Raw genomic sequence first — 288,358 nt, 5'->3', positions numbered from 1 at the left:
GAACCGGGGCTGGGGATATGGCTTAGTGGCAACAGTGCTTGCCTCCTATTCATGAAGCCCTGGGTTCAATTCCCCAGCACCACATATACAGAAAATGGCCAGAAGTGGCACTGTGGCTCAAGTGGTGGAGTGCTAGCCTTGAGCAAAAAGAAGCCAGGGACAGTGTTCAGGCCCTGAGTGCAAGCACCGGGACTGGCAAAAAATTTTTAAAAAATTTTAAAAATTTCAATGAGAACCATTATAGGGTTAGATTAAACCAAAAGTATCAGAAGACCATTCAATTGTAAGTACAAGATCCAAATGTTTCACGATTCTTTCAGAATAGTTGGAAATTGGAGATGGGAATGTAGCTCAGTGATGAAGTACACACTTAGCATGTGTCAGGCCCTGGTGACATCTCTAGCACTAAATGTTTTTAGGAAAATTAAAGACTAAATAAAATATTTCAACATAAAGTTTAGCCACACAATAAAGACATTAGCATCTGCTTTTGTAATTCAGAATTCTCTCAGTGAGTCGTTAATTCTCACAAATAAGAGACATAATATAGATAAGAAAGAATGTTTATTGACAGACACAAAGGAATGAAAGGCTTCCATTAAGATCATTCCTCCCTTTACTATCATTAATTTCAGCAATTGTGTATTGCAGGAACATTATCTCGTGTCCAATAAAGGGGTTCCTTTGTCCAATAGTACCAATGACCGAATTACTATTATGCTCCATTTTTCTAGCTGAAATGACTGTCTGGATGACACATATTCCTCAGTGGCAATCAGGAGGTGTAACTCTAGATTTCCTTCCTGTATGCCCCCATCTCACATTCATCTCTCTCCACCACCACCTTGCATTACCTCTACACTCCAGTATGATGAATATACACTCCATAAAATTTCTTTTTTTAAATTTTATTTTATTTTCAAGTTGATTTACAGGGGTTACATAAGGTAGTGAGTACATTCCTTGTCATACTTGTTACCCCCTCTCATTTTACTCCCACCTTCCCTCCCCCCACCCAGTTGTACAGTTAATTTCCAACATATTGTCTTTTGAGTATCATTATTGCATTGGGTCTCCCTTTATCATTTGTCTCACCATTTTGATGTTCCCCTTCCCTTCCCTAATTCAGATAAATGTACATACAATTTCACAAGCATATGTCATTTTCCCATTTCATCCATGTCCTGTGTTGTACAGACACATAAAACATAAACAGAATAATTAATTTTCCATTTGTTAGCTGAGAAAGAAATCTTAAACAGTAACACCCATTGGGAGAGTCTAGCTTTTATATTACTTTATCCAGGAAAAATTAAAAAGAAATAAAAATCAAGAGTTTCCTCCCTCTGTAATTATAGCACATAAAAAAAACCCAAAAAAATCCTTGATAAATTTGATGATAAAGTTTTTAAAGGGAAGATGTTAAACACTCAGGAAATGACTGTTCCTTTCAGCATTCAGGATTTTTGAATGGAATGTTCTGGTTAGCTTCTAATGACCCCGTGAATATCAGTCCAGTGTGTGGACCTTATGGGCACCTTGCTGTCCCTTGCTCTCTAGCACTAACTAACCATAAAATTAATGTTTTCAGAATCAGACTTGCTTTCTAGCCCTGTCTTCAGAGTCTGCTGCAATTTCAGCACTATGAAGACACCAAAGTGGAATATCTTTGAATAAAAACTCATGGAGGAAAAGCTTTCTTCCAAGTCTCCAAGTATTTTTGGGAATGACACACTGACTAAACAACTGGCTGATTAAACAAACAAACAAACAAACAAAAAACTCTTTGACTTCTCAGTGGGATAATTTATGATGGTCATTTTTAGGGAATAAAAGTTTCAATATGTGATTTTAAGTCTTTTCAACCATTAGTCATCTTTCTAATGGCATGACTTTCAGAGATTATATATTTAGCTTTCTCCCTGCCTTTAACAATTTCATTTAAAGGAACTTATACTGTAGCCAATAATTCTGACACGGCACATGCTCATCTAACAACATAGCCAAATCTGTTCCTTTCCCTAAAGACATCTTTCAAACTAGTAAGTTAAAATACTTTTTTCTGAAGTGGCCTTTGTTTAGACATTTTTGGGTAATTGTTCTCTCTGTGTGTGTGTGTGTGTGTGTGTGTGTGTGTGTGTGTGTGTGTGTGTGTGTGTGAATTCAGGGCCTTGAATTATCATTCAGCTTTTTTTGCTCACTGCTGGTACTCTACCACTTGAAACATGCCTCCAGTTCTGTTTTTTTCTCGTTACATCAAGGTAAGAGTCTCATTAATTTAACTTAATAGGCTAGTTTTGAACTATGATTCTCAGGTTTCATCCCCTTAAATAATTAAGATTATATTTGTGAGGCACAGATTATAGTTGCTTCATGTTGGAACTAAAATTAATGGACATATACTGTTTATATTAACTTTTGTCTATGAAATAACATCTATGCTGTTTAGAAGAATATTTTTTGTTTTGGTTTTGTCAGTAGTGGGGCTTGAACTCAGAGCCTTGGTACTGTCCCTGAGCCTTTTACTCAATGCTAGAGTTCTACCTCTTTGATCCACAACTCCACTTCTAGTTTTCTCAAGGTTAATTGAAGGTAAGAGTCTCATGAACTTCCCAGCTAGCTTCAAACTGTGATCCTCAGATCTCAGCCTCCTAAGTAGCTAGGATAGCAGGCATAAGCCACCAGCACCCAGATAAGATTACTATTCTTATTTTTCATTTTTTATACTATTCTACTGTGCAGTTTTACTACAATTAATTCTTTCATTTGATATTAATAGAACTTTTGAAATTTTTCTGTTTGGAATTTTACACACCTATTTCATATACACAGGAATTATTTCTTTCAGACATGTATACAGAGGTGCCAAAATTCTACGACTACTCTGTTATTGAGAATATATATTAAATACCAGAGTTTACTACCAAGAAGTTTTCCAAAATACTTCCATACTTGTTTGGTAATTTGTTAGACCAAGTAATGAAATGAACAAATAAAATTTCATACCTCTCAATAATTTTCTTGAAGTTTTACAAATATCCTGATGATAATTTTGTTAATTAGAACTAAGTTCCAAGATTAAATATATCATGCTTTTCTAGAATGCCATTACACATATCAGTGGATTTTTTAATACTCTATCTACTGAAAATGGCACATAAGGGACAGATAAGTTTGGTATTCACACATTATATTTTGCCAAGCATTCAGAAGCACTAGGTATAAATATGCACACAGTGATAAACATATTTCACATGCTAATAAATATAACTGTTTAATACAGTAATGTCTTATCCATGTCTATTTTTTTTTTTTTTGGCCAGTCCTGGGCCTTGGACTCAGGGCCTGAGCACTGTCCCTGGCTTCTTCTCGCTCAAGGCTAGCACTCTGCCACTTGAGCCACAGCGCAGCTTCTGGCCGTTTTCTGTATATGTGGTGCTGGGGAATCGAACCTAGGGGCCTCGTGTATCCGAGGCAGGCACTCTTGCCACTAGGCTATATCCCCAGCCCATATCCATGTCCATTTTAACTTCCAAATGTTCTCAACCATTGTTTTCATTTTGAGCATTATTTCCAATATATTTCCAATATATTATATTCAGTTGAATAAAGTTGTTTGGTGTAAAGTAAATTTGAGCTCTGTACCAAGGGCTCTTCTTCATCCTAGCTACTAGGAAGGCTAAAAACAAGAGCATTGAAGTTTAAGCCAGCTGGGGCAATGTAATTCAAGAGTTCCTTTCTCAAGCCATAGCTAGACAGAGCATTATGTACCTGCTATCTGAAGCTACATGGGAAGCTGTGATTGGTAGGATCAAGGTACTAGGCTAGCAGAGGCAAAAATGTCCATGAGACTCTGCCTTGACAGAAGGAAGCTATAACTCAGGATTGTATCTGGACCAGAAATGAGAGCCCATCTCCAAAATATCTAATTAAAATTAGGGCTAGAAACATGGCTCCTAGCAAGTACATGACTCCAGTTCAAAATCTCGGTACCACCTCCTCTGAAAAACTAATGCTCAATTATCTTTGTATATGCAAACACTTTTAGAAAGTACATCTGGTACATTCTGAGTTGGATTGTTATGTTTCTTTTTGGATTGAATTTTCATGTGTATTTGTTGATCCGGAGACTTGAACTCAGTGTCTAGCTGCATCCCTGAGCTTTATTGCTCTAAGTTAGTGCTATATTTCTTGAGCCATAGCTTCATTTCTGGATTTTGGGTAGTTAACTGGAAATTAGATTTTCAAAGACTTTTCTATGCCAGCTAACTTTGAACCTGCAGGCCTCAGATCTCAGCTTCCTGAGGAAGCTAGAATTACAGGTGTGAGCCTAGGTTGGATTTTTTTTCAGGCATTCCACTCTGCATCACCCTTACAATTATTTTGGGGCAAGTTGTTCCTAGAAGACAAACTATGAGATCGAATGCCTAAATAACCAGATTATCTTATAATATTCATCAAGAAGCCATATAAAAGCAATTTGAGAATAAGAGACTAATTTAGAATTGTGTTATTTTCTCCCAGTTCAGTATAACTCTCTTGAATTTAAGAAAAAAGTAAGGAAAAAAGTAAATAAACTGATGTATCCTGTGGAACCATGCATGTATCATTCCATTCAAACTTCTGAAAGCCCATCTTACATTGCAATCTTCCTCCTTTGCCTTCCAAAGATCAAACACTAAACTCAGTGCTTGGCACACAGGATTTTAAGCTCTGTGCTTGGCTCCCAGTTGCTCTCAGTGGTAGAATAAATGAATGCCACATGGCATCTCTGGTGCTCTTACTGCGCCTATGAAATTCCCCTCTGTCACTGCCCCATGACTCAATCTGAGGGGAAGACATGGTTATCCTCTGTAAGCAATTCCATCCAAACACAAAAAGGCCAGCTAAAGTATTTACTAAGTTTACTTCCAAAAATGCAACAGAAGAGAGGTATTGAAAACAAAGGGTTATGAACAAAATGAACCATAACAATTTCTCACGAAAGAAATGCAACCAGTTGCATGAAACCTAGTGTTGTATGCAAAGGCAACCTTGACAGAAAGTAGTTTATGCGAACAGCTGAGCCAAGACTGACAAGGCAGAGGGTGAGAGCAGGGCTGAGGGTAGAGAAAGACACAACAGCCTCAGAAAACACATGCTGAAATTCCAGTTGCAAACAGAAATTCGGTTTTTGAAAAGAAGACAGAGAACTTGGGGGATAGAATGGAGGGGGAAAAGGCAAGATGGCTGTCATTGAAGGTAGTGTAACTGGTAGGACAGATAAAAAGGACACTTAGAAAACAATTGAACTGATCAGCAGGGTGGTGGACACCAACGCTGGGAGCTTCTCTCTTCTTCTGTACACTGATGGAGAAAGTGGCGAGAAGCCATCTGGAAAGATCTGGGACTATGTCTCTGGTTTAAAGATTCAAAGGGCCCTGCCGGTCCAGGCTCCAGGAACTCAGCAAGAGTCACGAGCTGACCCAACACTACTGTGTCCGACAGAGGAAAGACTGAGTCAGAACTTCAGAGAGTGGCCCACCATGGGAATATGTGACTGTCACCAGGAATAGAAATATTTCCCATTTGGGGCGTCAATTAGGGACCAGACATTTGAAGGAGCCAGAATCTCGGAACAGGGGCTGGAAAGTATGTGTCCGTTCCATCAGAACCAGGAAGCAGAGCAGTGGCTTTAACTGCTGTGAAAGTCCACACATGATGCAAGGACCCCAGGAGACACGTGGCCTACCTGGCCACAGAGAAGAGTTTGTGGGCACAGACTGACATCTAGCTCATTGTCCCCAAGTCTGATCTCCTTAGATTTTCAGAAAGCAGGCATATTTTATCCATTTTTCTATTGCCTCTTTACTATTTGGAGTAGTATGCTTTTGATTTGTTTTTCCTTGCTGATTTTTGAAAAATCAGAACTCATTAGTCTAAATACTTGCATATATATCTGGGTGTTTGTGTGTGTTTATATATAAATATGCTTTTCCTCTGTTTGCATATCAATACAAAATAAACATAGGAAGTAAATAAAAGAAAAGGAAGGATAAAAGGAAAAGAAAGGAAAGAAAATTCAAAATGAGAAAAGGGAATTACAACTCAAGCTTTCAACTAATTTTAATTTTATGGGATAAGAGATAGAAATATGCCCTAAGGACCCAAGATTAAAACCCTTCCCACGACCATTTGCAGGTGTCTAAAATAAAATTACATCCCTTGAACAGTTAGCTATGACAAGTAGAAACATTGTTGAATTCATCTGAAGTCAGAGAGTAAGGTCAGTAACATTAACCCCAAATACAAACAATGAGAAAAACCTACACTTGAAAGAATTGCCTGTAGGAGTTTAATTTACATGTGGTTTGCATAAGAAGGTCTACAGACTCAGAAACTAATTACATTTAAGGCTGATAATTGTACCACACCTAAGCTGTTCCCTTGTGATGGGCCCTTCAATTAGGCAGTTAAAAGCTAGGCAAATTCACTGAAGGTAAAGGAGAAAGAATATGCCTAAAAAGGAGCGTATAATCACATTTGAAGAAATCACACATCTATCACCAAAACTGAGTGAATGTGAAGAGCAGAAACCAAGTAGAAAAGCTGTTGCTCTCAGAACCCTACACCTCACCTTCCACAATAGATCACTGGGATTCAATTTGCTCTACCATGAATTGTGGATCCATATTCTGTATGCCCATCCCCACTGCAAACATAAGGTAATTCTGTAAGACAGTTTCATTGGAGCAGGCTGAGGAAATAAATATACATACATCTGTGTAATAGAAATGGATTACCCAAAGTTATTAAAACACTAATATTCACTTTTTTAAAAAGAAAGAAATGGAGAAGGAAATGAAGGAAAAAAGGAAGGAAGGAAGGAAGGAAGGAAGGAAGGAAGGAAGGAAGGAAGGAAAGGAAGGAAGGAAAGAAGGAAGGAAGGAAGGAAAGGAAAGAAACTGTTATTCATCAAGAGTGACTAAAGAATAAGAGTATGAACCACGATCAAATTGGATTCATCCCAGGGATTCAAAGTTGGTTTAATATACGCAAGTCAATTAATGTAATCCACAACATCAACCGGAGAAAGGTAAAGAACCACATGGTTTTATCTCTGGATGCGGAAAAAGCATTCGATAAAATCCAGTACCCATTTATGCTAAAAGCCCTGGAAAAACTGGGATTCCAGGGAACATTCCTAAATATAATCTAGGCAGTTTATGACAAACCAACAGCAAGCATAACTCTAAATGGTGGAAAACTAAAGCCATTCCCTTTAAAATCAGGAACAAGGCAGGGATGTCCACTCTCTCCCCTGCTCTTCAACATAGTACTAGAATTCCTAACCAGAGCATCAGGCAAGAAGAAAATATAAAGGGGATCCAAATAGGAAAACATGAAGTTAAACTTTCTCTCTTCACAGATGACATGATCCTATACCTAAAGAATCCCATAGACTCTACCCCCAAGCTACTAGAGCTGATACAAAACTTTTGGCAAAGTTGGAGGATATAAAATAAACCCTCAAAAATCAAGGGCCTTTCTCTATGCTAATGACCCGAAGACTGAGGTGGAAATAAGGAAAGCAACTCCTTTTGCAATAGCCCCCCAAAACATAAAATACCTAGGGATAACCTTAACTAAAGAAGTGAAAAACCTCTTTGAGGAGAACTTTAAAAGCTTGAAAAATGAAATTATGTCAGAACTAAGGAAATGGAAAAACCTCCCATGCTCCTGGATTGGGAGGATTAATACAGTCAAAATGGCAATATTGCCAAAGGCTATCTACAAATTCAATGCAATACCCATTAATATCCCAACACCATTTTTTAATGAAATAGAGGAAGCAATCCAGAAATTCATATGGAACAATAAAAGACCTAGAATAGCAAAAACAATCCTAAGCAGAAAGAACAATGCTGGGGGAATTACAATACCCAACTTCAAGCTGTATTATAAAGATATAGTAGTAAAAACAGCTTGGTATTAGCACCGGAACAGACCTGAAGACCAATGGAACACAATTGAAGACCCAGAAATGAACCCACAGAACTACACCTACTTAATCTTTGATAAAGGAGCTAAAACAATAGTATGGAAGAAAGACAGCCTTTTTTAACAAATGGTGCTGGCAAAACTGGTTCAACACATGCAACAAACTAAAACTAGATCCTTGTATATCACCCTGCACCAAAATCAATTCCAAATGGATTAAAGACCTCAAAATCAAAACAGACACCCTGAAAACACTAAAGGAAAGAGTACGAGAAACACTTGGGCTCCTTGGCGCAGGATGGAACTTCCTTAACAATGACCCAGAAAGGCTACAAATCAAAGAAAGGTTGGACAAATGGGACTGCATCAAACTGCAGAGCTTCTGCATGGCAAAGGACATAGCTCACAAGATAAACAGAAAGCCCACAAGATAAACAGAAAGCCCACAAACTGGGAGAAGATCTTTACCGGGCTTTCAACGGACAAAGGCCTCATCTCTAAAATATATGCAGAACTAAAAAAATTACCTTCTTCCAAAACAAAACCGCAAAGAACCAATAGCCCCCTCATCAAGTGGGCTAAAGACCTGCAAAGAGACTTCTCTGATGAGGAAATGAGAATGGCCAAGAGACATATGAAAAAGTGCTCTACATCACTGGCCATAAAAGAAATGCAAATCAAAACAGCATTGAGATTCCATCTCACCCCAGTAAGAATGTCATATATCAAGACAACTAACAATAACAATTGTTGGAGGGGATGTGGCCAAAAGGGAACCCTACTTCATTGTTGGTGGTAATGTAAAGTGGTTCAGCCACTCTGGCAAACAGTATGGAGATTCCTCAGAAGGCTAAATATAGAACTCCCCTATGACCCAGCAACCCCACTTTTGGGTATCTATCCAAAAGACCACAAACAAAATCACAGTAATGCCACCAGCACAACAATGTTCATCGCAGCACAATTTGTCATAGCTAGAATCTGGAACCAACCTAGATGCCCCTCAGTAGACGAATCGATCAGGAAAATGTGGTACATATACACAATGGAACTTTATGCCTCTATCAGAAAGAATGACATTGCCCCATTTGTAAGGAAATGGAAGGACTTGGAAAAAATTATACTAAGTGAAGTGAGCCAGACCCAAAGAAACATGGACTCTATGGTCTCCCTTATTGGGAATAATTAGTACAGGTTTAGGCAAGTCATAGCAGAGCATCACAAGAGCCCAATAGCTATATAGCTATACACTTATGAACACATAAGAAGATGCTAAGTGAAATGAACTCCATGTTATGGAAACGATTGTTATATCACAGTTGTAACTACTTTCAACGTGCTATGCGTAACCGTAGCTTCTATTATTGATGATGTTCTTGTATCACCTTCCAGTGGTTGTACCTACACTATCTCTGTAATCTTATCTGAGTATTTTGGAAACCATGTATACTGGTATTAGAAGTAGGAAATTGAAAGGGAATGCCAAAATTGAGAGACACAGGGTAAAAAAAGACAAACAACTACAAAAGCAATACTTGTAAAACTGTTGGGTGAAAGTGAACTGAACACCTCAGGGGGGGAAAGGGAAAGGGGGAGGAGAGAGGGGGGTATGAGGGACAGGGTAACAAACAGTACAAGAAATGTATCCAATGCCTAACGTATGAAACTGTAACCTCTCTGTATATCAGTTTGGTAATAAAAATTTGAAAAAAAAAAAAAAAGAGTAAGAGTATGAGACTTTGAACTGTGGGTCTGGGCATGATGCCTTGCCTTCTGTACTAAAGGCTGGCACTCTATCACTTGAGTCACAGCTCCACTTGTGGATTTTCTTGTTGATTAGAGACAAGAGTCCTCATGTACTTTCCTGTCAGGGTTGACTTTAAACCAGGATCCCCCAGATCTCAGCCTCCTGAGTCCCTAGTATTACAGGATTCTTTCTGCCAAGTCAACTTTGAAATTGGGGTAAGAAAAGAAAAATAGGCATATTTTCCTGATCCATTTGTCTACTGAGGGGCATCTGGGCTGGTTCCAGATTCTCGCTATGACAAATTTTGCTGCAATGAACATTGTTGTGCTGGTGGCATTACTGTGATTTTGTTTGTGGTCTTTTGGATAGATACCCAAAAGTGGGGCTGCTGGGTCATAGGGGAGTTCTATATTTAGCCTTCTGAGGAATCCCCAAACTGCTTGCCAGAGTGGCTGAACCAGTTTACATTCCCACCAACAATGAAGTAGGGTTCCCTTTTGGCCACATCCCCTCCAACAGTTGTTATTGTTAGTTGTCTTGATATATGACATTCTTACTGGGGTGAGATGGAATTTGTCCCATTTGTAAGGAAATGGAAGGACTTGGAAAAAATTATACTAAGTGAAGTGAGCCAGACCCAAAGAAACATGGACTCTATGGTCTCCCTTATTGGGAATAATTAGTACAGGTTTAGGCAAGTCATAGCAGAGCATCACAAGGCCCAATAGCTATACCCTTATGAACACATAAGATGATGCTAAGTGAAATGAACTCCATGTTATGGAAACAGTTGTAACTACTTTCAACGTCCTATGTGTACCTGTAGCTTCTATTATTGATGATGTTCTTGTATCACCTTCCTGTGGTTGTACCTACACTATCTCTGTAATCTTATCTGAGTATATTGGAAACCGTGTATACTGGTATTGGAAGTAGGAAATTGAAAGGGAATACCAAATTTGAGAGACACAGGGTAAAAAAAAGACAAACAACTACAAAAGCAATATTTGCAAAACTGTTTGGTGTAAGTGAACTGAACACCTCCGTGGGGGGGGAAAGGGAAAGGGGGAGGAGAGAGGGGGGTATGAGGGACAAGGTAACAAACTGTACAAGAAATGTATCCAGTGCCTAACGTATGAAACTGTAACCTTTCTGTACATCAATTTGATAATAACAATTTGAAAAAAAAAAAAGAAAAATAGATACTGATCCTTATTCTCAACACTATTTGGTGAGTCCTACCATCTGAAGACAGGTCAAGCTTAGGACAGAGGCCCTTCACAGATGTAAGATGGTATAGTTAACAGATCAATATCTTGTATAAATGAAAACATATTGAGACAGACAACAGACAGAGAGACATAGGCAGAGAAACATAAAGAGACCCAGAAAAGGGGTAGTAATTTTAACTTCCTCCCAGGTCAATATTTTTGCTTAGACATGCTTCTAGTCAATCATGTGTGGCTGCTATCTAAATACTGTCTTTCAACATAAAGTTGATATTCTAGGTCAGGAAAGACCTATTCTTGATTTATTATGGTCTCTCCAGCTTCCTGTTTCTTCTGTTCCACAGTCTTGAACTAGGAGGTAAAGTGCTAGGAAGTAAAGAGCTAAAGTGGAGGCAATAAAAGAAAATAATTCCAGCATGTGCAACTGGCTTTCTGGCAACATTGACTGGATGAATAAAGTCAGGATCAAGCATGCAAAGCACACAAAACCCCAAAGTTTCCTCATGAGGACAACCAGAAACACAGGAAGTTTTCCTCCTCAAATTCAACATGCTTTTTAAATTATAGCCAATATATGAAGTCTATATACAAATATCTTTTTAACCCTTTGTTTTTGTATGACTATAAGAAATGTTTTGTGCATCTCTATTATCTAATATGACAATAATATGCATTATTTGCAGAAATAAAACAAACATGCAACTCAATGTGGCTTTGGACTTAGAGAAACAAGTCAGCATCTTCACACACAGTGCTCAGGTGCACTCACCCTTCCAGGATCTCTTGCCCTTTCTTCTACACTGGGTTTTCCATTTTCTGAAGATCTCTATACCCTTGATATCTTCTCCAGCAGAAGTTCTGCCCAGTGTGTAACCTTTCCTTGGCCCTTCTCATCTTTTACTTATTGAGAAGAATATGAGATTCATGGTGAGGGTAGGTAGGAGGACGAGTGTTCCTCAGGGAGGTTAATGCAAAAATACTCAAGAATTTATTCAATTCCACCTGTTTCCTCCCCTCCCCCCACCCCTTTGTTTTTCTAGAAAATCCACCTGACTCAACAGACTGAAGAAAGGATCAGCTGGATAGGTAGAAACAATGAACTGATTTCCATTGCTCTCTATGAATTAGTAAAATAACTTCAGGATAAACAATCCAGGAAAAAATACATCCACAACCTTAATGAATTCTATCCAGCTTATTTTTATATCTTTATTGAAAAGGTGTTGGGCAGGGGAGGCTAAAGTTACATAAGTAATGTAATGAGGGAATTTATTTTAAAGCACTGTTACCTTATCCTTAATTTTCTCCTGCTTACTCCTCCCTATTGCCATTCTCTTCATCTTTTTTGCCCCATTTGAAAAGTTGACTCGATAATTCAATGTACTTTATATTATAGCCTGTATACACACTCATACAATACACATACAATACACATGTACACATGTGCATACATATACAGATAATCAGTATTGTCAATAGCTGCAGTACACTGATTTTGATAGTTTCAAGATCACTGGTATGGCCCACAAGACTCAGGGAATTGGAGACGAGACCGATTGTGGTTCTTTCTGTAAACCTGGTCCAGGTGAACATGTCAGTCTGATGTTAGCACTAGTTAGTAGGAGAGTTGATCCTGTTCCTGGAGATATTACTTAATTGGGTTTTTCAAAATGAGGAAATTTTTCCAAAATATCAGTTTCACTCTGAACATCAGCATGAATTTCTGTGTTACTCCCTTCAAATGACTTTTGCGGCATTTAATTTTTTTAAATAAAAAATAATCTTAGCAAGCAACTTGATTCCATATACTTGGGGAAGGAAAATTTGAGGCAGAAAGATTCATACATAGTAGATTTCTAATAACTTGAGTTAAGTGTCAAAATTAAGGAATGAATTTTAAAAAGTGTGAGCAACACAGAAAGCACTAAAAATTTATGAGTTTATCATTTAAGAAAACAATATTCATGTAAGTAAATATAGAAAAAATAAAATGGGTCTAGGAACCAAATAGCAAAGCAACATTAAGATGATATGTAGCTCAGCTGGTAGAGTGTCTGCTTTAAGCAAAAACACTAAAGGACAAAGGCCAGGAACTGGGTTCAAGCCCCAGTATTGGCACACACACACACACACACACACACATATACACACACACACACACAGAACTAGTTGCTACATTTCTTTGCCATTTCAAAGGATGCAGAATTGCCCAAAGCTAGTCTAGATGGAGTTTTGAGCCAATCTAGGCCTCCAAAGAAAGACTTATAATTTAAAAAGCACTCAGTTTCAAATGCTTCTCCACTAAAACTCTGGCTACTAATATTGCTGAAAGAATACACCCATTTTATTTTTCTTGCCCTAGAAAGAAAAGCTGTAGAAATTTCACCCTAATTATGGAAAGTTGATTCCTAGTGGTAATTGATTTAAATAAATTGAAAGGACCACAAGTAAAAACACCAATGATAAAATAAAACACCAATACATATTAAAGTATTACAAATAGTGGCTTTTTTAGTAAATAAATAAATATAATATATATATATGTTTTGTGGAAAAAACTAATGGCATTTGAATATATGGAGAAATGCACAAAAACATGTGGCAAATACACCAAACACCTAATTCAACGAAAGATATTCCCCCATTTCTGATAATATGCATCCTAAAACAAGATTTTTATGGCTATCTTGATAAAATGAAAAACAAAAACATGCCAGGCAAGGTCTCACCTAACTTCAGCACTGTCTGCTCTCACTTCAGCTTCCTTTATATCCCTCTTGTTTTCTTCCCATGAATTTTGGGCAGAATGGTTTTTACCATAGTTACTTAATAGGCAGTTTTTACAGCTTGATAGTTTTATGACACTTCTCCCACTGCAGTTAAAATGAGTCACTTATTCTTGACCCTGGCAGACCATGGTGTGAAATGATTCTGTAGAATCATAAATCTTAGTCCTTTTCTTTGTTTTCAGTCTAAGCATAAATAAACTGTACAGTGTTGCTATAATTAGCAGCAAATTGATTCCCAACTCTTCTATGAAGTCACAGTTAACCTGTCACTAACACTGGTTTCCCTGTTGCTGGTTTCCACAAGAGTACCAAAGACCCACACTATGCACAGAGTCAGAGAGGAGGGAAAGGAGGGAGGGGAGTAGCAGGATGAGGGAGAGGGAGAGGGGTTAGTAAGAGGAGAAAAGAGTAAGAAGGAAGAAGAGTAAAAGAACAGAAGAAAACTGGAAGAGGAAGGGAGAGCCTTCAGCTGACCTGAAGTGCTGTCAACATGGTCAAATTTCACTGATTCACAGAAATCAAGACTTGATAATGCAATATTTACCACATCTGCTATATCTTGATCACATCTTGGCTCCTTCAAACAATGCTTCTGCTACCTGCTGATTTCCCATGTATAGATCATGCTTTATAATATGTAGCTATGTCTCCTATTTCTTGTCAAAAATAGACATTGCAGATAATAAACATAGAGCATGTCCAGTTGCTCATTTCCACTTCCCACACAATCACTTGATTTTATTGTCACTTTATTATTTATTTAGTGATGTAGTTAGATAAATTTGGTAAAGTCTTTTTCTGACTCATTGTACAATATGACATTCCTGATCATAGTTTCTTTCATATTTCCCTTTCAGTATTGATACTTAATGGTTTTGCATAAGCATGATTGGTCAAAGATAGACCCCTGAACCATCAACCATTGAGGGGAGGAAGTTTAGAGATATTCTTCTCATACTTGTCCAAGAAGTAGTGTGGCTTTTTGTTTTCCATTTGTTTCTAGACATTCATACAACTTCCAGATTGCCAATGATAACTGTGAAATTATATTTTAAGCTTGGCTTCCAAAGGGATGTTTCTGGGACCAAATACCCTGATGTTCCCAAAGTCTTTGGAGAAAGATATGTGTAGGATTTGTTCCAGCAGAGCTTCCACTCAGGTTTTAGTAGTCTTTGTGAGGCTAGACAAGGTTTCCTATCAGTCTCAATTCTTTCCTTTGAGTGGGAATAGCCCAGTAAGGGGGCTCAGTTTTTATATCTCCCATGCGTGACTGGAAATCTGGGGACAAATCTTGACTGCTTGTTATGCTGGTTCTTCTGGCTGGCCTGGATGACAGTGTTTACAAGGAGAGACAGATGAAGCAAGAAATGTCACTGTCCTGCCTCTTCTACAACAAAACCATGGCCACAGACACTGGGGTGAGATAGGAAGCTCCTGTCTTGTCTGCTTATGCCTCAGTAGAGAAGATTGGGGGTTGCAAAGTAATGGGATGAAGTCATACCCCAAATGTCACAGATTCATTTTTATTCAATTTTAGCAGATTTTCTCGAATGATTGCTTCTCCACTTCCTGTATGCTTCTAGAAGAATTTCTAAAGACCTTCAGTAAGTTTTTTACTGTAATCTTCACCAGTTAAATTGTTCCTTTGGGGGCTGGGGATATGGCCTAGTGGCAAAAGTGCTTCCCTCATATACATGAAGCCCTGGGTTCAATTCCCGAGCACCACATATACAGAAAATGGCCAGAAGTGGCGCTGTGGCTCAAGTGGCAGAGTGCTAGCCTTGAGCAAAAAGAAGCCAGGGACAGTGCTCAGGCCCGGAGTTCAAGGCCCAGGACTGGAAAAAAAAATTGTTCCTTTGCTGGGGATAAGACTCACTAAGCCCTTCACTCTGTCATTGGGACTCTAAAGAACTCTATTGCTTCAGGTAGAGATTCAAGTTATACCTAACATCATTTTAAAGGTTCATATGTTAACATTTAACAAAAACTAGACAGACACACTAAAAATTTCACATTAGAAATACAATGTGTGTGTGTATGTGTGTGTGTGTGTGTGTGTGTGTGCGCGCGCGCTCTGGTACTTGAACTCAGAGCTTCCAGCTCTCTTAGCTTTATCACTCAGGGCTGGCACTCCATCATTTGAGCTACACTGTCACTTCTGGCATTTTGCTGAACTGAAGATAAGAGTCTATCAGAATTGTCAGTCTAGGCTGTCATCTAACCAAGGTCTTCAGAGATTAGCCATCAGCGAAGCTAGAATCACAGCCATGAACTATTACTGGCCTTTGGCCAAAGATAATTCTTAAGAAGGAGCAAACTGGGGCTGGGAATGTGGCTTAGCGGTAGAGTGCTTGCCTAGCATGCATAAAGCCCTGGATTCGATTCCTCAGCGCCACATAAACAGAAAAAGCTGGATGTGGTGCTGTGGCCCAAGTGGCAGAGTGCTAGCCTGAGCAAAAGCAAGCCAGGGAAAGCACTCAGGCCCTGAGTCCAAGCCCCAGGACTGGCAAAAAAAAAAAAAAAAAAAAAAAAAAGCAAACTTATATTCTCAATTAAATATGTTAAATTCAAAGGAAAACAAAAGTATTAACTTCTAAAATTTAAACTTGTTTCCTAAAATAATTGGAGACATATTTTAGCTTTGATTACACATGCAGATTAGTGTCAGCAGTAACCATCTCTTCCCATAGGCAAAAGGTATGAGCTATTATAATTTTAAGTATGTGCGACAAACAAGGAATCAAATCCATCCTTACTCTAGGAAAATCTAGAGTTCTGTTGCTGTCCATGGTAAAGAAACATATATCCTACTGCTAGTAACATGAAACAAAAATGAGTTTCAAGTTAATTCAATCATTACACTTCTTTCTTTTTTAAAATTTAATTTTATTGTCAAGGTGATATACAGAGGAATTACAGTTACAAGGGTAGTGAATACATTTCTTGTCAAATTTGTTACCCCCTCCTTGATTTTTCGCCCACTTTCCATTGACCTCACCCCCACCCCCAAGTCATACAGTTCATTTCTAACATATTGTCTTGTGAGTATTGCTGTGACATTGGTTCACCTTTTGTCCTTTGTCTCACCAGTTTGTTATTTCCCTTCTTTTCACTAATTCAGATAAAGGTATTTCTAAGAAGACAACTGTGAAGGATAAACCTGTTTGGCTAAGGACAATGAATATTAATGAGCTACACTCACATTCCTTTAAAGTCTAAGAGAGTATCATACAGGAGAAGCCAACTGCAGTGTTAATTGATTTACTGAGGTTTAAAAGATACAAGGAAAACTCCACTCATTGTTTTAGTCTCAAAAATCATTCCTTAATTCTTTCTGCCTATCTAAACAAGTAGATTCTTTGAGGCTCACTGAAAGTTACGTCTGCACATGGCTCCCAACACACTGGCTTCAACTCCTGACCATCCACAAAACTTGCCATCTTAAGTATGCAGCAGAAAATCTGAAGAGAAGTTCCAGTATAGTCACTTGAAGTACATAAAAAAAAACAACTATGGCCTATCTAGTACATTTAGATTATTCTCTCTGCCATACTCCTTGCTGGAATGGATAAATCCTTCAGCCATCAGATTTTTTTAGAAGACCCAACAGTAAGACTGGAGCAAAGATAGCGGGGCTTTTGTCAAATGACAAATAACTGTTACCAGTTAAACTAAAGATCTCTCTCTCTTTTTCTCTCTCTTACTCCCTTCCCTCTCTCTTTCTCTCTGCCTCCCTATCTTTTCTCTCTTTCTTACTCCCTGCCTCCCTTCTGTTCTTCCTTCCTGTCTATCTCTGTATCTCTATCTGCTTCTGTCTCTCTGTCCTTGTCTGTCTGTGTCTCTGTGTCTCTGTCTTTGTCTCTGTCTCTGTCCCTGTCTCTCTCTCTCTTCTCTCTCTCTTTTTCTCTCTCTCTCTCTTTCTCTCTCTCTCTTTTCTCTCTCTCTCTCACACACACACACCTTTCCTAAGGTATTGTTGTCCTTCTCTAACTGGTGGTGTTCAGTAAACAGTCCCTTATAATCCGTTTCAAGAACATAGTATACTCTTCGATCAAGTCTTGTGAGAACAGAAAGAAGAAACCAGCCATTAAATTCAATAAACTTTCCTTTATACATCTAGCCCAACTAAATCATAACATCATCAGAGAATATATTAATAGATAATCTTACATAATTATTCTTCAACATTATGATTAAATTTTACAGAACTTTAATATGTAAGTATACATTAATACATAATCAAATGATATTCGGTATTATGATTAAATTTTACAGAATTGTATGTAATTCATCAAATGATTTCTGTAATGCAAAAAACTATCAGTCATAGATGATTAACATAATTAAATTTCTTCATTTTTGTGCTATTAGACTTTTAAATTTGCCCTTATTTAGAGGTAGGATTTTTTTTCAGCCAAAAGAAAATTATAACAGAGATTATTATCGTAACATTCTTTGAATTTGATTGCATCTGGGCTACAAATATAGAACCAACAACTTCAAAAATAATAAATCTTTCAGCATCTAAAACAAATCCAGATTCTATAAAACCTATGTTTGTCTAATTATAGCACTGCATTTTTGATGTGGTTTTCTACGTAAATACATTTTTAAGGCTCACAATTGGAATGCATTCTATTGAAAACAGATGTTCAAAGCTACAAAGTACCAAATGTTTATTATGTATCCCAAGAGCAACTCCACATAAAGTTATTATATTTGGTGTTTCAGACACTATTTGGGGGCTTCAGTGTAAGAAAACAAACATGATCAAGTCAACCCAAACACACCTTGACCAGTTACAACTCAAAAGGCCAACATCAGTTCAAAAGGCTAAATTAGCACTGATACACAAAAAACCAAAACAAAAAACAATTAGGCATACTTTTCTCAGATACCATCCACTCTATTATTGTTTGAGCACTGAGATCAATGAAAATATAACAAATACTTTAATATCTCAAAATGCATAAATGCAATAAATATACAAATCAGAATCAAATAATCAAAGGTAAAATAAAACATTTTTGCCTTTGTATAGCCATCAGTTTTACATCATCAGGCAAAATTTGATGTAGAACATATGCATTCTCCCAAATTCTACACATATCATGAGGTTTTGGAATAATAAACCTTGTGTTTGCTCAGCAGGACTTCTTATCACTATGCAATGCCTCCAGCCCTAACTTTTGCTTTATAAAAAAAATCATTTGCTTTTCATTTTTACTATTGTATTCAATTGTACAAAGGAATCACCATTTAACAAAGCAGTTTGTGAATACAATACGTCTTGCTCAATGTCACCCCTTTCAACATTCTCACCCATCCTACCTCTTCCTACCTCTTCCTTCACTATTCTTAATTTTGTAGGGTATATATTAGATTCTTTCCTCCATTTTTCTCCCTCTTCTCCTCTTAATTCATCAATTAAGCTCTCCATTGGTATAAAGAATCATAACGTGTCCCAGCTAGTCTTGAACCACGATTCTCCCAATCTCAGACCTCCAAGTAGCTAGGATTACAGATGTGAACTATTCATATCTTGTTCTAAAGTAACATTTTATTGGCAATTAGTTCTTCGTTAATGAATGTTTAGAGGAGTCATATTATAACCTCACCTGTAAGAATAGCTGAAAAGAATACTTCTTTTCTCATCACTATTGGGATTTTTACAATATTAAAAAAGAAAATATTTAGAAATCAAGTCAACAAGTTCAAAGAAAAAAGTGAGCACGATGCCAGAATTTAATTGCTTAATATTTATCTATGTATTAGATGTGAATTCTAAGAAATCCCTGTATGGCTTATCTTTATAAAAAGTAGTAAATTTAGCTTCTTATTTTTTGAATCATATTTCCATTATATTTTAGGCTGATACAAAAAATATATTTACCTATCATAAATAGTTTTCTTATGAGTTGGGCAGAGTATTTTAAACTGATAAATGGGAAAAATCTGTAATGAGACTTATTGGATTAATTGGTTACATAAGTGCTTGTCGTATATTTTTAAATGATGCAGATACTACTTCACTCTTACTAATTCTGAGGGTATATTGACACTGTGGCCACATGCGCAGTACAGACCCTGTCAGCATGGTTGCTCATTATTTCCTTAGGGCATATTTTACAGGGATGGTTCTATTTGGGTCATGTGGTGAATAAAATGTGTCTTGATTGACATTTGATGAAGTTTAACCATATGGGGTGTCTGCCTCCATCCACTATTTACATTCTACATGCAAATGACTCCAGTTCTCCTCCTTAAAGAAGACTGTCTGCCTAAAGTTCAGATTAACTCAGATTAACTTTTACTTAATTGGGTGAATACTGGTAATGTCACAGTTCATGTATCTGCCAAAATCTGTTAGGATAGAAATTAACTTTTTAAAGACTGTCTCCATGTGCAATTTGATAGGTGTAGCGTAGTTAATTCAATACCAAACATATATGAAAAACAACACTAATTAGTTACTTTTAGAAAGTAAATATTCTGGTTCACATGTAAATAAAATACTAGTAGTATAAAATATTTTACATCCACATTTATGGCTGAACTAGGAAAAACATCAACTCTGGAGCAAATGGCTGGTGTCTGAGTTATACAAAATGCATAGAAAATCATATATGTGTGTACATATGCTTATTTATATACATATATGCATATTCATATACACATGTATGTGTGTTTATGTATGTATGTAAACATGCTTGTAATTATGGGACATTTGGGGGGATATGGAGAATGTTAGTGTGCCAAAATGTATTGTATTGGTGTTAGAAGGTGGCAGAGCAAATCTCACTGAAAGCTATTGAGTAATAATAATGCAGGGTAAGGTGTTATGAAAAGATAAGGCAATTGAAGAGAGTCAATCAGATTGAAATATATACATTGGGAAACATCATGCTGAAACCCCTTTGCAGAACATATACATTAAAATAATAAATAACAGGATGTAAAATAGGCCCTGCCTGGGAACTGGTTGCTAGCAGGTGGAGAGGGAAATGAAAGCATAGGTCCCAGCCATCCCAGAGGACCATGTGGAGATAATCACAGGCAGAAGAAGGTTCATAAGGAGGTTTATTAGTGGGGCCATAGTTCCCACTGGAGAAGGAGCTACATGGCGTCTGCACCTTATCCAGGTGGCAGCTTCTCTCTCTGGGGGTAAAGGGGAAATAGGTAGTGAGTAAGAGTGGCTCATTAGGTATGGGTGGATCTGGGGTCTAGTGGGAGGACCTGAGGACCTGAGGCTAGGGAAATGCTAACAAGTAATAATAATGCAGGGTAAGGTGTTATGAAAAGATAAGGCAACTGAAGAGTCAATCAGATTGAAATATATACATTGGGAAATATCATGCTGAAACCCCTTTGCAAAACATACACATTAAAATAATAAATAACAGGATGTAAAATAGGCCCTTCCTGGGAACTAGTTGCTAGCAGGTGGAGAGAGAGAGAAGAGAGCAGGTGAAAGAGAATGAATATGGTTAAAATATTCAGGTACATGTCGGGAAATGAAACAATGAATATTGATGAGATGGGTTTGGGAAAGATGGAGAGCAGGGATAAGGGAGACTGACAGCTCCACTTCCAGACTTTTTAAAGTGAAGATATGAGATTTATTTAGTAAGATCTATTCAGTTCTTAGGTCCAGGAGCATGGCAGTGGCATTGGTGTAGCTCCGGGGCAGGCCTCATTTGGATGACATTACAATAGGAAGATATATAAGATGGTGAGATCACTTGGTGAGACAAGAAACCTGGTTTCTGGAAGGAGCCAGACATGCTCCTTTCCCCAGCACTAACTTGGGGTCCTGTGAAAACTACCTTAGACCCTTCTGAGGGCAGCACTTCTAAAGGACCTACTAGGTTCTACCTCTTAAAGGTCTGTCTTTTTCTTTTTAATTTTTTGAAATACCTTTTTTTTTTACTTTAAGTAGTTGTTCAAAAGAGTTGCTATTTAACAGAGCAGTTTATGAATACAGTGTCTTGACCAATACGATCATTTTTAACATTCTCACCCACCCCTTCTACACTACCCCATCTCTCACTTTTCTTAATTTTTAGGTTATTTATTAAAATTCTTGCCATTTAACAAAACTATATGTACACAACATGTGTCTTGGTCTGTGCCATCCCTTTATAATCTTCACTGCTATATCAACCCACTTCTTCCCTTATTTTCCTCAGTTCTGTTGCATATACAATGCATTCTTGCCTGCATTCTGCTCTTTTCCCCGTTTATTCTTCTACTCCTGTCTGTCTCCCTGCTCTCCTGTGAGTCCCATTTCCTGGTGCATATTTTGTTAGGCTTTAATTTAGTCTTTCTAAGGAATTATACTATTTGCGTTCTCCATATACTCTATTATACTTCAGTTAATTCATTTATAACTGCTTGGGTGCCACCCAGTGTGTTTTCTTCTAAGTTAATAGGCACACTGTAGTCCCCACAAATGAGGGAAATTATATAATCTGTGTTAATATGAATGTGAACTTGTTCAACTACTCTGGGAAGCAGTATGGAGGTTCCTCAAAATACTAAACATAGAACTACAGCAATTTAATCCCTGGGCATGTATCCAATAGAGCACAAGTAACACTAAAGGCACCACCACAACCATGTTTACTACAGCATTATTTACAATAGCCAAGATATGGAATCAGCGCATATGCCCCTCAATGGACTAATGGATCAAGAAAATGTGGTATACATATTATATATATATATATGTGTGTGTGTGTGTGTATACATATATATGTGTGTGTCTGTGTGTATAATGGAATTTTGCATACATAGAAAAAATGACATTGTACCAGTCATAAGAAGATGGAAAGACTTAGAAAATTTATATTAAGTGAAGTAAGCCAGACCTAGAGAAACACTTCTAGAATTCTAATTAGAGATAAGAGTCTCATGGGCTTTCCTGCCCAGGCTAGCTTTTAGCTATGATCCTCAGGTCTCAGCTTCCTGAGAAGACCTTACAGGCATAAGCCACTAGTACTAATCTGTCATGTGTCTTACTTCAGAATAAGGAAGTGTAAATGAAAAATGTTAAAAAAAATGGTAGCCCCTCAGTATAATAACTTAGTAATAACAACAAAACTATACTTTAAAAATAAATTTAAATACATGGCTCACAGAAAAATTCAAAGTGCTTTTGCTTTGGTTCCTTGGAGGAAAAAAAATATATATACATATATATATATAAATATAATTACTACCAATCTGTGGCTACTAAAGAGCAGGGGGACTAGCTCAAGAAGTATCTACCATCACTCTGACATCTCATCCACAGTGACAGCAGACACGGAACAGGCAGCTTGGTGAATACTAGTACATTCAACCACCATCATACTTGTAACAAGACAGATCACAGAAAAAATGATTGTTATTTTTTAAATATTTAAAGAAAAATACAATTTACAGTTAAATTGTATATAAGAAGAATTGCTTGATATACCTCCATGAAGATATGCCATGACATTAATGACTTAATTTTCCTGGAAATGAATCATGAGGTACCTAAATGTCTGTACATACAATCAGCATACAATTCCCATAAAAGAGTAACTATTTGTATGCATCTTGAACATGCCCTTTCCTTAAACAAAATTCTAGATATCTCAAGAAAGCAAGACGGAGCGACTTTTCTTCCAAATATAATCAACTGACATAAAATTAAATTTCCTCAGTGAAATATAACTATGCAGCACGTTGTTCTTGAATATTCATAAAAACAAAATACTTCGATTACTCCAAATCAGTAATGAAATGCAGAATACAAAACCAAGATAGATGCCAAAAGGCTGCTGGACAAATTTGTCAGCAGTCCCAATGGAGATTCTTTCACAGTCTTGTTTATAAAGCTGGAGGGCAGTAGCCGCATTACTTCTATGAAGTGCAAACTATGGTATTGTCCAAGTACTTTTAAATTTTTTCCATTCCTAGGGCTTGCACTCAGAGCCTGGGAACTATCCCTAAGTTGCTACTTTGAGTCACAGCTCTATTTCTGGCTTTTGGGTGGTTAATTGGAGATGAGAGTCTCATGGACCTTCTTTCCCAGGTTTTCTTTGAACCATAATCCCCAGATCTTGGCCTTCTGTATTGCTAGGATTAAAGGTATAAGCCACCAGATCCTGGCTTGGCCAGGTCTTTTACCATCAGTTCAAGAAACATCTGACTGATACTTTGAGGTGAAAGTGCAGAGGGTATGTGCAAAACAGTTTACATGTGCAAAAACTGTTTACATGCAAAGAGCTCATCTCATGCAAACTAGTTTAATTTGAAGTAGTGAGGAGACATCATTCATATTTCAATCCACTAATAACTGAAGAGGAGATAGTATCAAATACAGCATGATGTCCTCAGTCTACAGCAATATGTGGGAGATCTTCCTGCTCAGAATTTCCTGAGGAAAAGTATAATATTGAGAGGTAGAAGGAATCTTTCTCTGCTGTTCAGTCTTTGGACCTGACACTTCCTATGTCACATGTATCCATCTGTCAGGTGATTGTTCTGGTTGCCTGACTCTCCTCTATATCTGTACTATCTACAACATTCCTTGCATAGGCAGCCTCCTCATCTCTGACTATGGCACATGTCTTACACTTGCTATCTTGCACTTGCTGTCCCACAATCTTGACTTTTTAGTCTAGGAGATTGTTCTTGGGTTAAAAATATATGTACTTTCATGACAGCACCCTGTTTCTCCACACTGCCTCCCGCCATCCACCATTCAGTTGTGTGTGTGTGTGTGTGTGTGTGTGTGTGTGTGTGTGTGTGTGATATTTTTCAAGTCCCAGGGCTTGAACTCAGTCCTTGGCACTGTCCCAGAGGTTTTTTTTACTCAAGGCTAGCACTCTACCCTTGAAATACAGTTCTACCTCCAGCTTTTTGGTGGTTAATTGGAGGTAAGAGTGTCAAGGACTTTCTTGCCTGGGCTGCCTTCAAACCACGACCATGAACATCAGATCTCAGCCTCTTGAGGTCCTAGTATTATAGCTGTGAGCCATTAGCATCAGACTATTATTTGGACTTTTGATGACTATAGACTCATGTAACACCACCTTAAAAGGGTACATGAAATTCTTCTTCTCTATTACTCAGATGCTAAAGGTTGAATTCTGGACCTCATACATGCTAGGCACTACCACCTGAGCCACATAGACCCAGTCATTTTTTTCTTTATTTCATTTTTCAGAGAGTATCACACTTTTGCCCCAGCTGGCCTCAAAGCCAATTACAGAAAAGGTAGATTAAGAATCTAAACAGTCAGGCACTGATGGCTGACACCTATAATCCTAGCTACTCAGGAGGCTGAGATCTGAGGTTTGCAGTTCAACACCAGTCCAAGAATCAAAGTTTATGAGACTCTTATCTCCAATTAACCACCCCAAAACTAGAAGTAGTGTTGTGGCTCAAAGTGGTAGAATGCTAGGCTTCAGCAAGAGTTCAAGAACATCATCCAGGTTCTGTCTTCAAGCCCCATGACAAAAGAAGAAGACAGGAGAATGGAGAAAGGAGAGGAGAGGAGAGGAAGGGGGAGGAGAAGGGGAGGGGGAGAGGGACAGGGAGAGGGACAGGGAGAGGGGGAGGGAGAGGGAAAGGGGGAGGGGGAGGGAAGGGGGAGGGAAGGGGAGGGAGGGGGAGGGAGGGGGAGGGGGAGAGGGAGAAGAGCAAATAGAAAGCTGGGATGTAGTCCATGGGTGTAGACCTTGCATGTGGAAGGACCTGAGTTCTACTGCCAGCAACTTCAAGTAATAAGAAAAAAATTTTTTTTGATAGGTTCTGTGATGCATGACTATAATTTCCATATTTAAGGGTTGTAGAAGGGAGAGTTGTCAGTTCATGCTTGGCCTGAGCTATGCAATGAGATTCTGTCTTGAGGAAAACAACACTAATAGAGTTTGGTACAATATGTGTAAATAAATAAGCTTGCAGCAAGGTGTTAAAAGATCATCAGTATATGTAACTGACATGCCACCTACATGGAGAATGAACTGAAAATATAAGAGTAGTCCAAATGTATAGTCTTGCTTCCTGACAATATTTAGTAAAATGAAACCCAAGAGTAAAAATGAATGTGGCAAATACCCTGTTGTCAATGCATGCCGCATTACACACTCAGGGAGTCATGACTAGTTAGAACACAAAATCCAGCAAGTCAAATGTGGGTATTTTTCCCACTCTTCACTCTCAATTTCATAGCTATGCCACCTAGCCCACTTCAGTTTTTGGCCAATGCATGGACAATCACTATACCAGCAGCCGACATGGAGCAAATATTATTACATGACAATCGTAATAAACTACGATTCTAACATTCCCAACTCTGATTACAGAGATTACTCTGACTACACTCAAAGATGTCATATAAGGTGACCTTATTTTTTGCATGATATAATTGTAAAGAAAGAGTGCTATTTGGGTTTGATTCTTCTATGAATAACATTAAGTCCAGCCATTAAGAAACAACACATATACTAATAAACAGATTTTTCTATCCATAGAGACTTATTAAGTAATACAGAAGTGATATATGTACTTCCCACATATTGGTATATAGATATTGTTTTTTTTCATCCCTTTGATAACATTGGACAGAAGCTTATGATTTCAAACAATATATTGATTTTTTTAATAACTGGTGCAAAAATCCACAGATAAATTTGAGTTCTACTTAGAGAATTCCATAAATTATACCTTCCTCAAAAGTGTTAAGTTCTGGGCTGGGGATATAGCCTAGTGGCAAGAGTGCCTGCCTCGGATACACGAGGCCCTAGGTTCGATTCCCCAGCACCACATATACAGAAAACGGCCAGAAGCGGCGCTGTGGCTCAAGTGGCAGAGTGCTAGCCTTGAGCGGGAAGAAGCCAGAGACAGTGCTCAGGCCCTGAGTCCAAGGCCCAGGGCTGGCCAAAAAAAAAAGTGTTAAGTTCTCTTAGATTGACAAACTGTGCAAAGTTTTGCTCACTTTTACGTTATCTTTTACTATGGAGCTAAGACTTTGTTCAATAAAGAGGCCTGTAGTGGTTCATGCCTACAATCCTAGCACTTGGGAAATAGAGGAAAGGAGGGTTGTGCGTTCAAGGCCAAACTAAGTTAATTGGCCACCAAGGCTCTATTGGCTGCTCTATCTGTGATGACTCATCCCTAAGTCATACAAGGCAGTGGGCAATGGAGGAAGAAATCTACAACTTGTGGTGTTGATAAAGTGCCACTCCCAACTTGTGGGAGAGTAGAGGTGCTGATCCAGGAGCAGAGGAGATGGGGTACCCCAGTCCCAGGAGGACTGAGGGCAAGAGGAATCCCTATATCTAACAAAGTAGGAGATATGTGAATCCAAACTTCAGGGAAAGAGAAAGGAGAGGGTATTTCCAGCTCCAGGGAGAGGAAGGGTATCAACATTCCTGGAGAAGAAGATGGGGTATACCTACTATGGGGAGAGATGGAGGGAAGAGAATGGTGATGGGGGAGCAGGAAGGATTTCAATACCTTACAGAGGGAGAGATGTAGTGATTGCTATACTGGGCAGAGCAGACACTGTCATATCTGAGAGATAAGAGTGTCACAGACTTATCTACCTGGGGTGACTTGGAGCCATGATCCTCAGATTTCAGCCTCCCAAGTAGCTAGGATTCTAGATGTGAGCCACTGGTGCCCGGCCATATCATGTATTTTTTTATATTCAGATTTTTTTTCTAATTGCACATTTAAATATGCTTTTCTCTCTCAGAGAATTTTTAACATGAAGTCTGGAAGACTTGTCACTCAAGACCATCTGAGGCAGAAATTGGGGTCAGTGACTCCAGCCACCCTCTGATAATCCTACCTACACTCTTATAATCCTACCTACTAAAAAAGCTGACATCTGATGATGGTGGTTCAGGGTCAGCCCAGGTAGATAAATCCATGAGACTCTAAATAACCAGGGAAAAAATACTAGAAGTAAAGCAGTGGCTCAAGTGGTAAAGTGATAGCCTTGTGTAGAAAAGCTCAGGAACAACACCTATGTCCTGAGTTTAAGTATCAGGACTGGTACTTGACAGATAGATAAAATAGAAGAGAGAGAGAGAGAGAGAGAGAGAGATAATAGATTGATATTGATAGGATAGAGGTAGATAGATGTATAGATATAGATATATCTAATATATATAATGTTACATGTATGCATACATATATGTATATATATATATATATAATTAAGCAAGATGCATTTGCCTGTTGCAATATTCCTCCACAGAGTGATCCTATGAAAATTTCTATGAATGTCTCTTTTCAAAGTTGAAAGTGGTTCACATCTATTATGATAGCATCCATAGGCCCTTGCTAGTCTTTTTAAGTAGTATCAGTGAGGACAAGCAGACAACTGAAAATAGAGATGAAAGTTTGTGACAGGCACTTTATTTCTAAGATATTTGTTTCTAGGACATTACCTTAAAACATTGTAATCTTCTTTAGAAAGCAATGATTTCCTTTGAAAAGGAACCATTGATTGAGTCTAATAAGAATCTAAGAACTATTTTGGACCTTTGTAAGAGCATGCGAATATACCTGTAAGCCTGAGGCATGCATGTTCATCCTGTTTAGCATGATGATAATATTGTTCCCAAGTGATAACTCATGATCTCCACAAACTTATAAAGATAGGCTTTAAACAGGAAAAATTGTGAGAGGCACATGTGTAAGCATGGGTGTCCATACATACACAAACATATATATATATATATATATTACACATGTTAATGCACCTTAAATATTAAGTCATTATTTTTCCACTAACAATTTCTCTAAAACTATATGTATTATGATGCACCGATTGAAATTTTTGTGTTATATCTCTAAATAGCCTATAGTAAGAGAAAGATTCTAATGAATAATTTTTACATACTATGTGACCAGTATATTTAATTCCATTCAATAATCAGGAAGGTAATAAATACAATTAGTAAGCAAATCACAGAAGAATACCACCATATCCCTTCCAATAATAATAATACATCTACCCAGAGGGTTTTTATTTTTGTTTTAGTTAAATGTATAAATTATCCTCATTTTCTCACCACACATTGAAAAATAACTTTTAATTATTCACCAGCATTTTCTGATACCAAACTAAGATTCTTATTTTCTCACTAATGATTATAAGAAAAAATATTACTTGATTAATGTCATGTAAAAAGTAGATTCTTGAAAGTTCCCCAAAATCCAATTCTTATATGTCATTACTCAGAGTAGTCCTTTTTCACCATAGATGTGAAAAAAGTGCAAAATTTAAAGGATAGTTAAGGAAAAAATATCATAAAGAAGAAAAGGATGCTAAGTCATAGAGGCCTAGCCCAAGAACCAGGGTTGTACTACTATCCACACAATTATATTCTCCTCTGTGCACAGTACAAAAAGACAGAGACAACAAATATCACGGTACCAGTGACTGAGAAAATTCCTGGGATTTTTTATCATGCTAGTTTACATGGCCTCTTAGCAAAATAGAAAAGAGATCCCTTTTGGACATTTGTGGTATCAGAAAAAAGACCTCTGTAGGGATTCAGTTTGACATGACTGAAGCCATCTTAACTCAAACTAACAGGATGGCACTGAATAACCCTGGTCATAGTTTTCCCTACATAGTTTTTTGGTATGCTATAAAGAGACAAATCAATGTGAGTCATATGTAAAGCTTTATAATGAGACACTGGAATGCCAGTGCCAGGAATGATCTTGACAGACGATTATTTGAGATAAGCCAAGTACATTCTGGCTTAGATGAAGCCACTTTTGTCCTAACCAATATATGACCCTTCTGACACAAATTGAGGAGATTCCTTGGTCCTGTTGCTGTCTAAGACCATGCTTCTGTCAGTATGTTGCCAATATGTTACACTCTGGAATGCTTGATCTGGCTGCCTCTATCAGTGTCACCACACCTTGGGGCAGTTTCCATACCCTGGGATCAGGTTGTTTTGAACAGAGAGTCATCTGAGCGTCTTATCTGGCTTGTATTATCCAGGTCTATCAGCCCAGGGCTGGCTGGCTGCTTTTAGGGAGCAACCATTCACCTCACCATGAAACATTTTTCTTTGTGTTCTCTGGAGAATGCTGAACTGATTGTCAACAACAAGAGTGGATTTCTCTATGGCTCATTCTCTTCCTTTTTATAGAGATTTCTGAAGAAATTTACATAATACTGAAGAATATTATGGAGAATAAAGGTTGTGTATTCTCTGGCCATTGGATCTAGTGTTTGGTGCTCAGGGAAGTTACTTTCTGAAGGCCCCACCCACTGAGAAAGCCTGACTTCCAAGTACCTTGTGGTCCACAGAAAACCCTCAAGTTAGCACCCTGCTCCCCTGTTTGTTGTGCCTGGAAATAACTCTTCTATCTTTTCTGGGGACAGCTACCAGGAGGTCTATCAGATTCTTTAAGGATAGGACACTGGAAAAATGCACTTATCTTCCGACTTTGACTTTTTTTTTTCCAAAATGATACTTGGTATTTTGAGAAATTATGCAAATTGTTTGCCCAATGTTAATGTTTCTTGTCAGTAAAAGGTCAACAATTTGTTAAAAGAAGTAAAGGAAAAATATGATCTTGACAATTATGGATTGAACCGGATTTTTATCCAACATGAATAATGTTCTCTCTATATTACCAGTTTTTAGATCATTTATTTTATTTTTTTTGTTTTAAAATTCTACATCACTGAAAATGGTAAACTTCGCCATGCATGTTGGCTCAAAAATTATATACAGCCAACCAGAATTTTTCCATCCCTCTTTAACCTTATATGTGTGTGGCAGTGGTCAGTTCTTATAAATTGTATAAACACTTACATATCACAAAATGCAAATTGCTATTGAGAAACAAAATGACCACCAAAAACATTTTTCCAAATACAAAATGATTGGATTTCCAGACAAGAAAAACATTATTATAACATTAAGGTCACCACTGTCAAGAAGCAAGCCAAGATACACTCAAGTAAAGCTTTTGCTGAAAAGCTAATTTGCTCTCTTTTAAAGTTTATTATGTAACTTGGATACGTTCAGAGCTTAAAGTATAAAAACTGCTCATTGGTAAATTCAAATTAACAAAGGATTTTTTAAATGTATGATCTATAACTTGGGCTGGGAATGTGGCTTAGTGGTAGAGCGCTTGCCTAGCATGCAAGAAGCCCTGGGTTCGATTCCTCAGCACCACATAAACAGAAGAAGCCAGAAGTGATGCTGTGGCTCAAGAGGTAAAGTGCTAGCCTTGAACAAAAACAACCCAAGGACAGTGCTCAGGCCCCCAAGTCCCAAACCCCAGGACTGGGGGAGGGGGGGGAGATCTATAACTCATTTCCACATATTCAGATGTGCAAATTCTGCTAATCCATGAAACCACATCACTGAAAAGTTAAGGCACTCTCTATATGGATAAAAGAAGGTCTCTTAACATAGAAGCATAAACTTATCTGCCAAGTTCCAACTCAATGTCACACCCATTTCAACCTCTGTTCCTTACTCTCCTCTCTTACCTGACCCACTCATCTTCCTCCATCTGTCCAAAAATAAGTGATTCAATTACACACTTTCCATTTTATAAGGACCATAATACATGGTACACTAAATATTTTGGCAAAATTACATCTTGTAAATTCAATTCATTCTTAGAGAAAATATATAGTCCTCTGACTAATCAGCTTCCTAATTCCTGGGATGATGTTGTGTATTTTGTTATATTTCCTTTTGTATTTATTAGACATTTCTTGCACACAGCAGGGCAGTGGATGATTAGTAAGAGGAAAGCATCCTCCATAAGCAAAGAACTCTTATCAGCTCAGTTATTCCTTTAGCTCGGTGTCTTGCAACTCTTAGCCATTCTCTAGATGTCATGAAGAACACTGCCTGACATAATTAGTTTTACCCCAACTGAAACCTCAACAGAGCAAACACACATCTTAATTTTACCTTCAAAAACCAGCCCAGAGAAATCTAAAGAAAAATGACATTAGATTCTTTCTTCCCATTTGCAAATCATATTCTGCTTTCCTGACACGAAGTATTTTCATTCTTAAAACTAATGAGCTTCTTTGTCCACTCCCTTTTCCTAATGCTACAATATCTAATTGGACCCCAAACTCAATTTTGAGTTTCCACACAATGGAAACTTATTTTCCAGAAAAATCCTTTCTTTCCCATAGCATATTAAGGTAAATATCTTTCAAGACATTCCCTAGTGTTATGACTGCCCTTCCACCAGAGTGATTTTGCTTCTCTTCCTATCTTAAACTTGGCCATTTCCAGGCTTATTTGTCAAAGTATTTATTGAGCATCTAAAAAGGATGATACTGTAATATAGACTTTGAGGATGAATAAAACTGATTCCATTTCTGATCTCTCTTCCTGACCCTTTTATGCCTACTTTTCCTACTGTGACCTACATGGTGGTTGCTAACTTGTCATTTTGGGTAATTGGTTTGCTGGTTTTGAATTACCTTATAAATTCATACAGGCTGAGTCTTCCTGATCTAATGTAGTTGGGTCCAGAGTATTTTAGTGTGGGGCATGCCCAGATGCCTTGCGTCAGAAAGAGGAAGTCCCACCCAGCCCCACCTATTTCCCAACTCTAGGGCCACCTGTGGCCACAACCCAGAAAGGCAGTCCTGGTTGGCCCCACCTGTTTTCTGGCCCCGGGGTCATATGTGGCTATTACAAGGAACCCGGAAAGGCGGTTCTAGCTGGCCCCACCTCCCAGCCTTGGGACCACGTGTGGCCAAGATGGCACCTGGTGGTGAACCCAGAGGCAGTCCTGTGGGCTGTGATGTAGAATTAGGCCGCCTCTTAGGATTGGTCCCTTGGCCCTCCACCCTTGACGGACAGCTCAGGCCTCCCTTCACAGTCCCTCGATAGGTGCGTGTACATCCCTCCCCTTCCTGCCGCTCTCTGACCTATTTAAGAGCGGGGCTTGTTTCAATAAAGCGAGACTTGTGCAGACATTCTTCCAGATGTGTCTGATTGTCCTCCCAGTGAGGAGGGGCTGGATGCGGGCCGTCCGTTGACCCTTCTCCTTTCTTGGCCCACCCTGGTCGGGGCCAGCTTCCCCATCTCTCCTGCAGGTCAGGAGAGTGCTGGGGGCTAAAGACCCCGACATTTTAGATTTTGTTTTCTTTTCAGATGTCTGAAATTTGTATGTATGCATAGATACTTGGGTTTAAGACTCAAGTCCAAATATAAAATATATTTATCCTTCATATATACAATATACATAGAGGTAGGTATTTTATACAATATTTTTAATGATTTAGTGTAATAAAGGTTGAAAGTTTTGTACTTGTGGCATCATGTGAGCACTCAACTAGTCAATATTTGGAGAATCTAAGGTTACAGATGATCCACCTATGTTACTTTTTGCTTTAGAGGTGAGAAGTCTCTTATTGTAAGTAATAAGATCCTTCCCCCCCCCCCAGGGATATTTAGATCTCAGTCTTATTAAATATAAGGACAGGGTAATAGTTAAAGTATACTCATAAATTCCAATGTACTTCAGCTGAGAAAACAAGTGACTGAACATACATTAGAAGTAAAGCTTAGAGGAAGCTTTCAATGTTTCTGCAGTTCTGATCACAGTCCTAAGGGCTAACTGTGCAGCAATCGATGTAGGCCCCAGGAACACTCCCCTATTATCCTTCCTATCACAGAGGGAAATGGCTTAAATCAGCAACTTTCCCCTTAGGTAAATTCTTACAGAAGTACAGAGTTGCCATCTTGTGACTGAGAAGGAAAATGCAAGGTGCCTTGCCAAAATTTCATACTTTAAAGTTATCAAAAAAACCCACAAACAAACAAACAAAAAACCCTAAAATTAACACAATCAAAAGTCATAGTAAGTAAGGCTCACATCTGAAATTCTAGCTACTCAGGAAACTTAGATCTAAGGGTCATGGTTTGAATTCAGCCCAGGTAGAAAAGCCTGGGACACTGGCCAACAAGGCCAGACCTGGAGCTGTGGCTCAAGTGGTAGAGCAGTAAGTAGCTTTAGCAAAAAAGCTCAAGGATAGGGCCTAGACCCAGAGTTCAAGCCCCAGGACTAGCACAAAAAAACAGTTATACTAAAGTCTCAAAAAACCACTGTTATGCCAATGTAATATATCTTGACATTTGACTCACAAATGCTATGCTTTAAAATTGTAGAACATTTTAAATGATCATCTCATTTCATCATTCTGATGGTTTTCAAACAAGATGGTACTAAGTAGCTACATGAATTTTATCCAAGTGAAAGGATTTTTGTTTTGTTTTGCTTTGCTTTGTTTACTATGCCCTGGACAATGTCCTTTAGATCTGTGACTTAAAGCTGTCACTCTAATACTTGAGCCACAGTTCTGTCTCTGGTCCTTTGCTAGTTAATTGGAGATAAAAGTCTCATGGGTTTTCCTGCCTAGCAGGCTTTGTATCCTAAATTTCAGATCTCAGCTTCTTGAGAAGCTAGAATTTTAGAATTATAGGCATGACTCACCTGTGCCCAGTTAAGTCTGCTTTTTACCACAATAGAAATATAAAATTAAATACTTATTTCCAAATCCTAGCTTTTTAAAAAAATTTTATTATCAAACTGATGTACGGAGAGGTTACAGTTTCATACGTTAGGCATTGGATACATTTCTTGTACTGTTTGTTACCTCCTCCCTCATTCCACCTCCCTCCTCCTCCTTTCCCTTTTCCCCCAGGAGTTGTTCAGTTCATTTACACCAAACAGTCTTGCAAGTATTGCTTTTGTAGTTGTTTGTCGTTTTTTACCCTGTGTCTCTGGATTTTGGTATTCCCTTTCAATTTCCTAGTTCTAATACCAGTATACACGGTTTCTAATATACTCAGATAAGATACAGAGATAGTGTAGGTACAACCACAGGAAGGGGATACAAGAAGATCATCAGTAATAGAGGCCACAGTTACACATAGCACGTTGAAAGTAGTTACAACAGTGATATAAAAATTGTTTCCATAACATGGAGTTCATTTCATTTAGCATCATCTTATGTGTTCATAAGGGTATAGCTATTGGGCTCTTGTGATCCTCTGCTGTGACTTGCCTAAACCTGTGCTAATTATTCCCTATAAGGGAGACCATAGAGTTCATGTTTCTTTGAGACTGGCTCACTTCACTTAGTATAATTTTTTCCAAGTCCTTCCATTTCCTTACAAATGGGGCAATGTCATTCTTTCTGATAGAGGCATAAAATTCCATGTGTATATGTACCACATTTTCCTGATCCATTCATCTACTGAGGGGCATCTGGGTTGGTTCCAAATTCTAGCTATGACAAATTGTGCTGTGATGAACATTGTTGTGCTGGTGGCTTTAGTATGTTCTTGTTTGTGGTCTTTTGGGTAGATGCCCAAAAGTGGGGCTGCTGGGTCATAGGGGAGCTCTATATTTAGCCTTCTGCGGAATCTCCATATAGCTTTCCAGAGTGGCTGAACTAGTTTACATTCCCACCACCAATGAAGTAGGGTTCCCTTTTGGCCACATCCCCTCCAACATTTGTTATTGTTAGTTTTATTGATATAGGACATTCTTACTGGGGTGAGATGGAATCTCAATGTTGTTGTGATTTGCATTTCTTTTATGGGCAGTGATGTAGAGCACTTTTTCATATGTCTCTTGTCCATTCTCATTTCTTCATCACAGAAGTCTCTTTTTAAGTCTTTAGCCCACTTGTTGAGAGGGATATTGTTTTTTGTGGTTTTGTTTTGGAGGAATGTGATTTTTTTAGTTCTGCATATATTTTAGATATGAGGCCTTTGTCCATTGCATGACCGGTAAAGATCTTTTCCCAATCTGTGAGGTTTCTGTTTATCTTGTGAGCTATGTCCTATGCCTTGCAGAAGCTCTGCAGTTTGATGCAGTCCCATTTGTCCATCCTTTCTTTGATTTGTCTCATTTCTGGGTCTTTGTTAAGGAAGTTTCGTCCTTTACCAAGGAGCCCAAGTGTTTCTCCGACTCCTTCCTTTAGTGTTTTCAGGGTGTCTGTTTTGCAAATCCTAGCTTTAACTTTTATCAATTTCCTTTCTTTCCTGTTTGTTATTATTTGGGCAACTGATAACTGCATTTTTTAATCTATGATATACTCATCTCCTATTTTAAAAAAAGAAAAAAAGCATGTCTTTATCTGGTAAAGGTTAATAACAAGTTATTTAAAGGATTGCATAAGGTAATACAATAGAAGTTTTAGGGTAAGTTGATAATTAATTTTAGTTCCTTATATTCCCCTCTATGGGCCAGTTATTTTGGCTTCCTATAGAACATATCCATATCATCTTTAAAAAGAATTAGCTTAAAAAATGAATTAGCTTTAAAAAAAAGAATTAGCTTATTAAAAATGTTACAGCAAAGATTCATAATCTCAAAAGTAAATTATCTCACTATTACTTGCTTGACACCAATTGCTTTCAACTTTTTTACTCCCCATATGTATGTATGTATGTATGTATGTATGTATGTATGTATGTATGTATGTACATACATATGTATGTTCAATCATCTGTTCCCTGGATGTAGAATTTAGAGAATTCAAATTGTATTCTCTCAATTAAGCCCATCACGACTGAAAAAAATAAAATAAAAACTGAAACACTAATGAGAGGGGGTATTGTTTTTCTTGATTATTGTAGAATTACTTTCTTTTATTTCCTTTACTGAGTGAAGTATACATATGTAGCAACTGAATTACTTTCTTTCCTCATTTTAGCATCCTTCTAATTAGAGGCTGATCAATGCAGTTAAACAACCATCAGCTGTCTACCATGCCTCTCTTAAGTGCCTCAGGTTGATGTTATCCTCTGATGTGAAAAAACAAAATAAAACTAAAACGCATATGGGAAATGTGTGTGTGTGTGTTTGTGTGTGTGTATGTGTGTGTGTGTGTGTGAGAGAGAGAAAGAGAGAGAGAGAGACAGAAGACAGAGACAGAGACAAAGAGACTAATTTAGTTGGTTTTGGTGTGAGCCCTGGGCCTGGACATTGTCCCTGAGCTTCATTTTGCTCAGTGCTCTATCAGTTAATTCATAGTGCCACTCCTTTTTTTCTCTGATTGGTTTATTGAAGGTAGACAGCACAGGGACTTTTGTGCTGGGGTCAGCTTCCAACCAACCGCAGACCTCAGCTTCCTAAATAGCTAGGATTACAGTCATGAGAGATCAGGACCTGGCTTTTGTGACACTATTTTTAAGAGCATGTTTATGCTTAACAATAAATAGTATCCCATCTCCTACACTTTTGAAAAGCATCCAGATTATTGATTCTCAGATGATGTTTCACTCCCATACCTCCTCTAGGGGGAGTAAACCTTTCATGTAAGACTTCATTGGAAAGAGAAGCAAGATGACACTTTTGAAGAGTTATCAATATGAATTTCTGGATTGCTTCCACTATTTCATTTAAAAATGATGTTGGGATATTAATGGGTATTTCATTGAATTTGTAGATAGCCTTTGGCAATATTGCCATATTGACTATATTAATCCTCCCAATCGAGGAGCATGGGAGGTTTTTCCATTTCCTTAGTTCTGCCATAATTACTTTTTTCATGTTTTTAAAGTTCTCATCATAGAGGCCTTTCATTTCTTTGGTTAAGGTTATTCCTAGGTATTTTATGAAATGTGAGGCTATTGATAAAGGAGTTGTTTTCCTGATTTCGGACTCAGTCTTCAGGTCATTAGCATAAAGAAAGGCCGTTGATTTTTGAGGATTTATTTTATATCTTGCTACTTTGCCAAAGTTTTGGATCAGCTCTAGTAGCTTGGGAGTAGAGTCTACGGGATTCTTTAGGTATAGGATCATGTCATCTGTGAAGAGAGAAAGTTTAACTTCATCTTTTCCAATTTGGATTCCCTTTATGTTTTCTTCTTGCCTAATTGCTCTGGCTAGGAATTCTAGTACTATGTTGAAGAGGAGGAGAGAGAGCAGACATCCCAGACTTGCTTCTGATTTTAAAGGGAATGGCTTTAGCTTTTCACTGTTTAGAATTATGCTTGCTGTTGGTTTGTCATAGACTGCTTTTATTATATTCAGGAGTGTTCCCTGGAATCCCAGTTTTTACAGGGCTTTTATCATAAATGGGTGCTGGATATTATCAAATGCCTGTTCCGCATCTAGAGATATAATCATGTGATTCTTTACCTTGCTGTTGTTGATGTGGTAGATTACATTAATTGACTTGCATATATTGAACCAACTTTGCATACCTGGGATGAATCCAGTTTGATGATGGTGCATGATATTTTTGATGACCTGTTGAAGAGGAAGCAATCCAGAAATTCATATGGAATAATAAAAAACCCTGAACAGCAAAAACAATCCTAAGCAGAAAGAACGGTGATGAAGGAATTACAATACCAAACTTCAAGCTTTATTATAAAGCTATAGTAAAAAAAACAGGTGGGTATTGGCACTGGATTACACCTGAGGACCAATGGAACAGAATTGAAGACCCAGAAATGAACCCACAAAACTATGCCTACTTAATCTTTGATAAAGGAGCTTAAAAAAATAGGAGGGAAGAAAGATAGCTTCATTAACAAACGGTGCTGGCAAAACTGGTTCAACACCTGCAATAAACTAGAACTAGATCCTTATATATCACCCTGCACCAAAATCAATTCCAAATGGATCAAAGACCTCAAAGTAAAAACAGATACCCTGAGAACACTAAAAGGAGGAGTAGAAGAAACACTTGGGCTCCTTAGCACAGGAAGAAACTTCCTTAACAAAGACCCAGAAATGCGACAAATCAAGGAAAGGTTGGACAAAAAGGACTGCATCAAACTGTAGAACTTCTGCAGTGAAAAGGCCATAGCTCGCAAAATAAACACAAAGCCCACAGATTGGGAAAAGATCTTTACCAGCCATACAATGGACAAAGGCCTCATATCTAAAATATATGCAGAGCTAAAACAATTACATTCCTCCAAAACAAAACTGCAAAGAACCAACAGGCCCCTCAACAAGTGGGCTAGAGACTTAAAGAGACTTCTCTGATGAGGAAAAGAGAATGGACAAGAGACATATGAAAAAGTGCTCTACATCACTGCCCATAAAAGAAATGCAAATCACAACAACATTGAGATTCCACCTCACCCCAGTAAGAATGTCCTATATCAATAAAACTAACAATAACAAACGTTGGAGGGGATGTGGCCAAAAGGGAACCCTATTTCATTGGTGGTGGGAATGTAAACTGGCTCAGCCACTCTGGAAAGCTATATGGAGATTCCTCAGAAGGCTAAATATAGAGCTCCCCTATGACCCAGCAACCCCACTTTTGGGCATCTACCCAAAAGACTACAAACAAGAACACACTAAAGCCACCAGCACAACAATGTTCATCGCAGCACAATTTGTCATAGCTAGAATTTGGAACCAAACCAGATGTCCCTCAGTGGATGAATGGATCAGGAAAATGTGGTACATATACACATGGAATTTTATGCCTCTATCAGAAAGAATGACATTGCCCCATTTGTAAGGAAATGGAAGGACTTGGAAAAAATTATACTAAATGAAGTGAGCCAGTCTCAAAGAAACATGAACTCTATGGTCTCCCTTATAGGGAATAATTAGCACAGGTTTAGGCAAGTCACAGCAGAGGATCACAAGAGCCCAATAGCTATACCCTTATGAACACATAAGATGATGCTAAATGAAATGAACTCCATGTTATGGAAACGATTTTTATATCACTGTTGTAACTACTTTCAATGTGCTATGTGTAACTGTGGCCTCTATTACTGATGATCTTCTTGTATCCCCTTCCTGTGGTTGTACCTACACTATCTCTGTATCTTAACTGAGTATATTAGAAACTGTGTATACTGGTATTAGAACTAGGAAATTGAAAGGGAATAACAAAACTGAGAGACAAAGGATAAAAAGACAAACGACTCCAAAAGCATTCCTTGCAAAACCATTTGGTGTAAACCAACTGAACAACTCATAGGGGGAGAGAGAAAGGGGGTGGGGGAGGGGGGAATGAGGGAGTAGGTAAGAAACAGTACAAGAAATGCACCCAAGGCCTAACATATGAAACTGTAACCTCTCTGTACATCACTTTGACAATAAATTAAAAAAAAAGAGTTATCAAGAAAATGGATAAAAGGAAAAGCTATGTAATAGCAATGCTGAAGGGTGGGCAAGTTGGGGGTAGGGAAGGTGGGAGAAAAATAAGGGAAGGGGTAACAAGTATGACAAGAAATGTACTCACTACCTTATCAATGTAACTGTAAACCCTCTGTACTTCACCTTGACAATCAAATTAATTTTTGATGTAGTATATATACACAATGAATTCTATGCTTCCATCAGAAAGTGTGGCATTGCACCAATAGTAAGGAAATGGAAAGACTTGGGAAAAATACATTGAGCGAAGCAAGCCCGACCCAAAGAAATACAGGCTATATGTTTTCCCTCACTTGTAATAACTAGTATATGTCTATAATATTCTTAGCAGAGGATCACAATAGCACAATATCTAGGTACATATGGCCATATACAATAAATCTTATCAAAATGAACTCCAATAAATGGAAACAAGAGGGTTTTTTAATGTATTGTTAGCATTTATTTCTTTTTCCTTTCTCCCTGCGCCCCCACTTTGCTTTATACCCAGTTGTCGCTTTTTTAAAATTTCTGTACCCTTTGTTTATCTGATTTGGGGAGGGGAAGGAGAGTCACAGAAGCAGCTGGGCAAAGGGTGAACCAAGGCAACAGTGATGCTCACTAGACACTATGTTTGAAATGAACTTTACAACTTGGAGGGAGGGGAGTAGGGGAGGACAGTATGAGAGGGAAAAGGGAGAAAATGACCCAGCAGGTAACACTCCTCAAAAAGAAATGTACTCATTTCCTTAACTATGTAACTGTAACCCCTCTGTATATCACCTTTACAATTAGAAAAGGGGTTATCATGTTGGCTAACTCTTTAATTTCACAGAGAACATGGTTTCCAATGTAGTATAGATTTGTCCACACACATTAAATCTGGAACAGATTTGCATTTAGAAGAATTCTGCTATTTCCTACTAGACCACACTCAATAGAGCAGAATACAACTTTGTTGTGCTGTAAATTTGCCGGGCTTAGCTCTATCCCTCCCCAACACGTGGGGAGGGGTCCTGGGCTTATCTATCTTCTCTGTGGGGGATCCATACCTACTCTCTCACGTCCCCCCGGCTGGTAGGGTATCGACGCGGGAGTGGGGTCCCGGGTTTTAGCCTTGAGTCACGTGTGGGTGCGAGACTTCCATGCTCACCAGCCCAAGGAAGACAGGAGCGAGTGAGATCTCGGAGAAAACCTCTAGGGCTTCTGTTTATTCAAATGAGAAGCCCCCCAGATATACCCCGAGGGCGGGCTCGAGAGGGATTGCAGATTGGTCACAGAGGGCTGTCCATCAAGTGATGTCAGGGGACCTCCTTTGAGGGGGGCCCCTGGGGCACCCCTCCATTATACACATGCTCACCCCAGGAGCAGGGCTTCTCTTCCTGTTAAAGGCAGGAAGGGGAGGTGCAGGCCAAGGTCAGCTGTGTCCCCTTAAAGGCACAGCTGACCCCAACACAACTTCTTTTTTATTTTGAACATAGTGCTAAGGTAGTTTGAAAGATATAACTTGAAGAAAGAATAAACAAGTAGTATTATATTCAAAGCCAATAATAGATAATACAATTGTAGATAATAGTGATCTACATTTAACCTTTATAACAAGTGTCTTATCCCTATTTTATAAAAATAAATCCTATTATTTGCAACAGGAATAGAGGTGAGTATAGTGAGGCACACTTAAATTCCAAACTACACAGGGAGTAGAATAGAAGGATCACAACCAAGATCAGCCCCAGGTAAAAGCAAAGATCTACTTTAAAAAGGAAAACACAGGAGGGCTAGGAATGCAGCTTAGTGGTAGAGTGCTTGCCTAGAATGCATGGAGCCCTGGGATCAATTCCTCAGCACCATATAAACAAAACAAAAAAAGCTGGAAATGGCGCTGTGGCTAATGTGGTAGAGTGCTAGCCTTGAGCAAAAGGAAGCCATGGACAGTGCTCAGGGCCTGAGTTCAAGCTCTGGGACTGGCAAAAAAGAAGGAAACTAAAGGCAGCAAAGGATCAGGAAATGTCACAAGTTGTACCTAGCAAGTGCAAATCCCTGAGTGTAAGGAACTGAGTTCAAAATGACTATTGCAAAAACAAAAGAAACAAAATCAAAGAATGTATGTATAAAAAACATGACTATCAATTAACTCAATTCCTAGTGTTAATTTTTAATTGAAATATTTAGATTAGCAGTATTTAACTGGTCATTTTAACACCTAGAAATTACATGGAAATATGGACAAAACAGATGCTCCATCTCAGATGCAGAACAAAGTTAAGTAATGCATTCATAGAGAACCTGAGTCATACTAGAAGCAAGGCTTCCAGCTGTTGGATTGAATTTAGCCACGGGGAACGAGGAGTTAGGATTTTTTTTTTTTTTACAAATATTTGACTAGGGCTGGGGATATGGCCTAGTGGCAAGAGTGCTTGCCTCGTATACATGAGGCCCTGGGTTCGATTCCCCAGCACCACATATACAGAAAATGGCCAGAAGTGGCGCTGTGGCTCAAGTGGCAGAGTGCTAGCCAGGGACAGTGCTCAGGCCCTGAGTCCAAGACCCAGGACTGGCAAAAACAAAACAACAACAACAAAAAAAAAAACCCAAAACAAATATTTGACTAATATATTTCCACTCAGCCTGACATGTGAATTGTTGGTTGACATTTTATTAAGGAAAAAAAGAACACTGAAGTCCAAATGTTTCTTTTCTACTCAGACATTAGAGAGGAAACATATCTAACCAACTTGTGGCATTGATAATAAATTATATAACATTAATAATGTTCTGAACATTCTCAAGGGAGGCTAGCTGACTTACTCAATGTTGAAGCAAATGTATAAACACAAAATAAGCTTCTCCCAAATCCAAGGAAGCATACAAGGTTTTATATACTATAGATAGCTTATATTCTGAAACCTTGAAAAATATTGTGGTTTAAAAAAAAAATCCAAGCTGAATTTAGCTTGGACCTTCCAAGGGTTAAGTACTTAACTTACCTTTCTCGAATTATCTTGTGCAAGTGAAATAAATAAAAAAATAATAAACTTATGGATATAAGGGAATACTCTGAGATATCAATTCTTAATGTTGAACACTTGGATTTCTCTGAATCCAAAGTTTCTCTCTGCAAAATGGGAATTCTACAATATTAGTTCTAGAAATCATGGTTCTAATCTTTCTAATCCTTGATCTTTCAAGGAAATTATAAAATAAATATATCAATGACTAAGAAGGTGTAGTTTTAATAGAGCCATACACTCTGACACATACTTGTGTTCTTGGGAAGAAATTAATTGTAAGCAATTACTTCACACCAGATAATCTGGGTCACACTATGGCTGTAAGTAAACCTCACTACAGAGAAACAATACATTTTTTTTTTTTTTTTTGGGCCAGTCCTGGGCCTTGGACTCAGCGCCTGAGCACTGTCCCTGGCTTCTTCCCGCTCAAGGCTAGCACTCTGCCACTTGAGCCACAGCGCCGCTTCTGGCCATTTTCTGTATATGTGGTGCTGGGGAATCGAAACTAGGGCCTCGTGTATCCGAGGCAGGCACTCTTGCCGCTAGGCTATATCCCCAGCCCAATACATTTTTAATTAATGTAAAATCTACTGTTTTTTTTTTTTTTTTTTTTTTTTTTTTGTTTTTTTTTGGCCAGTCCTGGGCCGGCCTTGGACTCAGGGCCTGAGCACTGTCCCTGGCTTCTTCCCGCTCAAGGCTTAGCACTCTGCCACTTGAGCCACAGCGCCGCTTCTGGCCGTTTTCTGTATATGTGGTGCTGGGGAATCGAACCTAGGGCCTCGTGTATCCGAGGCAGGCACTCTTGCCACTAGGCTATATTCCCCAGCCCCAAATCTACTGTTTTATAGTGTCAAATTAATGTAAGATCTATTGTTTTATCAATAAGTAATAAAAGACCTTTTAGCACACATAAAACTTTTGTTTCCTTTCAAAGTCCAGATTTCAACAAGCCCAGTTAAAAGGAAATAAACTGAAAATTAAGTAATTCTATCATTGATACTTTTCCTAAAATTTTCGTAAGTCTGCTCCGAAGTGGGAGAACAAAACATTTGGTTTTTAATTTTTCTTCTTGTCTTTCCTATTTATTATTTGAGCAACTGATAACTGCCTTTTTTAATCTAACAGATCTCACTATCTTAGTAGTTCCTTCTAAACTGTAGGTGTTCAATGCCATTTTCTAGGTCAAAATATTTTGCTTTATCTTTTCTGTGAGAGGTCCTGAGAGACCATTTCTAGTTTGTCATCCCTACCATTTCATGGCCAAATGAGATCTCCGGTCTGCCAGCTTTAGCTTGATCTAATTTGGCTCTTAGAAGAATTTTATGATAATATCTCTGAAGAAACTAGGAATGGAAGAAATCTACCTTGATACAATAAAGGTTACATATGTCAAAACTATAGCATACTAATGAGAAAAACTGAAATCACTCCTCTTAGTGATGAAAGAGAAAGCAATGTTTACTCTTTTTTTTTTTGCCAGTCCTGGGCCTTGGACTCAGGGCCTGAGCACTGTCCCTAGCTTCCTTTTGCTCACGGCTAGCACTCTGCCACTTGAGCCACAGTGCCACTTCTGGCTGTTTTCTATATATGTGGTACTGGGGAATCGAGCCCAGGACTTCATGTATATGAGGCAAGCTCTCTTGCCACTAGGCCATATTCCTAGCCCCAACATTTACTCTTATTCAACATGCTATCCCTAGCCAGACTAATAACGCAAGAGAAAGAAATAAAGATAATCAAATGAGGAAGGTAAAAGTCAGATTATCTCTTTTGGCAGTTGACAAGATCCCTACAGATTGTAAGGGAACTATCTAGATTTGATAAACCCCTCTTAAAACCTAGTATGATATAAACTTAACACTAAAATTAAAAAGTAGCTTTAATATATTTTAATAACAAGCTGAGAGATACAGTAGGAAAACAATGCACACACAATAGCCCCCAAACAATAAAATACCTAGGTATTAACCAAGAAAGTGAAAAGATCTCTACAACAAAGACTATACAAGCCTTGAAGAAAGAAACTCTAGAATACACCAGAAAATGGTAATGGATTGGCAAAACTACCACTGAAAAAGGCTATATTAGTGAAAGCAGCCTACAAATTCAATGTAATACCAAAGTTCCAAGGTCTCAAATTTTGATAGAATTTTGTGGTTTGTCATGTAAAAGAACCATTTGTCTATATCATAGAATGAAGCTGATAATCTAGATGCTGGCATATCAAACCCAAACAAAAATAGTTAAAAACATTAAAAAATAGTTGTCTCTCCTATGAAGCAAGTTCAAGGTCTGCTTCACAGACTAAAGTAAACATTAGTGTCTCTGATATCCTCATTGAGTCTTGTGGATTTTTCTTGTTAAGTTGATTTTGAACCTCCAATTTCTGATCTTAGCCTCCTGAGAAGCTAGGAGTTCCTGAAACCTATTGTGCCCAGCTGTAAACTAGGATCTTTGACAACAGTGTTCCTCTGAAATTCTATATAAGCAGCCAAAATCAAGATATGGATGTTGAATTTGCTTCTTATTTAATCTTAACACCTTAGGACTCTCAGGCCAAGTTTAAAGATTTCAGTGATCAGGGCTGGGAATATGGCCTAGTGGTAAAGTGCTTGCCTTGTATACATGAAGCCCTGGGTTCAGTTCCTCAGCACCACATATTGGAGGAGCCTCACATCACCTTCAATCCGTTTGACATGGATCTGGGGGAGAAAAAGCCTTGTAGGCAAGGCCCAGGGCTGAGACTGCATTTGCTTCTCCTATTTTTCCCCGCATTGCTAAAGACATGCTTTATAATTAGTATATTTCTATTTGTAACACATTTTCCAGGAAATAAGGGCATTGTAGAGAAGAAAGTGCATGACTATGTGACTGTCACAAAAATAACTTCCTCACCAGTGGGGGAAATGACAGCTGTTAAAGCCCAGGATTGCTGCAAGGGGAAAAACCTGCAAGAGAGCTCTATGAGGAACTTAGAAAGAAATCTATTAGTGATGAAGAGAAAGACCCAGAGTCCAATAAGCCTCCCATGCCCCTAGCTTTAAGAACTAGAAAACCCATCTTAAATCCCAAAATTTGGAGCCCCACAACCCGTCCACAAAAGAGAAACAGTTAATTCTTACCATAGGGGACCTTTCTATGAGGCATATATGATAGGAAGTAGGATTTGGAAGGCCCCCACAGGAGCAGCAGTTAATGGGAAAAGGTTGTTGACCACACTTAACTTGGAAAGATTTTGAACAGGATATTATGACCATGAGGGAAAAAGGGAAGTTATGATGAATGGCAAAACAGTGAGATGCATAAATCTTTCTATTTGGGAGAGAATAGGGCGGTTTGGAAAGCCATCATGCACAAATGACAACATAAAAAGGAATAATGGGTAAACAGTTACAATAGCACTTAAAGGAGGAAATGTGTGCAGGAGAATATCCCCCAAAAAAATATACTTATGCCTATCTTGAACTTGACAGTAAAGTGAAAAGATAATGGATTTTAAAGCATAATTACAAAAAGAGAGAAGCCCTTTGAGATTTTACAATTACTAACCTTGTTAAATATTTGGTTAACTTATTTGGCATTTGGTAGGATAAATAAAAAATAATGCAGAAACTGCATGCTTTAAGATAAAGACATGGGGCTGGGGATATAGCCTAGTGGCAAGAGTGCCTGCCTCGGATACACGAGGCCCTAGGTTCGATTCCCCAGCACCACATATCCAGAAAACGGCCAGAAGCGGTGCTGTGGCTCAAGTGGCAGAGTGCTAGCCTTGAGCGGGAAGAAGCCAGGGACAGTGCTCAGGCCCTGAGTCCAAGGCCCAAGACTGGCCAAAAAAAAACAAAAACAAAAACAAAAAAAAAAGATAAAGACATGTTTCACACCTCTGACCAAAGCTTTATTGTGGTTAGAAAGCCCATGTGTAGTCAGACAGGATATGTTAAAATAACTGTAGACAGCTAAGCAATATGCAAATGATTGGTTACAGTTTACTGGAAAAGAAAAAAACCTTGGAGTCATGTGTGAAAGATACTTTGCTTTTAAAAAAATAGATGTTTTTATGTAACCATTTTGCTGCTTAAAAATAGTATAAATAGGGGCTGGGGATATAGCCTAGTGGCAAGAGTGCCTGCCTCGGATACACGAGGCCCTAGGTTCGATTCCCCAGCACCACATATACAGAAAACGGCCAGAAGCGGCGCTGTGGCTCAAGTGGCAGAGTGCTAGCCTTGAGCGGGAAGAAGCCAGGGACAGTGCTCAGGCCCTGAGTCCAAGGCCCAGGACTGGCCAAAAAACAAAAAAAAGTATAAATAAAGACCTCTGAGCTATTTGAGCCAGAGACTAACTCATCACTTTTGACTCTGCATTTCTTACTTTTGCACTGACTCCACACTCCTTGGTAACCTGTCAACTGCTGCAGCTGGCCCATGGCAACATATATAGGAAAAGCTGGAAGTGGCACTGTGGCTCAAGTGGTAGGGTGCTAGCCTTGAGCAAAAAGAAGCCAGGGACAGTGCTCATGCCCTGAGTTCAAGTCCCAGGACTGGCAAAAAAAAAACAAACCCAAAACAATCTCCTACATGGCCACCACAACCCTACAACTTCTCTTTCACTATGCAATATAATGTTCATCAAAATCATTGAGGAGACTGATCATTTATTGCTGATTTAAGTCTGTGAGCTGTGTGATGATTTGGAGGTTGGAGGTATACTCAGCCTGCTAGTGTGCATTTGATGACCCCCTTGCTCTCCTTGTATTTCCTCTGCCTTTCCAGACCAGTTTCTGCTACTGGCTTAGCTTGCCTCTTCCTGATTGTGCAAGGAACATTCAGAGACTCAGGTCCCTGAGCAAGAGCCAGTCTTCTCCCTTCTCCTTCAAACAACTTGTCTTTCTACCTTGTAAACGCTTATTTGAACTTCAAGTGTAAGGTCAAAAGCCATTCTAAAACAGCCCTTCTTCCACTTTCCCAGGCAGAATTCACTACTTCACTTTCTGTGGTCTACAGCCTTTGGTAGTATTTGTATCAGCATTTCCTCTGTTTGATTCTTAACCCTGCATTGTTGGTCTTCTATCCACCCCTACTAGCATGCGTGGTATCCTAATACCTGGATGATTCTTTTTAAGTGGGCAAGCTTTGTGGAAATGCACATTTATTGAACTTTATCATACAGTGGTTTTCTTATGACCTAACAAAAAGTGCATGATATCCAAACTGAGCAATTTATAGATTTAAATAATAGATGCATCATCCAGAATTTTAGCTGTACAACCATAGCTTCCTGCCTATAAAATATGAATGAATACAATTAACTCAATATAAACGTTGCCCACAACAGTCCTGCCTTGAACATGACCATGAAAAATAATGATGAAATGGCTCTGGACATTCTGAACCTTCTATACTGGGTATTACATTCACCCCTTTAAACCAAACCAGAAAACACCACTAGCTTCTTTTTCTGTTTGTATGGTACCAAGGAATCGAATCAGGGCTTCATGCATGCTAAGCAACCACGCCACCAATGAGCTATATTCCTAGCCCCTTCTTATCGCCTAGGACCCAAAGTTCATGGAAGACAAGTGATCTGACCAATGCAGCACAGAGAAAAGCCAAAACTTGATTATGGATGGGGATGTTATAATGTACTTTGTTCCATTCTCTTACTTCAGTGCCTAATTTGATCACAATATTTTTTTCAGAATTTCTTTTATTTTTCTCATTTTGTATAGGAAAAGGCAAAGTAACTTCCTAAAACTCATTTAACTACAGGATAAAGAAGGAAGAATTTAAACCCAAACAGGTCTAAATTAGAGAAAAATGAGGGAAGGGATAACAAGTTGGACATGAAATATACTCACTACCTAATATATGTAACAGTAACCTCCCTCTGTGTACTTCACCTTGATAATAGAAAAATATTTTTTAAAAACCTCGATAGCCTTTTGTAAAACATAACCCAAAAGCTAGTATCTGAGGCCCACACCTGTAATCCCAGCTACTGAGAAGGCTGAGATCTGAGTATCATGGTTCAAACCCAGCCCAGGCAGGAAAGTCAGTGATACTCTTATCGCCAATAAACAACCAGAGAGCCAGCCTAGCATGAATAAGCCATAGGACATCATCAAGGCTATGAATTCAAGTCACGGCAAAGGTACATGTGTGTGCATGCAGGCACGGATGTGCGAGTGTGTCACACGCACACACACACATCACATCACACAGAAAATATAGTCTAGAAAAGGATAATATGTAGCTGGAGGTTTGATTGGAGTGGTAGAATACTTGCCTAGCATGCAGAAGTCCTAAGTTCAAACCCTAGTATGGCAAAAAAGGAAAGTGAAAAGAAAGAAGAGGTTGAAGGCTTGCTTAAAATTATCAGGAAAATCTTCCTGAAAGAAGAAAAACGTTTAAGTATTTGAAATATAAAATTTTAAATTAAAACAAAATGAAGGCTGGGGATATAGCCTAGTGGCAAGAGTGCCTGCCTCGGATAAATGAGGCCCTAGGGTCGATTCCCCAGCACCACATATACAGAAAACGGCCAGAAGCGGCGCTGTGGCTTAAGTGGCGGAGTGCTAGCCTTGAGCGGGAAGAAGCCAGGGACAGTGCTCAGGCCCTGAGTCCAAGGCCCAGGACTGGCCAAAAAAAAAAAAAAAAAAATGAAAGTGCCACTGTATGCAGGTCAGGTTTAGTGAAGTTTTCCTTAAAGGTAGGAACCCTTCACTTAGGGTCCTTGACTTCGATCTTAGAATAAGAATTTCTGGAAAAGTAACAATGGTAAGAAATCTTGGCAGAGCTTTATTGAGTAAGCATATATAAGCAGGCAAACAGACAAACAGCACAAAAACACACAGAAGGGCAGGGTCACACTCTAACAGAGTGTGGGTGCTCTCACAGGGAGACATGGGGTGGGGGGCAGAGAGAGACATTGAGATACACACAGATCCTCAGGCTGTTGGAGTATTTATATGGTAAGGCAGGGTGTCTGGCCTCAAAATTTTGCAGATAGGTGTTTTGTCTTTGCTGTAATCACAGTCAGTGCTGCTTTCTGAGTTTCCAGGTAAGAATGCATCTTGCCATAAAACAAATCCTTATCCTTGAGATAAGGAAGCAGCCTGTTATCTGCATGGGGTGGGGAGGGGGAAGTAGCTTAAGTGTGGGCAAGCAATTTTCTCAGGAAGGAATGCATATCTTGTTCTCTCTCTTTGAAGCCAAGATTGCAATTCTATGTTTCTAAATATCATATTTCTTAATTACCTTCACCAGGCCTCAGTTTTCTTAACTTACCCTGTTTCATTTCCCCTAAAATGTCTTTGGTTCCTTAATCTTTTTTTTTTCTGAATAATTACTTATTTATTGTTAAAGTGATATACAGAGAAGTTACAGTTTCATACATAAGGCAGTGGGTACATTTCTTGTACAATTTGTTACCTCCTCCCTCATTTCTCCCTCTCTTCCTCCCCCCACCTCCCTTAATCTTAAGAGACATACATGATGGAATACCTCCTGTATTTGTTGTAAGCTGACTATACCTCATTTTCTCTAGTCTATCCTATAATTATCAGGAAAATCTTCCTGAAAGAAGAAAAACAAAGTATTTGAAATATAAAACTTAAAATTAAAACAAAATGAAAGCTTCCTAAAGCTCAAAGGGATGACTAAAGAGTTTTCCTCAGGGGCTGAAATCCTCAAATCCAGGAAGCAGAAGTACATGGGAAGGAGGGAAGAAGGGAAAGGGAAACTGGAGAAGCCAAGAACATGGAAGGCCTTGAATAGAGTCAAGCATGTTCTAAATTAAATAGGAACAGGAAATCGTGGCACATAGCTATATTTTCAGTTGAGATAATATGGCTGCAGCCCAGGGGTTCAAAACAGTGAGTTCCTATGTCTTAAAGAAACAGGAAATGATGTTATGGCAGCCCCAGCCATAAGGTTTTCCTGGAATCAGGAAAAAACAAACAAACAAACAAACAAACAAAAATCCTGATATATGTTTCCTGGCTTTTGTTTCATCCTTTCCATATATAAGCTGTGTGTGTCACTGTGACTGAGGTGGAGAAAGAGAATTGATTGCCCCCTACCAAATTGTAGACAAAATTGTAACTAAACTGTTACTTCTATTTCTCTCTATATTATGCCATTTTTTCTTAATGTGGGCAAACTTTCAGATTCAGAGCCCATCCCTGGAGGTAGGGCTGGAGGTGGGGGGGGGGGGAGGGTGGACTTAGGGACTTGGAGTCCTCCATGAGCTTTGAGAACTAAAGCACAATCACTCCTGGTCATTGTAAAGTGAGGGAGGGAAGAGGCAAGAAGCCTGAAGCATGGGCAGGAGTGACCCTCACAGTTCCAGAGGCTGCTTCTCTAAACAGCCAAAGACATGTGAATGACTAGAGTTCCATTAAGACAATTGACAAGGCTTTGAGCCTGGGAGGGAGCAGAACAGTAAAACTGAGCCATGTATGGAGTGTACAGATTGAAATTATATTTTATGGTTTCAGTTATCATTAATCTAAGCAGCCAGTGGCCCATGGAGGAAGGGGCATGGCTCAGTGGTAAAGGCCAGCAGAGCAAGCATGGAGCTTCAAACTCCACAACTGAAAAATAAGGTAAAATAAAATCGTAAACAGAAAAAAAGGGAAAGAAGGAAGGGAGGAAGGGAGGGAGGAAAGAAGGGTGGCTCAATTCTACTGAAGAATCTCTTTGCTCTTAACTGCTTAAAGACTGATTCAGTCTCCCTCTTGGCTGAACAGCTTCTCAATTACACACACACCATTAGCCAAAGCCTTAATGAGTATTCCAAAATGTTCCATTGTTAAGCTTACTCCTGGCACAGTATCTCTTCTTAGCAGACCTTTGGAGAAATTAAAACTACTATACCTGAGTTAAGGGGGAAAAAATAGAGAACATTTTCCACATATAACTTACCAGTAATATTCTGAAAGCTAAAGTTCCCCAAATTTGCTTAAGAAACCACGTATCTGGACCTACCTTCAGATCCAGTCATTCATACTTTCTAGACGTGCAGTCCTGAATGTGCATTTTCCACAGCTCCCCAAGGAGTGCAGTGCCAGGGAAGACAATAGCATAAGAAGAAGCTGCAGTCCCAGCATTGAGTTAGCCTTTCAGGGCCCTGTACAGTGGGAATCAGAGCTGAAGCAGTAGCCTGTTTCCTACCAGTAACGCGTCTCTAGCTGGTGTTTGAAACAAGGTTCAACAGATTTTTTAAGTTACTCTTTTGGGATTGGGAATGAGTTCAGTGGCAGAGCATTTGCCTAGAATGTGTGAAGGTCTAGCACTGCATAAGATAAAAATTGTGGAGAAACAATTGGAAAGGTCAGCTGTGGAAGGTGAAGAAAAGACACAAGGTAAGGAATCTGCTTTCTTGGGCTGGAATTGCACTTACAGATGCAAGCAACTTACAGGAGCAACCACTTACAGACCTGTGCACCACTCACTCTCTCTATTTTCACATCTGAAGATGAAGATGGGTTTCAAAAATTGTTTAACTCATAATCAGTTAGTCAAAATGATCGTGTTAAATACTTAGCACAGTTTTGGGACCCCAGTAAACACTAACTATCATGGCATTATTGTGTTATTTCTCTTCTGAAAAATGAAAAGTCCCAATGCGTTTTGACTCCCACTCATTACTACCACCTAAACAGGAGAAACTAAATATAATCACTTTGATTCAACAAGGGCCTTGGGAAGCAATCAGGACAAAGTACTCCTTCCCATGGTAGTTCCATATTCCTCACCATGGCCTTTAGCTGTTACACTGCAACCCCTTAGGCATCACATCCTGGCCCATTGCCCCAAAGACAAACCTGTGATCACCAGACTGATTGCAGAGCCCAAGAAACTAAGCACATCTGCATCTCCATATCTACAAGTGCTGCCTATTGCATAGACTTTTTAAATAGCTGTTCCTCCCGGTCTCCTACTTGTCCCGCAAGTTTTGCCCCAAATAGTACCTAATGATACTCATGATCTAACGATAGATTCCAAGTAAATCTTTTCTACTTTCCAAACATGACTATGAAAAGCAGTGAACATTTCCTACATGCCCCATTGTTCCCAAAATACTTTTAGATTCATACTTTTCCCTCAGAAACTACTATGTTTTTCATCGTTTTTCAGAGGAAAAAAAATTGGGGAAATTTAGGTTTAAATTTGCATCATTGGAAATTCAACATACTCTGACTATGGAGCTCAGTTCTCCCACTGAGCTCTCATAACTTGTCTTTGTGTGTGTGTGTGTGTGTGTGTGTGTGTGTGTGTGCGCGTGCATGCACAGATGCACACACTAGTACTGAGGCTTGAATTCAGGGTCTGGTACTGTTCCTGAGCTTTTTTTTTTTTCCCTCAAGGATAGTCTTCTACCACTTGATACCATTTGAGCTACAGCTCCAGTATGGTTAGTGGAGAACAGTCAGACATTCCTGTTCAGGATAGCTTTGAACCATGATCCTCAGATCTCAGCCTTCTGAGTAGCCAGGATTACAGGTATGAGCCACCAGTGCTTACTGTATGTCTTATACTTTAACGTAAACTATAAAGGGCTTTAGAATTGAGTTTTCCTTTTCATTTTGTGTTTCTAGTAACTGAGAGGGTAGAATCAGAAGAACTGAAAGAAGCAAATGAAGAAGCTCATCTAAAGTAAAAGCCTAAGTTAGAAGTCTTCAAGAAGTGGTAAATACCTGAGAATACAGCATAGATATAGAGAGTTCACCTAGCATACATGTAAGTCTGTGGGTTCTATCCCCATATTTGCCAACAACAAACACCCTGGACACCCATAGCTGAAGGCTGTAAACTTGACCACGTAGGGGGCTGAGATTGTAGTTTGAAGCCAGTCAGGGTCACAAACGAAGATGATACTTTATCCCCCAAATAATCAGCAAAAAGCAGGGCTGGAGACATGTTGTAAGTGGTAGAGCACCACAAGCAATTGTGCAAGCATGAGGACTAGTCTTAAAACCTCAGTACTGCTTAGCTACTTTCTAGAAAGTGGACCAGTGACCAATTACCAGAATCTTCTCATTCCAAAGGCAAGTCCATTTTATCTCTTCCTTTTTTTTCTATTCATTTGAACATTTCACTAAGTTCACACCTAAAAATCTAATATCTAGATGATCATATAAAATAATATTTATGAAATGAACTCCAGGAAAAAGAAACAAGGGTCATGTTTTAGTTACCATTGTTGCTGGTTTTGTTTTATTTTCCTTTTGTCTTGTTAGTCTGTTTTTATTTGGAGGGCATGGGAGGGCACACAAAAGGTGGAACAAAGATGAGCAAATGCAGTAGTAGTGTTCACTGAACACCATGTGGAAAATGAACTGGATATGTTGTGGGTGTAGATGAAAGGGAAAAACCAAGAGAGAAACACAGAAGGGGAGACATGGTTCAAAAACAATTGTACTTATTACTCATTACCTGATTCATGTAACTGTAACCCCTCTGTACATCGACTCTACAATAACAATAAAAAAGAAGAAAAAGAATTAAAAGCCTAAATATCTAACATCTTCCTGACTCTATCTCCATAATCTCTTAGATCAGGTCCATGTCATCTTCTTTGGGGATTACTCAAAGGGAAAATTATACTTTTTCCTATTTCTAATATTAAGAGAGAGAGAGAGAGAGAGAGAGAGTGTGTGTCATGCCTTATTCCTCTTTGTAAATGAAATCCTAAGGAAGTAAATGAACATGTAAAATGAATGAATTAATCCATTAATGATACTTTAGCAAAATTGCTGCCTACAATGGAGTACATTGGGCACTTGTATTCATTTTAACACCCTTTTATCACTTTTTGCATAACTGTATATTTTAGCTTATTTCATTCTCCTGGTTGTCTCTGATGATGTTTGTTTGCTTTGGTTGAGAGCCCTAAATTTGCCCTCAAATTTGTCTAAACCCAACATCAGTTGTTAATAGGAGCTAACTAGAAAAGGGCAGGGTGCCTAGGAATTAACACCAATCAAACCAGACTTCTTGTTTCAATTAGATTACTTAATATGTATTTTCCAGTCATTTCTGGACTCATTAACCAACAAATATTTTGAAAAACTCTCAGGAAAGGGAGGTCTCAGCATTTGAGACACATAAGTGAATGAATCAGAGAGGAATGAGGCCTCAGGTCTTTCCTCATACAATCACATGTGGATGCAAAAGTTTTCATGTGCCAAAGAAGTCAAGGGTGACTTGCTTTTTTTGTCTGGTCTCATATTTAAAAATACTATAACAGAATATGTCAGTGAACTTTGTTTAATGTTCTCCAACATCTTTATCTAATCTCTAACAAACTTTTTAATTGGCATTCAAAATTTTCAGGTGTCATTTAATCATGAATTAGGTGTTCCAAAATAAAATTCTAGAAGGATTTTTTAAACTCCAGAAGGTTGTAAATGCCACAGCTATTTTATGCACAAGTTTTAAAAAATCACGTAGAGATACTCCTCAAATAAAAATTTTGCATCACTTCTTTTTCTCCTTCAATTCTTCTTCTTCCTCTTCTTTTCTAGTCCTGGGTCTTGAACTCAGGGACTTGGCACTGTCCTTGAGCTTCTTTTGCTCATGGCTAGCTCTCTACCATTTCAGCCACAGCACCACTACTGGTCTTTTCTGTTTATGTGGTACTGAGGAATCAAATTCAGGGCTTCATGCATGCTAGGCAAGCACTCCACTGCTAAGCCACATTCCCAACCCATCATTCTAGTTTTCATTCTAGTTTTATATTTGAAATTGTTTTTTTTTTTTATTCTGGCTTTTCTTTCAGTGACAATATCCATATAAATACTAATTTTCATTCTATAGCCATAAAACTTAAAATATTTAATAATTTGGTGGATTAATTACTAGTATTTGATCAAAGTAGCATAAATATATGATTAATCTGGTAAAAACAAAAGTTTTTGAACAGCGAATTGTACATTTCAATGACTTACCTCTCTTAAAGTGACACTCCATGTGAGAAGATCCCTTGTTCTGAATATTTGAGGGAATGGATATAGTTTATGCCTAGAAAGAGAATTAACACAAGCAATAGAGAAAGAAGAGAAGGGGAGATTAGGAAAAGAAAAACCCACTATAATGTCAGAGGGAAGAAAGGAAGTGCCAATGGCACAGGAAGGAGAACACGTTTGGTTAACCTTAGCACTTCCGTATGAAGATTTCTGAGATCAGAAAGAACAAATGCAGGTTGAAAGATTGTACATGGAGTTCTCTAAAAATATCTGTGAACACACCATCCTTGGAAAACTTTATCTAAAATTGAGCATTTATTCAAATTCCCATTCAATGACAATGGCCCAAGGAAATACACTGTCATAATTAAAGTGAGATATAATCAAGAATATTAAGTCAGTAGTACAGGAAAAAAAGAATGGACAACACATTGAAGTAGAAGAAAGGTTAAAAAATGGGCAAAATGATTCTGACTGAAGTATGGGCAATTATTCAGATTCTTTTCTTTCCCATTTTTAAGAACTGTATTCAGTTCTGACTGTCCTGGCTTCTTTTTTTTTTTGCTCTGCCACTTGAGGCACAGCACCACTTCTGGCTGTTTTCTATATATGTGGTGCTGGGGAATCAAACCTAGGGCTTCATGTATACGAGGCAAGCACTCTTGTCACTAGGCCATATTCCCAGCCCCTCAGTTCTGATTTTGATAGCTTGATGTATACTGAATCATGATTAAAGAAGAGTCAGGCTCCAACAGCTTATAGCTACAATCTTAGCTTCTTGGGAAGCTTATGTACAGAGGATCTTGGTTTGAAGCCAATGGAAGTGGAAAAGTCTACAAGATTCCATCTCCAATTAATCAGAAAAAAAATTAGGCTGTAGGCATAACTCACACAGTAGAATGACAGATTTGATCAAAATATCCAAGTGAGAGCATGAAGCCCTGAGTTCAAGTTTCAGTATTGGCAAAATAATAATTATTTTTAAAAACACATCTTTATCTTTAGCTGCAGGTGTTTCTAGTCTGTAAATCTAGTTACTTAAGAGACTGAGATCTGAGGATCATGGTTCAAAGCCATCCCAGGAAAGAAAGTCTGACTCTTATCTTAATTGGAGAATTAATCACCAAAAAACTGGAAGTTCAGCTGTGGCTCAAGTTGTAGAACACACTAACCTTGAGGAAGAAAAAAAAAGCTCAGGGACAGTGTCCAGGTCCTGAGCTCAAGCCTCAGGACCAGCACACAGGCAGACACAGACACAGACACACAGACACACAGACACATACACACACACACACACACACACACACACACACACACACACACACATCTTTAATGCATCCTTAATGCTGTAGGTAGAACTATCCTCCAGATAAATTGCTATGAAAATAAATATTGAACCTCCTTATCTTTCAGTGACTTTCATTCAAGCAGGGGAGAAGATACAGTGGACACATGTGACTGTTAGCTGTAACAGGGAAGCCGCTACTATGGCAAAAATGAAGAACAGGAGAAAAATGGATGATTTCATAATCATTCCAATAAAAATGACACCCAACCAACTAACTCTGATCACAGAAACAACCTCCATGTGAGGTTGCTAGTGAGTTGCTAGTCACATGTGAATTAGGTAGCCACAAATGTGTGAAGTCGAAAAAAATAGGTCCAGAGCTGAACATGGAGGTTTTCGAATTCCCAGAATAAGGTATAAGGTGAAGGCATACTGTGAAGAGATCAGAGAAGGACAGCGATAAGAGGAAGTATTGACAGATTTGTGAAGGGAAACCATTAACACAGACAGGATACGCTCTGAGAGAAATCTGACAGATTCTGCTGTGTGAGTCGGGAGGCTGGGAGGTTAGGGAGAAGGCTCTTGTGTAAGAATCACGTGATAAGGACCGGAACCAAAGTAGTAAAAATAGTTCTAGAAGTGAGGCAAAAACAAAAACAAAAGCAATGGGTCTTGTTGATGGATTAACTATGTGAGAAAATAAACTAGGATAATCCCTAGTAAACAAAAGTGCTATGTGCTATCAATATTAAAGACTAAACTCCCATATGAAGTCCAGAGGTAAGGAGATCTAGGTTTGATTAATTTTGGTTAATTCAATACCTTAACAATATAATCAGGAATGTAGCTCTACGAGATCCCACTGGCTCACACCTTTAATCCTATCGACACGGGAGGTTGAGACCTGAGCGTCAATACTGAAGCAAGCCCAGGAAGAAAAATTCCAAGACTCATACTTCCAATTAACCAGAAAAAGCCAGAAGTAAAGGTTTGGTTCAAATGGCAGAGGTCAACCATGAGTTTGAAAAGCCGAGCTAGAGTATGAAGCCTAGTGACCAAACTCTACCATAAGCACAAAACAAAATGAAAAAAGGCACAGAGGCAGGAAAGGAGAGAAGGAGAGAGGGAAGGAGGGAGAAATGGAGAGAGGGAAGGAGGGAAAGAGAGAAAAAGTAGGGAAGGACATGGAAAGAAAAGAAAGAAAGAAAGAAAGAAAGAAAAAGAAAGAAAGAAAGAAAGAAAGAAAGAAAGAAAGAAAGAAAGAAAGAAAGAAAGAAAGAAAGAAAGAAAGAGAAAGAAGGAGAGAAAGAAAGAAAAAAGAGAAAGACAGACAAACAAGGAGGGCTGTAGGGAGGGAGGTGGGAGGGAGAGGAGGAGGGAAGAAAAAGAGAAAAAAACTGCAGTTGCTTTCATTCTGAGCTCTATGTTTTAAGTAGACTTTTACTTCCTATTTGTACCCCATGAAGGCTGCCACAGTCTCTGATATTAAATCCTTTATAGCCACAAGCAAAAGCTGGAGTAGAAATTTCTCCTGGCATGTCTCTTTTTATTTGGGAATGGCATTCTTTTCCTGCAGACTTCTCCAGGGAATGCCATTCACCATAGTTTTACTATTATCCATGTCTACATCAATCACACCTAGAAAGACTGGGATAACCAAATGGCTTAGATAAACCAACTTTCTTTTCTGGAGTATGTGGGTTTATGGCAAATTTAGAATCCAATAGATTGAGAAAAATTGTAGCAAGAATAAGGACATGGCTGGTACATGAACAGGGTCTGGTCTCTCAGCTTTCTCACGAGAACAACAGAAGCTGTGCAGTGTGTTGCATAGGAACTACCAGAAGAGAATTTGGGTGGCTACATGACATTTTGGGGATGTCAGGTGGCAAGTGTAGGGTGTAGGATCAGAGTGCTTTTGTTTGGAGTCATGAAAGTCTTAGGAATGGGATGACTAAACAAACAATTCTGGAAAAATCCTTGGGGGCTCCAACCTTTCACAACAAATTAGGGAAAGGAAATGCAAAAAAAAAAAAAGCAAATAGACCAAAGTAAAAGCAGACTACTACTGTTGGGTTTTTTTTTGCCCCTCCCGGCTCGAACTCTTCCTTCTTTCTTTCCACCCTCCTTTCTCGCCCTCTCCCCTAATCACCCGACCTGCAGGTAAGTTAGAGTGGAACGGGGGTCAGCTCCGACCTGATGTGCACGGGATCTGCCACAAATACGTGATCGCCACCTTACGCTAGAAGTCTGGCGTACATATGCAACGGGGCCGGCTTCTTAGAGCGAACTGACTTTATTAAGAGAAGGACAAGGGGATATGATTCCGAGGGAGGGGTTTGGCCAGGATGTCCATAGGCTGAAAGGTATCACCTGACCCCCAAGGGCTAACGTCACTCGAGTGTGCCGAACCAGAGCGCCTGGCTGGCTAGAAGGTTGGGGGCTTTTTGCCCAACCGGTTTCTCTGGATTCCAATCCAGAGGGGGTAGAAGGGCTGCATTCCCCAGGGCTGGGGGAAGTGCGGCAAGCCCCTTCCATCAAGGGGGAAGATGGATCCCAACAACTACAGTGTTAGGAAACCCAGGAAAAGTAAATGTAGGCCACAGACAAATCTTGGCATATGAGAAAAACAGATTATTAAGGTACTTTTTGAAATTTAGAAAAAGCAGGGTTTCATCATTTGTTAAGGGGGGTAGGTTATAGGGGAGAGAGAAGGGAGAATAATATGTGGAAATGATAGGTTTTTTTATTGGATCCTGGCTGTATTCAGAGTCAGGTAACACAGGAGTGTGAGCAGGGTTAGTGGGACAAAATGACAAGTTGCGTTTGATTTAGCACACACGGAATTTTAAGGTATGTTGAGACACCCAATTGAGAATGACCAAGAAGTCTTCTGAAGAAAGGAAAAGAAACCCTAGATTGAGAATAAATATTTTATCAGGATTGTTTTACTTAGCTATGCATATTTTCTACTTCATAATTTATTTTTTCTCCTTTCTCCACCCTCCTCCCAACAAACATTTAATAAGATGGCTATATTTTCCAAGAATCTTCATGTAATATGCTCACAATAGTCACAGAAATATTTTATTATTCGTTTTATTTTCATATAAATTAACATCCTAAAAAATTGAAATAGAAACACTAAATACAGTATTGCACATAGCGATCTTTGTTAAATGCCCTATTACTTCATTGAAGAATGATAATATACACACTGGAGAAATTGAGGAGACAGGAAGGTCACAAAGCAACAATTACCAAGAACCACAACTGCTTCCTGACACTTAAAATACAGAGAAGATGAGACCATATTTTACATAAATACAAACATAGTTATGATTTAGAACATTGTTGGAGTTGCTTTCCATCATTGGTTTGTAATAACAATAACATTTTCCTCTTTTCTTTATAGCCACAACTCTCACCCCAAATCAGTAACTGCCAATACCATTCAAAATAATTAGAGAAAAACTGTTAGTACTAGACAGAACCACCACAGTGCATCATGAGCTGACTTCAAAATACTCACAGAAAAAGTAGGAGATTTTTCTATTTTTATCCTGTAGACTCATTTAGATAGTAAGTAGCTGTTCTCATTTTGCAGGCCTAACTAACCACCACAACACAGAATGCCAAACTTTATCATGTCAAAATTCTCAGAGAAAGAAGCTTATTTAACAGGGTGCAGGTCTAGGTAGCTCCGATCTCTGTTCTGTTTTGCTAATGAGAATTAGTCACTGTGTCAATGTTATGAGTACTGTTTATTGAAATCACTTCTAAATACCAGTGGTACTTTGTGTGTGTATAAAGGTGGATAGCAGAGGCACAACTCTGATGTAATTTACCAGGTTGCACACATGCTTCTCATAGGGCATCAAGGGAGGACAACTCAAGAGATGGGACAGCAGTGTTTATGATATACAAATGGTGCTTGTATTCTAAAATAGAAAATGTCTATGTAGATGGTAGATATGAAATGAGTACAATCACCAGAAATAACATTGATCCACATATCTAAATATATTGATGGTTTCCTGGTTGCCAATAAAAAAAAAAGTGATTTTGCTGTGACTAGGAAGAGTCCCACAAAAGTAAATTGTAGGTTAATGTTTAGCATGTTCAGAATTAATGCAGATACTGCCTCTCATACATGCTTTTCAGGTCTACCAGTATAATATACCATGAGCTTTTACAAAAAGAAGTGGAAAATTTCCACCGGTGTACTGATTTTTCATTTTAAATGAATATGCAGTAAAATTCAATAATCAGTGAACTGTATAGAAAGTACAAGGATTATGCAGGAAGTTAAGATGAAAAATAATCAGAGTGATGTGACTTCCTTCCCATACTCAAGTCAGATGAATTTTGGAGAAGTGGCTGCTGTGACTGTTTTAGAGTTCAGGTTTTCATGCTTATCTTTGCTTTCTGAAAATAAATATACAAGAGTTATAGTTAGAAAGAACTTAAAAAAAAATAAGGTATTTGGAACATACCAAACAAGACCATTTTGTTTGAGTTACATTTTTCAAGAATAATTTAAAAATGTACCAATCATATGAGAAGTACATGCATAGCATACATATATGTATATATATATACAGTATGTACAGTATGTTTTTCATCTTTTAATTTTTTTATCAAAATAAATCACCAGCCAGACACCACTGGCTCATGCTTATAATCCTAGCTACTATGGAGGCTGTGATCTCAGAATCCTTGTTTGAAATAAGCCAGGATAGAAAAGTCTATACAATTCTATCTCCAGTTACTGAGCAAAAAAGCTATGATGAAAATATGACTCGGGGCTGGGGATATGGCCTAGTGGCAAGAGTGCCTGCCTCGGATACACGAGGCCCTAGGTTCGATTCCCCAGCACCACATACACAGAAAAACGGCCAGAAGCGGCGCTGTGGCTCGGGTGGCAGAGTCCTAGCCTTGAGCGGGAAGAAGCCAGGGACAGTGTCTCAGGCCCTGAGTCCAAGGCCCAGGACTGGCCAAAACAAAAAAAAAAAAAAAAGAAAAAAAGAAAAGAAAATATGACTCAAGTGGTATAGAACCAGTCATGGTGAAAAAAGCTTAGAGAAAGTTCAAAGCTCTGAGTCTGAGCCCTTTGCAGCTGCCTTCCTCCATGCAAAATTAAGTTCTAACTGATATCAAAGAGGGCATACCTGTGTTTCTCATCCTGGACTCTAAATACAAACATAAATATGAAATCGGAACAAAGCTGTTTCATCTCAAGTGCAATGAAACTTAATTCTCATCTATTCTGATAGCTTGGCTGATGTTAGCCAGTAAATAATTATTCCTCCTTACTCAATAAACTGTTAATGAGAAAAAAGGCAAAAATAAATGATCGTTAGATAAGTTTGATATAGAAAATCTGAGAGGATAACCTTTCTTTTTATGTCTTGGCAACACTGAGGCTTGAATTCAAGGCCTCATAGTCCATGCAGTGAATGATCTACTACTTGAGCCATGGCTCAGTCTTGTTAAGCCTTAGTTTTCAGAGAGGGTCTTGCCTTTTTTTCCCTGGGTTTGGCCTTGGACAATGATCCTCTAAATTTAGACCTCACACAAAGATGCGATCACTGGCATTAAACTATCACATCAAGCTTTTTTTTATTGAGATGGGATCTTTCTAATTTTTGCCTCATACTTGTTTTAAGTCACAATCCTTCCAATCTCTGCCTCCTGAGTATTGGGATTTCAGGCATGAGCCTCAGCAGATAGGTGGAAAACAGCTCTTAACTAAAGATGTTCTAACTTTTTCTAACTAGGGCTATTTGGTTATTTCTCAATTTGCTTTATCTTAAAATCTTCTCCATTTAAGCATTTTACATTTAACCCAATTCAGTAGGTTCCTATTGGATGCCTAGTGTAACTTCTATTTAGAACTATACCATTTACTTACAATGATACCAAGTCATGATTGCTTCAAAACATTATACAACACTTCACCAGTTTCATAAGAGGAAAGGTGTCAAGCCCTCCTCTCCAGGGGTATACAGCATGATATTCTATTTGAGAGAGGGCAATGAAGAGGCCAAGGAAGAAAGCTGGGTCTGGCTATTCAAGTCAATCTGTAGACCAGCAGCTTCAGACAGCAGCTCTGTTAGAGCCACTGGATTACAGATGACATCTGGGTGCAGGAAGCCAAACACAACCCTGCACATGGCTATTCCCAACATGTTTAAGACTCCACTACAGGAAATCTCACATCATAGTCACTCTAGATTCAAATTCAGCCTTGGGCCAGGACCTGTCAGTAATGAAGAAAGTACAAGGTGGCTTGTGGCTCTCAGCGTACAATATATACAAGACCCTGTGGATAGCTTAGATTCATTTGAATATTTGTTTCAAATATCAAACATTTTTATCCTAACTTTCGGAGCCCAGTAGGAGGCCTAAAAATATGGTTCTTGAAATTGGGAGCCCAACATTTATCCACCTTTAAGAGGAAATTTATATATATATATATATATATATATATATATATATAGTATAATTTGTATATATTGTTTAAATAGGATTAACGAGATTAAAAGTTAAATACTCACAATTCCAGAGTCATGTCGTGGTTTTATTTTATAAAGTGATTTTCCTTTTTTCTGTCTACACACCTCTTCAGCTTCCTTTACTCTGAGGATGGAGAAGACAACTCAGTTAAACAAATACCCACATAGATCACCACAACCAACTTTATAATAGGCACCAAGTTTCAATTCAGCGAGGCTGCAAATTGGTGGATATCTGATGTCTAAACATACATTGTTGAAGCTATACAGGACTATTCATATTCAGGTTTTCAACATCTGGACAAAGGAGAGCCTCCTAAAATTTTCTCTATTACATAATTATTAGTAGCACCACTAAATAGAGTCCTTAAAAACATCATACCAGCATATAAACAAGCATGCACATGCTTATTTGAAATTATTTCAGATTTACCATACTCTATTCCCTACCTATGAATTAAAAAAAAAAAGATCAAAAAAGGTGGGCAGTCTTTAAAAATTAAACATGATCAAGCAAAGGAAGCACTTATCATTTATTTGATAACATAAAAGTAAGACAGATCCAGGGGCACAACAGATAGGGGGGAGTCTCGACAAATGGGACTACTACAAAATAAAAAGTTTCTGCAAAGCTAAAGACAGCCACCAAACTAGAAAGACAGCCAACCATATGGGAAAGGATCTTTAGCAGCACAGCAACAGACAAAGGCCTAATATCTCCAAGCCCAGTAAACCAATTAGGAAATGGGCAAAGGAGCTAAAGAGAGACTTCACAAAAGAAGAGATAAAAATGGCAAAGAAGGGCTGGGGATATAGCCTAGTGGCAAGAGTGCCTGCCTCGGATACACGAGGCCCTAGGTTCGATTCCCCAGCACCACATATACAGAAAATGGCCAGAAGTGGCGCTGTGGCTCAAGTGGCAGAGTGCTAGCCTTGAGCGGGAAGAAGCCAGGGACAGTGCTCAGGCCCTGAGTCCAAGGCCCAGGACTGGCCAAAAAAAAAAAAAAATGGCAAAGAAACATATGAGGAAATGTTCAACATCCCTGGCAGTAAAGGAAATGCAAATAAAAACAACCCTGAGATACCACCTCACTCCAGTTAGAATGGCCTATACTCTGAACTCAGGCAACAACAAATGCTGTACGGGGTGCGGGGAAAGATGAACCCTTCTCCATTGTTGGTGGGAGTGAAAATTAGTACAACCACTTTGGAGAACAGTATGGAGGTTCCTCAAAAAGCTCAACATAGGGCTGGGAATATGGCCTAGTGGCAAGAGTGCTTGCCTCACATACATGAAGCCCTGGGTTCGATTTCCCAGCACCACATACATAGAGAACAGCCAGAAGTGGTGCTGTGGCTCAAGTGGCAGAGTGCTAGCCTTGAGCAAAAAGAAGCCAAGGACAGTGCTCAGGCCCTGAGTCCAAGGCCCAGGACTGGCAAAAAAAAAAAAAAAAATAGCTCAACATAGACCTACCCTATGACCCAGCCATACCACTCCTAGGCATCTATCCTGAACAACAGGTCTCAAGATATCAAAAAGACATCTGTACTTCCATGTTTATCGTTGCACAATTCACAATAGCCAAAAAATGGAAACAACCTAGATGCCCCTCTACAGATGAATAGATCCAAAAAATGTGGTACCTATACAAAATGGAAGAATAGCGATTAGAAATGATGAAATATTGGTATTCGCAGGGAAATGGTCAGAACTAACGAATAATGTTGAGCAAGACAAGCCTAGAACACAGAAAACAAAGGGGCATGATCTCCTTGATATATGACTTGCTATTTGGGGGGGAGGAGGGGTGTAGAGACCAGGTCTGCGAAACAAAAAACTTCTTGTCAAATGGTATTTCCCACAGGTTTGGGCCAGCGACCTTACATTATATAACTAAAACCAAACAAGTACTAAACATAAAAAAGGTCTTAAATAGACCTCTCAGTGGATCACAATAGCTCAAAAGCTGTGTATGTATGATCATATAAGACAGGATAAGCAAACTCTATTGTTGACGTTATATTTAAAGTTCTAGGTGAATTTCCTTTGGCATATGCCACGTGGCTACTGTATATGTTTTTGGTACACTGGGTATTGTATATATGCCTACCTGATCTAGGGAAGGGAAAGAAAAATGAGGGTGTAAGATATCACAAGAAATGTACACACTGCCCTATTATGTAACTGTACCCCTTTTGCACAACACCTTGTCAACAAAATTAAATTAATAAATTAATTAAAAAAATAAGTAAGAGAGGCCCACAAAGAGAAGCAGTGCATGTCTTCTCTCATCTGTGGAAATCAAGGGAAATAAAACTAAACAGGTAAGGTCATAAAAGGAAGAGGAAGGCAAAAGGGAACATGGTAGTAAGATACCATAGGGTAGTAGCACCTTAAATGGTAGGAGGGAGGAAGGAAGAGGGAAAGGAATAGGGGGATTCCTGGGGATGTAAAGCAGCCATAGAGGTGAATAAGATCAAAGCCTATTATATGAAACATGTGGAAATGACATGATGAAATTCTTATCATACACTACTTAATACACACTAACAAGATTTTTTTAAATGAGAAAGATATAGCAATGACTTTTCCACAACATTTCTAGATTTCATTTAGTATATACAGTATTTAGTATATATAGTATTTTCTAAAGAAAACAGGACTGAATTATAAAAGGTATAGTGAAAAAAGTATGTTGTTGAGAGATGACCTCTTTGCTAGAGTGTATTGTTATTTGACATTAGTAATATCCTAATACCTTTAAACTTCAGTAGTCTCAAATAATGAAAGTCTCATCACTGAAGGATTGACCCCCACCCTATTGTCCCAGGGGCATACAGGCAGCAGATAAAACCTCAGGTATGTGCTTTAATGTGCAGGCAGGGCATTTTACCTAAGCCCATCTGTAAACAACCCATCTGTAAACAATCCATTACTGGTCCAAGGACAAGCTACCAACTTCCTAGACCTAGTGGTGCTTTCAATAACCTTTGCCTCCTTGCTCAGACCCCTATGTGCCTGGTCCCGAATTCATCCCCAGCACAACCTCAGAACCTGTGGGAAGGTCTGTGCCCCTTGCTGTTCTGCAATAAACAGTCATTGCCTGTTGATGATTGACTCTGGCCCATTCCTTTTCTGTTCTCCATTTTCCCAACAAGCACATATAAAAAAATTACTCTATTACTGTGCATAATATGTGTAATGTATTAAAAATTAAATATAATTTCATTTACAAAGTTTTTAAATTATAAAAGACTACAAAAGTTATAATTATCTTAAAGAGCAAGAACTATATAAGCTGAGAATCTAAATACAAAGATGAGTAAAAGGAAGACTCCTTCCTTCTTGCCTGCATTCCTGCCTGCCTGGTACTTGAACTAAGGTTTACACTCTACTTGGCTTTTTAAAATCAAGGCTGGTCCTCTATCACTTGTGCCACACTTCTGCTTCTGGCTTTTTGCTGCTTTGTTGAAGCTAGGCATCTGAAAGGTTTTTCTTCCCTGGGTGGCTTTGAACGATGACCCTCAGATCTTAGGCTTTTGATTAGCTAGGACGACAGACATGAACCATCAACACCAGTTGTATTACATTTCTGGTGATTTTGCTTGATAATTAAAAATAAAGTCTTTCTAGAAAGTTAAACAGACTATGGCTTGATCTTAAGAAAGTACATTTTATATAGATCCTGTATTTTAATTAATTTCTCCAAATGGATTAATTATGAATATTTTTCTTGAACTCTATAGCAAATGATCTAATGACAGATTTTTATCTCCCATACAACTGACTGGACCTTTCTCAATAATAGGGAAACAAAGAGTCCAGGCTAACACTTCGTATTGATGTCATGGTGTGCCAAAAAGCAGAACAAAGGAAAGTAATTCCTTTTAGAGGTAAAAATTTCTGCTGGCTTGACATTGTTAATAATTTGAGAAAATGATGATAGTCCATTGTTACCACTTTCTACTTGAGCTATAAATTGCCTTTAATCCTTCTCCTAAACTTTGCAAGACAAAAGCATTTTCTTTATAACAAACTAAGAAAGACTTCTCATCTTCCTTGAACTATCTGCCTGTAAATTTAATTTCAAGTGTTTGGATAGAGAATTAAGCAAACCTGGCCTTCAGCAAAAGTCAAATAGATCGCTTCTTACATTTGGAGATCTTTAAAGTATTTTGTGAATTAGAAACAAAACAAAATTGTTCTTCACAACTCTTTAATTCCCCCCCAAATCCCAACCATCTCTCTACCCTATTTTATTTTATTCTTAAAAGACATCTTTGGAAGGATCACAGAAAGCTGATTCCAATACAAATGTAACTAATTGTACACAAAAGCAAATTCAATCATTCCTTAGGGCACAAAGCTGAAAGGGAGGAGGTTGTGTGTCAAGGAATCCTCACTGGACCCTGTTGCTCACCCATTCATTTGTCAGTGATTTACATACAAAGCAGTAACTCCAGCCCAGGTTTTGAAGGCAGATCTTGTAATAACTTTATGAGAGTAATTCATCTCAACCTCTGAAAAGCAAGTAAATACCAATGGCATGTTTAGGACAATCACCTAAGTTTAAATAAACTATATCTGAATTCCAAAATAGATTATTTTGGGATTGGTGGGTAGGAGTTATGAAAATTTTTCTGGAGTATATTGATGGTTGAGTCTTGTTTCAAGAGAAATCCCAATAATACATACTTATGAAAGGAAAATGAGATTAAGGATGAAGGAAAAGAAAAAGCACATTTAAGGCTGGGAATGTGGATTAGCCATGGAGTGCTTGCCTAGCATGCATGAAGTTCTGGGTTCAACTCCTTAGCACCACATACACAGAAAAAGCCAGAAGTGGTGCTGTGGTTCAAGTGGTTGACTGCTAGCCTTGAGCAAAAAGAAGCCAGGGACAGTGCCCTTCGTCCAAGCCCCAGGACTGGCAAAATGAACGAATGAACAAAAGAAAGAAAGAAAGAAAGAGGAAAGGAAAGGAAAGAAAAGAAAGAAGGAAGGAAGGAAGGAAGGGAAAAGAAGAAAGAAAGAAAAACGAAAGAGCACATTTGGAATGGCATATGCAATGGCTGATCAAGTGTCAAAGCACCCCATTCTGAACTTTGAGAACTGTGACTAAGATCCCATTGGATCCTATACCACTGGAGTTAGATATGCAAACTGGCTTTCTGGTTAATTCCTTAGCTTTGTACATTTGACTAGGATGTCAGTTTTCTCACCCTAAGCACCTACAGGCATAAAGTACCTAGAGACCTGCAAACTGAGCAGCAGAAGGAACAATTAACTCTTATAGTTGAAGAGTAAAAAAATCATAGAGAATTTGTTAAATGATGCTCTATAGGCCAATTTTTACACATTCTGACTTTAACCACGCAGTTTCCATTTAGAAGCAGCAATCAGGAGAATCAGGTGAGGTGGTGGTGGGAGGTGCTGTGCACCAGGCAGTGAAACTGTGGCATTCACTCTCAGAATACCATATGCACAGTTGAATGACCTTCCAGAACAAGGCTTCCTCATGGCTCTCTAGCCAGAGCACAAAACCATGATCACTTCAGCCCTTAGTGACAGCCACCACTCCTGAGCTTCCCTAGTAAATGTTACTTTGCTTCCAAATACTAATTCAATTTCTATACAACTCTGACAAGAAACCTTTTACATACCATAATTGAACAAGGGGAAAAAAAAGGTACCCATGGAGTTCAGGTGATGGTACAAGATAGAATTGACAAGAAATAAGAAATCAGGAAAATGATGAAAAGAGCAAGTTGTTGACCTCAGCATCTTCCCACTTGGACTAGTGAGATTTCACCAGCTGCCAACAGAGATATGGTGACTGATCGCTATGACTTTGATGCCAAGTGGAAAGGCATTGTGGGAATAACCTTTCATACAAAAAACCAAAATAGGCAAATCCAAACATGCCTGGTGAGAGGAAAGAAATAAAGAACAGGACTAGGTTTACAAAGAAAATGTAGACATTGTGGACAGAGAAGGGACCCTGTGAAGGGTGTGTGTTGCTGGGCTGAAGCCATCAATCAGTCCACAGCCTGCCAACTTTTGTCTCACTTGAGTCTAACTTCCAGTATAGAGGAATCAATGGGTGCTGTGCAGGGACTTCTTTATTATTATTTTTTTTAATCTCTTTCAGTGTGGGTTTTATTACCATAAAGGGAACTTCCAAGGCAAGGAAATTATAAGCATAATAAATCATAGGATAATGAAAGTAAACACTTAAAAATCACTTTCAGTGACTTTGGTAAAAACTAAACAACAACATAGGAAACACAGCCTTATATTTTAAAAGGAAGAAATGAACACTAATTGGCAGTTAACAGCCATAAATTTTTATGTTATTATTTTTCCACAGTAACCTTGACTGTCTTCAGAACACATAAAACTTTGTTTAGTAATCCCAATGCCTATATTTACTCCTTCAATAGAAGACTAAGAATAAGTGAAAATGACACCCTCTTTGTAAGAGGACATTTAATTATGGGAAGTCACAAAACAGAAAAAAATGAGTAAAATAATTTTTGTCCAAAAATAAGCTGTAGCTTTTGACACTGCTTGTAAAAAAATACAATGAATACATATATATACATATATATATATGTGTATATATATATATAAATCCCAAATAATGAAAGATTTTTCCCTTCAAGGACCAATCTTTACACAGAAATAATTTTGAAACAGCATGGTGTCTTCATGAACAGCCCAATATAAACTTGTACTTGTTAGCTTGTGTTCACTGTTATAAATGTGCTATAATCCATGGTCAACTTCGTACAATTCATGAGATATTTAAGGTGCCCACATTAGCTTCCAGACTTTGCTCCCTCTGTGTACACTTTGGACATTTTGTATTTCCTTCTCAGCTGGCAGTTCCGTCCCTTCTCCTTAAAGCCAGCACACTTGTCTTAAGATGACTCTTCATCTTCTTGTAATAATTTCTGTTTTCTCTAGAAGAGAGAGCCAGATACCTAAGCTGATTTTAATGTTGCTCCCAAGTAACTCATTGTGATACTTGCTTAGTTCTAGCAAGATGACTGGCATTTCTGGACTAGCAAACAATAATTTGAACTGTCAGAGGGTATTTTGCTATTGTTACCAAATCATACATGCTTTAGTGTGTACAGCTGCTTTTGGGGGGCCCGGGGCAGATATACTAGTAATAGTATATTAGAGGCATAAAGATGAAGAATATAGTCTTCTAAAAATCCTCTAATTTAGTTAGATTGCACCATTCAACCTGCCTATTAAGCAGCTTGGCCATAAATACAAAGAAACACCTGAAGGTTTTTATTCTTTGGATAAGGAGTGTGACACCACTAGTTGAAAGGTTAGGGAACCCAACGTTTCTAAACATACTCATCTTAAAAATGACCCCAAAGGGCTGGGGATATGGCCTAGTGGCAAGAGTGTTCGCCTCGTATACATGAAGCCCTGGGTTCAATTCACCAGCACCACATATACAGAAAATGGCCAGAAGTGGCGCTGTGGCTCAAGTGGCAGAGTGCTAGCCTTGAGCAAAAAGAAGCCAGGGACAGTGCTCAGGTCCCGAGTGCAAGGCCCAGGACTGGCCAAAAAAAAAAAAATGACCCCAAAACAATGGTAATAGGAGACATCACCATCCCACTTACATACATCATTTTGGCAAAAAGTCAACGCAGAAACCTCCAATTTCAGTGATACTAGAAAACCATAGGACTTAGTGATATCCACAGACTATTTTATTAAGCAGCTTCACTGTGCACATTTCTCTTGGTAGCAAAACTTTGGAACTTTCTCCATAAAAGATCATATCCTGGAGTAGAGCATGTCTCACTGAATACAAGAAAAGTAAAATAATTCCCTGTACCTTACCTGACCATAATAGAATAAACCTGAAAGTTGTCAGCAAAAGAAACCATAGGAGACTTAAGAAGACTGAAATGATGAGTGGGCCATGGAATAAATGAGAGAGGAAATTTTAAAAGTTCCTAGAATTCAATGAAAACAGAACATTCTAGAATGTGATAGACACTATAAAGATAGTTCTAAGGTAACTGTTCATAGCTATAACCAAACACACTTCATCAAATCAAAATGATGATGCAGATCAATCTCCTTGAAAAACAAAAAGAAGCTAAATCCCAAACCAGCAGAAGAAATGGAATAATTAAGTATGAAGGAAGAAATGAATGAAGCAGGGACTACAAAGATTTATATGAAACATTAATGAATCAAAAAGTTGGTTCTTTTGAAAGATAGTTGATAAACTAACATGACTGAAAGGAGAAGGGAAATGAGTCAATGAATAAAATGAGATGAAAATGGGGATAGCATGACAAACATAAGCAAAAGACAAAATCTTGAAAAATGCTTCAAAACTTTTTACACTAGGTAAGCTAGTAGAAATTACTGCATTTCCATATAACCTCACTTAGAACACAAACCATCTAAAGAGATGTATAACAAGCAATGAAATTGACATAGTAATACAAAAAATTCCTCAAAACAACAACCAAATCCCACCACCTGATGGATTCAGAGCTAAATTATATAAGATTTTTAAGGAAGAACGAATGCTAATATTCTTCAAATGTTTCCATGAAACAGTAAAGGACAGGACATTAGTGAATTCATTCTATGAAATTAGCATTACATGCATTTCAAAACCAGATTATGACATACCAAAAAAGAACTATAGACCAATCCCTTTGAAAAACAGGGATGCAAACACGTGCCTTCTTCTTTGTGCAAAGGCAGAAGTAGCAACTCTCAAAATGACCCTAGCTGTTAGCAGACTGCTATAAACAGGCCTTAATTTAGCTCACCATCAAGTTTTTAAATCATTCAAGAAAAGATTCAGTGAAGAGACATAAGAGAGAGATCAATGGGCTGTGGAGACATGTTGGCCAGGAACATATTCTTTCATCAAGGTCCAGTACGTGACACTGGGCCAGCTTAACTGCTAGTCCTAAAGGAAGGGAGTGTCCTCTCTAATCAATGATTGGTGGAACATGGCCAGGGCCAAGTGGGAGAGGATGGAGGCAGGGCTGATGGATTATTTAGAGAATGTTTAACATGAGCAACAAGATACAATGACAGATGAATTTAATTAAATAAACTTTGAAAACTAGGAGAGGCATTTAAGATATCAGGGATTCTACATGCTTTATTACAGATCTTATTCAGGAAACAAAATCAATGTAAATAATAGGATTACGTGAAATAAAATAAAATTATGATATTATAAGTGAAAAACTAGTATATCTATATATAAATATTAAATGTAAAATCAGATAAGCCAAACTGCCAAAAAACACAAAAAAATTTAAACAATTATATTAAGGTGCCATACTATTTATGTCTTCCTATTAGTACTTATGTGTTACTGAGTATTGAACCTAGAAATGTGAGTTTGACAGACAAGTGCTCTACCACATAAAGCTGTGTTCCCAATCCTTCAGCTTTTATTTAATTGTTTGCTTATTTATTTGAAATAGCCATGCTAATTTTGCGTGGGATGGTCTCAAACTTGGAATTCTGCTGCTTCTTCCTCCTGTGTAGGTTTTACTAATGAACCACAGCTGGTTCCTTAGTACTGTTAAAATACAAAATCAAAGCTGTATGTAAAGTTATATGTGTTTAACCTTAGCATTCAAGAGGTGTTTTCAAGCCTGGACTATAGAGCCAAGACAAGGTTCCAAAACAAAGGGGAAAAAGCAAAACTACACCTCCCACACCACCAAAAATATTAGAAGTTCATTATGAATTGAAAAACATGTTAGGAAATGGGACAAATGAAGTTGTCTAAATTGCAAACTTTCAGTTACACAATGAGTAAGTCTGTGATCAATGTATATCATGGTGGTTTTAGTTAAGAATATGTGTTATAGCTAAGCTCAGTGGCCCAAGCCTGTAATGCTTGGGAAAAGGAGATAGAATGAATGAGTTTCAAGACAAAAAGAAGTCTGGGAGGGGGGTATCTCAACCAAAGGCTATGCATAGTGGCACACTCCTGTCATCCCTAAGGGCTTGGGAAAGCAGAGGTATGGGGACTGTAGCCCAAGCCAGGCCAAACATAAAGCCTCAAAAGAAACCCACAGAAATAGGAGCCAAAGGTATGACTCAAGTGGCAAGAGTACCCTCTTAGCAACTGAGAGGCACTGAGTACAATCCTCTATATCGACAAAAACAAACCAACATGAATTTTATACTTGAAATTCGCTGAAATTATACCACAAGGAGAAAAAACAAATGAAGATAATTGTGGCAATCTTTTCACAATGTACCTGTATTTGAAATCATTATGTTTTATACCATAAACATATGTGTGTATGTGTGTATATGTGTATATATGTATATGTTATTTTATTAGTAATTATGCTACAAACCTCAAAGCTTAGGAAATACTATATATAATTTAAATTATGACGGTTTGTAGTTAACTTTAAAGAAAACTTTAAATAACAGTTTCTACATAAACAAAAGAACCCAAGGTATTATACTAGTTTTCTCGATGTAGTTAGTTTAATTGATATACGTTTGACTTGACTGGAAATATCAACATCTAAGATTCATGGTATTTCGATAGCCAGTTCTTAAGCATCAGCATGGGTATTGTCCTATGAATAATATTAAAGACTTTTCTGTAAAATGTTTTTCCTAAAAATGTCTTCTTTCTATAAAACCAGCTTTCTTACATGACCCAGCAGCTTTCTGGCATGCCAATTTCTAAGCACGACACATAAAAGCAAAAGATGCAAGTACTACCCAGAGGTATTGACTCTATTAATAAATAAGAATTCAGAAGGACAAGGGAAGGGACTCTAGTGTGATATGTTGGCCTTGAACCATGATCCTCTCATCCTCTTAAGAAGCTAGGGTTATAGGCATGAGCCACTGTTATGCCAGCTCTCTCAGTTTGTTTGAGGAGTTATCTATTTTCCAAGGTGGCTGTACTATTTTATATTCCTGCCAATGGTTTATGAGAAATTTATTATGAGTTTCATAGAAGAGAAAGCAAAGCTTGTTAAGGGCATCTTATATGTACATAATACCACAAAACAGATGACTATTGCTGCTGATAATGCCTAAAAGCACAATACTAGCATGAAACTCATGTTGGACTGAGACTATGAGTGTTTACAGGGACTTGCATCTATCTTGGGAAGTACAACATTTTCTCCAAGATGGCAGGTATCCTATGTTCTGTGTGGTGGTAGTAACAATAAGAGTAACCCTATGTCCTTGTCCCACCAGCCTCCTGCTGTGCCACATTTGCTTATGTGATATGTACCTGGACTTGCACTGAATCCTGTCTTGTTGATGCCTCAATCACGACATGTTCCATCTCATTTAAGTTCCCACGTTTAGAGATTATGCAATTTTATACTTCCCATTTGAATATTAGTAGTGATGATTTTCAAATTCTTTTTTAAAGGGAGGAAATGAAGACTTAGCAATCAAAGAAGGGGAAGTTGTATGTGATATGATGTGCTTATAAAAAAGTTTCTTCCTTAAAAACAAATCTTTATATTCTCTAAACTAAACAAGCCTTTTTGGCCAAAACAAAGAAACAACACAAAAATCACTTAATATAAGGCTGAAGGAACCAAACAATGATTCCATTTGCTTCAAAAATATTTAGTAGTAGGGATTAATCTAACTCAGGGCCTCCTATTAACAAGGCAAATGCTCTACAAATTGAGCCATGTCTTCACCCCAAATATGCTTATATTTAGTTATTTTTCTGCTATAAGGATGTTTGACCAAATTCTCAAACTATGTTAACTACAAAGGTTTCATTTTGAGACACAGTTCAGGATCTTTAGAGTAGGGTTGAAAGTGTTTTCTTCCTATTCAACCTTTGACTTTTCCCATATGCTATTCAGAGGCATAATTTCTTTTATAACAAGTATATAGAACCTAAGAAATCATAATATGTTTCAGTAAACAAAACAAATGACTGAATATATATGATGCTGCGAAGGTGTTATTACCTGGTGATACAGAGCAATTTTAGTTCATGTACATAGTCTATGGTGCTCAGATAATCATAACTCAACTACAACTCATTTCTCAGCAGGAATCCTCATTGCTAAGTAATGCCTACCTGTGATTATCTGAATGAGCTCAACTCTGCCATCACTTAGATGGGTGGACAACATATTTTTGCCTGGGAAAAATATATTGCACTGGGCATACATAATTATCACTGTTATTAAGGTAGACAGGCCTCTACTGGCTTTGAGTGGACAGACAATGAGAAGCATATTTGTCTTTCATGTAACAAATGATACATGGGCCTTTCGTACCCATCCATGACACACATGATCAATAAATCTTAGCATTCAATATCACCAGATAACAGAACCAACTTATGAATGAAAGCTAGGTGCATATGATGGTTTTGTATTAATTAGAACAAAACAAGGACAATAAGCAGAACGCTGTGGAATGTTGTGATCATTGTAAACCTAGTCCCTTAAGATATAAGTTCCCTAAAGATGCAAAACAGAGTTTTTGTTAGCTCATGGATGTTAGGAGTTATGTTAATCAGTTTAGTATTAGGCCTTGCTTTATAGTTAATTCTATTTCTCATTAATTTTCCCAATAGACCTAGCTATTTAGGCAGACTGCCCTTGAGAGTTAGCTTTGTCAGAACTTAATATTTAATATGACTGGGGAAATTCATAATCACAGAGATGTTAATTTAAACACTTAAGGAAAATGTTCCTTTATTCTTGGAAAGATGTGTTTCAGGAAACAATGCAATTCTGTGAAAATCTCAAAGATATTTTAAGCAACATTTATCATCTGACCTTGGGAGACCTTTAGGTGAAACATTGGTAGAATTAGCAGAAATGACAATATTCCAGAAACTGAACAAGGGCAAACACAAAACTATTTGTCCTACCTTTATAGTCTGTGTTCTCCAGCTTTGGAAGTGAAATGATTTATCATCCTACAGGTTATATGGATGCTTTCTATGAAGTTACTTTCTGTGTAATTCTTCTTAGAAGATATTTTAACAGACAATGGTCCTGGAGCCCCCACTTATTTTCAGTGCTTTCACAATTCTGGACTCACTGTTCTATTCAAGTATTAAATTCTACCAAACGTCAATGCCCTCAACCACTTGCTACTCCAAGGTGAGGGCTATGTAATTTTTTCATCCATGCTATAAATCTTGGCAATCTCAGTGGCGTCACATATAATAAAATGTCATCTTTCAATGCCATTGTGCCAATACCTACCTCTCTTGGAGAATAAGCTTGTTCTCCTTCTTCCAGAAGTCTTTAAAGTCAGAACTGAATTCATGCCAGATACTGAAGAAAACATTTGTGGAAACCTCCTTCTCCCCAATTTTTGGCTTCATGAAAAAATAGGCTGTAGTCTCTAAAAAGCTGTCAGAGCACACACAAGAACATAAAAGTAATGGTTACTTTCCAGTGTGGTACATTCGATATATTCTCTTTTTTCCTTTTCTTTATGGCTGGTACTGTAGCTTGAATTCAAGGTCTCACATTGTTCTGTGGCTTTCTGGCCTACTGCTGGCACTCTACCATTTGAACCACATTTCTAATTCCAGGTTTTTGCTGATTAATTAGATACGATTTTTGGTTGGTTTCAAATTTGCGGTCCTTCTGCTGAAATAGTCCTAGTGCCTAGATTGCAGGTATACTATATTTTGCTTGGCTTACCTCTGTTTTTAAAATGAATGTATACTATAAGTTCTTTATGCCAGTGACTACAGTCATATATTACTCATATTCATCTTTGCTCAGTTGTTACTAAATTCTGAAAATAAAAAAATCATCTTTAAAGGGGTTATGTTTAAGCTTCAGGTAATAAAAAAAAAAGCTAGTGGGTATAGGTGGCTCATATCTATAATTCTAGGTACTCAAGTGGCTGAGATCTGAAGATTGATATTTCGAGCAAGTGTAGGCAGATAAATCCCTAAGACTTCTTTTTGGTGCCAGTCCTGGACACTGTCCCATTCTACTACTTGAGCCACAGCTTCATTTCCAGATTTTTAGTAGCTAACTGGACATAAGGGTCTTACAGACTTTCCTGCCCAAACTAGCTTGGAACCATGATTCTTAAATCTCAGCTTCCTGAATAGCTAAAGTTAAAGGTGTAATCCACCAGCACAAGTACCTTAAGACTCATGTATAATGCTGTACTAGATAGTCATTGACGACAGCCCCTAAAATACCTAGGGAAAAAGTTGTTATTCTCCTATTTATATTGACCTTTTAATTTTGCTTCCTCTTCTCATTTATCAATAGTTCTAATCTCTGTTAATTTTTTTTTCAGTATGGGATCAAAGGAGGTAGCTAAATTCAGAGCTTCGAGCTTGCTCCCCTTATTTGCTCAGCTGGGTTCTACCACTTACATCATGCCTCCAGACTGACATTTTGCTGATTATTTTGGAGTTTGATTCTCTAAGATTATTCTACTTGGGCTGATATTAAATCATAATCCTCTAGATCTCAATTTTCTGAGTAGCAAGTAATACTTTACTCTTAGTTACATTTTTTTAATCCAATATTCTCTTTCTTGTGGATTCTTAAACTCAGAATGAGTCTGATCTTTTGGCTTAATCCAGTTTTGAAAAACTTGTCAAGCATTCCCAATCTCTTTTCCTTAATCACACATTTTTCAAATCACATAATTCCACCAAATCATTAATCTCCCCCCGTAATACTCATGCTACAATACGAAGACTAAAACCAAAATCAAACAAATAAAAAAATAAACTCTTTTGTAAAGAAGTATTTCATAACATTGTAATATAATTCTCAGTCAGTCTGGAGGGTGTTTCAGTGAGTTTAAGAGTACACAACAGGAGATGTGCAATCTTCTGCAAGTACACTCAAAACTTACATGTATGCACACTGAGCTAGGGCTTGGGGTGCCAGGAATAATCTTTGTTTAAAAAAAATAAGTATAGATACAAGTTACCATACCACAGTATGATTAGAGGAGTTAAAACTTATTTTCCTAGCAAATGTGCTAATGCTTCTCTTGGGAGACTCTGTGACCAATAATGAGAGGATGACCTTCATCTCACCCAGATGGGAGAATGTTGTTTGGAGGAGAAGGAGGCAGGAGAGCAACAGTGGAAAGTGCTGTGACTGAAAAGAATTGCTGCTTTTAAAGAGAAAATTGCATCCTCTTTGAGCAAAATTAAATCTGCATTTACTTTACACTTGCTGAATTTTGAGTTACAGTATTAAATACAATAATTTTCACTTTCTGCATTTTTAGTTATAGTGTTAAATACAATATACACATGATTGCACTGAATTCCCCCCAAAATGAAGGAAATTAAGCCTGGACAGAATAGTGATTCTGCACTGACACAGATGCCCATCTTCAACAGTGTTGGAATTTATAATGGCTACTTCTTGCCCCTAGCTCTAGTTTCTTCTAGTCAAAGACCAAAATTATATTTTCTTTCAAGATAAGTGGTAAGAAAAATCATTCCAAAAACAAACAAACCTAATTGATGCTAATAAAAATGGAACAAAACAGAAAGCAGAAGGGGAAAAATTTGGTAACTAAGTGTATCAAGTATATTTAACTGTCATAAAACTTGATAAAATATGCTTCTAGCTTATGTATTAAGGAATACTAATGAAATACTTGCAGTCTATGAAAATTGTCTAAGGTTATTTTCAAAACAAAGAAAAATTGAAAATTGGGGCTTAAATGAAAACATGAAGCAGTAAAAACTAGAGATGATTTTTATCTACATTTCACCAGGGAAACTGGGCATGTATTTCGAAGGCTTGCTGTGACACATAGATCCTTGTTAAATGGAGATTCATCAACAAGGGGTTTCTTAGAGGTTTCCAGAATCCAGAAGCAGCCTCAAGAGGAACAGACATGAGGCAGATGTGAGCACAGAACCCCTTCCCATAGTATTGCTTTTGTTACAGTTTACCTCTAAGAACCAATCTTCAATTGGAATCCAGATTTTATCACTTTGATTTTCTCCTCCAGTTATCTAGCTTTGAAAAGTTATTGGAACTCTGGCATGTCCATTTTCTCATGTCTAAATTAAGGAGCTTAGATTAGAACTTTAGACACAATAAGCAGAGGAAAATTACTTGATGGTATCTTACTTCTCGGAGTTTATTAGAGACAATTGTCCCTAGTGATTTAAATCTGTGTTTTCTTGACAACTATAATTGTAAATTCCTGGATGGGAGACATAGGCTCATGAAGCATAGTGATGACCCCAATTGGGCAGTGTGTAGGCAAGGTTTTTAAATCAGTGTAAAGAAAAACAAGGCACATTGTTTCCTGAGGAAAAGAAGAGATGGTGGAACAACAAGGGTTATGGATACCACTATCTTCAAAAGAGAAAATTTAATGAAAATATATAGTGGTCTTTGTATAAGCTGAAGGGTTTACTTATTGTAAGAATATTTACATCGTTAAACTTCTATATCCTCTTATTATGGATGCACATTACTGTACTTATTAATTATGGGAAAACAAAAATGTAGTATTCTTCAAGTAGAAATCAGTGGACAAAGTGGAGAAAGTAACATTTTTAGAAAAATTTCTGGACACATGCATTTCAGGAACACAGTGATTAGGATCTCTCTTAGTAATTCATATCAGTTCACTGATAGAGAAAATCTTTAGGAGTTTTAACCTCTTAGGACTCAAGAATAGAATAGATCTATGTGACCTTATGTAGCAGGCAAGTTTCTCTTTACACAATAAAACTTTTTTAGATGCATTTGCCATTGTAATGATCCATCTAAATTGGAAGTGGACTGTACAGAGGTCCTTTCATCCAGCGTGTAATAAACAAATAAGAAGGACTTCAGGAAATACCTTCACCTCAGTATGTTCCTGGTATAATTGAAAGGTATCATGGTGCCTCACAGTGTTGAAGGTCTCCGTGGATTTTATAGCAATTTAGATAAGACAGTAACAGAAAACTCATTTGTATAAGTGCAGGACCTAAAATTTCCCACATGGCCTGAAGTAAAAGGCATGAAATATAGATTTCTCCCATTCATCTTAGGAATCCTGAAGCCTCTTCCTTATAGGACATGAAGTAATTAAATAAGAAATCCAAATTGAACAATAATGAAATATGTTTTGCTTTATCAATATTGGGAAGGGAATGATGTCCTTGTTTGGGGATTTTGCAGAAACATTCCCATGGCCCTTCAGTTTTAATACCAGGCTGGAGCCTGCGTGGTTTGCTAGCACAAGCCAGATAAACAAAGACCTGTCTTCTGTCTTTCTGTTCATCTCCTGATAGTTACTCAGAAAGATTCTGGAAAATATGCCTAATAGGAACTAAACATTTCATTTTACCCATGTGCCAGAAATCCATTTCTTGAATAAACACTTTACAAACTGACACTCTGAAAGTCACTAGACACAATAAAGTATGTGTACATCAGTTCAGGACTGATTAAACATTTCTCTACTGTGACTAACAGTGTATATATTATATGAAGCTACCGGAACCAACATTCCTCTGCCTTGATTCCCTTTTTTCTTGTTCTGTCCTTATTCTGCATGAAAGATTAATTTTCCATTTTAATACATTTGTTATGCAGTCATGTTTCTGGCAAAATATCATGGAAGCAATAATATAGGCAGAAATAGCATTTTTCAATGTGATTTCATGTTCTCTCACAAATGTCCTTTCTTCCATTACTATTTCTTGCCTTTGGTTATTGAATGTTTTCAAATGCCTTTGCTAACACTGAAGTTAAATTGGAGAGCGAACCTCATTAATTTTCCTAAAGAATTAAATGGCAGGGGGAGAAAAAGCTGACCCACAGCATACAGTGGTGCCCACCTGTAAACACAGCAATGAAAAGACTAAAGAAGAAAGATTTGAAATCCAAGCTAGTTGGGTCTGTATAGTGAGATCTTGTGTCAAATAACTAAGAAGCACATACTTGATTAGGTGGCTAATTTAAAAGATTCTATGATGTGTGTGTGTGTGTGTGTGTGTGTGTGTGTGTGTGTGTTTTGCAAGCTGATGAGTCAAATCATCTTATAACACTAAAATGCAACAATTTTTTTTTCATTTTTATTTTTTGTCAGTTGTGGGGCTTGAACTCAGGGTTTGAGTACTGTCCCTAAGCATTTTTTGCTCAAAGCTAGTGCTCTACCACTTCCAGTTTTTTGGTGGTTAATTGGATACAAGTGTTACACAAACTTTCCTGCCTGGGCTGGCTTCAAACCACAATCCTAAAACCTCAGTTTCCTAAATAGCTAGGATTATAGGTGTGAACCATTGGTGCCTGGCAATTTAGTCTTCTTATATGATTTTGCTAATTGTTTCTCTGATTAACAACTTCACTAACTACCTTATGGTATGATTGTTACTTACAAGGTAGATTATGGCCAGTGGTCTAGTGTTAAGACTCTGGTTCAAGCCACAGCAGTCTCCCCCAACATATACATACACACACACACACACATACACACACACACACACACACACACACACACACACACACACACACACACATTTGCCATCAATCTATTCTTTGTAGTTTTTAGCTTTTAGAAGAATGGAAATAATTTCTGTTCTTTTTCTCTGTGCCAGTACTGAGGCTTGAACTCAGGGTCTCAGTCTCTGTGTATATGTATGATGTATATGTGTGTGTATACTGCTGAAAAGATCTTCAAAACAAATGCTTCAACAAGTAGGAAGGATCACAAACAAAATATCCATGTAGAGGTGAAGAAGGTTCCTGTATTGTGCTTGTCTTTAAACCAAGAGGGTTCTGTCAGCTTGTAAAGCTTCTTATCCTGATTCCTTTAGTCCAGAGCACCAGCTAAACTAGCTGACGTAAGTTCTCAGATCAAAATGTAAATTTACTTTTGAATTACTATATTGTTTTTTTCAGGCCTAAAGTGAAATTGAAGTAATGTATATCTGGAATAAACTGTGTTTCTGAAATCTTTTCATTTTTTATTTCAAAACTTAATTTTAACTGATTTTTTTTATCTGTGCAATTTTTAAAACCCAGAAAACATTTTGAGGTTAGCCATAACTTGTAAGTTAGTAAAACTTTCGAATGTGGTTGTTTTTATTACTCCCTTAAATACAAAGGAGTGAGCATTTGTTAGATAAATCTAAAACTACTGCATTCTTTCCTCATGAGCTGACATGAGTACTAAGTAGTTCTGCAGAAAAGTGAAAATAATCATATTTAGTTTGATAATATAACTGAAATAAGCAATGTATGAATTCTGCATGAGTCTCATCTACCACTTCAATTTCTGGGAGATTGAAGACTTCAAACTTTGTATTTAAAACCATATATTTTTATCCTTGCTAAACAGGAACTTCACTTTCAACTTTTTAAATTAACAGATAAATGCATGAATAAAAAGTGAGAATTAGCACATGGAATTATTATGTCAACAAATGGAACACAGAAGAGATGTGTCTTGCTTTAATACACACACTAACTTTTTTCTTTTGAATATCCTTAGTTATGAATTCAAAAAGTGACCGGGAACAATATATTATCTACTGTACAACTATAGTTATTTTCTTGGTAAAAGCACAATTTTAGACAATGTGCCATGGGCTGCCCAGAGAAATGTGTATTGTGAAGCTCTGGATGGAATATTCTGTAGTTGTGTACTAAGTTCAGTTGGTCAAAACAGTCAACTAACTCTGAGGTTTCTTTATGGAGTGTTTGATTAGATGATCTCTCCATTGGTGACAATTATCTGCTGAAGCTCCAAACATCATTGCGTTTACATCTATGTGTGTTTTAAGGTATAATAGGGTTGGTGTGACAAACGTGCTGCTCCAGCATTTGATGCAAAAGCCACAGAACACAAGAACAAAATAGCAATATCTTTAACAGCAAGCTGATACCATGGATTTTGACAGAGCCTTGGAGTATCAAATTCTCCATGTTCTCTTTGCCCTCCCCCACATCAGTTCTCTTGGCTGTAGAGATGTGGGTGGGACTTCTTTGCACTGCTGTGAAAGCTAAGGCTAGGAATGGCATTGGGGTCCACTCTGGCAGGTGACTCCATAAAAGCAAAAATAGAGGTGAGAAGCCCCTAGCCTCCATGTCATCAGAGGCCTAGCATCACAAAGTCTATTTCTACCATTACACTTTTTGTAATAACTTATTATCAAAATAATGTGCAAATAGGATAGCAGTTAACAACCATTGATTGCTTCCCAAATACTAAGATTCCTCATTTAATCCTCACCTATAAAGTAAATTCTATTAGCTGAAGATTTAATATTGTTCTCAGTTATTAGAGCCATGACTTAAGAAGAGCAAGAATCAAAACTCAAAAAACTCTCAAAAGCTTCTCTGCATTTCCGCATAGAATTACTACTGAATTTTCCCAGGTTATATAGGACTGCTGGTAAGTTTTAGACAAACAGTTTTGGGAAAATGTCAAACAAATAGAACGTAAACCATGTTATGAACTAAGACTCTTACTTTCATTTATGAATTTAAAAATAGCTTTTTAAAAATATATTTTCTGTTTTTGTTTTGTTTCTATTTTTTACTTATAATTTTGTCATGAGCCATGAATTGAAATCTATTCATTTTTAGTTTTTACTTTAGTTTTTGCTTTCTATAGAAAATGAGTAATTTTGAGTACCCATCTGTCTAGCAAAATATTTTATATCAAATCAAGAACTGAATATTGACATCTGTTCACAGAATGTAAGTACTTTCCCTGACACAGTAATGACAACTTTTTCAATAAAAACTTTCCTAAATAGTAATAGAATTCCTCTAGTGAGTGTGATGATTCATTTTACACATCAGTTTGGATAAGTTATGATCCCCAATTTGAGTCAAACATTAGTCAAGTGGTTGGGAAGTTAGTGTTTAGATGTGACTAACATTTGAATCAGTACAATTTACAAAGCAGATTCCTTTATATTGTCTGGTTAGTATAGGCCTTCAACTGAGGTTCAACCTTCAAATAGCCTGAATTCTGGCCCCAAACTGTCTTCAGACTTCAGACTCAGGATTGGGACCATTGCAAGTCCACCCAGGGTTACAAGCCGCTACTGGAATTGTCAGCTTGCCTAGCTAATTCCACACTTGCAGCTCCTATGATCCCAATGTCTGTCTGTCTCTGTCCGTCTGATGCCAATCTATCTGTCTGTCTATTCCTCTGTCTATCTATAGAGCTATTGATACTAATTTAAATGTAATGTGCATACATATGCATATGCACGTGTGTAAATACCTATATAACTATGTATGTATGTATACACGTACGCATACATTTTTTTTTTCTGGAGAATTTGCTTAAGAGAGAAAGAAGAATTTGACTGAGAGGAAGGAGACTTCTGATGAACTTTCTATGCTTGGCCTGATAGAAAATCTCCATTCTGGATGGGAAGGGTCAACCAAGGGAAACTCTTGTTTTTCTCCCTGGATTTTATTGTTAATACTAAAAACTCATGAGCACTTTTCATTAAAACAAGTTCTTGCTTTCTTTCATTGTGTTTCACTAGTTCTCAATCCTATTAGAGAAATTAATGATTTATTCTCAATAATTTGGTACTTAATAGAATTGTAATTCATATAGAGATGAAAATATAAAAACTCAGACAACTCCTTATGGAAGTAAAACATATTACTATATCAGGTTTGTATTTTAAGAGTGAAACAAAACTTTATCTAATAACTGTTCCCTTGATATGAAATATACTAGCACTTTATAGCATAATGTGGAAAGAAATACAATTTTTACAGGAAAGCAATTTCTTACCACTTATGTGTCTCTGTCAAGGAAGTCTCCTCTGTTTCTTGGTCAATTTTAGCTAAATATATAAGAAAAAATGTGAGATAGGTAAATAGTTATACTATCTCAAGTAAAATATAATCAACAAAACAAATTGTATTTAAATGATTGTTAATTTTTTTTTTTTTTTGCCAGTCCTGGGGCCTGGACTCAGGGCCTGAGCACTGTCCCTGGCTTCTTTTTGCTCAAGGCTAGCACTCTGCCACTTGAGCTACAGCGCCACTTCTGGCCATTTTCTGTATATGTGGTGCTGGGGAATTGAACCCAGGCCTCATGTATTCGAAGCAAGCACTCTTGCCACTAGGCCATATCCCCAGCCCAATGATTGTTAATTATAACTAATTCAAATTGTTAATTTTAATACTCAAATTCACAGTTTACACTTCTTTTATATGACTGACAAAACAGACATAAATTTGAATATTAGATGATATTCTATACACAGAAGTGTTTATATAACAACCAAAAATTTCAGATTTAATTTCTGTATAAAAGTGACAGTAACATGAGAGAATTAAACATTCATGTCATATACAGCAATGTGATAAGTTTTAAATTTCAACAACTAATTAGAATAATTTCCTCAAGCAAATGTACAAATACCAAGTGAAAACAAACAAACAAAGGAACAGAAAGGATATTCAGCCTCCTCCAGTAATGGTAAGAATTTGGAACTCTTTGCAATAGTGTTCTTTCTGCAGAATTACAAGGGAATAGACTATGATCTTTTCCATTTATTTTTGTTTTGTTTTGCTTTTTATTTCTGCAAGGTTTAAGCCCTGGACTTCTCATAAGGTAGACAAGCACTGTACTATAAAATTATGCCTCTAGTTTTGTTCATTATAACTTTTGTCTGAAAGTAAAGCATGGTAGTCTGACAGAAACTCAAAGATCAATTTAAGAAAAGAGATTAAACCAATACCTCAATCTGTTTAAAACTACACAGAAATTCCATTAGGTAAAACAAATACAGTAATGACTTTCAATTTTATTTTGACAGGCAAGTATTCTAGGAATTTATGTAACTATTCTCTTTCTCTGCACACATACTTTCCCAAATATTGTCATTTTAAGCAATGTAGTCCTAATGTTAGTTTTTTCTGTAAAATTTTGAAACCTCAGTTGTGATATGATAAATAGATGTCTTCATAGTTTATGACCTTCAGTTTCAAAATCACTGAGCAATGGAACAGAAAGTAAAATCAATTAAAAATAAATTCTAGCCAGGCGCCAGTGGCTTGTGCCTGTAATCCTAGCTATTCAGGATGCTGAGGTCTGAGGATGGTGGTTCAAAGCCAGGCTAGGGAGGAGAGTACATGAGACGTATGTCTAATTATCCACCAGAACACCAGAAGTGGCTCTGTGGCTCAAACTTGTAGAATGCTAGGCCTGAGTGAAAAAGCTTAGGGAAAGCACTGAAGCCCTGAGTTCAAGCTTCAAGAGTGATGAAAGGGGGGGGGGAGAGGAGGAAGAGGAGGAGGAGGAGGAGGAGGAGGAGGAGGAGGAGGAGGAGGAGGAGGAGGAGGAGGAGGAGGAGGAGGAGGAGGAGGGAGGAGGGAGGAGGGAGGAGGGAGGAGGGAGGAGGGAGGAGGGAGGAGGGAGGAGGAAGAAGGAAGGAAGGAAGGAAGGAAGGAAGGAAGGAAGGAAGGAAGGAAGGAAGGAAGGAAGGAAGGAAGGAAGGAAGGAAGGTATGAGGGTGGGCAGGCAAGGCTGGAGTAAATAAAGAAGATGCTATTTCATAGTGGTTTCCCCTTGAGTCATATTTATGACATTTTGGAGAAATCAGATGACAAAGTAGAGCTGGGGAGGTTGATTATAAAAAAATTGAATGTACATTAAAAATAAAAGAAACTATCACTAGGGAATTAGGAAAGTATCTAGGTCACCACTTAAAATACAATATTGCAGTTTGGGCTGATTAATGTTTAAAGAGTATTTCAAGACCATATTTTCTTGAAGGTATATACAATATCTGCAAAGTCATAACTTAGTGTTTGGTTGGAATAGGAGAAAAGTTTCAAAGATTTAACAAGATTCTCAAAACATCACAGGGATCATTTGAACTGGCAGTAGGGAATTTTGTTTTTCTTTCCTTTTACTTTTTGTACTTTACATTGTTTACATAAATTTATATAATTCAATCATTAGCCATATTAAAATAAAATAAATGTTCTATGTAAACATATTTAAAAGGCAGCAATATGAATATATTTTATTATAACAATCTGCTAAAATAAACAATGAATTGCTCTCAGAAAATTTCAAAAACCATTAAGTTTCTTTTGAGAACAATTAACTGACAGTTTTATAAAATGAATATTAACAAACTGACATGTTTCAAGGAAGAGGAGAGGAATGGAAAGATAGGGAAAGAAATTATGGGCTAATTTGATCATAATAGTTAAGTTGCGTGGGCTGGGAATATGGCCTGGTGGCAAGAGCACTTGCCTCCTACACATGAAGCTCTCGGTTCGATTCCCCAGCACCACATATATGGAAAAACGGCCAGAAGGGGCGCTGTGGCTCAGGTGGCAGAGTGCTAGCCTTGAGCAGGAAGAAGCCAGGGACAGTGCTCAGGCCCTGAGTCCAAGGCCCAGGACTGGCCAAAAAAAAAAAAAAAAAAAAAAAAGTTAAGTTGCATATGTGAAAATGGATCTTGAAAGGACTGATGGATTGAGATAGATGGAAGAGGAAATAATAGAAGCGGTGACACTGATCAAGATGCACAGTATACACAAACTGACATGTAGAATTAAAATTGCCTTGTTCAAATATTTAAACATATTTTTTTAAATAAACTTAAAAAAGAAAAGGCATTGAGTTCCAGTGACTGAGAAATTTAATCCGAGCAGATCAGGAGATTGAGTTCTATAAAACCAACATATGAAGATGCTCTACACACAAAAGTCTATGAGACTCCATTTTAAAAATAACCAACAAAAAGTAGGAATGAGGAATGGCTCAAGTGGTACAATACTAGCTGAGGAAGTAAATGGAGTAAGATTGTGAAGCAGTGAACTGAGTTCAAGCTCCACATACAAAAAAAAAGTTTCTGTATCTTGCAAAGAATATTTCTTTAGTATCTACTAAATGTTTTCACTATTGTTATATAGAAATATACTGAGAACCAATGAGATGATATTTTGCAAGCTTCCTAGAAGAAAGGTGTTAAGATTTTTTTAGGAAGTGGTACTGTGGCTCAAGTGGTAGAGCACTATACTTGAGCTGAAGAGCTCAGGAACAGTTGCTCAGGCTCAGAGTTCAAGCCCCATGACCACCACCACCACCACCAAAAACAATATCGGCCTATACTCTGAACTCAGGCAACAACAAATGCTGGAAGGGATGAGGAGAAAGAGGAACCCTACTGAGCTTCTGGTGGGAATATAAACTAGTACAACCACTCTGGAAAGCAGGCTACAGGTTCCTCAAAAAACTAAACATAGACACACCCTATGACGCAGCCGAACAGCTCCTAGGCATCTATCCTGAACAACAGGAACCAGGATATGACAAGGACACCTGTACCTTCATGTTCATTGCTGCACTATTCACAATAGCCAAGATATGGAAACAACCCAGATGCCCCACTGCAGAAAATGTGATACCTATGTACAATGGAATTCTACAAAGCTATTAGAAATGATAAAATAATGATATTTTCAGGCAAATGAACAGGACTAGAACAAATCAGGTTAAGCGAGACAAGCCAAGGACAGAGACACAAAAGGGTTCATGGTCTCCCTGATATGTGGGTATTAGAATTAAATACCAAAGAAACACAACAAAGAAAACAGGAGCCAAGATACTAAGACACAGTGAGACCAAAAAAGACAGTCTTGGAAGAAATGCACCAAAAAGTAAGACCCAAGCACTACTTCATATGTACCAAAAATAATATGCAGACTGAAAAGAACTCCAAAGATAAGAAACCAAAGGACCTCTTCTTAATTAGTTTTATAGTATTTACAGGACCCTATATTTTTTACCTCACATATGGTGCACATCTGAGGGAAGCTGGGAGAAGGACACAGAATGAGTGGAAACTGGGTGAAAAAAAAAAAAGAGGGTGCCCAACAGCTGCAATGGACATTGATGAAAGCAAATGAAGCAACTCAAGGGCAGTGGAGAAAGGGATAAAATGAGAAAAAAAGGAACAGTTATACTAAGTCAAAGGAAAGAAATGTACATATCACCTGACCTGGAAGAAACTGTTCTTTTTTTTTTTTTACTGTTTATAGAGTCCTTAAGAATGTTTATAGAGTCCTAGAATAATGGATGATGTCCATCATTGGGACGGTTAAAAAAAAGTGATGAAAGCAAGGAGAGGAGGGAGGGGGAGAAGGGAGGGAAGGAAAGAGAGGAGAGAGGAGGGGAAAGTGTTGAGGAGAAGAAAGGAGGGAGAAAAATGAGGAAGGGGTAACAAATATGACAAGAAATGTACTCATTATTTGAAGTATGTAACCATAACCCCTCTGTACATCATCTTAACAATACAAATTATTAAAAAAGATTATTGTAAAGATTGCAAACATCAATAACTTTTTCTTTTAGAAACAATGTTTTGGCAAACAAAGTACCTGATTGAACTAAGGTCATAAGAATAGTAAAAAGTTAAGAGAAGGGGCTAGGACATAGAACAGTAATAGAGTGCATGCCTAATGTAGGTGAGGCCCTGGACTATCTTCAAAGCACTACAAGAAACAACAATGACAACAACAAAAATAAAACACCTTAAAATAGTATCAAATTTTAAAACAAAAAGCATATAATTTTTGAGCTACAAGTAGATTTTAAAAGTTAAATAGTTGTACAAAGGGGTTTCAATTCAAAATGTCAAATTATGAGTACAATGTATCTTATTTGGTTGGGGGGGCAGCTTGAATCTTTTTTTTTTGGAGACAGGGGTAGGGTCAGTCTTGGGGCTTGACCTCAGGGACTAAGTCTTATTCCTGAACTTTTTGTTCAAGGAAAGTGTTCTTTGTCACAGCTCTACTTCTGGCTTTTTGTTATTTTGGCACTTGATTGGAGATGAGAGTCTCACAGACTTTCCTGCCCTAGATGACTTCAAACCATGATCCTCAGATCTCAGACTCCTGAGTAGCAAGGTTACATACAGGAATGAACACCAGCACTCAACTGAATGAAACAAATATTGAACAATTAAATAAACAATTTAATATCTTCATAAATACATAAGGTTTTAAACAATGGAGTAGACTTAACTGTCATGGATAAGACTAAAAGTTAGTATTTCCACAGAACACTATGCTTAGAAACTTGCTGCCAACTCATATCCTGTGCCACTATTATACTGAATCTGTTTTATTTGTATATGTATGGACAGTGTCTAAATAATCCCCTTTAAGGCAGTGTGTCCTTAATGAGGAAGGAAAACACCAGATCTCTGCGACTCACCTTGAATGATGAACTGCTCCATGTTCTCTTTGAAGGGTTGCATGTGCTCTTCAGAGGAGACCTGGTACACCTTTCCCGCTTCTACCTCACAGGCTGGAAGGGGAGGTTGACATTGTTTAGAATATCACCATGTTAAGGGAGCATCAAACCGATTTAAAATCACCTTAGCCAGTGTTATAATAATACCCCTTTAACCACCTTCATTGGCATAGGTTGTGAACTTCTATTGCAAGGAACCCCCATGTACCTCTCTGACTGTGTCCTTTGCCTGGGCTCCCTTGTGATGCTGGTGAATCCCAATCCATATTCCCAATCCAGGCTTCTCATTACTCCAGACTCCTATACACTCACCAACTTGAAGTCCTCACAGCCATCTACATCTTGACTCCTTAGGTTCATGGTACCACCGCCTAGGCTCAAAACTCAAGCTAAAACAAACTGTTCACTTGCTTACTATATTCCAACATCTTTTCATAAAACCTCCCAAATACTCCTTAGGTTGGCCCTTTCCTCTTTGTGCCTACTTTATTGTGGTGCAAATGCCCTTATTTTTTGTATTTGTACTTTCAGAAATCTTTTACCTAGGCTTCCTTGCTGCCATATTCTACAGCCTCATAAGTCAGCTAATACAGCTTTTAAGCCATTCATAAATGTCTCTATAAAACCTATCTAAAAGTATTCATTTGGAATAGGTGAGAAATTCCTAATCCTGCTGTAAAATAATTTTTGTACAACAGATGCCTTAGGAAACAGTCAATCCATCTATCAACTACCTGATTCTTACTTCAGATGCAGTGCAAATTCTTTTATCTGTGTCTTTTCTGCATTGTATCCATCTTCTAATTAAAACCATTCTCTACTATCCATGTCCAAAAATGCTTATTTCATTGAATTCGGTGATCAATCTATTCAATAAAATTTTATTTTATTTTATTTAGCTGGTAAAGTATTCCTATATCATGACTCATTGCTAGAAGCAATATCTAACTCAAGCCTTCCTGGACAATCAAATAGAATCAGGCCTAACTTACATTGGACATTCCTATTTCATAACCATTATAAGTATAGTACAATGCAAATATGTTTGTGTGTTTGGTTTCTGAAGTGCCTAAGTAGTGATTTGTTTTTAAAGAACAGAAACCATTTATCACTCATCATGTCTCTCCAAGCATCAAGGAAAATATCTCAGCAAGAGAAAGAGCTCAGTAAGTGCCAATCTGAGCTTAACTGCCTTTAAAGAGAATATATTTGGATAAACTTTGCTGACTTAAAGGAATCAGCTCAGGAATTTATAGGCACGGGTAATACATACTTGATATTTCCAACTAAGAAACTACATGCATTTGGTCATTTGGCTGGAAGTGTGGCTCAATTGGTAGAATTGTGAGGTAGTAAATATGAGGCCTTGAACTCAAACTCTGGTACCATTTAAATTCATTACCTCTTGTCTCAACTCTTGAATAGTTGGGATTATAGGTGTACATTACCACACCAAGCCCACCCATTGACATTTCTGTGGAATTTCTTACTATGCCTTTTTCAAATAAGTTGATATAAAGCTTCAGTGTGTGTGTGTGTGTGTGTGTGTGTGTGTGTGTGTGTGTGTGTGTGTTGTCCAGATATGTTCATAAGCCACATGCCTTGGGTAAGTATGGCAAGGGGGGAGAGGGTGTGAGCAAGAACTATTTATCTATTAACAATACCCAAATATGACATGATAAATATAAATTATTCTTGGTTATAAAATAAAGCATCATGCTTAACTTAATCCTGGTGAAATGGATTGTTATTCAAATGACCTAAAAGATGCTCTTTACCAAACAGCATTTGAACATACAACTTTTTAAACAACAAAAAAAAGAGAATATTTTCAATTTTTTTCCAACACACGTACACAGAAAAAAAGTAGTTCCATTAAATAATTCCATTAGGCTTCACGCCATTTTGATGCTTCAAAATCACTGATAAGTCTGTCGGCTCTCATTGAAATATGTAAATAATTTAAATTCAATATCTGAAGTTACCTTTCAAGTCTTTCTTTAGCTTTCGGAGATCTTTTTGAAAGTCCTCAAACTTCATCTGAGATGCTTGAAAAAGGTCCTGAGGCTCTGGCAGTGGAAAGACACACTGTTCCCTTCCGGCATCCTAATGACAAATGAGATGTTTTTAAACAAACGAACATCCATACAAGTAAGAACTATACAACAGCCACTATAGCAAAAACGAAGACAGAAAAACAAGCAAACAAATGGTCTTACCTCATCAAAATTTCGAAGATAATATGAAACAATGTATGACAAAAGGCTCCTGCTGTTGTCCTGGAGGAGAGATGAGAGTAAGTAACATATGATTTTGAAGATTATTCAATGTACTATGTTAGCTAGCATAAATTCCAGGAAATCTAAATATATACATGTGAGTATTTTAAGTGGAAAGTAAAATTTCACATTTGGAATTGCCTAGAGTCATCATATCTAAAAAAAACTAAAGGCAAAGAATTTTCCCACTATTCCTATCTAAATTCTATGTAGAATCAAAGACACAGCTTAAAGGCAAGAGTCTCAACTGTACGTAATTCACTGCTTTTATAATGAGGAACCTTTTAAAGTTTTTCTCTAATGTTGTTATAATGAATATGGTTCATTACTTTTTATGCTTATAATTTTTAGCATACATTTGTTATTGTGACATTTCCAAAAATTGTTACATGTTCATATCCAAGTAAATTTCTCAGGTCATATTCATCTTCATGCACCCTCCCCTAAACACTTTCCCTACACCCAGTGGTACCCATCCCCCAGCCCAGCCTGTTTTACTCTCCTGTTATTTCAGTTTTTGTGTATATTAATTATATAAAAGCATTTATAATAGGGACAATATAAGACATAAGCAAATATTACTAGTAGTTGTGTATAGCTGCTATAACTCCAAATCTAAGAACAATAAAGTTCATTATTCTTTACACTAAGGAAAAAGAAAAGTATTATTTCAGGTATGTGAGAGGTTTTATTTATTGTTGAATTTATGCTTATTTATTCCATATCCAGTGATGTTTTTTTTTTTCCTCAAATTTTTATTATCAAACTGATGTACAGAGAGGTTACAGTATCATACGTTGGGCATTGGATACATTTCTTGTACTGTTTGTTGCCTTGTCCCTCATGCCCCCCTCCCTCCCCCCATTTCCCTCCCCCCCCAGGTGTTCAGTTCACTTACACCAAACAGTTTTGCAAGTATTGCTTTTGTAGTTATTTCTCTTTTTTTACCCTGTGTCTCTCAAATTTGGTATTCCCTTTGAATTTCCTACTTCCAATACCAGTAAACACGGTTTCCAATATACTCAGATAAGATTACAGAGATAGTGTAGGTACAACCATAGGAAGGTGATACAAGAACATCATCAATAATAGAAACTACACATACACATAGGACGTTGAAAGTAGTTACAACTGTGATATATCAATTGTTTCCATAACATGGAGTTCATTTCACTTAGCATCATCTTATGTGTTCCTAAGGGTATAGCTATTGGGCCTTGTGATGCTCTGCTATGGCTTGCCTAAACCTGTACTAATTATTCCCAATAAGGGAGGCCATAGAGTCCATGTTTCTTTGGGTCTTCCAGTGATGTTTTTATGAGCATTAGTTAGCTTTAGAAGTTTCATTTTCACATTTCCAGTTATGCATAGTATATCTTGAACATCAGTCACTTTTTCAAAATGCCACTGCATCTATAATTCATTATATCAACAACTGAGACTGAAGACAAAATAATTACTCAGTTACAAATAAATAAGAGACTGTGTACATTTCCATATTTAAAAATATTTTTCATAACTCTCTTCAAAAATAGGTTTTCATTAATTTCTGACACATTAGGGGCATGAATATTTAATTAACATTTGTACTTTACATACACATACACATTATATCTTAACCAAAAGTCTAAGATACAAAGTAAACTCTGACAGCTACATTTGTTCTGCTTAAACAAATTTGAAATGTACATGTTGGCTCAAAGTAGCCTCCTTATATACTAAACTGAAAGTTAGCTTTCAGCTTACCCTAACAGAATGGTAGGCCTGCATTATTTGCAGATTTATGATGTGCCATTTTGGCCAAATGCAGCAAAAAAAAAAAAAAAATCAGAAAATAATTCAATAACGGCAACTCCTTTGTACAAGTCCTTAAAGAGAACATGAATATTTAAGAGACAAAAATGGAAAATAAATAAAAAGCAATTTCAAAAAAAATGTGAATTCCTCGGTGTGTGTGTGTGTGTGTGTGTGTGTGTGTGTGTGTGTAAGTAGATTAGTGGATATGAAGTGCTTTCAGTCAGTCCTTCATTGTTGTAACCTGTGTTAAATTGCTTTGTAATCTGCTTTGTGTTCCCTTGAAATTCACTTTTGAAACTCAGCATCCCATGCATGTAAGTGATTAGGTATAGATTTCAGATTTGTTGAAAGGCAGCATGTCTTTCATAAAAGTTGGGTAGTGTGGTGGGAAAATCAGTTTTCTACACCACAAGACTGCATGAATTCTATGTATCCTGAGCACTCCTGGTATTGCTTCAGTGGTAATCTTCTTGGAACCATATATCCACGAATACCAGAGACAACCTAGTCTCAGCCAATCTTAGTACATGAACTTTAGCCAATCAGAAACAGAAAGCTGACAAAATATGGCCATATCAAGTAAATATGCCACCTGCTGCCATGATCTCTGGCTATAAATAGAACTTATGGCACTTGTGGGATATAGCATTTTGAACAATGTTTGACAGTCTGGTCTAAAAAAGTTTTCTGACGTAAAGCAACAGTTAAATGTAACTGCTAAAAAACCTGGGCATTTCCTCTATAAAAAGAGCAACACCTGAACCTACATGCATAGAGCCTCGGGTTTAGTTCCTCAGTACCCCATAAACAGAAAAGGCCAGAAATGGTGCTGTGGCTCAAGTAGTAGAATGCTAGCCTTGAGTACAAGAAACTCAGGGACAGTGCCCAGGCCCTGAGTTCAAGCCCCAGGACTGGCAAAAAAAAAAAAAAAGATCAACACCTGAAGGAATGGTTGTGCCTCTAAGAATTAAACATAAATTTAAATTTAAGAGCAGCACTTTTTCATAACCAAGTTTGATATGAGATAGTAATATAGCCTTTAGATTTCCTTCTAAAATCACTTCGGCAAACTAATGTATTTTCTATCTCCTAACTTAAATGTTAATAAAACAACAATAGAAAAATTATAAAACATTTCATAAAAGCCTGCTGATAGTCATGTTAAGAGAAAATTCTGAGTGACTTGGATAATAGCTCAGTCTAATGTTGACAAATATTACTGAATAGTAGATAGGGTGGCATTTAGATTATGGGGGGGGGGAAGCACCATTTCTATAAGACTTTATATAGGTCATCTGAGATGGCAAATATAACAATGCTTAAAAAATCCTTGCTTCTTCCTGGGAGCAGGTGGGTCAGGAGCTACTGACTTGTGCTTGTAATCCTAAACACTCAAGAGGCTGAGATTTGAGCATTGTATTTCAGTGCTAGTCAGGGTAGGAAAGTCTGTGAGATTCTTATCTCCAAATTAAACTCCAGAGATGGAGCTGTGGTTCAAGTGGTAGATGGCTAGCCATGAACAAAAGTTCAAGGACAGTGCCCAGGCTCTGACTTCAAGCCCCAGTAATGGAAAAAAAAAAAAATTCTCAAGGACAACACCATGCCTTGAATTCAAGCCCTAGGACCAGCACAAAAACAAAATCAAAAAAAATGAAAGAAAAAAAATACTTGCTTTTCGGTTCAGCATTTTACTTTTTTTTTTTTTTTTATTTTGGCCAGTCCTGGGCCTTGGACTCAGGGCCTGAGCACTGTCCCTGGCTTCTTTTTGCTCAAGGCTAGCACTCTGCCACTTGAGCCACAGCACCTCTTCTGGCCATTTTCTGTATATGTGGTGCTGGGGAATCGAACCCAGGGCCTCATGTATACGAGGCAAGCACTCTTGCCACTAGGCCATATCCCCAGCCCCCAGTATTTTACTTTTGATCTAGGTTATTCCATATAATAAAACTCAATTTCATGGAATATAGAATATGTCATAAAAAAATTTCGTGTTGGTATATAACTAGTGATGATTAACTTTTTAAAACACTTCTGTTGATACTGAAGTTTGAACATAGGGCCTGGAGCTGGCTCACCTGTCTTGCTCAGTTGGTGTTATACTACTTGAACCATACCTCCTGCCCATTGTTTTTGCTAATTTTCTATTATTGTCCTTTTTTAACTTTTGGAGATGGAGTCACTCACACTTTTTTTTTGTTTTTGTTGGGGGAGTCACTCCTGGGGCTCGAACTCAGGGCCTGAGCACTGTCTCTGGCTTCTTTTTGCTCAAGGCTAGCACTCTACCACTTGAGCCACAGCACCCCTTCTGTCTTATTTCTATATATGTGGTGCTGAGGAATCGAAACCAGGGCTTCATGTATGTGAGGCAAGCACTCTACCACTAGGCCATATTCCCAGCCCCCTCACTCAGATTTTTCTGCCTAGGCTGGATGTGAAATTTGATTCTCTAGGTCTCAGGCTCCTGAAAAAATTACTAGTACCTAGCTTTGACTATGCTTTTTATATGGTAAATATTATATTGATGTATTTATATTTCAATGTTTTTCGCTAAAGTTGCTTCAATTCAGTATGCAGCTATTAAACAATATTCAAAAGTAAATTTCCAGGTTTAGAAAAATATATTTTCCTTTTAATGAGTGTGATTTATTAGACTTTTAGTTTGAGGCTTATTTCTATGAAAATGTTTCTCATACAAATTTAATAACACTTGAAATATACATGGGGTGTGTGTTGGGGTGGGGGGGGCACCCCAGTGCCAGTACTAGGACTTGAACATAGAGCCTTGCACATTTCTGGCTTTTTTCTGGTTTGCCTCATGGACTTTTGTGCCCAGGCTGGTTCTCAACTTCAGTCCTCTAATTCTAGACTCCTGAGTATCTAAGATTATAGGTGTGAGCCCTTAGTGCCTGGCCTATATTTATTTCTTTACAATAATCACAAAAGTCAGAAAAATTGAGCCAGGTACCCATGGCTTACCACTGTAATCCTAGTTTACTCAGGAGGCCAAGCCCTAGGAGACTGTGGTTTCAAGCCAATCTGGGCAGAAAAAAAATCACGAGACTCCATTTCCAATTAACCAGTAAAAAGTCAGGCTGGAGCTATACTTCAAGGGACAAAGTGCAAGCATTGAGCAAGAAAGCTGACCAAGCATAGCACCCAGGTTTAATTCCCAATGAAAACACACATAAACACACACACATAAACACTCTCACACACACACACTCTCCCTCTCACACACACACACACTAAAAAATCCTATGTTGCTCATGTACTAAGAAAGAAGCAATGCTATTAAGTTATGGAAAAGCACAGTTCCTGACATGTTATAGGCATGCAATGAAACTGTCTCAATGAATATATGCATATATATCATATAAATCAATGAATGAAAGTTTGATGACCACATAAACCAAAATCATTATCTCCTGCCAGGTAGATTGCTTTACTTTCTAGAAAGGATAATTCTTTATATTTTCATTTCTGCAAGCAAATTTATTTAAATTCAATATTTTACGCATGTGTTAATAATATCTTTTATTACAGTATTCTGTGTAGTGATTCCCTATTCAGGGAAACCTGTGTCCTATTTGCTAGGTTTACCAATATGACTTTACTCTGTGATGCTAACAATCATGTGTAACTAGATGTTTATGGTCACTATCACAATCTTTCAGATATTAATTTTAAATAAACATAAATGTTGCAAAGACAGAAAAAATTATTAGGTTTGCAACAAAGAGGTTTAGACATTGTCCAACACCCCAGCATGAGCAAGACACTTGTCTCTCTGCACTAGGACAAAATACTTACACTGCTCTTCACATCTTTCAGCTTTGGGAGAATGTCTAATCCGAAGCCATCTGCCTGCCCCCGAGTCTTATTGCCACCATTCATGTAGTTGCCAAATGCAAGAACCAAACCCAGGACTTGCATCACTCCAGGACCATTTTTTAATGTCTGTAAAGACAGGAAAACAGAACAAATATTGCATTCCTACATAGCATTCTTTTGAATCACATGACATATACAACATCCGCTATTCATACTGCACTAACAATGTGGGAATGGGCTAAACTATGTCATATTTCATTATTAAGTATTTGTATGTATTGTATATCACCAAAGTATTAGGCCCTATATATTTTGTGGTAGTTTCAGGGCTTGAACTAAAATTTCTTGTTCAAGGCTCTATCACTTGGGCCATATCTTCAGCCTGTTTTTTTGTTTCTTTTTGTTTTTTGCTGGTTAATCAAAGAGTCTCCTAGCCTTTTTCACCTTGTGCTAGCTATGAATCATGATCTTCCAGATTTTAGTCTCTTGAGTCAGTAGGATTATAGGTGTGAATCACCAGCACAAAAATTCATTGTAAAAATGAAATTCCAAACTTTGGTTTACCCAAAAGAATTCATATTTACTTCTTTCAGAACACTGAGTTTGGCTTCAATTTGTGTATCATTGCCTGTAAAAACATCTTTGGTAACAACTTTCTTCTTTTCAAAATGATTTACTCCAAACAGAACAAAGGGTACTGTTGATTTTTGACAGATTGTTCAAAATGTTCATATTGGACATTTCTAACAAACATTTCTTCTTTGTTTTTAGAGGACTATATATCTTCTGTCAAGTCAAATGGCTGTTACTAAATCGTTTGGTTAGAGGAAATATTAACTATTTGTGGAGGGCCCATTCCAAAAAGTAAAGCCAAGTAAATAACCTGCCTTCAAATGCCATTTATTTGCAAGTTTGATGTTTGAGTGGGACAGGAAAAATGTAAGGTTTTGGCAAAAGCAGAGGAAATGCAAACCTCTGGAGGCCAGGGCACCCTGGTCACATTCTTTTGATGTGATCCTGAAGCCCTGCATGCAAGTTGAAACATGGGACTTTGATCTGGAATGCAATTAAAAAAAAAAAAAAAGCTGCCATCTGGGTGATTACCATCACTCACACTGAATCAGTACTTCCTGGAAAAAGGCCTGTTTTGAAATAAAAACACGATGGAACAAAATTAAGTTTCATAACTCAAATTCTATGTTCTTTGTACCAGATCCTACCTCACACAATTTCTGGAGTAATTCCAATTTGCGACGAATTGAGCAAATACTTTCTGAAAACGTGGACTGGAAGAGGATGCAAAAGACTCGCTCTGAAAAGTTGGGGATGAGTGACAGCTCATAAAGGAACCTAAGGAAATAAAGGCAAGTTCAGAGAAAAAAATATAATTCATATAGACAGATGTTTACCCTTGTGTAATTCATAACAATTACACCCTTAAGACATAGTAATTCCTGCATGCAAAGCCACCCTTCGCCTGGATTTCTCCCGCAGGCCCTGGAGGCAGCTTACTGTTCAGGTTTGTCCAGAGACTTGGCAGTTTCCTTGTCTTTGGATGATCGGCCATGCTTTTCAATTTTTTCCAGTTCATCTGACTGGGCTCTCTGAAAAAATAAAGGCCAAACATTTTTTCAAAAATATCTACTCAGGGCTGGGGATATGGCCTAGTGGCGAGAGAGCTTGCCTCGTATACATGAGGCCCTGGGTTCGATTCCCCAGCACCACATATACAGAAAACGGCCAGAAGTGGCGCTGTGGCTCAAGTGGCAGAGTGCTAGCCTTGAGCAAAAAGAAGCCAGGGACAGTGCTCAGGCCCTGAGTCCAAGCCCCAGGACTGGCCAAAAAAAAAAAAAAAAAAAAAAGAAAGAAAACAAAAATATCTACTCAACTTTATCCTTTATATAATGATAATCTTAATATAGGGGGAAATCTATATATTTCTTAGCATCTGAATTAAAGTGACTTAATCTAAGGCATCATAAAGTATATATATATATATATATATATATATATATATATTTATTTAATAAAAATCAGATCATTCCCAATTCTCCCAAATATTAATGACTATTAGTAATCTGCAAAACACTCAGTCCTTAAAGTATGCTTCAAACAGAGTGTTCTTTTGTTTTTAAATTTTATTTTATTGAAAAGGTGATGTGGTTACAGTTACATAAGATAATGTATACATTTCTTTTTGAACAGTGTTACCCCTCCTTTGATTCCTCCCCACCCCGTACTTCAATGGAGCAATAATAATGCAACTGTGCGCTTTGTAAATGCAAACTACTTACTAGAGAGCCATAATTTCATTTGAATGCAATAGCTCTGTTTTCAGAACTTCTGATGTACTTTTTGATCTGAAATATTTTATAACTTATTTAGCTATTTCAACCAATACATATTGCTTCTGGTATTTGAGACAAAGGAAAGTATAATTAATGTACTAAGACAAATAACAAAATTTTTTTTTGTTCTGGTCCAGGGGCTTGAACTGAGGGATGGGCACTACCCCTGAGCTCTTTTGCTCAAGGCTAGCCCTGTACCACTTGAGCCAGGCCTCCATTTTAAGCATTTTTGGTATTTTATTGAAGTTAAGAGTCTAATGGATTTTCCTGCCCAGGCAGGCTTCAAACTGTGATCATCAGAACTCAGGCTCCTAAGTAGCTATGGTTACAGGTGTAAACCACTGGTGCTTGTCCATAAAATATTTTGATCCTTATTCAGAACTTGTTTTTCAAACCCTTTTTTTTTTTTTTTTTTTTTGCCAGTCCTGGGCCTTGGACTCGGCCTGAGCACTGTCCCTGGCTTCTTTTTTGCTCAAGGCTAGCACACTGCCACTTGAGCCACAGCGCCACTTCTGGCCGTTTTCTGTATATGTGGTGCTGGGGAATCGAACCCAGGGCCTCATGTATACGAGGCAAGCTCTCTAGCCACTAGGCCATATCCCCAGCCCCCAGAACTTGTTTTTCTTAAGATAAAAATACATTCAGTCAGGCTCTGGTGGCTCATGCCTGTAATCCTAGCAACTCAGGAGGCCTAGATCTGAGGATTATGGTTTAACACCACCAGCTGTGGTAGGAAAATGCATAAGCCTCTAATCTCTAACTACAGAAAAACTTGAAATAAGGCTGTGGCTCAAAGTAAAGTATTAGCCTTGAGCTGTCAGGGCCAGCACCCAGGCCCTAGTTCCAAATTGAGGGCTGGAACACACACACACACACACACACACACACACACACACACACACACACACACAAACCTTTCAGCCTTATTTTCCTTTTTTTTGTGTCACCTTTTATCATAGCAAACTAAAAGTGTTGTCAGCCTAAATCTGCTTTTCTGGCAGCACTGGGGTTTCAACTTGAGGCCTTGCACTTGGTCAGGCAGATGATGTACCAATGACCTAAGGACTCTCCACAGGCTCCACTTCTTAACTTCCCACCACTCTCACAGGAACATAAATTTCAAATGCATAAACATTTGGGATACATTCAAACCATATTCAAGCTGCAGCATCAATAAACTAGCCACCACCAAACTACTGCTCCACAAGGAAGTATAGGGTCCCATACGCTATCTCAGTGCCATCCTTCTTTGCCTACTGTTACCACATTGTTGATCTGTGAATGCTGATATCAATGGCCAACAGCAACTTAATTTATGCTAGAAAAATGCCTAACACTGAGATTTCCCCCTAAAGGCATATCACTGTTCCTGTTTGTAAGAACCCTAGAGAGCACTTCAAAACTATTCCAGTTTAGTTAGAGGGATCACTAACAGAACACACATGAAACCATCTGGAATCATTCAACTTCTTAAATCAAGTCAGTGAAAAAAAGACATGATAGGAGTTCTACATCCTCATTAAGAGAACTGTTTACTCCTTTAGGAAATGTATTTCCCACTTAGATAAATCACATGAAATTAGGAAGGCAACACTGATGAGCTTATTAAGCATAATACATCGAAACCAGTTTTAGTAATAACCAGGGTTCTTAGCATTTAAAACAATCATATTCACTACCATTATGAAAAGGAAAAAAATCTCATTTAATTTCCATACACAGGCCCAAACTGAATAATAAAATATAATGTTCCTAGTCTTAATAATATTCATGTAACCACAGCAAAAGTAAAAATGCTACAGATAGTCCAGTGAATACTAATGGCATCAGGTTGGCAAACTTTATTATGTTTGCTAGCCAACTATATCATTTCCCTGATTCCTGTCTGTCATCATGGATAATCCCTGGGAAATGCTGAGTGGAGACGTGTCAAGATACACTGCCCTTCCTTTAAAGCTGGGTTGTAATGGACGACCAGATGTGCAACAAACACTTTCTGTTCTGAACTCCACTAACTAAACTAAAAGGTTTGTTAATGTTGCCAAGGAAAGAACAAGAAATACATTGCAAAAGAACAAAATTCATATAAAAACTGTAACTGGAAGAGAGAGGGAATTTATAAACAATTCCACATCAAACACAAAGATCTAAAACTCTTACTCTTGAGAAGAAAGAACCCCCTGAAGGACCAAAATCACACACACACACACACACACACACACACACACACACACACACACACACACACATAGCAGCACGGATAAAAGCTAGTATTGAACCTGTACATAACTAACAATATTTATTAAGGACTCATTCTTCATTTACTTTTCTATAGAAGGCAAGTGCTCTTTACTCATTTTCCCTCCTCTCTCATCTTATATAGTAGAAACATAAAGTACTGTATTCAAGTGCATACTGAAGTTAGTCTATGCTTTCTAATAGCTCACTAATAGGGAAAGTGGGACTATGGAATATGGAGAATACAAAAATGCTCCATCAAGTAAATTACTACTCCTAGCTACAGAACACCACATCCACCCCACACTACCAACACGCAACAGACTTTACTATCAAATTGTATTTTTGAAGAGGCCATAACCTAAAATGTTATATTACTTGGGATTATAGCTGTTTTTGCACAGGTTAGCATTTGAGGCGATACATGGATAAAAATTCCATGCATATTTTATGTGACTAACAAAAGTATACTACTCTCTTTCAAGAAGTGGGCATTAGGCACACAGTCTACTTCCTAGCAGTGTATAAGTGAATATACATATATGCATATGAAAATAAAGCATGTATACAGCTGCATAAAGAAATTTTCAGAATATTGACATATATATCCTTTTGAGTGTTTAACTACTCTATAATATAATCTAACATGCATATGCATATACACAAACATTTCTAAGACAGAAACCACTAGGCATGAGTAAGAAATCATATACTTCAATTTTATCACGGGTTCCTCATTTTGGAAAACATCATTGCAAGTGATAAAGTTATTTTAACGACTATATTCAAGATGAGAATAAAGAAAATTATCCATCTACTTCATTAGTTCTTCTGGTTCAACCCTATCTAAACAATTACCTAATTAGATGTAACACATAATCTTATAAATCATTGTCTCTATATGTTATGCAGAATGTAAGTCATATGTTTCATATATGCATGTCTATGTGAGACACAGAGAGAATTTTATCCATGGTTTATTTCCGTATCATGAACAATATATGGCACACATTTGTTGGGAAAAGGAATCACGAGAAGAGTGAAGATGAGAACACATAGCCTGGGCTGGGATGACTCATGTTTCTGCAGGCAGCACATTTAGCAAAACCTCCAAGAAAGGACTGTAAGATGCAATGGTGGTACACTAAAGAGCAAATGCTAAATGTGAAATGACATAGCAAATGCTAAGCAATTAATTTCTTCATATATTCAAACAAGATGAGTGGTGGGTAAGGAAGAAAGAAAAGGTCAAGACCAGGAGGAAGTGTCAGGAGATCTATAAATAACCTCTTTTAATCTCCTGTACTGACATATCAGGAAGATGTTAATTTCATGTGTAAATAGGTAAGCGCTGGGGAAAATGGGTAAAACATCAATCCAAAAACTCAACAACTCCATTTTACTTGTAGTAAATGATGCTGAATATGCTTGGTAGAGATGCTGCTCTTGATCACAATGAAAATAAAGCAACAGTTTTATTCTTTCCCCGTATGTTAAAGTAAAAGCTGGTCCTCAAATTAACTTCAGAGGACATCTGTTGACAATGACTTTCTTTCAAAGAGCAATACCATCTCATCATTAAAATCCTAATTCAAAAACCTGTATTCTAAATTGGGTGTTGATGGCTCATGCCTCTAATCCTAGCTATTCAGGAAGCTGAGATCTGAGGATAGTGGTTTGAAGCAAACCTGGGCAGGAAAGCTCATGAGACTCTTACCTCTAATTTAGAAGTAGAGCTGTGGCTCAAGTGGTAGAACACTAGCCTTGAGCAAAGAAAGCTCAGATGCAGCTCCCAGGCCCTGAGTGCAAGCCCCATGACTAGCACCAAAAAAAGAAAGAAAGAAAGAAAGAAAGAAAGAAAGAAAGAAAGAAAGAAAGAAAGAAAGAAAGAAAGAAAGAAAGAAAGAAAGAAAGAACAAAACAATAAACAAGCAAACCAAACCCTGTGTTCTAAATATAAAAATAGTTCTGTACATTCATTTGTTCAATACTTCAAAGAAGTTACTATGTGTTGGGGAAGATATAAAATGAGAAAGAAGAATTTCTATGAGCTTGGAGATAATGAGAATAATCAAATGATTGTATGTGGAATGTCTAAGCTGACTAGCACCCTAATGATGAGGAACATGTTACAATGAGTCAGTAATAAGAAATTCAACACAGGGAAAAAAGGGAGGGAGGATTGAGAAAGGGGAAAACTGAAAAATAGTAAAATACTAGACCATTTAAAACAAACAAGCAAAGCTCCTCAAAATGAGCAAACATAGCCAAAATCAGTAAAAGAGATGCTCAGAGTAACCACCTGCAAAGAATAAGGATTTCCAAAGTTCACAAGCCAAGAGTGAACACTATGCTGACTGCAACCATAAGCTGAACTTTTGGATAAAGATAATATTTCAACAAGATTTAACATGGGTATTTTCACAGATACATTTTGATATAAGGTGCATCACTTAATACTCTAAAGAAAAATTAAGGGATTAAATAAAGAGAGGAACAGGAGGTAGGTATAGTAACAATAACCAATATGTATCTGTAAGTGGAGCCTGTTAAATTGAGAGGATTATTCGGGATGAGATAGATGTGGAGAGATGACAGAAGTCATGATGATAATTATGGCCAATGGAACTAATAAATTAACATATGAAGTAGAACAAGAATAAGGGAAAAAAACAAAGATGTGCCTTAATTACACTATTTTCTACTCCACAAGTTCATATTCCCACTTACCTCATAGGCTCAATATGCTATAAAAAGAATATATTTGAGAAATTGGAAATGATATTATATCTAACCAACTGCAAATATCACATACTGTTTACATAGACACTTTACTCTCTAAACCTAATGATAGTCAATGACCCTAAGTAAACTATACTTTCATTTTTTAAAACTCACTAGGAAGTTCTGTACTTTGTACTATGTGGTTTCAGTAGGTTTTAATTCCTTAGTAAACAGGAATTGGACCGTCAGGATTGTGGCTTTGGAAATTAAAGTATGTTTAGTCTTGGTGACTATCCCAAATTCATTCACATCTCATAGGGAAACCTTACTACAAAATATATACAATCAGGGGGAAAGAAAATATCACATTCTAAATAAGGTTTGTACAACAAGCACTTTTATTCAGTTTCACAGAGATCAAATAGAACTACGTTCAAACAGCCCAATGAAATGTAAGCATCTGGGGGGGGGGGGAGGCGGAGAGCATGGTATTTATGGGACAAGGCTCACATGCACAATAATTTTTGTGCTTGAGGATAAGTAGTGGAAGGCTGAACATAATTAGTTCTCATATATTTATAAGAGAAGTGAATGAAATTATTTTTCTAGATAAAATTTATGTATCTCAAATGCTGTTATTATTAAAGCAGTACTCCCTGCCTTATGTATGAAACTCTAACCCGTCTGTACATCACTTTGACAATAAATAAATAAAAAAGGAAAAAGGATATCTTTCAAATAGTGTTTGCAGAACTTAAATAAGTAAGCTTTATATACCAATACTAAAAATATAGATTCTAAAGATCTCTCATCCTATGCATATCACTTTCTTTTTCTGGTAATGTTTTCATATGACTCAGACTCAGAACATACAAAATCACAAAATACACATTTCATGCAAGATTCAAGACTATACCTCCCCAAACTGTAACTTGCTTCTGCCATCTGTGCCAGCTACTGCCTCTTACCATTCCACTTACTTTCCTGAACCGACTCTGACATAATAGACCAAGTAGTCTTTCATTTGTAGGAAGCTTGGTTTTAATTTTTGCCTGTAGGAGGCGCTAGAGGAAAGGCTGAAGGAAGACTGCTCCTTTTCCATGATGCTAATATTCGGCTTGTTTCCTTGCACTACACTGTTGGTCTGCAGCATAAGTATATGAGAACAATTGGAGGTGCTTTGCCCAGCTGCACACAGCCTTTTGGAGACCTATCTTAGGGCAAGTGGCTACTTCCCTCTGTATGCTGACACTATGCAGTGTATCTGTTATAAGCTGTGGCTCATGTGTGCTCTGAAGTGCATTTCCTGAGCTCCATCAACACAGGTATTATGAACTCCAGACTTCTCATCTATGGAAGCATCCTGACTTGCCCACCAACCACAGCTTCATTGAAGCTAAGAAGTTTGTTTCCTGGTCACCTGAAAGCTACTAACCAGTTATTACTCAGGCAAACTAGTGGTACAAGCAAAACTACCCCTGCAAAGTCTGAGAACCAAGTATAGCCCTTCATGGATATGATTCCTCAGCTCAAGAATGTGGAGTGGTCTACAAATTCTTGTGCTCTCACACCGCAGGATATTTACTCAGTATGATAAACTTCCCTGTTTGCATTGAGAAGGGGTGAAGAATATGATGAATATGCCAGGTATCCAGAACAAAGGATGCACTCTCCCCAGAGTAAATTAGGATCCATCTCCTAACCCACATTTTACCCTAATTACTTGTGATGTTAGAGCATTCCTTATACCAACTATCAGAGATATTGCCACCCATGTTTGGGTCCTTTCTTTATCTTTATATACTTTGCTTTACTATTAATCTTTATTGGATTTACCTCCATACATCCTCGAACAATAATAATGCTATCATCATCATTATTATTCTCATCTTCCTTCTTTTTCTCCTCCTCCTCTTCTTCTCCAGCTCCTCTCCTCCTCTTCCTCTTCTTCCTCCTATACCATTATCACCTCGTTTTCCTCCTATTCATAATTTTTCTTTTAATTTTTCAACATCTGAGCCCATTTACCAAGAGCCTGGTAGAAGTTTCCCTTTGGGGGATGTCCTCCCTGGAGCACTGATTCCAATAACAGAACCACCAACTTAGGCTTCAGAAGTTCAGGTTGGAAGCCTTACCCTGCATTCACTCTGTACACGAGGCAGTGTACAAAACAAAAAGTCCAGGAAGTCCAAACAGGTCCTCCTCTCCCAGCTACCAAGCTTTCTTCACCTTATAACTCACAACAAACAGAAAATAAATAGCAAGCATCCTTCCTTCATTAATTAATTAAATGACTGATCCAGAAACTTATACCCAGAAAACCTGTCCCTCATCAGTAAGAGAGAAATGAAGACATTCAAAGATAACCCAAAGCCACAGAAGTTCATTATTATTACAACTGCAATTTTAAAATGTTCATGGTAGACCACTTAGATGAAATGAATAGTCACTAGATACTTCTATAGACAAAGACAATACAAATTTGAGGGCCTCAGACACTTGAACTTTCACTCTCTCAACAGATGAAGATGGAGAAAGTTGTCTTTGTGACTTCATAGTCTCCTGGGTCTCCTGGTCTCCTGACCCAGGAGAACCCATTCTTGGGATATTAAGCCTCGGTCCTTTTCTAGGAATGCCACGGGAATACTTTGTTATTGTTTTGTTTCTGGTTTTCTTGCCATAGAAAGAATAACAAAAACAAATGTCTTGCTCCATATGGAAAACATTATTCTACATTATTGTTGCATAATGGTAATATGATCCTGGTTTCGTGTTCACTGTGTTTATATTTAGATTCATATATAGCACAGAGCAGAATGAACTCAACTTTCTTTCCATGTGAAAGAAATTATTCTATAATTTAGTACTTTGAATTACTATTGTAAGAATTCTCACAATTCTCTTTTGGCCTAGAATTATATTCAGATTATCAGAAAAATCTTCATGGACCTATATTTTTAATCTACTAATATTTGGTATTTGACAGTGTGCTACTAAAAGTATTCTACAAGATTGTAGAACTAGGGGTAGAATTCCCAGCATGCATGTTCTGGTGCACCCCCAATTACATTGGATAGTGGCAAGTTGTTTCTTGTTTGCTGATGTTGTACTAGTTTATATTGACATAATGTATAAATGTTACAGGTTTTTAATTCACATGCTCAACAACATGTGATACCAGCACACTTTGTGTTTCTTCTGGGGTGGGGGGTGTTACAGGGTTTGGACTCAGGTCTTTGTACTTCCTAGGCATAATGTGCTTCCTCTACATCTTGAGCTACACCATCTCAGTAGTTATATTAAATGTTAACAATTCAAATGTTCCAAGAAAAGAGAAAAATCACAATCTGCTCGGTATAAGAGATGCAATTCCAATAAAAGCCATCAAGTTGGAGGCACGTAAAGAAAAATATAAATGATGTAATAAATCTGGAGTGACTAATTTAATACCAGTTAAAATAATCTTGAACAGCTTGAAAAACAGGAGAGTCACTTTAGTAGCTATTCATCCAACAGAAAATTCATATTCAGAATAATAAAGAACTCAAAAAATTAAATGCCAAGTAGCAAATAATCCATTCAATAAATAGCCAAAAAAATCTTGAATAGACAGGTCTCAAAATAAATAAATACATGAAGAAAATGCTCAACATCGTTAGCCATTGGTGTTATGCAAATCACAAAGGCTTAACTAATACAGCAGTGATAGTCACTAGACATTATATTGAAAATGAACTATACTAGTGAGTGGGGATGGGAGGGAAACACTGGAAGAGAGTGAGGGAAGGGGTAATATGGTTCAAAAAGAAATGTACTCAGTACCTAACTTTTGTAACTGTAACCCCTCTGTACATCACCTTTACAATAACAATTTTTAAAAAGGAAAAACAGAGCAAAACAAAATGGAGATTTCATCTCACTTCAGTTTGAATGTTCATCAGCAAGAAAACTAACAATGCCTCCAGCCTGGTTTATTGCTGGCTAATCAGAGGCAGACTCTAGCACAATAGTCTTCCCAGGCTCTATTTGTTGTTGTTTTATTATTCTTTTGCCAGTCCTGGGGCTTGAACTCAGGGCCTGAGCACTGTCCCTGGCTTCTATTTGTTCAAGGCTAGCATTCTACCACTTGAGCCACAGTGCCCCTTCTGGATTTTTCTAAATATGTGGTGCTGAGGAATGGAACCCAGGGCTTCATGTATATGAGGCAAGCACTTTACCACTAGGTCATATCCCAGCCCCCTAAGCTCTATTTGAACCTCAGTTCTTCTATAACTCTCTATCTTCTTAGTAGCTTATTGGTTTGACCTACAAGGCTTACAGATTTGATCCACAAGCACCCAGCAAGACAAACTATATTTTATCGTCATCATTCAGTAAGGTAAAAAAAGCAGAAATATTGACCCAGCTATTTTCACTCTTTCAATGATAAAGCTCTTTCAATTGTATGAAAGGAAAGAAGAGTGCCATAATCAATGAGGTCACTTTAATTAGTTGGTAAAAATTATGAGATATTATATGTCAATCATTATTTCTCAATCAGAATATAAAAATCCTGCTAAAGGGAAATTTATACATATGTTGGAAAATAAAATGTACACATTTACAAGACAAATACAAAGTGAAAATTAGCAAGTGCCTGTGGTGAGGGGGAAACGTAAAAACGTATTGCAAGTTTCAACATCCTATGAATGCAGGATATTTTGGAACACTTGGCAAATCTGAGCTGCAGTATGAGTATCAGATTATAGTAACACTGCAGTATGCAATTCTTGATGTTAATTCTTTCATGGTTTAAAATGATCTGCTTATTTGTATGAAATACACACCAAAGAATAAGATATCAAGATATCCTTACAGGTATTTGCATATAAAAATTTTATGGCATTGGGAATTAGAAATGGTTATATTTTACTTTTGCAACTTTATTTCTACTTTAAGACTGTTTCAAAAGATAAAATTCAGGTTTCAGAATGCTGAATAGGAACAAAGGAAGATCATACTTCATTTGGTAAACTTTCAAGATTTAGTCTTCCCTCAACTTACTTATGGTTTCTGGAAACATAGGAATTTAAACATAGGACTTTGTTGTGGTGTTAGAGCACTCATTGTACCTGCTATCAGATATATGTGCAGATATGGTTAGATCTTTAGACACTTGGAGAAAATACACTTATACTTTAATTTGCGTATCACCTAACCATTGTTACACTGAATCTTGTTGGTCTTAAAAAAAATACTTACAAATAGCTATTCAATAAGTTCTACTGTTGCACTTTTTCTTACTTTAGCACATTCTAGTTTTATTGATATGTCTAAATTTTGTTTTCTTAAATATTTGTATTAGCACCAATTAGTTATCGAAGATGAGCCTACACTTTTATTAACATAAAGAAAGAGCAGAGGTATAGGGTAGTATCTTCAGTGCTATCATATTTAGCCTGCAAACATGAGGACCTACGTTCAATCCCCAGTACTGAAAATAAAAGCACACTGGTCATAATGGTCTACAAAATATTGTTATACCCATTTTGTGGCAACAGAAAGTTAACTTTGATATTATGATTCATTAAAAAACCCAAATCCTTTACTTAACCCAAAGGAGGTTATGGCTTCCTTGTCCAACTTTTTACTACCCATGCTGCCTCAGTTGCACCAAGAAGAGCTCTGTTCTTTTATCCTCATGAGCTAGAAATTTCTATGCTAAGGTCATACACTTTAGAGCAATATGTAAGCAAATGTCAACCTCAGATTGAAGTATGAATTTCTACCTCAGATTCATCTTTGAAGAAAAGGGGTAATTATATACTTCTCAAACTTAAACTATAATAGTTAACCTAGATAAAGTACTGGTGTCATCTGAATACTAAGTGTTTCTCCAAAAGACTCAGTCATTAAGATCAAGTTGCCAGTGACGGTTTTTGAGGGTTTCAATTCCATCAAAAACTCATAGTGTGGTTTCTTTCTACAACCATGAGGCCCTGAGTTCAAATACTAGTACCTCCAAAAAGAAAAAGAATTCTGAAGTAAAGGATGAAGAAAATGTAGGAAGTGGTGTGTAAAAGTCTAGAAGGTCAGTAGGTGACTTACAGCAAAGTTCTGAATCCATGACAGAACAAAGTTATTAATTTCAGAATTAGACCTCAATCTTAATACACATTGCATCATGACGTTAGTCTGATCCCGAGGGAAATTAAATTACTTTCCAAGCAATATTTTTCATTTGTCAAAATGAAGTAAAATTATTACTTCATGGGGTGCATTTGAGAAACATAGTAAACTCATAAAATTCCTTGATACTGAATGTAAAAAGTAAAAGAAAGAAAAATCCAGTAGTATTTACTGAATAAACACTATGTACCAAAATCTTTTTTAAATTTACGCTAGGAGAATTGCTATAAATAACAGATATTTCTATCTTCTTGAGTTGTATTTTAATGGAGGTTGACAGGAATTCACATTTTTCTTATGTAGAGTATATATGTAAAAATCTATTACCCAGGGCTGGGGATATAGCCTAGTGGCAAGAGTGCCTGCCTCGGATACACGAGGCCCTAGGTTCGATTCCCCAGCACCACATATACAGAAAACGGCCAGAAGCGGCACTGTGGCTCAAGTGGCAGAGTGCTAGCCTTGAGCGGGAAGAAACCAGGGACAGTGCTTAGGCCCTGAGTCCAAGGCCCAGGACTGGCCAAAAAAAAAAAAAATCTATTACCCAAAACAGACTTGTCGATTTCCTGTAGTGTAGATATTAACGTTCTGTCCACATATTAATGGAACTAATATTATTTGTAAATCACTATCTAAAGAAAATGACAAATTAACATAAACATATGCAGTCATAAACATTCGATCTAAAGTGAGAAATAAATTTTGTCACAACAATAAAGTTGGAATTAGTAAATATTGTGCTAAGTAAAGTAAGGCACTACAGAAAGTCAAATACCACATGCTGTCTTTTGTGGAATGTAAAATGTTCAAACTGAAAGGAATAGCATAGCATGCTGGTAACCCAAGGCAGAGGATAGGGAGGCGATAATCATAGGCTATAATGCCTCAAGTAAACATGTTAAATACCACTTTTTTACAGACATATTACAAAGTGGGGTAAATATACTGTACATTGTAACTTGCTAAGAAATTAAATTTCCAATGTTCTCGCTATCAAATATAAATATATGACACAATGGATAGATTCATTACTTTAATTTAATTATTCCATATTAAATTCAGAAGTCATAACATTAATTTGTACATCAGGAATATATATACTTACAATAAAAAATTTACAAAGTATATTTGTACAGATCTTTTATTTAAGAAGTTAGATATATATTCTGAGTTTCCATAGTTAGGTCCAGAAATTTATATTTGGTTAAATCTGTTTATAGAGACCAAAAATTACCCAACATGCTATTCTAAATCACTGTGTGTGAACTATGGAGAGTAATCAAATCAACTCCCATGAATGCCTTTATTACTAATTCTAAGAGGAAATAAGAGTGACCTTATAAGCAACAACTTGTGAATCATATCCTGTAAAACCATTAGAGCAGAAATTTTTCCTAGTGTGCCTTCAGAAATATTGTAACCAAGCCTTACATAGGGAAATTCACTGCACCTGATTAGATTTCCTTAGGGGATATGAGAAGAGCTAGCCTATGTATTCACAAGCGTGAATCACACATTCACATAAACATCCTCCACTACTCACATTCTCATAGAGAGCTTGTAGTGTCTCCAGGTCAACCACAGAATTATCCAAGTTCACAACAGCTGTGAAGAAAGACAAAAGAAAGAATGCCTTATGTTAGCTATGAAAAGGTGTTTGTCCATCTCTGCCAGCAATGCAACCCAGACAGGCAGAGCATAGAGCTCTAACTTAAGTACCCTGCCTGCCCATTCGGAAGACCCTGTTCTAGGAATTACACAAGGCATGTGTCAAAGGTTAAAGCTTTCACTTGCTCCAGAAATACTACGTCCCAAGAATACCTAAAGGTCAGAACTAAAGTTTAAGTTTGTCTTTCATGGTTCCAATAAACTTGAAAAATCTCTATTTATTCCTGGAAAAAAAACTGGGAAATTATTCTGAAAATGATATGCCTTAGTTTTATATCATATTCCTGTGGATTTATCTAAAATTTACAATAGTTAAGTTTAAACACTGAACTGGAAAACTTGATGAGGAAACGATAGATGCATTTTTGTTACAATTCCTTAAAGGATTACAATTAAGGAACAAAATTTCTTGATATTGATAGAAATCACTACAGAGTTATTCTTCAAACTCCATTCCTGAAATAGATAACTATATAGTTATGCAAGGAATAATCCAAATAGATAACTAAATTCCAGGAACATACTCTTTAGATTCATTTGTTGTGTCACAATGCTTTCTTGTATTTTGAAGTAGATACATCATATTGCATGGTTTAGGGAAGGTTAGTCAGAAACATTTAATATTTATCATGCACGGATTAGCTGGAAACCAGGTAGATTTACCCAGCTGAATTTGTATCAATGTAGCAATGAAGGATTTTAGTAGGGGATTAAAGATTTCCAGAAGAAAATCACAATGTGTGGAATCAAAAATTGGATGTCATTATTTTGATAATTGAGGCACGTTACCACATTTTTATCACAGAGCTTAAAGAACACTGTAAGTATTTTCCCATTGACCCTGGCAAAATCCCAAGAAAGAAAAGGGGGAATAGAAGCTCTGGGGGATGAGAAATCTAACCAATGTAATTTTGCCTTTCTAGAAATGGGTCCCAGATTCACCAACCTCATTCAGAGTAAAACATGCTACGTCCAGTCAACTAAGAAGGCAATATCTTTTTTTTTTTTTTTTTTTTTTTTGGCCAGTCCTGGGGCTTGGTCTCAGGGCCTGAGCACTGTCCCTGGCTTCTTCTTGCTCAAGGCTAGCACTCTGCCACTTGAGCCACAGCGCCACTTCTGGCCATTTTCTGTATATGTGGTGCTGGGGAATCGAACCCAGGTCCTCATGTATACGCGGCAAGCACTCTTGCCACTAGGCCATATCCCCAGCCCAGAAGGCAATATCTTAATGTGGAAAAACATGTATGATCTATGTAAATCTAAGTGTTTAAAATGCTATAGAAATGTGTTTACTCTTTGGATCATGTCTAACTAACATAGCACAAGCTGCTAAACATGTCAAAGTACTAAGTCATACTACAAACAGAATTAACCATATTTGAAATGTTAATTATAAAGGATTTACTATAGTGACTGCCTTCCTGGTGCAACAAAATACATAGAACTCTAGTAAAGATAAGCAAAGTCATAGATGGAAGTACCTTCTTTGCAGGTACACACTCTAGTACTTTTAAAAAATCTAAGTGATTGCAAGTCCTTCTGACTGTGGGATTAATTTGCCAGGTGACAATCCAGGAACTTCTAGACTACGTTAGTGACAGTGACAGATGGGTAAGGAGACTTTTGAAGGAAATTCTCAGTATCACTTTGCTATAAGGTTTCATATTCATACACAGAAAGGAAAGAACCCATACTATAACCATTTCAGTTCAAGCAAAGATCATAACTACATGAGTATCCCTTCATTCCACCTTGTATTTGAAAACAAGTGATTATTCCTGTAAATCTTCCCCATGTAAATCTTTACTCATGAGTATCTTATTTTTTTCCATCTTTTTATTGCTTGTAATATCATGTGCCTACAAATAGGCTCCTCTTAAAAATGTCCTCAAAACATCCTGATCCATAACATTTTCTGTTGATTTCCTACTATCAATGCCAGAACCCTTTGTCAAGTTTTCCTTAGCTTCCATCACATTTGAGGGAAGGGATCTAGCACTGCTGAAGCCCAACATGGTCAAGTACTGCATGCATGAGAGGCTGAGAAAGGAGAATACAGAGGCAAACAGGAACTCCCAGCAGGGAACCAAGATAACACATGTAAAATGGAAAAGATGGAAGTTGATGAAGCACCATTATTCCCCAGCATAAACAGCACATTGACACTTCAGGAATCAGGACCTAGATAAAAAATTATATATTATGAAATCTATAATACTGTCTTCCATTCCTGTCTCACTTAGAGTAGGTTGGTGGTTCATTTTAATTGTGTGTATGTGACCAATATAACTAGTGGCAAAATTCTTCCTTAGCAAGGCTTCAATATTCAGCATAACACCCCCTCACCCCCACACATACACACAATTCAAAGTTGAGGAGATTCAAAAGGACTCTGGTTATCACTTCCCATCCTAACAGGGTAAGTCTTACACCTCTTTCTGCATGATCCACCAACTACTGCCATTCACATCTTGCGATTCTTCACATTGCATGTGAAGCAAGCAACTTTTCAATGAACTCTCTGGCTGCACCACAGACAGACATGTCAGGCAGGCTCCTTGATTCACATGGTTCTCATTAATAGCTCAACCCGAGTTGAATATTTGACTGAAGGAAAAGACCATATCATTACTTTCAGATTTCATTCTATGACTTAACTGGGCTACATCTGCCAGCTTTTGCAAAGCAAGTCCTTGTTGGTGCCTGGCTTGGCCTTCTGTCCTATGACTATTACCCAAAATGTTTCAGCTTGAGGAAGTTTCCTCACCATCAAAACAATTTAATCAAAATGTAAATTGTGATTAAGAGTTACTCATCAATTGACAGAGAATACCATCCTGGGGCTATTTATGAATAATTCCACACAATATATTAGGCCTAAAAATAGAGTCCATAGTCACAAAGCGGCAATGCTAAAAAGCCAATTAAATATTTTCAGGATTTATATGGTCTGGGTTATGCTTGAAACCACATTCCTTTAGCAGGTAAACTGGCATTTGATTAATACAAGCTGCTTTAAATCTATTCTGAAGCTCTGGGCAATATAAAAGACATTGAGAATATAAATTCAGTTTTTATATTCACCTTTAGGTAATCTCACAGCACAAAGAAAATAAATCTATGGGATAGAAATTCCTATCAAGGATAGAGGGTAATTCAAAAATTAGTATGTAGATACAAATGACATTTTAAAAACAGTACAAATCACCCTAATTCTAAATGTAGAAAAAACTTTTTTCCCATTTCTTTATTGTTAAAGCGATGTACAGAGGGGTTATAGTTTCATATATAAGATAGTGAGTATATTTCTTATCCAACTTGTTACTTCCTCCCTCATTTTTCTCCTGCCTCTGCCTCTCCACTTCCCTCCCCCTCCATGAGTTGTACAGTTGGTTTACACCATATAGTTTTGTAAGTATTGCTGTTGCACTGGCTTGTCTTTCTATCCTTTGTTTCTTGATTTTGGTATTCCCTTTCCCTTCCCTAGTTCCAATACATGTATATTGTTGTTGTTATTTTCAACATACCATGTGAAATTATGCCCTTTTCCTTTTGTCTTTCTTTCCTGTGGTTTTACCCCTAATATCACTGTAACTGATTTTAGAAAAAAAAACTTTATAATCCTGTTTACAATGTAAGCAAAGGATGTATGTGGTAGTTTATGACCACAATTCTGGGGATCTGGAAGAAACTGGAGACTTCAAGGTATGAGGTCAGCATTGCAAAAAGTTTTGAGATTGTGTCTCAATAGTCAACTTAAGCCTAGTCATATGTGCCTGACATCAGAGCTACATGGCAGATATAGGAAGGAAGTTCACAGTTCATGGGCAGCCATAGGCAAGAAGCAAAGATTATATCACCCATAGTGCCTGTACTACAGCCCAAGTGGATCTGTGCTTGAATAGCCTCTACAACTATGAGGAACAAATTCCTGTAGTTTAAAATCCACTCAGTCAGTGGCTTTTTATTTTGGCTGAATAACAGAATACTAACGTTCATGACAATTAGGCTCTTAGCACAGCATTGGTGGAAATGAAAAGCCAAATTAATAGTAACTTTCCAAAAATAACCATGGAAGGAAGCCTGGAAGCATGTAAAGGAAACACACTAGACACAGTTAAGTTCAAAATAAGTTTACCATCAAACCTCATTATCTTCCACTTGGCTTTTAGTATTCATTGAGGAAAATTTTGTTTTAATACTCACCATGCTGTATGTCTTTCATATCTAAATGAAGACTGGACATTAAAATTCCAACTGCTTGTGACCTTTTATTGCTTAATAACTTGACAACCTGCTCAAGAAAGAAAAGGGAGAAAGCTTTAATTTGATGAATGTTTATTCATCCTGAAAGGAGAAAAAGTAAAAAAAAAAAAATTATACGTCATTCCTTCAAATATTCCAAATATTCTTTCTCATGTTTGAAGAGGGTTCTGGAGCTTTGTGTAATGAATTTCAAAAATCCACAGTTCTTCTGAGCTCTGGTGGCTCACACCTATAATCTTAGCAACTTAAGAGGCTGAGCTCTGAGAACTGCTCAGCTCAGGCCAGAAGTTCCTTGAGACACTTATCTCCAATTATCTACCACAAACCTGGAAGTAGGACGGTGGCTCAGTGGTAAAGTGCTAGCCTTGAGAGAAAAAGCTTAGGGACAGAACCCAGGCCCTGAGTTCAAGCCCCAGGATACACACACACACACACACCACGCATACATACATATATCCACCAATCTCCTCTTTTGCATTCAACATCATCTTCAAAGTCATACTCCTTGCCAGGCTTATAAGAGCCTGACTGATTTATTACAGAAATCAAACTGGTCTCTGAAATAACAATTAACTATTGGATCATTTGCAGCCTGAAATTTAAAGTGCTCCTTTCTTAACATGAGGCTTTGAAGACCTGGTTAAGGGGAAGCTGAAATAACATCATGGATACAGATTTGGCCAGATCAGATCAGTTCTTCCAGAAAGTAGAAAATGTGCTTTTATTTGGACCATGGAGAAGGCTTGCTGTTTTACTGGCAGTTCCTTTCATTCTGCATTTGACCCATGTTTTGTGGAGAAATTTTCATTTGACAGAAAAATATAAACATCTAACTGGAGGAACATATGGCTCAGTCTTGTCTGGCTATCCAGGGAGTCAGGAAGAAGAGAGAGTATATACACCCCTGAGAAGTTTCTTGCAAACTGAAGTGGAGAAACTGCTACAGAACACAAGTGTTCAAGCCACATGCTCCAGAGAATAAAATTTTAAAAAAAAGGCCACCACCAAGTTTTGTTTAGGAAATTTTTATCTCAAGTCCCCATCCACGAGGGCAAGCAATTTGTATTTACTCTCCTGTTTTCAATCTTCTTAGAAAAATGTTGAAGGAAAAAAAATTTGGTCAAATTATCAGAAATGACAAGCTGATTTAATAGCTATCGATTCTGATGTCTCTGTTTTCCTTTTTGGTTTAAATTTGCTCATTTAGAAAACTAATGAACACAAGGTCACAAAGTAAAATAATACTCTCAAAGGAATAATAGCATTTTTGGTTCCCTGGCAGGAATAAGGATGGCAGATAATAATAAAAGAACAATGACAACAAAACACTTGCAGAAGGATTGGCCACAAAACCCAGTCATTTCTGAAATCCTCCCACGGTAAGGGACAAAAACAGAGGTGTAAGGTGGCACACCTGTATAATCCCAATGGTGCTTGTGCCTGTAATCCCAGCTATTTAAGTGGCAGAGATGAAGGATTGTAGCTTGAGACTGGCCCTAGAGGAAAAAGTTAGCAAGATCCTATCTCAGTCAAGAAGCTGGGTGTGGTGATAGAGCATGTCTATCATTCCTGCACTTGGAAGGCATAAATAGGAGGATAAGAGTCCTAGTGTAGGTCAAAACAAAAATACAAGGCCATATCTGAAATATAAATAAAGCAGGGCAAGAAGCTAAAAACAACAGTGTTTTACATAGAAAATGTGAAATACTCAGTTCACACATCCCAGCACACACACAAAAAAAGAGACAGGACCTCATTAGAGGCACTGATTTCTTACAGGAAGAAGAACATGACACAAGTTCTAAGTTTCTATTGTAAATCTAGGCCTGTAAGCATCTTATTAAAATTTACTGAGAAAAATTAGCTTAAAACTTGAATGTGCATAAAGTCCTTCAAAAAATTGTTTCTAGCAATCACATTGCTTCTTTAGAACTGGAAAAGTAGAAATTAAGTATCAAAGAAACAGAAGAAACTTCTCTTGTACACTTATCCAGATTTACATAAAGGCACTCAACCAGTATCTCTACTTCTGTTTTTAATGAACTTTCCCATCATGCTTTGCACCTAAATGTACTGGCCACTTGAATTTGGCATCTCACAATGCTGACACATTGAGCACACCCTCAAAGGAGACATTTCTTCCAGGCTCCTGCCAGAACTTCTCCGTCCTTGTGAAGGAGACCTATTCGGCTTTACCATCTTCAGTATGTTTTAGAGTCCTGCCTTCTGCACCTCTCTTTATTTCAAGATCTGTAATTTTTTCCAGATGGCATATACATACCTGTGTCTTCAACCCAGCAAGTTCCTATTTTCCTAGAATGTATCTCAATTTCAATCACAACTTGAAATGTCTTGAGATCAAACTCTTAGTCCTATACCCAATCCCCCATTCAACTTCTCCTGATCTATTCCATGTACTGAAATAAGTGCACCCATTCTCCATCCATCCACCAAAACCAACACCATCAACACCAGTCTGGGCTCCTCCCCCTTCTTCACCTGCTGCTATGGTCGGGAACCACTTCCCATCAATGACAACACATCTCTATCTTTGGAAGCTACCCTATCCCCATAAATGGCAGCGTTTATTTGTACATATATCATGCATAGATCCATGCAAAAGACTAGTAATTGGGGCTGGGAATATGGCCTAATGGTAGAGTGCCTGCCTCATATACATGAAGCCCTGGGTTTGATTCCTCAGCTATGTGTGTGTGTGTGTGTGTGTGTGTGTGTGTGTGTGTGTGTGTGTGTGTGTGCAGAAATGGCGCTGTGGCTCCAGTGGTAGAGTGCTAGCCTTGAGCAAAAAGAAGCCAGGGACAGTCTTTAGGCCCTGAGTTCAAGCCCCAGCACTGGCAAAAAAAAAAAAAAAAAAAAAAAAAAAAAAAAAAAGACTAATACTTGTTTTCTCAAAATCTAGTTCAGTGTTTCTAAAACTGTACTCCCTATACCAGAAGGTCTCATTGCCAACTGGAACATTTAAAGTTCAAGCCCCTGGGCCCTATCACAAAGGAGCTCATCAGAATGTCTGGGAACAGGAATTATCAATCTGTATTTTAAATGTTTTCCATGGGTCATGTCTCATTCATTTCCATCCAATCAATCACATCCAAGTATCCTCTCTTAAAAGTTTGGCATTTGCATGCTGTTTCTTGACTTTTAGCTTATACCCTTTGAACTTGAGTAACTCATGTTTAACAGTCACTCTTTCTTGCTTTTTTTTTTAGTTTAATCCTTTCTTTCTATCAACCAATAATTTTATAAACTTTTATTTCCCTATACTTCTAGTGTTTTGGTTTTTTGTTGTTGTGATTGAACTCAAGGGGCTCTTAGTAAGCAGAAAAACTACCATTTGAGCCACTCTTCTACTCACAGAAGAGCTTCAATCTTGAAAACATCATTTCAGTCTTGGACTATGCACGGTTTGGGGGATTTGTGTATTTGCTTTTGTTTACAATATTATTATTAATAATAATTATAATTATTATCATTATTTTAGTGTTGAGGATTGAATACATGCAGACATACACTTTACTAAGGACTTACACTTCTAGCCCTTATGTTCCTAATTAAGTGAAGGTTCTTCATTCGAAAAAGTCATTTTTTCCTTCAGTAGGGACTTGGAATACACCTTTTTAAAAATGACACAGATTTTTGAAACTGAAAATATTCAAATGGTAGTTGGGTTGCAACTTTAGTACTACACTCAAAAACTTGAAGATGGTAATTTGTGGTAATTGCAGATTCTGAGGGAAATATAAAGTCCTTCATAATCATGTCAAATCAAAACAGAAGGCTAATAAATTGTATTTCTTAAGTAATCAAATTTGTATTTAAATAATTATTTACTGGGTCAATAATGGTAAATGTTGCTAACTTAGGAAATTTTATTGTATTTAATTTATTTAGTCGGTGGTGGGGCTTGAACACAGGGCCTGGGAGCTCTTTCTGAGCTCTTTTGCTGAAGGCTAGTTCTCTACCACTTTGCATCACAGACGTCTCTACTTTTGGTTTTTGAGTGGTCAATTGGAAATAAGTCTCATTTGCCAGCCTGAGCTGGCTTTAAACTGCTATCCTCAGATCCCAGCTTCCTGATTAGCTAAGATTACAGCTATGAGCCACCAGTGCTTGGCTTCAGGAAATTTTCTAAAGTATGAATTTTCCACATGTTAGGTAGGATATTTGATCACAGGGCTCAACACTAGATATCCAATGGGGATAGTTTGAAGTTTCTTGAAGTTTCTTTCAATCTACTATAATTGTGTGCTGAAGAAAGGATTTAAATAATTTGCTCATAATCTAAATGCAGTTGTAACAAGTTTTACTCTCTGATTTCATGATATATAGCATATTGCTTTCTTTTGAAACAGTATGTCAGGGTCTTGCTAGAAACTGGATATTAGATTAGAGAGATAAATGGCCTGATCCAATCAGGTAAACCTGTCTCTGACTAGTATAAAACAAGATGAGTCAACTTCCAAAATCAGATAAAGACAAATTCCAGAGCAGAATTCTGGAATGCTGGAAAGGCTCTTCACACACAAATAGGGAGTACAAAGCAGTTTATCAATAATATGTGGTGCATTGGAGAATGCAGCAATTCAGAAATAATAAAAGCAAACTGAGCAAAGGACTTAGGAATGGAAGGAAATGGAAACAGATCATTTCTCATGTGTGAATTTCCAATTATTTCATCTACATAGGTATAGGAGATCTATTATCATTGCTTAAAAGTAGTTACGTATCTTTGGACAAGAATCTGCCTGCAGATCCTCATTTCCCTATCTTCAGATACAGTTAATAGTTCATATAAAATACTCCCACAATTTGAGATGAACATAGTGATATGTAGAATTTCTTTTAAATAATATATCTTGCAAACACTAGGTATGTGTTATATGTAGTAATCCAACAACAAGAAGTTTTGTGTATTTTTTCCTATTTATATTGAAATAACAAAAGCAGAGGTAATATGAAGTCACAGGGCATAAATTCCTAGAATGAAGAGAGTAACTTCTACTATGGCTAAATCCTGCCCTCTTGAGAATCTACAAAGTGTTATTTTTCTAAGCATTCTTTAAACATACTTTTGAGATCCTATAATTCTCATTTAGATTCAATTTTCTTACTTTGAAAACAGAGCTTTATTTGCTTTTTTACTGAGGGGGGGCAAGGGTTGCCAGTTCTGTGGCTTGACCTCAGGGCCTGGGTGCTGCCCCTTAGCTTTTTGTTCAAGGATAGCACACTACTACTTGAGCCACAGCTCCACTTCTAGCTTTATGATGGATTTTCCTTCCAAGACTAGATTTAAACCTAGATCAATAGATCTCAGCCTGCTGAGTAGTTAGTATTATAGCTGCCAATAGCTGGCTTCATCTGTCTATTTTTGCAGTGGAAATTAGACACTAATAATCAGCTCTCTCTTAATAACCTCACACAATAGCCCATCAAACAGCTTAAATCTTATCTAGTCTACACTTGAAAGGAGGAATGCCAGTATGGAATTTTGCACTTGGAGAAATGATCAGTTGCTTTGGAACACCCAGTATCAGGAAGCCTGTAGTTTTGTTAGTTTTTTTGTGCAGATTTGAATTAAGATGTACAGCAGGATGTTGGTCTACACAAGCATCAGACAGTACTCTCATGCCTTATAGGACACAATGCATCTTGACCCTCACCCAGACCAAGAGCGATACTATCATACATACTACCTTGTTGACATCAGACCAAGTTCTACTTTCAGAGTGTAGGAAGAACCTTGGAAACAAAATAGCACAGTTTGGTAATAACTGGAATGAAATTGGACACCTCTCAGAATTAAAATCTAGAAAAGTTCCTTGAAAAGGAAGCACTCTACAGGATGCAGAATTCCCTACTCCTTAACTTAGGCCTCTGGACATGACATAAAGAACCCAGCTTTTCCTGTCCTCTCTCTGAGTCTCAAGCAACCTCAAGATTTACCAGAGAATGGAATAAGTTTCCCTACAAGAACTTCTTGGTCCTCCTACAGCCTGGAACTCTCTCACTGGGTGGTCTTGTTGTTGTTGTTTTTTTTCCCAATCATGGGCCTTGGACTCAGGGCCTGAGCACTGTCCCTGGGTTCTTTTTGCTTCAAGGCTAGCGCTCTGCCATTCGAGCCACAGCGCCACTTCTGGCCTTTTGTATATATGTGGTGCTGGGGAATCGAACGCAGGGCTACATGTATATGAGGCAAGTACTCTTGCCACTGTGCCATTTTCCTAGCCCCTCACTGGGTGGTCTTGATAAACATTTTAGACTTCAATTTAAAGAGCTGGGTCTCTCTCTCTCTCTCTCTCTCTCTCTCTCTCTCTCTCTCAGTCTCGCTCTCTTTCTCTGTCTTTCTTTAGGAATAGTGTTGTCATAAACAGATACACAGGTATATCTACTGTCTTCTAAATTTGATTCCCTTGCCTAACAAACTTGAAGCCCTAATTTAAAATCCCTGTGCCACCAAAAATAAGGATGAGGACCCTCCAGTCAAACTACCTCAGTGCCATGTAGTGAATGTATGTTTCTCTCTCTCTCTCTCTCTCTCTCTCTCTCACACACACACACACACACACACACACACACACACACACACAAACATACACATCTTTGTTTATTTTGGCAGATTAGATGCAAAAATTGCTCAACTAAGTAGTGGGATTGCTGCCAGTTCTTTTGGCCCTCTGTGTGGTTCCTGTTTTTACCTCCATTTGCTCCATTTGTCCCATGATGGTCTCCTTCCCTATCCTGGGCTCTATAACAATATGTGTCAGTAACAGCTTCATAGGTGCCAGGCCTCAGCCTATATCCCCAGCAACAAATGTTGTTTTTAGGAAAATTGAAAAAAATGGGTATCAAATATCTACAAAATATAGACATCAGAATTTCATTTTATTTTTCAGTATTCTACCAAAGAAACCTGTTATTCATCACAAGTAAATTATATAATCGAGAAAGAATATTGATAAGTGAAAAGGCATTGAGACCATTCCTTCTTTTGCTGTTATTATTTTTCAGCAACTTTGCATTAAGGGAAGATATTTAGTGTATAATCAAGAAAAAGTTTTCTCTGATTCATTTCAGTTGTCACTGTAAAACCCAATGACTTAGGTACTATTATAATTTAAGTGACTGCCTCAGTGACATATATTCACTACATGGCACTGAGTAGTTTGACTGGAGGGTCCTCATCCTTATTTTTGGTGGCACAGGGGATTTTAAATTAGGGCTTCAAGTTTGTTAGGCAGGGGAATCAAATTTACAAGACAGTAGACATACCTGCATATCTGTTTATGACAGCACTATTCATAAACACCAAGCTATAGAAGCAACCTAGCTGTTCATGAATACATGAAAGGATTTTTTAAAATGTGATAGATGTGCAGAATGGAATTTTACACAGTCATTAAAAATAATAATTAGGTAAAATGAAGAAAAATGGTTAGAACTAGAAATTATAATAGTAAGCAAATTAAGCTAGACAAGAACTTGAATGTAGAAGAAAAACTATTAAGAAACAGGAAGGCAATTACTGGTAGGGGGCAACAGGAATAAGTGTGGATAATGTGGGAGTAAATATGTACATGCTCAGAAGTGAAATTCTGTACCATAAGAAGTGGGAAAAGCACACCATATTTTAATAGCTCATAAATAATCTATCTGTGTATAGTAGACATGGATTATCTAAGATATTAACATAGTCATTTTTAAAAAAAGAAAAAAACATTTATCATCAGGAGTGACTAATAAATGAAAACAAGACTTTCTGGGTGTGATTCTTTCTGCCAAGACAAGTTTCACACTGGGATAAGAAAAGGAATGTAGAGGCTGATCCTTAGCTTCAACGTATTAGTTGAATTATACTATCTGGAAACAGGGCAAGTTAAATTAAAATGGAGGTCCTTCACAGATACATAATTGCAAAATTAACAAATCAAAATCTGATGTAAAGAAAGAAGAGAGAGAGACAGACAGACAGACAGACAGACAGACAGACAGACACAGACACAGACAAATGTACCATGGCAATTTTAACTTCATGCCAGGTTGATACTTTTGCCTAGCTATGCTTCTCTTACAGTGACATGAAAATGCTGTCTAAACACTCTTCCTCTACATGTGTTTGAGGATATTCAGGGTCAGGAAAGAGGCATTCTTGATATATTCTAATATTTCAAGTTTCTTTTGTTTCCTTTTTTTAACACTGCTTTTGAACAGAAACCCAAAAGCAAGCTAGAAGTATAAAAGAAAATAGTTTAAGTATGTGCAACTTGCTTGCTCGAAACAGGACTGAAAAATAAGATCAGGATCAAGTTTCTACACTGCAGAATAACACCAAGTTTCCTCATAAGGACAACTGGAAATACAAGAAGTCATCCTCATTAAATTCAACATGCTTTTCTAATTATAACCAGTATGTGAAGAATAGATATGCACACATCTTATTTCGTGTGTGTGTGTGTGTGTGTGTGTGTGAATACAGGAGTATTTTATGCATCTTCTAAGGCAAAAGTCATGTGACTAATTACAAGAATGGCAAGCAGGAATATATGTGTTGTTTGCAGAAATGAAACAGACATGCAACTCAGTGTGGCTTTAGACTTAGAGAAGCAAGTCAGCATCTTCACACACAATGCTCAGGTGCACTCACCCTTCCAGGGCCTCTCTCCCTTTCTTCTACACTGGGTTTTCCCTTTTCTGAAGATCTCTACACCCTTGATATCTTCTCCAACAGAAGTTCTGCCCAGTGTGTAACACTTCCTTGGCCCTTCTCACCTTTTTCTCCTCTTTTCAGGGGTCATCGGGAAGAAGGTGAGAATCATGGCGAGGGTAGGGGGATGAGTGTCACCTGAGGAGGTTGTTAATGCAAAAATATTCAATAATTTATTCATTTCCTTCTTTGCCTTTTCCCCGTTTCATCCCTCTAAAAAAACACCTGATGTCAAGGGTTGAAGGAAAGTCTGACTGGAATGGGTAAAAAAGAATGAACTAAATATCACCAGTCTCTAAGAATTTAGATGACAGTATTAGTAAAAAGGTTCAAAACAAAAATGAATCCACAACCTGATGGAATTCTATCCACATCTTTTGTTCGTATAAGAAGCTAACTTAAGCATACCACATAGCTTAATATAATTACAGAATTAACATAATTATAGATGTAACAAACTAATTTCATAGTTTGTAGATCACTAGATCTGTAGATCCTGGCCCATAGGATTTAGAGTAGGAAAGGAGCTCAGTGTGCAGTGTTTGGGATTTGCTTCTGTTACCTTCTAAGGCAAAACCAAAGTGAGGACATATTGACATATTAGTTGAGTTTTTACAATACTGTAAGTGACATATTTTTTAAATGCCAAATATGCTTTGAATCTTAGTATGAGTCTTCACAACAATGTCACTCTCTCCAAATGACTTTTGTGGAATTGGATGTAAAAACAAAATCAACATATTTTTAACAAGAGACCTGTTACATATTTGTAGAGCAGGAAATCCTAAAGGAAAATAGACACATACACAGTAGTTTTCTGCTAACTTGACCTGACTAAACACTTGTTAAAATTAAGAGTGAATTTTAAGTGTGAGGAACACATAAAGAAATAAAATTTGCAACAGTTTACCTTTAAAAAGACAATACTGATGCGAGTGAACATGAGAAAAAAATGAAAATGAAATAAATACATGAGTCAAACCTCACAGCCACAGTAAGACAAGGAAGAGAATGTGATAATGACAAATTTCATATAATTCTGAGTGGTCCAGCAGAGAAAATGAACAGCAGGCTATGGTGAGGAAGGAATGGTATAGGGGTTACTAAAGCAGAACAGTAAAATCTGTGGGACTATGACAGAATCCTAGGAATGGTCAACTTGATGTACTAAGTTAGGTAAAGAAAACTAGAGGGAAAACTAACGTCGAACAACATATTACCATTTAGTATGAGTCATAGTCACACATCATCTCTAGAATTTCACAAGGCAAGACTGACTACTCTATATGAAATGCTGATTATAAGATGGGATACAGAAAAACAAATAAAGATTATTCGTCAACTTGATATCTTAAGCAGAGTGAAGAGAACTGCATTCATTTTTCTTAGAAATACAGTATGTTGCATTGCCTGGATTTTAAAAGCTTACAGTTTTAAAACTAGAACATTTTTTTCTGGGCACTAATGTGTTACTTAGGTACTCAAGAGGCTGAGATTCAGAGGATCACAGTTTGAATTAGGATGGGCAGAAAAGTCAGCAAGACCCTATTTCCAAAATAAATAGCAAAAAGCAGGGATGAAAGCATAGCCCAAATGGTAAAACAAACAAACAAACAAAAAAAACCCAGCTAAACAAAGCCCTGAATTCAAATCCCAGTGCCAGTAAATTAATATCTTATACATAGAAACCAGCCACTGTTTTTTTTTCTGTAAATACTTTTCTATGTAATTGTTGTTTTACTTTATGATTCATGTTATTATTAGCAGTCCTTTCTAAGGACATAACCATGCCCCTTCTTTGATCTGTTAGTGACAAAATCACTCATTTATTATTTAGAAATGCCTTTGTCTCTATATTTCAAATTGTTTTCCTACATATCAGATTTGCTGATTGCTTTAACTTTTAGCATTTTCAGTCTTTCAAGCCAGCAGTTAGTGGGGTAACAGTGTGCTGTTATTGTTATTTTATTGCTATTATTATTATTATTATTATTATTTGCATATTTTGTTTTTGTTTTTGTTCTATGATAAACTCTTCCTACTGCTTTAAGGTTTTATTTTTAATCTTAGCTTTTCCATAATTTGACCATGATGCATTACGATATGGAAATATAGGTTTATCTACATTAACTCCATTGAACTTCTTGAATATGCTAATGTTTATTTAAAGGAAGTTTTCAATCATTTATTTGGCTTTACATATTTTCCCTGCCAATTTTGTAAATATTGGGAATGCATCCCACAGTTTATGAGGATGTTGTTTTATTAGTCTTTATTCTCTGTTCTTAACTTAAACAGATATATCAAGTCTGCTGAATGTTTCTTCTGTCACCACAAATTGTCATTTTTATTAGTTTATATTCATTGCACACAGAGGTTTTATTATTATATTCCATATAGGTATCAACATTTTTTTTGTAAAACCAGGCCACTCCTTCATTACTCTGGTTTATCCCACCACCCCCATTTTAAAACCAATTTTAACAGGTCCATTATTCTACTTTCTTACATGTATAAAGTACTATTAATGACCATTCTACTTTCTTCCTAAGCAGGGCCTGTTTTACTTTCTTGTCACTGGTTTTTAAAGTCTACATTCTGCAAATAAGAGAGAATATGGATTATTTGTCTTGCACACTCTGGTTTATTTGGCTTAATATAATGACTTTTCTCTGAAAAGGACATAATTTTAGTAATATGCAGTGATAGCACTGAATTATTTAATATTATAAATTATTAGCTATTAAGTATTTAATATTACAGTATTATATACACACATACATTTTCCTTATCAATTAACTTGATGGCACCCACAATTCCCATTGTTTGGCTACTGTGAATAGTGCTGCTATAAATGTATGTTCCAATGTCTGAATTGTACTTTGACTTACAGTACATTGAATACATTATGAGGAGAATGTTCAGAAGGATAATAGGGTAGTAGTTCTGTTTTTATTTTGTAGAGGAACCACCATACTGAATTATATACTGGTTACACTACTGACATTCCCAGAAACAGTGTATGAGGATTCCTTTTTCCTACATTCTCATGTATACTTGTGTTAATATAATTAATGACTGCTATTCTGACTGGGTAAGATACTCAGTTTCATTTTGGTTTAAATTTCCTTCATAGCTAAGGGCATGGAACATTCCTTCATGAATTTACTGACCATTTGTAATTATTGAGAAATTTGTCTATTCAATTAATTTCCCCATTTATTAATTGGATTTAATTCTTTAGTATTTTGCTTTTTAGCTGTCTATACATTCTAGATATTAGTCTTTTATCTGACGGGTAATTAGAAAAAAAAATATTCTCCCATTCTATCAGCTCTATCAGCTGTATCTTCATTCACATGACTGTGTCCCTTGCTGTGAAGAAGCTTTTTAGCTGGATGCAATCCCATTTGTCAATTATTGCTTTTGTGCAAATAACTGAAGTTTTTTTTTTTTTTTTTTTTTTTTTTTGTAGAACTTGAACTAGGGGCCTGGGCTCTGTCCCTGAGTTCTGCTCAAAGCTAGTGCTCTAAAACATTGAGCCACAGGGCCACTTCTGGTTTTCTGGTGGTTAATTGGAGATACAGGATTTTCTTTCCCCAGGCTGGCTTTAAATCTCGATCCTTAGATCTCAGCTTCCTGAGTAGTTAGGATTACAACCATCAGCCACTAGTACCTGACTTAAAATCTTAATTCAGAATGTTGTCACCTATGCCTATATATTGAAGTATTTTCTCTAAGTTTGCTATAATAGTTTTGAAATTTTGAGCCTTACATAAATATCTTTGATTCATTTTTAATTAATTTTGTACATGTTAAGATAGTGATCTACTTTCAGTCTTCTACATGTATATATCCAGTTTTCCCAGAGGCATTTGTTAAGGAAGCTGTGTTCCTTCTCTTTCTATTTTATGGACTCATATGTTGACAGTTGGTGCTAGTTCTTCATTTACAGTCTGCCCGAATTCAGCAATAAATTCATCCAGTTCTAGGATTTGGGTTGGAAAAAGTTATTACTGCCTCAGCTTCATTACTTGCTATAGATTTATTTAAGTGTTATACATGTTCTTAATTCAATTTTGATAGATCATATACATCTAGAAATTTATTCATTTATTCCAGGTTTTCTACCTTGCTGCAGTGTAAGTTTTCAAAGTGTTACCTAATGATTCTCTACATATCATTGGTATTTTTTGTGACAGGCTTTTCCCATCTTTAATTTTCCTAATTTGGGTCATCTTCTTTATTTTGGTTAGTTTGACTAATGTTTATAAATCTTATTCATCTTTCCAAATAAGCACTCTTTATTTATTCATTATATTATTTTTTGCCTTTTTCTTTTTTTTTTTTTAAGTTTTATTGTCAGGGTGATGTACAGAGGGATTAGTTACCTTGGTAGTGAGTATATTTCTTGTCAAACTGGTTTGCTCCTCCCTCATTTTTCTAGCACCTTCCCTCCTTCCCAATTCCCTCCCCCTACCCAGAGTTGTACATTTAGTTTACACCATATTGTCTTGTAAGTATTATTGTTGTATTGGTTTGTCTTTTACCCATTGTCTCACTATTTTGGTGTTCTCTCTTTCTCAATTATAATTGGATACTTTCACCTTTCTGAATCTGTTCCCTGTGTATGGTTTCTTTGTTCTGTATATCAAACTTTTTAACTTGACAAACTTAAAGAACATCAGATTCTTTCTTTCTACATTATAAAATCTTCATGCCTAGAAAAAATGAACACTCTTATGTCTTAAAATAGAGAGATGTTTAAGGTCTGAAAAAAACAGAGCTCTTAAATTCCCTTAATCCAATACCCTTAGCTTATACTCTCTTTCATGTCTTTTTTGACTCTATTTGTACAATTTCTGCCCCGATCTTTATTATTTTTCTGTTTACCAATTTCAGGCTTGGCTTCTTATTTATCTAAGGCCTTGAGGTAATTTGGTTACTTATTTGTGTCATCTCTATTTTACTTAATGTAAGTACTCATAGTTATCAATTTTCTTCTTGGTATAATCTTCATTGTACCCCAAAGGTTTTACTAATTCATAGTTTTATTCTCATTTGATTCTAGAAAGATTTTTATTTCCATTCTTATTGTTAAACAATCTATTGTTTTGTTTTTTTCCTCCCCTCTCCCCTATTGTTTTCTTTTGCTTTTCACATTTTATTTTGGGTCCTATTACTCAACAATTGCTTTATAATTTTGATCTTGTTAATATTCTCTATTTGATGAAAAAATATAAACATGTCTTGTTTTATTTCTAGAAAATTATTTCCTTAAGTGATCTAAAGGTACTTTTTAGAATATGTGCTTTAAAAATGTTACTATGTCCAATATCTTGGCCCCTTCACCAAATGCTTCTACTGCCTGCTGTTTTCCTATGTATAGCTCATGATTTAATGAATGTTCATATGTAACATTTTTTTTGTGAAACACTGAACTTTTCAAATATAGAATAACATTTCAAGCTGCTCATTTCCTCTTCACCATCATAGCTTGGTTTTTATTATTGCTTTACTCAGTAAAGGCTATTTCAGACTCATGGTGCAATCAAACAGTCCTATTCACATTTTCCATAACGATTTTCTTCAGTGTAGCTACTTAGTAATCCATAGTGATCATTATTGGTCAATGAATCTCTTTTGAACTACTTAGAAGCTTGTAATTAACTATGGAAGAGAGGAAATTTATCAATATTTTAATATAATTATCCATGAATGAGTAGCGTGGCTTGCAGAAGGGCCACTTGGCCACTTGTTACTCTGGTTGTTTATTCAGGTCTGGACTACAGGTTCTGCAACAGGGGATGGAAGTAAGTAGAAACGTCACTTTCCTGCCTTCCACAGAGTGAAGCAAGGGCCAAAGACACAGGTGCAGCAAAGAGGAGAGCAGATCTCAGAGACACAACAGTAGAACAAGATTAGGTTCAAATGTCACAGACTCTCATATTTCTTACTCAGTTTTAACAAACTTGCTGGAAAAATTGCTTCCTCATATCCTGTACGCTAGTAGAAAAATCCTCAGAAACTTTACATAAACTTTTCGTATAATTTTTACCTGTGAAATTCTTCTTTTTAGGGGCAAGATCCTACTAAAGACCCCATATTATCTACCTACAGAACTCAAATACTATTAAATACTTCAGATAAATGTTGGGGGGGTATTTATATATATAAAAGTTTGAAAGTTAATGGAGCATACTTATATTCACAACTATGAAATTTCAAAAACTACTCTTTTCAATTCTACTGAAATTATCTTCCTTTGCTTTTTGTTTTGTTTTGCTTTTTTATTTATCTATTGTTATTGTCATTGTAATAATTGTAGAGGTGATGTACAGAGGGGTTATAGTTATACAAGTCAGATAAAGAGTATATTTCTTTTTGCACAATGTCACCCTTTCTTTCTCCCCATTTTTTCCCTCCTGTCCCCACCCACAAGTTATATAGCTCATTTTCAAAAATGTGTAGTGAGTACCACTGTTGCTTTTGTTCACTCTTTGTCCCACCATTTCTGTGCCATCTTTACCCTCCCAAAGACAGAGGAAAACCAAACAAAACAGCAATAAAGAAATAAAAATCTCTTATTTCCATTTCCTGGAGGTCATACCCATAAATATTATTTTATATATGAGTTGCATATAGCTATTGTACCTTTTTGTTACTCTCCTAAGAATATCCCCCTTTGGTCTGACTGTGTGAATGTCTATAGATATGTATAATTTCTCATGTCCTGGTGTACTATTTTTTTCTTTTTACCATCCAGTGTGTTTGTTTACTTATATATTTATAGACACACTCCAGTTATCACAAATGAGGGAAACCATATGACTTATGTTTCTTTGGGTCTGGCTTACTTTGCTTAATATAATTCAGATAAACTTTAAACTTGTTTTCTAAAATAATAAGGGACAGCCAGGCACTGGTGGCTCATGCCTCTAATCCTAACTACTCAGGAGGCTGAGATCTGAGTATCGTGGTTTCAAGCCAGCCCAGGCAGGAAAAGTTTGTGAAACAAGTATTATCTCCAATTAACCACCAGAAAACCTGAAGTGGATCTATGGCTTAAGTAGTAGCCTTGATCAAAAAAGCTTAGGGACAGCCCCATGACTGAGTTCAAGCCCCATGACTGACAAAAAGTAATAAAAAAGAGACGTTTTCAGCTTTGGTCCCATTGATGTAGGATGTGCATAACCACAAGACAACTGCCCCCCATTTTAAGGACAAAAGTAGGAGTTATCATAATCATAACAATGTTGAGTCAAACAAGGAATCAAATCCGCTCCTTTACTCCTGAATTATCTACAGTCTTTTTGCTATCCATGGTAAACAGACACACATACTGTTTCTTATATTTATTTCTAAGAAGAAATCCTCGAGGATAAAAGGATGGGAAGAAAATACATTTAGCTATGGGAAATGAATAGAATCAGCAACAATCACATTCCTTAAGTCTAAGGCAGGAGCACAAAGGAGAAGCTTGATACCATGTTGATTGTTTTACTGAGGTTTACAATAAGCTTCAAAGAAAGCTTCACTCCATGTTTTAGTCTCAAAAATAATCCCTTAATCCTTTCTTCCTATCTAAACAAATAGCTTTTTTAAGGCTCACTTGAAGTTTTATCTCCTCCACCTGGTATACTCCTACTCAGTCCACACACTGGCTTCAACTCCTGACCACCTACAGTACTTGCCATCTCAAGTATACAGCATTGAATCTGAAGAGAAGTACCAGTATATTCACTTGAAGTGACTGTCTCCCTTTGGCTGAAATAAATTAGTACTCCAAAGAACCTCCATGGCCTCTCTGATCTATTCACTTAATTTCTCTGCCATACTCCCTGCTGGAATGGGTAAACTCTGCAGACATCACATTTTGTTAAAAATGCAACAGTGCAACAGTGAAAGTGGAGCTTTGGCATTCATTTTGAAATGTGTTTCTTACTCTCTTTTTCTATCTCTCTGTCTGTCTGTCTCTCTCTTTCACACACACACACACACACACACACACACACACACACACACACAATCTCCCAAGGTTTTCTTTAATGGTTGTTGTGCTTGAATCTGGCTTGATTCTGGTGGTGTTGAAAAAACACTCTGCAATAATCTGGTCCAAGAGCCTGGTATTAATCATTTAGTCTATATTTTTCTTCAGTTCTTGAGAATCTGGACAAACAGAAGATATGCAATCAAAATATCCATTAGGATTTCCATTAAAATCCAATACTCTTTCTTATATGTCTAGTCCCTAATTGTCTTAATATCATTACGTGTATAACTAATGTAAAAGCCAAAATAGTTATGTTCAGAACTATGATTAAATTTTACACAATTATAATGTATAATTTACTAAATATTTCTCTAATGCAAAATCCAACAAGGTCCAATATCATTCAATTATGATTCTTTTTTATTATGCCTCTTTGATTTGTTTATTAGTCATTTACTGATATGAACAAAAATTTTTCAGCTGAAACAAAATTAAACCTAGAGGTTATTATTGAGTTATTTTCTTTGAAATTATTGGGTATGAGGCACAGGTATAGAAATGATCTTTAAAAAATAATAAATCCACTGGGTGCCAGTGGCTTCTGGGATCCTAGCTACTCAGGATGCTGAAATCTGAGGTTGTTTGCTTACAGCTAGCCTAGGCAAGAAAGTATAAAAGACTTGGATCTCCAATTAATTACCAAAAAGCCAGAAGCAGAGCTATGGCTCATATGGTAAAACCCTAGCCTTAACAACAACAAAAAGCTCAGCGAGAGTGCTCCAGTGGCTCAACACTAACTAGCCTTAACAATCACAGAAAGCTCAGGGACAGTGTTCCAGCCCCAAGCTCAGGACCAGAACAATAATAACAACTTTTCAGCATTTAGATCAAATCCAAATTCAATAACTTACGTTTGTCTAATGATAGTTCTGTAATTCTGATGTGGTTTTCTATGTAAACACATTTCTAAGGCTCACAGTTCAAATGCATTCTATTGAAAGTAGATGTTCAAAGCTACAAAATGCCAAATATTATTATGGATCCCCAGAGGAAACCTGTATTATATTTGCTGCTTCAGACACTATTTTGTCTTCAGTAAAAAAAAGTAAATGTCTAAATCAAATAAAAGCTACCTCTGCCAATTATAAATCAAGAGGTCATTATTAGTACAAAAACCTAACTTAAACAGCAATGTAAAACAATTAGGCGTCTACTGCTCAGATTATCATTTAACTTACTGTTGCAGTACGGAAATCAGTTAAAACTGAAAAATACATATATGCAATAAATATCTAAACAAAATCTGAGAAGTAGCCATTTTGGTTTTGTCTTTGTGGTCTTTTTGTGGGGGTTCGGTACTGAGATTTTGTAACCTAGGCTTGTCACTTGCTTGGCACGCCCTCTTATCACTGAACTGTGCCTCTGGTGCTAATGTTGCTTTTATTTGATGTCATAGTGCTTCTCTTTGTGTCTAGTCATATGTCTATTCAGTCTACCAACATCAGGCTTCCCATTTTAACTAATAGCAGATGAACACCCAGCTCTCCACTGAGTTTTTCCAGCTTTCCTTACTATGAAAGGCCTCTAACCATGGTCCTCCCAATCCCAGCCTCTTAAATAATGTAGATTACAGGGCTGGGAATATGGCCTAGTGGTAGAGTGCTTGCCTCACATACACATGAAGCCCTGGGTTTGATTCCTCAGCACCACATATATAGAAAAAGCCAGAAGTGGCACTCTGGCTCAAGTGGTAAAGTGCTAGTCTTGAGCAAAAGGAAGCCAGGGACAGTGACTGGGTGCTAGTCACTCAAGCCTGTGATCCTAGCTACTCAGGAGAAGAAGACCTAAGGATCACAGTTGAATCCAGACCAGACAGGAAAGTTTATGAGATTCTTATTTCTAATGAACTAGTGGTAGAGTGATAGAGAGCAAAAGAAGTTCAAGGACAACACCCAGGCCCTAAGTTCAAGACCTAGGACTAGTGCACATGCAAATGCAAACACACATACACACACACACACAATTTTCCTACCCATCTCTGGGCAGTGCATTTTACTCTGTTAAACAGAAAATTTAAGTGATGAGATTCATTAAATTAAATGATTGCATAAATGCCAGTTGTATATTTTTTAACTATGCAGATATGGATTCTCCATTCTTATTAATTCTGTGGGTAAATGGACAGTATGGTAGCATGTTCCTTACAGACCTTATCAGCACATTATTTGTTTGGACATATTTTATAGAAAGTATTCTATTGGGGGTATTAGGGAATAAAAAATATCATCACTTGACATTTGGTGAAGTTGAACCACAGTTTCTGCCTGCCTCTGTTCACTATTCATATGCTTCAAGCAAGTAACTCTAGTGCTTTCCTGGAGCCTATCTGCCTAGAGCTCATATAACTCCAATTAACTTTTACTTTACTGGGAAAATACTGGTGGCCTCATAACTCATGTACTTGTCAAAATCTGCTAGAATAACAAAATAAGTTTTTCAAACTACTGTATCTACATTTGCAATAAGTGTGACACCAAGCACATATGGAAACAATACAAAGTAATTCTTTTAAAGTATATATTCTGGTTTTTGTGTTTAAAAATAGTAATTTATGGTTCAATAGAAAAAGGCACAGAGGCTAGAGCAGGAAGCCTGGGATTTAATACACATAAATACATGCAGGATAATAGACATTTATGTGCATGTATGTAATTATGCTTTTAATTGTGGGCTTGCTTGAGAAAATTATCTCTGTAAGAATATGGCATAGCAAAACTCACTGAAAGCCACTCAATAATGGAAGGCAGTCAGAATTGAGAAAAAGAAGGAATGTGAATGGTTCAATCATGCTAAAGTACAATATAGGGACATGTGGAGTTGAGAAAGATGGTACAGAATGATGGATGGGGTGACATTACTCTCATAAACTAACATGTTGAATTGAAACCCCTCTGTAAAATTACTTAAGGATAATAAAAATTAATAAAATATATTCTTAAATAACATGGTGAAGCCTCTTTGAATAATTAACACATGCCCTAAAAAAATACATAAATGACATGATATAAAACAGGCTTTCTGAGGCCCAGGTACTATTGAAAAATGAGAAAGGGAACAAAGAGGGTAAAAGAGTGATTGTAGTAAAAATACTTTGTTCAGGTGTGAAAATGGAACAATGAAGCTTATGGAGATTGATCTGCAAAACAGAATGAGAAAAGAGTTATAGAGGGAATTAGTCTGATCATGGTACATTGTGCACATATGGACATATCAAATAAAACTTGTTTGTACAATGAAATGATGCTAATAAAAAAAATGAAACCCAACTGTTTTGTGAAGGGAGAGAAAGATGGTGGAGTTTGAATCCAAATCAGCCATCCCCAGCAAGGAAGCACCATGTAACTAACCTTCCTAATGTTGCATAGCTCTGTACTGCAAATGGGAGACCGTTGTGCTTGACTCAGTGAGGCCCACAAGAGTAAGAAAAAGCACAGTGCTACCAATAACTGGCATGTGGCATACAACTGGCACATTATCACTCTGGTTTGCACGGTTGCTCCTATACCATGTTTACCAAAACATATTTCCTCATGATTTCACTGGACTAACCAGAAACTTCTACTGCAGACAATCACTGTTACTAAAGTGATTCCACATGAAATTCTCACCTTGACCTGATCATACTTTGCGGTGAATTAAGTTAATCTATCTTCTCATGAAAATGTTGAGATGACTTAGAATCATTATTAAATTAATAATCACTGTTTACCACAGTAATAGAGAAGACAGTGAATTTAATGTTTGCTATCTCTAGAACATCCCTAAAAATGGGCATGTGTGAATGTGTGTTGATGGATAGGGACCATAAGTTCCATTTGATATTGTCCTTTTGTTGCTTAAGAGACAGGGTTGTTGTTTTAAGTTACCAGATATATAAATAATCCTAACGTAAAAGAGTTACATTCATTTGATTATGAACAACTATATATGCTTAACTCTGGTCTGATAAATTATCCTATATATTCTTAGCTGATCCCTATGTGCATTATTTCAGAGTAAGGAAAATAAGTAAAACCATTACAAAATGAACTCAAATATATTCCATGAGAAAACTGTAAAGTACGTTAACTATGGTTCCTTGGAGGAAAAGGAGTTTAGAAGTACAAGACTGTCATCATTACTACTGCTATGGACTTCCAGAGGAAAACCTTCTTCCTCCTTATGCCATAGGCCAGCGTGATCATCTTGAAGAAGTGCATACTACCTCACTGACACTATCTCAGCTGTGATAGAAGAAATAGGCCAGGCATCTTGGTGAATACTCGTGCATTTGTCCACCATCATATTTGCAAGACAGATCACAGGACAATGATTTGGCTATTTTTAAATATTTAAAGAAAAATTCAACTTCCAGCTTCCATTGTATATAAGAAGTGCTTGAAATATCCCCATAAACATACTCCACAACATCAAAGACTACTAATTTTCCTAGAAATTAATCATAAAGTACTGACATGTCTGCACATACAACTAGTATACATTTCCCATAAAAAGGGAATTATTTGTACGCATCCTGAAAATATACTTTCCTTACACAAATGTTCTAAATGTTACAAGAAAATGAGATGGGAGATTTTTCTTCCAAATATGATGAACTTAAATAATATTAGACTTTTTCTGTGATATAACACTTCATAGCACACTTTTCTCTGACATTCAGAAAAAAACAAGATACTTTTATCCCTCCAAAAATAGACCTGAAATATAGAACTCAGTACCAAGTCTAAAGTCAAGCTGTTGCTAGCCATGCTTATCAGGAGCTATGATGGATGGATTTTCATGACTGTTGTTTGAAGCTGCAGGGCTACAGAAGTATCAACATCAGCAAGTGCAAATTTCCATATTGGTCGTTCCTCACCTACAGTTTATGAAACATCTAAATGATAGAGTGACTCGATGGATGTGCAGAGGTGATATGCAAGACAGACACTCTGTTTACATGCAAAGATTTCAGCTCACGCAAACGAGTTTAATTTGAAGTTGTCATGAGAGATCATTCACACTTCCATCAGCTAACATATGAACAGACTATAATGTCAAATACAACAGAAAGTCCTACAGTCTAAAGCAACATGTGGGCCATCTTCCTGCTCTCAATCCCCTAAGCAAAAAATATGAGGGCTGGGGATATGGCCTAGTGGCAAGAGTGCTTGCCTCGTATACATGAGGCTCTGGGTTCAATTCCCCAGCACCACATATACAGAAAATGGCCAGAAGTGGTGTTGTGGCTCAAGTGGCAGAGTGCTAGCCTTGAGCAAAAAGAAGCCAGGGACAGTGCTCAGGCCCTGAGTCCAAGGCCCAGGACTGGCAAAAAAAACTAATAATAATATGAGAGGCAGAAGTATCTGGTTTGTTTTTTTCCAGTCCCTAGAGCAGATACTTTCCATGTTACATGTGCTCATGTGTCAAGTGACAGTTATGGGTGCCTGACTCTCCTCTGCACTGTCCAGCCACACCCCTTCCGAGGACAGCTTCCCCATCCCCAATGGGCTCCATAGAGAGAGAACAGGAGTCAGCCATAGAACACCACATGCAAATCAACCATGAAACAGATTTCCTAAATATGTATCTCTGTCAGAAAAAAAAAGGAGGCTTTTCTCACTTACTTTATTCTTTGTGTCACCTTGAACTACTATTATGACATAAATGACTGTGGTTTTGAATCACTGTGGGCATAGTAATGGATATTTGTAAAGTCCCCTTCCTTCAGTCAGACTAATTAAACAAATACTTGAGTGACTATAATGTGCAAGTAATGTCTCTAAGGTCACCAGCCTCCAAATGTAATGCAAGAAATAAATAGTTCTGGGAAAGTCAAGCACATCGTATTTTGGTTTACATCCTTCTAAGGTCAATGAAATGCCTTTTCACTAAGAGGGGTCTGGCTGTCCCATACAAATCTATTGCTTCATAGTGGGCCTTTCTAGTATCAACTGTTAGGTGGAGTCTGTCTGAACTAAGTATCAGTGGAATCTCAATGACTATAGATTCGTGTAGTACCACCAAAAAGAGCAAATGATTTTTTTCTTCTAAGTATCTAGTCTATGTGCCTAGTTACAACTTCCAGGCCAGTGACTAAAAATCAAGGAAGCACCCCATTGGCTGACATTCATTTAGGGAGACTAGTCCAGAACTCTGGGGAAATAAGCTTTATTTCTATTTTTCTCTCTCTCCCAAGACTGAGCGGCTTGCCATTTCCTTATCTTCATTGTACTTCCAACTACCCTGCAAAAGATAAGAAGTATAGATTCTTCCCATCTCAGGGTGATGGATGTGCATGAATAACAATTCCTAGTATGGACTTCATTACTGTGTTGTTTTACAACACCTTCCTGAATGATGTCCTTGACAAATTCACAACATTTCATGGTCAAATCCAGCAGATGTAGCCACTAAAAATGTTGTTTGGAACTTTTTCCTTCTTCTAGAGATTTATTCTGTATTTATTTGTTTAACCAAGTACAACATAAGTTACCAAGTATTAGATTTCTTCCTTATTTTTTTTCCTGACCAGTTTCTCCTCATTTTGCCATCTATATGAACACTAAGATGGCTTTAAATTGAGCCAAAAAAAAAAGGTATTTATGGAAAAGAAATTCTGGGAAACAATGCCTGAGATTTTGGAAGCAATGTATAAATGAAATTATAAATAAGAGTCCAGACTTTATCACTTGGTACAGTTTTTCATGTAGTTTCCTTTGGACTAGCTTTACTTAACAACATGTTCTAGATCCTAAGGTTTGCTCCCTGGGCAATTTCCACAGGAAGAATCCCCACCCTTTAAAACTTTTTGTCTAATCAATGTTCACACTTGTGCCAGAATACCCATCCACATTCAGAGAGCACAGAATACTCACTTGTTTAGCCTTTGTCTTTGAGATTGTATCAGAAATGGGTTTCTTTCTCTCCTTTACAGCAGTTTTAGAAAATAATTCTTCAAATTCATGACAATCTATGGATGGCTCCTCAATTTTTTCCCAAATGAGTGAAGGACTAGAGTCTCTAAAATAAAGGAAAGAACACTGAAAGAGACATCAAACAGAACTGCTGAATGTCATGGTACAAATAGAACTATGAACAGGATGAATGGGAAGGGGAAGGGGAGAAGATGGAGGGGAGGGAAGAGGAAGAGAAGAAAGGGGAAGGAATTTAAATGAGAGAAAGAAGGGGGAGAAAGGTAAAGGAAAATATTTTATTAACTTGACAAGGAAATTTAAAACACCATCCATATAGAATGAAATATTTTCCTGGGAATGATTTCCAGGAATTCTGTTATTAAGTCTTTACATAAAACCATAAAGGGAAAACCTTTCTTAGGATGGGTTATGAAGGACTACATGCTACCTCACAATCCCAACTTGACTAATTAGCCAGGCAGATTATTCCTGGACTAAAAATATATGTACTTGCAAATAGTATCTTCTGTTTCACCCATCCCATAATTATGTGGAATCTCAATGACTATAGATTCGTGTAGTACCACCAAAAAGAGCAAATTATTATTTTCTTCTTTTTTCTTCAGGTACTAGAAATAGAACTCATGGGCCTAGACCTCTGTATTCATTTTAATCTGTTTCTGAGTCAGACTCTTATACTTTTACGTAAGCTGGCTTCAGAGTACAATCCTCTTACATCCACCAACAGAGTAGCTAGATTCAGAAGCAAAAAAAAAGGGGGGCGGGCGCACTGAGATATTACTCATGGTAGAGGGAAAAAACAAGACTTCTATAAGCAAGACAATCAAGAAGAAAGTCTGAGCCTTTTAAAGGATGCTAATGCCAGGCTCAGGTATTAATTTACCATGTAGATTTGATTTACATGGTTAAGCTGTTTGCCAGAAATGGAAATTTAAATAGTGAAAGCCAAGAGAGTCTCCTATGGAAAGTAATGACTCTGCAAATGTCTCTGCCTATCTGCCCTCACTCATCTTGCATATAAACAATGTTTTAATTTGATTTAGGTATGAGCAACAGTGAAGTCCAGCCATGAAGAGCCGTGGAATGTACACTAAGAAAAATAGATCCCTCTATCCTTAGAGACTTATTAATATATAGGTGCATTTATGTATATCCCACACCCTGCTACATACATAGAGGTTTTGTTTTGCTTCTTTGATAGCACTGGAAAAAAGCTTGTAATTTTAAATGACACATTGCTTCATTAAGTCACTTAAATAAAAATCGACAGATAAGTTTTATGGTTCTATTCATAAAATACATTGAATTGTACATTCCCCAAAACTTTTAAGCTACAATGAAAAGATGTGAAAAGATGAGCTAATTTTTGTTACCTTTTACTGTGGAGCTGAATCCTTGTCCAGTAAAGAGGCTTCATTGGCCGACAAGGCTCTATAGGCTGCTTCCTACTCACTCTGTCCTGGCTCATCCCAAATCCAAACAAGCCAGTGGGCAAAGGAGGAAGAAGAAATCCACACACTTGTGGTGTTGATAAAGTGCTACTCCCGACTTGTGGGGAGAGTGGAGGTCCTGATCCAGGGAGCAGAGGAGGAGGTGGGGGTGGGGGTACTCCTGTACCAGGGGGAGGGGGTGGGGGGACAGGTGGAACCCCCATACCTGGCAAAGGAGGAGGTGGAGGAACTGCAGCTCCAGGGAGAGGAGGGGGAGGGGGTACTCCCACACCTGGGAGAGCAGGGGGAGGGGGTATTCCCATTCCTGGGAGAGGAGGAGGTGGAGGTACTCCCACTCCAGGGAGGGGAGGAGGAGGAGGTATTCCCATTACAGGGAGAGGAGGGGGAGGGGGTATTCCCATTCCTGGGAGAGGGGGAGGGGGAGGTACTCCCACTCCAGGGAGAGGGGGAGGAGGGGGTATCCCCATGCTAGGGAGAGGGGGAGGAGGAGGTACTTCCATTCCAGGGAGAGGAGGAGGAGGAGGTATTCCTACTCTAGGAAGAGGAGGGGGAGGGGGTATCCCTACTCCAGGGAGAGGAGGGGGAGGGGGTATCCCTACTCCAGGGAGAGGAGGGGGAGGGGGTATCCCTAGTCTAGGGAGAGGGGGAGGTGGAGGTACTTCCATTCCAGGGAGAGGAGGAGGAGGGGGTATTCCTACTCCAGGGGGAGGAGGGGGAGGGGGTATGCACATTCCTGGGAGAGGATGAGGAGGTATTCCCGTTCCTGAGAGAGGAGGAGGAGGAGGTGGCAGCATTTCAGTTCCCGGCAGAGGGGGCGGTTGGGGGATTGCTGTACTGGGCAGAGCAGGTATTGTCCCATCTGAGGTGGGGGGATGAGTGGTCATTGCCACTCCCAAGCCAGGCATAGAACTAGAGGAATCCATGGAAGGCAGAGGCGGTGGAGGTGGAATAGAACTTCTGGTTTCCAAGGAAGAAGAAACAGAGTGAAGAGGAGGGTGGGACAACAGTGACTCAGGCTGACTCTGACCATTTGTCCATGGGTGCGATGTTGATGGTGGAAACTGTGATACCATGGGTATGGACTGATGAGAGTCAAACTGCACTGATATTCGTCTTGGAGATACAAGCAAAGAAATCTCTGAACAGAATTTTGTTTGAGGTCCAGCAGGTAAAGATGATGCCTGGGACTCTCCATTTCCAGCCCCAGGTGTACATGGAAGACCACGCAGTTCATTGCCAAGTGGCAGAGTCAGTCCCCCACCTTCTTCTGTTGGAGAAGTCTGTATTGATTTTGCCTCTAAAACTCTCGGATGCCGCAAATCCTTCCCATCTAATTTGGGAGCTTCCAGACAGACAGTATCTGAAGGGGTGATGCCATTCTCAACCCCTTGATGGCTATTGGCCACCTCCATATCTGGCACAGGGTACTGCTTCTCTAGTTCAGCTATCTTGGTCCGCAGATCTTCAATAGTACGTTCCAGCTGCTGAATGACAGTTGCCTGTCCTTCAGACTTTAGGTCAAAAACTTCCTGAGGGTCAAGAACAAGCATAGTCAAAGATGAGTGGGGGGGGGGGGGGGGCGGCGGGTTGTATCTATAGCTAAGTATATAGATATATAATTAAGCAAGATTCATTTGCTGGTTACAAGATCCCTACACAGTAAGATCCTATGAGAATAGCTATGTGGCCATGCTTAATGTTGGAAGAGGTTCATATGCATTACCGAAGCATCCAAAGGTCCTTGTTTGTCTCATCTTCAAATAGTATCAATGAGGATAAGTAAACAACTGAAACTAGAGAAGACAATTCTGATTTGTTTCTAAAATAGGCTTCAGTCTTTCTCTGTTAGGTAGGGCATTCCATAACAACTTCATAATATTAAGTTTGAAAGGCAAATCCTTTCTTTCAAAGGAAAATTACTGAACGAGTCTCTAGTAAGAATGTGAGCAATGCTTCTGACCTCACAGAAACATGAACGTACACGTTATGCCATGGTCATCATGTTTACTACAGTGATATTTTACTCAATGTATTTCAAAATGATGACTAATGGTCTCCACAAATTTATAAAGCTAAGCTGTAGGAGGTACATTATATTTACATGTAAGCATAGGTGTTCATAGATATATATGTATCTAGGTTTAGATACATATATATATAGAGAGAGATACATACACAGATAACTACAAAGCAAAAACACACAAAATCTCTTAAACCATGTTTCCCATCAACATCTACTTAAAAGACTAAAGGTATTACAGTGCACAAATTGGAAAATTGTCAAATATCATTAGTCCATGGTAAAGAAAAGATAGCGAATACATTTTACTCCCTGCTTAGCCACTACACTTAATTTCATTCACTAGGTACTAAAAGACAAAACAGTAGCGCCCAAATTCATCCCCAGAATAGTGCAACTATTATTCAGTGTTTCTTTCTTACCTTGAAGTAGTTAGACATATAGATTATCTTCCCTTTCTCAGCATACATTAAAATGATTTTGAATTGTTGTTTTTTTTTTCCTTTACTTTTTTTTGGCCAGTCCTGGGGCATGGACTCAGGGCCTGAGCACTGTCCCTGGCTTTTTTTTTTTTTTTTTTTGCTCAAGGCTAGCACTCTGCCACTTGAGCCACAGTGCCACTTCTGGCCATTTTCTGTATGTGTGGTGCTGGGGAATCGAACCTAGAGCCTCATGTATACGAGGCAAGCATTCTTGCAAGTAGGCCATATCCCCAGCCCGTTATTAATTTTTTCTAAAAGAAAAACAGGGTTTAATTCATGCTTTTCACCAGGTATACAAAGCAGAAGAATTTGCTCCAAGGTTAAGGTTTGTTGTTAATTTGTTTGTTTGTGGTGGCTGTAGGGCTTGAACATAGGGCCTGGAGATTGCCCCTGAGCCTCTTTGTTTTCCAGGCTAGCACTCAACCACTTGAGCCACAGTGCCACTTCCAGTATTTGAGGGGTTAATTGGAGATAAGTGTCTCACAGGGACTTTTCTGCCCTGGCTGGCTTTGAACCTCTATCCTCAGATCTCAGCCTCCAGAGTGGCTAGGATTATAGCCATGAGCCACCAGTACCCTGCCCATGGTGAAGATTTGAGGGGGATTAGATCTATAATCCTCAAGAAGAAGTAGGCATGGGGCCTGAATCCTCACTCAGACCACACCTGGACCTATTTCTCTAATTCCCAGCCTGTGATCCAGGAACCAGTGGTCTTGATAGCAGCTTATTCACTGCCCAGTGGCCCAGGTAATGATTCTCTGGGCTCAGGAGACCCACCTAGAGATGGGATGGATTAAATGTATAATTCCTTAACGTGGGTTCCGAATGACCTTCTTAGAAGTTATGACCAATTTAAATGCAGTAAAAAAACAAGTGCATATCCTAACAAAATTAAGAAGAGGGAAGGAGTGAATCCGGGAGGGAAAGGGCTAGCACTGACCAAGGTACACTGTAATTCATAAACTGCTTTGTTAAATGGCAACTCCTTTATATAACTTCTTAAAGATAATTTTTACGTAAAAATAAATAGATAAAAGGAGGAAACTGGTGGCCTCAGGCTAGTGACCTCAGAGGACAGAATCACAAATCATAAATCCATACCTAACCTGCACACCAGATCCTGGCTGAGGTCCAGTTTTCCTTCTGCCCTCCAAGTAAACTGCGTCCCTGGGCTAAGCTCTCAGAGTGTGGGTTCTGATTGGTCAGAGGGACCACAGGGCGTGGCCGAATCTTAAAATTCCATTAGTTAAGCAAACCAAATCAAAGGGGAGCCCAGGTGGCTGAGGAAACCCCAGGAGATGATGACATAAAGCCACATATGTGTTTCTTTAAAAATTCTCTAATACCCTATATCTAAAACTATTGTTCTGGGGGCACCTTCTCCACCACCTTCCCTCCAGAGGCCGTGGGTATAAGGTTAGAATACCCTCATGCCAGCAGAGCCCCAATGGTAGGTGGTAGAATGAAGCAGTGAGTAAGTTTCCCAGTATACTATAAACAGACTCTAACAACCTCTAACCGTTTCCAGCCATCTTGAGGCCAACCAAAGCCTGATTGTAGAACTTCTGATGCTTGCGATTTAATTACTAACTAGCGTTTCCCGAATTATTCTGGCACAAAAGTAAGGTTTTTGTTTTCTCACTAATGATTATCAGATAAGTATGTTGACTGGCCAACTGAATGCAGAAAGTAAATGTTTGGAGAATTTTCCAAAACTCAATTCTTAAATGATACAATCCAAAGGCCAGTAAAAACAGTACAAAAATTAAGACATTTAGGAAACTAAATTCCACAGAGAAGAAAATGGTGGTAAGTCACACTGACCTCACTCAGAAGCAAGTGTCAATGCTCTCTACATGAGTTTATGCTACTTTGATGGCACACAAAGCTAGTGACGACAGATGTCATTGCATCCATGAAGATTGCTGGGATATTTTATGCTAATTGCATAGCCAGTTAGCCAAAGGTATAAGATAACCCTTCTAGACACAACTAGTACATGAAAAGAGCTCTGTGGGAATACTGATGAGCTGACATGAACTCAGCCATCTTGACTCACACCAAAATCCTTCCTCTAAATGATCCTGGTCAGTTTTCCCTTCTATCTATAGACATAACGATGCAGTAGTATGTAGAGCTTCATGACCAGATCCTGGTGCCAGAAATGTTCCTGGCTGATATTAGCACAAGATAAACCAAGTATATTTTGACTTAGATGAAATCAATTTTGTTCTGGCCAGTATATAATATTTGCTTCCGAAACAACCTGAGGGGATCCATTGGTCTTGCTTCTGTCTATGACCACACCTCTGTCAGTATGTTGCCAACCAATAAATTATATTCTGCAATTTTGGATCTGGCTGCCTCCATCAGTGTCACCACACTTGGGGCTCATCCCTGTACCTTAGGACCAGGTTGATCTAAAGTTCTTTCATGTGGAATCTACATTTTGGATGTTCGTGAATTTTTAGCATCTATGCCTTCTGTATCTATAATACTGAGAAGAAAATCCACATGTATAGGCTTACCTCCAGCTAGGTCCAAGAAGCTAGCCAGAGTCATAGATATGTCTGTGTTTTGACTGTTCTGTTAAGAATAACGATCTAAGAACTTGAAGTTTCTCTGGAACAAGAGTACAATGGCCATTCTACAATTTGCAGTTGTGACATCATAGGTTTTATCTTCCCTCATAGACCATGATTGAAAAAAAACTGTAAAGGTTCACAACATATAGAGATTTCTTTAAACTTCCCAACCTTTTCATGAAAGTGTATATCCTAAATATAAATACATATATCCTATATATGTACATACACACACATATATAGCATATGTATGCATAATTACCAAAACTTCAGAAGAAATCAAAGGAAGAAAAGATTAATTTTTCCCAAATAAAAAAGAAATTAAAAACTTCCTAAAGCATTTTACTAGGATAAGATTTGGGTTGGGGATTCAGTAGTATTTGCCCAGCATGTATAAAGCCCTGGGTTTAATCTTCAGTACTACAAGAAGGGAAAACAAAGCTTTTTACCATAATACTGAGTGTACACACATTCTCAGGATTAAAATACTTTTCTGTGCAAGATTTTAGGCAAATTACATGACACTATAACATTTTTTATGAAAGATGAACATTTTTTGTAATATGTGAGAAGCTCGTTAATTTTCCCAATAACTTTAGGTAATCATGATATGCAAGTTTACCTTTTTAAAACATGTCTGTCACCTAGTAACCAATTATGCCAGCTTACCATACTCAGTTATTTTCATGTGATTCAAATCACATCCCTGACTTCAGAAAACTCTACAATTGAAAAAATTAGTATATTTTACCTTACATTGCATTTGTATTACATGGCTTAAAATATTCTAAAGTCACTGACAAACTGACCCTGACAAAACTAAAGCACAGAGTATAGTAAGGGTTGGTCTGTGGTAAGTAAGGAGGAATTTGAGATTGAATCCAATTTTAAAAATGGCCAGTTTATTCATGTGTGTTTTCTTCTATGTGTTTTTCTTACTTTAAACAAAGAGATCATTAAGGGTACAATAAAAAATTAAGAAAACAAGAGACAGACTTTCTAAATTTTAAAGGTTTCACAAAACTAAGAAGTAGCAAATAGTGTTAAAAGAAAAAAATTAAACTGCATTTATAATTAATACAGCAATGCTATAAGCTATGTAATTCCAGAAGGGTGCTAAAGTCAAAGAACTCTTGAAGGTAATAAACACTCTACAAAAATAAAACACTAAATATGTCATATAAAAATCTTAATTTTTTAATAGTGCCAGTACTTGGGCTTGAATTCCCACACAGGTGGTACTCGCCATTTAAATCATACCTCCAGTTCCAGGTTTTTTGCCTGTCAATTAGAGATAAGAGTCTCCAAAATTTTACCAGGCTGACCCAAACCACTATCCCCAGATTTCAACCCCTTGAGTGAGTAGGATTATAGATGTGAGCCACCTGTACCCAACATAGTCATTTATACAGTTTAAGTATAGAAAATATAGAGGAAAAGTTGAAGTGAGTGATTACCTGCTTTTATACATAATTAATACTGTTGTAGAGAAAGCAAAAGAATCAATTCTCTACCCTTTCACTTCCCCTGATTTATCTTTACCTGCTTCAAAAATTAATGTTACCCTCTTCCTTTTCCATTCCAGGAAGAACAATGAAGTATTGCCTCAAATGTAGTTGATTAGCCTATAAAATGTCATCCAGCCCTTTACAGAGAAGTCAGATATGTGTAGGATTTGGGGTTCTAAAGTTAGCAGTTATCCAAGAATCTTATCTGGCCTTCCTTATCCAAGGCTATTAGTCAATGGCTGGCTGGCTTCTCTCAGGGAACACTCATCCATGACATTGACATTTTCTTCTGTGCTCTCCAGAGAAGGCTGTGCTCCTTATCAATAATGAGAATGGATTTTCCTATGGGCTACTGTTTTATTTTAAAGAGAGTTACAGGAAATTTTCATGGCAAATATTAGTCATTATGAAGGGGAAAGTGGTATGTAGTCTCAGTTCAATGAATCTAACATTTTATGTTCAGACCCCAAGGAAGTGAGCATTTGCAGGCCTGCCCAAAGTGAAAGCTTGATTTAATCTCCAAGAGACAGCCAGGCATTATGGTCCACAGAAATCTCTCTTTAGTCACCTGCTCTGATGTCCAAAGTCTGCAAAATAATCTCCCATCTATTCTGGTTACAGTTAAAGGGAGATCTGTTAGGTTCTCAAAAGACTTGACATTGGAGAAACATATTTTTATTATCTTCAGAGTTCAACACTTTTCAAAAACTCTTGGCATTTTGAGAAACTGTGCAACAGTTAACCCAATGTTAATGTTTCCTGTTATAAAAAATTCACAAATAGGATTTTGACCGTATTATTCCTATACATAACCATAATGCTGTGGGATTATGATCCAAGACTAAGCATAAAATTTACTTATGCTTTATGTATACCTTTCACTTATAACCTGAAGGTAATTTTATACAATATCAAATTTCATGATGCAGAATTTTGTACTGGTGGCATCATGTGAGTACTCAAGTAGTTTTAGAATTTGGAGCATTTTGTTCTCCCAATGATCAACCTGTGTCACTTTTTGATGCCTTTATACTATATAGAAATTTTTCCTGTCATTGCAATGCTTTATACATTCTACCCCAGTTCTCTTGTGACTCTATCACTGTTACCTCAGAATGACTTTTTATCCCACAACTTTCCCTTGATCTCGCCAATGCTTGTTTGATTTAGAGAAAGATAACTGACAGGAAAATGGCTTAATCCAGTTCCTTTCCAATGCTGAGGCAAATTCTTACAGAAATGCAGAGCTGCCATCTAGAGACCAAGAAGGAAAATGCAAGTCACTTTCCAGAAAAAAAAAATGCCCCCCCTTTTAATAAAACACTAAAATCAGCCCAATTTAGTATATCAAATTTATATTAAAACCTCAGGAACTAGAGGAACAAGTCTCCCAGAACATCTTCATGCTTCTGTAATATATATTGATATTTGACTCAACAAATGATACTTTACAGTGAATAGAATAACTTTCTAAATGAAATTCTGATTTCACCCATCTGATGATTTTGGAATAAGCCTATTAAATAGCCACATGGAGGCTACCAATATGAGAATATAATTTTATTATGATAGACTATGAAGTAAAATGCCTGTGCTCAAAACTTAGTTTTATCTTTTATCAATTTTGTGGCCTTAGACAAGATTCACTCCACTCCTATAAAGACTATTTTCTTTAGAAAGCAAGTGTGAATTATAATAAATATATTTTAAAGAACTGACATGATTACACAGGTAATACAGTAGAAGTATAGCCATATGGTAGGCTGTTAATTCCAGTTCTTGTATCCCCCATATGAGTTATTTTAAACTCTTATGAAATACACCTATGCCATTAAAAAGAAAGTTATGACAAAAAGTCAATGATTGCAAAGTAAATGATATCATTATTGATTGTTTAGCCTCAACTACTTTCAAATATGTTTCCTCTTAATGTATTGCGTTTCCTTGCTTCTAGATGCTTCATTGTCAACAGGAAAGGAGTAAGAAAATTAATTCAGGGGCTGGGGATATGGCCTAGTGGCAAGAGTACCTGCCTCATATACATGAGGCCCTGGGTTCGATTTGCCAGCACCACATATACAGAAAATGGCCAGAAGTGGCGCTGTGGCTCAAGTGGCAGAGTGCTAGCCTTGAGCAAAAAGAAGCCAGGGACAGTGCTCAGGCCCTGAGTCCAAGCCCCAGGACTGGCAAAAAAAAAAAAAAAAAGAAAGAAAGAAAGAAAATTAATTCAGGCTATTTCATGTTTGAGGCCCTATTTTTTCCTTTTATTATTATATTTAAGTACCTCTACCAAAGAGTTTCCATTTAACGAAGCAGTTTATGAATACAATATACCTTGATAAATGTCACCCCTTTCCTCATTCTCACCTATCCTTCCCCTATCCACCACTTCCTCAGTCTTCTTAATTTTGGAGTATATACATTGGATTCTTGTCTGCATTTTTGCCCTTCTCTTCATTTGTTGACCCCTTTCCCCTTGTCTTTGCCCCACCCTTTTAGAGTATCAGCTTCCTGATGTTTGATTTTGCTGAACTTTGATTTTGGCTCTCTAATAAATTATGCTATTTCAGATCTTCCTTGAATCTACCATATTTCAGTTAATACATTTGTATACATTTGCATACCATCCAACATATTTACTAATGAGTTTATAAGCTTAATCTACGTTCCACATATAATGGGAAAGACACGTCCTTTGTCATGCTGGGCCTGACTTACTTCACTTAACCTAATTTTTCCCAGTTATTTCTATTTCCTTACAATTGGTTTGATAGAATTCATTCCAAATCATTGATTTTACTATGTTTTCTGTTTAGTGCAATATATTTTACCATCTTCCATAGCTGGAGAAAAACAGATTACTGTATAAATTTATATGAATATATATCTTAATATACAATAATGTTAATATTGAGAACAATGGTGAAAACCTTTTCTCGTCGTCATTACAGAATGCTTCTTATATGATTCTCTTTGGCACGTTCATATATAAAGTTTAGTTATCTATGACCTGGACATAGAATTCAGAAAACATAATTACATTCTCTCCGACAATATTTTAGCCATATTTGAGAAAAATAAGAACTAAAAAGTATCCAGGAAAGCTTTTTAAACTCATATCATCCTTAAGAATATCATTGGGGCTGGGGATATAGCCTAGTGGCAAGAGTGCCTGCCTCGGATACACGAGGCCCTAGGTTCGATTCCCCAGCACCACATATACAGAAAAACGGCCAGAAGCGGCGCTGTGGCTCAAGTGGCAGAGTACTAGCCTTGAGCGGGAAGAAGCCAGGGACAGTGCTCAGGCCCTGAGTCCAAGGCCCAGGACTGGCCAAAAAAAAAAAAAAGAATATCATTGAAATTAACAAGAGTAACCTATTTAGCTGTGCTTTTCAAAAGTATTTTCAGCTACTGTTTTATCCCTATTTCTCCTCTAGGTGGAGCACAATTTTCATGGTGCAAAATTTCTTTTCAAAGATGAAGCAGTTGATTCTTTGAAAAATTTTCAAAAATAATGAATTATTTCTTTTTTTAACTTTATTATCTTTTTATTTATTTACTTATTTTTATTGTAAATGTGATGTACAATGGGGTTACCATTACGTAAGTCAGGTAATGAGTACATTTCTTTTTGAACAGTGTCACTTCTTCCCTTGTTTTTGCCCAGTTTTGCCTTCTTGACTCCCTTCCTTAGAAGTTGTATACTTCATTTTCAACATACTGTCTAGTGAGTTTATCATGTCCAAGTGTCATTTTTTTTTGTCTTTTACCATTCATTGTGTTTACTTGTAGGTTTTTAGGCACACTGTAATTATTACAAATTGAGGAAATGATACAGCATTGATATTCCAACTCACCCCAGTTAGAATGGCCATTATCAAGAAAACTAACAATGGCACATGCTGGCAGGGATGTGGCCAAAAGGGAGCACTATACACTGTTGGTGGGAATTTAAACTTGTTCGATCACTCTGGAAAACAGTACGGAAGTTCCTCAAAAGAGAAACATAGAGCTTGCCTATGACCCAGTAAGTCCACCCCTGGGCATTTATAAAAAAAATGACTACATACCAGGCCACACTAGAGCCACCAGCACAACCATATTCACTGCAGCATTACTTACTATAGGTAAAATATGGAATCAACCCAGATGCCCCTCAATGGATGAATGAATCAAGAAAATGTAGCATATGTACATAATGGAATTCTATGCTTCCATCAGAAAGAATAATATTGCCCCATTCATAAGGAACTTGAAAGACTTGGAAAAATTATATTAAACAAAGTAAGCCAGACTCAAATAAACATAAGTTACATGAATTCTTTAATTCCATAGAGAAGAACACCTTGTCCTAGATAATCTACATATGTCATTACACACTAACTCAGAAACATTTCTATGTTTAAAAGAGTCCTAGTATCTGCACTACCTTGATAAAAATAAATCTTATTTTTGTTTGCTAACATAGAGTTAAGGTACTTTCAAAAGTATAACTGAGCTAAAAAATAAATAAGAGATTTTATACTAAATGAACTAATGCTATCTACTATTAATATTCCATATGAGTATTTCATTTCTTTACATTTTTTATACTAAGTCCAGTTGAGTACCAGAAAAAGACATGAAATTTGACTTATTTAATAGCAAGAGGAGAAAATAGCTCTGTAGAAATTAAAGACATTAAAGAAATTAAGTAAATTTTCATCCAACAAGGCAATTTGAGAATATTCAAGGCTCAGCGATACAATGGTTGCTTAACAAGAACAAATGTATTAATTGAAATGTGGTAGATTCAAGGTAGAACTCAATTGTATAATTCCTTAGAAAGGCAAATCAAAGTTCAAGGAAATAAACATCAGGAAGCAGGTACTTGAAAGAGTGGGGTGAGATCAAGGGGAAAGGGGAAGACCAATGAAGAGGAGAAGGGTAGAAGACAGTCAAGAGTCATACACACACAAACACACAAACACACAAACACATACATACACATACACACATATAGATATAGCTTACAAAATTAAAAAGAATGAAGGGGTAGATATGGATAGGGATGGGTGAAAATGTTGAAAAGGGTGTCGTTGATCAAGATGTATGGATGTATAATATTCATAAACTGCTTTGTAAATGGCAACCCCATTGTACACCTTCTTAAAGATAATTTTAAAAATTAAATATCTTTTCAAAGCCCAGGTTCCTTTCACATGATGTAAAAAGTAATCTGATTTGAAAAGCTATGACTTTTTTTGTTGTTGCTGTTTTGTTTTGTTTTTTGCCAGTCCTGGGCCTTGGACTCAGGGCCTGAGCACTGTCCCTGGCTTCTTTTTGCTCAAGGATAGCACTCTGCCACTTGAGCCACAGCGCCACTTCTGTCCATTTTCTGTATATGTGGTGCTGGGGAATCGAACCCAGGGCTTCATGTATATGAGGCAAGCACTCTTGCCACTAGGCCATATTCCCAGACCCTATGACTTTTTTTTTTTTTTTAAAGAATGTCATTAGGACTTCAGGTACATGTCCACACAGATGTTTCCCAACACGGCCAGAGCTCCCTGCAGTAACAGTTCTGTTAAATCTAACTCAGTCTGGACATGGAATATTGTAGCTTCTGAAAAGCAACTATCTGGCTCATGTGAAGGCTAGAGTTATTTGCAAGTTCTAAATGGTAGAAAGCATCCCTTTCTGCATATGCAGGTTCCTTTGCAGGTTAGTGAAACAAGGGTGGCATAGTCAGCTGTACAGATAGGAAGTTGAATCTGAGAGCCTGTCACAATTTTAAGACAAATAGGAGAAATGGAGATTAGGCATTCTAAGAAATTCTTCTTACCTGCTGGACAGCATTTGCACCTTTTTTGGGACTTTCCAAAACTGCAGACTGAGTCTCTGGATTGGAAAGGAAGCAGATAGTCACTATCTTCAATAAATTTTCCCATCACCTCAGCCAAGAAAAAAAAATTTTTCACTAGAATGTATCTTTAACCTTAAGTACTACAAATATCTACTCTTTCTACTGATGCATTGATATGGATAAAACAAGGCTACTTTTGAGTATATAACACATAAACAATGGCCCACACATTGTAACTTTTTTTTTTCATGTATGCTGGTTTCAGGGTGTGAGGTCCGACCCTCAGAAATGTCCCTGAAGTACTTTGCTCAAGGCCAGTGCTCTACCACTTGAGCGACAGCTCTACTCACAGTATTCAACTGGAAATCAGAGCCTCATGGGCTTTCTTACCAAGGCTGGCTTTGAATCACAATCCTCAATTTTCAGTGGCCTGAGCAGCTACAATTAGAGGTGTGAGCCACTGATCATACCCTCCTGAGTAGCTAAGATTACAGGTGTGTGTAATCCTGGTGCTTAGCCATTATATCTTTTAAAACCTAGAATAACCCTACACTCCTCTGCATATCAACCATACTTACTTTCTAATACTTTTATATTAGAATGTCCTTGCTAAATATATACATGACCCAGCGGGCAAAAGTACAGTATATACAGGAATAAAATTCCACTGTAAAAACACTTAGAACAATTAACAGACAGTTAAACAATGAATATCAGGAAGCTGAAGCATGTTTGGAATGGAAGTGGGACTAGTGGTGGTGGGGGGAAAATGAATGAAAAATGGAACAGTGGATGAATATTATTATAATACTCTATGTATATATATATGGAAAATGGAGTGGGAAACTGGTGGGGGAAGGGATAGGTGGGAAGGAGATAATTATGGAAGAGGTGACTCTGATCAAGATGTAGTGTACAAATAAAGAGACATAGAAGTTGTAACTCCCTGTAGAATCATTCAAGATAAATTTTTTTTTAAAGAAAGTCCTTGCTAAGACTTTCCCCTTATTTTATACTAACTTAGCCAATATTTGTACATGATGGAAGCCATGCCAGTCTTGAAGGATTACATTTTAAACACCTTAATTAACTATCCAAAAATTATCTTCTAATTTTGATAATACATAATGAATACCAGTCACTAGGAGGCACTGGGTAATTCAGCATTCAAAAAGGATTTTGTGTGTTTCATGTTCTTCTCATTTGAGATTTGAGTTGGCAAATTCATCCTGCTAGAAAACCTAAGGGATAAACAAATCTAGAATCTTTCATTTAAGCTAGAGGGCACTGGACCTTTCTTCTAAGCAAAGCTTGCATGCAGATAGCAAAACAAAAATAAAAATAGGAGGGTCTGCAGGAATCCTCAATGCTCCTTGGATCAAATTCTGAAAATCACTAATGTCATCCATTCTCTATGTGGAGAGAAACCCAAGGCCAGAATGAAAGCAGACTTCCAGACTCTGATAGAAATAAAACAAGTGTATATTGCTGGAGCAATTTAATTAGAATAGAATATTAACTAGGAAGACTGAAAAATATTCTAGTCCCCTAACCCAAAGTGCTCACTATCCTTCATCTTATGCAAAAATTATCTAAACTGAATTCATTTTCCTTTATTCCCATTCTCTGAAGCTTTCTTTCCCTGAATATCAATTTTAAACATTTAAAATAAATTCATATCTTAAAATGTTATCATTAAAATTACAAGCTACATGAAGTAATCTACTGGATCAAATTATTTTTGTTATTGTGTTTTATAGGGGTTTGTTTCACATTTATTTGCTATTATCTTCAAATAATTGTATGAAGGGGTTCCAATCAAGTTAACGGTTTATGAGTAGAATACATCTTGATCAATGTTTTCAAAGTGAAAAAATGTACAGACTAATAATTGTAACATAAAGGGGACAACAAACTAAGAACAAGAGAAAAAGAAGTATTGCAGAGAATAAAAGAGAAAGAGGGAGAAATCAAGTGAAAGAAATGGTAGAAGTGGCAGGTAACTGGTATAGAGAAGAGTAAATGGTAATGGAGTAAATGGTAATGGACTTGGTCCGGAGGAAAAAATTCAAGATTCAGTGGATTTGAGAATTAGGCTAAGTTCTAACCTTCACTGAGCTCCCCAGAAGAAAGTAACTGCCCCTCGCATACTTGTTAGGAAGTCTCTTCTGTCCATGCAGCACCCAACAGACCTTCCCAGAATTGCCTTAAACCCAGTCCACTGAATGGCAGACAGTAAGTACTCAATAACTAAAATAGCTCTCTTAAAGAAAAACAGAATGAGGAGTTTTCCGGGGTACTTTGAAAACTGCTACCTACTTCATCACTCTTCTGAAATATTTACAAACTAGACTTTTTCTTGTTTCATTTTAAAATAATTGTGAAGCAAAGAGAGGGGAAGACTATTAGTGATAAAATTCTAAATGTTCCATCATTTTATATAACACAGTTATGAACCTAACTCAAAAGTCTGGTATTCCTATAATTTCAATTTGTATGGGTTGTTGCTTCATTTGTGATGTGTATGTGATGTTTTCAAACAAAGATCTCCATTCTGGCGGAATATGGCCTAGTGATAGAGGGCTTGCTTCGTATACATGAAGCCCTGCATTTGATTCCTCAGCACCACATATATGGAAAAAGCCAGAAGTGGTACTGTAGCTCAAGTGGTAGAGTGCTAGCCTTGAGCAAAAAGAAGCCAGGGACAGTGCTCAGGCCCTGAGTTCAAGCTCCACAACTGGCCAAAAACAACAACAACAACAAAGATCTCCATTTGTTCCTTTAAATGTATAATTGTATATTATATTTTGAAGCTCATAAAATATTGGAGTCTATAAGGAGCATATATAGGCATGTACGTTACAATATGCAAATCTTTCAAATGACATATATAAATAAAAGGTCATAGGACACTAGAAATAAAGGCACTGCTTTGGATGTGTATATGCGGGGGTCATGTGAGTTAGGGTGGATACCAAGAGAGACAATGAAGAGAAAACAAGTGAAAAGCTGTGTTCTAATTGATGCCTCCATCAAACAACCATAACTGAACATGTCAGTTCCTAAGTTCCTGCCCTTCCCTTCCCTTCCCTTCCCTTTTCCCTTTCTTCTTCCCATTCCCTCCCCTTCCCCTTCCCCCTCCCCCTCCCCCTTCCCCTTCCCCCTCCCCCTCCCCCTTCCCCCTTCCCCTCCCCCTCCCCCTTCCCCCTCCCCCTCCCCCTTCAACCTCCCACCTCCCCCTCCCCTCCCCTCCCCTCCCCTCCCCTCCCCTCCCCTCTCCTCCCCTCCCCTCCCCTCTCCTCTCCTTTCCTTTCCTTTTCCATGAAGCATTCTATAGAGGTCAGTCAGTTTATACAGCTAAGGCTGATCTACGGACAACAGTGACTGCACCGGGAGCCAGAAGGGAAGGAAGCTGTGGGCCTTCTGCAGCTCATGGGAGAGAAGACGAAGCAACACTTCACCCTGGACTCATAGACCTTCCTTTTATGTTCATAGAAAAAAAAAATTATGTCAGTGTATAAAGGTGAAGAAAGAAAAAAAATAGGAGGGACAATGGAAACATACAGGTGGAATATATAAAAGACACCAAAGGTGCAGTATGAGATTATGAAATAGCTGGGTATATGAATTATAACCACTTATTTTGAAGAGTTTTGAGAAAATATGATGTAAAGTATAGTAAAAAGCTCCTGATTTTCTAAGAAGAGCTTTAAATCTGATTTCTTCAAAAAGGGAAAAAAAGCCATTGAGCTCTTTTATTTTCAACTAAATTGAAAGCAGCCTCATGTTGCACTTAGTGGTATTAATCATACCATAGCACAATAATGTGTAGTTTACTATTGATAACTACATTATATTAGCTCACAATTAAAATAAAACAGACTCTAGACAAGGCTTTCTGTAGTGCTGACAGTCTCTCTCACAGGTGACAGTTGACTAGTGGAAAGGAAGTGGTATGAGGGTTTGAGTAGAATGCCATAGGGGAATATTTCTCCAAATAAACGGTATGGAGCACAATGCTATGAGTTCACTTTGGACAAAAGTACATTCTATGGCTACTGATATTTAACTGGAGGAAAGTAGGTTGCTAAGTAAAATTACTTTCTACTTACCTCCAACATCCTCTTCAAGAATGCATATTTTAAAAGAAAAAAAGTTTTTTATTAAAATTACTTGCTCTAATGTTTTGCAAGCTATGTCAAATAATTAAGAACAAACTAAGTTGAGAATTACCTAGTATCAAGTCTAATTATCATACTGAAGCTATCGCTAGATATCAGTTAACTCTCAAGCACTTCTTCTGTATACATAATCAGTAATATAAAATGTTTCAAATTCTCCTAAAATTTCATAGTACCATATTGTTGTTTTTAATTAGAAGGGATGAAAAAGACAGAGTAAATGAAACATCAAGGTATCACCCTAATCAGTGAACAAACACAGGACAACAAATTGTTCAAAGGGCTTTCAATGAAATATAATCTCAAAAATGATTAACTAGCCAGGCGCCAATGGCTTATGCCTGTAATACTCGCTACTCAGAAGGCTGAGGATCACAATTCACAGCCAACCCAGGCAAGAAAGTCCATGAGACCCTTGTCTCCAATTAACCAGCCGAAAACAGGAAGTGGCACTGGGGCTCAAGTGGTAGAGAACTAGCCTCGAGCTGAAGAGCTCAGGTACAGAACACAGGCCCAGAGTTCAAGCCCTTCAAGTGACAAAAAAAAATTAAAAAAATAGAATTGTGTATATAAAGAGATAGATAATTTTAATATGCTTTTCCTTTTAAAACTAAAATTACTTTCTATATACTGGCTTTATTTCAAAGTGGTCTCGTGTTAGAACGCTCTCATCTCTGAAGATCTGTGTTTTGGTGTACTCTATTGCATTCAGTGTACTCTGCCAAACAAACATTTAAAAAGGGACCTGCAAGATGGAATGCATGGGAGAGAGGAAGAGAGGAGAAAATACATCTACCAAAAAAGAGTGCACAATGGTGTGTTTGTTCCCTTGGCAAAACTTTGGACAATGGCTTGGAATACCTTTGGCACTAGATTACTGATTTTAAATGTGACTGTAGAACAAGAAAATGACATGAACTCTCTGAAACTATTATTATAGTAACAATAGTCATGATAATCATGATAGCAATAATGGAATAAACACAAACATCCCTACTGAACTGGTGGGACCTGAGTTCTGTGTTCTAATGCTTTATATCAATTCATAGAAACCACAACAGCACTCACTATGCAATGACTGCTGTTCCCATGACGACTTAATAGATGAGGAAAGCAGTACAGTAGTTAAATTTGCCTGGTATTACCAAGCTCTTTGGGGACAGACACAACATCTTACATTAAAAACTATCTTACTACAATTTCAAAGTAAGTTTCTATGGCTACATTTCTTTCATTGAGCCAATGAGAACAGTTAAAGTTCTCAACTCTAAAGCTCATGCTACCAACTTAAGAAAATCTGTTTGAAGGATATTTATGAACAGCAATAACAACCTTCTGTTTGCTCTTCATTTAAGTATTTATATCTGTATTTAAAGTATTTATTTCAATATTTATTCCTGGTCACTCTGCCATGTGAAAGCTGGGTATTTTTATGTCAAATATGAAGAAAAATATGATATAAAGCAATCCAATTCTATAAACTCTCAACTCTGGCTTGAAATCATTATCATTCTGCTCAACTCCTCACACTGACAGTGGTGCTAACCTCATGATCTGTTTCCATCCAAAAACACAGAATAGTTTCCCACAGGAAAATGAGAAAGAAAAAAAAAACTTGAACAAAAATGAAGACTATATCTGATTGATGCACAATGTTTTTGAAAGTGATGCAAAACAGATTTCAAAAAAGTTATTTCTCTATTTTGTCTCTCTCAGTTTCTCTATGGAGAAAGAAAAGTACAAAGAAAGCAGTAAGTAAGGAGGCTCAGAGGAATTCGGTCGGGGCCACCCACTCTTTGAAAGCAACAGAAATGTCCTTTTTGGGCACTCTTAGCCCGAACAGTATGCAGAGCTCCAAATTGCTAGTGGCTTCCACCGGGTGCCTGGAGACGATGGCTCCCAAACTATGGTATATACATTCATTACGGGACATTTCTAGTGTCTTACTCTCCTGCATTAGTTAGAACTCAACAACCTTGAACATGGACACAAAGATCTTCAATTTTACAGGCCTATCGTCATCTATTTGGGCTACCTGCAGATGAAACTCTAAAAAGCACCTTTAAGCAAGCACGGAGTGCCTCCCAGAAAGCTCTATAATGACACATTATGTGACATCCTCTCAGAGCACTTTGTATCCCTCATCCTACCTGTTTCAGCATCCTTGGGCTTGAGTTGTTCTTCAGGAGGTCTGGAAGGTGGCCACATAGATGGGGCACGCCTGGGAAACTGCCCTTCTATGTAATCCAGTGAGTGTGTGGGCTGACTAACTGCAGCCCAGGTATAAAGTTGATCTTGCTATATTTAACAACAGAGAAAATATAAATGCCATTAATGACAAAATAAGATTTGCCAGATACAAAATTTCTATGTAAATTACACAGATATGCATATTCATACAAAGTATTAAAATAGCATTCCATACAGTTCCGTATTGATCCATAAGACAGTTGTTTTTTTCATTTCACCAACATACTTTTCCCAACTTTTTTTTAGTAAAATCTCAGTCTCTTTCTTTGGAAGTGATGTTATGTAGGACTACAGCAAATTACAAGATCAGACAGTACAAACATGGATTAAAGGAGCTCCTTGAACTATCGAACTATCATATAACCTCTCTCTTTCTGTGTGTGTGTGTGTGTGTGTGTGTGTGTGTGTGTGTGTGTGTGTGTGTGTGTGTGTATGTGTATCCCCTTATGTTACATGGGCAGGTCTTAAACTCCTGGTCAGAAGTGGTCCTGTCTCAGTTCAATTCATATCCTTTGAATAACTGTTATACACTTGTAGGAACATGAGAGGACAGCCTGTACTTGGCTCCTGGGTACACGAAAGGCTTGTCTTCTCAAACAAAAAATGGAGGAAATCGACTTATCATGGGCTCAGTTTGGAAACCATTTGGAAAAAATACATAGAAAAGTAAATGAGTCTGCCAAGAGTAAGCAATATATACAGGGTTCATCTGACTAAGGCACTGCCTGTTGCAGGCAAACAGCTGTAGAGAGAATGAAAGGTCGCTAACTATACATGGTGCGTAGAGACACACTGCAGAGCTCACAGCACTCCTGGGAGGCCTCAGACAAGTGCTCATTAGGACTTCAGAAGGATATGCAACTTTTCATTGTTTGAGGATGCATGCCCTATATTTTCTTGATAACATTTTCCTAACAGCTTTTGGCCAACATCAACTAAGGAATCCCATGGCATACTCATGCTGCATAATAAATCTCCTGTCTCTGCCCTTCACAACTACTTGTTTATGTCACAGTGGGACAAGTGGCAGGGCGTATCAGGGAGACTTTTTACACCTTTAAAACTTGAATTATGTGTATGATGTCTTATTAAATGACTAAATAAACTCACTATAATTTGGTTAACATTTATCATTTAATTACTAACAATTCCAATACTGTAAAGAATTGTTTTGAGATGGAGAATTAAGAATTATAATAACAAATCAGAATTATAACAACAGAACCCACTGTGCATATTTTCTAATATTTGAATGTGCTATGCAGCTGGAAGCATGCTTTTCATCCTTTTAGAAAATAATGTGATATAGATTTTAAAATAATTGTGTTAATCTTCACACATTTATTTCTATCACAATCTTCACACCATTAACACTATCATATCATATTTATATGGCTCTAGATAGAACACATAAATGTGACTGAACAAAGAATCTCTGATTCACTTTTGAGTAAAAGAATTTGAAATTGAAAGAGTATATAAAAGTGATAAATTCACAAGAGTGACATTTAACATCAACAAGGCCAAATCTTAGGATGGAAAGTGGTGTGTCTCTATGAAATCTTTAAGGATAATATAAAGACACTTTCCTAATTTTGTTCTAAATTTTATCATTTGCAAAACATCAATGGAGATTGGTGTGATGGTGCATGCTCATAATCCCAGCTACACTGGAGATGAAGGTAGAAGGATCATATCTGAGGCCAGCACTAGGAACAAGAAAAAATTTACTTAAAAAGGAAAGTAAAAGAAAAGGGGTATGGGGGTGGGGGCTAAGCAAGCTTAGCTTGAGTTCAAGCCCAGTACCACATACATACACACACATATACAAATACATGCCTTCATATATGCATACGCACATATATGAATTGAGATAATTATATTAACTGAAATAAGCCAAGATCAAAAGCACATTATCTTATTTATATATGGAAAATGTAAACAATGACAAGAATGTAATGTTGGTGACTAGAATCTAGGGAGAGCTGGGAAGAAAAAAGGCTAAAGAGTGGCTGGATTCTAAGTTCTAGTTAGACAGGAGTAAGAAATACAGGTATTCAACTGCACTACAGAGTAACTATAGATAATTAGCATGTTCTCTGCATTTCAAAAGCCAGAAGTTATTGCATTAAAAAGAAATGGATATGGAAATACTTCAATAAACAACAAAAATAGTTAACTAGTTAAAAACAAAGTTTAAGCATTGCCCTGTATAAGAGATTCAATTTTAAACCCCAAGTTATATAAAAGATCAAGATTGTTAAGAAGGGAAACTATAGGGCTGGGGATATAGCCTAGTGGCAAGAGTGCCTGCCTCGGATACACGAGGCCCTAGGTTCGATTCCCCAGCACCACATATACAGAAAACGGCCAGAAGCGGCGCTGTGGCTCAAGTGGCAGAGTGCCAGCCTTGAGCGGGAAGAAGCCAGGGACAGTGCTCAGGCCCTGAGTCCAAGGCCCAGGACTGGCCAAAAAAAAAAAAAGAAGGGAAACTATGTCAGGTGTTACATTAAAGAAAGCAAATATAGCTAATATTTTTAAAGCCTAAGATAAAAATAAAAAATTAAGATTGAAAATGTCTGGTATTTAATTCATAATGAATTAATAAATTCTAAATATATATGCATCAAATGTAACAATTTCAAAGTAAATACAGTAAAATTGATAGAGCTACAAGGATAAGACACCCACAGAAGAAATAATTCTTTTAGCTATTAGAATGAAAAGAAACCATCAGTCAGAAAGGATCTGAATGTCATGATCAGCAAATTTACCTAAGGGGTTTATGTAAAAAATTTAAAGTGTTCTCTCCACAAACTAAGAACATTTGTGGGATCTGGGAATATGGCCTAGTGGTAAAAGTGCTCACTTCCTATACATGAAGCCCTGGGTTTGATTCCCCAGCACCACATATATAGAAAAGGCCAGAAGTGGCGCTATGGCTCAAGTGGCAGAGTGCTAGACTTGAGCAAAAAAGAAGCCAGGGACAGTGCTCAAGCCCTGAGTCCAAGGCCCAGGACTGGAAAAAAAAAAAAAAAATTGTGAACACTAACCTCATCTTTGGGCTAGAAAGTATGGTACAGATCTTAACAAATGGAAACATTGTGAAATTAAAAAAAAAGTTTGGTCACTTAATACAATTTATGTAAAAGTCATTTTTAAGCAGACAAAACAAAGCTTCCATGCTCAAAAACCAAGTACTTCTAAATTATCTATTATTCAAGATGACAACAGCCAGAGTCCAAACTAGAAAATTTTTGAAATGAATTATAAGGAAAATACATGTTATAGCTTTTGAAGTGCAATCATCTACTGAGGGGCATATGGGTTGGTTCATATTTTAGCTATGGTAAATAAAGCTGCAATGAACATGGTTGTCCTGGTAGCTTTAGTATGGCCAGTGTTCCCTTTTAGCCACATCCCCACCAAAATATGTTATTAGTTTTCCTGATAATGGCCACTCTTGCTGGGATGAGGTGGAATCTCAATGTTATTTTGACTCATATTTCTTTTATAGCCAGAGATGTTGAGCACTTCTAGTAGAGGATCATAATAGCTCAATGACTATGTACATATGATCATATAAGATGATACTGAGTAAAATGAACTCCAATATATGGAAACAAATGGATTTTCATTATTGTTGTTATTTTTAATGTACTATGTGAAATTATTTCCTTTTTTCCTGCATTTTCCTTTCCTATGGTTTAGCTTCTGTGAAAATCACTGTATTTGATTTTAGTACTCTGGGTATTGTATATATGCTTGTCTGAATTAGGGAAGGGAAGGGGAACATCAAAATGGTAAGACAAAGGACAAACCAATGCAACAGCGATATTTACAAGGCAATATGTTTTAAACTATCTGTACAACTCAGGATGGGGGGGGATTGGAGAGGAGTGAAGGTGGGAGGAAAATGAAGGAGGAGGTAACAAATTTGACAAGAAAGGTACTCACTGCCTTATGTATGTAACTGTAACCCCTCTGTACATCACCTTGGCAATAAAATTAAATTAATAAAATAAAAAATAGCAAAATAATAAAAAATAAAGACATGAAGTTTGGTTGGAAGATGGAGACAGTCATGAAAATATGAATTAAGACACGACAATGACACATGTCTTTCACACCTGTAATTCTAGCTATTCAGGAGACTGAAATCTGAAGGATAGTAGTTCAAGACCCGTCCAGGCAGAAAATTCAGTGAAATTCTCTTCCCAAAATAACCATCCAAAAGCCTGGTAGCAAGTCAACAAAATAATCAAGTTAAGCTTAGGCCCTGACTTCAAATGCTAGGATCTTTAAAAGTAAATTTTTAAAGAATTATGATACCAAAGAATGCATAATATATAAACCTCATAAACATAGTTATCAGCTCAATTCTTAAGAAATGCTGCACCTGAATTGAAATATTTAGTAACATTCACCTTCCCATTTTATGACCTACAGACTTTGTAGGAATGTGGACAAAACAAAGGCTTCCTCTGAGGGTAGAGAACAAAGTTAAGAATCACCCAAAGGACAATGGATGTGTATAGTGGGTCAATAATGCACTCTCAAGAGGGCCTGAGTAGTACGTGAAGAGAGATTTTCAGTAAATTGGTTGAAATTGTCCTTGTAGGATGATGAGTTAAAATTTTTCACAAGTGTTTGTCCAATATATTTCCATTCAATCTGACCTGTGAATTGCTGATTCATCTTCAAAGAAAAAGAAATTCACTTAAGTGTAAATGTCCTTTCCTAATCAGACATTAAGGACAAAACATGTCTAAACAACCTTGTGGTATTGGTGATAAAATTATGGCATCAGTAATGCTCTGAACATCCCCCAGGGAAGAAAGATGATTTACTCAAAGTCATATCAAATGCATAAATACAACACAAGATTTTCCTATGTCCAACTAAGCATATAGGCTGTCCTGTGATACACAACTGATTTTCCTCTCAGGAATAATCCAATTTTGAGTAACTACTTCATGCCATGATGTAGGGAGCCAACAGAGAAGTTCATCCTGACTTCTGGCTATGTTATCTCAAGGGCGTACAAGGTCATGGCTTAGGGAGCTGAAAACAAAGTTCATCCTGACCTCTGGCTATGTTGTTATCTCAAGGAGGTGCAAGGACTTGGCTTACTGGAAGGACAGCACTAATCAGAGATGTTTTATTATGTCCACAAGAGTCTGTTTTATGTTAACTATTCAACCTTGTTTTACTGCCTCTTGTTATTTACCAACTTCAGGGCCTTCTTGTTTTCTTAAACTTTAGTTAATCCTATGCCATTCCCTGATTCCTATACTGTATATAAGCTGGAAGTTAAGAATAAACAGGCTGTAGTCTTGAGCCATAGTCTTGAGCTGCAGACCTCCGAACCCCATCTTTTGTCTTTTGTCTCTTGTCTTGTATCTTTCTTTTTCTTTAATCCTCGCCCCCTCAATCAGGATTCCTGTTCGCTGCCGGCTGGCTCCGGCACAATATGAGTTGGGATACTGTAAACCTTTCTGTAGCTTCAGAAAAATGATCACTCTCATGTAGGGAAAGAATACTTTATCAAATTAAATAGTGTAAGGTAGAGCTATTGTTTTACAATGCCTGTGAGCACACAGAAAAGTTTTGACTTATTTGATGTTATGGATTTTAGCATGTAAAATTAAGAGTAAATGAATTGAAAACTGAACAATCCTATCATTGCTGCTCTTCCTAAAGTTTTCAAAAGTCTTCTAAGGGAGTAAAGAAAATTCATTTTGTTTGTACATCTTATTTTTCTTCTTGTGTTTCCTGTGTATTATTTAGACAATTAGTGATGCATCCATTAATCTAATAAATCTCAGCACTTTAGAATTTCCTTCTAACCTATAAGTAATCAAATTTTACTATTGTGATCCAATTTTTTCCTTTTATATTTTCTGTACTCAAGTCCCAACAGATCATTTTCCGGTTGCTTGATGCCTTCACACTGCAGATGCATACTATCCCTCCTACCATCCCAGGGCCAGTCAATAACGCCAGCCTACAGGCTTTGGCTTCATCTAATTCAGCTTTTATAAGAAATTATTTTATAACATCGCTTTAAAAACTTGGAAGAGAAGAAATGTCCTTCCTCTAATAAGGATCACATGTCGAAATTGTATCCAATCTCATACTACCTGTCAGAAAACAGAACCATTGCCCTGAAAGAGAAAAAGAGGGTTTGCTCTCTCCCTGCAACTTGCCATTAGAATTCCTATCAAGACCAATAAGGCAGGAATAGCAAATAAAAAGGACTCAAGTAGAGAAGTGAGATTATCTCTATTTGTAGCTGTAGATGGCATGATTTTCTAACAGATTTGACAAAAAAAAAAAACTTCTAAATCTAATTAGCACCTTTGGAAACATAGCAAGATATAAAGTCAGTACTCAGAAATAAGTAGCATTTCTACATGATAATAATGTACTTAAGAAATAAAGCAGGAATACAATGTCATTCACAATAACCTTAAAAACAATAAAATACCTAGGTGTTGAAGAATCTAATGAAAGCCAGAACACCCTGAAGAAAAAAAAAAAAAAAAAACACTGAAGAAGACACTAGAAGGTAGAAAGACCTCTCAAATGACAAAAAGAAAATTGTCATACTACCAAAAGCAATGTGCATGTTCAATTTATCCATTAAAGTTTCAATTCATTCTTCAAAGTAAGAGAAATATCAATCCCCAAATTCAAATGGTAGTATAGAAGACTCAATGTGTATGTGTATGTGTGTATATATAATCCTAAAGACATATAGATATATATGCATATGTCCATGAACATATACAAATAAATATTTGCATATATTTAAACTCAAGAAATCTTAAATATAAGAACAACCCTGGGGAACATCACAATACCAGACTTCAAATTGTACTACAGAACCCATAGTTAAAAAACAGTAACAATGAGATACTGCCACAGTTTTGTGCCAAAAACAGACCCAAAGACCAATGAAAAAGAATCAAAAATGAAACTATACAGCTCTAGCCATTTAATATTTGGTAAAAGATTCAAAAGCATATAGTACCTTTTAATTCTTACAAAAACGAATTCTACACATACCAAAGCACTGAAATTGAGATATTAAATGTTAAATCTAATATAGGAAAATGGAGGGAAACTCTGGAAGTTGCAGGCACAATTACTTTCTAAATAAAACTCCAATTGCCCAGAAAACAAGAATAAGAAATAGAAAATAAACCCACATCAAATGTAAAAGTTTTTATATAACAAAAGAAGCAGTTACAACCTACTTATAGAATGGGTTTTGCCATTCAATAGAAAAAGTAGTAACACCTACAAAGTACTACAATACCTATAAAATACTAATACCTACCAACAAAGAGCTCAACCATCTTAAAAGCAGCAGAACACATAATACAATTGGTAAATGACCAAGCATAATTAACAGAGTACATGTGGCTAATAACTACATGAAGAAATGTTCATGTAGCCATGATGGAAATAGAAATCAAAACTGCACACTGATATTCCATCTGACCTCAAACAAAATGGCCACTTTTAAGAATACAAGCAACAGCAAATGCTGGTGATAAGTTGGGGAAAAGGAAGTACATTTGGTGGAAATGTAAACAAGCGCCATCACTACAAAAATCAATGTGGAGGTTTCTGAAAAAACTCCAAATGCACTTGCCTTATAAGCCTGCTCTATTACATATAAATCAGAGAATATTACATAGCTTTAAAAAAATGAAATCATGTCATTTTCTAGAAAACAGGCAGAACTGGAGATCACTATATTGAGTGGGATAAGCCAAGCTTACACAGCCAAATTTTTCATGTTTTCACTCATTTGGAGAAGCTACATTTCAACTATATGTGTGTGTATATACATACATACATGCATATATATAGGCATATGTGTATATACATTTATACATATACATATACATAAAAGTCTTTGTATATATAGAACATGATTCTACCTATGGGACTGCTTAGGGATATGAGAGGTAAGGAAGAGAAGGAAAAAGAAAAAAAGGGTGAACAATTTTGAAAATACCAGGTGAGTTTAATTAAAGCAATTAAAGCAGTTGATCAATAGTCAATCATAGGGCTAAGACAAATCAGAGAGTTCTTTTAATTAAAATATACATATGTTTGAAATAAATGGACACTAAAAGAACAAATGACAGAGAGGAATAGGCTCTGTTGCAGAGGTCAAGGTTAAGAAGTTTGCAGAGGTCAGCAGCGGTTGAGAAGATGAACAGAGGGTGAATTAAGTATTAATATGATACAGTCTTTATATGCATATCTGAAAACAGAATAAGCAGACCTATTCACATTGTTTTAGAAGGGAGGAGGGTAGAGGAGAGTGACAGAGGAGTGGCTTGTATTAGAATATATTATAGACACATGTGGGAATATCACAATAGCATTCCATTTAGTATACAAATTGTTTCATAAAATATCAATCTCAGCTGGGTGCAGAGACTCACACAAGGAATCCTACCTATTCAGGAGGCTGAGATCTGAGGGATGTAGTTCAAATCTCATCTTAAGTCCATTAATCTCTTATTTCCAATTAACCATCAAAAAGCCAGAACAGGAGCTGTGGCTCAAGTGGTAGAGAGCTAGCCTTGAGCACAAAAGCTAAGGCACAGGCTTTCAGGCCCTGAGTTCAAGCTTCCGGGCTGGCACGCAGGCACACACACATTACCCACCCCCCACCGCGCCGCGCACATACACACACAAAGACACAACACACACACACACTGTCTCCTATGAAGCAGGTCGAGGTCTGTTTCAGAGACTAAAAGTAGCCATTACTGTCTCCCTTGTTCTCACTGGACCCATTTCAAAAGTCTATAACAATTCCTTTGGAAACCTAAGGCAAGCAACATGGATGAATTAAAAGGAAACTTGTCTCCAGACTATTATATCTTTTGAACAAGTAATCAGTAAACTATAAGTATCCTAGAATACATATTTGCAAGTTAAATATGGCTTGAAAATGATTTTTCATCTGCCTTAACATTGCACATGCATGAATGTTTAAAAAAATAAGTTATCTATTTTGGTATGATATGTCCATACCTGGACACTCAGGCTTATTCTGTAAAGTAAACCTGGTACTTTTTTTTTGCCAGTCCTGGGCCTTGGGCTCAGGGCATGAGCACTGTCCCTGGCTTCTCTTTGCTCAAGGTTAGCACTCTGCCACTTGAGCCACAGCGCCACTTCTGGCTATTTTCTATATATGTGGTACTGGGGAATCGAACCCAGGTCTTCATATATACGAGTCAAGCACTCTTGCCACTAGGTCATATTCCCAGCCCTAAACCTGGTACTTTTGAGTAACAAACCACAAACTGCTCATCACAGATCTTGAGAGTATGACTTATTAAAAATTCTTATTCAACATAATATTGCCCAACTAGGAGTGTGTGTGTGTGTGTGTGTGTGTGTGTGTGTGTGTGTGTGTGACTACTATTTTGAACTCAAGGGACTTATGTTCTTTCCCAGCTTGTTTGCTCACGTCTGGTGCTCTATTATGTGAACCATGCCTTTTGTCTGGCATTTTGCTGGTTAATTGGAGATAAAACTTTTTAGCCTGGGCTGGTTCTGAATTGCAATCATTTGGTATCAGTAGGCTAAATAGCTACGAGTATAGGGCTGAGCCACCAGTGGCCACCTTCAAACTAAAGTCTTCACAATCACCTCAAACACTTTGGGCTTTCAGACATAGTTTAAATTTTTCTGATCTCCTACACAGCCACCATAACCCTATAGCTGCTCCATTTTCATAATGTAATAAGTAATGTTCATCAAAACCAAATAGCATGCTGATTTATTTATTGCAGCTGAAAGTCTCTGAGCTTTCTACCAATTCTGTGCTAGAGACTTGTGCTAGCACAATTCTGTGCTAGCTAGTGTCCATCTCTCTGTCATCTTCCAGCCTTCATGCCCACTGTTTCTACCACTGGCTTAGCTCATGTCTCCAAGAATTTTCATGTATCTTTCAGTGCCTCATGACTCTGCACAAAAGCCAATTCTTTTCCCCTAAACAACTTGGCTTTTGACCCTGCAAACTCCTACTTGCATTTTGAGTGCAGATTCACCCTCTGTCTGTGGTAGCCCTTCTCCCATGTTCCCAGGAAGAATGAGTGGCTGCTGAGAAGACAGACAGTCACTGAAAACAGGGCAGGGCCCATGGCAAGCAATAAGGTGGGGAATTAAACTCCTGATGAGCAGTGGGAATAAGCAGCCAAGTCAACTTTGGCCTCTTCACACACTGAGTGGATTTCACTGTCACCACTTTCTGGCTTTCTCCAGTGATCATGAGCAGCTCTGAGGACAGAAAGCAAAGTGGATTCTCCAGGTCAGAAGGCTAAGAGCAGCCAAAGTGCCACAGGCTCCTCTCTGCACAGATATGCTTGGCACAGCAGTAAGGTACTAAAAATAGAATTTTCTAAATTAGTGTTCTAGCACATCAGTTCATAGGGATGTCTGTGTAGAATCCTCCAGCTCACCCCAGAAGGAGGCACAGGCAACAGCGTCACTGGACTGATGTCCCAGAAAAAGAGGAAAAGCCTGAGAAGAGCCAAAATAACTGTATGATACTTGAAGGAGTGAATGGGAAACAGAAGCAAATGGACAACTAGGCCTCCCTGGCCTTGAAACACACACACACACACACACACACACACACACACACACACACACACACACACTCCTCTCCAGGTACAGAGTAGGAGATGAAGGGGTCGGGGACGGAGGCCTTAAGGCAAGTAAATTTCAAAAACCTCTGGTACAATAAAAGGTAAGAATGAAAAAAATTCAATGAAGGAAAGCTCATTTTTTTAACTCATAATATTAAAAGGGCTTGAAAATACCACATGGATTCAGGCTGGAAGGACATTGGTTTGGTACCAAAGAGGACAAAGGATATCAATTTGACAAACAAGAGATTCATGTATACACTATGAATGTCAGGTACCCACCCAGGAGTAAAAAAAATGCTGCTACTGGGTTAATTTATAGTCATGACATTTATGAAAATAGCTTAGGCCAGGTGTGGTTGTATATGCCTACAATCCCAGCACTCCAGAGGGTAAGGCAGGTAAGGCAGAAAGATCATGTGTTTGAGGCCAGCATGAGCCTCATGATAACAACCTATTTCAAAGGAAAAAAAGAAAAAAAGGCCAAAGAAGAGCATGTTGGTATAAAACTATAGCCCTGTCTAACAGGCAGAGCAGAAGGATCAAAATTCAAGGTGAGCCCTGAGATTGGAAAATCAACATGAAAGAGAGAAAGAAAGAAAGAAAGAAAGAAAGAAAGAAAGAAAGAAAGAAAGAAAGAAAGAAAGAAAGAAAGAAAGAAAGAAAGAAAGAAAGAGAGAGAGAGAGAGAGAGAGAGAGGGAGAGAGAGAGGGAGGGAGGGAGGGAGGGAGGGAGGGAGGGAGGAGGAAGGAAGGAAGGAAGGAAGGAAGGAAAGAATGAAGGAAGGAAGGAAGGAAGGAAGGAAGGAAGGAAGGAAGGAAGGAAGGAAGGAAGGAAGGAAGGAAGGGAGTTAAGTTTAATTGGAAGTTTTCCCAGCATTCATGAGGCTGTAGGTTCAATTTCTAGTATGAGGAGGAAAGGATGTGCATGGGTCCCTGAAGGATAAATGGAGTTACCCAACCCCTTCACTCTAAGTTCTAGAGAGTCCTGATGACACTGTGATTCATTCATGCAACCTTCAGTCATGGATGTGCTACCTTAGGTCACCATTGGGCCATATTTGTAAATATTTACAAGGCTCAGGGACCAGGCTTGTCAATCAATTGGATGGTTAGTAGAGGGCACAGCCTTGTGACCACCACCCCCACCCCCCATTGGTGAAGAAGGGTTCCCACTGGAACTAAAAGGTTATGATAGGACTGAGAAAGGCCAAGACAGCCAGTGGGCTTTTGCTGTAGTAGAAACTATTCTCTAGGAGAAAAAAAATGGTTGGGAGTGATGCAGGTAGGAAGCCTTGACTGTTACTGAAGCTATGGCTAGACTAGCTGCAGTAGTGGATACAGAATCAGACTAAGACACCCCACACAAGAGTGAGAGTCCAGACTCACTCTGACTAAATGGGGGCATGCTAGGAACAACAGAACTCACTCTCTCTCTGCTAGTCACTTATCGCAGGCATTACATTACAGGTTTGGGGAACTATGGCAAGACCTTAGAACTGTAGGGCACTAGAAATTTGTGCTGTGACCCATTGACAGTGATCCATACATCCTTACTAGTGCAGGTAAAGAAACAGTGGGACATACTGGTGAAGGGTTCTATGGTTGGGGGGCTCCTTCTACAAATTTGGGTGGATAGTGGCACTGGTGATTACTCATTAAAGGAGTGAAGATTGTGTTGAATCCTGGGGTTTGTCAACATGTGGAGAAACCTATCAAAGTATCTGCCTACTAGGGTACTGTGTGCTCATAAACATCCTCAAGAGATGGGAGCATAGGTTGGTCAGCTTGGGGGAGTATCCCATGACCCACCAGTAGGCAGAGTATATTGGGCCTCTGAGCAAGCTGGAGAGCCTGTGAATCTGTGTCTGGAGCCTGTGAGCAAGCTGGAAGGCCCCAAGTGATAGACCGTGACCAAGGAATGAACTTCACTGGATGAGAAGTGTATAACTTGGGTAAGCAGCCACAGAATGAATGGAAATGGCATGGACCCTATCAGCCTAAGCAGCAGGAATGACACATTGTTGAAACAGGGAGTATAGACATCTGTACGTTCCATTCTAGTGAAGGAACCTATGGCTAGTGATCCATATACTAAATGAAAGAAGCTGAAACAAGGGCTAGCTCCTGTGGTAGCCATGTTGCCTCATTCTGCAGCTCCCTTCCAGCTACAAGTAACAACTAAAGATATCCTTCTGAAAGCAGACTTTGGGGAGCAAGGTAATGTCTTATTGCTAGCCCAAGATGAAATACCTGTGGTCCACAGGACCACATGAACATAGATCTGGAAGGTGAAAGTGCCTCATGTTTGGTGGGTGACATGGATAGGCCCTTGGGGAAAGGGTTAGAAATGAACTTACAAGTTACCCTTGGGTGACAGAGACTTGATCCACCGACTTTACAAGTTGTCTTCCCATGGGATTCAGCATATTCACATAAACCCAAGTCATGTATTTATGGGCTACATTAGGTAGTCTTGAAGCCATATGTTGCTAGACATCAATTTTTGTCTAGGGGGAATATAAACAGGCACTCCTACTAGACAGGATGCAGAGTGGGAGTCTGTGCTTTTGTACTCCTCCTCCTCCTGCTGCTGCTAACAAAAAATAAAGTATGGCCACCATTCCTATCATGCCTGACACTTATTTTGGCCTGCCCAAATCACAGAACTAGCATCACAATCCCATGACAGATAGCTCTACTTGGTGAGAGGGAGATTTAAATGCTTTTGTAATCCAGTCTTATAATTAGGTAGCAACAAGTCTGTAGCTGGAGTAGTGGTAGGGAATATCAAAATGCCTATAATGAATTTTGTTTTTGTTTTTTGAAATACTAGGATTCTGAATTCATGGTATCATACTTGAACAGCAGAAATGACAAGACAGAAGAAACTCAACCTTGTTTCTAAGATAGTCTCACTTTTTTGGTCCAGTGTGTCCTCAACCCTCCATGCTCTAATATCTACCTCCCAAATAGATGAAATTACAGGCATGAGTTACCATGTCATTCCTACAAATATCTTCCCAAGTAAAAGGAAAGACTGGGAGAAATGCATTCACAGTTCTGCAAGATCATTCCCTATCACAATGCAGACATCAGATGCCAGTGCTAGGCATTTCTCAAAGGCGTTAGCTAAAGGTGAAGTTAGCAATTTGCTCCAGGAAAACACATAGAAACCAGAAGTAGCACATGTCTTAAAGCTGACTTTCTAGTCTCTATTCAGAGAAAAAGCAGCTAAAATAGAAACTCAACCTTAAAACTTGTCACCAATCCCTTCTCACATAGGAAACAAGCTGTTTCTGAACAAGATCTGTGAGATGCTTGACTGTTTATAGACCAAAGAATCATTTTGGACACAGTTACTACCATCATAATTTGCTTTTTAAAACAAGCTATATGTTCATGTGCAGGTCTTTCATCAAAAAAGCTAAAACAAAACTAAACCAAATCAAGTACAAACTTTGAACAAATGATCTGTAAAGATGAAATACTTAAACCAACTTCACAATTGGGACATAAAATTGTATTGATATTAACTATGTGTAGGCCCACTAGGGGGATAGCTGATTAAATAATGTTTTTTTCTACCATGTATTATTTATTTTATGAAGCTATGGACACAAAAAAAGTCTAGTGATAGAACTTGGTTCTTGGTCTTTAAACATACATATTCATGCTGGATTTGTTCTCAAAGCCTCTAATCATTATTCCAAAAGAGTTTACAAGCCTCTGCATATCCCACACAGTGACTAGCACAGACATATCAGAGTTTCACAAACCTGGGTTTAATAATATTTCTGAAATTATTATGATGCATCCCTCCTCTCTAGATGGTGATTATTGTTACTAAAAGGATAACTGGAGATCATTAGTTTGACTTTACCATGAGGTCATTATCTTTAATAACAGAATTTAGAAATAAAACCAATTCTGAAACTAAGCATGGTAGCAGGTTGCTGAACATGGTAACACCAGCACTTGGAAAGCTCAGGAGGATCAAGATTTGGAGGTCAACCTAGGCTCTATATTGAATTTGAGGGCAATCTGGGATACTGGGAAAAATTCTGTCTCAAGAGTAAAATTAAACGGGACACTTGAAAAATTCTTATCACTAGTCAGGTATTCTTTATTTAGACTCTAGGTATGTATTATTATTAAATGTGAGTATGACTTGAGTGAACTTTGACTCAACAGGATATGAGTGGTTGTGCCTTTTTTGTGGGCTTTGCTTGGTCTTCCCTAGTACAACCTTCCCTGTTCTTTGCAGACACTGGTCCCTGTCTAGAGCTAAAAACCATGGCTGATGTCATGCTTCATTAACAATTACTGTGCCTCTGAGCCCACTTTCTGTCTATACTACTTTTTATTATGTTGGATGGATAGCTGACCTCAAATTTTCACTTGTAGTCCCATCATATCTGTAAGCATCGGTGATCTTTGCCTCTTCAGACAACTTCCTGTATCGTTTTGTGCAAATCCTTAAAGGTGAGAAAAATATTTCAATAAGATTTGATCCTTTTAGCAAATTCAACTTAATTAAAATGTATCTAATCTAAAAAGAAAATCGTGAATCATTGAGGGCCTTTAATAAAGGACTATGTCAGAAAAGGACATTATCAACATTAGCACATACACATATGAAATTTTCTCTAACATCGAAACCTTAACTGTATTCATAACTGCATTCTTTCTCCTGCACTTGGAAAAAGAAAAACACAAATCTTATCTTTTGAGCAATATCTAAAGCTTTTGTTTCTCTACAATTTCAAAAGTCACCTAAAGAAAGCTTTATTTTTATTTTAAAAATAAAAACTACTATAATTAATGTGTGATTGGATTTTACAGGGCAAATATTTTACATGTTCTGTCAACTGTAAAAAATATAGCATGAAATTTCTCCTTTGCAGAATTTGAAATGGCCAGCAGAGGGCAGAGTCAATGAGTGATACTTAAAGTCCTGTACATAGTAAATGAGACAAAATTTCCAAACTCAGTTCTACTTAGCATTTCCATTATCAGTGAGGTGAGATTGGACTCTATCGCCAACTAACCATTAAAAAACAAGACTGAAGTGGCTGGGGATATGGCCTAGTGGCAAGAGTGCTTGCCTTGTATGCATGAAGCCCTGGGTTCAATTCCCCAGCATCACATATACAGAAAACAGCCAGAAGTGGCGCTGTGGCTCAAGTGGCAGAGTGCTAGCAATGAGCAAAAAGAAGCCAGGGACAGTACTCAGACCCCGAGTCCAAGCCCCAGGACTGGAAAAAAGGGAAAAGAAAAAAAAGAAAAAGAAAAAAACAGGACTGAAGATGTGACTCCAGGGGCTGGGAATATGGCCTAGTGGCAAGAGTGCTTGCTTCCTATACATGAGGCCCTGGGTTTGATTACTCAGCACCACATATACAGAAAATGGCCAGAAGTGGTGCTGTGGCTCAAGTGGCAGAGTGCTAGCCTTGAGCAAAAAAGAAGCCAGGGACAGTCCTCAGGCCCTGAGTTCACAGCCTAGGACAGGCCAAAAAAAAAAAAAAAAAAGATGTGACTCCAAAGGGAAAGAACTAGCCAAGAAATTATAAGGCCCTGAGTTCAAATCCTAGTATATTCCCCAAAATAAAAATGAAATGTCTTCTTTTATATATGAACACAAAGTACAAATAAATAGCTACAAGTCAAATAAAAAATATTTAGTACATGGGATTAGAGACTTAAAACTCTGTAATTGACCTGTCTATGTAAACTATATAGACTATATAAACTTCATAATTCAAAACACACTATAGGCAAGATTAAACTATAAAAAGTTTTCATTTTTCTAGAGAAAATTTAAATAAAAAAAGAAAAATAGAGAACTGAATGAACACAAAAGCGATCATCTTGTTTTCCATCTTAATATTCTCTTACTTTCACAGTCAGAATGTCTGTATTTTCTATAGCAGTGCTTTTTTTTTATAAGAAATTTCAGAGAGAAGAGCTTTATAGGCTTTTCTTACAAGAGAAAATCATTGGGGCTGGGAATATGGCCTAGTGGCAAGAGTGCTTGCCTCCTACACATGAGGCCCTGGGTTCAATTCCGCAGCACCACATATACAGGAAATGGCCAGAAGTGGTGCTGTGGCTCAAGTGGCAGAGTGCTAGCCTTGAGCAAAAAAGAAGCCAGGGACAGTGCTCAGGCCCTGAGTTCACAGCCTAGGACAGGCCAAAAAAAAAAAAAAAAGAGTAAAATCATTGTGTTATAAGAAAAAATGAGTCTTTTAGGCTTACATGGGTAATCCTAGCTACTCAGAAAGTAAGATCTGGAGGTTAAGGGCCAGCCAAGGCAGAAAATGTCAGCAAACTCTTAAAAATAACCAGCAAAAAAGAGGTATGACTCAATGGTAGAGTGCAAAAGAAAGAAAAGAAAAGAAGAGAAGAGAAACGAAAAGAAAAGAAAAGAGGGGCTGGGAATATGGCCTAGTGGCAAGAGTGCTTGCCTCCTATACATGAAGCCCTAGGTTTGATTCCTCGGCACCACATATATAGAAAAGGCCAGAAGTGGCGCTGTGGCTCAAGTTGACAGAATGCTAGCCTTGAGCAAAAAGAAGCCAAGGATAGTGTTAAGGCCCTGAGTTCAGCCCCAGGACTGGCAAAAAAAAAAAAAAAAGAAAGAAAGAAAGAAAAGAAAAAGAAAAAAGAAATGAAAGAGAGAGAGAGAGAGAGAGAGAGAGAGAGAGAGAGAGAGAGAGAGGGGAGGAAGAGGAGGAGGAGGAAGAAGAAGAGGAGAAGGAAGAGGGAAAAAAGGAGGAACAAACGGTGGCATTAATTCCACTGAAGTTTCTGTTATCCACTTAGAGACCAACTTAGTCTCCCTCTCAGCTGAGCAGTTTCTCAATTAAACACACAGTGTTAGCCAAAGTCTTAATGAGCAATCTAGGGAACTCGTTCCATCATTAAGCTTAGGGCTAACAAAGCAACTCTCCTCAGCTGAATTGTAACTCTTAAGAATTCAAAGGCAATATACCTCCTTGGAGTTAAAAGAAAGACTGTAAGAACAGCTTCTACATCTAAGAAGCAAATAATGTTCCAAAACACATTTTCCTACAGAAAAGCTTTCTAAATCTGGACCTACCCTTAGATCTAGTCAATCATAATTTGTATAAGTAGAGTCCAGAAATCTGCCTTTTAGACAGCTGTCCAGGTAGGCAACACAGTGATGGGAAGACAATAGCATAAGAGGAAGCTGATTCCCAGGAAGGAACAAGAACTGTGTTGGTAGCCTATTCCCTCCTTGTAAAGCATCTCCAGTGGGTGCATGTAACAAGATCCAATACAGTGTATTTTAATTCTTTGGGAATGGGGTGGAGCTCAGTGGCAAAATAATTGCCTAAAATGTGTGAGGCCCTGGGTTCCATCTCCAACACAAAAACAACAAAAAATTGCTTGTAAAGAAACACTTGGAAATTAAAAGAGTGGAATCAGGGCTGGGGATATGGCCTAGTGGCAAGAGTGCTTGTCTCGTATACATGAGGCCCTGGGTTCAATTCCCCAGCACCAGATATGCAGAAAATGGCCAGAAGTGGCGCTGTGGCTCAAGTGGCAGAGTACTAGCCTTGAGCAAAAAGAAGCCAAGGACAGTGCTCAGGCCCTTAATCCCTTAGTCCAAGCCCTAGGACTGGCCAAAAAAAAAAAAAAAAAAAAAGAAAAGAGTGGAAGCATCGACAACAATTGCAGTTAGGGCCGTGCTCAACACAGAGGTGGTTTGGACCAGAGGGATGGAGACAGAAGGGAGAAGAAGCCAAGAAATTGGCTGTGGAGGGTGAAGAAGAGGTACCAGGTGTGTCATCCGCATTCTTTAGTTGATATTCCATCTCTGTCTCTTACAAAACTGTGCATCATTCAGTGTAAATCGTGTGTGTGTGTGTGTGTGTGTGTGTGTGTGTGTGCACGTGCACTGGAATTCAGAGCCTGGGAACGGTGCCTGAGGTTTTTTGCTCAAGGCTAGCATTCTACCACTTGAGCCACAACCCCTCTTCTGGCTTTTGTTTTTTATTTTTTGGTAGTTAGTTGGATAAAAAGCCTCATCAATTTTTCTGCCTAGGCTAGCTTTGCACTGCAATCCTCAGATCTCAGCCTACTGAGTAGCTAGGAGTACAGGAGTGAGCCACTGACACCCAGAAAGTCTCCATTTTAACATCTGAAGATGAAGTTGGCTTAAAAAAGTATTTAAATTACAATCTGTCAAAATGATCATGTTAAACACTTAGCACAGCATTTTCCCCTCAGAGATGTGGAACTGTGGCTCAAGTAGAAGAGTACCAGCCTTGAGGGAAAGTTTTAAGGGACAGTGCCCAGGACCTGAGCTGTAGACTCTGTACTCATGAGAGATGAGAGAGAGAAAGAGGAGAAAGAGAGGAGAGAAATGGAGAGAGAAGAGGAAAGGGGGAGAAGGGGAGAGGAGGGAGAGAGGGAAAAGAAAAGAGTCTCAGGAAAACACAAGTTCCAAGAAAACATGGGTTTCAGCGCTTTTCTGACTCCATAGCATATTTGTACAACCAATTCCATGCCGACAGCCTTATTAAACCTCCATTCACAAACGTAGATTCCCAGCCAAGTTGAAATCAGTCCAGTGATTTGCTTTTGCCATACTCACCTGGTACGGAGCTTTGACTGCATCTCCACACTTATCCTTTGTAAGGTCTAATTCCAGTTTTCTGGTATCCACATGAAACATTGCTACACAAATCCTAAGCACCCACTTCCACACAACTCTTGAGCCTGTGTAGACTTAACAAATGATTCAGAGAATGCATTGGTAGCAATTCCTCAACTTCCTGTCAGTCACTTCCAAAGAACAACTGCATCTGCACCCTTCCTCCAGTTTTCTATACACAGGTGTTTTGATTCCTGACCTAGACCAATCCTCTACCTGTACCTCATAGCCCCTCCGCTTCAGGAACAACTGCCATCAATTTCCTACCCTCAACCTTAACTCTTTCTTCTCCATTCCTCCAACAGCACCTAAATTTGTTTTGTCAATTTCCTACCCTCAACCTTAACTCTTTCTTCTCCATTCCTCCAACAGCACCTAAATTTGTTTTGAACGCTCCCAAACTTGTAGAAAAATAAAGCTCTCCTGCCATCTCCTTCACTTGTAAATCACTTTATTTTTTCCCAATATATACTTGGTGACTAGCAGTGACTACACATCATGAGAGACAGAAAAATCAAAATGACAGAGCAATTTTTATTGCTAAATATCACCTAAGTGTAGAGCAGGGCTCAAAAACCAACAACCTTATGGGGCTGGGGATATGGCCTAGTGGCAAGAGTGCTTGCCTCGTATACATGAAGCCCTGGGTTCGATTCCCCAGCACGTATATAGAAAACGGCCAGAAGTGGCGCTGTGGCTCAAGTGGCAGAGTGCTAGCCTTGAGCAAAAGGAAGCCAGGGACAGTGCTCAGGCCCTGAGTCCAAAGCCCAGGACTGGCAAAAACAAACAAACAAAACCAACAGCCTTCAAGCTGTGTCTGAAATGCTGAAAAGTTTGGCGTTTTTTGTTTATTTGTTTATTTTGTTTTGTGTTTATAAAACAATACTCTTTCAATGGAACAGCCATGGTTATTAATTGTTCATTGTGGCGAACTCCACAATATTACAGCAAGGTTAAATAGCATAACGAAGTCTGTGAAATAAAGCCTAAAGTACTCCTAATTTGGCCCTTTACATGTGATCTAGAAAACTTTTTTAAAAGAACAAACAAATCATTTAATTCCAAAGACAAGAAAACTCGTCAGTGGCAGCCTGTGAGCTCAGTCTGGGGTGGTGTTTTCTCAGAACTGGACCCTTTCCTTTCATCATACTGTCCCAGTTCTAAGCTTCAGTGTAGCTCAGTGACAGAGACATGCTCTCTGCTCTCCAAGATAGGAGATGTGAGGTTTCCAGAAACACAAATACCATCCACAAAACTTTTTGATATTCAGTGCATATCCAGCAAACAAAATCCTGATGGAAAAGTTTGGCTGAATTACTCATTTATTTAAATCCATCATACAAATAAATGAATTCTGAGTCACCCAACACTGTTTGCCAAATGGGTGATCAAAAGCACAGCTCTAAAAGCCAAGAAGGATTATTTTAAACAACATAATCCTCTCAAATGAACAAAGACAATGAAAATATGCCACCCCCTTCAAAATGTGTGACTCCTATGAATGTCTTCCTAAAACCTTAAATTTATTAAACTTCAGTGAATTTTATGGCTGCAAAACATTTTAAGTTCACAACAGTACTGAATAGCAGCATTTCCTCAAGTTCCAAAAACTGTGTTTAGGAGAAAAGGTCTAGGTGCCATTGCTAATTTTGTAACTATAATCTTTTTCTTTCTTTTTTTTTTTTTTTTGGCCAGTCCTGGGCCTTGGACTCAGGGCCTGAGCACTGTCCCTGGCTTCTTCCCGCTCAAGGCTAGCACTCTGCCACTTGAGCCACAGCGCCGCTTCTGGCCGTTTTCTGCATATGTGGTGCTGGGGAATCGAACCTAGGGCCTCGTGTATCCGAGGCAGGCACTCTTGCCACTAGGCTATATCCCCAGCCCCTATAATCTTTTTCTTTATTTGGTTGTTTCTGGTATTATTTATAAGGTCTTTTGCATGCTAAGCATGTGCTTTATTACCAATTTAGCTACACCTTCTACCCTGTAACAATACTCTGGAATTGATCACAATGGAGGCATAAAAATAACTACTTTTGTTTTTTTAAAGCACAAAATAAAAATTTACTACATCATCCATCAAACAAGAAAAGTATAATAACCTCAAAATATATTTACACATTGAACACATGTACAAAAACTTAATTACTACCAGATGTCAAGGTTGAAGAATGTAATCCTAGCTACTCAGGAGTCTGAGATCTGAGAATGGGGGTTCTAAGCCAAATGGGTAGAAATGCATGTAAGACTCTGTCTTCAATTAGCTGCCCAAACAGTTAAACTGGAGAGGTGGCTCAAATGTAGAGTGCCAACAGCAAAAAGAAAAAATAATAATAATAATAGCACAAATGCAATAGAAAAAAACCACACAGATTGACTCAAGTGGTACAGTGCTAGCTAAGATTGAAAAAGCTAAGCAATAGCTTAGAACTTCAAGGCTCCCCATATCCCCTACGCACACACATACAAAAAAAATAATTTATTAACAATTAATAGAGGACCAGGTCCTATAAACACGGACTGACAAGTAATAGAGCAATCCATAGAGATTAAAAATTCACATGAGAGTGTTATCCAAAATGAAAAAAATCAAGAAAAACATTTTTAATTGATAAGTCTTCTATTTCATCTATTTCTATCTATGAACATGAGGAAGATAATTTATATCATATAATCTATATCTTGTGATTTCTTAAAAATTAATAATGCAAGATAATTTTCCCAAACCATCCAACAAGCATATAGCCTTCAATGAATGAAATCAAGTTGAATAATATTAGTATATATCCTCTTAACCCCTTTACTTAAAAAAAGTGCTACAACTAAAATTAAATTGAATTTTTTAAAAAGTTTATTTGAGTAAAATAAGAATAGTGAGGAAATTTCCTCTTGATATTTACTGATTGTTCCCATCAATTATTTCACCTCATGAGAATGAGTTAACTAAGAATATCATCTTTATTTTACATGGTAGAGATCTTTGACAGAGAAGAACAATGAAATAAAGCTAAATGCAGTCCTTTTTTATTCTTTTAGTTTTAAGATTCCTGATGAAATAGATGTCCTTATTATTCTTTGGTGAGGCATTATATAAAAAAGAGAATACCCTTCATTCCTTCAAGCTACATTATCTATAAAGTATGTCCAATATTCACACAGAAACAAAGTAGGTTACATGCCAATATTCAAGTTTAATACTTCTACAAATAAACCCATGGAAATGCAGGTACTATTGTAGGACACCCAAGTTGTCACAAAAGGGTCACCTTCCCAATTTGCAGTAATTCCCAATGGCTTTTTTCTTTTCAATCTAGAAAGATGTTGGAGAATAAAAGGAGAGCAAGAGTGTGGTAACTTCAAGGGTAAAACCAAGGATAGTAAAAAGAATAAAACAGGTTCACAATGAGTCCAGAAGTATAGTTGGAACAGGGTCAATTCCCAAATCAATTAATTCCTAAGCAAATTTGTATTCCATCACTTCTTCCATGACATCCTCTAAGTGTTTTTCACAATTGTTAAGTATATGAAACACTTGAATATTCAAGAAAATCCACTTATTACTAAGTTTCTCCTCTCCTTAGTCATCATAGCATTCCTTACAACCCACTTCCTGAAATCAAGATGTGTGTGTGTGTTTGTGTGTGTGTGTGTGTTCAATGGCTATACAAGATTCTGTGATAGGGGCTTCAAAGGTAATCATCTAAAATAGTCACCATTATAATTACATGGCATATATGTTCTGGGAAGTGAACTGTCCTTTCTAAAGTAATTTCATTTAATCTATAGCCAAAACCAGAGGTAGCCACTATTATATTATTTTAATATGTCCCTGAGCAAATCTCATCTCTTCTAACTGGATACTGAATCCAGTCTAACACTAAAGTCAGATCTTAATAATAGTTTGGAAAGACGTTTTGGATGAACACAGGGTCATGGTCTTGCATTGCTCAGATTAACACAAAACTTAATTTGCATTTAGCCTTTCAGGTAAAGTCTATTATAATACAGACTTAGAGAGAAATGCAAACTTAGATGTGTAAAGAAAATGTCTGGGAGAGCTAACAGCTAATTTTGAGCAGTATCCTATTGAAAAGACAAAAATTTAACTGAAAAGGCACCAATAGAGAAGACACTCAGGGCACTGACAATGGGATAAGGCACAGATGGCAGGTAAACCAGTAGCACTTTGGCATAGTGGAGTGAAGCATTTGGAGCACAAAAGGAGTTATGTTATGAGCCAAAGAAGTAGAAAAATGTTTAAGGCAGGGGAAAGACCACAAATGTCCAAGGAATTGGGATTTCATTATGTCAGAAAAAAAAAGTGTTAATTCAAAAAAAATAAGACAATCATATGTAGATCATAGGGTTTCTGTGAACAGCTTCCACCTCTGGAAAGTCTCATTTTCTCAATCAGGAATAAGCATCATTACATTCCTTCATTTAAACAAAATTAAACAAACACAAGTATGGCCAGCAAATGCTCAAAGCTCATGCTTAAAATCTTAGCTATGAAATAGGCTGAAATCTTGAGGATTTGGGTGCAAAGATAGTCTGCACAGAAAAGTTTAAGACTATCTCCAAGATAAATAGCAAAAACTCAGAGTAAGAGCACCATGGAAGCAAGCACAAGGTACTTAGTGCAAACTCTAGTACTGGCAAGAGAAAGTAAGATGTTTTTCTTCAATGGCATATATAAATGGAGAGGGGAGAACTGCATAGAAAATAAAGTTACAAAATAAAGGAGGTAGGAAGTTTCTACTACGAGCTTGTTCCTATAGAGAGTTATTCTTGAAAGGCAATTGCCCTCAAGAGTATTATTGGTTAGAAATGCTCCTAATGTCCATTTTCTAGAAACCAGCAGGGAGAATAATGATGAGGAACTTCTCTTCAGAGACAAGTACATTCCTTCCCGCAACTGGGACCTGAGACTTCACAGCCTTCTGCTCTGTTACTTTCTCTAGATTGGAAGAAAATCCTTAATTGTGTATCTAATTAAGTACTTGATTTTGCTATTAAAATTTCAGGTAAGAACATGGAAAAAGGTTTCTTAGGAGAGTAAAATTTCTTTCATTTCTTCTTGGTTTATATCCAGTTTGGAGAAAAAAGTAGAGAGCAAAGGAACACAGGAGAAAATGCAATGAGTCCCACTTGGGGAAATCAAATTTCTCAATTTATGATATTGCAGCATATAGTATTAAGAAGATTTAAACCAAATAAACAGACATATATCAAGTAATGAAATAGAAATGTCAATAAGAGACCTTCCATCTAAGGAAAGCCAAGTCCAGATGGATCCACATTAGAATTCTGTAAGGCCTTCAAAGCCAAACTCACACCAATACTCCTCAAACTCTTGAATGAAACTGAAAGGGAAGGTTCACTACCAAACGCATTCTATGAAGCTTGCATAACCATCATCCCAAAACCAGACAGTGCTTCATCAAAGAAAGAGAACTATAGACCCATTTCTTTGATGAACATTGATGCAAACTCTTCAACAAAATTCTGGACAAACAATTTCAACCAGCCATCAAAAAGATTATACACTATCATCAAACCAGATTCATTCCAGGGATGCAAAGCTGGTTTAATATATGCAAGTCAATTAATGTAATTCACCACGTCAATAGGAGCTAGGTCAAGAATAACGTGACTATTACCACAGACATGTAAAAAGCACTTGACAAAATCCAATACTCAGTAACTTCCCCATTGCCCACCCCCCCCAATGGGAGACCAGCTCTAGCAGAGACCCAAACCCTACAAAGAAGCTAGAACTCCCTCCCTACCCCTCCCTACCCCGAGGGAACAAAGGAGCCCCATATCTGGCGGCTCTAGGACCCTACAGCCTCTGGGAGGACACGGTAGCTAGCAGAGGCGAAGCAGCACCCAACAAAGTGACCAGCAAACACCTTAGACAGGCCTCCCCCAAAGCCCCAACTGGGGAGCCTGAACCTAGCCACACCAGCCCCGCCCACCCCCAACAGGGGCCTGGGGACTGGTAGGCCTTGGAACGCCACCTGAGGCCCCCTGGTCTGTGTGGGCTTTTTGAACAAAAGTCACAGGCTTGCTGGTGTGCAATACCAGCCCAGCAGGGACACCTGAGCCCAAACACATGCCCCCCCTCACAGCGGAGGCGCAGAGAGTCTGTGGGCACCAACCCTTGCCCAGACACTTGAACCTGCCGGGGTCCACGCATACCGCTCCCCACAGCAGACTCGCGAGAGGGCACAAGCACCCTCCAACAACTCGGGGCAACATGCCCCCAAAGGAAGCACTAGAGTACACACGAACCTGCCCCCCAGAGGGCCAGCATGGGCCAGTGTGCTAGCCCTTTAGCAGGAGGATCTATGGCCCAACGCCCCACGGGAGCACACAAGTGGGCAAGCTGCCCCCTCAGCAGCAACACCCGCTCTGATAGGCGCACTCCGCACAGGTGGGCAGGGCCCCCCAGCAGCAGTGCCAACTCTGATAGGCGCACTCTGCACAGGTGGGCGGGCCACCCCTCAACAGCAACACCTGCTCCCACAGGAGCAATCACACAGGTGGGTGAGCCGCCTCGCAGCGGCAATTCTCAATCTGAGAGGTGAGCTCCTCTGACCACAGTACTGAGTGGGAAAAGAATCAAAGAAGAGAAAAGTCTCCACGCTACGCTGAATCAGCGACCCGCAAACCCCCATCAGGGGCACACTAGGGTCAGCACAACACAGCGGCAGGGCACAGTCCTGAGTGAAATACACAGAACCTACCCACCCCCAAGTGCAGTGAGGGTGACCACCCTGGCAACAACCAAGATGGTCATGCTCACCTACTGGGCAGTAAGGTTCAACAGCCAAACTCAAACCCAGAGCCAGGACACAAACAAGTCTCCACTGACGGACCAGCGGGAACCAGCACAAAGCCAAGCCAAGGTCGCCACCTATAGGTGCAGATCTCCAGATGCGCAAATCACAAAGAAATATTACAAATTTCATGAAAGGTCAAGCCAACTCGCCAGCTCCAAAAAGTAGTACAACTGAAGAGGAGATGGAGAATAAAAAAACAACTGAGGCTAAGATAGTAGAAATGATGGAAAGCCTCAGGAATGAATTCAGAAAACAATTCCAGGAGTTTAGAATGGAAGTCTTGAAGGAACTTCAGGAAGTCAAGAAAGAAATGGAAGCAAAAATGGATACAGTGCACTCCTTCATTAAAGAAGACCTTGACATCCTGAGGAGTGAAATGCATGAAAAAATAGACTTAAAATACAACTCTTTAAAGGAAGAAATCTCCAAGATGAAAGCTAATCTGGCAACCATAAATAGCTCGCTGACATCCATAAACTCCACACTTGAAGCCACATCACAAAGAATTGATCATATTGAATCCTGAATCTCTCTTTTGGACGACAATGCAGCTGAAAAGAACCAGAAAATTACCACACTCCAAGAAATGGTTAAACTCCAGGACAGACTAATCCAGGAGCTAGTGGACAAAGACAAGAGATATAATCTGCGCATAATTGGAATAGATGAAGGAGCCGAATAGCAGAGCAGAGGGCTACAACATATTTTCAATAGAGTTATTGCAGAAAACTTCCCCAAGGGAAGTTCACAAGGGACCTCACCCAAGTAACTGAAGCTTATAGGACGCCTGGCAGACCAGACCCTAGAAAATCCTCGCCCAGGCACATAATAATCAAGACTTCAGATCTCAAGGATAAAGAGCAAATTTTGAATGCAGTCAAAATGAAGAAAGAGCTATATTACAATGGAAAAAGGATCAGGATCACAGCTGACATCTCCACACAAACCTACAATGCACGAAGAGAGTGTAAGAACACAATCCAAGTCCTCCAGGCCAACAATTGCCAACCCAGAATTAAATATCCAGCAAAACTAGAATTCACCTTCGAGGGAAAAACCAGTCTTTCCATAGCAAAGAGGATCTAAAGGAGTATGTGAATAAAAAACCAGCCTTACAGAGAATCCTAACAGGGTAACGCCACCAAACAGAAAATGTACAGGACCCCCAACAGAAACAGAAAGAAACTACAATAGCCAGAGCCCAACAGAAAGAGAAGCTCAATAAAGAAAAAAAAAGGGGGGGGGAGGAAAAAGAGCCTAACAGGAAAATGCAAGGGAATAAAACACTCTTATCCATGATCTCGTTGAATATAAATGGTATAAACTCTCCGATAAAGAGGAGCAGACTGACAGAGTGGTTTCGTAAACAAAAAGTTGCCATCTGTTGTCTTCAAGAGACCCATCTTACAGCAAGGGACAAAAACAGGCTCCAAATGAAAGGATGGAGCAAGATCTTCCAAGCAAACACACCTACCAAAGTGGCAGGGGTAGCCATCCTGATTTCAGACAAGCTGGACTTCTCATTAAAATCAACTCAGAAAGACAAAGAAGGGCACTACATTTTAATACAAGGAAAAAATCCAGAATCAAGACATCACGGTGATAAATTTATACTCACTGAACAAAATAGGCCCTACATATGTCAAGCAAATTCTCACAAAACTACAGAACAAGATAGACCCAAACACAATCATATTGGGAGACTTTAATACTCCACTCCCCCCAAGAGACAGATCAAACACCCAGAGGATTAGCAAGGGAGCTGAAGACCTAAGTAACACCATATCCCTAATGGATCTGATAGATCGGTACAGAGTCTTTCACCCTACAGAGACCCAATACACATTCTTCTCAGCAGCCCATGGAACATAGTCCAAAATAGATCATGTCATAGCACACACGAAGAACCTCAGCAAATACAAAAGTATTGACGTCATCCCATGTATTATATCTGACCACAGTGGACTCTCACAGTAACTCTCAATAACAAAGGACATCACAGAGGCTATACAAATACTTGGAGGCTAAACCCCTCCCTGTAATCTAACATTTGGGCCACAGAGCAAATAAAGGATGAAATTAACGAATTCATAAGCCACAGTGACAATGAAAATACATCACAAAGAAACCTATGGGATACAGCTAAGGCAGTACTGAGAGGCAAGATCATTGCCCTCAGCACTCATATTGAAAGAATGGAAGCAGAGCAGGTGAATAACCTCACGATGAAACTAAAACATCTGGAGAAACAAGAAATGATCAAATCTAAAATGATTAGGAGGAGACAGATCACAAAGATTAAAGAAGAGATAAATCTGAATGAAAATAGAAAGACGATTCAACAAATAAATAAAACTAAAAACTGGTTCTTTGAAAAAATAAATAAAATTGACAGACCCCCTCACAAGACTTACAAAAAAAAAAAAGAAGAGGAGACTCATATCCGTAAAATCAGGGACTCCACCGGAAAAATTACAACAAATACACACGATATTCAAACAATCATAAGGAACTATTTCCAGAACCTCTACTCACTAAAAAACAATAATTTTACAGAAATGGATCAATTCTTAGAGAAGTATAAACTGCCCAAACTGAATCAAGAAGAAATAAATCAACTAAATAAACCAATAACTTACAGCGAGATACAAGGGGTAGTCAAGAGCCTCCCAACAAAAAAAGCCCAGGCCCAGATGGATTCAACAATGAATTCTATAAAACCTTCAGAGAAGAGCTAAAACCAATACTCCTCAAACTCTTCCGCGAAATAGAAATAGAGGGAGAAATCCCAAACCTATTCTACGAAGCTAATATTAATACTCATCCCCAAACCAGGCAAAGACCCAACAAAAGAAGAGAACTACAGACCAATATCACTAATGAACACAGACGCAAAGATCCTCAATAAAATATTAGCTAACAGGATTCAGAAACTGATCAAGAAAATTATACATCATGACCAAGTAGGCTTCATCCCACCAGATAACAAGGATGGGTCAACATCCATAAATCAATTAATTTAATTCACCACATCAACAGAACTAAAATCAAGAATCACATTGTTATCTCAGTCGATGCCCAAAAGCCATTGACAAAACACAACATCCATACTTATTAAAAGCTCTGGAGAGAACAGGAATAGATGGAACATTCCTTAAAACAATAAAAGCCATATACAACAGACCAACTGTTAACATCATATTAAATGGAAAGAAACTTAAATCATTCCCCCTAAACACAGGAACAAGACAAGGATGCCCACTCTCCCCACTTCTTTTCAACATAGTGCTGGAATCCCTAGCCATAGCAATAAGGCAAGAGGAGGACATCAAAGGGGTCCACATCGGCAAACAAGAAATCAAGTTATCCCTATTCGCAGATGACATGATCTTATATCTGAAGGACCCAAACAACTCAGTCCCCAAACTCCTACACCTAATAAACCATTTTGGGAAAGTAGCAGGATACAAAATCAATCCACAAAAATCAGCACCTTTTCTGTATACCAGCAATGTACAAGCAGGAAAGGAAATTATGAAAATAATACCATTTACAGTAGCTAAAAAAGAATAAATTACCTAGGGATCAACCTAACTAAAGACATGAAGGACATATTTAATGAGAACTATAAAAATCTAAAAAGGGAAATCAAAGAAGACACAAGGAGATGGAAAGACCTCCCATGCTCATGGGTAGGCAGAATCAATATAGTGAAAATGGCCATATTGCCCAAATTGTTGTACAAATTCAATGCAATCCCCATCAAGATCCCAGCTACATTCTTCACTGAAATAGAGAAAGCAACCCATAAATTCATATGGAACAGCAAAATACCTAGAATAGCCAAAGCAATTCTAGGCAAAAGAAGCAGTGCAAGAGATATCACAATAACAGACTTCAAGCTGTATTATAGAGCCATCATAACAAAAACAGCCTGGTATTGGTATAAAAACAGACCTGAAGGGCTGGGGATATGGCCTAGTGGCAAAGAGTGCTTGCCTCATATACATGAAGCTCTGGGTTCAATTCCCTAGCACCACATATACAGAAAATGGCCAAGAGTGGAGCGGTGGCTCAAGTGGCAGAGTGTTAGCCTTGAGCAAAAAGAAGCCAGGGACAGTGCTCACAGTCCAAGCCCCAGGACTGGCAATAAATAAATAAATTAATTAATTAATTAATTAATTAATTAATAAAAATAAAATGATTAAAAAATAAAACAGATCTGAAGACCAGTGGAATAGAATTGAAGACCCAGAAATAAAAACCGCACTCTTACAGTCAGCTGATATTTGACAAAGGAGCTAAAGACATACAATGGAATAAACAGAGCCTCTTCAATTACTGGTGCTAGGAAAACTGGGCAGCCATATGCAGAAAACTCAAAGTAGACCCAAGCCTATCACCATGCACCAAGATCAACTCAAAATGAATCAAGGACCTCAACATCACACCTGAATCCTTGAAACTACTGAAGGACAGAGTAGGAAAGACGCTAGAACTTATAGGCACAGGAAGGAACTTTCTGAATAGAGTCCCAGGGGCACAACAGATAAGGGAGAGACTCAACAAATGGGATTACTACAAAATAAAAAGGTTCTGCACAGCTAAAGACATAGCCACCAAACTAGAAAGACAGCCAACGATATGGGAAAGGATCTTTACCAGCACAGCAACAGATAAAGGCCTTATATCCATCATCTACAGAGAACTCAAAATACTAAGCCCCTCCAAGTCCAGTAAACCAATTATTAAATGGGCAAAAGAGCTAAAGAGAGACTTCACAGGAGAAGAGATAAAAATGGCAAAGAAACATATGAGGAAATGTTCAACATCCCTGGCAATAAAGGAAATGCAAATAAAAACAACCCTGAGATACCACCTCACTCCAGTCAGAATGGCCTATACTCTGAACTCAGGCAACAACAAATGCTGGAGGGGGTGCGGGGAAAGAGGAACCTTTCTCCATTGTTGGTGGTAGTGCAAATTAGTACAATCACTTTGGAGAACAGTATGGAGGTTCCTCAAAAACTCAACATAGGGCTGGGGATATAGCCTAGTGGCAAGAGTGCCTGCCTCGAATACACGAGGCCCTAGGTTCTATTCCCCACCACCACATATACAGAAAATGGCCAGAAGCGGCGCTGTGGCTCAAGTGGCAGAGTGCTAGCCTTGAGCGGGAAGAAGCCAGGGACAGTGCTCAGACCCTGAGTCCAAGGCCCAGGACTGGCCAAAAAAAAAAAACACTCAACATAGACCTACCCTATGACCCAGCCATAACACTCCTAGGCATCTATCCTGAACAACAGGTCCCAAGATATCAAAAAGACATCTGCACTTCCATGTTTATCACTGCACAATTCACAAGAGCCAAAATATGGAAACAACCCAGATGCCCCTCCACAGATGAATGGATCCAAAAAATATGGTACCTATACACAATGGAATACTACATAGCGATTAGAAATGGTGAAATATTGGTATTCGCAGGGAAATGGTCAGAACTTGAACAAATAATGTTGAGCGAGACAAGCCTAGAACACAGAAAACAAAGGGGCGTGATCTCCCTGATATATGACTGTTAAGGTGGGGGTGTGGGGGAGACAGTAAAGACCAGGTCTGTGAAACCAAAAACTTCTTGTCAAATGGTATTTCCCACAGGTTTGGATCAGCGACCCTACATTATGTAACTAAAACCAAACAACTGCTCTACATATAAAGGCCAAAAATAGACCTCTCAGTGGATCACAATAGCTCAAAAGCTGTGTATGTATGTTCATATAAGACAAGGATAAGAAAACTCTATTGTTGATGTTACATTTAAAGTCCTAGGTGAATTTCCTTTGGCGTAGGCCACATGGCTACTGTGTTTTTGGTACACTGTGTAATGTCTACCTGATCTAGGGAAGGAAAAGAAAAACAGGGTGTAAGATATCACAAGAAATATACACACTGCCCTATTATGTAACTGTACCCCTTTTGCACAGCACCTTGTCAAAAATTTTTGTTTAATTAATAAATAAATTTAAAAAAAAGAATTGTATTCATTACTCATTACCTGACTCACGTAACTGTAACCCCTTTGTACATCAACACTTCAATAACAATTAAAAAAATGAAATAAATAAAAACAGCAAATAGAGGATTTCCCTCAATGAAAGGCACAACTAAATGAGAGGTAGGAACAAAATGGGAAACTGATCCCTGAACATTTTGCTAGTGGCAACGCAAGCTAACAAGAAATTCACTGTCTGTAAATGCTCATGTTAATTGCTTTGGAGCTTGGACATAAGATGTTCGAATATAGTGAAGCACTCCAAGCTATAATTTATGCTAGACAGCAACTAATACAAACTCTTGAAGAGAATCTGCCATTGTGATCCAAAACATTCAAATGAATGTGGTTTGTGGAGTGGAATGAGTGAACACAGCAGAATACAAAGTGACAAAAATTTTCTCCTCCTCAATACATCTTAAGGTGGGTCAGAATTCTTGCAGTTCTCTAAAGCTTTGTTCAGTTGCAAAAGTGATTCATTTAAGAAGAAAATCTGAATTCAGTAAAGGTCACATGCTTTGTGTCATATTATTATCTTGTAGCACCATGCCCTCCATGCTTTTGAGGTAATAACTAGAAGTACTAATCACATGTGTGGTGCAAACCAAAACCATTGATACCAAGTGCATAGGAGCCGGACGTCAATGGCACTAACACAAAGCCTATTTTCAGGAGATACATTTTTTGGTCTGTTTGCTTTATATTTGTTTGTCTTTGAAACCATTCAAACTTCCTAAGTGAAAAAATATATTTTTAAGCTGACATTTGATTAAAAAAATATGTGTAAAAAAATCCAGTACACATTTATGATAAAAGCTCTGGAGAAACTAGGAATCCAGGGAACATTCTTGAATGTAATAAAGGCTATGTATTACAAACCTACAGGTAGCATTATACTTAGTGGTGAAAAGTTTAAACCATTTCCTTTAAAATCAGGAGCAAGAAAAGGATGTCTGCTCTCTCCATTCCTCTTCAAGATACTACTACAATTCCTAGCCAGAGCAATAAGGCAAGAGGTAAATATAAAGGGGATCCAAATAGGGAAAGATGAAGTAAAACTCTCTCTCTGCAGATGACATGATCCTGTATTTGAAAAGTGCCATAGACTCTACACCCAAGTTACCAGAGCTGATAAAACAAAACAAAAAACTTTGGCAAAGTAGCAAGATAGGAAATAAATCCTCAATAGTTGGATAAGAAATGTATGCACTGCCTTATGTATGAAAACTGTAACCCCTCTGTACAGTACTTTGTCAATAAAGAAATAAAAAAAAAAGGCTTTTCTGTATGACAACAAGTCATACAGTTAGGCTGAAATCAGGAAAGCAACTCCTTTGGCAATAGCCTCAAAAAAAGAATAAATAAATATCCAGGAATAATTTTAACCAAAGAAATGGAAGACTCTACGATGAAAACTTGAAAAGCCTGAGAAAGGAAATTAAAGCAAAACTAAGAAAATGGACAAACTTCCCAGGCTCCTGGATTGGGAGGATTAACATTGTGAAAATGTCGATAATGCCAAAGGCTATCTACAAATTCAATGCCATACCCATCAATATCCCAACACCATTATTTAATGAAATAGAGGAAGCAATCCAAAAATTCATATGGAACAATAAAAGGCCCTGAATAGCAAAAACAATCCTAAGCAGGAAGAACAGTGCTGGATAAATATTAATATCCAACTTCAAACTCTATTACAAAGTTATAGTAACAAAACCAGCTTAGTATTGGCATAAGAACAGGCCTGAGGAACAATGGAATAGAACTGAAGACTCAGAAATGAACCAGCACATCTATGGTTATATAATCTTTGATAAAGGAGCTAAAAAAATAAGAAGGAAGAAAGACAGCCTCTTCAACAAATGGTGCTGGCAAAACTGGTTAAACACCTGTAACAAACTAAAGCTAGATCTGTATATATTATCTTGCACCAGAATCAATTCCAAGTGGATTAAAGACCTTGAAGTAAAAGCAGATACCCTTGGAAACATAGCAGGAAGAAATAGGAGAAACACTTGGACTCCTTGGCACATGTCAAATCTTTCTTAATAAAGGCTCAGAAACACAACAAATCAAAGAAATGTTGGACAAATGGGATTGTATCAAACTGAAGAGCTTCTGCATGGCAAAGGACATAGCTTGCAAGATAAATAGAAAGCCCTCAGATTGGGAGAAGATCTTCACTGGCCATACAACAGAAAAAGGTCTCATATCTAAAACATACTTTGAACTCAAAATATTAAATACCCCCAAAACAAATTCTCAAAGAAACAAATGCCCCCTTAATAAATGGGCTAAAGACTTAAAGAGAGACTTTTCTGAAGAGGAAATGAGAATGGCCAAGAGGCACATGAAGAAGTGCTAAACATCACTGGCTATAATAGAAATGAAAATCAAAACAACATTGAGATTCCACCTCATCTCAGTAAGAATGGCCATTATCAAGAAAACTAATAACAACAGATGTTGGCAGGGCTGTGGACAAAAGGGAAACCTACTACACTGTTGGTGGAAGTGTAAACTTGTTCAACCACTCTGGAAACCAGTATGGAAGTTTCTCAAAAGGCTAAACATAGAGCTCCTCTAAGACCCTGCAACCCTGTTTTGGGGCATTTACCCAAAGGATTATAAGCAAGACCACACTAAAGCTACCAGCACATGTATGTTAATTGCAGCAAAATTTACCATTTCTAAAATATAGAACCAACCGAGATCCCCTCAAGAAATGAATGGATTAAGAAAATGTGGCACACATACACAATGGAATTCTATGCTTCTTTCAGAAAGAATATTGCCCCATTCATGAGGAAATGGAAAGTCTTGGAAAAAAAAATCATACTATGTGAAGAGAGCCAGACCCAAAGAAACAGAGACTCTATGGTTTCCCTCACTGGGAATAATTAGTACATGTCTAGGATAGTCCTAGCAGAAGATCATAATAGCTCAGTACCTATTTACATATAATCACAGATGATGCTAAGCAAAATGAACTCGAAGTTATGGAAATAAGTGGTTTATCATTGTTGTTTTTTTCAACATATCATGTGAAATTATGCCTTTTTCTTTTGTTTTTCTTCCCCATGGGTTTACCCCTGATATCACTGTAACTGGTTTTTGTACCCTGGGTACTGTATATATGTTTATTGGAACTAGAGAAGGGAAGGGGAACATGAAAATGGAGAGACAGTGGGTAAAAGGTGAACCAATCAACAGCAATACTTACAAGACAATATGCTATAAACCAACTGTACAACTTGGGGAAGGGGGAGAAAATTGGGAAGGGGAAAAAGTCGGAGAAAAATGAGGGAGGAAATAGCAAGTTTCATAAGAAATCTACTCACTGCCTAACATATGAAACTGTAACACCTCTGTACATCACTTAGACAATTAATTTAAAAACAAGATTATGTGTGTACATGAGTATGCTTGTTTCTTACCCGTTTTGCCATATCCAGCTATCTTTCTAATACAAGTATTTTAAGGTGTTCGAAGTAACCAGTTTGGGGCTGGGGATATAGCCTAGTGGCAAGAGTGCTTGCCTCGTATACATGAAGCCCTGGGTTCGATTCCCCAGCACCACATATACAGAAAATGGCCAGAAGTGGCGCTGTGACTCAAGTGGCAGAGTGCTAGCCTTGAGCCAAAAGAAGCCAGGGACAGTGCTCAGGCCCTGAGTCCAAGGCCCAGGACTGGCAAAAAAACAACAACGAAGTAACCAGTTTGAATTTAAAAGGAGAGAGATTAGCCTGAAATATATCTCACAGAGCCCTTGCCAAACATTCTAGAAGCCCGGGATTCCATGCTCTGCATTTTACATACATATTATATATAATTTGTATAATTTATGTATATAATTTTATAACTTATATATCAGACATACATTCGTACACACACACACACACATATGTGTATATACATTGTAAAAGAGGAAAGCTGTAGCCTATATCCTACTTTTTTTAGTTTACTCCAATTTCACATCTATCAAGTAGCAAGACAGTATTTCTGAGGGAGAAATATAAAGTTAATTTATGAGCATTTAATCAAACAGAAAATACTACACATAGTGAATTGTACTCTATTCATTATAATGCCACATTAACATGTCTTTCAAAACACAGCTCTACAATACAACTTACCATAAATGGCACAGTCTCTCCAATAACAGAGATCTCTCATTGAGGATAAAATAAGGGAAAAAAATTAACTTAGCCAGTTGTCTTCAAAAGGAAGAAGAATCCAATGTGGCTGTGATTGCTACTACATCGTTTTAGAAATTACATGAAGAAAAAATTTAAATTAAAAAAATCTTAAGAAGAAAATTACAAATTCAACAAAATCACAAAATAACTTGGAATTTTTTCTTTCAAGTGGAAAGAGTAAAAATATCTCAAAATGCTTCATTTGAAGATCACAAGTTGTAATGGATAATGAATAGGAGGAGAAAAAAAACACATATAAACATTGCCATTTACTACCACACTTTGACCTCGGCCTCTATTTTCTCTATTATTTAAAATTCTTCATTATTGCACTCTCTGAATCACAACCATAGGTGTTGAATAAGGCTGAGAAGTATAGGCACCAACAATGGAACAAATATATTTGGAGATCCACATGGGAACCTATTGTTTTCACATGGGTTGCTTCTAAATCCTTCTCTGTACAACTGAAACAATCAGCCCTTCAGTCTACCTAACAGAGTCAGTCATACTTAAGAATTCTCACACTTGAGGGATTTGGGATACTGGCTCAGTAGAACCCATGTCACACTTATTCCACATACCTGAGAAAGATTAGTAATACTGCCTTGAAAATGATAATCCAATGTTCATTTTGAATTATGAACATGCTGTTTGAATTGCCATTCCACAGTAGTGAGTCTTAGTGAGGGGAAGCTGTTCTCTTGTCAATGGAACAGAAATAAACTGCACTGAAACAGCTTTCCAGGGCCTGTGGAAACCTGTGCCCATTGGGAACAGTATTATGCCCTTTGCAGTTGCTTCTCAAGGAATGCCTATAACCAGTAAAGTCAAAAGCACTGTCTTATAATCACTTTAAAGCCATTGCTGATTGGCTGGGAGCATGGATCAGTGGAAGAGAATTTACATATATCTGGGTTTGACTCCCCAGTACACACACACACACACACACACACACACACACACACACACACACAACTAAAATGATATTTTTAAGATCATAGGTGATGAGAGCAGGCTTTAAAAGTATGGAATGACAGGGCTGGGGATATGGCCTAGTGGCAAGAGAGCTTGCCTCATATACATGAGGCCCTGGGTTTGATTCCCCAGCACCACATATACAGAAAACGGCCAGAAGTGGCGCTGTGGCTCAAGTGGCAGGGTGCTAGCCTTGAGCAAAAGGAAGCCAGGGACAGTGCTCAGGCCCTGAGTCCAAGGCCCAGGACTGGCAAAAAAAAAAAAAAAAAAAAAGTATGGAATGACCGTCTGTTAGGAAAAGGAGCTTTGGCAAATATACTTAATGCCTTCCTCAATAAAAAGCTGTAGAAACAGACAAAGCTGACCCACTGTGTGCCTCAAGGAAGGAAAGCTTACATCACATTTCTTTTTAAATTATAAGGTGACTGGGCAAACACACACTTCGGCTACTATTTCAACCACAATCCCCTTCACACACACACACACACACACACACACACACACACACACACACACAAAATGATAGATGGTAGATTCACCTACTTACATCAAAGGGAGCTGAACTCGAGCCAGCGTTCTGATTACATGGTTCCCTGAAGCAATCACTAAAAGGAAGTAGAAGACCCATGGCGATGATCCGTGAACAAAATTTCTCTGCTTCTTCAGGAGGCCCGTTCTCCTGCTGGCTGAACAGCTTCTCCAACAGTGTTCGACCTACAGATGAAACACAGCCATTAGGACTCACCTGGCTCACAACTCTCAGGAGACAGGAAGAGTAAACACTGCCCGGGAGCAACACAGTTTCCAAGGCTACTGACTCTCAGAAAGAAGGCTCTCAAAGGAAAACTGCAGCCTGGGGCTATGGGAAGGGCCAAGGAGGGATGCTCTCCTTTATCACAAAGAATCTGCCTCAGGAGACAATGGTTGGGTTACTGGCTGTCCTTCCACCATCAGCAAAAAGGGAAGTCCTACTCTTAGATTTAATTGATTTTTGTTTGTTTATTTGTTGACATGTAGCAGGTTCTCCAAGGAAGCACTTAGTAAACTAAAGGTCAGCATTTAGGCCCAGAATGTCAATGACTGGCATTTAATACCTCAGGGTGAAAAAAGGACAAGAACAGGGAATAAGGGGATAAGGCAAAAGCAATAATTCATTAAAAAGGGAAGAGTCAGCATAAAATAGTACTCTGAAGATGAAGAGAAACTCAAAATATTTTTGGATGCATCTCAAAAATATAACCTTAGGAGGGTAATGTTTTAATTATTCCTCTAAAGACAAGAGAAGATGGGGGGTGAAGTGTTCCATGAGAAAACACTGAAAACCCCAAAGGACATGACATGGGTCACCAAGTACAAGATTTTCTCTCTTGCCTGGGCCTTAGGATCCCAGGCCAGTCCCTGTTCTACCTGTAACACTAACAGCTTTCTTCAAACTCTCAGAAGAGTATAGAGCTTGCTTTTTCATTCAGAAACAATGACCAAGGAAATAGAAAACTTCTCAAGTCCCTTGCAGGGATACATGTGTTCTTAGCTCCTGCCCCTTGCTACTCCTGCCTCTAATTAGTCGATTCAAATTACTTATCCAGAAAAGCCTGTAACCTACTCTCACACCCTCCTGAAATCCTTTAAAAGTTCCTTCTTGTAATTCACCATTTTATTCAATTAACAGGGTTTGAATTTTACTTTCTTGGCATAGCAGAATTTGAACTCAGAGCCTCCATCTTGTTCGGCTTGCTCACCAGGCAGACTATAGTATGAGCCATGCCTCCAGCTCTCCTTTTTGCTGATCATTTTAGACATAAAGTCTCACAGACTTCTCTGCCCAGGATGATCTCCTGAGTAGCTAAGTTGACAGATATGGGACACTAGGGCCCAGCCTAAAATCTTTGTTTAATATCTATAAACCATAATCATAAATCATAAATGGTCTGATAGCCATCATATATCCTGCAAACCTGGCTACTTACATAAAAATCATGGATAAATATTTGGGAAATATCTGGATGAATGATACATTCTGGTTCTGTGACATAGATTCATTCAGGCCATGGTCTGAATGTAATAAGGAAATTTGTCTTTCTTGCTCTAGCTTCTAGGTGGCCTTCTCTAATTCTTTAACAACCCCTCTCCTTTGCTGAGATAAATTCTAAAGAGACCTTGCCTAAACAGTTAAGATATCAACTGCAAAGTGATCTGTGTTTACAGTCCACAATCTCTGGTGACACCTGCATTGCTCACTCATTTCCTTGCTTCAGTGGTAAACAGTCTTGCTTGGTTCAGTAGTAAACAGCCTGTCATCAATAGCACAAAGCATTTATTTGCTAAAGATTAATGAGATTGAAAAAAAAGCAAAGTCACGTTTTGTTTTGCTTTTTTTACTCAACACCTGTCTTTGCTTTTTTGGCAAGTTCTGGGTCAACTAACTAGATCTTAATTCTGGTTATGCATTTTATGAATCTGCAAATTAAATCTTACAAAATGGAAGAAAAATATTTTTAGTTCAGGCAGACAGGGAGACATGAGTAGGAAGAAGGAAATGTCTGGGGCTAGCAGATTTCATTCTGCATTGAGGAGAATTATTCCACTCAGTAATTATAAAACCCCAGATAGACCACACCCTGGACCAACCATTCTGACAATGGCCCTCTTCTGCTATGGAGCTTACTCCCCAAAATTGCCTGGGTGCCTAGAGGACCTAAGCAAGCCTTCCTTCCTAGCAAGCCTCAACCAAGACAAGCAAAAAGGATCAAATGCCCAAGAGTCTGTCCTTACCTTTCACAAGGTACACGGGCCATGACTGCAGGGTTTGCAACTATATGGGGAGGTGGCACAAAAGGGAGGGCCTTAATTTCCTTTAGCCTAATAACTCCAACCCATTCACCCTTAAGAACTGTAAAGTCCCAGTAGATTCTGTGAAGGTCCACATCAGCCTTCAGGAATGTACTTTCACTTCTAATGAGAAGTCTTTTCTTTCACAATGAAAGTCTTCAATTGCATCTCCCTGTTTCTGTTTATTCCTTTTTCCACTGCTGGGATATTGTGCTAATGTTACACAGTCTACTCAAAGAATGGACTAACATCCATCAGGCTATATCATCAAATTCTTCTTTTTGTCTTTGTGAACAACATCAAGTTGTTGCACATTATTTCCTGGTTAAGTTTTGTTTTAAAACATCTGTTAAAATGTAACACTCAAAGATAAGGGTGGTTCATGCCTATAATCCTAGCTATTCAGGAGGCTGAGATTTGTGCATCAAAGTTTGGAGCCACCCAGAATAGATTATTAATCTGCAAGACTCTTACTCCAAATAAGCTGCAAAAAGCCAGAAATGGAGGTGTTGCTCAAGTAGTAGTTAACTATGAGAGGAAAAAGCTGAGCAAGTGTAAACCCCAGAACCTGCACGAAGAAAAATATAAGAACCATGCTTAGCTTGGAGCTATACAAAACCAACTGTGACTTATAATTTTGTTATAAGAAATGTATTTTTTTGTTGTTATTTGCTTTGCAGTCCTGGGAGTCTAAACCAAGGCTCTTACATTACTAGACAAGTATCTTCCCACTATTATATTCCAGGCTCTAAATCTCAAACACAAATGTTCAGTTCTACCAAGATAGTAAACATATTGCTTTCAAACCTCTTCCTATTTCTGTCTATAAAGCAGACCTAGTCATAAACACTGCATTTAGGTTTTGGAGTTTGGAGTTTGCTTATGCCTTTCTAGAACTAGGAAACCACATCCCACAATTCTCTAGTATTAATAATCATAACAATAGATCCATTGTTCATATATTATGAAAGGACTTAATAACAGATCTAAAATTAACATATTATTCCCTACACTGGAAATACTAGACAATGAAAAATAAGGAAAAACAGGATCTGTGTATGTGTAAATTCAAAAAAGTAAATGTACTTGTGTACATCAAGCATCAAAGGATTAATAAACAATTTGGAAGAGATGAAGGTAAAACTTATTGGAACTACAGTTCTATAAGAAAATACCCCTAAGTCTTTCACCCAGGATTTCTCTACCATGACACTACTGTTCTGAATCAGTTAATTCTATGTGGTTGAGGTGTCTGTTCTGCATTAGTACCAGCAGCCCTGGTCACTACCACTAGACATGTAGTATAACCACCCCACTAGAAGTTGTAACTTTCAAAAATATCTCCAGCTACAGTCCCTGAGAAAGCACAGGCTCCTCACTGAGAGCCCTACCTGAACATTATTTTCAGTAAGAGGTTTGAACTCAGGGTCTTGCATTTGTTAGTCAGACACTCTACCATTGAGCTATTCCACCAGCCCTACTCAACCCCTATGGAGAACTTAACTGCTTTGTATGAAAAGTAACTCAATTGTCCCTTGAAAATCTATTTCTCCTGAAGCCCTCTAGCATGAAGCCCTTTTATTTCAATCCCACATTTTTATGGGACAGATCATGGGTAGGTAGCTTTCTTGATGCATCCAAATACTTACAGATGGCTATCCTCCTTCAGAACTATTTGCTGCTTTGAAAGTTCATACCTAGGTAGCCCACTATGCCTCGCTTTTCCCTCTGCCATTCACTGTTTCTGTTCTCTCTAGCGCCACCATTCACAGAGCACACTTGTCAACTTGTGACTTACTGTCCCACTTTGCACTTACACCTCAGAAATCATTTGTGTTTTAGACATGAAAAGAAAAAACCAATATATAGATAAAGATTTTATCTGAAAATTTGATCCCCAGCTGCCAACCAGCATTTCCTTTAGTCCTTCAAAGATGACTCATTCTCATTCAAACCTTCCAGTTGACCAGCATCAGGAATTCTATGGCCTCCCCTCGTTTCTTCTTATCACCTTTTAGCCAAAACACAAACTCCTCTTTGAGCCCCTTCCCACCTTTCACGCTTTTCCATCCTTCCCACTTCTTTACCTCATTAGCTTTCCCTACTTGCTAGGATATTCTCTGTTCATTTTTCTCTCTGGCTTTTTCACTAGCATACTCTTCCCCAGATACCCAATGACTCATTTATTCCTTTGTTTTATTCAGACCTCAGCTCAACTGTCACTTCCACTGAGAGAAATCTCAAGGGCCCTTCCAAAATAGCACTTCCAGTCACTCTACTTTCGCCTCTAGTACACCTTCATTCTCTTGGTGGAACATGGTCCTTGAGTTAGGTGTGGCCTGCCACCTCCTGGTGGAATGAAAACCCCATTTCAATTTTTGTTCAAGGCATTTCTGGCAAAAAGGAGATGACTACTTTTTAAATCGTATGTTAAGTTTGTGCACAGATGCCTAGAGAAAATATCTCATCCCTGATCACTAACTTGTATCCTTTAAGCTTATGAACTAAAGCTGAATTTACCACATGGACCTTGAACTGAGCCTTTTTGTTTTTTTTTTGGCCAGTCCTGGGGCTTGAACTCAGGGCCTCAGCACTGTCCCTGGCTCCTTTTTGCTTAAGGTTAGCACTCTACCACTTGAGTCACAGCACCACTTCCGGCTTGAACCAAGCATCTTCAGCACCGTTGACTTTGAACTAGTCACCACTCCTGTCACACAATCCATCTCTCATGCTATACCTTATCTTCCTTCCCTTGCTACTTAAAGCCCACATTCTAGAATTATAATAAAATCTGGAAAATTGTGTAGTCTTTCTTCCTCTTTCTCCCTATCATGCTGCCTTGCAAAGCCACAGTTTGTGTTGGTCTAATCCTCTACCCTACTTGCCTGCAGACTGCATTTCATCAGCTGCTTTGTTGAATAGCCACTCCTTTGTAGAACTACTTAAAGATAACAAAACTGTTTTTAAAAATACAACACTGCTCAGTCTTCACATTGAAATTTCTACCCTTCACTAATTTTTTATATATTTTCCTCTCTGCCAAAACTGCTCTTTCCAATGCTGAAATGGTTTACTCAATGAATTTATTAAGAAGACAATGATTTTCCATTTCTGTAATCCCTGTATTTCTGTAATCCCAGCACTTTAGACAATTAAGTAGTAAGACTACGAGTTTGAGAACATGGTGGGTTACAGAGAAAGTTCAAAGACACCTACAAAGTCTTTGTCTTAAGATAAACAAAATTTATTGAGTAAAAAGAACTGCACATATTTTGCTGCAAGCGTGTAAAGACATGTGCAACTATGCCCTTCTTACTTCAGAGACTGAAAATACTGCCTTAAATAAAACAAAACAACAACAATAACAACAACAACAACAACAACAAAAAGCAAGCCAGGTACTTGGGGCTTATGCCTGTAATCCTAGCTACTCAATGTTAGGTTTTTAAAGTAGGTAGCTGGTAAAGGAGAATGCCACGCGGTATTCAGGCAGGAGAGAAAGTTTATTACCTAACTGATGGCCCGTGGCCAAGATGATCCATGGCTGGAGAGAAGGGAGAGAGAGAGCGACCCCCACCCAGCCCTGCCTTATATCTAGGGTAGGGGAAAGGAGTGTGGCCAGGTGGATTAAGATGTGACCTCAGGAAAAGGGGAGGTAACTGCCTCCAGGTCTGCAGGTTACCCAGGTAACTGGGTGGAGACTTAATGAGGTGGGGTTATCTACATGGAGCCCTCAGGGAGAGGACCTAACATTCTAGCCTTTTAATAGTTATGAAAAAGGGCGAAGACTCTCTCTGGCTGCTTCCTGCTGGCAAGGGGCATCGGTATTAGGGGTAAAAGGCAGAAATGTGGCCCCTCCTGGAGAAGGCAAGCAGCAGGGTTCCTTGGTGGTAGATGCCAGTCCTTGAATGAAGCCTGGAAGAAGTCTCATGAGGCAGGGGCTGGGCAAAAAAAAAAAAAAAAAATTAAGGCAAAAGGAAGGGCTTAGGGCACAAAATTAAAAATTGGGGTGACTTGGCTAGTTCTTATACTCAGGTATGGACGTTAGATGGACAAGCTACTATCTCTTGACCCCCCAGCTCTGATTAATTTTGAAAGGGTGAGACAAAGTGACTCCATTTTGGATGCGATCATTTTCCTCTTACTCCACTCCATGATACTTGTTCCCAGAACTGGCTGAGTCCCAGTGGTCTAGGTGCTTGTTGCTGGGATGGCTTGCCTCCATTGGCATTCACAAGATTTGAACTCAGGGCCTGGGCACTGTCCCTGAGCACTTCTGTTCGAGGCTAGCACTCTACCACTTGAGCTTCACTTCCAGCATTTGGCTGGTAAGAGATAAGTCTCTTCAGCCATGCTTCCAGCCTAGCTCTTCGCTGGTTAGTTGGGAGATGGAGTTTGAGAGATTTTCTGCCTGGGCTGCCTTCGAACTGCAATCCAAGGCGTCTTTGCCACAAAAGCTCTTTTTTATTTCCAATTAAAACAACAAGGAGACCAAGGGGACTAGAGCTTACCTGTACCTTGTCAAGAATTGACCAAATACTTGCCAGAATTCTGCAATGACAAAACTCAGTAGATGTGATGAGTTTTAGCACAGATATATAGCTAGATGGGCATACTAACAAATGACATTTACACAGACATACACACTGTGCACAGAGGTTTTACAGCATGCAAAAATGAATTTCAGCAGTAGACTCTTTTGGAACTCCAATAGTAAATGACTTTTTTTTTTGCCCAATATTTTAAAACCATGTGGTCGGTTAGAAAAACAATTTTTCTAGCAAACAACAATTTTCAGATTATAAAATGGAGAAACCATATTTTAATAAACTCCAGTGGGATGCCATGTTGAGGGGGGTGGCAGGAGGACACAAACACACTAACAGAGAACAGGTAGCAAGGCATAATGGCACCTGAGCTGGTGCCTGTTAAACCCAATATCCACCACGTGGTCAATGCTAGAGAAAAGAACTTTTAGATATCTTTGCTGACAAAGCACATTGGTGGTCAAGCCTCAGCATCGGAGGTCTGTGAAAAGAGCCAGTTTTGTGAGCAAGGCACGTTATCAGGATGGTATGACTTGGAGTTTTTATAAAGTAAGCAAGTAAGCAGGCCAATGAGAGAGGCAGAAAAAGGAAGAGAAAGAGAGGAAAAGAGAGAAAGAGAGCCTGAATATAAGTGACTTCTGACCATTTACCATTGCAGTGGCAAAAACTTTATCTGTTTGAATATTTCAAGCAGGCCTCATTGCACTGTCAAGAGGCGTGCTAGCAGTGTCCTGGCTTGGGTGTGACTGTGATGCAAAACCCAAAAAGCACGGGAGGGAGGTGCCTGGTGAGTGGATGAGAGCTTACCAGGCAGAGGCGGCGGACGGAGCAGCAGAGAACCGGAGCAGCAGCAGTTTCACTCACCAGGGTAGACAAGTGGTGTGGAGGTGGAGGTGGATGTGGAGGCCAGCAATGGTATTAGTGAAAAGTGCCGCGTGGTGACTCGCAGCAGTTCGGTTCGCGGAAAAAGGGCTGTCAGGACTTGGGATACTCCCAGAGAAAGAAGAAAAATAGAGGGGAATTCTGCCTGTCCTGACTCTTAAGCCCCATCTGAGTCACGGCACCATATATGTTAGGTTTTTAAAGTAGGTAGCCAGTTGGGGCTGGGGATATGGCCTAGTGGCAAGAGTGCTTGCCTCGTATATATGAGGCCCTGGGTTCAATTCCCCAGCACCACATATACAGAAAACAGCCAGAAGTGGCGCTGTGTCTCAAGTGGCAGAGTGTTAGCCTTGAGCAAAAAGAAGCCAGGCCCTGAGTCTAAGCCCCAGGACTGGCCAAAAAAAAAAAAAAAAAGTAGGTAGCCGGTAAAGGAGAATGCCACGCGGTATTCAGGCAGGAGAGAAAGTTTATTACCGAACTGCTGGCCTGTGGCCGAGATGATCTATGGCCGGAGAGAAGGGAGAGAGAGGGAGAGAAGGGAGAGAAGGGAGAGTAGAGAAGAGAGAGAAGGGAGAGATGGGAGAGAAGACAGAGAAGAGAGGAGACCCCCACCCAGCCCTGCCTTATATCTAGGGCAGGGGCAAGGGGTGTGGCCAGGTGGATTAGGATGTGACCTCAGGGAAAGGGGAGGTAACTGCCCCAGGTCTGCAGGTTACCCAGGTAACTGGGTGGAGACTTAATGAGGTGGGGGCATCTGCCTGTAGCCCTCAGGGAGAGGACCTTACACTCAGGAGGCTGAAATCTGACGATTGTGGTTCAAAGCCAGCCCAGGCAGGAAAGCCCGTGAGACTTATATCTCCAATTCACTACCAGAAAACTGGAAGTGGTGCTCTGGCTCAAGCAGTAGAGGGTTAGGCTTGAGCTGAAGAGCTCAGGGACAATACCCAGGCGGAGGAGGAGGAGGAGGAGGATAGAAGGGTAGAGGGTGTAGTTCAGTGACAGCATGTGTTTTAATATGTGCAAATGAGGCAGGACAACTTGGGGAAAATGAGGCATGGGAAAAAGCAGCCAGGAACTCAAAACAAATACTATATTAATGAATAACTTGACCAAAAGTATAGAAGTATATTACCTTTGTTCTAACCCTTGCAATCTCTCATAAACTGCAACATTTAGTAAGAGGAAAACAGAACAGCCCTCGCCCTCTAACCTTGCCAGTATGCTCAGCTGACAAGCACGTTCTAGAACTTGGTAAAGAAAAAAAATCTAAAAAGAGACGCATATTCTCAAATATTGACTTCTTACTATCTACTAAAAAATATTCATCTCACAGTAGACACTTGTATTAATAGAAGCATGTGACATCAGTGATCCAAGTTTAACAGACTAAGCATGAGGTTTCACGACCCAACTCTTAAAAGTGCAACTTCAAAGATGACAAACGTGAGAGATTCTGAAACCAAGGGAAATGCTCTTCTTATGGTGAATTTCAGTGCAACTCCAATCTATTTTTCATTTCATTAAAAATAGTTAGGATATTAAAACACTCATTGTACCTTTTTGTTTTCAGATGTGTTTCTGTCAATATCTAGGCCCTGCACTCTCTATCTTCACTTTGTTTTACTAATAACCTTTCTTGATCTCTGCCTCAATGTGGCCTCAAGTTCTTTTTTGTAACAACATAAAAAACTTGGTACCTAAGGGTCACATAGAGACTTCTTTTATTTTGAAGACCTCCTCCTTGGAGCATTACCAATCTCTGATTTGGGTACACAAAATTTAGTTCCATACCCAGCACTAACTAAAAAGAAAAATAAGAGAGAAAAAAGACTTAACAATCCTGGTGCAGCGGCTCCCTCTTGTAACCCTACTTGGGAGTCTGAGATTAGAAAGATCAAGGATCCAAGGCCAACTCAAGCACAAAGTGTGAAAGATCCCAGCTCAGCAGAAAAGCTGGATGTGCTGCCATTCACTTGTCACTCCAGCTAAGAGTAGAATCCACATACATAGGAGAGTTACAGTTCAGGCTAACTTGAGCAAAAAGCAAGATCTTATCTCCAAAATAACCAAAGCAAGCCAGGTGCCAATGGCTCATAACTGTAGTCCTAGCAACTCAGGAGGCTGAGACCAAAAGGGTCACAGTTCAAAATTATCCTGGGCAGAAAAGTTTGCAAGATTTCACTTCCAGAAAACAAAACAGCAACAACCAAAAAAAAAAAGTAAAACACAAGGCTGGTGGTGTGCTTCAAGTGGTAGGGCACCAGTTGAGCAAGCAAATATTGGAGTAAGCATAACTCTCTTAGTTTAAACCCCAGTACAACCAAACAAGTAAATACATACATTCATATATACATATATATATGCATGCATGCATACATATACATATATGCACATTCATAGTCAGAATAAAAATGGCTCAAACAGTATAGTGCCTACCTGCCTAGCATGTGCAAGGCCCTGAGTTTAAACCTTATTACTGCCTTTTTAACATTCATAAATACTTTATAAAATAATCAAGACTGAAAAGTTAAGAGATATTCTTGATTTTGAAAAACCAAAAGACATGAATCTAGCTTATTAAAAAGTTAAATCATCTCCTGGGAGAATGAAGTTTTTGTTTTCTCTAAGACCTGCAATATAGCTAGATCATGCCAAACTCCCTTTCTGCCCTAGGACTATCATTTGAGCAGTCAAGGTAAGAAGATAGAAACATGCACTACTGTTTCTCTTTCAAGATATGATGGTTAAGAATTTAGTCAGAGACCCAGTGTGGAAATCCCAGCACTCAGAAGACTAAAGCTGAAATATTGAAAGCCCAAACACAGCTTAAATGAAACAGTTAAGTTCTAAGCCAACTTGAGATATTTTGGAAACAAAAAGTCTGAAAATAGTACTACTATTACTACTATTACTACCACCACCACTACTACCACTGCCACTGCCACTACTACTACTACTACTATAATAATAATACAATAACAATAATAAAGAAGTGGAGAGAATGGGATAGTCTGAAGACTTCTAAACCCAGCTTTATTTCTGAACTGTACAAATAGGCTGACTTGGACTAGAAACTAGAGCACTCCCTTCGACTTCTCCAACATACCCTCCCCACTAGTTACACAGGTACACACTTCAAGGTATTCTCATTTTTCCTCTCCTTACTCTACTCCTTGGTCAAAGTACCAGTTGGTATACAACAACGTGTCAATGAGTTAACAAATATAACTCAATAAGCATGAGTAAAGTGCTCAACTATACAAACTTCCATCTTTCTTCCTATTTACATTCACATGGACTGACTTATGTTGTAAAAACAATAGCAAGTAACTTGTTAAAACCCTCTGTGTTCAATGAACAGTGCACACCAGTAGGCCACAGTACCTTCATGGAAGGGCCTGTGTGGAGGCTACCTGCTGCTGGCACAGGGATACCAGGTAGGGAGGCCCATCAGGATACAGACTGATCCAGCCCAGTTTGTAAGGGGAAAATGCATAAGATGAGCTAATGGCTGCAACAGTACCTGGATAGCACATACCCTAGCAGACTACAGCAAACTTAAGAAAGCCTCAAAAATCAACAGAATCATCATGTGTAGCTTGGATGCCTATAAATGTTAACTATATAAAAAACTGTATGTATGAATTTCTAACTATGTAACAACAAAGGAAGGAGAGGCATAGTTGTTCTTTTTCTCCTCCCATCCCTTCCTAGAAGCAAATAAAAGTCTCAGTTTTCATGTCCTTCAAACACAACTTCCACCTATCATTTTGTAGAAATGCAGGCCCAGGAGCCTTAGCTGTCATGGCAGAGATCACACTATCTTTATCTATGAAAGACCCATCTCATCATCATTACCATGCACAACACACACACACACACACACACACACACACACACACACACACACACACACGATAATGTATACCCTGAGAGAATCCAGAAAATTGTACCCATGTACAACTTTGTACAATTTTTTTGTCAGTCATGGGGCTTGAACTCAGGGCCTACGTACTGACTCTGAGCTGTTTTGCTCAAGGATAACAGTCTACCACTTTGTGATACAGTTCTACTTCCAGTTTTCCTGTGGTTAATTCAAAAAAATAGTCTCATGGACTTTCCTGCCTGGGCTGGCTTCAAACTACTATCCGCAGATCTCAGCCTCTCAAGTAGCTAGAATTACAGGTGAGGGCCACCTGCACCCAGTTTGCACAATTAATTTTTATAAAATAAAATCTGTTCTTTTTTTCTGCCTTTTTTTCCCACTGAAATCACATGGATTTTATTACTAGCCTTCAAAAAATGTATCCTGGAACAACAGTCAATTATGAGCTTAAGCTATGGAAACCTCTGATGGTTTCTGTTGGGGTTTTTTGCCCCTCCCGGCTCAGACTCTTACTTTTTCCTTTCCACTCTCCCTTTCACGCCTTCTCCCCTAGTCATTAGACCTTCAAATAAGCTAGAGTGGAATGGTGGAGATAGCTCAGACCTGGCACACACGTGGTCTGCCGCAGATATGTGCTCGCCTCCTTACGCTAGAAGTCTGGCGTACATATGCAACGGGGCCGGCCTCTTAGAGCGAACTAACTTTATTGAGACAAGGACAAGGGGAGATGATTCCGAGGGAGGGGTTTGGCCAGGATGTCGATAGGCTGAAAGGTATCACCTGACCCCCAAGGGCTAACGTCACTCGAGCGCGCCGAACCAGGGCGGGTTGGTAGGCGCCGGGCTGGCTAGAAGGTTGGGGGCTGTTTGCCCAACCAGTTTCTCTGGATTCCAATCCAGAGGGGGTAGCAGGGCCGCATTCCCCAGAGCTGGGGGAGGTTCATCAAGCCCCTTCCATCAAGGGGGAAGATGGATCCCAACAGTTTCCAATCAACAGGATACCATTTCTCTTCCTATGACCTTGGGTGAATTATTCATCTGCTCTCAAGTCTTATTTCTTCTTCTCCTCATTCTGTTCCCATTCTTGCTCTCTCGCACTAAAGATGAGATGAGCCCAGGGCCTCAGACATGCTAGGCTAGCATTCTCCACTGAGCGATACCACTAGCCCAGTGTCCTTATCCATAAAATAGTGCTGGGGTCATGTCTCAAGTGGTAGAGTGCCTGCCTAGCAAGCATGCAAGGCCCTGAATTCAAATTCAAGTACCACCAAAAAAAATTTTTAAGTAAACTGGAAATAATCATCCTCATCATCTCTTTGGATTATTCTAAGAATGAAATTAAGAAATGATAGGATGGGATTCACACAATATACAATAAATATTGTTGAGGTTGATGATGATGATTATTGTCAAGGTACCTCTCACTTAAAATGTAGAAGAAAATTTAAGACAGTTATAAAATAGTTGGAAAAGTACAATAAATACAGTGATCATGATTGATCAGTGATAAAATAAATTATCTCAGACATCAGGTTTTTATTTAATTTTGATGTTCAGTGTACTTTAACCTAGCCCCTGATTGCTAGAATTCCTAATGTTAGGTAATAGCATTATTTCATTTTTCCTTCTCTTTACTGGCTATTACATTAATGACTTTTGTCATTATTTGCTTTACCATATAAATTCATGTTAACAGGAGCTGGGAATGTAGCTTAGTGGTAGAGTGCTTTCCTAGCATGCATGAAGCCCTGGGTTCGAATCCTCACAGGAAAAAAAAGCCGGAAGCAATGCTGTGGCTCAAGTGGTAGAATGCTAGCCTTGAGCAAAGAAGCCAGGGACAGTGCTCAGGCCCTGAGATGAAGCCCCAGTACTAGAAAAAAAAATGTTAACAATAATTCATCCACTGACCATAATTGAACTAAATAAACATTTATGTTCTCCAATTACTTCCACATTAATCATCTCTCCTTCTCCTGATATATACCTTTATTATAATAAAAGTACATACAGAATAAGCTTTTTTATCAGTCCTCCACAAGGCATAGTATTTTTCCCACCTTGCTAAATAAAATAACAGGCTAGATTAAGATGGGAATGGCAGTTAGGGAGAAAGTAAAGAGAACAATTTATCATCACAATTAAATACAGCAATTTTCCTGTGTAATAATAAACCCTACTGGGACTGTGATCAGTGACAGTCTTAAAAAAAAAAAAAGTTTTTGACACTGCATTCCGTATGTTTCAGGCTGGTCTCTTTTCTTGATGTCATGCACCAAAATAATCCTCCCACCTCTCTCTCTAAATTTTTGGGAGTACGGACATTCACTACAGCAACCAAATCTATACAAGAAAGTCATTTCTGCATTCTGCCCAGCTTTGGGAAATATAGACCAAGGATTTCTTCAGGTTTTGATTTTGTTTGTTTGTTTTGGTTGAGAGGATTAAACCCAGGGTCTCAACTATGCTAAGTATATGTTCTACCAGTGAGCCATACACCAAGTCCCTATGGACCAGAGATTTAACTTTACAAGGAAAAAAAAAAAAAAAAGGACTGACTGAGCAATGCGGATTACACAATGTGCCTGGGGTCATAAGACTGGAAAGTGGCAAATACCAAAGTGGACATCTACTCAGTTTGCCTCATTTTTATTCTAGGGATCTCCCACTTCTGAATCAGCCAGCAACTCTGGGCAAAGCTTCTGGCCGATATTCTGCACTAATCTATAAAAGAAACAGATCATGTGGTCTGCACCCCGCAGAGACTAACAACCTACTTAAAATGGCCATAGCCCAAGAAAGAATGTTTTAAAACCGCTGTTTGGATCACACTTCCTTAATTAAACATTTTTAGTGCAATAAGGGGAGAAGAAAGTATTAAGATACACAAACACACACACACACACACACACACACACACACACACACACACACACACCTATGGAGAGAAAGAGGGAGAGACAATGAAGTCCTTGGCAATCTATCATAAATCAAAGGAATGTACCAGGGCCACTGGAAGGGACAATCATGAGAACAACATTCGCCCTGCTCTTGGCTAGTAATAACACAGGAAGCCACACAGGAGCATACTCTTGCAGAAGAGATGGATATTACTGTTGATGATGTAGATCAGGAGATGGGGGACTCTGGCTCTTTCACTATCTGCAGCCTTCCCCTGGAGACAATAAGAGAACATTAACTGGTTTATGGTTGGTTGGTTTTTCTATTTGCCTGTATGATGTATATTTTTTTTTCTGTTTCTTTTTTCTACTTAGAGTTTCTCTTGGTATCTCAGGCTGAACTGAAATTCTGATTCCTCTCAAACTCATGTACATGTACAGTAATAGGATAATAGGCATGTAGCACTACATCTAGTTTCATATAACCTTTCTGTTTTTACTGATCCCAAAAATGAGTAACATTTTGTCATCGTTAGTATCAAATTACTCAGTGATATTCCACTACTTCTTATTTTTAGTGCTTCAAGTTGAAAGGGTTCATGTATTCTAGGCAAGCAATTCACAACTCAATTGTATGAAATTATTGAACTCAGAGTTTTAAAGCCAAAAGAAATCTTAGAAATCATTTACATCAAACCTCTAAATTCACCATGAAAAAGTCAAGTCCCAAATATCAGAGTAATATATTTAAGTTTACACATGGGTTTGGGGGTGAGGGGGTGGGGATGTACATTTTGTGTTACCATTCAGTTTCGGTGTGGATTTTGTACTAATATTCACTTTTCTTTTTGGAATACGGTCTTATTACATAGCCTAGTATATGATATGACCTCCAACTCACACCTTTCCTGCCTTTTTCAACCTGAATACTTGGATTAGAGGTATGTGTCTTGTTGTCTGGCTAGCATTCACTTTTATGTGTATGTGTGTGCCCATACTGGAACAGAACTCAGAACCAGGTCACTGGCCACTAAAGGCTGGCATTCAACTAACTGCTTGAGCCACATACTCACTTTAGGCTTTGTGGTGGTTAATTGGAGATGACAGTGTGATAGACTTTGCTGCCTGGGATAGCTTTCATCTGTGATCATCAGACTTCAGCCTCCTCAGTAGCTTGGATTACAACATGGGCTACTGGTACCCAGCTTTATTCACTTTTAATGTTCTGATGTTTTTCTTTTTGTCATTTTTTTAAGTGTTTTGAGACAAGGTTTTACCTTGTTTTTCTTTCTTAGTTAGTCGTGGGGCTTGAACTCAGGGTCTGGGCTTTGTACCTGAGCTCTTTTTGCTCAAGGCCAGTGCTCTACCACTTTCAGCCATAGTGCCACTTTCCTGCCCAGGCTGGCTTTGGAATGTGATCCTCAGACCTCAGACGCTTGAGTTGCTAGGATTACAGGCATGAGCCACCAGAACCTAGCAAGACAGGGTTTTACTGTGTAGCCTATGATGACCTTTAATTCATGACTTCCTGACTCAGCCTTCTAAGTGCTAATATTATATCATATGTACCTCCTTAATCATCTTTTTTAAACTTATAAAGTCTAGAAATACCTTTGTCATGTTTTCATGTTCTCAATGATTGAAGACAGACAAGTTATATTTTGAAAGACATCAATGTTTCTCTGTCCTCACAGCAACTACACTTATACAAAATCATAATTAAAATAGGCCTCCTCATGTGAAAATTTTTTCTGATTTTATAGTTCAGATAAATCTAATAAAAATCCTTTGAAATCCCATATCATCTATTGATTGAAATAACTTAATAATCACTGACCATAATTGCTTAGGTTTCTAGTGAATACAAAGATGTTATATATTATATATTTTTACATATGGATGGCTCATGCTGGCTAAATTAGAAAACAAACATTATTAGATAAGGAGGACTAATTACAATCAAATACAAACTACCACGGGTAGTTTCACATGCAGATGCTACAAGTTCAATAGTAAAAGAAAGAGAAGGATGTATGTATCCAAATGCACACACAAAATTATCTCAAGTAAGACAAATAGGAAATCCAGTAGCCAGATGAACCATCATTAAAAAAAAAACCACAGTGACAGCATGTTGGATCAGTGAACCCCATGTTCACACCTATGGAGTACACAACCCATTCTCTGGGAAGGACCTGAAGGGGGAGGAAACCATGTTTCCTGGAAGTATCAGCACACACACCCAAGTGCACTGGATGTAGTTTTGACTTGCAGTTCCATCCTGTTTGAGTCCTCAGCTGTCAGAACCTAAAATGTCTTCCAAAGTGTTCTGAAGAAATGGAGTAAGGTCTGCAGTTAACTGAGACACACAATTAGCATAAATATTACTTGACTGAGAATATGGAAAGGGAAAGTAAAAAATCCTGGTCTCAAATAATCCTACTTTTTCAGCCTCCCTGGGAGCTAGGACTATAAAGGAATAACAAAAGCTGCTGTTTTATACTTCGCAAACCCATGATACTTGACTCTTCTCCTTGGAAGGAACATTAATGGTCAACAAATTCAGGCACTCCTGGGCTAACAGTGGTCTTCTAACCTCTGCCTTAACTTCTACAGTAACTGAAAACTCTCCCCTCAAGACTTTTGATTCCACGACTTGTCATTTTATGAGGGATAGCCTCCCTTAGATTGAATAGAATGACACATATTGCTAGCAAAACCAGATTCTCTACCTTGAACACATTCAAATTTCTAGTTGCATATAAACATCAGGTTTCAAATTTGTTTCTAGTTAATATGGAGCCACAGAAAATGTTGTGATTGATTAGATGAAGGAGGAAGAGTGAGGAATCTTGGATAGCTTGCAAAGCTTCCACATTTCTGTTTTAAGAAACTAGATAAAAGATTGTAGCAGATGATGATATTACATATCCAAAATAAAACAATGCGTAAGAGAATAAAGTACAATTGGAGAAAGGACAAATAAAGATTGGAACTATTCCCATATTGACATAATTTTGTTGTTGCTGTTGAGTCAGGGTTTTGTTATGTAGCCCAGACTTTCTTAGAACTTACAATCCTCCTTTCTCAACCTCCTCAAATACTGTGTTACCATGTCAGATATTTTTAGAAGACTATACAGTTTGTATTTTGTATCCATAAAGGGCATGTGGTAGAAGTATGAATTTGTCCTTATCAACAAACATGAACACAGTTCCCCAGGGAGAACATTAGTTGGAACAACACGATGGGCAGATTTTTATAAGGCCTCACAAAGAAGGGTTTTTTGAGGGATTTTGTTTTGTTTTTGTTATTGATGTTGTCATTTTTTTTTTTTTTTTTTTTGGCCAGTCCTGGGCCTTGGACTCAGGGCCTGAGCACTGTCCCAGGCTTCTTCTCGCTCAAGGCTAGCACTCTGCCACTTGAGCCACAGCGCCGCTTCTGGCCGTTTTCTGTATATGTGGTGCTGGGGAATCGAACCTAGGGCCTCGTGTATCCGAGGCAGGCACTCTTGCCACTAGGCTATATCCCCAGCCCCTGATGTTGTCATTTTTTAGGGCAGCATTAAGTGAGAGTAGTTCAGTGGTAGTGTGCTTATATAACAGGCCAGAAGCTCAGGATTGTCTGTGAGAGATGAAGAAAACTAGGGAAAATATGAATATGTAGACATAGCTGCTTTGAGGATTAAATAATATTTTTGAAATATTTTAATAAATCAGAAATGTTTTACTAAAGCTGAATGCAAAAAAAAAACCTACTAAATTAAAATGTTAGCAATGATTCTGTGTTTTACAGTTGCAGCTCCCCCAAACGGCATAAAACATCTCTACCAAAAAACTATTACATATAATGGCCCAAAGCTACAACTTCCAAAGTACCTACACAACACACAGCATTCTTTGTTTTATAATTCTGTGTTAATTACTATAATATAAAAGTTAAATAGTTGTCTTGAAAATCCTATAATTGTATACTATACACATGACTGAATAAATTTTAGGTTTTAAAAAGTCAAAAAGGAAATCATTTAATACAGCTGTAAGATACAGAAACATATCCTTTGACCCCCCGCAATAATAATCAACTAGAAATATGAAAAGTGTAAATTACACACTAAGTATCCAGAAACTATCTCAAAGTAGAACACAAATGCACCATGCATCAAAGTCTGAACTCTAGTAAAAGTATACTGAAGATGATCTGCATAAATGAAGAAGTCCCCCACATTCTTAGGTAGTATGTTATTAAAATGATAACCATACTAAAAGTCCAAACAAATACCATGAGGAATTTTATCAAAGAAGTTCATAAACTGTTCCAAATTTCCATAGAAGATTTTACACAGGCACTGATAGAATGAGTGAATCTTGAAGAAAAGGAACACTTCTCAAGGAGAAGTAATTAAACATGAGAACCACATCATATGGTAGTGAATAAAACCAGAAAAAGACCAGAATTAAACCAAAAGTAAAGCACAAGAACCTAGAAATAAACAGTGTACATATAGGAATCATGTAAAGATGATACCAAAAATCACTGTATAAAAGACTATTTAAAAATATTGGAAAAACTGACTTTCTAAAAAGATAAAAATAAAACTGTATGCCTACATTATATCATGTACTCAAGAGTACTCTAAATCAAGTGTGACAGTGAAATCTATTATTTTGTTCCATTAATATACACAAACAGGAAAGAGGAGAAAAAAAAGAGAAAATTGTAATTTTACAAACTGATTCTAAAAGAGAAACTAGGGGCTGGAAATATGGCCTAGTGGTAAGAGTGCTTGCCCCATATACATGAAGTCCTGGGTTCAATTCCGCAACACCACATAATATAGAAAAAGTCAGAAGTGGCATTGTGGCTCCAGTGGTAGAGTGCTAGCTTTGAGCAAAAAAAGAAGCCAGGGACAGTGCTTAGGGAGGAGGAGAAGGGGGAGGGGGGAAGGAGAGAGAGAGAGAGATAGAGAGAGAGAGAGACAGAGACAGAGAGAGAGAGAGAGAGAGAGAGAGAGAGAGAGAGAGAGAGAGAGAGAGAGAGAGAGAGAAAATTGTCAGGCTGAAAACGCAGACTTCTGCTTCCATGATCAAGAAGCCAGGATGTGCAGTGCTAACTCTGCTGCCAGTTCCAAAATCATGCTGTCCTGCTCTGTCACAGGAGCTTCCTGGGTGCATTATACTCCACCTTGGACCTCTGCAAAGTTAATGCTGAGATTCTAGGCCCTCTTGTAACACTCCCTCTGAAAAGTTAAAACTTTCTTAACAATGCTTGCAAGTAGAAACAGGAAGCTAGCCTTAGGCATGATGAAGGTCTTCCAAACCTGGCATAAAATCATCATCTAAACACATCTGCTTGTTAATGACCTGAGAAATGTTTCTTATAAAGATCCCTAGCTTTTAATATTAGAAAGATGACTAGAAGGCTGCCTTGTATAATCATTGGTCATCTAGGATATACTAGGAGCCTTTGTGAATAACAAAAAAAAAACAAATGATCCTTTGAATTAGGTAAAATGATATGGTCAAGCAATTAATAGAAGGGTAAATTATAATGGCTAAAATATGCAAAGGTTTTTCCAAAGGTATTAGTCATCAGCTCAAAGCATCATAATAAAAGAATAAGTGACAACTTTCACTTATTAGTCGAGTAGAAACTGCACCATAGAAATTTGCTGTGTTCAAGGAACATAATCTGGGAGCAACATTCTGAAAATTAATGTGACAGTACCTAGACAAATTATTGAATCTTTATCATATGACCAATCTCCTTAATATACTTGTTTGGGAAATTCTCATATAGGACCTTTTCTGGGAGTATTTACTAGTGTCTGTGCTGGCTGTATAAGTAAGAGAATGCTGTAGAAGTAAGAGAATACACATAATGACTACTATACAAATGTTTAAATAAAAGCCAGGAAAGCACCCAGAGCTTAATCTCTTGGGAGATATAAAGGTGAATAGTGCTTCCTTCTGCCACACAATCCAGACAAGCTAAATTCATCCTTTTAGGATACTTTATAGCAGTAAGAAATTAGGTCCAGATTTGTCATCAAAAGTCTGTAGATGTTTCTCTAAAGCCAGGAAGGAAGGGAGGGAGGGAAGGGAAGGAAAGAGGGAGGGAGGAAGTAAAAAAGAGAGAAGAGAAAAATGTACAACTCAGAGTACTTATGTAAACCAAATGCATACCAAAATACTACATACTTTACCAAAATATATTTAACTTCAAGGACTCCAAACTCACAAGTGCAGTTCGACACATCCACATAAAATGTCAGAATGGGAAATTAAAATGCAGGAAATATAATAATAAAAATTAAGAGTTTCATATGGAGTGATGATGGGAGTTTATAATGAAATAAAGAGGGGAAGTAACTGGGTGGGTTTTTTTCCAGTATAACAAATTTCAACCTAACTTGAGAATATATTCTTATAACAAGGTACTGGCCAATCATAGTCAACCACATACAGCAAACATCCAAAAAATACATCCAAAAAAGGCAAGCAATAACCAAAAAAAGGCAAGCGGTAACCAATCAGGCCATTCTGTATTTCACTTCTATTTTCTGGCCTTCATATTCTTACTCAGCTCTCTGAAATGCTTTCATCCTGTTTTTCTGCTTTGTTTGTAAATTGCTTTTGTCTTCTCAATTCTGTTAAATTTGTCTATGGTTTTTCTTTTTAAAATATAATGATATAAAGCATATTTTATGTTTAATATAAACTTTAGTCCTGGACTAAAATGAAATCACTGAAATGTTTCTAATCCAAGACTAGTTTCTTCACCACGTTTTTAAAATTTTATTTTGTCATATTTTCTTTCTTGGTGTTAGAGATGGAAGTCATGGCCTCACACATGATCACACAATCTCATACACTGAGCTACAGCCTGAGCCCCCAAAAGTGTATTTCAGTTTACTCTCATTTTGTAGAGAAGAGCCAGCCTGTGGTAGAAGAATGCCATGGACGCTGCTGACAGTGATCTGAACTAGGACAGGGTACAGGCAAGAGAAACAGAATTAGAAGACATTTTAAAGAGATATTTAAGTTGATAGGTTAATTGTGTGTGAAGTATCAGAAGGAGGGAAGAATTCAGGGAAACGTCCAGGCTGAACAGCAAAGCCTTGGTTAAGAGACCCAGGATCAAGTGTTTAGAGGAGGGAGAGAAAGTAAGTGTAGTTTTAAGATGGTGGACCCTCCAGATCTAAGTGAGAGGTTGCTGGTACCCAGAAAAGAAGTAGGAATTAGGGACATGGATCTACCAGTCTGTCATTTACTAAAGCTGGGAAGGAGGAAGAGGAAGAAAAGAAGGAGGAAGTAAAAGAGAACCAGAGGATCCAAAGGAGGATGAAGAAGACAAAATGATACTTACCAAAGAAAATTGGGGCTCAACCTTAGTGTACCCTAAAGCTAAACCTAAATCCACATCTAACGACTTCCTTCTACCAAAGCAGGTGTAAATGATAGGTGAATTGAATATCAAGTGAGACCCCTTAAAGAAATAGTTCAAGGGCTGGGGATATAGCCTAGTGGCAAGAGTGCCTGCCTCGGATACACGAGGCCCTAGGTTCGATTCCCCAGCACCACATATACAGAAAACGGCCAGAAGCGGCGCTGTGGCTCAAGTGGCAGAGTGCTAGCCTTGAGCGGGAAGAAGCCAGGGACAGTGCTCAGGCCCTGAGTCCAAGGCCCAGGACTGGCCAAAAAAAAAAAAAAGAAATGGTTCAAATCATGAACAAAAGGCTCTCTGGAATCACTTTTTTTTCACTTACATTTTCTGCCTGGTCATTTGTGGCCCCACCTAAGTCAAGCAATTTTTCATTCTACCTTCTATGCCTGCCCCCAAAATATTGCGTGTAACAAAGTCAAGACTCTTCTGGAATTTTGTAAAAATAACATAGAGGAAAATCCAATACTGTAATCTATAATAATCTGCCAGTATACTCTTCAAACATTTTACACCCTCAAAGGCATTAAACCAAAATAGCATTGCAAGGACAATAAGATATAATTGGTATGTCAAACATCAGGGTAGCTGAGAAATACAATACCTCCCACAGCGTTCACAAAACCTACCTTCTCTAAATAGTCTACAGGAAAAAGAAGGGCCAATAAATGCAAAGATTTTTCTTCTTATTGGTGAAAACTAGTACCTTCACAATGAGGAGACTCATTGCTTAGAAAACCCTATATAGAGTGTTGAAATGAATTTATTTGGCATCATGTAACTATTCCATTTTATTCCATTTGTTTCAAGTCTTAAAGAAACTGGGCTATTTAAAGTCAATAAAACTTTATAATAAAAAATATTTTTAAAAACCTGGCATGGTGGCTCATGCTTGTGATCCTACCTACTCATGAGGCTCAGATCGAAGGATTGCAATTCAAAGCTAGCTGGGGCAGAGAAGTCCATGAGACTTTTATCTCCAATTAACCAGAATTATCTCCAATATTAACCAATTATCTCCAGAAAACCAGAAGTGATATGGTGGCTCAAAGTGGTAGAACACTCTAACCTTGAGCAAAAGAGTTCAGGGACAGTGCCCAGATCCTGAGTTCAAGCCCCACAACCCGACCCCCTAAAAAAAAGACTCTCTTAAAAAACCTAGGAGCTTTATCTTTTATCCTTTTAATCTCTACAAAATTCCTAATGCCAATGCAAACTTCTAAATGGAATAGCAGACTCATACAAATGTTTTAGTAAATATCTGTAGTAGTAAACTGAAAACCAAAAACTAATATAATGAAGTACATTGAAGTAAAAGATTAAAGAGCACTTTTGCTGTTGAGCAGCTTAAACTACAAAGAAAAAGACACAATCTCCTATTTAAAAAATAAGAGATGGTTTCAGTTACTAATAATGAATCTAAAAGCATTTTCTTAGTCTATCTGTGCCCATATTAGACAAACTCTATATAGTTAAGTCTTTGCATTACATGTTATTTTCTTTTCATATGCTTATACAAAATAATATCACAAAGTCCTACCTTCATGTTGGATGGCAGTCCAATCTTTCATTCAAAGTCAAAGCATCATTGATCTCACACCCAAAACATGTTTGTTACCTTGAGTATAAATAAATCCTCCAACCTGAAGATTTTCCTCAGTTCTAGCAATGAAGAAGAGTTACCTGTTTAGGGAAATTGTATCAGGCAGAAGTACCTACTAGAACTACCTGTCTTTCCCCACCTGATTACCAAATTTAAACAATTGAAAATTATTTTTACACCAGGTCACTGTATCACCAGGTACTACAACAACGAACCTTCAACATGATATACAAAAAAAAAAAAAATCCAGCTGCATATGCTAATAAATATTTTTCAGCATAATTTTACAACACAATAAAGGCTCACTTTTCTCAAGGTAGTTTTTAATTCTTCCTGACAATGGGAGAACTGACTGCTTTTTAGCTCCTTGCAGCTCTAGCTAATGAGTAAAAAAGCTTCCAGAGGGCCATGGAGTGCTGTAACCTGGATCACATGTCTCTACCCAGTCAATATTTCCAAACACATCTTTATAGAACAGGAAGACATCCGTTTTTCCCTTTTCTCACCCATAGCAGAGAGGGGTCAAAAGGACAATTATTCTATTGTGGTTAGCTTCTTTTTCAGCATATATAAACTGTTGTTTGCACTTATATCTTTAATGTGATGATGCTTTGTGTTAATAGCAACTATTCTAAATTGATTAGAAGTTCTATTTTTCCAGATTACCCATATCTAGTATGAAAGGTCTTAGAGAATTTTTCACATTTGGCAAAATTATATCCATTATTAAGTCACAGGCAATATTTATTTGTTTCTTCCTAATGGTTACTGAATGCTAAATTCCATTATTACTTATCAAGAAAGAAGGGAGAAATAAAATTTCCCATGTTCTCTTTCTCTCTTTTTCCACTACCAATAACATTTGTATTTTATGCTGGAGATGGATGGTGGTAGAATGTCCTTTTAGCATATGTTCAGCATATGCGAAGCCTTGGCTTTGATCCCTAACAAAAAGAAAAATGTATATAGGTTTAGAAGTGCAGGTTACTATAATACCACTACTATTTTAAAACTAGCCTCCAGAAGCAAAAATAGATGGCATTTTCTCACCACAATTCTGTCAGATATCTTTCTACTTTTGCCACTGATTCAGTCTCAACTCACTGAAAATAATTGAATTCATTATATAAAAAGCTAGCAATTGTCATTTCAATTCATCTAGTTTTAGTTACCAAGAAGAAGCTTCAGTACTCAACTTGTATAAATTGTGAAGAGGTACTCATCCAACCTTAATTTATTTTATGTTTACGGCATTGTCTTAACACACAAGCACTCAATAGATATTTGTGGATGGATTGACAAATGAGTAGACAGTAGATGAAAGGGAAGCCAGTTGCGAGTAAGCAAGGCAAGGTAAAAGAATAGAATAATTACTAAACCCAGGGACTACGGACATATGGCACAGATAGGAAGTACAGAGACAGGGAGAGGACAACTAGTTGGATCTAACTGGAAAAGATAAAAGCAAGAAATCTTTTTTTAGAAGCTGAAAGACAAATTATCTTTTCCAAGAGGTTAAAACTACAAGACAAAGACATAAAACAGAGAAAATGACAGTCATGTTCATAGAACTGCAAATATAGGAGTATGTGTGAAGTAGCAGGTTGATAAGGGTATCATGGTAGGAGAAGGCTGCAAAGTCAAACAGTGATTGGCACATGCTCTTGCAAACAGAATCTCTGAGGGTGCCAGCTGCTGCTTCTCTTCCTCACTCCTCTTTTAGAAAGCAGCACCCTCCGCCCTCACAGACATATCTATCATTCGCCTTCCTTGTCCAAATCCCCAGGTAACCAAATTTCCAATAAAGTGACAAAATGCTTAGAACCATAGAAAATAAAGAAGAGAAAGGGAGACAGGATGTGCAAAATAAACAATTAAAAAATTATGAAGAGGCACCAGTTACTCATGACTGTAATCCTAAACTACTCAGGAGGCTGAAATTTAAGGACTGTGGTTCAAAGGCAGTCTAGGTGGAAAAGTCCATGAGGGTTTTTTCTTCAATTTACCAGCTGGCAGTGGAGCTGTGGTCAAGTGGTAGAATAATAGCCTTGAGCACAAACACACAGGAACAGTACCCAGGCCCTGAATTCAAGCTTCAGGACCAGGACACACACACACACACACACACGCACAAACGCACACATACACACATGAAATAATAATTTTGGTATGCATTGAATTTCCTGTGAAGCTTTGTGCACAGTTTCAAAGTTGGGTGGTTCAGTTCTTTTTTTTTTTTTTTTTTTTTTCCCAGTCCTGGGGCTTGGACTCAGGGCCTGAGCACTATCCCTGGCTTCTTTTTGCTCAAGGATAGCACTCTGCCACTTGAGCCACAGTGCCACTTCTGGCCATTTTCTGTATATGTGGTGCTGGGGAATTGAACCCAGGGCCTCATGTATAGGAGGCAAGCACTCTTGCCACTAGGCCATATCCCCAGCCCCTGGGTGGTTCAGTTCTAATGAACTTGTTTGTGACCACTTCAAACAATGTCATTTATTAAAAAATAACATTTATTAAGGAAACAAATCAAGTTAAGAGAGTTGGCACTAATAGAATGCCTTCCAGATGCCAGCTGGAATTAATCAGGGCTTCACACACATCATTTCATTAAGTCATAATATTATTGTGAACTTGCTCCTGTACCTTCATAGATCTGAGAAAAAAACTACTTGATAATCACTTATCTACCCACAAAGCTAGAATTCAAGGACACCTAGAATAATAGTAGTTAGAATAACTACTGCTATCATCATCCAACATATTTTCAGTAACTTTTTAATAGAATAAGAAAGACAAAGCACTGACCACACCTGTTCCATTTCAAATATGCATGGCTTATATCCAAAAGCTTAAATGCACTTAAAACTAGGCCAATCCTCAGCTTAAGGTAGCTATTAAAGCCAACATGGAAGCTATTGGTATTTGACTTCAATCCAAGCCACACTCCTAAAGAAACAATGCTTCTAAAATTACAATGACTTAAGAACAATGCCCTCATTTTCCACTTATGTTAACGGATGGAACCCAGTAAAGCAGTATTCAGAGATGAGGACAGCATTCCAATATCCCATTTTCCTTTTATAGTAACACATCATTATATTTATCAGGGACAATTCTGACCTTTATTTATTGGACAGTTAATGTCCAATAAAGCTGTACTCTGTCAGATGCTATTGAAGGAAATTATACTGTTCAGGTTTTGAACCTTTCAGGGATACAGTTTACTAATGTACACATGGAAATGTATATTCTTACAATTGATCCTTCTCTCTACTGATACAAGATATCAAGATAAACTGTAGAAAGGTAAAAATGAGAGTGTACATTCCAAATTTTAAAGTCCAAGCCCCTTATTAATTAACTGGTCCTCCAAAAGTTCAATGATAACTTCATGTACACTCATTAACAACAGATTTAGGCTCTTTTTATTCACTTCCAGTTTTTGTTGTTGTTTTTAACAATATTAGTGATTGAAATCAGGATTTCAAGCTCACAAGAAAGGCATTCTATCATATGAGCCACATTCCTAACTTCATATGTTTGGGTTTTTTTGTTTTTTTGTTTTTTTGTTTTTTGTTTTTTGTTTTTTTGCCAGTCCTGGGCCTTGGACTCAGGGCCTGAGCACTGTCCCTGGCTTCTTTTTACTCAAGGCTAGCACTCTGCCACTTGAGCCACAGCGCCACTTCTGGCCATTTTCTATATATGTGATGCTGGGGAATTGAACCCAGGGCTTCATGTATACAAGGCAAACACTCTTGCCACTAGGCCATATCCCCAGCCCTGTTTAGTTATTTTTGAAACAGAGGTTCAAGTTTGCCTAGGCAAGCCTAGACCTTGATTCTCATTCTATCATATGAGCCACATTCCTAACTTCATATGTTTAGTTATTTTTGAAACAGAGTTTCAAGTTTTGGGCTGGGAATATGGCCTAGTGGCAAGAGTGCTTGCCTGGTATACATGAGGCCCTGGGTTTGATTCCTCAGCACCACATATACAGAAAATGGCCAGAAGTGATGCTGTGGCTCAAGTGGCAGAGTGCTAGCCTTGAACAAAAAAGAAGCCAGGGACAGTGTTCAGGCCCTGAGTTCACGGCCCAGAGTTTCAAGTTTTGCCTAGGCAAGCCTAGACCTTGAGTCTCCTTTTCTGGCTTCCACATGTCTAGCTTATTGGTTGAGACAGGATCTTACTAACCTTTTTCCTGTGCAGACATCAGACCAATATCTTCCCAAGTAGAGCAGATGACAAGTGTGGACCATTTTGTATTGCCCAGATTTGGTTTTGTAAGGATATATCCTAGATGAGCCCCTTACTAAATTAATGGCCTTATTTAAGTTACTTGAATTTTCTGACCTTGGTTTGTTCCTAGAAAATGAAGATAGGCTACTATACTTTAAGGCTATGAGGAGTAGAGATAATTCCATAATGTATTAATGCAGAACATAGCATTTAGCAGAAGAGCAATAAATATGCATAACAACATAATCCCATGTTTTACAAGCTAATAACAAATTTATCACTGAAATCATATTTTAAGTAATTAGAGAGTTGAGGAAAAGACTAAAGAAGGCTCTAAGAATATATAGCAGACAGCAAGGGAAGAATCAAGAAACCCCATAGACACAAACTCAACAACAGCAGCAAACTGAACTACCCTGCAAAGTAAACTAGCTGTTGGAGCTGGCCAAGTGTTTATACAAAGTGTTAACAAAGATATGTCTGAAAATATTGCAAATCTTCAAAACAGATAGATGATAGATAAGGACATAATTGATAGGAAAGATTCCTGTTAAAAGCAATTAATACCACAAATTTAACATACTATATATCTAAACTTTAAATAACTGCATTTATATTACAACAACTACATTTAAACTATTACCAGGCAGGAAATGTAGCTCAATTATAAATCACTTTTTTTTCCAGTCTTAGGCCTTCAACTCAGGCCTGGTTGCTGTTCCTGAGCTTCTTGTATTCAAGGCTAGTGCTAAATATTGAAAGAGATGCATTTAAAATTCAAGTAAATTAACTATGAAATTCTTCTTTTTTTTTTTTTTTTGGCCAGTCCTGGGCCTTGGACTCAGGGCCTGAGCACTGTCCCTGGCTTCTTTTTGCTCAAGGCTAGCACTCTGCCACTTGAGCCACAGCGCCACTTCTGGCCGTTTTCTGTATATGTGGTGCTGGGGAATCGAACCCAGGGCCTCATGTATACGAGGCAAGCTCTCTTGCCACTAGGCCATATCCCCAGCCCAACTATGAAATTCTTAAAGTAGCCTAACATATCATAAATTTCTTCAGATCTAAAGCAATATCATGTTGTTGATCTTCCTCATTGTTATTTTTATGTCTAATAAAGAGATACAGCATGTACCATAGAAATCCCTTTTCACTTGAATTTTCTCCCTATACTTAGAGCTATAAAAAAAAAACCCACATATCTGTTTCTTTCTTCAGAGCTGACAGCTTACATGCTGGGGTTTAAAAATAAAAGCTGTATGGAAGCCCACAGAAACAATTATCACCTGCTTCAAATGCAGCTGGCCATTAACTGATACAAACACCTGCATACACAAGACCACAAAATGTCTTTGCTAAATACTAAATGCTAGTGCTTCCCAAATCCCTGGTATTCTGAGGTATCTATAAAACAGCAGAGGGTGAAAAGGAAGCAAATGTGGTGGTAGAGGAAAAGGAAAGAGTGAATGGCTGAGAAACAGACCCAGGTCAGTGTGGAGTCCTTACACCACCAGAAGAATAGTTTGTATAAGGGCTGTTTTGCAAAAAGAAAAACTGGTTCCCCCAGGCCAAAAAGGCACTCATCTTGAAAATTAAGGCCAGATGTTCAGCCCTGAAAAAAGTATAGCTTATTATCATCAGAAGCCAAAAAGTCTCATCAGTGAAGGCCTTAGATCCTGTTCCTTTTTTTTTTTTTGGGGGGGGGGGGCAGTCCTGGGGCTTGGACTCAGGGCCTGAGCACTGTCCCTGGCTTCTTCTTGCTCAAGGCTAGCACTCTGCCACTTGAGCCACAGCGCCACTTCTGGCCATTTTCTGTATATGTGGTGCTGGTGAATCGAACCCAGGGCCTCATGTATACGAGGCAAGCACTCTTGCCACTAGGCCACATCCCCAGCCCTCTGTTCCTTTTTTTGTTTTGTTTTGTTTTTGCCCATACTAGGCCTTGAACTCAGGGCCTGAGCACTGTCCCTGGCTTCTTTTTTGTTCAAGGCAAGCACTCTGTCACTTGAGCCACAGCACCCCTTCTGGCCATTTTCTATATATGTGGTGCTGAGGAATCAAACCCAGGGCTTCATGTATATGACGCAAGCACTCTTGCCATTAGGCCTTATTCCCAGTCCCTCCTGTTACTTTTTTTTTTTTTTTTTTTTTGCCAGTCCTGGGCCTTGGACTCAGGGCCTGAGCACTGTCCCTGGCTTCTTCCTGCTCAAGGCTAGCACTCTGCCACCTGAGCCACAGCACCCCTTCTGGCCATTTTCTATATATGTGGTGCTGGGGAATCGAACCAAGAGCTTCATGTGTAGGAGGCAAGTGCTCTTGCCACTAGGCCATATTCCCAGCCCCTCCTGTTACATTTTTTAAAGGCAGATTTTCCTCTATCTTGACATACATTGCTGAACCTACAAATACTACTAATAAGCAAGACATTCGGATGTGAATCCTTAGACTCTGCTTCTATTTCTAGCTTGGCCCTTGAATGAATCACACTGTGACCTTGAGAAAGTTTCCACCTCTGTCTACATTTCGACTGATTATATTTTGTCAATAACACTCCATGAGTGAGAAAAAACACATGGAAACTGCTACACAAAATCTTATCTCCTGATCAGCTCTAGCAAACCATCAAATACAAAACAGGTGATATTCATATAACAAGAATACACTTTGTATTTTTACTCTGCACCATAAAAAGGAAAATAATCTGCCTGAAGACATCAGTAAAACCCAAGGGCTACTGAAACACGGCTTCTTTTGGAGTCCCATACTTCAAATTTGAAAATACTAACAGTAAAATTATATACATATTCCAAGAACACATTTTTAAGATGAAAAAAAATGATGTTATTTTAATTTAAAAAAGAAAAAAGGTAAAACAAAACTTCAAATTTAGTTAGGGTCCTATGATCTTCCGTAAGTCTTTTCCAATCTCCTATGACAAGTTCCAAGGACTATACTTCTCAAAGCACTGTTCTGCATATTTATAGATAGACAGATAGAGAGACAGACAGACAGACAGACAGATACATAGAAGATTCCTGTGCACTCTTCTTTCTTTCATCTTTTTATTTCATGTATTTGGGGGGGAGGGCTGAGGATGATGTCTTTGTACATGCTAGGCAAGCATTTTATCAATGAGTATCACTTTTAAGGGCCTGTTCTTTGCTCATTAGTGTCTTCTCTTAGTGCAAATTGAAAAGGCATGACATAATTCAATAGTCCATGGCTCTGGCTGGAGAACACAGCTCAAAAAAAAAGAAAAAAGTGCATGCCCAGCATGTACAAGGCTTTCCATCCTAGCGTGCGCACGCACACACACACACACACACACACACACACACACAATAGTCTGGCACAATGTAGGCACCCAATATGCACACATACACACACATATGCACATAAATATGTTCAGGTATATACAAATGTTCATATATACATATGTACCCTAACTAAATTTAATAAATTAATGTCCAATGACTGAGGCTACTAAGAATAACATGTGTTAATATTAATCATTGCTAATCTTGTAATAATTGTGATGTTGTGAATAACTTCATTTTTGGATAATTACATATAAAGGAATGTTACCTAAAGAGAAAATATAGGATTATCCAACAAAAGTTAATTCACAGCATTTGGGCTTGGGTATTTCCATTGGTAGAGTGTGTCTAGTATATACATAGTCCTAGGTTTGTCCACAGACCAGTAAAGAAATGATAATAAAATTAATTCACAAATTAAACACAAGAACTTTTCAACCATTCTTTATAAAAAATGGTCTGTCATGTTTTTACATGATCATTTTCACCTTTTTTTAAAAAGGTAATTTGTCAACTGAACACCTCATGGGGGGAAAGGGAAAGGGGGAGAGGGGTATGAGGGACGAGGTAACAAACAGTACAAGTAATGTATCCATTGCCTAATGTATGAAACTGTAACCTCTCTGTACATCAGTTTGATAATAAAAATTTGAAGAAAAAAAAAAAAAGGTAATTTGTCTGGCAGGTTTAAAATTCTTACAAATGTTCCTTTAAACTAACTCCATAAAATAAGAGCAAAAAATAGCCTGAAAAGTGAATAGAAACTACTTTCAATATTCTATCAAAGTGAAAAACTAGTTGAAAATAAAAAGGCACTTAATAGAGTTGCCACCACAACATTAACAGCCACTCTGAGAAATAGCTTTCCTCTTTAATGGTAGTCAGGTTTGAACTCAGGGCCTAGTACTTGGGCACTATGTCAGAAAATTCATCACTGCAATGTATATGATGAAGGTTTTATTGGATATGAAGGTAGATACATAGCAAAGCAAGTGGTTAAGTAGCGAGGCTGGTTGGTAATTTTTTTTTTTTATGATTTAGCTTTGGCTGGGCTATAAAGTAAGGATAAATTCAAGCCTAATAAGTTCAACTTCTTACTATAGAGCCCAGGCTGGCTTCCAATTCTCTATCCTGCCTCAGCCTCCCAAGTGCTGGGGTAATAGGCAAGTTTCACTTGGCTGTCACATCTAGCTGATAACTTTGTTGTTAAAATAACATGACTTTCAAAGTTACATTTATATTTTTAATTATTCAAATATTGATAATCAACCTGCCAGCACTGACATGTTTGTATTTCTTTCTGTTCATTAAATTCTTATGTTACATTTCATTCAATCTTAGAAGTAGATTTTAAGTGAATGGGAAATGACATTGTGCATGAGGTCTTACACTGAGGTTTTGGAGGTTATAAGCTTATGTGAAAGGTTAAGCTCTCTATACTACTTCACAATTTCATAATAAACAACTCTCCAGCTGTGCTTTGTGCTATGACCTGCAGATATCTCTAAGGATGCTAACAAACAGAGCAATCAACTGGAAGTGTTTTGACGTCTCACCTTCTCTACTTCTACATTATAGCCTGTTCTCATTGGCTCAGGAAACCAAGTGGAATTGTTCCTAATATCCTATAATTTATTCATTTTCTAAAAGCACATATCAGATTTGCTTACTTTAGCAAACAGGAGTGATTACTTAGCTTCATAAACTACTCATCTAAATCGATGAAAGAAATGGCATATATGCTTGATATATATGATATATGCATGTATATATCACATATATATGTGGCAGAAATATATGTATTTACATATGCTTCTTTACTCACCTACATGGAGGGGGGAATGTATGTATGCATATTAGTTATCACCTGTATAATATTCTGGAATAAATAATTTGTACCTCCAACACAAGCTCTTGAGAAGGATCATGAAGAATTTCTTAGGACAAGGAAGGCAAACAAGTAACAAGGTACAAAAGGAGTTAATCTCCCTGGGGAACTCTGAACCATCACAGAGCAAATATTTTCGGGAAATGAGAACAGCATTTTCTAGAAATTGCTTAGGGTAGAGGCAACTAAATTGTTCCCTTTATCACTAAATTTAAAATAAAAGAAAATTCACCAGAAACCGAGGCATTTCACTGAGCTGGCTGGGCTACTACTATCAAGCTAAGGCCGAGAGCGCAGGCCAGACCAGGGGCTGGAGCAAGCCCTGATTGGCAGGCGACCTGCCACCTGGAGGAGCGCGGATAGGCGCGCTCACCTGTGAACACGTTTTGGAAGCCATCCACCGCCGCTGGCGTCCGGGTCGCCATGGCTGTCAGAGCCGGGGACGCACCACCGCTGTGATCCGTTGTCGCCCCGTGGCCCCCCAGGTGCGCGGAGCCACCGGCCCCCGGCGCGCGGACGCCCAGTTCTTCAGTCCAGTCGGCTGAGCGGCTGAGTCCCCCAGCCAGGCCGCCCTCCACTCGGTGCTTCTTAGCCGGGGCTGCCACAGAGGTTAAGACATTCCTGGATCCCCTGCTCAGGGAGGACTCCAGGCGCCTCTTGATCCTGGGGCTCTGGCTGGGGGACTGGGATGGGGAGTGGTTGGGGGAGCTGAGCTGCCGGGTGGTGGTCTTGATGTAACAGGGATTGATGAGTGGGTAGGGCTTGAAGCAGCGGGGGCTAGGCGCGGGGCTACTGGGCAGGGAGGCAGCTGCAGGGAGAGTGGGCTCCCGGGCCCGCTCCTCTGGCTCTTCTTCCTGCCTCTGTGGGGCCTCGGCCACCTCGGGGCCCCACTCCTCTCCGGGAGACCCTCGGGGAGCATCCTCAAAAGCATCTTCCTCGTCGGTGTCCCCAGCCCCTGGCAAGCGGGCTCCGGCTGCCTCTTCGCGTTCCTCGGCCTCGGGAAACGGGAAGGCAGCGGACGAGGGGGAGTCCGCGGCGGCGGACTGGGCGGTGGAGAAGCTGAACGCCTCGGAGGCGAAGCGGTCTCTCGGGGACAGCGACGGCTCGCGCACCGGGGGCTTGGTGATCTGACTCTCAGGCAAGTCGGAGAGCGCGGACAAGATCTGACCTGCGTCCCCAGTGCCCGGGGCCTCCCCATCAACTCCGCTGCTGGGTCCCAGCAGGAACCGATCCAGGCCCAAGAAGGCGGCAGTTGGGGGCGCTGCGGGCTCCTCCGAGTCTTGGAGCAGTTGCTGCTGGTGCTGCTGTTGGTGCTGCAGGCGAATTGCCTGCTGGATGTCTGAAAGCAAATCCTCTTGCTCCGTAGCCGAGTGGAAGCTATAGATGTCCGTGTCCGAGCCAGAACTGGTCCTTTGTCCATCTTGAGTCCCTGCCGCAGTTTCCAAATCCTCTGCGACTGCCTGGACCCCTACCCTAGCCTGGGCAGGCCTAGGACTACCTAGACGGGTCACCTCAAAAGGGTCCGCGCACTCTGTATCAGACAGGCCCGTCTCCTCGGCGGAGAGACTGAGGTCTGGAGTCTTAGTAACCAGGGACTGAGCGCTGTCCAGCTCCCCGACCGGCAGGGCCTGAGAATCCAGCACATCCTCCCGAGAGTCGCTGGCCCCCTTTGCCTTGGAAAGGTTCTTCCTTATCCGCAGGTTAGAAAACACCGAAGCTCTGGAATCCGACTTGCTCCTCTTCTTGCCGGACTCCCCGCTGCTGCCCCCTCCCCCCTTGCCGTGCCGGCCCAGCGCCTTCTTGCTCCCGCTCCCCTTCTTTGTGGTTTCCGCATCCCTGGGCCTCACGGCATCCTCCGCGCCGCCGCCGCCGCCGCCGCCTTCGTGGGAAGCATCACCTGCGCTCCTCTTCAGCTTCCCATCCTGATTTCCCATGTTGCAATCCCGTTTCTGCGCCGCCGAGCCTGAGGGACTCAGGCCATCTTGGTCTCAGCCAGGAACAGGACAGCCTCTGGGACCAGTCCGGCAGCTGGGCCAGCCAAGGGAAGGGGAGGCCGAAGAGAGCCCAGTGGGTCCGGTTCACATCTGCTGCCGTTTTGCATAATGTGCGCTGGTTCTCCCTGCTGCCGTCCTTGCGGCTGTAGCTCCGGCCCTGGCCGGCGGGCTCGATCATGCTCAGTGCAGCGCGCACTCCCCACCAATGGCTGCACAGGACGCAGCCCAGGCCTGGCTCCCCGCCCATCGCCGCCGCCCCCTCGGTGCCCCCGAGGCTCCTCCCTAAACCTGGCGCGAAAAATGTTCCCTCTATTTCTGAGACCTACTTTTTTTTTTTTTTTTTTTAATAGTGTAGTTGCTGTGTGGCGCAGCTTGGCCTCCAACTGACCCGCGATCATCCTTCTACTCAGCCTCCCAAACGTGGGGATTACAGATATGCACCACCATGCCTTGCCATTTATCTCCATCAAGCCAATAGAATGCATTCTCCTCTCCCCAGGCACTGGTGGGTTGTAACTTTAAAGCTGCAATCAGAAATAAATAAACAAATAAATAAAACAGAATGAAGAAAATTGGATCCCCGTTGGAAATTAGAGGCCCCATGACATCAGGGTCAATTGCCTTTCCCTCTGTCTGCCACGTCCGTCATAGTTCTTCCATAAAATACTTGTTGCATGAATTGTTCTGTTCCTTGAATAACTGATCATCTTGAGCACTAATGTGCTTGTGCATGTGGGCTACTATAAAGGTTACTACATACAGTTCTGCATTCCTTTCACACAGACCTTGTTTATTCAGCAGCAGATGCCAACTGTCCCTTCCAAAGTAGGCTTATCAAATATTTTTGGACAGAAATAGAAGAGGTAGAAGAAGCTGAAAATACTGAGATTAGAGTTGATTAAAATGCTAATCTCCAAAATTGGATGTGCTTACCATACAAATTAAACAGCATTTGTATTTTAAAAGGGTGCATATACTATAACTCCCAGGAGGTCAAACTCATCAATATTAAACATGTCACTATTGTGATTGCCTATAAAAAGGAAAAAAGAAAGGAAATATCCTTGGCACAAACACAGGCAATTAGGTGTTATGCTATAAACCACCACTTTCCCAAGCAAATCCATCCATGCATGCTTTGTCCTGAACCAGGGCCTCTGGCCTGGATGTTAGCTGCCTATAGTAGATATATATAAACAGCCTTGCTATTGAAAGAAAGCTCCAAGCTCCAAACAAAGATTAAAGAGCATTAATCATCAAATGTTATACTTGTTTCAAGTAGAAGTTCATTGTAAACTGCTTTGAGAATATGGAATAGTTACCCAAAATACATCTTTACACTTAGAGAAGAGGTAATTATATGATGTCATTTTAAATGCAGCAAACAAATGTGTAGTCTCCTTAGCATACTATGAACCAACATTTTAATTCTTTCTCTTGAAAGGTTTAAAATAAAAAAGTTGGTCTTGTACTCTATAAGTCTCTGATAGAAAAGATACATAGCAATTACTAGGCCTTTTCATACTATGATCGGCAAAATAAATGTAAGTTCAGGGGGAATAGACAGCTGTCCTGAGGTGGCCCTCTTAAGTAAATAGTTTGTGGAAATCAACTTTAATATTCCAGTCTCCAAGTGATTCCTGAGTGCATGAAAAGCCTTTGTTTCTACCTCTTTCAAAAGACTACTCTCTTCTTTCTTCTAGAATCCATGCTCTCCCGAGGCCCCAATTTGCCTGTGGATATTGGAATTTTCTGCTTCTTTGAATGTTGAAGTACTTTGAATCCTGATTTTTGGTCTGTCTTTAACAGAATATCTTTGATTCTAAACCATTTGTTTACTTACTATTTTCCTCTGTGATATATTCAAGTACTTACAAGGGAATGCAGAATGAATGGAAGAGAGAAAGGACAGCTGATTTTCTTTTCTCACCCTTTGAGTGTGAAACAATAAGTGGCAGTTGGACAGCAGGTTCAAGTTGATAAAGCACTATTTCATGGGAAGGCTCATTTAAAATTCACCAGCATGAGTATGAAATTAAGGTAGATGCTCTGAACCCAATAATAATCACACAGAAGCTCTGTTCAGAGAGGCTAAATTTTCGAAGTTTGCATATGGGCAGAGAGAATAATTCAGGAAAAAAAATTAGGCCCCAAATCTTTATAAAAAGCAATACCATATTGTTTACTCTTTGAGGGACTGGTAAGGATGTCGTAAAAGCAAGCTAAAAAAGTTTGCTTGGAGAATTATTTGGTACTCAGGAAGGATTTAGGCGAGCTGGGGCATAGGTCATCAAACTTAAATCTATTTGATCAATGAAAAGTACCAGTGATAAATACATCTTATTGTTAGAGTCTCTACCTGAATTTGATCTTCAGCATCAAATAAATAAATAGTTGGGAAGAAAAATGAAAAAGTAGATAAAAAAAATGATTAAACTAGTTTAATCAACTGCAAAGAAGAGGGAAGGAAGAAAGGGAAAAAGAGAGAGGAGGAAGGAAAAAGTATCATCTATAATTGTAAAAATGCATTTGGCAATTAATTAGGAATCCTTCCATGTGCCCAGCCACATATTAGGTGTCACATCTTTTCTCAGAAAAAAAAGGCAAATGTGACCAACCTACACAGCTCAAATATGTATCTTATTGTAATTATTGGAAAAAAAAAATCTTACTCTTTGCGTTCCCCAAAGGCCACACAACTTGTTCATGAAATAAAATGCAATCCTCTTCATTTTCCAGCTAAGGAAATACAGAGAGTTTATGGAATTCAGTTAGTCAAACAGGGCCCCAAGGCTCAAGTAAGCCCTGCTATTCAGGAGCTATTGAATAGTTGATCTCCTACAGAGATCAGCAGGTTTGCTACTGGAAGGCAGCCTGGGCAGAAAACTGCTCTAGATTTCCAAAAAAACACAAGACTTAATACATGGCTCATGTGGTAGAACACCAGCTAAACAAGCAGGCCCGGAAAATTGAGTATGAACTCTTGTACTGGAAAAATAATTAATTAAAAAAAATAGTGAAGGGAGGGGTTTATGTCAGTGATAGAGCATATAGTTAATATGCATAAAGCCCTGGGTTTGATCCCTAGTACCTCAAAATGAATAATTAGGTAGGGTCTATAGTGCATGCAGAGGACTAGAGACACAAAAGTAGATAAACAAATTCTGAGACCAGCCTTGGGCAAAAAGCACACAATCTTTCCTGAAAAATAAACTAAACCAAAAAAAAATAGAGAAAGGAAAATTAGAATAGTTTTGGGAAAAGGCAAAAGTAGTAATCATGTTGCTTAGCAAGTGCAAGGCCTTAATTAAAACCCCAGCATCACCAAAAAACTCAAGAGAGAGTGGATAGATGGATAGATAGATAGATGGATGGATAGATAGATAGATAGATGATAGAAAAATATGTTGATAAACTTTAAAAAGTATTGGACTCTAATTCATAATATGCATGTTGCATAGTTGTGCTAAGTGTACTAACCTTGTTACTTTATAACTCATCACAGACTAAAATGGGAAGCATGGAGAGACATGTAATAAAGCAAATAGAATATTGTTGATTAATTTACATAGAAATACACATAGCAGACAAATGGTGCTCACTGCAATCTTCTCTCAAATACTTTGTATTGTTGAAAGTTTTAATGTTAAAATGTTGATGAAGAAGGCACACCTCAAGAATGTGTGAAATTTTCAACTGGTTTGAAATTGGAGTCATGCAATAGTTAAACACTAAATGATAGGTGATGGTGTAATTCAAGGACAGAGCTCTGGTCTAACATATGAGCCCCTGATTTTGATTCCCTGTACCACACCACAGAGAAATAAATAAAATGTTTTTGGTAATCAGTTTTTTGAGGGTTTCTAATTTTTGCTTAGCCTCGATGGGATGTTATGGATCTCTAATAGAAAAAGTAGCTTGCTTTATAATTATTCGCCTCATCCTTTTCTCCAGGAGAGGCACAATCTTCAATTTTTAAAAGACAACTTTTCTATCAGTTAGTAAGCTATTATTGCTCCAACCCAATCTACCCCTCAGTGTTGACTGCTCCTAGATCACAGTTCTTGACCCCACATCCTAGAGGACACCCTAACTCCTGACAAATTCATCACTGTTGAGCTTTAACTCTTATTCTTGTATATCTCTTCCTCATGTGCTTTTTGTTTTTTCTGCAATAAAATCCCCACAATAATTCCGGGTGCCCATAGCAGAGCCACCACTGACTCCTTCCTCTCCTCCAATCCAAACAAGCCACCCATCTCAGACTTCTCTATCCTTCCTTATTAATGTCTCTCAAATCCATTCATGCCTCCCACCCCAACTGTCAAGCTCTCTTGCCCTCCTCCTCCCCCAACTTCCCACTCCCATCTGTTCTCTCCCATTATTGTCAATGCTTTTTAACTGTAGGGATGAGTTTGCTCCCCAGGGGATATGTGGCATTGTCTAGAGATATTTCTGGTTGTCATAGTGGAGGTGCTGCTGTTAGCATAATACAAAGAACACCCCTCTTGCTCCCATGACCAAGAATGATCCAGCCCAATAGCTCATTAATGTTTGTGGGTGAGACACCTGCTATTCTACCAAGCCAATCAATACAGTGTACTGATGAGGGCTGGGGATATAGCTTTGTGGTATAATACCTGCCTGGTGTACAAAGTGATCTCGGTTTGTTCCTCAGCACAAAAAAGAATGTACTGAATTTGTTAAAGAATTGAGAAATCACACCTCTATCTCCCAATTAATCAAACTAAATCAGAAACTTAAAAGCAGAAACTAACATGAAAAATAAGACTTCAAGCACTGTTTCTTTCTTTCTTTTTTTTCTTTTTTTCTTTTTTTTTTTTTTTTTGGCCAGTCCTGGGGCTTAAACTCAGTGCATGAGCACTATCCCTAGCTTCTTTTTTGCTTACAGCTAGCACTCTGCCAACTTGAGCCACAGAGCCACTTCTGGCCTTTTCTATAAATGTGGTGCTGAGGAATCAAACCTAGGGCTTCATGTATATGAGGCAAGCACTCTTGTCACTAGGCCATATTCCCAGCCCTCAAGCACTGTTTCTAAGCAAAGAATTAACGTGTCTTCATGATCTCAAAAAAACACCAAAACAAAACAAAAAACGAAAAGGGCTGGGAATATGGCCTAGTGGTAGAATGCTTGCCTCGTTTACATGAAGCCCTGGGTTCGATTCCACAGCTCCACATATATGGAAAAAGCCAGAAATGGCAATGTGGCTCACATAGTAGAGTGCTAGCCTTGAGCAAAAAGAAGCCAGGGACAGTGCTTAGGCCCTGAGATCAAGCTCCATGACTGGTAAAACAAAAAACAAAATCTATCAGACTGTAAAATCCATAGAACGATTCCAAATCATCACATATTTAACATTTTTAATTTTTCCCCTCCCTCCCTCCCTTCCTTCCTTCCTTCTTTCCTTCTTTCCTTCCTTCCTTTCTTCTTTGCTCCTATTTTTGGTAGCCCTAGGATTTGAGCTCAGGGCTTTCATGCTAAATAAGTGCCCCATGGGGCTGGGAATATGGCCTAGTGGCAAGAGTGCTTGCCTCCTATACATGAAGCCCTGGGTTCGATTCCCCAGCACCATATATACAGAAAATGGCCAGAAGTGGCGCTGTGGCTCAAGTGGCAGAATGGTAGCCTTGAGCAAAAAGAAGCCAGGGACATTGCTCAGGCCCTGAGTCCAAGCCCCAGGACTGGCAAAAAAAAAAAAAAAAAAGTGCCCTAACACTTTAGCCATGCCCTCAGCCCTTTTGCTGTCACTAATGTTGAGAGTAAATCTTGCTTTCTGCCTAGGCCAGCCTGGACCTCGGTTCTCTTATTTACCCTTTCTTCCATAGCTGGGATGACAAGCACTTTCCCACACTTGGCCAGACACAGGCTGGCCTGGGAATATGATCTTCCTGATCTCAGTCTCTTCAGTAGCTAAGATTTCCAATATGCACCACCGTGATTGCGGGCTATTGGACAATATTATTTAAAGATTTTGCTTTTTTCAGAAATGTTTAGTAAGAAACGTATTACCTCAGTTCCCTGAGCTCCTATTTCTGTGGGTTGTTTCATTACTTAATTGGTTGGTTAATTTGGTGCTGGAGAATTCAGGGCCTCTGTACATGCTAAGCAGATTCTCTCTCTCTCTCTCTCTCTCTCTCTCTCTCTCTCTCTCTCTTCTCTCTTTCTGAACTGTGCCTCCAACCTCTCCAGAGATCCTTAAAAAGGTACTTAGATTTATCACCAACAAAACAATTATGCGACTTTCAATTTTTCCCACTTTCAAATATTCTATAATCAAATAAAATATGCATAAAGCAGAGGAAAATCCCATTATAATCTTCCTCGGGAACATAGAACACACACACAAGAAAGTGTTTCTGTGCTTAAAACAAAAAGTTAGAAAAGACTTCCCTACTAGTAAAGGTAAAGGGGTCCTTCCCTTCTGCAACAGTGAGCTGCTAAATAGAACTGTACTTTGGGAGTCAATAATCAGTAAAAGAAAATGGACTTATTTAAAGCCAATTCTGGAGAAAACAGCGATTTTTCTATGTCAAATATTCATTTGGGAAGTACAGGTGTATAAAGTACTTTTTGGGGACCCAAAGACGTTACAGGGACTCATTGAGCAGGAAGTTCTCCTCCTGGATACAGTCTTTCCTTTAGAATGTTATCTCTTCTTCAAAAGGGAAACTCCTAGCAAAATGTCATGGTGAATACCATATTTAGAGTTCCTAAAAGCAGGAATGTTTCAAGATCAAGGCCAGATTTCACAAATTTAGGGACAGCCTATCAAAGTGGGCAGGTAGGGGGCAACTGGGAACTTATATTTAGTAGAGTACTTGCACAGTATGTGAAAGGCCTTGGATTCAATCCGAAAGAAAGAAAGAAAGAAAGAAAGAAAGAAAGAAAGAAAGAAAGAAAGAAAGAAAGAAAGAAAGAAAGAAAGAAAGAAAGAAAGAAAGAAAGAAAGAAAGAAAGAAAGAAAGAAAGAAAGTGAGGGAAGGAAGAAGGAAGGAAGGAAGGAGAGAGGAAGGGAGGAGAGAGGAAGGAAGGGAAAGAAAGAGAGAAGGAAATAAGAAAAAAGAAAGAAAGAAAGAAAGAGAAATAAAAGAAAGAGAAAGGAAGGAAGGAGAAGGGGGGAGAGAGAGGGAGAGAGAGCTGGAGAGAGGGAGAGGGGGAAGGAGAGGGGGAAGGAGAGGGGGAAGGAGAGGGAGAGGGAGAGATTTGTCTCCTGGAGTCACCAACTATATTTCTTTTCAGAAAAGCATGTTACTTTCTTGAAAGTCCACTCATATGAACTGAAGAGAGGACAAACTTAGTATACCAGGTGAAAAGGCAGAGTCCTGGGAGGAGTAAAGAAAATCCCTCCTTCCATTTCCATAGGATTCAGGGGGATGGATGTGATCTGGTTGCTTCAAGCTCAGTGAGGATAAACAGTAGGAATTAGGTTAATGGAGCGGAAGGGTTTGAATCTATAACGTACAGAACTTTTTGCTCTCTCTTCAGAAGAAGTATCCAGAGAAATGTGCTTGATGTTCATTTGGATGCCCTCTGCAAAATGAAATATACCTTTAGACCCCTGGTAGGTTTCCATTACAATCACCAGGACTGTTGACCCCAATTCTAAACTTCCATCAAGATTAGATCTAGTTCCATATTATAATTAATACCTGAAAAAATGCAGACAGCATCTGCGGCACTGATTGGAGCACAGAACTCAATTCTCAGTTCTCAATTTTTTCTCAGGATCCATCTGCAAGAGCTTCAGGTAAGGAGGGATTACTTGAGTGAGTCATCATGATCACACACTAAGTGGGCCTTGGAATGATAAATCCCAGTCCCCACACAAAAGTAAGTTATTTCCCTTAACAACACTGAAAAAAGCAAGGCACTATTAATAACATCTATATTACTTACCTGAGTTATATTTTGGTTGTTTGTTTGAGTCAGTTTCTTACTATGTAAAACTGTACTGGTTACATATTTCAGTCCTCTTGGCTCAGCCTATCCAATAGCAGGATTATAAGTGTGTACCACCATACCCAGCATTATTTTGTCTTTTTGCATAAATATTTAGGATCTCCTCTTGGTACAAAGGTCCAGGAAGGGTCTGAAAAAAGCCAGGAATGTCTTTCTACAGTGGATCCTGCTTTATGCTGGAGTGATGAATCCAGGGTTCTATTCCACCTATCTTCAATGGCATCTGGGTCATTAATAATGAAGCCGCATACATAGATAGCACTGAGTATTATGGGAACATAAAAAAGAAAAGCATAGTCAGGAACAAGACTAAGGTTTACCAGAGAGCAAGATTAAATTCTTTTTTTTTTTATTTTTAATCACCAGTTAATATAGATTTTATTTTCAACTCAGGCATAAATTGACAAGTATCATTTCCCCAGATCTATTGTAACCACACCAAAGCTAATAATATTGTCAGTCCCCAGTACAATCAGGGGATTGGTTCCAGGCCCTTATGTGGACAGTAAACCCTGCAGATACCTAAGTCTCTTGTTTAAAATAACACAAGCTGAGAGTGGATGGCTCACACTTGTAGTCCTAGCTACTCTGGAGGCTGAGTTCTGAGGATTATGTTTTGAAGCCAGCTGGGGAAGGAAAGTCTGTGAGACTCTTATCTCTAATTAAGATTAAATTCTTTAAGGAAACATATGCATGTATTCCTTCCATTACACTCCCTTCCCTTTAGATGTTAAATGAGTTATAATTCCATTAGATAAAGAATATTGTCCAAGAATAAAATGTTCCTGTACTTCTTTAACCAAGACAAAGAGCTCACAAAGATCATAAGAAACAGACACCCAACTCACAAAATCCTTTGATTATAAAGTAATACTGGACTCAGTGCTCCAAGTTGTATGGTAACATCAAAATATAATACAAGAATACATATTACACTTACAATCCTAGTTACATGTTAAGAGGATTGAAATTATTAGGTAACTCTAATAGAAGTTATCAAGACTTTGTTTCAAAGGCAAAATAGTACTAGTTGTTATCCCAGCCCCGAGGCAACTGAAGGTAGGAGAATCAGGCCCACTTGGACAAAATCTCAGGATCCTATTAGGGAAAACAAAGTAAAGAAGAAAAAAGGACTAGCTCTACCAATGGAAGAGCACTGGCCTTGAAAATAAGAAGGGGGTGGGGGTGGGGGAAGAGGAGAAAGAGGGGGGAGGAGAGGGAGGTTGGAGGAAGAAGGAGAGGAGGAGGGATTGAAAGTTGCAGGTGACCACATATCTAGGTAAATGCTTAAAATAATTTTCTAGATTAGGTTACCCTGTCTAACTTCTGGAAGAGGACCATCTATTGAGTCTTGAGCTTCTACATTGCATCTCAGAGCATATTTCTCTCTTTTACGTTTCCTTGTTTTATTCTTCCTTACTAATACTGCTTTGCCCATCTTGGGAGTCTTGTCATGGATCTCTGACAGTGTTTTCATTTTTTAATTTATGGGATTAGGCATTCATCATAGAGACCAGAAAGTGTGACATCTAAACAGTTTCAAAGAAATTTAATTTAAAATCAGTTTGGGGAACAATTCTAGTTTGGAGCCAAGCAACAGTTAATTTTTTTCTCACTTTTTATCACTTGACAGTTTAACTAATGATTTTTTTTCTTTTTGCCAGTCCTGGGTCTTGAACTCAGGGCCTGGGCACTGTCCCTGAGCTTCTTTTGTTCAAAGCTAGCACTCTACCATTTGAGCCACTGTGCCACTAGCTAGTGACTATTTAAAAAGAGAATGGTTCTTTTCTTTTTCCTCATTAGTCCCATAGATTGTGGTCTCCAGGTCAACAGCAATTTCCAAGTTATTTATAAAGCTTTTCTCACTTTCAGAGTGACTTCAGAAGCAAAAGATGGCTCATTGCCATTGTGAATAGAGCTCAGTAATCCATACCTGGGAATAATTTTCTTGAAAAAGAATTTAATCACTTCTCTTTCTCCTTCCTTCCTTCCTTCCTTCCTTCCTTCCTTCCTTCCTTCCTTCCTTCCTTCCTTCCTTCCTTCCTTCTTTCCTTCCTTCTTTTTGTGCTAGTTCTGGTCTTACACTCTTGCTCAACTTGCTTGCTTATGTCTTATTCCCTGTCATGTGAGTCAGGCTTTTAGCCTGGCTTTTTACTGATTAAAGTATTGTAGACTTCTTTGCCCAGGCTGGGTTTGACTCATCATCTGATTATCTCAGTTTTCTGAATATCTAGGATTATAGGTGTGAGCTACCAGTGCCTAGCTAAATCTTTCTTCTTTTAAAGTTGATTCTTAAAAATATTTTTGACAATAATAGAAAAGTGCCATCTTGCCCACAAAAACCCTCAACATATGCTACCTTCCAATATTTCCAGATTTTCCTATACCTATGTGATAGACTTCATCCAACACAACCTCAGAAATGTAGGCTAAGAAAGACTGAGCTTTGAATCAGTATACCCAGGACCTTGCTTTGTTTCTAGATGGAAGGAATTCCAAGACATAAGAAGACATAAATCTACAGAGTCTTTCTAAATCTGGTTATAATCAGTAGGTTCTAAATATACATTTTCTGAGCATGATCTAGTAGAATCAATCAGCATTTCAGTAAATGAATAAACAAAATTAAATATACATACCACGCAAAACTTTTTATAAATAAAGCAATTACTGTTATTGCCACAACACAGATAAACCTCAGTTGCATGAAGCTACTGGAAAGGAACTAGAGAAAACACAATGATCTTCCATAAATCTATTTGTATCAAATACTCAGAAAGCAAATTTATAGAGCTACAAGCCAGACCCATGTTTGAATAGACTGGCAGTGGGAAAGAGGAGATAATTCTAAATGAGCACAAGGACAAGTGATAGCTGGGAGTGTATTTCACTGCTAGAACTCTTGCCTGGCACATGTAAGTGCATATTGTTTATAAATCATACTTCCATCAAACCATTAATTTAAATGCAACTTAAAAAGTAATAGGTCAGCTGGATGCAGATGGCTCATGGCTCTAATCCTAGCTCCTCAGAAGACAAAGACCTGAGGACCAAGGTTTGAAGCTAGCCTGGGCAAGAAAGTCTATGAGACTCTTATCCCCAATAAACTACTTTAAAAAATTCTGGTAGTGGAGCTATGGCTCAAGTGGTATAGTGCTAGTCTCAAGAAAAAGAAGCTCCGGGCCGAGGGTATGGCCTAGTGGCATGAGTGCTTGCCTCATATACATGAAGCCCTGGGTTCAATTCCCCAACACCAATATACAGAAAACAGCCAGAAGTGGCGCTGTGGCTCAAGTAGCAGAGTGCTAGCCTTGAGCAAAAAAAAAAAAAAAAAAAAAAAAAAAAAAGAAGCCAGGGACAGTGCTCAGGCCCTGAGTCCAAACTCTAGGACTGGCAAACACACACACACACACACACACACACACACACACACACACACACACACACATAAAGAACAACTGTGGCTCAGATTCAAAGTTGATCAATAAAAACATATTTAAAAAAATAAAAGCTACTCAAGGAGGTAAAAATATTAAAAAAAAAAAAAAAAGAAAAGAAAAGAAAGAAAGAAAGAAAAGAAAAAGAAGCTCAGGTACAAGACCCAGGCCCTGAGTTCAAGCCCCAGGACCAACACCCAATAAGGAATAATTTTTACTTTGGGGACTGGGAATGAGGCTTAGTGGTAGAGTGCTTGTTTAGCATGCATGAGGCCCTGGATTTGAGTTCTTTGTACCACATACACTAAAAACAAATTTAAAAACAACAATAATTTTCACTTTGGTTCTCAGCTTAGAAGCAGTGATCTCCTGATGAGAAATCATCTACATCTCTTGATCTGCAACTTTACCCTGGATGCAAAAATTCAATTGCCTCTTTAGTTCAAAAAGAGGCACAAATTAAGATCCTGAAATAAATAATAAAACATCATCAAAACTGAGGTTGCCCAGGAATGAGCCTGTCAGTCTAGACATACTAAGTAAGTATACTCCCTCTAACCCGGGGAAACAATGTTTTATTGATAGGCACTTTATGAATGATGTGTTCTCAGACCAAGAGCTTTAATACTTATTTTATTTTGTAGTTCTGGGCCTCAAATCTAGAGCTTTTCACATGCTAGCAAGTACCCTACCACTGTGCCTTAGCCAATGCCCCATTTTTTTGTTTTCACAAGACATAAGATAAAGGAATAAACTATTTTTCAAACTTGCTAGCTTGCAAAATGAGCTAAAGGTACATTAACTGCAAGTGAGAATGACTTAAACAATCATCCTTCCCAGTCCCCAGGAAGGAAACTTGTTTTTTTTCCCTACTGGTAAGATATGAACCCAGGACCTCATACACACTAAGCCAGAAACTCTATCACTGAATTATACTCCTAATAGGAGAATTTTTTAAAAATACTTTCCTTCTTCATTGATCTGGAAAAAATGGTAGAGTTAAAGCCTAAACTGAAACCCAAGTTTTAGCCATACTGAAAATTCATAATTGTAATCAATATGGCTACAGGAAAGCAATATGAAAAGCATCTTTTCCTGAGTCTCTTAGTAAAACGTTTTTCCTGTAATTAGAGAAGTAAAATTTGCTTATGAGAAAGGCTTGAAAATTAAATTTAAATACTTTACTAGCATAATCCATTCAACATGGACAGTCATCATTTTAAGAACTTTGTTAGTTTTCTAACGCTGCTGTAACACATGGCCACAACTTAATGGCTTAGAGCAGAACAAACATTAGCTTACATATCTAGAAGCAAAAAGTGTTTATCTCAAGCACTGGCTTAATAGCATTCCTTCTGGGGCTCTATAGGATGCTCTGTTTTCTTGTCCTGTTCACCTTCAAAATACTGTCTACCCTCCTTGCTTCCTGGCCCCTTTCTCCTATTGCTCTGTATGTTGCTTCTTTCTTCAAGTCTTTCATCTCTGCCTCTTTTCATGTAAAAGAACAGATTAAATTGAACCCATTTGGCTCCATGTAAAATCATGCACTGAATGGTCTATCAAATTTAAGTATTAAGATGACAAAACAAGGACTGACTGAGAATGAATCATACTAAGTGATCAGGACTACAGTTTGTCTGACAATCAATTTAGAGAAGTAAAGTAGAGGCTTTGCTAAAGTTACTTCCCAATTTGTTGAATGATAACTCTTTCCAAAATCCAATTTTCCCTTTGACATTTCATCTAGGTTGACTTAAAAATATCCCAAATCGAACATTCCCCAAATAATCCACTAACTGTGTTCTACTATGCCTCTGGTTTTGTGTTCTGACATACTTTGTTATAGAATTTCTATCGTTTCTCTAATTCCTAACCTATCTTGGAACTTCCTTCTCCCTCCTTTCCTCCCTGGCCCAGTCCCTGCCACTGTCATAGTCATGATCCTGCTCAAACTTCCAGTTTCTTTCTTCTGAAACTCTTACTCATCTACCTTGAGGAATACACAGCTCCATTCTACTCCACACACAGAAGAAAGACTCTAACAGGTAAATCTTACTGTTAAACCTTTTTCTACAAGAAAGAAATTACTCTCTATCATGTTCTTAGATTTTTAGGCCCTTGAGGATCTGGCTGCAAATCTTCAATCTTAAAGCTGGAATTGCATCCATGTGGTTCTGTTCCACACATTTTACTGTAGCATTCGTTTTCCATTAAGAAACCCATGTGCTTCTAGGAAGCCAAGTCTATTCCTGCATAGTAGCTGGAATACAAGGTATGCTTAACCACAGAAATATTACTTTGACAATGTACACGATCTCTGCTAGTAATTTTGAATGGATCCAGGACAATTGTTAGAAATTCTTGCAGAGACCTCTCTGATGTGGTGATGGACACAAGGAAAGCTCAATTTTACTCTGGAAGAAAATTCAGCTGAGGTTAAATCTGGCCCCTGTGGGTCCAACGTATGTCCCATGATAATTCATGAATCTCTGTTATCTTGGCCATGTTTAATTATGTGAGCAATAAACTCCTTTCTTGTGTCATAAATTTAAATTAGGTCTTACATAATTATGTAAAAACTTTTATTCATGAAAGACTCAATGTGGTTGATGATGTTAATTCTTCCTATCTTGGTTTATAAAGTTAATATAACCCTAATTAAAATACTAGTAGGTTATTTTGTAGCTATTGACAAACTAATTCTCAAATTATACGAGAAGGCAAAAATCTGAAATAGTGAATATAATACTACAGAACAACCAAATTGGTGGACTGACACTACTAGAAGGCATTTACAACAAAGCTACAGTAATGAAGACAATGTGGTATTGGTAAAGAGTGGGCAGATAGGGTTGGGAATGAACCTCTCTGGTAGAACACTTGCCTACAATACTCAAGGCCTTGGGTTTAAACTGTAGAAAACTATAGATGATAGATTAAAAAAATAGACAGGCAGGCAGACAGACAGATACTAAGCATGAGACAGTAAAAAAGCTCAAAAGATATTTTTCTTTTTAAAATTTTTGGTGATGGAGAGTAACCCCAGAGCTATTTTTTTTTTCTGTTGAGTTACAGCACCAGTTCCTACAATGTGTTTACTATAAGTTAAACTCAATAATTGCTGGGCACTAGTGGCTTATGCCTATACTCTTAGCTATTTAGGAGGCTGAGGCTCTGAGACTTGAGTTTTAAAGTGACCTAGACAGGAAAGTCCGTGAGACTCTAATCTCCAAGTGATTACCACAAAACCAGTAGTGGAGCTGTGGCTCAAGTGGTAGAGTACTAGCCTTGAGTAAAAAGAAAATAAAATTCTGGAGCAGCACCCAGGTCCCAAGTTCAAGCCCTAGACTAGCAGTTTAAAAAATTATATATATCCATGCCTTGTACCTTAAACATCAGTCCTACCAAGTTAGCCTTCTTCGATAAAGATTTTATTTAATGACAAGTCATTATATTCATATTCATTCAGCTACTCAAGAAATGATTATTGTTCCTATTAGGTACACTTCCATGGCAAACGGTTTTGCACAGCTTTGGAAATATATGTTAGCTTTTTATTGCTGTGACAAAATTCCTGAGGAAAACTACTTAAAAGAGGGAATAATCATTTTGGATAATTGTTTCAGATGTTTGAGATCATATGTCCATTGGCTCCATTGTTCCAAGTGTTTGGTGAGGCAGAACAGTAAGTTGGAGCAGATAGAACAGTAGAAATGCTTACCTCATAAGTGTCCAGGAAGCAGATATCAAGAAAGACCCTTTTCCCAGTGAATTACTTCCTGTAACTATGCTCCTAGTTTCTATCCAATAATGACAGCAGGCATACAGTAACTTCATCACTGGATCTATTATTTAGGTGAATGCCCTCATTTCCCACAAGTCCTAACTTTGAAGATCTCATTGGGGGTCAAGCCTGCAACACATGAATTTTGTGTAGATATTTCATATCTAAGCCTTAAAAACATATTTTGTTTCTTATTGGAATGCCTTTCTCTATATATTATGGAATACTGTCCTTTTTAACTTTCTTTTTTTTTTTTTTTGGCCAGTCCTGGGCTTGGACTCAGGGCCTGAGCACTGTCACTGGCTTCTTTTTGCTCAAGGCTAGCACTCTGCCACTTGAGCCACAGCGACACTTCTGGCCATTTTCTGTATATGTGGTGCTGGGGAATTGAACCCAGGGCCTCATGTATACGAGGCAAGCACTCTTGCCACTAGGCCATATCCCCAGCCCCCCTTTTTAACTTTCTTAACTCTTCCTAGTTATTAAGTGCTCAAAAAGTTATATCATGTATATACCCCGTCTCTTCAGGATTTAATCATTTATCCACTTGATCTTATGCAAAGCTCTTCTGTAATTTAATATTTCTTCATATAGCACAATGCCTTGATCATTGTTGTCAACATTTCCTTGTAAATTTAAACCACCTGCTAGAGCAAACCTTGTGAAACACATCAGATTCTACTCTTACTGATGTTACTACTGTTTTATTGAGGCAGATTCCTTTCTTTTTTCTTTTTTACTTTTTGGCCAGTCCTGGGGCTTGAACTCAAGGCCTGGGTACTAATCCTGAGCCTGTTTGTGTTCAAGGCTAGCAGTCTACCATTTGAGTTACAGCACCACATCTGGCATTTTCTGAGTAGTTTATTGGAAAAGAGAGTCTCACAGACTTTCTTGCCTGGGCTAGCTTCAAACTGTGATCCTTAGATAGTAGCCTCCTGAGTAGCTAGGAGAGGCAGACTCTTGATATATTTCCTGGGATCAAAGTGGTCCACCTTTCTTAGCCTCCTCGTTAACTGGGATTAAACATGTCCTGGAATTTTCCTTTTAAAAAGTCACCTCTCTTTATCTTTGTCTCTCTGCCCCTGTGTCTCTGCCTGTCTCCTGAGTTTTTTGCTTTTGTTTCCTCTTTATTCTCTGTTGTCTGTATCCCTGTTTCTGTCTTTTTCTCTCTGTATCTGTCTCTCTCTCTCTCCCTTTATCTCTCCTGTTCTTGAGATGAAACATAGGACCCCACATATGCTAGTCAAAATTTCTACCACTCTTCCACATTACCAGTACAAAATGTACTTTTGATACCTTTTATCTGTTTTATGTGGACCTATTGTAGTGTGGAGGTCAGATCTGTCGAGGGCCATTATGGGCCTCATGATGAGTTGTACTATCTGGCATCTTGCCTTGATGGGTGTGTCTGAATTCCTAGAGGAAGGGAAGTCACATCCCCAGGTGATGGGTGTTCCCGAATCCCTGGAGGCAAGGGTGGGCACTTGGCCTATAGGTTACCGAACGTGTCAGTCAAGTGCCTGGGACTGGGAGCTTCCTGTGACCCTGCCCCCTGACTTGACCTATTTAGGGTCAAGGTGCCAGGACACCATGCCTCATGTGTTCACGTCCTGTGTCTCTTCTTCTGGCTCATCTCCAGTCAGCATGGTGTCCCAAGTCAGCTCTCTATTGGAGCTGAATTGGTTTGTTGGTATTTTTTCTGTTCTTTCTTTCCTGTCTGTCCTGTTTCCTGACAGTGTTACCTATACTTGGGGGCTGCAGGCCTTTGTAACAACTAGCTGCCTGAAGACTGCTAATGCTTTAATAAAGACTCCAAGATTCGATCCTTCAATATGTGGCTTCTCTGATAATTTACTATATAACACTGTGTAATATATAAAGTAATACAGGGTTTTAGTACGGTTCAGATCTTTTCGGGTAAGAACTATTGACTGATTTTTAAAAGTCTTATAAAGTTAGTTAAGTGGCCAACTGCGTGGATTGGAAAATTCTGCGATAGAGTCAAGAGTTAGGTAATGTACACCTGAAAGTATAGAGTCATTGATACAATAAGTATGAACAAAGTTGAGTTTGGACAAGAATGTAGCATACCAAAAAAACCCCCAAAAACCTCCTGTAAACAGACAGTAACAGTTTTCTTTCTTGAGCTCTTACATTAAATCTCTTTCTTTTTAAATACCTCAGAAAATCAACTTCCAAAGAATAACTAGTTTGGGGATACCATGGTCAGTTGGCCATGTCCTTTTGGCCTGAGGTGAGGTTGCAAATCACAGATTGGTTGTTTGGTGGAGTAAAGCCAGGTAATAGAAGAGAAGACATGTCTTTCAGTATCCTTTGAGAACATACTCTCTGATCAACTAAGGTCTCCTTTAAGGCCTCATCTTCTGAAGGGTCTACTACCTCCCAATAGTGCTACACTGGACAACAACCCTTTAACACATGGGCCATTGGGGAAAAGAGTTCAAATGATAGTACAGTTCATTTTATGTCTGTTCTTGTGTCTAATCACATCTGCAGGTGTTGCTATTATTTATACTTCTGAATTCATTTTCAGGTGGTTGCTTCTGTATCTTGATTTTAAACATTGTTATTGTGGAAAGAATGTACAAACAACAAAAACAAAACTGGCGTTTAAGGACTGAGTCTATCATGAGACTTATATAATATACCATCTGTCCAGTTAGGAAAATTGACTGCCTTTTCTTGCTTTGACAGTAAAATAAAATGAGGACTGGGAGTATAGCCCAATGGTAGAGCACTTTCAGCACATGTGAGGTCCTTGTTGTAAAAAATAAAATAAAATGCTATGAATTTTTTAAATGATGTATGTATCTTCCTCATATAAAATGTTATTTGTAAAATGCACCAGTAATATATAAGCTTAGAAATACTGTGTAAGTGATGACAGACCATAGAACAATCCTTTCATTTTTCTTGACAGTGACTTGCACAGCCTTCCCAGTGAGCAAGCACTCTGTGACTCAACAGGACTGGCTTCACATGGAGGTTTTCTATATAAACAGAACTTTCAGGTCTTATCACTCAGAATTGCTGAATCAGTAGTACTGAATCTCCTGATAATAGCTGGTTGTCAATCTAGAATGATGTTAATGTAGTCAAGAACAAAGACAATGACATGTATTTGGTGCTAATGAGGATGGCAATCTGAGGAAACAGGATGAAACAATTTTGAAAATGTCTGCTGGGGTTTCATAAATGGCAGCTGCATTTACAGGTTTAAACCTTAAGGGAGTTGATAATGGTATCACTTGTTGGTCAAGAATCGATTGATGTTGAACAGAAGTTTAAACTGTCCTGTGTGAGAGAGGCTGGGTGAAGTCTCAGTCTTGGTAGTTGGAGGAAGGGATCTATTCCACAAATGGTCAGCAGAAATGAACAATGTTTCAAAGTTTAATTGATACCAGGATCATGACCACAGCACAATTCAGTCCATCTTGGACTTGATCTGTCCAACAATGGCCTTCCCACTATGTACCTTAAACCAATGTTACTTCATTTTGATTTATTTTCTCTTGTTACATGTTACAGTTTGGCAGCACAGTCTACATAGAACTGAAGATGTCTTATTTTCTTATCAGTGCTGTACTAAGTCACCAAGGATTTGGTGGCTTAAACACATGACTATATTATCTTATAGTTCTGGAGGTTAGAAATTCTAAAATCAAGGTGTCTGTGGGAAGAATTCATTCCCTTGCCTTTCCTAGATTGGAAAGAGTACATGCAGTTCTAGGTCTGTGGCCCCCTCTTTCCTTCACTATGATCATTGCCTTCCTTCCTTTCTTTCTTTCTTTCTTTCTTTCTTTCTTTCTTTCTTTCTTTCTTTCTTTCTTTCTTTCTTTCTTTCTTTCTTTCTTTCTTCTTCTTCCTTCCTTCCTTCCTTCCTTCTCCCTCCCTTCCTTCCTTTCTTTCATTCTTTCTTTCATTCTCTCTTTCTTTCTGTCTCTCTTTTTCTCACTCTCTTTTTCTCTTTCTTTGTTTCTCTCTCTTTGTTCTCTCTCTCTCTCTCTCTCTCTCTCTCTCTCTCTCTCTTATCCCCCCTTCTCTGTCTTCATTCTTGCCTTTCCTTTCCTTCCTTCCTATTTCTCCCCTCCTTTCTTTACTGGGTCAGGTATTTTAGCATTTGAGCCATATCCCTAGCATCAGGAATTATTTGATTTGTTATATTTTAGAATAAATTATCCTGCATTAGTCCTGGATGAGAAGACCAGGCCTCAGATATCAATCCGCCCACCTGTACCTGCTGAGTAAGTAGGATTAAGTATCTGGGGTGAACTATATGTATGATCACACCCAGTTTGTTTTGTTGTGGTGGAGTCCTGCTGAATTTTAACCTCAGCTGTCCTCAAACCACGATTCTTCTAGTCTCTCCCTCCAGAACAGCAGGTATTACAAGTGTGTAGCACTCATGCCTGGCCTTGCTTTAGTTTCCTCCTCAAAATCTAGCTCACTTTCCTCTCCCTGTAGTAATAGATACTTTAAATTGCATGTAAACCTGGAAAACCCAGAATACTATTTCCATTTTTATTTAAATGTCAGTCATTTCTATGAAAGTATCTTTTGGACACTGGAAGCATTCAGAAGGCCCTGGGCTCTATCCCCAGCAACCCCCACTCAAAGGTCTCTCTTATAATATCAAATAACACATTCACGGGCTATGTGGATTTAGATATGGAAAGCTTTGAGCACTATTATTCTATTTATCACAAATTTTGTGTGACTAAGCTTAGATCATTTTCTCAGAAATCCATTTCAAACTATGTATACTGATTAGCATGTTAATTACTTCATTTATTCATTCTTTTCAAATATTTGTATTGTTAATTAATGCAGCCTAAATGCTGTCCAATAGTCAGTCCACATTTTCTTTGTCATCCATCTCTTCCACTCACAATCTTACACTCCCACCTGCCCCCCCCCCCACACACCTCAAATTCAACTTTCTATGTTTAGTTTCAATTGATGACTTGGTCTCTCACATCCCAAATTAATTGTCACCAGACAAGGATGTTCTAAAGGTGTTGCTATTCTTTCCTTTTTTTCCAATCTATTTATCAAATATATATTCAGCATGAAACTACTGGGCAAGTACTGTTACAAGTTTGCAGATAAAATGCTATCTGTCCTCCTGGAGCTATATTATAGTTGGGGAGAAATTAAATTTAAAAAATGAGGGAAGAACACAAAGGAGAAGATGAAGGAGAGATAGTGAAGAGGGACAAAGAAAGAAGAGAAAAGGGAAATGTCATATATATACATATATATGTCTTATTGAAAAGATACACCAAATAGCTTCATAGCTACTTAGAGAATAGACTTAGAAGAAAAGAGGAGTATAGAGGTTTGAGGAAAGTGTTAATAAAATCTTATTTCAAAAATAGCCTGAGCATGGTGATGGGCAACCATGAACTCACTATCTGGGAGGTAAAATTAGGAAGATTGCTGAATAAGCTACTAGGCGAATGTGAAAGGCTCTATCTGAAAAATAAATTTAAAGAAAAATGAAAGGACTGGAGTATGGCTCAAGTAGTAGGACAGTTGTCTATCAAGCATGAATTCAAATTCTAGTGCAGAACGAGATAGAGAGGATCAAGGAAGCTTTTCTGAAGAAGTGATATTTCAGGTTTCTGCTCTGAGAAGTGTGGTAGTGGACATTGTAGGACAGCATGTTATACAAAACTATCAAACCTACCTACTCACACCTTTATGTTCTCAGTAAATTGCCCAGTCTGACTTTGAATTCCTTAGATTCAAGTAATCCTCCACTACAGCCTCCCAAGCATTTGGGATTGCACATGGGCACAGCAGGACTTTTACACCATATTCCTCTTGTTTCGAATTTAAATTATTATTAATAATACTTATTATTAATATATTAGTTATTTTTTATAATTAACCATAGAAAAATAGGAATACAATAAAAACATGTGTCTTTGCTAGCTGTAATTACTTTAGATCAAAGTTGGTAGAAACAATATAACTATTTTATTATATGATTAAACATAGGTAATCAAAATACTCTTGAAAAATGCTCTTGAAGTATGTTCACAGAAAAACTTCAGAGAAGAGCATACATGGAATCTTAGGACCAAGACAATAATGCTAGTACCCTAGAGGTTTTGGGGAGACTTGGATTCTTTCTGGTTGTAGCTTGTCATGTTGGAGGACTTCTGACTTAGAACAAACCACAGAATAGAGAATAGAGAAACGGGAATGTAACTCTTTTGCCTGTGTCTTTCCCACTCAAATCCAGTTTCCTAAGAACAGAACAGTTCCATGCTTGCCATAGTATCTCTAGGGCCCCCATACATGGCCAGAGTCATTATAGGTACATAACAAACATTTAAGGGATATGTTACTCTACCACTCTTTGCATTGTTCTAATGCTGAAGTCACAAGAGAAGTCAAATGCTCTTTGTCCCCTGGCTTTTGGAATTCAATATTGGAATGTGTCAAAAACATGCAGAAAAAAATATGGTTAACTGTGTGAACAGAAGATAACAGAAGTTTAGTGGGAGGAGACACTGTGACTTGTGGAATGATGGAAGGGAACAAATGAAAACCTTGAAGCTCCATGTTTCCTCATCAGTATCTCTGCCCTTCAGGACAGAGGGCACTTTTGCCCCTGGGCAAGACAGTGAAGGAGATTTACTTAGAAACAATCTTTGCACATACTGAGAGTTATCATTCCAAAGAGAAGTTTGGCAGATTGCCCTATAGCCCTCATTTGCAGCAAGTCCAAAGCGGCATTTTCTGTTAATTATTATGAGCATTTAGTTTGTATCTAATCACAACAATATAAAAACAAATGGAATTTAAATTTTAGAAAAAATTTCAATTTATATAGAAGTATTAATATAGCAAGGATGATGAGCAGTTCCTCTAGTTATTGGTCTAGTAGAAAAATATGTAATAATGTTTAATTGAAAGATGCTTGAAAATACATACTCATGTGCTTATAAGTTAATTCTAATGATTAGGTTCTCTTCTGTTGTACCAGTCCTGAGGCTTGTACTCAGGTCCTGAGTGGGGTGGCTGAGACTTCTTGCTCAAAACTAGCCCTCTACCACTTGAGCCACATCTCTACTTCTGTTATTTGTTTATATTTTGGTAGTTAATTGGAGATATGAGCCTCAAGGACTTCCCTGTCTGGGCTGGCTTTCAACAGTGATCCTCAGATCTCAGGCTCCTGAGTATTAAGGATTATAAACATGAAACACTCCCACTCTGTAAGAATCAGATACTCATGTATAGAATAAAGAAAGACACTTTAAAAAGTTTCATGTAATGTCAAGTTGACACATTTGATTTTTGAAAAAGTTTTTGCTGGTTATCACTGGCTCATGCCTTTAATCCTAAATCACTGAGAGACTGAAATCAGAGGACCTTAATTCAAGCCAGCCATGGCAGAAAAACCCACTAGGCTCCATCTGCAAAATCAGGGCTGGAGTTGTGGCTCAAATGATAAAGCACTATCCTTGAGCAAGCAAGCTGAGTGAGCTCAAAATTGGAGTACAAGCCACAGTACAGTCACAAGAAAAAGAAGTTATCAAGGTGCTGTGTAGAACTCAGTGGGAGCATTTATGAGGTCCCATGTTCAATCCTCAGCAGCAAATAAAAGTACATATGGGTTTCTCATGAGAAGCACTTCCGGTTCTTCTATCTCTACTTTAGCAGTCTATCTGGCTACCTGTACCTCTCCTGCTCACACACTTAATTTATTTATATATAAGTAAATTGTTTTTCATGTTTATTTAACATGCGTTGCTACAGATCTTCTGAATACACCTGTAAAAAAATTACCAGTAAAAAATTAAGGCCCCCAAGTGAAACATTTTAGAGAAGAAAAAGGAATTGCTCTAATATGAACTGCAACTGCTGACACACTGGCAGACACAAGGCCCTGCTGGTGATTTGACTTGAAGAAATGCAGAAAGGAGGTTTGTTAACATCTGTAGGAGGCAGTTCTGCACAAAAAAGGCAATAAAAAAACAAGGGCTGGAGTTTGGGCGTAGGCGATAAAGACAATGGGTGCAGTCAGAAGATGGGCTTGCTCAAAGTAGCCAGGGAGCCCTGTGTGGGAGGGTAGAGGGTCAGAAATGCATGCAGATGCCAATGCACTCCAATCCATAGGAAGCAGGAGAAGCCAGAGGAAAAGATGCAAATAAGAATGGATACACAATAGAATTTTATGCCTCTATCAGAAAGAATGGCGTCGCCCCATTCATGAGGAAATGGAAGAACTTGGAAAAAATTATACTAAGTGAAGTGAGCCAGACCCAAAGAAACATGGACTCTATGGTTTCCCTCATAGGGAATAATTAGCATAGGTTTAGGCTAGTCACAGCAGAGGATCACAAGAGCCCAATAGTTATGCCCTTATAAACACAGAAGATGATGCTAAGTGAGATGAACTCCATGTTATGGAAGCCAGTGTTATATCATTGTTGTGAGCATTTTCAACATACCATATGAAACCAGAGCTTTTAGTTGTTATTATTGTTCCTCTTGTATCCCCTTCCTGTGGTTGTGCCCGCACTATCAATGTATCTTATCTGAGTACCCTGGATACTGTATATACTGGTATTAGAACTAGGGAAGAGAAAGGGAATATCAAAATCAAGAGATAAAGGATAAAAAGACAAACAACTCCAAAAGCAATCCTTGCAAAACCATTTGGTGTAAACTAACTGAACAACTCATGGGAGGAGAGGGAAAGGGGGAGGGAGGAATGAGGGAGGAGGTAACAAATAGTACAAGAAATGTACCCATGGCCTAACGTATGAAACTGTAACCCCTCTGTATATCACTTTGACAATAAATAAGTAATTATTAAAAAAAAAAGAATGGATGAAGCCAAATGCTGGTGGCTCATTACTGAAATCCTAGCTACTCAAGAGGCTGAGATCTGAGGATCGCGGTTCAAAGTCAGACCTGGCAGGAAAGTCCTTGAGACTCTTGTCTCCCATTAACCATCAGAAAACCAGAAGTGGTTCTGTGGCTCAAGTGGTAGAGTGCTATCCTTGAGCTGAAGAGCTCAGGGGCAGCAGTGGGGCCCAGGAAGAAAAATGGATGAAAACATGGGTAGGATTATTGGAGCATGTTATCTCTAAGAGAGAAAGGGGCACAGTGAACAGTGGGAGGGACGTGGAGGACAAGTCAGGATTTCTGCAATACACACAACTGAAATATATACTTTGATTTTGTAAGATGGATGCTGTCTAGTCTTTAGAGAATAATTATCAAACAGAAAATTCTTTTATTCTTTTTGCCAGTGCTGGGGCTTGTACTCAGGGCTTGAGCACTGTCCCTGGCTTCCTTTTGCTCAAGGTTAGCACTCTACCACTTGAGCCACAGCGTCACGGCTGGCTTTTTCTGTCTATGTGGTGCAGCGTAATGGAACCCAGGGCTTCATGCATGCTAGGCAAGCATTCTACTGCTAAGCACATTCCCAGCTCCAGAAAATTTGTTAGAGTACTTATGAAACTACCAGAAATTCAGCCAAATAATTTATAATAAAGAAGCAAAGTCAACACATTTGTGAATAAAAATCACAGGTAGTATTTTCAATGTCATTAATAGTTTGGGTGAGATTGAGTTACTACAGAACAGCATTAAACCATTTCAAAAGAGCGAAAGAGGCCTGACACCAGTGCCTCACACCTTTAAATCCTAGCTATTCAGAAGTTAAGACCTAGAGGATTGTACACATGAGACTACATACCTTAAGACAAAAAGTAGCAAAATGCTGGGCCTCTGAAGATGCAGTTCAATTGGTAGAGCACCAGTTATGAGCAAGGAAACAAAACTGAGTGAGAGCTTAAGGTTCTTAGTGCAAGAAAGAGAGTGACAGAGAGAGAGAGAGAGAGAGAGAAAGAGAGAGAGGGAGGAGAGAGAATGGGAGAGTTAATACCATATTGGTGAATAGGGAGATATGGTACCATTTGGGAATTTGTTGTTGTTGTTGGCCTATTGTATTAAGGACCAGCCCTGTCATGTAGTAACTATGCAGTATGTAAAGCATGTCAATTAAACTATTTTTCATAACAGCTCCCAATTGAATTCTAAAACTCTATTGTAAAACTAGAGCTACAGTTCAGTAATGGGACATGTGCTTTGCATGTGTAAGCCCTTTTCCCTTCCCCTCCCCTCCCCTCTCCTCCTCTCCCCTCCTCTCCTGTCCTGTCCTGTCCTGTCCTGTCTTCTCCTCTCCTCTCCTCTCCTGTCCTGTCATCTCCTGTCCTCTCCTGTCCTGTCCTGTCATCTCCTGTCCTCTCCTGTCATCTCCTGTCCTCTCCTGTCCTGTCCTGTCCTCTCCTCTTCCATCCTCTCCTCTCTTTCTCTGCACCCACAACTACACACAAATACATGCTATGGGTACAGTAAATATACTTGACATTGAATTTTAAAAGACAAAAAGCTGTTATACCATTGTAGTTAATTGATGTCTTTGTATAAGATATAGCATAATGAGCTTTCTTCACAGCATGGACAGAATTCAGATTCAAAGTCTCAAATGTAATCAATCACCCAAGTGTATAAGGAAAGAAATATTAGCTTCTTCTTTCAATGCATCTGCTTATGAGGAGTGAGGCTTATCATTGTTCCACTATGCTTTCTATGCAAGTTAGGTTAAGAGCATAAAGTACCGAAGGAAAGTATTGATGAACAAACAGCAAATAGAAGTATTTCATCCTGGAAAATACAAAAAGCAGACTATTGGTTGACATTATTTAACTGTCTTTGTTTCAAGCATTGTAGTGTGCTGATGACTTAGACAAAATTCATAAAAGTTCTTCAAATGATACAATCTTTAAAATTACACATCATTATAAATTCTGGAGCCATTTTACTGGGATATGGTCACTAGTTTTACCTCCTAGTGGTTAGCTCTTTGCACAGGCATTTAACAGCTGCTGTCTTTGTAGCACAAAAGCAAATGTTGAGGCAAACTCATGGTTAATATTCTTATTCAAGGTCACTGAGTACATTATTTTCAATCATTAGGCTAGACTTTTCACCACAGGTAAGCGCAGTTAGTCTCTTTAGTTCCTGTTGTCATGAATTGACCCTTTAAACTTGGAGTTTTCAAACTTTGTTTACAAATTTAGTGTGACAAACTACAAAAAATGGATCATACACACTTCTTTTACTCCACAACACTGCTTGGTGCTAAGTGAAAAATTTGGAGTAAAACACTGGAGCAAGACAATGCAACTTACAGAACTGCTTTGTTTGGCAATAGAGGACTGGTGTTAAAAAAAGAAAAAGAAAAACTTAAAGTCAATTGCTAACATTTACAGATTAAAAATTTTGTGTGGATAACGTACTTTCTTTTTTTTCAGAATTCTGAAGATCTGGGAAATAGGCCTATTTTCCCAAATGGCAAAAAAACCTTTGATCACTGGCAGAGGGAACACTTAAATAGCGGAATGATTTCATAGCATGCATTAAACCCTAGGATAGAAGGAAAACAGAGGAGGGGAAGGAAGGAAGAAGGGAAGAAGAGAGGGAAAGAGTGAGGGGTTGGGAGTAAAGGAGTCAAGAAGGAAAGTAGGAAGGAAAGAGGGCAGAAGTGGGGGAGGAAGGGAAAGAGAGAGGGAAGAAAGGGGAGAGGGATAGAAGGAACCCTGGATCTGGGAGCAGAATTTACTCTGAGTGAGCAAAGCTCATTTCTGAATATATCCACATGATTTTCTTTTTTATGTTTTAAGATGATGGCCAGACCTTATTGAAAAATACATGTTGTTTTAGTCCATCTTGTGTTACTATAGCAGAATGCCGTAGACTAGAACAAGTAATTTATGAAGAAAAGAAAAAGATTTTTCTTGCAGGTTCCAAGGCTAGGAAGTCCAAAGTCTAGGGATGCACATCTGGCCAAGGCCTTCTTGCTGTGTCATCCTTACTTAAAGGGTTTTCTCTGAATTTTGAGTGTACCTCAATGGTAAAGTTGACATGCTTGAAGTTCTGAATTTAATTCCCCAATGCCAGGAAAACAAGTTTGGGTATATAGGTCAATAGTCAAGTGCTTGGCCTGTATGTAGAACCTGGGTTCTATTCCCAACACCTCTAAAAAGGCTAATCCCATCCCTGCTCTCCAGGGAAAATAAATCAGCTCTAATACCAATTCCTACTTGAAGAGTTCCAAAAATCTCCATTGTCATAGTTTTCGTACTCCTTTGGATCTTTTATCCCAGCAGTAGCAACTTGTTTTAAGGTAGTTTGCTATTCATCCACCACCTAAAACCCTATCTGATTATTTGTAGTGATAGATTCTGACTTTTTTCTCTATCTTCTGCTTCAAATGTCCTCTGAGAGTGTTCTCTACTCATCTGCTCTCCTTCAGGATCAACATAAGTACCATCAATAGATTAGTACTTTGGTCCAGCTAGCCTGGTGTACTAAGCAAGAAAGAAAATTGGGCCATTTTTCTCAAAATTTCAGTTCAAGTCCTTCCACACCATTGGCAACATGAATACATTTATCATAATACAACATTCCCTAACCAAGGGAGGCATGACACAGAGAGAAGGGATCTAGACTCCTAATATCTGATACCCAATGCCACACTTGTCATTTTCCAACTTGTTAAATATAGTTGGCTCCATAGCTAGAGGTTTGCATCTGTGTATTCAACCAACATTGGGTCAAAGATGCTTGGGAATAAAAGAACAACAAAACTTCCCAGTCTCTACAGGACATGTACAGGCTTTTCCTATCGTCATCATTTCCTCAGCAATACAGCAGAGCAACTATTTACTTAGCATTCACATTGTAGTAGGTGTTATATCGTTCTTGGTCTTCCCAACCAAGTTTATTATTTATAACAGTCCTGTTGTTTAAATATGAGGTGTGGTCTTGTGCTTGCCAGATAAGCATTGTCCAACTTGATCCATATTCTCAGCTCTATTTTGTTTTTAATAAATACATAGGAACTATGATTATGCAGAAGCCTAAAATCATGGTGTTTCTATTTTAGCATTTTCCTCTAGGAACAATATTAACATTCAAGACCATTGACAATGAAGTAAAAGATCTTGCTGGGCAAAGTTGATGTATGTTGGGTGCATTTATGAATTAAGTTTATTATTTATTTTGGTACTGGGAGGATAGCTGCTATCAAGTTAGGTAGATAGGCTGAATAACCTTTTGTAGAAGATTCTGGTTTGACTTTAGAGAAACTTGTTTGAAATGAATGTACTACCCCATCTCTTTTCAGGGTAGGTGAGCAGACCCAGGATTGTGCATATGCTAAGCAAACATTCTACCAGTGAGCTACACCTTCAATCCATATTCTATTTTTTATTATTTATTTATTGTCAAAGTGATGTACAGAGGGGTTACAGTTTCACAGGCAAGGCAGTGGGTACATTTCTTGTATAACTTGTTTCCTCCTCTCTCATTTCCCTCCTCACCCCAACCACTTTCCCTCCCTCCCACCCCCATAAGTTGTTCAACTGGTTTACACCAAATGGTTTTGCAAGGATTGCTTTTGGAGTCGTTTGTCTTTTTATCCTTTGTCTATTTTGATATTCCTTTTCCCTTTCCTAGTCTTAATACAAGTATATTTGATACCCAGGGTACTCAGATGAGATACAATGATAGCGCAGGCACAACCACAGGAAGGGGATACAAGAGGAACAACAACAACAAACAAAACTCTGGTTTCATATGGCATGTTGAAAATGCTCACAACAATGATATAACACTGGCTTCCATAACATGGAGTTCATCTCACTTAGCATCATCTTCTGTGTTTATAAGGGCATAACTATTGGACTCTTGTGATCTTCTGCTATGACTAGCCTAAACCTTTTCTAATTATTCCCTATGAAGGAAACCATAGAGTCCATGTTTCTTTGGGTCTGGCTCACTTCACTTAGTATAATTTTTTCCAAGTTCGTCCGTTTCCTTAGGAATGGGGCTATGTCATTCTTTCTGATAGAGGCATAGAATTCCATTGTGTATATGTGCCACATTTTCCTGATCCACTCATCTACTGAGGGGCTATTTTTTATTCTTAATTTTCCTTCCTAAAATGGGCACAGGAGATTAAGACAGATATACAGTAGACTTGTTTGGTAAGATCCCTATCACTTTCCAGATGGGGAAGTGCCCTCAGGCCACAAAATTATTTCACTTTAGTACTAAAAGAGCTACAGATGGGGGAGGTTCAAGATAGCAGGAAGGGTCAAGCAACCCTCATCTTTCTTGTTATGAGTTGTAACTGGATCAACTGAAGAGCAGCAGCTCAGTGCAGCATCTGTCTGGAGGAATGTGTTGAAGTTCACTAGTAGATTGGCAGAAATCCATAGGCTTGGAAAAATGTTGGAGAAAGAGAGAGGGGCACCTCAGCTGAGAAGGGGTGGCAGAGAAATAGTCTCTCCCTGTTTTTCTGCCACAACAGAGAAGGGAAACCTCAAAAGAGATGTTTAAGAATCTGCAAATCAGTCTGGCCATAGAGAAATTGTGCCTTTCCCAACATATACTCACTGAGCAATGGGAACTGGATTGAAAAGGTTTGGTCTGAGCTCTGGGAAACCACATTTGAATATTCCTGTCTTTGAGAATCCACAGAAATTATTGCCACAATCTCTGTGCATCATTTTTGTTTGTCTCTTGCCACGTAATTTGTCTCAGGAGGAGCGCCACTGAAACAGCCCAGCTGAAAATCTTCTACGTGGTGTATGGTTGCTTAGAGCCATAGGAGGGAACAGAGCTCACCTTCCCTTTAAGACTGACTATGGCAACAGAATGCAATAGAACCCACGTTCTTATTTAGAGCTGTGGCTCTGTGGCAAGCTAAGGAAGAAGAAGACTTTGCTACTCTAATACTACAGAAGTTGAGGAACTAAGGATCTGAGCAGGAATGCCTAATTATCACTGAAGTGGGCCCATAAAATGCCAGGGTCCTGGGTTGCTGATGAAGCCTTATACTTGCCCTTGAATACCAAGCAAGCTTCACATGGGGCAGTGGAGACAAACACAGGCCTCCTTGCCCCAGCATTCCTGGCCTGGGAGTGAGTTGAGCATACCTCTCTGTAATGTATTTTTACAGGATAGCACTTGCTGGCAAGAGGAAGGTGACTCCAATTCACTATATTCCCAAGATAGTCCTACTGGTACCCGGGTGATGCAAGAGAAAAAAAAGGTAAAAGATGAAGAACCTCCCTCCTCCTTGTGTTTGATATAGTCAGAAAAGTGTGAGGATTAGGGTGACAGATAGTGAACATCCACTCTGCCCTGCACACCTGGCAATCTCAGGTAACACAATTCCTTCAGTTTTTAACTATCCCCTCCTTTCTTTGCATGTGCTGTTTGGCACATGTGTGTGCTTTTTTTTTTCTAAATTTAAGATTTTTTTTTTCTGAACTTTACAAAGTTGTACAAGGGAGGTTACAATGTCTACAAGTACCCAGTGCTTCTTGAATTTTTGTTTTTCCTTTCAGTATGCAAAGACTTTTACAATATTTTTTCTATTTCTATCTTATTTATTTATTTATTTATTTATCTATTTTATTTTTTGCAAGTCATGGGCCTTGAACTCAGGGCCTGAGCACTGTCCCTGGCTTTTTTTTCACTCAAGGTTAGCACTCTACCACTTGAGCCACAGCACCTCTTCTGACCATTTTCTATATATGTGGTGCTGAGGAATCGAACCCAGGGCTTTATGTATATGAGGCAAGCACTCTTGCAACTAGGCCATATTCCCAGCCTCTATCTATATCTTATATTTCAGTTTTTTTGTACTATTTCTTTTAATTATGAGAAAAACTGATGAAAAGAAAGATAAAACTAACCAAAAGAAAGAAAGTGTGTGGGTGGCTCAAATCAATAATCCTAGCTACTCAAGAAGCTAAAATCTGAGGATCATGGTTCAAAGCCAGCCTGGGCAGGAAAGTCTATGAAAACCTGATATCCAATTAACTACCAAAAGGCTGGAAATGGAGCTGTGGCTCAAAGTGGTAGACTACTAACTTTGAGCACTAAAGTGAGGGACAGCACCCAGGCCTTGATTTCAAACCCAACCCTAGTATCAAAAAATAATAAATAAATAAAAGAAAGAAAAAGAAGGCCTAAATTAATAAAATTGGAGACAAAATGGGAAAAAAGTCATTGGATATCAATGAAGTCTATACCATCTTCCACCCCATTGAGAAAAACATGTAGGAAGAGATTGACAACCAGTCTGTGCAAAGCTGATAGAAATTTCTTGAATTTCTTTCTCTGAGTTCCAGCTGGATTATCAGAGCTGCCTCTAATTACTTTCTTTTTATGTAAATTCTTCTAACAGCTGATTGCAAAGACCCATCTGTCCATTGCATTTGTGAACTGCACTACTCCCAAAATTAGTTCTATGAACGTGTGCCTGAGGTATATCGGCAGCCTCTGGCTACCAGTCTTTCTTTTTTTTTCTGTTTTTGTAATTTATTTATTAATGAAAGAAAAGTTTTTTTTTGACAAGGTGTTGTGCAAAAAGGGTACAGTTACATAGTAGGGCAGTGTGTACATTATTTGTGATATCTTACATCCTGCTTTTCTTTCCCTTCCCTAGGTTGGTAGACATATAAACAATATACAATGTACCAAGAATATATATAGCCTTGTGGCCTACGCCGAAGAAAATTCACCTAGGGCTTTAAATGTAATGTCAACAATAGACAATATGTCGACAATAGTCTTATATGAACATACATACATAGCTTTTGAGCTATTGTGATCCACTGAGAGGTCAATTTTTGACCTTTATATGTTGAGTAGTTGTTTGGTTTTAGTTACATAGTGTAGGGTCACTGACCCAAACCTGTGGGAAATACCATTTGACAAGAAGTTTTTGGTTTCACAGACCTGGTCTCTACTGTCTCCCCCACACCCCCACCTTAACAGTCATATATCAGGGAGATCACGCCCCTTTGTTTTCTGTGTTCTAGGCTTGTCTCGCTCAACATTATTTGTTCAAGTTCTGACCATTTCCCTGCGAATACCAATATTTCACCATTCCTAATCGCTATGTAGTATTCCATTGTGTATAGGTACCATATTTTTTGGATCCATTCACCTGTAGAGGGGCATCTGGGTTGTTTCCATATTTTGGCTCTTGTGAATTGTGCAGTGATAAACATGGAAGTGCAGATGTCTTTTTGATATCTTGGAACCTGCTTTTCAGGATAGATGCCTAGGAGTGGTATGGCTGGGTCATGGGGTAGGTCTATGTTGAGTTTTTTGAGAAACCTCCATACTGTTCTCCAAAGTGGTTGTACTAATTTGTGCTCCCACCAACAATGGAGGAGGGTTTCTCTTTCCCCGCACCCCCTCCAGCATTTGTTGTTGATTGAGTTCAGAGTATAGGCCATTCTGCCTGGAGTGAGGTGGTATCTCAGTGTTGTTTTTATTTGCATTTCCTTTACTGCCAGGGATGTTGAACATTTCCTCATATGTTTCTTTGCCATTTTTATCTCTTCTCTTGTGAAGTCTCTCTTTAGCTTCTTTGCCCATTTCATAATTGGTTTACTGGGCTTTGGAGGGGGTTAGTTTTTTGAGTTCTCTGTAGATGACAGATAGTAGGCCTTTGTTGCTGTGCTGGTGAAGATCCTTTCCCATATGGTTGGCTGTCTTTCTAGTTTGGTGGCTATGTCCTTAGCTGTGCAGAAACTTTTTAATTTGTAGTAGTCCCAATTTGTCGAGTCTATCCCCTATTTGTTGTGCCCCTAGGACTCTATTCAGAAAGTTCCTTCCTGTGCCTATAAGTTCTAGCATCTTTCCTACTCTAACCTTCAGTAGTTTCAAGGATTTAGGCCTTATATTGAGGTCCTTGATCCATTTTGAGTTGATCTTGGTGCATGGTGATAGGCTTGGGTCTACTTTGAGTTTTCTGCATATGGCTGCCCAGTTCTCCCAGCACCAGTAGTTGAAGAGGCTCTGTTTATTCCATTGTATGTCTTTAGCTCCTTTGTCAAATATCAGCTGACTGTAAGAGTGCAGTTTTATTTCTGGGTCTTCAATTCTATTCCACTGGTCTTCAGGTCTGTTTTTATACCAATACCAGGCTGTTTTATGATGGCTCTATAGTAGAGCTTGAAGTCTGGTATTGTGATACCTCCTGCACTGCTTTTTTTTGCCTAGAATTGCTTTGGCTATTTTAGGTCTTTTGCTGTTCCATATGAATTTATGGGTTGCTTTCTCTACTTCAGTGAAGAATGTAGCTGGGATTTTGATGGGGATTGCATTGAATTTTTATAACAATTTGGGTAATATGGCCATTTTCACTATATTGATTCTGCCTACCCATGAGCATGGGCGGTCTTTCCATCTCCTTGTGTCTTCTTTGATTTCCTTTATCAGATTTTTATAGTTCTCATTAAATAGATTTGTCACGTCTTTGGTTAGGTTGATCCCTAGGTACTTTATTCTTTTTTTGGCTAATGTAAAAGGAATTATTTCCATAATATTCTTTTCTGCTTGTATATTGCTGTGGCTACCAGTCTTTCATAGACAAATTATTTTGGATGTTTCCTTACTATTAGTGCCCACCATGAGCAACATGCAGAGAGTGGCTGCAAAAGCCTCTGTTCATAGAGTTTGTAACAAAATCATTCTCAAGATAAGTTCAAATAATGCAAGCTTGTGCCAAGTCAGCAGATTTTTAGAAAATTTGGATTCTGAGCTTTTTCTTTTTTTTAACACAATTTCTCATCATACTTTCTTCAGGCCTCTTGTGAACAATATCTTGAAAATGGAAGGAAAGATGAATCCATTGGCCAGGTGCCAGTGGCTCACACCTATAACCCTAGTTGTTCATGAGGCTGAGATCTGAAAATTGTGGTTTGAAGCCAGCCCTTGGCAGAAAAAACAGTGAGACACTTATATCCAATTTGCTTCCAAAAAGCAGAAAGTAGAGGGGTAGAGTGCCAGCCTTCAGAGAAAAAGCATAGGGGAGAGCACCCATGCCCTGAGTTCAAGCCCGAACAACAGCACACCCACACAAAATCTGTTTATAGTAATTGAAAGATGCATGATACCCAAGTTTCATTCATCTAAAAGCAAACTTGTACAATTAGCATCTTATGTCTGGAAATAAGATTCAGAGTATAATTTAGACACACATCTTAATATCATGCATTTAGGCCTACTATGAGACATGAAATGCAACTGCAAAGCTGAAGCTCTTCATAAGAGCTAAAAGATGTATCCATCCCAAGGTCCTTCTAACCACTGATATGTTAGCAGCCTGGCAGCAATGTGGTTTGCAGAGTTGTACTTACAAGTACCTAGTACAGTGTGTTTAGGCTTATTGTGAGTCAGGATGTGACGAAAAAGCAGAATCTGATCATAGTGGTTGAAAGATGTCTCATTCTCAAGCTTCTTTCAAGGAAAGCAAGCTGTGTTGCATTAGCAAGATTGTACCACGTTAGCGCCTTATGGCTGCCTGGTTTCAGAGCTGTTCTTACGGTAGTACTTAAAGCTAATGTGAACTGCATAAGAAATGGGCTTGACAAACAGGATCCAATCTGAGTAAGTAAAGAGGCACCAACTACCTCTCCTTCATATTAAGTGAGTAGTTTATGCATTTCTTGGCAAATGACATTACGTGTGTGTGTGTGTGTGTGTGTGTGTGTGTGTGTGTAAAAGAGAGACTGAGACAGAGACAGAGAGAGACAGTGACAGAGACAGAGACAGAGACAGAGATAGAGACAGACAGACAGACAGACAGACAGATGGCCAGGCAGACCCAGTTTGCTGTATAGCCCACACATATATTGGCTTTAAACTTGCAGTCTTTCTGCCTAATATCCATCTTGGCAAAGATTTTCTAAGCCTTTCATGTCTCCCATCTTTTCTTCTAAATGGAGAACATGCCTACTGGGAAGGGCGTAATATCTGAAAAAGATGACTACATGGGTTGCTAGGGTGGGAGTATGAGGCTACAGCATGAGAAGATCTTCCAAATGCATGGGCTGGGAGGGTGGTGCTACCAGATGTACCTAGAAAGGTACTCCCCTTGGTGGTAACCAGTATGGATCCTGTGGCTTAGGGGTGGCCCCACTTTTTGTTTTTGTTTAGAAATGAGCTGTGTTTTCATTACAAATAGCTATTCATTGTCTTGAGGATTATAGTAGAGTGGCTTTCAGATAAGAGAGACCAGGAGTCTGAAGAATAAAGGGGAGAGACCTAAAATATTATTTGTACAGACTATTAAAAAATGTTTCCTTTGTTCAACCTTTCCTCCCTCATTTCCTGCATGGCTGAGACTACCTCTCTGGCAACCTAACTAAATCCCACCTTTTCACTCATTTAGATTGTGTCCATCTCATTCTCCTATTCACTCTCCTCTCTCCACAGGACTTCATGGAGGTTGGCATTCTCTTCCTCCCCTCTGGCTCTAATGTTACAGCTCTGGAGTTAAGTGCTAAGACACATGAGAAGTGACAGAACAGTGCCTGTGAAAGCAGCTTGCATGTCTCCATAACATTCATATCCCATTCCCTTTTGCACGCCTATGGATCCCATTTTACTTAGGGAGTGGGGATGTGTGGTGTGATCTATCAGGACAAGCTGTGAAAGTTGGTGTCTGCAAGGCAGAGTTGGTGTTGGAGGCATTCCACATTGCTGAACCAGGACATTGGATAAGGCAGCTGGGCAGGAGTTGGCTGTGGGCCTTCAAAGATGAAAAAGCAACATTCAGCTAACTCAACTCTGTGAGGAGAATTGAGGGAGGGGAAATAAGTCAAGGATTGTAGACGTGAATTCTGTGCAAAACTCTTTCACACATAAGCAGAAGCACCACTACCACATTTCACCCTCAATGAAATTATTTCCTTCTGTTGGTGGTCTCCCTAAATCATTTAAAAGCCAAGTTTGGGGACCCTCATAACACCCAAAGGAACAGTGCTGAGCTAGAGATTCCAATCCAATCCGAGGTTTCAGGCCCTCGAAGGAGGGCAAGTATCAAAAGCCAGTTAGGATCTAGGCACTGATAGCCTATACCTGTAACACTAACTACTTGGGGGCCTGAGAACTGAGGACTGTAATTCAATGCTAACTGGGATAGGAAAGTCCATGAGACTTTTATCTTCAGTTAACCAGCAAAAAGTCAGACATGAAACTGTGACTCAAGTGGTAGTACACCAGTCGCATAAAAAAGCTAAGGGATACAGGCCCAGTACCACCACCACAACAAGGAAACAAAGCCACTTAGTAACAGGGAAACTTGTCTGGCAGAAACCCAAAGGCTAGAATTGAGGATGCTCAGGAAGACTATGGTTTGTTTGAATTATGTATTGTTTCAAGCTTGGCTCTCTTTGGGGCAGTATTGAAATGTTAGAATCCTTAAGCATAGTGGGTAGTGGTTAGGTCATGAGATTCCATCCTTGGAAGTGGTTGGGCTTCCAGGACTGAGTTAGGCCTCCTGGGGAAGGCTTAGTTCATGTGACAATGGGTTGTTATAAATGAGTCTGACAGCTCCTCTGAATCCCTCTTGTGCACTTGCTGCAGGCCTTGGGGTGGCATCTAGCATTTCTTGATATCTGGCATTATGAAGATATCTGGGATTGTAATGACACCTGGCCTTGTGATGACATGTGCCATGTGATGACATTGGCATGATGATTCTTCACATTCTGATGATATCTGGTCTTATGATGACACCTGGCCTTGTGATTACATCTGGCATGGTGATGACATTAGCATTGTGATGACATCTGACATTTGATGACACCTGGCATTGTGATGACATGTGGAATTAAGATGACACCTGGCACTTGATGACACCTGGCATTTGATGACACCTGGCATTGTGCTGATACTTGGCATTGTGATGACATCTTACATTGTGATGATACTTGGCATCATGATGACACCTGGCATAGTGATGACATCAGCATTGTGATCCTAGCATTGTGATAGCACATGGCACTTGATGACACTTGGCATTTCATGACATCTGGAATTGTAATGACACTTGGCATTTGGTGACACCTGGCATTGTGATAACACATGGCATTTGATGACATCAGCATTGTGATGACACTTGGCATTTGAAGACACCTGGTATTATGATGACATTTGGCATGGTGATGACATCCGACATTGTGATGACACTTGTCATTGTGATGACACGGCATTTGATAACATCTGGCATTGTGATGACACCTCCCACTGTGATGAAACCTGCCATTGTGATGACATCAGCATGTGATGACACCTCCCATTGTGATGAAAGCTGCCATTGTGATGATACCTGGTATTTGATGACATCTAGAGTTAAGATGACACTTGGAATTTGATGACATCTGGCAATGTGATTACACCTGGCATTTGATGATATCTAACATGGTGATGACATCTGGCATTATGATGACACTTGTCATTGTGATGACACCTGGATGATGACATCTGGCATTCTGATGACACCTCTCATTGTGATGAAACTTGGTATTGTGATGACATCTGGCATTGTGATGACATCTGGTATTTGATGGTACCTGGCATTGTGATGACACCTGGCGTTTGATGGTATGTGGCATTGTGATGACAGCTGGCACTGTGATGACACATGGTGTTGTGATGACATCTAGTGTTGTGATGATGTTCACCCAGGGCTGTCTCCAGATGGAGCACTGTGCTTTTGAATCTCCATAACTCTGAGCTAGATAAAGCTTTTACTTTAGAAATTGTTCAGCTTTGAGCAATTGTTATAGCTATAGGAAATGAATTAAGGCAAAGGAGGTTTCCATCAAATTCCAACTAGGAAGTAGAGTCTGGTAAGTAAAAGTCACAATTAGAATAAAAATGGACAGGTCTATGGCTCCTATCATTTACTTCAAGCCAGGATAGCCAGGTTTAGCCATCTTTCCCCTCCTTCCTTTTTTATGTTTCTGAAATTCCAGGCTATGTTATAGGAATAGATAAAAGATGATGGGAAAGCAGCAGTGATTAGTACTTCATGGTGTGAAATGCTGTTCACTGAAGCCAGCCAGACTCAACTTTAGCACCATACCTGTGCTTGTGAGCAGACTCCATGCTGTGTGATCCCACCCCCCAAAGGATGACAGTCGCACAGTACACACTGGCTGAAAATGGCAGGGGCATGGAAACAACTTGGCAGAAAGTAAGGATTTCCTGGTTCCAATAAGAAAGGAACTACGGAAGGTAAGTCACAAACTGTGAGTGAATGGAAAATCTCCTCCTCCTCCTTCTGCTTTGTTGTCGTCGTCATTGTTATTGTGTCACTGTCCTTGGTTATGGGGTTTGAACTCCTCATCAGGGAGCTGTCCATCAGCTATTTTGCTCTAGGCTAGTATGCTACCACTTTAAGCCCAGCAGTATTCTCTGGAAAATCTTTGAAATAATAATTAATCTCATTTTTTTTGTAATAACCAAAGGAGATTTGAAGAAATGATTAATTATAAAGTAAGTATCCATACAAAGCATTTACTATTATTGAGGTTTTATTTTAAATAGTTTTAAAAGTTTGAAGGCATGAGGACAAACAAGGAGAGCTTATAGAGTATCTCCAAAGCCTTCTTGTGGCTCATTTTTTTTTCCAAAAAATAAAGGTAAAAACAAACAAAGCCACTATACTGTATTGTTGCTAGACAGGATCTTACAGTTATAAAAACATTTAACTAGAAATGATACCCCCATCTCCAGTCCACATACAAAGAATCTGAGGCTCATTCAGAACTCAGAATCTACTCCTAGCACAGAACCTGACTTGACCACCTGCTCTGTCTAATGAAAAGTTAGCAGTGGCTCAGTCACAGCCACGGACTCCCTCAGTTTGTCTCCACAAGTCCTCAGAGTGAAGCACATTGTATGGGTGCTGTTCATTCATAACTAGACACTTTAAGTTCCCTGCCTTGCCCATTCACCTTTTATAAGCTAATAGTGAAGCTGTATTTTGCAACACATTAACCTTTCTTTCATCCATGTGCTTGATCATCTCAGTTATTATAATTATAATTATTGTTATTAATATTTTTCCCTTCAGAGCCCAAGGCAGTAGATCACATCTGTAATCATAGCTACTTGGAATGTGGAAGTTAGGAGGCTGACCATACAAGTGAGAACTGGGCAGAAAGTTAGTAAGACCCTTTTCAATCAGTATGTTGGGGCAGTGGTTCACATCTTTCTTCCCCAATGTGCAGGACTAGGACCAGTACATAGTTGTGTACCTTATCTGAAAAATGATGACTAAATTTAAAAAGGACTGAGTAGCATGGTACAAGCTATAGAAAAGTGAAGTGTCTGCCTTGCAAGCATGAGGCCTTGAGTCTTGAATGTATTTGTTTTATTTAGTTTGTTTTTGTCTCACAAACTTTCCTGCCTGGGCTGGCTGCAAATTTCAGGTCTTCAGAACTCAGCTTCGTGAGTTGCTAGGATGACAGATATGAGCCACCAATATCTGGCTGATCAGTTTTAACAACCACATGTGTTTGTCTATTTAACTGTGTTACCTTTATCCTTCAGAATCCCAAATACCAATTAGAAATCTATGGATTTTCTCATATTACCTACTATCAATCTGAACATTTCCTTTGCTAACATGCACAGCATGTGATATAAAGGTTAGAAATGGAAAGAAACTACACAGGAGGCAGCTAGAGAAGCTGGAGGGAAGCAGGGTGTGGAACAGCCATTTCCAGAAATCAGGGACTCTGGTCAGAAATCCAGCTTCCAGTGCTAGACTGTATTTCTCATCTTCTGCTGCAGACAAGTTCATAGTAAAAAGTCTCTTCGAAGCCAGGCAAAGTGGTTCAAGCCTATAATCCTAGCTACTTGGGAGGTGAAGAATCAGAAGATCAATGTTCAAGGCTAGGCAACAAAAATTTTTGAAACTTCAAACAATGACTGGGCATAATGGTGACACAGAGACACACAAAAAGAAAGATCATAGTTCAGTTTATTGTGTACATAGAGAGAAATCCTATCTAAAAAATAACCAGTGCAAAAATGGACTGCCAGAGTAGCTAATATGTTAGAGAGCTTACATAGCCATCTGAAGGTTCTAAGTTCATACCTAAGGTCTCTTCCTGCCGGGATCTGAACGATCCCTTTCTCCCCAAACTCCCGGGGAGAAATGGCTGAACCCCAAAATCTATGAGAGAGCACTCGGCCTTATCTTCTGCCAGCAGAAGGCCAAAGGCGTACTCTCATGGACTTGCGCTAAGTTGAGGAAAGGTTGCTGAAGCCTCCCGTCCCCCCAGACCCCTCACATGTTACCAGGAGTGGGGGCGGAAAAGAAGGCATCAGGGACACGCTGCTATGGTGGGATGCGTCTCAAAATCTTTAATAGGGAAAGGAACTTATATAGAGGCAATGGCGGGAAAGAAAGGGGGCTGGCCAAAGGGCGGGTCATAGGCTAAGGACCATGTCCATCAAGTGATATCACGAAACTTCCTTTGTGGGAAGGACAACCCCATCATGGTGGCACGCACGTGTTTGCCTCCCAGGGAGGCTTTCTTTTCCGGTTGAGGCCAGAGGGTGGGAGGGACTTCCTCCCACACTACCCCAGAGCTGGGGGGGAAGGGCAGCATCTTGGGAGCTCTGTGCCCTTCCCCCTTTAAGGCCGAAACTGAATCCCCAACATCTTCCAGTTAAGAACACTGTACATATACACAATCTTCCTTTCCACTTCATGAAGATCAGAATCAGGTCACAATCACAACTGCTTCATAATCAAGGCCTGTAAAAATTAGAAATCTAAGTGTGGAACTAGACACAGCTCAGTGATATAGCATTTTTTTCTTAGTCTTTTTTTATTGTCAAACTGATATACAGAGCGATTACAGTTTCATACATTAGGTATTGGATACATTTCTTGTACTGTTTGTTACTGTCATGGGGAAAGCCCCATGAGTTGTTCAGTAGATTTACACAAAACAGTTTTGCAAGTATTGCTTTTGTAATCGTTGGTCTTTTTTACACTGTGTCTCTTGATTTTGGTATTCCCTTACAGTTTCCTAGCTCTTTTTTTTTTTTTTTTGAAGCTGGACTCCAACACATTTATTGCAAATTAAACAAACATACTAAAATATATTCAAAACATGTAAATTATATATATGTAATTAGTATAGAAAATCCTATTTATTTATCTAGAAGCTCATCGGGAAAATCTTGAAGTATATATCAACTGTACTCCTGATACTACACACATTTTTTAGATTTCAAACATTTGCTTTAAAAACTCAAATTTTATCTTAGAGAAGAAGCAGTCTGCTGGATTCCACGAAGGGATAGCCTATTTGGTTAATTTTGAGAAAATGTATAGTGGAGAAAGTTTGGGTTAACAAAATTAGTAACTTCCTTGGATGTAGAATTGTTTTTTTTTTTTATTAAATGAACATAAATTTTTTTACAAGGTGTTGTGCAAAGAGGGTGCAGTTACATAGTAGGGCAGTGTGTACATTTCTTGTGATATCTTACAACCTGTTTTTCCATCCCTTGTCTAGGTCAGGTAGACACATATGCAATATACAATGTATCAAGCACATATACAGCGTTCACAGACTTGGTCTCTACTGTCTATCCGTGTCTCCCTTTGTTAACAGTCATATATCAGGGAGATCATGCCCCTTTGTTTTCTGTGTTTTAGGCTTGTCTCACTCAACATTATTTGTTCGAGTTCTGACCATTTCCTTGCGAATAACAATATTTCACCATTCCTAATCGCTATGTAGTATTCCATTGTGTATAAGTACCATATTTTTTGGATCCATTCGTCTGTGGAGGGGCATCTGGGTTGTTTCTATATTTTGGCTATTGTGAATTGTGCCACGATAAACATGGAAGTACAAATGTCTTTTTGATATCTTGGGGTTTGCTGTTTAGGATAGATGCCTAGGAGTGGTATGGCTGGGTCATAGGGTAGGTCTATATTGAGCTTTTTGAGAAACCTCCATACTGTTCTCCAAAGTGGTTGTACTAATTTGCACTCCCACCAACTATGGAGAAGGGGTCCTCTTTCCCCACAGCCCCTCCAGCATTTGTTGTTTCCTGAGTTCAGAATATAGGCCATTCTAACTGGGGTGAGGTGGTATCTCAGGGTTGTTTTTATTTCCATTTCCTTTACTAGCAGGGATGTTGAGCATTTCCTCATGTGTTTCTTTGCCATTTTTATATCTTCTCTTGTGAAGTCTCTCTTTAGCTCTTTTGCCCATTTCCTAATAGGTTTATTGGGCTTGGAGGGGCTTAGTTTTTTGAGTTCTCTGTAGATGACCGATATCAGGCCTTTGTCTGTTGCTGTGCTGGTAAAGATCCTTTCCCATATCGTTGGCTGTCTTTCTATTTTGGTAGCTATGACCTTAGCTGTGCAGAAACTTTTTAATTTGTAGTAGTCCCATTTGTTGAGTCTTTCCCCTATTTGTTGTGCCCCTGGGACTCTATTCAGGAAGTTCCTTCCTGTGCCTATAAGTTCTAGTGTCTTTCCTACTCTGTCCTTCAGTAGTTTCAATGATTCAGGTGTGATGTTGAGGTCCTTGATCCATTTTGAGTTGATCTTGGTGCATGGTAATAGGCTTGGGTCTACTTTGAGTTTTCTGCATATGGCTGCCCAGTTCTCCCAGCACCAGTAGTTGAAGAGGCTCTGTTTATTCCATTGTATGTCTTTAGCTCCTTTGTCAAATATCAGTTGGCTGTAAGAGTGCGGTTTTATTTCTGGGTCTTCAATTCTAATCCACTGGTCTTCCGATCTGTTTTTATACCAATACCATGCTGTTTTTGTTATGATGGCCTTGTAGTAGAGCTTGAAGTCTGGTATTGTGATACCTCCTGCACTATTTTTTTTTTTTTTTTTTTTTTTGCCTAGAATTGCTTTGGCTATTCTAGGTTTTTTGCTGTTCCATATGAATTTATGGATTGGTTTCTCTATTTCAGTGAAGAATGTGGCTGGGATTTTGATAGGTATTACATTGAATTTGTATAACAATTTGGGCAATATGGCCATTTTCACTATATTGATTCTGCCTACACATGAGCATGGGAGGTCTTTCCATCTCCTTGTGTCTTCTTTGATTTCCATTAATAGATTTTTGTAGTTTTCATTGAATAGGTCTGTCACGTCCTCGGTTAAGTTGATCCCTAGGTACTTTATTCTTTTTTTGGCTACTGTAAATGGAATTGTTTCCATAATTTCATTTTCTGTTTGTCTATTGCTGGTGTACAGAAAAGCTGCTGACTTTTGTGGATTGATTTTGTATCCTGCTACTTTGCCAAATTGGTTTATTAGGTGTAGGAGTTTGGGTACTGAGTTTTTTGGGTCCTTCAGATATAAGATCATGTCGTCTGCGAATAGGGATAACTTGATTTCTTCCTTGCCAATGTGGATCCCTTTGATGTCCTCCTCTTGCCTTATTGCTAAGGCTAGGGATTCCAGCACTATGTTGAACAGAAGTGGGGAGAGTGGGCATCCTTGTCTTGTTCCTGAGTTTAGGGGGAATGATTTAAGTTTCTCTCCATTTAATATGATATTAGCAGTTGGTCTGTTGTATATGGCTTTTATTGTTTTGAGGAATGTTCCATCTATTCCTGTTCTCTCCAAAGCTTTTAATAGGTATGGATGTTGTATTTTGTCAAAGGCTTTTTGGGCATCGACTAAGATAACAATGTAATTCTTAATTTTAGATCTGTTTATGTGGTGAATTACATTGATTGATTTACGGATGTTGAACCATCCTTGTGACTGAGGGATGAAGCCTACTTGGTCATGATGTATGATTTTCTTGATCAGTTTCTGGATCCTGTTAGCTAATATTTTATTGAGGAGCTTTGCGTCTGTGTTCATTAGTGATATTGGTCTGTAGTTCTCTTTTTGTTGGGTCTTTGCCTGGTTTGGGAATGAGTATGATATTAGCTTCGTAGAATGAGTTTGGGATTTCTCCCTCTGTTTCTATTTCGCGGAAGAGTTTGAGGAGTATTGGTATTAGCTCCTCACTAAAGGTTTTGTAAAATTCGTTGGTGAATCCATCTGGGCCTGGGCTTTTCTTAGTAGGGAGGTTCTTGATTACCTCCTGTATCTCACTGTAAGTTATTGGTTTATTTAGTTGATTTATTTCTTCTTGGTTCAGTTTGGGCAGTTTGTACTTCTCTAAGAATTGATCCATTTCTGTAAAATTATTGTTTTTTGCTGAGTAGAGGTTTTGGAAATAGCTCCTTATGATTGTTTGAATATCGTGTGTACTTGTTGTAATTTTTCCGGTGGAGTCCCTGATTTTACGTATATGAGTCTCTTCTCTTCTTTTTTTTGTAAGTCTTGCAAGGGGTCTGTCAATTTTGTTTATTTTCTCAAAGAACCAGCTTTTAGTCTTATTTATTTGTTGAATGGTCTTTCTATTTTCAATCAGATTTATCTCTTCTTTAATCTTTGTGATCTCTCCCCTCCTACTCGTTTTAGATTCTGTCATTTCTTGTTTCTCCAGTTGTTTTAGTTTCATCGTGAGGGTATTCACCTGCTCTGCTTCCATTCTTTTAATGTGGGTGCTGAGTGCAATTATCTTGCCCCTCAGTACTGCCTTAGCTGTGTCCCATAGGTTTCTTTGTGATGTGTTTTCTTTGTCATTGTGGCTTATGAATTCGTTGATTTCATCTTCAATTTGGTCTGTGGCCCAAGTGTTGGATAGCAGCATGGGGTTTAGCCTCCAAGAGTGTGTATAGTGTCTGTGGTTTCCTTTGTTGTTGAGGGTTACCTTTAATCCACTGTGATCAGATGTAATACATGGGATGGCGTCAATACTTTTGTATTTGCTGAGGTTCTTTGTGTGGGCTATGGCGTCTATTTTGGAATATGATCCATGGGCTGCTGAAAAGAAGGTGTATTGGGTCTCTGTAGGGTGAAAGGTTCTATATAGGGCTGTTAGCTCCATTTGGGAAATGGTGTTATTTAGGTCCTCAGCTCCCTTACTAATCCTCTGAGTGTTGGATCTGTCTCTTGGAGAGAGAGGAGTATTAAAGTCACCCACTATGATTGTGTTTGCATCTATCTTGCTCTGTAATTCTGTGAGAATTTGCTTGACATATGTCGGGCCTCTTTTGTTCGGTGAGTATACATTTATCACCGTGATGTCTTGATTCTGGCTTTTTCCTTGTATTAATATGTAGTGTCCTTCTTTGTCTTTTTGAGTGGACTTTAAAGAGAAGTCCATTTTGTCTGAGATCAGAATGGCTACACCTGCCATTTTGGTGGGTGCATTTGCTTGGTAGATCTTGCTCCATCCTTTCATTCGAAGCCTGTTTTTGTCCCTTGCTGTAAGGTGGGTCTCTTGTAGACAGCAGATGTCAACTTTTTGTTTGCGAATCCATTCTGCCAGTCTGCTCCTCTTAATCGGGGAGTTTAAGCCATTTATATTTAAAGAGATCAAGGATAAGGGTGTTTTTTCTCCTTCCATTTTCTTGTTGGGCTGTTTTTTCCTCCTTTTTTTTTCTTCTTGTCTTTAGTGAGCTGGTCTTTCTGCTGGACTTGGCTATTGAAATTTCTTTCTGATTCTGTCTGTGTGTCTTTTACGATCTCTGTTGGGTGGGGTTCCCCTCTTAATATTCGCTGTAGGGCTGGTTTTTTATTCACATACTCCTTTAGCTCCTCTTTTGTGTGGAAAGATATGGTTCTCCCTTCGAATGTGAACTCCAATTTCGCTGGATATTTGATCCGAGGTTGTAAATTGTTATTCTGAAGTACTTGGATGGTGTTCTTCCACTCACTTCAAGCTTGGTAAGTTTGTGTGGATAAGTCGGATGTTATTCGAATCCTCTTCCCATTGAAAAAAGTTTCCTTCTTTGCTTTGGCTGAATTCAGAATTTGCTCTTTAATCTTGAGGTCTGTAGTCTTGAATATTATGTGCCTTGGGGTGGTTTTCCTGGGGTCTGGCCTGCCAGGTGTCCTATAGGCTTCGGTTACCTGGATGGTGTCCCCTGTGAGATTGAGGAAGTTTTCTGCAATAACTTTATTGAGAACATGATTAAGCCCTCTGTTCTGGTATTCGGCTCCTTCTTCTATTCCAATTATGCACGGATTATATCTCTTGTCTTTGTCCATTAGTTCCTGGATTAGTCTTCCCTGAAGCTTCACCTTTTCTTGGAGTGTGGTCATTTTCTGGTTGTTGTCAGCTGCTTCATCATCCAGGCGAGAGATTCTGGATTCTATATGGTCCACTCTTTGTGTTATGTTTTCAATTGCGGAGTTTATGGATGTCAGAGAGCTATTTATGGTTGTCATATCAGCTCTGATCGTGGAAAATTCTTCCTTTAAAGAGTTGTATTTTAAATCTATTTTTTCATGCATTTCAATTCTCAGGATGTGGCGATTTTCTTTAAAGGCGGCTTGCATTGTATCCATTTTTGCTTCCATTTCTTTAAACGAGGCTTGCATTGTATCCATTTTTGCTTCCAATTCTTTCTTGGCTTCCTGGGTGTCCTTCCAGATTTCCGCTCTAAACTCCTAGAATTGTTTTCTGATTTCATTTCTGACCCTTTCCATCATTCCTGTTAACATGGCCTCATTTGCTTTTTTAGTCTCCATCTCCTCTTCAGTCATGCTGCTTTTTGGAGCTGGCGAGTTGGCTTGCCCTTTGATGAACTGAGTTATGTTTCTTTGTGATTTGCGCATCTGGAGATCTGTGGATGGCTTCTCAGGTTTGGTTTGTAGCTCTTTCCTCCCTCCTGTGTAGGCGTATCTACGGCAGCAGGTGCTGCCGCTGTGGCCCCGCCCACCAGTGCAGGGTACGCCTACCAGAGTGGGTGCTGTCGCCGGGAGCCCGCCCTCCTGTGCGCTGTTGTCCACTACAACATGCACTTTAGCGGGATATGCCTCCCAGAGCGAGTCCTGGGTTGTTGGGTTAGGCTTGCGCCCTCCCGCGAGTCCGTTGGGGGAGGCGGTATGTGTGGGGCCCAGTGGGATCGACTGTCTGGGTGTGGCTTGGCACCCTCAGACCTCGCCTCCGCTGTGAGGGGGGGGCGTGATCAGGCTCAGGTGACCCTGCTGGGCTGGTATTGCCCACTAGCGCCTGTGATTTTAGTTGTAAGAGTCTGCGAGGTCCAGGCGCCTCGGGTGGGGCTTGCCCTGCCGGCCATCCCCCAGCCCCTGTTGGGAAGGGGGCAGGGCCGGTTCTGCCAGTTCAGGAACCTGTGGGGGCTTGGGGCTGTTCCACCCTTCCCCTGCTAAACTGACTTCCCAGCGCCTGATGGGAACTTCCCGCCTGATTTGGGGGTTCTTTGTTCCCTCGGGGGTGGGGAGGGGGAGAGAGGGAGATCTAGCTTCTTTGTCAGGCTTGGGTCTCTGATAGCTGGTCTCCCGTTGGGAGAGGGGATAATGGGGGACTCACTTTTGCTCCTTTGTGTGTGTGTCCTGCGCAGCCGTTAGCCCTTCAGGGGTTGGCGAAGTGTCGTGGTGGCTTCCCCGGTTCCTTCTTTCTGCCACGCTGGGTTCCCTTGTCCGAACCCGGTGTGGACCCGAACTTCTCGTCATTGCCGGTGTGTGTCTTGGTCCGCACCCTGCCTTGTGTCCGTGCGGTCTCCCGCTATATGAATTCTGCGCTCCTGGCAGCCTGTCTGCCGATCGCCGGGTTCCCCTTTCCCAGCCTGGCCCTGATTGGGCCCGGGTCAGCTGGTGGGGGGAGGTGCCCCAGAGAATCTCCAGCTCTGTTTCGGTTCTTCTTTTTAGCTCCTTTTTCTTTTCCTGCGTTTCTCCACTGCTTCTGGATGCTGGTTTTGCTGGGTTCTTGATGGGGTGTTGGGTGTTGGAGTTCCCATCTCGCTATTCAGTTGATGCGAGTCGGGGTGCCTCCCTATTATTTCGGCGCCATCTTTGGGTCTCTAGTATCTGACTTCCGACGTGGACCCAGCAGGAGCCTTCCACGCTAGTTTCCTAGTTCTAATACCTGTATACATGGTTTACAATGTACTCAGGTAAGATACAGAGATAGTGAAGGTACGACCACAGAAGGGGATACAAGAGGACCATCATTAATAGAAGCTACAGTTACACATCGCATGTTGAAAGTAATTACAACAGTGATATAACAGTCTTTTCTATAACATGGAGTTCATTTCACTTAGCATCATCTTTTGTGTTCATAAGGGTATAGCTATTGGGCTCTTGTGATCCTCTGTTGTGACTTGCCTAAACCTGTGCTAATTATTCCCTATGAGGGAGACCATAATGTCCATGGTTTTTTGGGTCTGGCTCACTTCACTTAGTATAATTTTTTCCAAGTCCTTGCATTTCCTAACGAATGGGCAAATGTCATTATTTCTGATAGAGGCATAAAGTTCCATTGTGTATATGTACCACATTTTCCTGATCCATTCGTCTACTGAGGGGCATCTGGGTTGGTTCCAAATTCTAGCTATGACAAATTGTGCTGTGATGAACATTGTTGTGCTGGTGGCTTTAGTGTGTTCTTGTTTTTGGTCTTTTGGGTAGATGCCCAAAAGTGAGGCTGCTGGGTCATAGGGGAGCTCTATGTTTAGCCTTCTGAGGAATCTCCATACTGCTTGCCAGAGTGGCTGAACCAGTTTACATTCCCACTAATGATGAAGTAGGGTTCCCTTTTGGCCACATCCCTTCCAACATTTGTCATTGTTAGTTTTCTCGATATAGGACATTCTTACTGGGGTGAGATGGAATCTCAATGTTGTTTTGATTTGCATTTCTTTTAAGGCCAGTGATGTAGAGCACTTTTTTATATGTCTCTTGGCCATTCTCATTTCCTCATCAGAGAAGCCTCTTTCTAAGTCTTTAGCCCACTTGTTGAGGGGGCTATTGGTTCTTTGTGGTTTTGTTTTGGAGGAATGTATTTTTTTTTAGTTCTGCATATATTTTAGATATGAGGCCTTTGTCCATTGTATGGGCTATAAAGATCTTTTCCCAATCTGTGGGCTTTCTGTTTATCTTGCGAGCGATGTCCTTTGCCATGCAGAAGCTCTGCATTTTGATGCAGTCCCATTTGTCTGTCTTTTCTTTGATTTGTTGCATTTCTAGGTCTTTGTTAAGGAAGTTCCGTCTTGTACCAAGGAGCCTAAGTGTTTCTCCTACTTCTTCCTTTAATGTTTTCAGGGTATCTGTTTTAATTTCAAGGTCTTTGATCCATTTGGAATTGATTTCGGTGCAGGGTGATATATAAGGATCTAGTTTTAGTTTGTTGCATGTGTTGAACCAGTTTTGCCAGCACCATTAGTTAAAGGGTCTGTTTTTCTTCAATCCTATTTTTTTTAGCTCCTTTATCAAAGATTAAGTAGGCATAGTACTGTGGGTTCATTTCTGGGTCTTTAATTCTGTTCCATTGGTCTTCAGGCCTGGTCCGGTGCCAATTCCAAGCTGTTTTTTTTTTTTTTATTTCTATAGCTTTATAATACAGCTTGAAGTTGGGTATTGTAATTCCTCCAGCACTGTTCTTTCTGCTTAGGATTGTTTTTGCTATTCTGGGTCTTTTATTGTTCCATATAAATTTCTGGATTGCTTCCTCTATTTCATTAAAAAATTTTGTTGGGATATTAATGGGTATTGCATTGAATTTGTAGATAGCCTTTGGCAATATTGCCATTTTGATTATATTAATCCTCCTAATCCAGGAGCATGGGAGGTTTTTCCATTTCTTTAGTTTTGCCTTCATTTCATTTTTCATGTTTTTAAAGTTCTCATCATAGAGGTCTTTCACTTCTTTCATTAAGGTTATTCTAAGGTATTTTAGGTTTTTTTTGAGTCTATTGCAAAAGGAGTTGCTTTCCTGATTTCAGCCTCGGCATTTGGGCCATAATATATAGAAATGCCATTGATTTTTGAGCGTTTATTTTATATTCTGCAACTTTGCCAAAGTTTTGGAGCAGCTCTAGTAGTTTGTGAGTAGAGTCAATGGGGTTCTTTAGGTGTAGGATCATGTCATCTGCGAAGAGAGAAAGTTTAACTTCATTTTTTTTCTATTTCTATCCCCTTTATATTTTCTTCTTGCCTAATTGTTCTGGCTAGGAATTCTAGAACTATGTTGAAGAGAAGGGGAGAGAGTGGACATCCCTGTCTTGCTCTTGATTTTAAAGGGAATTGCTTTAGTTTTTCACCATTTAGAATTATATTTTCTGTTGGTTTGTCATAGACTGCCCTTATTATATTCAAGAGTGTTCCCTGGAATCCCAGTTTTTCCCGGGCTTTTTGCATAAATGGGTGCTGGATTTTATTGAATGCCTTTTCTGTATCCAGAGATATAACCATGTGGCTCTTTACCTTGCTCCAGTTGATGTGGTGAATTACATTAATTGACTTGCGTATGTATATTGAACCAACTTTGCATCCCTGGGATGAATACAGTTGGGTCATCATGTATGATTTTTTTGATGATCTGTTGAAGTCAATTGGCCAGAATTTTGTTGAGAATTTTTGCATCTATGTTCATCAGGGAAATCTGTCTATAGTTCTCTTTCCATGATGAGTCCTTGCCTGGTTTTGGGATGAGAGTTATACTGGCTTCATAGAATGTGTCTGGTAGTGAACGTTCTCTTTCAATTTTATTGAAGAGTTTGAGAAATATTGGTGTGAGTTTTGTTTTGAAGGCCTTGTAGAATTCTGCTGTGAATCCGCCTGGACCTGGCCATTTCTTGCATAGGAGATCACTTATTGCCCTTTCTATTTCAATGCTGGATATGGGTCTGTTCAGAAGGTTTAAATCTTCATGGTTGAATTTGGGGATATCAATATTTTCTAGAAAACTATCCATTTCTTCCAGGTTCTCGAATTTGTTGGCATAAAGGTTTGCAAAATAGTACCTTATTGTGTTCTGAATTTTGGTTGTTTCTGTGGTGATGTTACTTGTTTCATCTCTAATCTTGTTTATCTGGGTTTGCTGCTTTTGTTTCTTGGTCAGGTTTGCTAGGGGTCTGTCTATCTTGTTAATTTTTTCAAAGAAACAACGCTTTGTTTTCTTGATTCTTTCGATGTTTTTTTTTTGTCTCTAATTCATTTAAATTCTGATTTGATTTTAATTATTTGCTTCTGTCTATTGACTTGGGGATTGGCTTGTTTATCTCTTTTGAGGAGATTAAGGTCCTTCCTTAAGTTGTTGAGTTGCTGTTTTGCCAGTTTGTTGGTGTAGGCATTCAGAGATATAAATTTTCCTCTGAGTACTGGCTTTGCTGTGTCCCAAAGGAGCTGGTACTTTGTGTTTTCATCTTGGTTGAATTCCATAAACATTTGAATTTCTGTTCTAATTTCTTCAATGACCCACTGATGGTTCAGCAGTGTGTTGTTTATGGTCTCCATGTATTGTAGGATTTTCTGCGGTGGCTATTTGAGTTGAGCTCTAATTTTATTCCATTGTGGTCTGAGAGAATGCAGGGAATTGTTTTGATACTTCTGAATTTGTACAGATTTTCTTTGTGTCCTGAGATGTGATCTATTTGGGAGAACGTTCCATGTGCTGATGAAAAGAATGTGTATTCTGTTGTTGCTGGATGGAATATTCTGTAGATGTCGGTTAAGTCTAGTTGGTCTATGCAGTTGTTTAGTTCTGTGGTTTCTTTATTCAGTTTTTGGCATGTTGATCTGTCCAGAGGTGATAGAGGAGTGTTAAAGTCCCCAACTATCAATGTGTTTGGGTCTATGCGTGTTTATAGAGTCAGTAGTGTTTGTTCGATGAAGTTGGGTGCTCCTGTGTTTGGTGTGTAGATATTTAGAATGGTTATATCCTCCTGAAGGAGAGATCCCTTTATTAGAATGTAGTCACCTTCTTTGTGTCTTCTTACCGTTTTTAATTTGAAGGCAATTTTAATCTGATACTAGGATTACAACGCCAGCCTGCTTATGGGGGCCATTTGCTTGATAGATTTTATTCCAGCCTTTCACTTTTAGAAGATGTTTCCCTTTGTTGTATAGATGTGTCTCTTGGAGGCAGCAGAAAGACAGATCTTGATTTTTGATCCAACTTATGAGCACATGTCATTTGATTGGAGAATTAAGTCCATTAATGTTCAGAGTTAGGATTGAGAGATGTTCGCTTGTTCCTTTCATTATATCTATTTTGTTAAAATCTGTGTCTTCCCATTTCTTGATCTAATATTCTGGTTTTCTACTTAGGGTTCATTTCTCTGTCTGTATTGGGATCTTGATTATTTTCCTTGTATAGTACATATTTGAGGGTTTTCTGTAATGCTGGTTTGGTAGAGATATATTGTTTCAGGTTTTCCTTACTGTGGAAGACTTTTATTTGACCTTCGGCTATGAATGGGAGTTTAGCTGGGTACAGTATTCTTGGTTGGTAGTTATTTTTATTTAGGGTTCGGTATACCTCATTCCATGCTCTCCTTGCTTTCATGGGCTCTGCTGAGAATCTGGGTAATTCTGATTGCTTTTCTTTTATATGTGATTGTTTTCTTCTCCCTAACAGCTTTAAGGATTCTTTCCTTGGACTCTATTGATCCTGTTTTGATCACAATGTGTCGGTAGGATGTCCTATTCTGGGCTGCTCAGTTTGGGGTTCTAAATGCTTCTTGTATCTTTATAGGCCTATCCTTCTGGATATTTGGGAAGTTCTTGGTAAATATTCTGTTAAATAGGTTGCCTATTCCATTAACTTCTTTCTCCAGGTTTTCCTCAATACCTATTATCCTTAAATTGGACTTCCTGAATGTGTCTTGAAGCTCCTGGAGTGATCTGTTTTTTCAGTTGGATTGGTTTTGTATTGATTTTTTATCTTTCTCCATAGATTCTAGGGAATCTTCAGCTCCTGAGATTCAATCCTCTGCTTCAGTTAATTGGGACTGTAGGCTAGCTACTTGATTTCGAATCTCTTTTCCTTCTGACTGGACTTTCCTGATGATTTCCATGTCCTTGCTATACTTATCTCTTAGGTCCTGCATGGACTTCTTTCCTTCATTAACTTCATTAATTCGGTTTTGAGTGCCGTCTCTCAATGTTTTAGCTGGGTAACTATCTTTGTGTTTGACTCTTGAAG

At 38.4% G+C, this 288,358-nt stretch overlaps 1 protein-coding gene across 1 annotated transcript; it reads right to left on the bottom strand.

Moving 5' to 3' along the window:
- Positions 1 to 60,337: 60,337 nt before the first annotated feature.
- On the bottom strand, positions 60,338 to 235,326 carry Fmn2 (formin 2). Its single transcript, XM_048357745.1, has 18 exons — positions 233,593 to 235,326; positions 200,243 to 200,409; positions 162,152 to 162,299; positions 155,800 to 155,855; positions 143,303 to 144,909; positions 141,870 to 142,014; positions 118,181 to 118,268; positions 113,850 to 113,911; positions 100,341 to 100,432; positions 100,049 to 100,178; positions 98,808 to 98,954; positions 93,141 to 93,200; positions 92,907 to 93,027; positions 90,883 to 90,975; positions 85,432 to 85,483; positions 76,917 to 77,066; positions 63,711 to 63,792; positions 60,338 to 61,578 (listed from the first exon to the last, which is right to left on the bottom strand). The coding sequence occupies exons 1-18, from the start codon at positions 235,151 to 235,153 to the stop codon at positions 61,552 to 61,554; spliced, it is 4,788 nt and encodes a 1,595-aa protein (XP_048213702.1). The 5' UTR covers positions 235,154 to 235,326; the 3' UTR covers positions 60,338 to 61,551.
- Between the last annotated feature and the right edge of the window lie 53,032 nt (positions 235,327 to 288,358).

The sequence above is a fragment of the Perognathus longimembris genome, chromosome 11 (genome assembly GCF_023159225.1).
Source record: "Perognathus longimembris pacificus isolate PPM17 chromosome 11, ASM2315922v1, whole genome shotgun sequence".
Lineage (NCBI taxonomy): Eukaryota > Metazoa > Chordata > Mammalia > Rodentia > Heteromyidae > Perognathus > Perognathus longimembris.
This window is presented reverse-complemented; position numbering and strand designations above follow the sequence as displayed.

Bases quoted from the DNA above. Each gene is read 5' to 3' on its own strand.
- Fmn2 (XM_048357745.1), bottom strand. From the start codon at position 235,153: ATGGGAAATCAGGATGGGAAGCTGAAGAGGAGCGCAGGTGATGCTTCC. The intron at 155,856-162,151 runs GTAGGATGAGGG...TTTCCAATCCAG, and splicing joins GCCCAAGGATGCTGAAACAG to AGACTCAGTCTGCAGTTTTG. The intron at 93,201-98,807 runs GTAAGTATTTTG...TCTCTCCTCCAG, and splicing joins TGAAAGATGTGAAGAGCAGT to GACAACAGCAGGAGCCTTTT.